The sequence below is a fragment of the Rhinoderma darwinii genome, chromosome 3 (genome assembly GCF_050947455.1).
Source record: "Rhinoderma darwinii isolate aRhiDar2 chromosome 3, aRhiDar2.hap1, whole genome shotgun sequence".
NCBI classification, from domain to species: domain Eukaryota; kingdom Metazoa; phylum Chordata; class Amphibia; order Anura; family Rhinodermatidae; genus Rhinoderma; species Rhinoderma darwinii.
The window spans coordinates 62,428,085-62,716,442 of NC_134689.1; the positions used below are offsets into that span (position 1 = coordinate 62,428,085).

Genomic DNA, 288,358 nt, shown 5'->3' on the forward strand with positions numbered 1-288,358 from the left:
CAAAACAAATCAAGTGTTTGATCATAATCAAAAAGTGATATAGGAGAATGTAAGATGTTTTTATTTTTATTGAGAATGTTAAAGACAAATTAGGGACGATCATAACATGGATGAAGACCCCTATTGGTTATAGGTTTCAGTAGAAGATAAAATATGTGAAGTAACATTTTCAGGAGAGGTTAGAAAATGCTGGAACTTGAGGAAGGGTAAATTAAACAGGAAGAGATACAGGGAGAGAACATATCTTTGTGCATTTATAAGGGGAGTCCTGTTTTTCAGCCCCTACGAATTGGATTGGGGTCTGCAGATCAGCTATTTTGAAGGGGCCGCAGCCCTCGTACAAGCGCTGCTTCCCTTTTATTTCTAGTTCCTCACTGAATCATCGACACGTAAGTAGCGGCGATCCACAGGTATTGCAGCCTGTTCTTTCATTGACTTCAATGTCAGGATGCATTACTGTGATCCGCCGCTGCTGCTATGTCGGCGATTCAGAGTGTAATCAAGTAAGGAAAATAAAGGGAAAGCAGCGCTCGAATGAGCAATGTGGCCCCTTCAAAACAGCTGATCGGCCCGGGTCCCGACAGTAGGACCACGACCCATCAGCTATTGATGGCCTATCCGGAAAATAGGCCTTCAATTTTTAGGGGCTGGAAAAACCCTTTAATTCTTTGGGGGAGAATGGCATGGTCAAATTTTAGCCATGGTGAAAATGTTTTTTTTAAATATATGTTTTGTCTCAAAACTTGGTTTAATATGAAACATTTCCTGTGCATTTTCTATGTTCTTACTTTTTTCTTTTAATCTATCTTAGAAACTGTAGACTCAAAGGGAACATTGGCTAAGGTAAATACAAATATATTTCCTATCAGGTGAAAAGGGTATTTCTCATTGAGGTTCTACTCTACATATAACATTAAGAATTCTATCATACTACAGCCGCTAGAACCTGTTTAGGACCACACTGGACGTTTATGGACTAAATTATTATTCTTTTGATTCATACTCTTTAAATTTGTCGTGGGGCTCATTTAATATTCCCATACCATTTGCTTCACCTCTAATCTTGCTATGCAAGTTAGGGTATGTGCACACGATAACTGCAATTACATCTGAAATTACAGAGCTGTTTTCAGGAGACAACTGCTCCTGAATTTCAGACGTAAATGCATGTACTCGTGTTTTGCGGGACATCTTTTACGGACGTAATTTGGAGCTGTTCTTCATTGGAGTCAATGAAAAACGGCTCCAATTACGTCCCAAGAAGTGTCCTGCACTTCTTTTGACGAGGCTGTAATTTTACGCGCCATCTTTTGACAGCGACGCGTGAAATGACAGGTCGTCGGCACAGTACATCGTAAAGCCCATTGAAAGTAATGGGCAGATGTTTACCGACGTATTGGAGCCGGTTTTTCAGACGTAATTCGAGGTGTAAAACGCCTCCATTACGTCTGAAAATAGGTCGTGTGAACCCAGCTTTAAACTCCATAGGATATAGTTTAAGTCTCCAGTGAATTTATTGATATCTTTGCAGTGAACAGTGAAGTACAGATGAGGTTCACTATAGGTTTTGGGATGCAAATGGACATATCTGAATTTCTATGGGGCTTTCAATTATTTGGTGTGTCTGTTAGAATTTATGTTCTGTAAATGTACAATTGTAATTTGTATAGTGTAGTGTATAGCTAGTTAGTGTTGGGATTAAGTTTAACACCGGTATATAAACGAGAATGCCTTCTCCTTATGTTAGAGATTGGCAGGTTTAGTGAAAAAATTAGGTCCTAAGAACCTGGCCCAAGAGATAAATTTACACAAGTAAGGCTGTGTTCACATCAGCATTAGTTTCCGTTTATAGGTTCCGTTGCTGCTTTCCGTCAGAGGAACCCATAAACGGAAACCAAAGCTTCTGTTTGCATTACCATTGATTTCAATGGTAATGCTTTCATTGCAAATGTTTTCCATTTGTCTCTGTTCCATAAGGTTTGCGACTTACGCTATTGTTTCCGCTAAGAAAACGGACACCTTGCGGAACGTAGACAAACGAAGATCATTTGCAACAGAGGCATTACCATTGAAATCAATGGTAATGCAAACGGAAGTTTTGTGTAAAGGATCTGCCAGACACAGCTTCTGTGTCGACGCCCGTGGGTAATTTGTCTGCACCTACTCCTAAGTCTGAGAGAGTGACACGATCTTCTACCAGTCAGGCTGGGAGGCTGAGGAGTGGGAGAGCCTATCACAGCCTGGCCAGACGGAGCTAGCTCCCGCCCTTTGTCTATTTATACCTGCATTTCCTGCTCCTCATTTGCCTGTGATTCTTTTCTGTTTCCTGGCTCTGCTGCTCCTGCTATGATTATTGACCTTGCTTCATTTTTGACCCTGGCTTTACTGACTACGCTCCTGCTCTGCGATTTGTACCTCGTGCACTCTTGGTTTGACTCGGCTCGTTCACTACTCTTGTTGCTCACTGTGTTGCCGTGGGCAACTGCCCCATTTCCCTTAGCTTCTGTGTACGCTTGTCTGTTTGTCTGTCGTGCACTTATTGAGCGTAGGGACCGTCGCCCAGTTGTACGCCGTCGCCTAGGACGGGCCGTTGCAAGTAGGCAGGGACTGAGTGGCGGGTAGATTAGGGCTCACCTGTCTGTCTCCTTACCCCGTCATTACACTTTGTTTTCCGTTTGGCTTTCCATTTATGGATTCCTCAGACGGAAAGCTGCATCGGAACACATGAACGGAAACCAGCGCTGATGTGAACGAGGCCAAGAGACTAAACCCGAAACATTTTCACTGTTTTTGGAGACCATTACAAAATACTGGATGTGTATTATTGTCTCTACAAAGCCCAGGAACACAGACTATATGAACATGCATGCTAACTATTGGGTTCTGCTAATTTCTCTTCTTATTTTTCTAACTCATTTGGATGTTCCTGTATCTGTTATTTTTAGTTACCTTAAAGTTTTGCCTTGTTGCTGTAACAAGACAAAAAGTTCTTCTTGGATTGTAAGTGTACGTGTGGATTTTGAGGCAGATTAAACCATGTGTCGTGACAAAAATCCAGAAGAAATCCAGGACATACTGTTAGGTCCAGAATTATTTGGACTGTGACACAAGTTTTGGCATTTTAGCTGTTTACTAAAATATATTGAATATGCAGTTATATAATCAATATGGGCTTAAAGTGCAGATTCTCAGCTTTAATTTGAGGGTATTCACATCCTAATTTGAGGAAAGGTATAGGAATTACAGCTCTTTAATATGTAGCTGCCTCTTTTTCAAGGGACCAAAAGTAATTGGACAATTATCTCCAAAGCTATTTAATGGGCTGCATGGGCTATTCCCTCGTTAATCCATCATTAATTAAACAGGTAAAAGGTCTGGAGTTTATTCCAGGTGTGGCATTTGCATTTGGAAGCTGTTGCTGTGAACCCACAACATGAGGTCAAAGGAGCTCTCAATGAAAGTGAAAACCGACCATCATTAGGTTGAGAAAAATGAAAAAAAACAAAAAAACATCAGAGACATAGCACAAATGTTAGGAGTGGCCAAATCAACAGTTTGGTAAATTTTAGACAAAAAAGAGCGCACTGGTGATCTCGTGAACTCCAAAAGGCCTGTATGTCCATGGAAAGCAACGGTGGTGGATGATCGCAGAATCCTTTCCATGGTGAAGAAAAACCCCTTCACAACATCTACACAAGTGGAAAACCCTCTCCTGGAAGTAGGTGTATCAGTATCCAAGTCTACCATAAAGGGAAGAGTTCATGAGAGCAAATACAGAGGGTTCACCACAAGGTTAACCATTAATCAGCCTCAAAAATAGAAAGGTCGGATTAGACTTTGCTAAACAACATCTAAAGAAGCCAGTCCAGTTCTGGAACAGCATTCTGTGGACAGATGAAATTGAGATCAACCTGTATCAGAATGATGGGAGGAAAAAAGTATGTAGAATGCTTGGAATGGCTCATGATCCAAAGCACACCACATCCTCTGTATAACATGGTGGATGTAGTGTGATGTCATGGGCATGCATGGCTGCCAAAGGCACTGAGTCACTAGTGTTTATTGATGATGTGACTGAAGACAGAAGCAGCCGGATGAATTCTGAAGTGTTCAGGGATATACTTTCTGCTTAGATTCTTTTTTTTTTTTTTTTTTTATAAATTCTTTTATTTGTCATTTTGTGTTTTTTTTTTAATTACAAATCGTACAGAATATACATAACACAGTGCGAAAAAAGGCAATGAAAAACAGTCAACGTTTCACAGGTCAGTTATCTGCCCCGCATAAGTACATGGGGTCACCTGAAAGTATCATGTCGCTAAATACAGTGAATTAAGGAATCTCCGATATGCACCCTGAACCCGCAGCCGTGCATGATATATCCTGAGTGCGCACAGGTGCATCAAAGGAGAAGAGAGATGCAGAGACAGAAAGAAGGAAAGACAAAATAGTGAGGAAAGAAAGAGAAGGAAATGGGGGGAGAAAACAGAGGGGAGGGGGGGGCAGCTGACCTGACATACCGTGTCTAGACGGGAATTCACGATGCCATGATGGTTTTATATTCCTCGGTCGTTTGGAAACTAATGCATTCACGCCAAGTTTTTAGGAAGGAGGCATGAGTCCCCTTCATTGATGCCGTGAGGTCCTCCATTCTCATGATCTCCTGGATCTTGCCGAACCACATGCCCACCGTCGGCGGACAGGACTGTTTCCACAGTGCAGGAACACATGCCCTAGCCGCGTTTACCAGGTGTCGAACTACCGAACGTCTATACAAGGGCAGTGGGACCTCGCACAAATGAAGCAGGAAGAGGCCCGGAGATCGCGGGAGAGGACAATCCGTGAACTATGAGGAAATACGCCACACCTCGGACCAGAACCCAGTCAGGAGTGGGCAGTCCCAGAAAATATGCAAAATTGTACCCGCATGGTCCCCACATCTCCAGCATAGTGGCAAGGCCGCCGGGATCATTGCATGTAATGTGGAAGGCACCCTGTAACAACGGGACAATATCTTAAATCCTGCCTCTTGAAATCTACTGGCCATGGAGGACTTATGCGTCATGGTGAACAGGCGGTCTCGTTGTTCAGGGGGGAATGTTTCGCCCAAGTCCCTTTCCCAACTACGCAAGTACGAAGGTGGCGGCAAATTGGGGGGCGAGATCAAGAACCCATAGACTCTGGACAAAGCATGTCGGATCGTGCCTGTGCCTGTACACAGGAGTTCAAACGCGGAGCAGTCCCGTTGCTGAACTCCAGGATGTTCTAGGGACATCAGGAAATGTCGCAACTGGGTAACCTGCCACGCCGAGAAAGAGACCGGATCCGACAGAGCTCGTATTTGATCGCTCGTCATCCACCTCCCCTCCTGCTGAAATTGTAGGGCCTGCCCCTTACCCGCCCGCAACCATACTTGAAATGGGCCACTATCCAGTCCCGGTGGAAATGCAGGGTTGCCTAAAATCGGAAACAGCGGGGAGGGGGACGGCGAGAATTCCGCCCGAGGAAACACCCGCGATGCGACTGCTAGGGTGGGACCGATTGTCGGGTGGGACCGCACAACCCTGGGAACATGTCTGCCCAACCACGGCAGGGCCTGTAGTGGGATGGATGTAAACGCCTGTTCCATGGACACCCATTCTTTCATCCCGCCGTGCCGGAACCAATCTAAGATTCGTGTCAAGTGGGAGGCGTGGTGATAGGAGACAAAGTCCGGAAGACCAATGCCCCCCTCCCCCTTTACACGAAATAGCAACGATCGGGCGATACGTGCTGGTTTCCCTGCCCATATGAATTTGTGCACTAGGGAAAGTAGGGACTGAAAGAATGGGTGTGGGATATGTATCGGTAGGGCCTGTAGGAGGTACAAAATCCGTGGTAAGATGTTCATTTTAAAAATTGCGCACCTACCGAACCAGGTGAATGTGCCCGACGTCCATGTGTCTAGGTCCGCCTTTATACGTTGAAGTAGCAAAGGGAAGTTCACTGCATAAAGGCGAGATAGATCACCGGGAAGCCGAACTCCCAGGTATTTAAGCGAGTCCCTTGCCCACTTGATTGAAAAGGACTCCGACAGATCAGCGACCAGAGTCTGTGGTAACGAGATGTTAAGGGCCTCCGACTTCTGGTAGTTTATTTTGAAATTGGATAATCTCGAGTATCTGCTCAGCTCCGCCATCAGGTTAGGCAAGGAAATTCTAGGAGCTGTGAGGAAAAACAGCAGATCATCCGCGTAGGCGGCAACCTTATGGGCTCTGCCTCCCAGGTCCAAGCCTGTAATGTCCGGGTTGGAGCGGATGTGGCACAGCAAGGGCTCCAGGCATAAAATAAAGATCAGAGGCGATAGGGGGCAGCCTTGGCGCGTGCCGTTAGTAATCGTGAAGGAGGATGAGAGGTGTCCATTGACCTTGACCTGAGCTGACGGGGAGGAGTAGAGACCCGAGATCCAGGACATCATATGAGTCCCTATTCCGATGTGTCGTAAAGTGGCCAACATAAAGTCCCAACTAACCCTGTCGAAAGCCTTTTCCGCGTCCGTTGACAAAAAACAAGTGGGGAGTGACGTGACTGCCGCTTGGTACATTAAATTAATTGCCCGTGTGGTGTTATCTCTCGCTTCCCGTAGGGGCATGAAACCCACTTGGTCAGTATGTATTACGGTTTGAAGGAGCGGAGACAACCGATATGTCAGAATCTTGGCAAAGAGTTTCAAGTCTACATCCAGTAGGGAAATAGGACGATAACTCTGGCATAGGGATGGGTCCTTCCCTTCCTTGGGTATAACCGTGATATGTGCCCTCAGTGTATCCCTGGGAATGGAGCCCCCTTCGGTTAGCGAATTAAAGGCCCGGATAAAGTGGGGTTCGAGCACTTCTGAGTAGGCCTTATAGTACGGCAGAGACAGGCCATCCGGTCCCGGGGCCTTCCCCGTAGGTGAGTCCCTCAGTGCCCACGACCACTCTTCCGGAGAGATAGGGGCCTCCAAGGCTGCTAGGTCATCAGGTGGGATGGATTTCATCCCCGAGGATCGGAGATACTCCTCGATCCTCTCCCGTTGGCTACCGCCGTCCTGTGAGGAGGGTGCCTTTGGGAGATTGTAGAGAGAGTGGTAGTAGGCACGGAAGGTCTCTGAGATGTCATGCGGGAGTTGCAGTCGTTTATTCTGAGCGCCTGTGATGTGCGGTACGTATGTACGCGAGCAGGTTTTCCGGAGGGCGTGGGCCAAGGTCCTGCTGGGTTTATTACTAAATTCATAAAAATGCCTTCTACATTTAACTAGTGTGGCCTTCGCCTTGGCAAGGCAGAGTGATCGCACTTGCTCCCTCAATTGCCCTAATTCTGCCCCTAGTAACCGATCCTGAGATATCTTGTGGGACTGTTCCAGTTTGTGTATGCGTAACAGTAGGTCTCTGAGATGAGCCGCCCGCTCTTTCTTGAGTTTGGCTCCCATCCGTATAAGGGAACCGCGCACCACACATTTATGCGCCTCCCATATACAGAACGGGTCCATCCCCGGTGTGTCGTTTTTATCAAAGTATTCCACCAGGTCTCGGCGTACTTCAGAGACCACTGTCGTATCCTGCAGGAGGGACTCATTCAGTCGCCACTGCCAGGGGGGGGGGGATGGGCCAATGGGCGGGCTAGGGTGAGGGAAATAAGGGCATGGTCAGATAACGTTATGTCATCTATGGAGAATGATGTCAGGCTGGGCAGATGTGCATGGCGTAGGAAAAAATAGTCCAACCTGGAGTAAGAGTTGTGAGGCGCCGAGTAGTATGTGTAGTCTTTGACTGAAGGATGCATAACTCGCCATGCGTCCACAAGTTTATGTTCATGCAGCAGTCGCCGTATACGACGATGTGCTGCCCTGGGTAGGGAGGAGTATCCTCGTGATGTGTCTAAGACGGGGTGACATTTAGATCCCCCCCCATGACTAAGGTACCTTCCAGAAAGCCTTCTAGAGCCCTCAAAACTCTGTCCAGGTAGGCCACCTGACCAGAGTTAGGGACATAGTATGAGGCCAGTGTGTACAGTGCATTATCCAACTTACCCTTTACGAAAAGGTACCGTCCCGCTTCATCTGCACAGGTGTCCACGTGTTCCCAGTGTAGGGAGCGGGAGACCAGGATGGAGACTCCCTTGGTCTTGGAGTCAGGGGACGTACTATGATACCCCGCGGGCTAGTTGGAGTCTGTAATCTTTGGGATATTGTCTGCCCGGAAGTGAGTTTCTTGCAGGAAGGCCACGTGTGCTTTCCTTTTCCATAGGAGACGGAGAATGGAGGACCTCTTTTCCGGAACATTCAGACCCTGCGCATTTAGGGAGACAACAGTAATGTCAGACATGGCAACTCAAATGTCCTGAGTGGACCGAGGGGAAAGGGGGGGGGGGTGGAAAGGGAGGGAAGAAAAAGAGAGAAAGAAGAAAAAGAGCTTGTGTGCAGAGCAAGCTCTCTAAAGTCGAAGTGCAATACCTCTCCACTACTCAACGCGAGCTGTGTCGCCCGTTGGAAAACCTCAAACATGACACAGCTACACGGAACCCTATGAGGGAACAAGGAAAGACCGGAGTGCAAAGACAGCGCAACAACAGTTACAATATCAACTAGAAAATTCAATTAACCAAATTGCTTTAGAGCCCCGGATTCACCCTATTAACGGTGAACATTCCCAGTATCCACCTTCCCCTATGTGATAACCCAGATTGGGCCAGTACAGCTATTAAAGCAGGTAAACTTATTTAAGCCTCCCCCAACCGGTGTGTATCCGCCCGCCCTCTTGACCCACAGTGATACCACCAGCTGTGAGGCAGTTCCAGCCATGTGTTCCTGACAGTCCTTCAGGAACCCTATGGGGAAAAGAGATAAGAAAAATGCAAAATATAGTCCAGGAAAACGTGCACATGAAGGCGGCTGTGAACATTCAGTCCCTCCGCGGCGATCGTCGTTCAGGAGGATGGAGGTCCACGGATCCCGACCCTCTGTCTCTGCGTGGAGATCGACGTTCCAAGGGTCGGAGGTCGGGTGGCTCTGCTCCCGGTCGGATTGGCTGACGGGACCCAAAGTCCGGATACGGGCCTCCTCTGGGAGCGAATGGTGGCGGTGGTTCGGTCCAGTCTGGTAATCGCACCGGCGAGGTTTCCAAGAACCGGAATGCTTCCTCCAGATTGTCGGGAGAGCGGACAGCGAATGACATTCCCTGCTTTCGAAGAATGATGTGGAACGGGTGTCCCCACCTGTATGTTGCGCCTGCTGCCTTTGTTGCTTCTAATAATGGACAGACAATTCTACGCATGGAAAGCGTCAATCTGGATACATCCGGCAGGACGGTGATGTCGGCGCCATTGTATGGGACAGCCCCTTTGTCCCAGGCTCTGCGGGCGATCTCCTCTTTTTGCTTGTAGAAATGCACCCTACAGATAACATCCCTCGGTCGATTGCCATCTCCATTCCTGGGGCCCGCTAGCCTGTGAACTCTGTCCATTTCTATGGGCACATCTCGCGGGCGTTCCAGGAGCTTGTTAAAAATGTGGGTCACAGCATCGTAAAGTCCATCGGGGGGTACAGATTCGGACAAACCCCTCAGTTTCAAATTATTACGCCTTCCCCTATTCTCGACATCATCTAAGTGTAGGGAGAGGTCTCGGAGTTGCGTTGCTTGGGTAGACAAGGACTGGGAGAGGACCGATATGTCCAGGGAGTCGACGGAGTGCTGGCGCTCTAAGGTGTCCACTCTCACAGCTAGGGCCCGTACTTCTTGTGTGACCTCCCCGATCGCCCTGTCGTGTTTCTCTTCTATTCGTGCGAGGCGGAGGTCTAAATCCGTTTTAGTGGGCAGTACCTTGACCATCTCCCAAAGTTCTGCCAGGGTCCGTTCCATAGAGAGCGGGGGGCCAGAGGACAGGCCTGCATGGTGGTCTCCTGTGTGCACTGGCGGGGTGGGGGAGAGGGTCTCCCTGAAGATAACCGGCAGCCCCTGGCTCTGCGGACTGCCTGGCGCGGGTGTGGGCCGCTGGGTGGTAGGGGTGTCTCACATGCCCCGCCTGTGGGCGCCATGTTAGGGGCCTCATGCCTGGGGACGGGCTGATGGTGGCTCTGTGGAAAGGGAACCCTCACTGTCTGGGCCGGTGGCGGTGGCCCTGTGCTTCCTGCCCCACACTGACCTCTGTCTGCCGGCTGCATCCCGTCGGTGCCGGCGCCTGGTTGTTGCTGGCCGGAGTGTGAGGGAGGCGGGGTGTGTCTCCGCGGCGAGGCGGGAGGCTGATTGCGGCCTACTGGAGGGGACGAGGAGGATCGCTGCGGCGGGCCTTCCTGTGCCGACCGGAGGAACCGGCCGATGCTCGGGGTGCCCGAAATGTCCGGGGGGTGCCGACGGTGTTTCCCCCTGGTCATGCTGATGTCCCTCGGCTGGAAGGTGAGCCCTGTCGGGCGATATTCGGCGGGGTGAGTCCGGAGCTGCTGCTGCACGCGTCCTCACTCCGCCATGCCTAAGCCACGCCCCTGATTAATCACTTTCTGCTCAGATTCATCTAAATGCAGCAAGGTTGATTGGCCGTTGCTTCACAGTACAGATGGACAATGACCAAAAACATACTGCGAAAGCAACCCAGGAGTTTTTTAAGGCAAAGAAGTGGAATATTCTGCAATGGCCATGTCCATCACAAGATCTCAACCGGATCGAGCATGCAATTCACTTGCTTAAGACAAAGCACAGGCAGAAAGACCCACAAACAAGCAACAACTGAAGACATCTGCAGTAAAGGCCTGGCAATGCATCACAAAGGAGGAAACCCAGCGTTTGGTGATGTCCATGGGTACCAGACTTCAGGCAGTCATTGCCTGCAAAGGATTCCCTACAAAGTATTAAAAAAACAAAATTTTATTTATGGTAATGTTAATTTGTCCAATTGCTTTTGAGCCCCTGAAATGAGGAGGCTTTGTAGAAAAATGGTTGCAATTCCTCAACGTTTCACAGGATATTTTTGTTCAACCCCTTGAATTAAACCTGAAAGTCTACACTTCAATTGCATCTCAGTTGTTTAATTTCAGATCCAATGTGGTGGCATGCAGAGCTCAAATCATGAAGATTGTGTCACTTTCCAAATAATTCTGGACCTAACTGTATACAGTATTCTATAGATTTGAAAATCTGCAGATTACCCTAAAGTCTGTACTGATTTTCTTTTACTGCATGTGAATGGGGTTTTGTAAAACTCTTTTGACTTGTGCTGTACTTCATTATACATTTTTTGTACGGAAGGTGTTGCTTGGTTGTGCTAACATTTTCATTGCTAAACTTTACTTTGCGACTGAGTTCCCAGTGTATTGTTTCTTCTGTGTACTCTGGTTTCTTCTCACACTCTCAAAACATATTGATAGATTAATTGACTTCCGGGAGGAATCTTGCGACTTTTGGTTTTATCAATTATTTTCTCCCGGTTTAAACAGTAGCTGCATCTTCAGGACGCAGATACAGTTGAATCCAATGGTAGAGCAGGGGGCCGTAAGGTAACTGCTCCACCATTCACTATATATCGCTGGACGCGAGGCAGTAACGTCATTGCGCCTGTCGACATTATACTGTGTGGTGGCAGTTATGAGGGGCACTTTACTCTGGGGGCATTATACTCTGTGGAGGCAAATATAGGGGCATTATACTTTGTGGATGCAGTTATTGGGGGCATTATGTTGTGGTGGCATTTATGAGGGGCATTATAATGTGTGGGGGCAGCTATGGGGGCATTATACTGTGTGGAGGCAGTTATAGGGGCATTATAATGTGTGGGGGCAGCTATGGGACATTATACTGTGTGGGGAGCACTATGGGGGCAATGTACTGTGTGGGGGCAGTTTCAGGGGGTATATTATATACAGTAGTATGCAGCAGGCTCAGGGGATAAATATTAATTCAATGGCGTAGCATGCAAATAGGGGCGTGGCACGCAAATAGAGATGTGGCCTAAATAATCGTTCAATTATCATAATCAAGGTTACATGTTCAATTAATCGTGATTTTGGTTTAGGTCATAATTGCCCAGCGCTACTTTGAGGGTGCTTGTAATGCTCAATTCGTAATTGCCATTGAGTGGAACATGACTACCTAGGTGTCTTGTGTTGTTTCATTATTTTGTTTTTTCCTATAGAAAACTTCATCCATTAGAAAACGTCCAGCTTTGAATCCAGTCAGGAAAATTGTATCTAGTGATTCGTCAAGAGAGAGTTCCTCACAACGTCGAAAAGATAAGAAATCGTCTTCTACTTTCCAAGTAAGAATTTGTAGTTGCCTTTTTAGAATAAGACGCATATTTTGTCCTTTTTTTCCCCCCAATTATTTTGTACTCGTGTATTTTTATGTATAGGATTACATTTTGAGAGGAATGTGAGGAAACTGAGAGGTTGTTATTATCCTAAAGAGATTCTGACTGTAAAGCATTGTTAACCGCTTGGCGACCTTTTTACGTATAGTTAAGTCGCTGTTTCAAAGGTCATAACGCAATCCAACGTACAGTTATGTTGGATTGTTAAGCCGTCACCGTGTCTAATGTGACCTAGTAAAGATGGCTGCTATCCTTGACAGCAGACAATTTTTTTTATATTTAAATATTTTTATTTCTGTATTTATAACAAATATTCACAAATTCCAATTATACATCCAAAAATTCAATGAACAATTTGACATACAAGACCGGTCTGAGAACTACTTCATTCCCATTTTTCCCACAAAGTACTTCTTTATTGAACCCCCATACTACTATAATATAACTTCTCATATTTTATTATGGTTACAAGATTTTGTTTCCATAATTAGATTTCTAAGGGGCAACTTGAAATCCACTTTCTAACTATTTGTAATTTTGCAGCAAACAGTAAGTTTCTTAAAGGGAATGTGTTGCCAGAAAAACATGTTTTTTTTAAAAAAATTAAACATTTAGTGTGTGGGTGGTTAAACATTGTTCAAATTTTTTTTATTTTTTTGCACGAGTCCAGGAAATATTATAAATTATTTCTAATTTATAATACTACCCATTTTTGGTCACTAGATGGAGCTGTTCCCAAAATTGCAGCATTGCAACATTGGGTTAAAAGCCCTCGCTCTAGTGAGCTCTCAGCATCCCCCCCTCCTTTATCCTGGCTAGTGCCGGGATAAACGAGGGGTTTGAACGGTGTAACCTCCTACACTGTGTGTCGCCATTTTTTGAGCTAACCCACAGTGTACTAGGGTTTACATACAGTAGTAAACACACACAAACACGAACATACATTGAAATCTCTTACCTGCTCCTGCCGCCGCGGCTCCCTCCGGCCCGTCCGCTCCGTTTGCTGCCGCTGGTGCAAGTGCAGAAATCCGGAAGCCGCGACCGGAAGTAGTAATATTACTGTCCGGCCGCGACTTCCGGTCCACATGAAAATGGCGCCGGACGGCGCCAATTTCGAATAGGACTGTGTGGAAGCGGCGCTTGCGCAGTTCCCACACAGACGCCGTACACTGCAGTCAATGGGATGGGAGCCGTTCGCAGTCCCTATGGGACTGTGGCTGCCGTGTTCCATGTCTGTATGTGTCGTTAATCGACACACACAGAAATGGAACAAAAAATGGCAGCCCCCATAGGGAAGAAAAAGTGTAAAAATAAGAAAAAGTAAAACACAAACACACAAATAAATATAAAAGTTTTTAATAAAGCACTAACATCTTTAACATATAAAAAAATAATTTCTGATGACACTGTTCCTTTAAAGGGGTTTTCCAATACTGTTTTTTTGTTTTTTTTAATCACTGCAACGCTTATCAATTTATCTATTAATGCCCTCATTTTTATTTTGTAACCCGTTCCCGCCGCAGCCACTTTTGGACCAAATGACAGAGCCTCATTTTAAAATATGACATGTGTTACTATATGTGGTAATAACTTTGGAATGCTTTTACCTATCCAAGCGATTCTGAGATTGTTTTTTTTTCGTGACATATTGTACTTTATGTTAGTGAACAAATTTGGTCAATAACTTTAATATTTTTTGTGAAAAACACCAAAATTTAGAGATAATTTAATTAGCAATTTTCTAAATTCAAATGTATTTGCTTGTAAGACAGATAGTTACTAGTTAACATTTTTCCCATGTCTACTTTATGTTTGCATCGTTTTTTGAACATCCTTTCATTTTTCTAGGACGTTACAGGGCTTAGAACTTTAGCAGCAATTTCTCTTATTTTAACCCCTTCGCGCTATTTCACGTACAGTTACGTCATGGGAGATGGCCTTTTCCCGCATCTCCACGTAACTGTACGTGAAGGAGATGGAGCTGGCTCAGGAGCTGAGCCAGCGACATCACCGCCGGGTGACAGCTGTATGTTACAGCTGGCACCCTGAGGTATCGGCTAGGACCGGAGCTAGCCTCCGATCCGACCGATTAACCCCTCACATGCTGCGTTCAATAGAGATCGCAGCATGTGAGGAGTTTATAGCCACCTTCGCCCCAGCAACGTGATCGCTGGGTTGCCGGTGGCTGCAAAGGCGATTGGAGGGCTAATACTTACCTCCCGGTCCGCCAGTAACGGAATCCTCCTATGCCCCGTCGTCGGCGGGGCCCAGGAGGCTTCCGGTACCATCGGCAAGATTGCGCCGGCTCAGAAGCTGAGCCGGCGTCATCAGCAGTGGGTGTCCGCTGTATGTTACAGCGGACACCCCGATCTATCGGCAGGAACCGGAGCTAGCTCCGATTCCTGCCATTAACCCCTTAAATGCAGCTATTCAATGCAATCGTTGCATCAAAGTGGTTTGTATTCAATCGGCAGCCTTGCAATGCGATGGCAAGGCTGGCGACTGCTACTATGGCAACAGGATGCCTAACAATGGCTTCCTATCTGCCATTACGTTAGCCGATTAGGCCCCGCCCGGAGGCGGAGAACTGATCGGCTTGCTGTCAGTGAAGATCTGACAGTTCTAATACATTGCACTACATAGGTAGTGCAATGTATTAGAACATCAAACAAACACTTGGACCTTCAAGTCCCCTAGTGGGACTAAAGAAAAGTGTAAAAAAAGTAAAAATAGAAGTTGTAAAAAATACAATAAAAGTTTCAAATAATAACAAAAAACACAATCGCCCTTTTTCCCTTATCAAGTCATTTATTATTGAAAAAAATAATAAAGCCATACATATTTGGTATCGCTGCGACCGTAACGACCTTAACTATAAAAATATTATGTTATTTATTCTGCACAGTGAACGCTGTAAAAAAAAAAAACTAAAAAATTCTGACATAATTGCTATTTTTTGGTCACTTTGTCTTCCAAAAATTTAACTAAAAAGTGATCCAAAAGTCGCATGTACCTATAAATGGTACCTATAAAAACTATAACTCGTCTTGCTAAAAACAAGCCCTCATACAGCTCCGTCGACGAAAAATGTAAAACCGTTATGGCTCTCACAACTTGGCGACAGAAAAAATCCATTCTCTTTACAAAGTTATTTTATTGTGCAAAAAGTTGTAAAACATAAAAAGTGGTATAAATTAGGTATCGCTGGAATCGTACTGACCCGCAGAATAAAGCTATCATGTAATTTATAATGCGCGGTGAACGCTGTATAAAAAAAACTAAAAAAAATATGCCAGAATTGCTGTTTTTTGGTCACCTTGCCTCCCCAAAAAATAAGGATAATAAGTGATCAAAAAGTCGCATGTACCCCAAAATGGTACCAATAAAAACTACAGCTCGCCCCACAACAAACCAGCCCTCATACCACTACGTCTATGAAAAAATAAAATTAGTCAAGGCACCAATAAGCCAGGAAATAAAAATATGCAGTTGTGCCGGCCCGAGGGGAACGTTTCTTCTGTTTCAAGTGGCGAATTATCAAGGCCCCTAAAATTAGGGAACCAGGAAGGGGAGGACCCAAACATATCTGCTGGAAGTGAGGGTGCCCGTATTATACCAGGACAACACTTTCCCAGCAAAATTCCCCAAACTTCAAAGGTGACGAGTATGGACCAAAAGGGGAATAAGTAAAGACCATTTATTAGTGTGACACCGGCCTGTGCAGAAAGGATTGTGTCACAGTATAACACACATCTATGGATTATTTTATTGGTTTTTTTTTACCCCACTATACCACCTGACTATGCCCCTTATATACTCCGCCCGCCTTAAATGTACCCCCACATTATAAACGGAATCACCAGTAAGACTGAAAACAAAACTACTACAAGCAAAATCCACGCTCCAAAAGCCAAATGGCGCTACCACCCTTCTTAACCCTACAGTGTGCCCAAACAGCAGTTTACTTACACATATATGGCATCGCCATACCCGGGAGAACCCTTTTAACAATTTTTGGGGTGTGTTTCCAGTGGCACAAGCTGGGCGCCACATATTAGCATATCTATTGAAAAACCATTTTCACTCTGCAACATCGAGTGCACACCAATTTCTGCCAATCACCTGTGGGGTTAATATGCTCACTACACCCCTAGGTGAATACCTTGAGGGGTGTCGTTTCCAAAATGGGGTCACTTCTGGGAGGTTTCCACTGTTTTGGTCCCACAGGGACTTTGCAAATGCGACATAGCGCCCAGAAACCAATCCAGCAAAATCTGTACTCCAAAAGCCAAATGGCGCTCCTTCCCTTCTGAGCCCTACTCTGTGCGCAAACAGCAGTTTATGACCACATATGTGGTATTGCCGTACACAGGAGAAGTTGCTTTACAAGTGTTGGGGTGCTTTTTTTCATTGAAGAAAAAGGATTTTTTTCATTTTCACTGCCCAATTCCAATAAAATCTATAAAACACCTGTGGGGTCAAAATGCTCACTACACCCCTAGATGAATTCCTCAAGGGGTGTAGTTTCGTGAATCGAGTCACTTTTGGGTAGTTTCCACTGTACTGGTACCTTAGGAGCTTTGCAAAAGTGACATGGTGTCAAGAAACCAATCCAGCAAAATCTGTGCTCCAAAAGCCAAATGGCACTCCTTCTCTTCTGATCCTTGCCGTATGCCCAAACAGCAGTTTATGACCACAAATGGGGTATTACCGTACTCCAGAGAAGTTGCTTTACAAATGTTGGGGTTCTTTTATTACTTTATTTGTTGAGAAAATGAAAAATTTTGAGCTAAAGCTACGTCTTATTGGAAAAAAAGGATTTTTTTTATCTGCACTGCCCAATTCTAATAAAATCTATGAAACCCCTGTGGGTTCAAAATGCTCACTACACCCCTAGATGGATTCTTCAAGGGGTGTAGTTTCCTAAATGGAGTCACTTTTTTGGTGTTTTCACTGTTTTGGTCCCTTAGGTGCTTTGCAAATGCGACGTGGTCTCCGCAAACCATTCCTGCTAAATTTGAGCTCCAAGAGCCAAATGGCGCTCTTTCCCTTCTAAGCTCCGCCGTGTGTCCAAACAGCCGTTTATGACCACATGCGGGGTATTGTTTTACTCGGGAGAAATTGCTTTACAAAAGTAGTGGTGCATTTTCTCCTTTTAGTCCTTGTGGAAATTAGAAAAAAATTAGCTAAACCTACATTTTCTTTGAAAGAACGTAGATTTTCATTTTCATGGCCTACTTCCAATAGTTTCTGCAAAAAACCTGCGGTGTCAAAATGCTCACTATACCCCTAGATAATTTCCTCAAGGGGTATAGTTTCCAAAATGGGGTCAGTTTTGGGGGATTTCCACTGTTTTGGCGCCGCAAGAGCCTTTCAGACCCGACATGGAGCCTAAAATATTTTCTAATAAAAAGGAGGCCCCAAAATCCTCTAGGTGCCTTTGCTTCTGAGGCCTGTGCTTCAATCAATAAGTGCACTAGGGCCACATGTGGGATATTTCTAAAAACTGCAGAATCTGGGCAATAGAGATTGAGTTGCGTTTCTCTGGTAAAACTTTCTGTGTTACAAAAAAAAGAAATGAAAAATTAATTTCTGCAAAAAAAAAGAAATTTGAACATTTCACATCTACTTTGCCTTAATTCATGTGAAACATCTAAAGGGTTAAGAAACTTTCTAAATGCTGTTTTGAATACTTTGAGGGGTCAAGTTTTTAAAATGGGGTGACTTATCGAGGGTTTCTAATATATAAGGCCCTAAAATCCACTTCACAACTGAACTGGCCCCTGTAAAAATGGCCTTTTGAAATTTTCTTGAAAATGTGAGAAATTGCTGCTAAAGTTCTAAGCCTTGTGATGTCATAGAAAAATAAAAGGATGTTCAAAAAACAATGCCAATCTAAAGTAGACATATGGGTGATGTTAATTATCAACAATTTTGTGTGGTATTACTATCTGTCTTACAAGCAGATACATATAAATTTAGAAAAATGATAATTTTTGCAATTTTTTGCTAAATTTTGGTGTTTTTCACAATTAAATACTTAATGTATCGAGCAAATTTTGCCAGTAACATACAGTCCAATGTGTCACGAGAAAACAATCTCAGAATCACTTGGATAGGTAAAAGCATTCCGGAGTTATTACCACATAAAGTGACACATGTCAGATTTGAAAAAATAGGCTGTGTCCTTAAAGCCAAAACAGGCTCAGTCCTTAAGGGGTTAAAGAAAATTAAAAAAGGCAATTTTTTCAGTGTTCAGTTCTGAAGTGGCTTTGAGGGCCTTATATATTAGAAAGTCCCCATAAATCACCCCATTTTGAAAACTGCACCCCTCAAAGTATTCAAATCAGCATTCATAAAGTGTTTTAACCCTTTAGGAGTTTCACAGGAATTAAAGCAAAGTAGAGGTGAAATTTACAAATTGTATTTTTTTTTTGCCATGTTAAATACAGTATTTAACATTGCATATTGTTTCTGGCTAATACGCTACTGCACTATTTTTTACTGTATTTTTTGCCGAAATTAATTTGTAATACATTTTTTTTTGTACCACAGAAGGTTTTACCCGAGAAATGCAACTCATTATTTTATTGCCCAGATTATGGTATTGCAGTTTTTAGAAATATCTCACATGTGGCCCTAGTGTGCTAATAGACTGAAACACAGGCCTCCGAAGCAAGGGAGCACCTAGTGGATTTTGGGCCTCCTTTTTTTTAGAATATATTTTAGGCACCTTGTCAGGTTTAAAGAGGTCTTGTGGTGCCAAAACAGTGGAAACACCCCAAAAGTTACACCATTTTGGAAACGACACCTCTTAAGGAATTTATCTAGGCGTATAGTTAGCATTTTGACCACACAGGTTTTTGGCTAAATATATTGGAATTAGTCTGTAAAAATTTAATATTTACAAGGAATAAAGAAAAAAATGTACCCCAACATTTGTAAAGCAATTTCTCCCGATTATGTCAATACCCCACATGCAATAATAAACTGCTGATTGGACCCACAGCAGGGCTCAGGAGGGAAAGAGCGCCATTTGGATTTTGGAGCACAGATTCCGCTGTAATGGTTTTCGGTGCCCTGTCACGTTTGCAACGCCCTGGAGGGACCTAAACAGTGGAAATACCCAAAAAGTTACCCCATTCTAGAAACTACACCCCTCAAGGAATTTTTCTAGGGGTAAAGTTAGCATTTTGCATAATTTTGCATAATTTATTAGAGTTAGGCCGCGCAAATTAATCTAACTTTTTTTTCCACTAAAATGTTGAATTTTCTTATTTTCACAAGGGATAAATGAGATAAAACACCCTAATTGTAAAGCAATTTCTCCCGAGTACGGAAATACCCCACACGTGGTCATACATTTTTGTCATTACAAATGAATTAACCCTTCCAGGACTGATCCATTTTTGCTTTCTTATTTTCGTTTTTCACTACCAGCATTCCAAGAGCCATAACTTTTTTCTCTTTCCGTCAATAGAGTGGTGTGAGGGCTTATTTCTTGCGGGAGGAGTTGTAGTTTCTATTGACACTATTTAAATTAGCATCAAATGTACTGGGAAACTGAAAAAAAAATATTTTCGGGCTGAAATTGGAAAAGAACTGTGATTCCTCCTTTTTTTTGTGGGTTTTGTTTTTACGGCTTTCGCCGTGTGGTTAAAATCGAAAACTTTACTTTATTCTGCGGATTAATACAATTACGGTGATACCAAATTCATATACCGTATTTTTCGGACTATAAGACTGAGTTTTTAGCAAGAATAAATCTTGCTAAAAAGTCCCTGCGTCTTATAGTCCACAGTCAAGGGACCCGACATCACCGGGCGCCATGACCGCTTCATTACCTAACCTCTTCCTGACCCATGACGTGCCGGCTCATCATCGAGCTGGAGGGGGGTGATGTATGGAGCGGGCTCACGCACTGACACGCTGCTATAACAGCCAGGAACACCCATTTCGCTGTTCCTGGCAGTTTAATGGGCTTTTGCCATAAAACACATGTATCCCTATCCACAGGATAGGGGATACATGTGTGATCGATAAGGAGAACGGGGACCAAAAGTTACCAAGAGCGCTGCATGATAAGCTGTGTCTTCCGCGTTCTGTGTCCGGCAGCTTCATAGAGAAAATGGGATTCTTCTGCGCATGCGCGAGCGGCTCTCCATTGATCTCTATGTAGCTGCGGAACGGATAAGCCGGATACAGAACCCGGAAGTTCAGGCTTCTCATGTAGCGCTCTGGGTTACTTTCACTCCCCTGTTCTCCTTATTGCTGGGAGTCCCAGCGGTCGGACCCCCAGCGATCTCACATGTAGCCCCTATTCTGTGGATAGGGGATACATGTGTTTTATGGCAAACCCCTTTAACTAGTTAAATGCCGTGGTCAATAGCGACCGCGGCATTTATAGGGGTTTTTCTATGAAGGACATTTATGACATATCCACAGGATACGTCATAAATGTCAGATAGATGCAGGTCTCACCTCTGGGACCCACACCTATCTCTAGAACGGGGCCCCCTAAACCCCGTTCTAGATTTCTGTGCTCTCCCGGCCACTGAGCTACTCTGTTTCCATAACTTCCATAGACCTGAACAGTAGTTACGGAAACAGCGTAGCTCTCATGCTACACTGCTTCCGTAACTGCCATTCACTACTATTGGAGTTAGGGAAACAGTGTAGTTACGCTGTTTCAGTAACTCTACATGTAACCAAGTGGCCGCTGGTTCAAGTCCCCTAGGGGAACTAAAAAAATGTGTAAAAAAAAAAATAGATGTTAGATACATTTTTAGGAATGTTAATAAAAAAACCTTTTCCCATTTTTCCCCAAGCACAATGTATAAAATAAAATAATTTCGTCCCGCAACAAAATAAGCCCATCAAACCACTCAATCGATAAAAAAATATAAAAAAAAGTTTTGGCTCTCAGAATGTGGTTTAACAGAATAAATAATTTTTTAACAAATAATTTTTTCCCTATTTTCTGCTGTCTAAAACCTGGGTGCGTCTTATGGTCAGGTGTGTCTTATAGTCCAAAAAATACGGTAGTTGTTTTTTATATTTTACTACTTTTAAAGAAAAATTTAGTTTCACCAATCAAATTGAGCGGTATGAGGGCTTATTTTTTGCGGAACGAGCTCTTGTTTTTATTGGTACCATTTTTTGGTGCATAAAAAGTGATCAAAAAGTTGTAATACATTGTTTTTTTTAGAGCTAAGGTGCCAAAAAAACAGCGATTTTGGCTGTTTAAATTATTTATAATTTTTTTTACGGTGTTTACCATGCAAGTTAAATAACTGTATATTGTAATAGTTCAGAATTTTACAGACGTAGCAATACCAATTTTGTTTTGTTTTTTTTATTTTTTTACATTACTTTATAAGAAAAATGGGAAGTTCTTTTTTTTTAAACTTTTAAAGTTTTTTTTTGTCTCACTACTAATAACTTTAATTCTTTTACACATTTTATTAGTCCCCTATTGGGACTTGATCCAGCGATCATTTGATCGCTGGTACAATCGCTGCAATACTAATGTATTGCAGTGTATTGTTAATTTTACAGGTTTCTGTAAACACAGCTGAGACCCGGCAGCTTATGGATCAAGCTCAGTACGTGAGCCGGCTCCACACATCAACCTCCGCACCGCGACGTGCTATTAAGTCGTGGTGCGCAAAGGGGTATATGCGCAGCGGATGGTTCAAAGTGAAAATTGCAACTTTCCACTGATATGCCATTTTAGTGCATAATATGTTGTGCCCAGTTTGTGCCACTGAAGACAAAATACCTCATAAAACGTTATGTGGGTTATCCCGGTTATGGCGATGCTATGTATGTGGGTGTAAACTGCTGTTTGGGCATGCTGCAGGGCTCAGAAGGGAGGGAGAGCCATTTTGCTTTTGGAGCGCAGATTTTGCTTGGTAGTAGTTGTTTGGGGTTATTTTGGTTTTTCATTTTATAATGTGGAGGCATATGTAAACTGGGCAGAGTATATCGGGGCATAATAAGAGGATATAATAATGGGGTAAAAAAATAAATAATCCGCAGATATGTGGCCAGTGTCGCAGTGATAAATGGCGCCCGATCATATCCGCTATTGCAACGCTTTGCACATTTTGCATCGCCATATTCTGAGAGCCAGAACTTCTTTATTTTTTCACCACCGGAGCTGTGTTAGGGCTTATTTGTTGCGGGACAATCTGTAGTTTTCATTGGTACCATTTTGGGGTACATGCGTTTTGTTATCACTTTTTATTCCATTTTTTTAAAAGCAAGGTGACCAAAAATTATAAATTCTGACGATGTTTTTTAGTTTATATTTTTTACAGCGTTCACCGTGCGCTATAAATGACATTTGACTTTATTCTGCGGGTCGATACGATTACGGCGATACCAAATGTATATCGGTATTTTTATGTATTGCAGAGTTTGCACAATAACATCACTTTGTTTTAAAATAATTTATTTTCTGTGTCACCATATTCTGGGAGCCATAACTTTTTATTTATTAGTCAAACAAGCTGTGTAAGGGCTTGTTTTTTGCGGGATGGGTTGTAGTTTTTATTGGTACAATTTTCGTGTACATGCGACTTTTTGATCACTTTATATTCTCTATTTTAGGATGGGTGGTGACCAAAAAATAGTGATTCTGGCATATTTTCCCGGTGTTCATCGTGCGGGAAAAATAACATTATAGTTTGGGTCATTAGGAATGCGGTGATACCAAATATGTGTACTTTTTTTTAACATTTTGATTTGTTTTTCCTATAATAAAATACTTTTTTTAACATAACTTTTATTTTTACACTTTTATTAACTTTTTTTTACTTTTTGTTCTTGTCCCACTAGGGGACTTAAGGACTTGCAGCTCTGATCGCTGCTATAATATATTACGCTACCTACGTAGTCTAATGTATTCTAACTGTCATTGTGACCTGATAGTGACGTGACAGTCCGTACATGGCAAACCGAAGCCCATTGTCTGGCCTCCGTTTCCCATGACAAGCATTGGCAGCCCCCACAGTCACTTCGTGGGGGCTGCCGATATCCTTCACACCCCTTTAATGCAGCGATCGCAATCGGTCGCAACATTTAAGGGGTTAATTGCCAAAATCAGCGGCGATGGTCCACTGACCGGCAAGACTGGAGTGTCAGCTGTCGGGGATTTCCTCCCCCACTCCAAAAACATACTGATAGGTTATTTAGTTTACTTTTAAATTTGTGTGTGTATGTGTGTGTGTGTGTGTGTGTGTGTGTGTGTGTGTGTGTGTGTGTGTGTGTGCGTGTGTGTGTGTGTGTGTGTGTGTTCTCTGTACAGTGCTGTGGAATATAGAATTCCATAGATTTACTGCATTTCTTTATAATACTTTACTCATTGCTTGTTTGTTTTTTTCTTTAGGCTTTAGAAGATGTTCGTAGTGAAGAGCACATTGCTGGTAATAACATTTAAGTCTATATTTTATTTTTGCATTAAACCTAAAGTATTTAAAACTCTTCTTTTATATCTTTTCTGGGCATAACCCAAAACAAATCAAGTGTTTGATCATAATCAAAAAGTGATATAGGAGAATGTAAGATGTTTTTATTTTTATTGAGAATGTTAAAGACAAATTAGGGACGATCATAACATGGATGAAGACCCCTATTGGTTATAGGTTTCAGTAGAAGATAAAATATGTGAAGTAACATTTTCAGGAGAGGTTAGAAAATGCTGGAACTTGAGGAAGGGTAAATTAAACAGGAAGAGATACAGGGAGAGAACATATCTTTGTGCATTTATAAGGGGAGTCCTGTTTTTCAGCCCCTACGAATTGGATTGGGGTCTGCAGATCAGCTATTTTGAAGGGGCCGCAGCCCTCGTACAAGCGCTGCTTCCCTTTTATTTCTAGTTCCTCACTGAATCATCGACACGTAAGTAGCGGCGATCCACAGGTATTGCAGCCTGTTCTTTCATTGACTTCAATGTCAGGATGCATTACTGTGATCCGCCGCTGCTGCTATGTCGGCGATTCAGAGTGTAATCAAGTAAGGAAAATAAAGGGAAAGCAGCGCTCGAATGAGCAATGTGGCCCCTTCAAAACAGCTGATCGGCCCGGGTCCCGACAGTAGGACCACGACCCATCAGCTATTGATGGCCTATCCGGAAAATAGGCCTTCAATTTTTAGGGGCTGGAAAAACCCTTTAATTCTTTGGGGGAGAATGGCATGGTCAAATTTTAGCCATGGTGAAAATGTTTTTTTTAAATATATGTTTTGTCTCAAAACTTGGTTTAATATGAAACATTTCCTGTGCATTTTCTATGTTCTTACTTTTTTCTTTTAATCTATCTTAGAAACTGTAGACTCAAAGGGAACATTGTCTAAGGTAAATACAAATATATTTCCTATCAGGTGAAAAGGGTATTTCTCATTGAGGTTCTACTCTACATATAACATTAAGAATTCTATCATACTACAGCCGCTAGAACCTGTTTAGGACCACACTGGACGTTTATGGACTAAATTATTATTCTTTTGATTCATACTCTTTAAATTTGTCGTGGGGCTCATTTAATATTCCCATACCATTTGCTTCACCTCTAATCTTGCTATGCAAGTTAGGGTATGTGCACACGATAACTGCAATTACATCTGAAATTACAGAGCTGTTTTCAGGAGACAACTGCTCCTGAATTTCAGACGTAAATGCATGTACTCGTGTTTTGCGGGACATCTTTTACGGACGTAATTTGGAGCTGTTCTTCATTGGAGTCAATGAAAAACGGCTCCAATTATGTCCCAAGAAGTGTCCTGCACTTCTTTTGACGAGGCTGTAATTTTACGCGCCATCTTTTGACAGCGACGCGTGAAATGACAGGTCGTCGGCACAGTACATCGTAAAGCCCATTGAAAGTAATGGGCAGATGTTTACCGACGTATTGGAGCCGGTTTTTCAGACGTAATTCGAGGTGTAAAACGCCTCCATTACGTCTGAAAATAGGTCGTGTGAACCCAGCTTTAAACTCCATAGGATATAGTTTAAGTCTCCAGTGAATTTATTGATATCTTTGCAGTGAACAGTGAAGTACAGATGAGGTTCACTATAGGTTTTGGGATGCAAATGGACATATCTGAATTTCTATGGGGCTTTCAATTATTTGGTGTGTCTGTTAGAATTTATGTTCTGTAAATGTACAATTGTAATTTGTATAGTGTAGTGTATAGCTAGTTAGTGTTGGGATTAAGTTTAACACCGGTATATAAACGAGAATGCCTTCTCCTTATGTTAGAGATTGGCAGGTTTAGTGAAAAAATTAGGTCCTAAGAACCTGCCCCAAGAGATAAATTTACACAAGTAAGGCTGTGTTCACATCAGCATTGGTTTCCGTTTATAGGTTCCGTTGCTGCTTTCCGTCAGAGGAACCCATAAACGGAAACCAAAGCTTCTGTTTGCATTACCATTGATTTCAATGGTAATGCTTTCATTGCAAATGTTTTCCATTTGTCTCTGTTCCATAAGGTTTGCGACTTACGCTATTGTTTCCGCTAAGAAAACGGACACCTTGCGGAACGTAGACAAACGAAGATCATTTGCAACAGAGGCATTACCATTGAAATCAATGGTAATGCAAACGGAAGTTTTGTGTAAAGGATCTGCCAGACACAGCTTCTGTGTCGACGCCCGTGGGTAATTTGTCTGCACCTACTCCTAAGTCTGAGAGAGTGACACGATCTTCTACCAGTCAGGCTGGGAGGCTGAGGAGTGGGAGAGCCTATCACAGCCTGGCCAGACGGAGCTAGCTCCCGCCCTTTGTCTATTTATACCTGCATTTCCTGCTCCTCATTTGCCTGTGATTCTTTTCTGTTTCCTGGCTCTGCTGCTCCTGCTATGATTATTGACCTTGCTTCATTTTTGACCCTGGCTTTACTGACTACGCTCCTGCTCTGCGATTTGTACCTCGTGCACTCTTGGTTTGACTCGGCTCGTTCACTACTCTTGTTGCTCACTGTGTTGCCATGGGCAACTGCCCCATTTCCCTTAGCTTCTGTGTACGCTTGTCTGTTTGTCTGTCGTGCACTTATTGAGCGTAGGGACCGTCGCCCAGTTGTACGCCGTCGCCTAGGACGGGCCGTTGCAAGTAGGCAGGGACTGAGTGGCGGGTAGATTAGGGCTCACCTGTCTGTCTCCTTACCCCGTCATTACACTTTGTTTTCCGTTTGGCTTTCCATTCATGGATTCCTCAGACGGAAAGCTGCATCGGAACACATGAACGGAAACCAGCGCTGATGTGAACGAGGCCAAGAGACTAAACCCGAAACATTTTCACTGTTTTTGGAGACCATTACAAAATACTGGATGTGTATTATTGTCTCTACAAAGCCCAGGAACACAGACTATATGAACATGCATGCTAACTATTGGGTTCTGCTAATTTCTCTTCTTATTTTTCTAACTCATTTGGATGTTCCTGTATCTGTTATTTTTAGTTACCTTAAAGTTTTGCCTTGTTGCTGTAACAAGACAAAAAGTTCTTCTTGGATTGTAAGTGTACGTGTGGATTTTGAGGCAGATTAAACCATGTGTCGTGACAAAAATCCAGAAGAAATCCAGGACATACTGTTAGGTCCAGAATTATTTGGACTGTGACACAAGTTTTGGCATTTTAGCTGTTTACTAAAATATATTGAATATGCAGTTATATAATCAATATGGGCTTAAAGTGCAGATTCTCAGCTTTAATTTGAGGAAAGGTATAGGAATTACAGCTCTTTAATATGTAGCTGCCTCTTTTTTAAGGGACCAAAAGTAATTGGACAATTATCTCCAAAGGTAGTTAATGGGCTGCATGGGCTATTCCCTCGTTAATCTATCATCAATTAAAGGTAAAAGGCCTGGAGTTGATTCCAGGTGTGGCATTTGCATTTGGAAGCTGTTGCTGTGAACCCACAACATGAGGTCAAAGGAGCTCTCAATGTAAGTGAAACAGACCATCATTAGGTTGAAAAAAATTTTAAAAAAAATCTGAGAGATAGCACATATAATTTTTGACAAAAAAATAGCGCACTCGTGAACTCTCAAAGGCCTGTACGTCCATGGAAGGCAACAGTGGTGGATGATCGCAGAATCCTTTCCATGGTGAAGAAAAACCCCTTCACAACATCTACCATTCACTATGTATCGCTGGACGCGAGGTAGTAACGTCATTGCGCCTGTCGGCATTATACTGTGTGGTTGCAGTTATAAGGGACACTTTACTCTGGGGGCATTATACTCTGTGGAGGCAAATATAGGGCCATTATACTGTGTGGATGCAGTTATTGGGGGCATTATACTGTGGTGGCAGTTATGTGGGGCATTGTACTCTGTGGGGGCAGGTATGGGGGCATTATACTGTGGAGGCAGTTATAGGGGTATTATAATGTGTGGGGGCTTCTATGGGGCATTATACTGTGTGGGGAGCACTATGGGGGCAATGTACTGTGTGGGGGCAGTTTCAGGGGGTATATTATATACAGTAGTATACAGCAGGCTCAGGGAATAAATATTAATTCAATGGCGTAGCATGCAAATAGGGGCGTGGCACGCAAAAAGGGATGTGGCTTAAATAATCATTCAATTATCATAATCGAGGTTACATGTTCAATTAATCATGATTTTGGTTTAGGTCATAATTGCCCAGCCCTACTTTGAGGGTGCTTTTAATGCTCAATTCGTAATTGCCATTGAGTGGAACATGACTACCTAGGTGTCTTGTGTTGTTTCATTATTTTGTTTTTTCCTTTAGAAAACTTCATCCATTAGAAAACGTCCAGCTTTGAATCCGGTCAGGAAAAGTGTATCTACTGATTCGTCAAGAGAGAGTTCCTCACAAAGTCAAAAAGATAAGAAATCGTCTTCTACTTTCCAAGTAAGAATTTGTAGTTGCCTTTTTAGAATAAGGCGCATATTTTGTCCTTTTTTCCCCCCAATTATTTTGTACTCGTGTGTTTTTATTTATAGAATTACATTTTGAGAGGAATGTGAGGAAAGTATAAATTGAGAGGTTGTTATTATCCTAAAGAGATTCTAACTGTAAAGCATTGTTAACCGCTTGGTGACCTTTTTACGTATAGTTATGTCGCTGTTTCAAAGGTCATAACTCAATCCAACGTACAGTTATGTTGGATCGTTAAGCCGTCACCGTGTCTAATGTGACCGAGTAAAGATGGCTGTTATCCCTGACAGCAGTCAAATTTTTTTATATTTAAATATTTTTATTTCTTTATTCATAACAAATATTCACAAATTCCAATTATATATATAAAAATTCAATGAACAATTTGATATACAAGACCGGTCTGAGAACTACTTCATTCCCATTTTTCCCACAAAGTACTACTTTAGAACCTATCCATAGGGTATATACATGCATCATTTTACATAGACATTTCCCCACGTAACACGACTGTGCTCCTTTAAATATTGTACCAAGAAAAAGTGCATGGAGTCTATAAGTCAAGAAATAAAAAATATACTTTATTTTGCAAGATCTAAAAAGTTACTACATGAACTATTTAAAAATAAAACACCACAGATGACAGACAAAAAGATCGCCAAAACATGAGGCAATTAGATCATGAGATTTCACATAACCATTATGTATCCACATATACATTGGTATACAGTGCCATGAATAAATAAAGTGCATAGTGCATCATGATTACTTTGACCATTAGTATATCTGTTTTTAATATGGAAATTTGTGTATACTGTTACCAGCCTCAATGCAAGGGCCAATAGGGACCCCCCTACCACTATTCTATTGAGTAAAGTGCTAAGTGCAACAATGAACAACTTGAAAAAAGGTGGACTACTGACCCATGATTCTGTGTCTCAAGAAAAGGCGACCTGCCCAGACGCGCGTTTCGGCTTCCGCCTTCGTCTGGGGGTGGCACTTGCTAGTTTCTACTTCCTATTTATCCTATTTCCTGACCAATTACAAGCCTTTGTGCTAATGTGCAAGTTATTATTAACTGAGAGTATCTGTGTCATTCCTCGGCGTCATGACCGCGATTGTCCATGGCAGCTCGTCACATGATGTGGGCGTCATGTGACACGTGGAGTGCGTGCGTGATTACATCCTCGCAGCGCATCACCATCACGTGTGTATTGCAGACGCTAACTCATAGTGAGTCGCCATGGACGCCTGCGCATGCGCACTTGACACAGATTTGTACTTTGAGAAAAAAGAAGAAAATAACTTCTCTACATGTCTCTAGTAAGTGTCATACTAGATAGCAATTATCATATATATGATCGGACATATATACTGTTACAAGGATATGGAGAGGAATAGTATCATCGCGAGATGTTATAAAATATGTTTGTTCTTATGAGATTAATGTCTATACATTTTTATATGATACCTACATCTAAGGTCATAACCACGATATTATCTCACTATTCCAAAATTCATATCTTTCAGGTACATAGATGAACTTATTTACATGCATGTATACAGTAAAATATACACAAGAAGGTTTATATATAATCGTGCATGAATATTACCAAATATGAAAATAAAATAAATAAATATTACGAAAAAATACAGAAAATGTATAATAATATATATGTTTATACAGCAAACAAGAATTTATTTTAATTATACACAAATATATGTGAAAAAGAAATATAATATAATATAAAAGAAATAAATAATTATATATTTTTATTTATGTGTAGATGTAGCTATACTACTTTACAATTAGTGCATTCCAGTGGAAAAATATATTTGTTATATATAATAAAGTGAATTAATAGTAAGAACAAAATAATATTTGTATAAAAAGTGAGATCTAAATATTGTGTATTAATGTGTCATTGTTACAATTGTGCCATTAGGGCTATATGTCTTCTTGTGTATATGTATGTATGTGTTCTGCACATAATCGTCTATATATATGTATATGATATAAGAGTATATGTCCTGCCAGCGGTATTCATTTGCATCTAGAGAATAAGAGAACATGGTAGACGAAAAAACGTCTTATTTTTATCGTGCGTAGATCCATCAGATGTTATAGTGTGAATTGCAGTGTAGAACAATGTCCTACATATCAAGATAGATCGCAACATCTGTAACTAAAAATAGGAAGGGAAAGAGCATAAATTAAAATCATGGCATCATATTGAAATAATACTTTAACCAGTTTCGGAATGCCACAGCACATAATAATAGTCAGAGAAAAGAGGCATAACCATGGGATTCATTTAGCCCCCTGGGCTGCATGGTCCCCAACGTCCATATCCACTTGCTCTCAAGTCTTAGTAATTTTTTCATTAAATCACCCCCTCTCATATTCATTTCTATAGGATCTATTCCTTTTACTTTCAGTAGTCTGGAGTTACAATTATGATACAGCTTGAAGTGACGGGGAATGGTTTTTAATTTTTCCACTTTGTCCATATCATGAATTTCTTTTGAGGACTCAATATCGCGTACATGCTCCCGAACGCGAACCCTAAGTTCGCGTGTGGTCAGTCCTACATAAATTTTATCGCAAGGACATGATGCATAGTAAATTACACCCCGTGTGGCACAATTAATGTGCCATATAATTCTAAATATTTTATTCCTTTTTGAGTTACTGAATTCGACAGCCCGCTCGATATTTGGACATGAGATACAATCTCCACAAGGAGAGCAGCCCCACTTTGGCCCTTTAGTTCCAAAATACTTTTTACCTGGTGCTAATGGAGCATAAAAACTCTGTACCAGGTGATCTTTGAGGTTCTTTGCCCGTCGGTATGTTACCGAGGGGAATTGTGGTAGAATTTTATTAAGTATTGGGTCAGCTTTTAGTATTGGCCAATATCTGTTCAATTGATATTTCATTTCATCCCAACGAGAATGGTATGAAGTAATGAACCTTACCTCGTTATTCTTGTTTGTTTTCACAACTGGTTTTAGAAGTATGTTTCTTTCAGCGTTTTCTGCTCGCTTTTTGGCCTTCCTAATACATCGTCTACTGTATCCGCGGTCAATGAATCTGTTTGTCAGATCTTTCGCTTGCTTTTGAAAATCTTCTTTTCTTGAGCAAGTGCGTTTCAGTCTAAGGAATTGGCCTGTGGGTATGGCTGCAATGGTCTGTTTTGGATGCGCGGATGTGGCGTGGAGAAGTGAATTTACCGATGTCTCCTTCCTAAATAGATCAGTTTGAATACATCCATTAGCGTCACATTGGATCAAAATATCCAAAAAATCTACTTTTTCTTTATTATATTTATATGTTAATTTTATATTCTGGTCATTTGAATTCAAGTCAGACATAAATTGCTGTAGCTGTTCCAATGTCCCCTGCCAGATCATGAAGATATCATCAATGAAGCGGGCCCAAAATATGACCTGCTCCATTGATGTACCACAATCTGACATAAATAGGTCTCTCTCCCACAGCCCCAGGAACAGGTTTGCATATGAGGGTGCACATGCTGCTCCCATCGCAGTTCCCTGAAGCTGCAGGAAAAATGACTCATTAAATGTAAACACATTGTGTGTTAGAGCAAACTCTAGTAGGGTGGTGAGTAAATGAGCAAATTTCTCATCTAAATTGCTCATACCTAGAAAGTATCTAGTAGCTTGTATTCCGTCACTGTGTCTGATGCTGGTATACAGCGATTCCACGTCACACGTCACCAGCCACATATCCGCATCCAGATGTATATCTTCTAATTTCTGTAATAAATCAGATGAGTCTCTAATATAGGATGGCAAGCATTCTACTAAAGATTTGAGATGATGATCTATAAATTTACACACATTCTCTGTGAAATTACCTTGCCCGGAAATGATCGGTCTACCCGGTGGATTCCTCAAGTTTTTATGTACTTTTGGTAGTAAATATAAAGTTGCAATCACGGGTGTTGGTACAATGAGTGCATCATGTTCATTTTTAGTTATGATTTCATCATCCATTGCTCGTTTTAAAATATTTGTTAATTGCTCACTGTAAGAGAGGATTGGATTGAAAGTTAGCCTCTTATAACATTTGATGTCTCTTAATTGGCGATTTGCCTCTTTCTCATACATAGCCCTAGGCCATATTACGATGTTACCCCCCTTATCAGCTGATTTATACACCACGTCTTTCAGAGCTTTCAATTTCTGAAGACTCGCTCTCTCATTTTTAGTTAGTTTAGTTTGACAGTAGTCAAATTTTTTTATATTTAAATATTTTTATTTCTGTATTCATAACAAATATTCACAAATTCCAATTATATATATAAAAATTCAATGAACTATTTGATATACAAGACCGGTCTGAGAACTACTATATTCCCATTTTTCCCACAAAGTACTACTTTATTGAACCCCCATACTACTATAATATAACTTGTCATATTTTAATATGGTCACAAGATTTTGTTTCCATAATTTGATTTCTAATGGCCAACTTGAAATCTACTTTCTAACTATTTGTAATTTTGCAGCAAACAGTAACTTTCTTAAAGGGGTTTTCCAATACTGTTTGTTTTTTTTTTTTTTTTTTTAATCACTGCAACGCTTATCAATTTATCTATTAATGCCCTCTAAATATAGTTATCTTCATTTTTATTTTGTAATCCCTTCCTGCCGCAGCCACTTTTGGACCAAATGACAGAGCCTCATTTTTAAAATATGACATGTGTTACTATATGTGGTAATAACTTTGGAATGCTTTTACCTATCCAAGCGATTCTGAGATTGTTTTCTCGTGACATATTGTACTTTATGTTAGTGATCAAATTTGGTCGATAAATTCAATATTTTTTGTGAAAAACACCAAAATTTAGAGATAATTTAATTAGCATTTTTCTAAATTCAAATGTATCTGCTTGTAAGACAGATAGTTACTAGTTAACATTTCCCATATGTCTACTTTATGTAGGCATCATTTTTGGAACATTCTTTTATTTTTCGAAGACGTTACAAGGCTTATAAGTTTAGCAGCAGTTTCTCACATTTTCAAGAATATTTCAAAAGGCTATTTTTTTAGGATACAGTTCAGATCAAAAGTGGCTTTGAGGGCCTTATATATTAGTTACCCCCATACATCAACCCATTCTAAAAACTGCACCCCTTAAAGTATTCAAAACAGCATTTAGAAAGTTTCTTAACACTTTAGACGTTTCACAGGATTCAAAGCAAAGTATAGGTGAAATGTACAAATGTAATGTTTTTTTTTTAAGAGATTCATTTTTTTTTCCATTATTGTTTTTTTGTAACACAGAAGGTTTTACAAGAAATCATGTAACTGTACATGATAAGAGTTAAGGGGAAGTATGGAGCAAGCTCGCAGGCTGAGCTCTCTCCATACACAGCGGGTGACGGCTGTTACACACAGCAGACACCTCACTGCTACAGTTTAACACCTTAAATGACATTTAAAGTGTTTTAATCAGGGGGGCGCCCCATCAAACACGCCATTGCGCCACCCCCCCCCGGCACGTTCGGCCGGTAACAACGGTTGGTATGGCAGCCTGGGGGCCTAAATTTTTTAATCCTTTATGCGTTTCACAGGAATTAAAGCAAAGTAGAAGGGATATTTGCAAATTACATTTGTTTTTTTTGCAGAAATTCAATTTTAATCAATTTTTCCTGTATTACTGAAGGTTTTTACCAAAGAAAAACAACTGAATATTATATTTTATCCCACATGTGGCCTTAGTGCGCTAATGGACTGAAACAAAAGCCCCAGAAGCAAAGGAGCACCTAGTGCATTTTACACCCCAAAAAAGACCCAATTTTGGATACTACACCCCTACACCGTCATAAACTGCTCTTTGGGCAAGTAGGCAGGACTCAGAAGGGAAGGCACACCATTTAGCTTTTGGAGTGCAGATTTTGCTGAATTGATTTCTCTGCACCATGTCGTATTTGTAAAGCCCCTAAGGTACCAGTACAATGGAAACCCCCAAAAGTGGCTGCATTTGGGAAACTACACCCCTAGAGGAATTCATCTAGTGGTGTAGTGAGCATTTTGACCCCCAGGTGTTTCATAGATTTCATTTGAATTGGGCAGTAAAAATGACAAATTACATTATTTTCCAATAAAATGTAGCTTTACCTCAAAATGTTTAACTTTTTCAACAAATAAATGAGAAAAAGCACCCCAACATTTGTAAAGCAACTTCTTCAGAGTTCGGAAATACCCAACATGTGGTCATAAATGGCTATTTGGTCATACGACAGGACTCAGAGGGGAAGGCACACCATTAAGCTTTTGGAGCGCAGATTTTGCTGGATTAATTTCTCTGCACCATGTCGCATTTGTAAAGCTCCTAAGGTACCAGTACAGTGGAAACCCTCCAAAAGTGACTCCATTTGGAGTTTTTTCCACTAAGACGTAGTTTTAGGTCAAAATGTTTCATTTTCTCATCAAATAAAGGAGAAAAAGCACACCAACATTTATAAAGCAATTGCTCCCATACCCCATATGTTGCAATTAACTACTGTATAAATACAAATCAGGACTCAGAAAGGAAGGTGCACCACTTGGCTTTTGGAGCACAGATTTTCTGGATAGGTTTCTTAACACCATGTCGCTTTTGCAAAGCCCATTAGATACCAGTACAGTGGAAACTACCAAAAATGTGACTCCATTTGCCAAACTACACCCATTGACGAATTCATCTAGGGGTGTAGTGAGCATTTTGACCCCACAGGTGTCACATAGATTTTATTAGAAATGGGCAGTGAAAATGAAAACTTACATTATTTTCCAATAAGACGTAGCAGTGGTTCACAATTTTTCACTTTCTCAAGAATTAAAGGAGAAAAAAGCACCCTAACATTTGTAAAGCAACTTCTTCAGAGTAGGGAAAAACCCCATATCTGGGCATTAACTGCTGTTTAGATACACGACAGGACTCAGAAGGGAAGGAGCACCATTTGGCATTTGGAGCACAGATTTTGCAGGATTGATTACTGGGTGCCATGTTGCATTTACAAAGCCCCTGAGGTACCATTGCAGTAAGAACCCCTGAAATGTGACTCCATTTGGTAAACTACACCCATTGAGGAATTAATCTAGGGGTGTAATGAGCATTTTGGCCACACAGGTTTTTGCTGAACTTATTAGAATTGGGATGTGAAAAAAAAAAAAAAAAAAACTTTATTTTTTTTGCGAGAAGATGTAGTTCTAGCCCAAAATTTTGCATTTTCACAAGGACTATAGGAGAAAAGCACCTGAACGTTTATAAAGCATTCATTCCCGAGTAAGACAATACCCCACATGTGGTCATAAACTGCTATTTGTACACACAGTAAGGCTCTAAAGGGAAGGAGCGCCATTTAGTATTTGGAGTGGAGATTTTACAAGATTCGGTTTTTTGACACAATGTTGCATTGAGCTATAGTACCAGTACAGTGTAACCCCCGAAAATTTACCCCATTTTGGAAACTAGATTCCTCAAGGAATTCATCTAGAAGTGTAGTGAGCATTTTGACCCCACAAGTGCTTTGCAACATTAGTACACAATAGATGTTGCAGATTGAAAATTTCCATTTTCCACAGATATGCCATTTCAGTGCCCAATGTGTTGTGCCCAGCTTGTACCACCGGAGACACACACCCCATAAATTGGTAAGCGGGTTCTCCAGAATACAGTAATATCCCATATGTGGTCATAAATTGCCGTTTGGGCACACTGCCAGGCTCAGTTGGACCACCATTTGGCTTTTGAAGCGTAGATTTTGCTTGTGTTTTACTGGTATTTCAGCTTACAATGTGCGGGCATATGTAAGCTGGGCGGAGTATATCAGGGTATATGTAAGCTGTGCGGAGTACATCAGGGTATATGTAAGCTGTGCGGAGTACATCAGGGTATATGTAAACTGGGCGGAGTACATCAGGGCATAATAGGATGATGTAATAATGGGGTGAATGAATAATAAAATGAATAATCTATGGATTGGTGTGGTACACTTTGAACCAATCCTTTATGCACAGGCCGGGTTTATTGGGTATTATACAAAATATCTGTGCTCCAGTATTGCCTAATCTATGACTTCTTCACTAGCCCTATAAGCAGCACAAGGAGTTAAAGTTTCCTCATCTCCGCTGCATCTACGGGGTTCACATGTAGGGTCTAGCAAATGATGATGTGGGGTATTTAGTGAAAAACTACTGGACCTAAAAAATTTGTCTGGTCCTTCATTTTGCATCATTGCGTTTTGAGAGTGATAACGTGTTGTTTTTCCGTTGATGGAGCTGTGTGAGGGCTTGGTTTTTGTGGAACGGGCTGTAATTTTTATTGGTTCCATTTTGGGGTACATTTTTTTGCTTTTTTTTTTATCACTACTTATTCCAATTTTTTGGGAGATAGGGAAACCAAAAAACAGCAATTCTAGCACGGTTTTGTTTTTTAATTTTTTACAGTGTTCACCATGCAGTACAAACAACATGTTATCTTTATTCTGCGGGTCGATACGATTACAGCGACACCACATTTATATAGTTTTTTGACGTTTAACTAATTTCCCACAATAAAAATACTCTTTTCTAACAAAAATCATATTTTAGTATCGACATTTTCTGACAGCCATAACTTTTTTATTTTTCCGTAGATATCGCTGCGGGAGGGCTTGTTTTATGCTTGACGAACTGTAGTTTGTAATAGTACCATTCTGGGTTACTTGCAACTTTTTGATCACTTTTTATTAAAAAAATGTTGAGACAAGATGACCAAAAAATAAAATGCTGTCATTGTTTTTGATTTAATTTTTTTTACGGTGTTCACTGTGCAGCAAAAATAATGTGATATTTTTATCGTTCAGGACGTTCCAAACGCGGCGATACCTATTATGTATAGTCAAGACTAGTGGGAGGGGCTATCACTATTTAAAGCACACTCCTTCTGCAGCATTCTTTGACCCGTCTGCGTCCTGATGGGAACGGGTTTTCACCCACACACCTACCTAGTAAGTATGGCCTTTTTTGTGTTTTTGATGATATCTATGTCCCATTTTTTCTGTTTGTGTCCATATATGTACAGTGTTGTCAGGGTCCTCCCCAGAGCCGGATTCCCGGGCAAAGCGCTAGTATGGGCACTGCTTCGGGACTCTGTGGAATCACCTGACACCACTATCCATATATATGGGCAGTGTTGTCAGGGTCTTCTTCAGAACCGGAGTCCCGGGCAATGCACTAGTATAGGCTCTGCTTCGGGACTCTGCGGAATCCTCTAACCCCAGTGCTGGAGTCCTTGTCAGAGTGCTACTAGCAACTGGCTTCTGACATCACATAATTTCTTCTGATAGTTTCCGATCCGTTGCTAGGGGTGAGAAAATTACGCGCAGACGCTGTGATAGCACAGGAGTGGGCATGCCTGCTAAACTCTGCTAGTGTAGAAACCACGCATGCTCAGAGACTAGCAGTGTTTCTCTCCCCTAGCAGCAGACCGGAAACTATCAGAAGAAAGGGAGTATCCGTTCCACCACTTCCCTCAGTGTACAATGACATCAGGAATAACGTACCCGTACATTGAGTCAGCCGGAAAACGGAACTCAGATCATGGACGGGCTATCGTGGAAAGTAAGGATTTTGCTAATGGAGATGCATCATGTGATCAGCGCTGGAATCGGGTGTTATAAGATGAAATCAAGACTTAAGTATATGACAAATTACATTATTTTTATATATGCAGTGAAATAGATATTGGTTCCGGAAAACCCCTTTGGGCCATTTTTCTTTGCTTTTGAAATATTTACTTTCGAGTCATCTCCTAAAATCACCAAACGTGGCGAGAAATAAATATTTAATTAGAGGCAATCAGAGATTTCAGAAAAAATTTAATCCCAGAACCTGACCATAACGAGACATTTCTATAACATATGGAGATAGTCCGCCACTTCTTTTCCACATATGGAGCAGGTATCCATCCTACTTCTATACATTTTTCTAAATCTTTTTGGAGTGTAAGGCTGGATTCACACAAGCATGTTCGGTCCGTAAAGGACAGAATGTATTTCGGCCGCAAGTCCCGGACCGAACACACTGCAGGGAGCCGGGCTCCTAGCATCATAGTTATGTACAACGCTAGGAGTCCCTGCCTCGCTGCGGGACAAATGTCCTGTACTGTAATCATGTTTTCAGTACGGGACAGTAGTTCCACGGAGAGGCAGGGACTCCTAGCGTCGTACATAACTATGATGCTAGGAGCCAGGCTCCCTGCAGTGTGTTCGGTCCGGGACTTGCGGCCGAAATACGTTCCGTCCTTTACGGACCGAACATGTTTGTGTGAATCCAGCCTAATAGATTCTATGTATTCGATTAAATTGAATCAATTGATGATTGAAACTAATTCAGGTTTTCTTTATATTTGTGAATACAGTGTTCCAACTAATTCCCCCTATATCATTCATTTCTGACTCCCAAGTACTAACACTTAAATTTTAACTGTTCTATCTCCCTATCCATTAATTGTCAATCGATTTGTGATAAAGGCTTTTTTCTCGATGCCTTGTACCCATAGCAGCTTATATATAATATTCATAATATCCTTATTAAAGATCTTCTTATTTTCAGTATGTGATATTGCATGTTCCAATTGAGCATAGGAAAACCTTTCTTTTTCTGGTAAATTGAACTCCTCAACTAGTTTACTCCACTTCTTAATTTTACATCCCTCAACCACATCTAATGCCATTCTTATACCCTTATTTCTCAAAAGGGGGAGATCTAATATATATAAAAATTTCAGAATTTTCAAATTATACCATAATGGGGTTAACTCCAACGACCCTTTTTGGCCCAACTCCTAAGGCCCTATGCACACGAACATAAAAACGCCTGTAATTACGGGCCCATAGACTTCTATTGGCCATGGTAAGCTTCTATTTGCTTACGGGAAGGTGCCCGGGCTGTTGAAAAATATGGAACATGTCCAATTTCAGGTCGTTTTTACGGCACGGGCAGGCCCATAGAAGTCTATGGGGCTCCCGTAATTACGGGTGGTTACGTGTGTGCAGCCGTAATTATGGGAGCGTTGCTCGGCGACGTCAGGGGATAGTCACTGTCCAGGATGCTGAAAGATTTAACTGATCGGCATTAACTTTTTCAGCACCCAGGACAGTGACTACCGCTGGAGTAAATAGTATTAAAAGTTAACTTACCCAGAACTCCCTAGTTTTTCCTCCAGTCTGGCCTCCCGGGATGACGTTTCATCCCATGTGACTGCTGCAGCAGTCACATTGGCTGCCGCATCATCCAGGGAGGTCGGACTGGATGTCAAAAGAGGGACGCGTCACCAAGACAACGGCCGGGGTACGTATGAACTTCTTTTACTTTCAATCGCTGCGGAAACTCTGACCGAAAGGGTTGCCCCTTCTCTCTATCCAGCACTGATAGAGGGAAGAGGCTGCCTATTAGTGCAGAGAAAACGGGTCCGTAAATACAGGTGGAATACTGATGACAACGAACCCGTATTTACGGGCACAGGTCCGTACATACTGGAAGAATACGAGTCTAATACGTGTGACAAACCAACCGTATTTACACCAGTATTTACGGGAGGAAAAAAATAAGTTTGTGTGCATGGGGCCTTAACCAATAATTTCCAAAATTTATAAAGATGTAAAGCTGTTGCTTTTGTCTAAAAGAGTTTAGTTGTTCTGATTAGAGTACCTCAAATATATCCACATAATGATATTTTGCTTTCTTTATTAACCACTGCAAAAATCGATCTTTTCTCCATTCTTTTAAATACTGCAGTTGGGCTGTGTCACGATCTGTGGGTATGTGGGCCCTCTGGGCCATACCGCCGTAGCGGTACAGCAGCTGGCCAAACAGGGTACAAGGTCAATGTCTATAGTACGGATAAAGGTACCTGTGGCAATTCAGACAGTAGCGATGGTTTAGGCTCTGATGGAAGGCTGGCAGCAGACAGACAACAGGTGCGGTGAAACACAGCGGGTGTAGCAGGCGACACAACACAACTCCAACTCTGTACACCACAGGGACATGGAAGCACAGGATACAGGTAGCAGGAACGGGAACACTGGGAACTGGAGAACACTCAAGGGACCATTTGCAGAGACTGACACGGGTAGGTACAAACACTGCTCAGGCAATGAAGAAAGGGGCAGGGCCCTTCTTATAGTCCAGGGTGATCTGGGAGCAATCAGCTCAATCTCACACATGTGTGTGCTCTGGCTCTTTAAGGCTGGGCTGAGCTCGAGCGTGCACCCTAGTGGTCAATGCGGGACAGGACGGCCGCATGTGCTGGCATTTCTGGAGAGAAGGGCGTCGACAGGATGAGAAGAGTTCGTGGTCAGCGACTGCGGACGTTACAGGCTGCCACATAGTGTGATATAATATTAGGGAAAGATACTCCAACATTACCCTTGGGAGGCATAAAAGCTCTTGTTTCATACGGACTCTCTTCTTTCCCCAGACTAAACTATTAACCCCTATCCGCACGAGGAAGTAACTGTACGTCGTTGCGGGAGGTTACTTCCCGCACGAGGACGTACAGTTACTGAGTTTTTCCCTGTGTACACTGTTGGCGACAGCGTGCACCGGGAACCGGGAGGTCAGCTGTCACCGACAGCTGACACTCCACTCTTGCCGACCAGCGGTCCTTTGCTGTTGATTTAGGCGACTAACCCCTTAAATTCGGCGATCGGTTGCAATCACCGAATTTTGGGGGTTTCTAACATATCGGCAGACCCCGGTCCGAAATCGCGGGGTTTGCCGATAGTTAGTATGGCAAACGGAAGCCAAACAATGGCTTCCGTGTTTGCCATGGACGGAAGCCCATCAGGACCAACTTTCGGCTGGTCCTGATAGGCTTCCTGTCAGAGTGACAGGAAGTCACTGTGTCGTTCCCGATGCACACTGTCGGATACTTGGAGATCATCTGTCCCCGACAGCTGACACTCCAGTGTTGCGGATCAGCGGCTCATCGCCGCTGATTTCGGAAATTAACCCGTTACATGCGGGGCTCGATTGTGATCTCCGCATGTAGGGTGTTTGTAGCACATCAGCAGCCCCCATGCAATCGTGGGGGCTGCTGATGCTTGTGACGGCATCCGGAGGCCAGGCAACGGCCTCCGGGTCTGCGATGTATGGAAGCCTATGAGGATCAGCCTAGGCTGATCCTCGTAGACCAACTGTCAGAGTGACTGTGACGTCACACTGACAGTTGGAATAGATTACACTACCTAGGTAGTGTAATGTATTCTAGCAGCGATCAGAGCTGCAGGTCAAAAAAATAAAGTGTAAAAAGTAAAAGAAAAGTTAATAAAAATGTTTTATAAAACCGTAAAAATAAGTTTTTGTTTTCCTATAATAAGTCATTTATTATAGGTAAAAAATGAAAACGTTAAAAAATAAAAGTACACATATTTGGTATCACCGTGTTCGTCACAACCCAAACTATGAAACTATAATGTTAATTTTTCCGCACGGTGAACGCCGCAAACAAAATAAACGGAAAACTATGTCAGCATCGCTATTTTTTGGTCACCACCCCTCCCAAGATATAGAATAAAAAGTGATCAAAAAGTCGCATTTACCCCAAAATAATACCAATAAAAACTACAACCCATCCCGCAAAAAACAAGACCTCCCACAGCTTTTTTGAAGAAAAAATAAAAAAGTTACGGCTCAGAATAGCGTGTCTCAGAAAATATATTATTTTATAGAAACGTAATTTTATTGCGCAAACGCTGCAAAACGTTAAAAAAAACTAGACACATATGGTATCGGCGTAATCGTACCGACCCGCAGAATAAAGTAAAACGTAATTTATTGCGCACAGTGAACGCTGTAAGAAATAAAGAATTTAAAGCGCCAAAATCGTTGTTTTTTGGTCACCTTCGCTCTAAAAAAGATCCTGTGGGGTCAAAATGCTCACTATACCCCTAGAAAAATTCCTTGAGGGGTGTAGTTTCCAAAATAGGGTCACTTTTGGGGGGGTTTCCACTGTTTTGGTCCCTCCGGGGCGTTGCAAACCCGACACGGCACTGAAAACCAATCCAGCAAAATCTGCGCTCCAAAATCCAAAAGGCGCTCCTTCCCTCCTGAGCCCTGCTGTGAGTCCAAACATCAATTTACGACCACATATGGGGTATTGCCGTAATCGGGAGAAATTGCTTTACAAATGTTGGGGTGCTTTTTCTCCTTTATTCCTTGTAAAAATGAAAAAATTCTATGTTTCCACAGAAATATAGGTGATTTTCATCTTCACAGACTAATTCCACTAAATTCTGCAAAAAAAACTGTGGGGTGAAAATGATAACTATACCCCTAGAAAAATGCCTTGAGGGGTGTAGTTTCCAAAATGGGGTCACTTTTGGGGGGTTTCGACTGTTTAGGTACCACAAGACCTCCTCAAACCTGACATAGTGCCTAAAATATATTCCTAAAAAAAGGAGGCCCCAAAATCCACTGGGTGCTCCTTTGCTTCTGAGACCTGTGCTTCAGTCCATTAGGACACTAGGGCCACATGTTGGATATTTCTAAAATCTGCAGAATCTGGGCAATAAATATTGAGTTGTGTTTCTCTGGAAAAACCTTCTGTGTTACAGATTTTTTTTTTTATTACAAATGAATTTCAACAAAAAAAATGAAATTTGTAAATTTCAACTGTACTTTGCTTTAATTCCTGTGAAACGTCTAAAGGGTTAAAACACTTTCTGAATGTGGTTTTGAATACCTTGAGGGGTGCAGTTTTCAAAATGGGGTGATTTATGGGTTCTTTCTAATATAGAAGGCCCTCAAAACCACTTCAGAACTGAACTAGTCCCTGAATGGACTATTGAAATTTTCTTGAAACTATGAGAAATTGCTGCTAAAGTTCTAAGCCTTGTAACGTCCTAGAAAAATGAAAGTACGTGAAAAAAATGATGCAAACATAAAGTAGACATATGGGGGATGTTAACTAGTAACTATTTTGTGTGGTATTACTATCTGCTTTACAAGCAAACACATTTAAATTTAGAAAAATTGTAATTTTTGCAAATTTTTGCTAAAATTTGAAATTTTTCACAAATAAATATTGCATTTATCGACCACATTTTTTCACTAACATAAAGTGCAATATGTCACGAGAAAACAATCTCAGAATCGCTTGGATAGGTAAAAGCGTTCCGGAGTTATTACCACATAAACTGACACATGTTACATAGTTTGTACAGTTGAAAAAAGACACATGTCCATCAAGTAAGACACATGTCCATCAAGTAAGGCACATGTCCATCAAGTGTCAGATTTGAAAAAATCATCTGTGTCCACAAGGCCAAAACAGGCTGTGTCCTAAAGGGGTTAAACATTGTTAAATTGTTTTAAATTGTTTATTTATGATCCAGATGGGGCTGCCACAAAAACACACAGCAACTTTGGCATCAAATCTAATTTTACTAGAATTATTCTATCTGCTCTAGAGATAGGTAGTTTATTCCATATTTAATTTTCTTTTCCAATTCCATTATTATTGGATTAAGATTTAATGATGTAAGTTGTTTAATTTCATTTGATATATTTTTTTATCAAATTTGTTTTTATTCGAAAAAAAGAATTGCAATATCAAATAAACATTGGCACATTTGCCCAATATGCAAATAAGTAGAGTTACAATTCCAGTACATGAAGCTTGTAATACAAATCGCATAAACTGTAGACAATCATACAACAAAAAAAAATAAATAATCATGTAAAATATAAAAAATAAAAATAAAGGGGTAGACATACAATGACAAACATACAGAGACAATAGTGGCAATAAGCATCAAATTGTGTTCTGAACCAGTTTCTACTGAAAAGCGATATAAGCAGTGAAAGACATGAGCAATAAACATGTATTCAGAGAACCAATGTAACAGAAGCCTGAGTATATGGTAATATTAAGCCAAAGTGAATGGTCTATTGATTCCTCCAAAAAACAACCCAAGGTTGCCATAAGTTCATATACTTGACATGACTTCCCGTCTCCCAGCTGGCCAATTCCTCTAATCTCGAGATCTGATTTACCTTATCAATCCACTGTTCCATAGTGGGGGGTTCTACAGATCTCCATTTAAGTGGAACTAGCAGTTTTGCCGCCGTTATTAATATTGTGGGTAAATTATGGGCTGAAACTGTTCAATGGGAAGCCACAACAAAACTAACTCGGGGGTCAAGGAATATACTCCCCCCCCCCCCACACACACTTATTTGTGTAATATACAGTTGTACTCCTGACCAAAAGGGTTGAATCAAATCACAATGATACCAGATATGTGAAAGAGTGCCTATACCTCTACCACACCACCAGCAGCAGTCGTCCTGTGACAGCCCCATCAACTTTAAGTTGTATGGCGTCTTGTACCATCTGGTCAATGTTTTGAACGAATTCTGTTGTATTTTGATACATCTAAAAAATCCATGGGAACTTGAAAGGACTTTAATAACTTCTGATGGCGTGAAATGCACACCAAGTTCCCTTTCCCAGACGGCTAAATAACCTGGTACAAGCGGAGTGGATTGTGTCAGCAATCGTTTATAGATATTAGAAAATAAACCTTTAGGGAGTTTGGAAAGAACTAGAAAATCTTCAAGCCAGTTGGTATCCCTTATTGGAGCTTCCAGTTGAGCAACAAAACCTTCACACCAGTATTGAAAAGAAATTTCATGTAAGAAAGTGGAGGATTGTGAAGATGCATCTAGTAACACATTATTCAATGTTTGTAAATGAGTTTTATCTTTAAGATGTGGGGAGATAAATACATTTTGGAGATTAGTCCAAGGAAAAGTTAATGGGATAGGTTTCTTTTGAATATAAGCCGAAACGAAACTCATGGGCAGAAGTGGAGATGGACCTCTATATATTTGTGTGAGGGAGAAATGCTTCTGACGTATTGCAATAGTGCCTAAGAGTGTCAAGCTATAAATCCGTTGGTGCAGGTGTATATCTGACCAGAGATATAAAAGCCCTCCTTCCCTGAGCATGTCTTTCTATCTGTAAATGTGGTGCTGTATCCTGAGTACGCACCAAGGTGATCCACCTAACTAAGTGATTTGCTACATAATAAGTAGATACATCTGGAAAGGTGCACAAACCCTGCAGTTTGTGTTGTTTCAGTTGTGAGAAGGATATTCTAGCTCGTTTATTGTTCCATATAAACCTTGTCAAAAGGGAATTTATTTGTTTAAAAAAGGCCACTGGTAGCTTTATAGGTACTGTTGAAAGGACATAAAGTATTTGAGGTAAAATCTATCTCTTGACTAGATTCTTTCTCCCTAGCCAAGAGACATAAGGAATCTTAAGTTGAGAAAGTTGCATGGAGATTTTGTGCAAGAGTGGCTTATAGTTGTGAAGATATAGTTGACTTGGGTCTGATGAGACGTTTACTCCTAAATATTTGATCGTCGTTGAAGACCTAAAGGGCACTGAGATTTTAAGTTTAGTAATAACTCTATCAGGGAAGTTATATGAAGAGCTTCCGACTTTTCAAAATTGATCTTAAAATTAGATATTCTCCCAAATTCCTCAAACGCGTCCAGAAGTTTCGGAAAGGCTCTAGTGGGGTTTCCTATAAAGAGTAATAGGTCATCTGTGAATGCAGCCGTGGAATAGGTAAGCTGGCCTACATCTATACCTTGAATCTCAGGCGTCTGTGTAATTTTTTGTATTAGTGTTTCGATCACAAGTATGAAAAGTGATGGAGATAGAGGACATCCCTGCCTAGTACCATTATTAATTTCGAAAGTCGGGGAAAGTGTACCGTTAATTCTGATCTTTGCGTGTGGAAATTTGTAAAGTGTAAGAACCGCATCAATGAAAAGTGCAGGAAAACCAAAGCGTTCCAACACCCTTGCCATATAATCCCAAGTTACCCTAATTAAAGGCATTCTCGGCATCTGTGCCAAGAAGCAACAATGGAACCTTATGCCTCCTAGCATATGATATTAAATTTATCAATCTGGTCGTTTTGAATTTGCCCTCCCTACCTGGAATGAACCCAGTCTGCTCAGGACCAACCAGATTAGGTAAAAGTTTACTTATATGACGAGCTAAAAGTTTCGCCCACCACTTAACGTCTGCATTTAGAGGCGATATAGGTCTATAGCTACACAGTTTAAAGCAGGGGTCTGAAGCACGCGGGCCGCATACGGCCCCTGGGGCTGTCATCTGCGGCCCGTGGGACACAGAGCCGCCAGTACAGACTCTGCTCCGGGACTCTGAAATTCCCTGACATCGCTGTCCACATAAGAACAGCGATGTCTGGGGCTTCCCCAGAGCCGGAGTCCCGTGCAGAGCGCTAGTATAGTCTCTGCTCCGTGACTCTGTGGAATTCCCTGACATCGCTGTCCATATATGGAAAGTGTCAGGGTCTTCCTCAGAGCGGAGTCCCGGGCAGAGCGCTAGTATCGGCTCTGCTCCGGGACTCTGTGGAATCTTCTGACATCGCTGTCCACATATGGACAGAGATGTCTGGGGCTTCCCCAGAGCTGGAGTCCTGGCCAGAGCGCTAGTATAGGCTCTGCTCCGGGACTCTGTGGAGTCTTCTGACATCGCTGTCTACATATGGACAGCAATGTCTGGGGCTTTCCCAGAGTTGGAGTCCGGTGCAGAGCGCTAGCATAGTCTCTGTTCTGGGACTCTGTGGAAGCCTCTGACATCACTGTCCATACATCGACAGTGATGTCAGGGACTTCCCCAGAGCAGGAGTCCCAGTGATTTCAGGAGCACAGCTGGAGTCCCAGGAAGAGCCTGCTAGCGCTCTGCCCGTGACTCCAGCACTGGGGTTGCCCCAGACATCCATGTCCATATATGGACAGTGATGTCAGGAGCAGAGCTGGAATCCCAGGCAGAGTGCTAGAAGCGACTTTGCTCCGACATAACAGCTCTGGGCAAGCCCCTGACATCATTGTCCATATATGGACACTGATGTTAATGGATTCCACAGAGTTCCTGCGCAGAGCCTATACTAGTGCTCTGTTCCGGGACTCCGGCTCCGTGGTTGCCCCTGATATCACATTCCGGTCCAGGAGGATCTCCTGACATCACTGTGTATGGACAGTGACGTCAGGGGCTCCAACAGTAGAGGAATCCCCAGCCAAAGTGTCGGCAATGCTTTGGCTGGGGATTCCACTCCTAGAGGGAGCCCCAATGGAGCTATCTACTTAGGGTGTGTGTAGCAGCATCTGCGGAGGGCACTATGGCAGCATCTGCGGATGATACTGTGGCAGTATCTACAGAGCGCACTGTGGCAGCATCTACAGAGGGCACTGTGGCAGCATCTACAGAGGGCACTGTGGCATTATCTAGGGGTGTTATGATTAGACAAAAAAGTCTCACAGGACACATAAATATCAGGGTGGGAAGCAGAAGTCTCAACCACCCACTACATTTATTAGAGATAAGAACTCCAAATCATAATATATAAACAAGAGAAAAGTAGTACATAGATATCAAAATTTTGAGAAAGTAGAAAATCTTTATTATTAATCAAAACATGAGAATCTAAAACAAGTTTTATAACTGGGTCAAAGTAATGTACACTTTGTCAGAAATATGTATAAACAGTACATAACATAAGAAATCACATCTATATTATATCCCAATCCAGGGATGTATCCAGGTGGATAGGTATATGTCAGGGAAAGTGAAAGACTCAAAAATAGGAGCTTACACCCAATAAGCATAACCAATGTAATAAATATATATGAGACCTGACAGAACCTCCATAATGTGCTTACCCATATTTCCGTAGTGTAGTGGTGTGACCCAGAGGATATGGTAGCGCCACGACGCGCGTTTCGCGTGTAGCTTTTTCAAGGGGTGCTGTTCCTATGTCAATGCCTCGTTTAAGTATTAAACCCTGGTGGTCATGTGGTCTGTTGATAGCCAATCCGTGCCGGTCGTAACGGCGCATAAGCGTGATTTTCAAAAGGATGCGAGAACTCCGCCGCCGGGCGTCATCGCCCATCAGCGCATGGGCGAATCCCAGTACGCGTCACCAGGGAGACGGCGCATAGAGCGGTAATTGACGGCCAACGGGGGAAGTCCGCATCCCTCGTCACTGCTCATGCGCAACCCCAGCAACGGTACAAGGCGTGAGTATGTGTCAGATATATGAAACCCTGTTTAGTTAAGAATAAAAAATATGCAATGGGTATAAATGAACCTGTAATGTAGTATAATTAAACAAAAGAAGTCTCACAGGACACAGCAGTATAAGGTGGGATACAATTCTCAACCACTTAGAATTTTGCGAAGATACGGACTCCAAGCAATATCATCTAAACAAGAGAAAAAAAAAGTCCAAAGTATCAAAATATTTAAAGAAGTACAAAATCTTTATTAAATAACACATGAGAATCTAAAATACAATGTATAACTAGATCATCATCAATGGAAGTATATTTTGATAAAAAATTGGGTACAGGCAATGCATGACATAAATTAAAGTTCAATACAAGTAATGTATGGTATTAATGGGATCACTCTTAAAAGCATACTCATGTGAGTACACATAGGTTAGGACAGAAAAGTAAAAAAGAAAGAAAGTGGAAGTAAGATGTAAGTAATCACAGTTCCTGTCAAAAAACACATAAGGAGTGTCCTAGTTTTGACTACAGCTTGAAACAATCATAGTCAAATGCTTACCCATAATCAGTGGTGTAGTGGTATGACCCAGTAGGTAAAGTGATGCCCCAACGCGCGTTTCGCGTATCGCTTCTTCAGGGGGTATTGTTTCCATGTCCGGACCCCATTTAAATCCTCGACTCTGGTAGTCACGTGGTGTGTCGTTTGCCAATCCCCATCGGGAATTTCGGCGCATAAGCGTGATTTTACAGAGGGACGCGAGATCTCCACCGACGGACGCCATCGCTCATCTGCGCATGCCTGAATCCCGGCACGCGTCACCAGGGAGACAGCGCAGGCGCATAGAGCGTATTTGGCGGCCAGCGGAGAAGACCCGTCCCCCCCATCGCAGCTCATGCGCACCCCGGTGAGGATCCAGAAATGTGAGTATAACCAATATATGTATAGAGAGAGAGATCCCCTCTTGTTTCGTGTGTTATTAAAAATATAATAAATATGTGTATGCTTATGTGCAAATATATAAGAAATATATATGTTGGTGCCATCTTGTGGATTGTTTGGATATAGCAGTGAAAATAAAGTGATGGAAGAAAAAGAATATAGAACAATGTGTCATGGTAAAAAAGAATATTAATATATAAAGCAGAAGTTTATTCCCATACAACTACATCTTTCAAGGATAGAATGTAAAATTATAATAAAGATGATAAAAATAAATATAAAAAAGAAATAATACCCAGTAATATTACCAATATGTATAAGAAAAGAATATTAAAAAAATATATAAAAGAATGTGATTAAGGCAGTACATAAGTCTGCAAAAATAGTATTACGGTGCCAAAAAATAAAAAGATGTCTCAAGTGAAAAATAATAAATATATATATACATACATAGAAGAAGACCATTGAGTATAATATTAATAAATGAAAAATTGAAACAGTAAATACATTCTATATATACAAAATTTATAAAGTGACTACCACATTGGTAAGACGCAGCAATTGTGTCTGTTACATTACACCCGCCAAGGTACACATATTAAAATGCACATAAATAGTGTAAAACACAGGAGCAAGTGAAAGAGAAGAAGGTGCAATAGTATTCTTTGCTTTCTCTCCTAAATCGGCCATAGTGACGTAGATATATGTTCAGAAGAACCAAATGGGGACGAGAATCGAAAGGGTTATCCAGATCTAGATATAAATATAACTGGAAAGAATGAAAAACGCTTTAATATTGAAATAAAAACATATTTAAAAATTATAAAATAGAGTAGGTAAGAGACATCAAAGGAAGGCTGTGAAGCTTAGTTGTTCATTTAGACCCAGAGAAGTCATGGTTTTCAAGGTCGTAATCCATCTGCATTCCTTTTGGGCCAGTAATGTCCTCGCATCTCCTAAAGGATGTGAGATCTCCGCCGCCGGGCGTCATCACCCATCAGTGCATGCCCGAATCCCGTGTCACCAGGGAGACGGCGCATAGAGCGGTAATTGACAGCCAACGAGGGAAGTCCGCATACCTCGTCACTGCTCATGCGCAACCCCAGCAATGGTACAAGGCGTAACTGCACATGAGCGTGATTTGCTTTTGAAAATCACGCTCATGCGCCGTTACGACCGGCACGGATTGGCTATCAACAGACCACATGACCACCAGGGTTTAATACTTAAATGAGACATTGACATAGGAACAGCACCCCTTGAAAAAGCTACACGCGGAACGCGCGGCGGGGCGCTACCTTATCCTCTGGGTCACACCACTACACTACGGAAATATGTATAAGCACATTATGGAGGTTCTGTCAGGTCTCATATATATTTATTACATTGGTTATGCTTATTGGGTCTAAGCTCCTATTTTTGAGTCTTTCACTTTCCCTGACATATACCTATCCACCTGGATACATCCCTGGATTGGGATATAATATAGATGTGATTTCTTATGTTATGTACTGTTTATACATATTTCTGACAAAGTGTACATTACTTTGACCCAGTTAAAAAACTTGTTTTAGATTCTCATGTTTTGATTAATAATAAAGATTTTCTACTTTCTCAAAATGTTGATATGTATGGACTTCTTTTCTCTTATTATCTAGGGGTGTGTGGCATTATCTACAGAGGACTCTGTGGCATTATCTACAGAGCCTGAGGAAGACGCTAGTACAGTGTTGAAACGCGTAGCCTTAATGTTTCAATAAATATCTATTCATATATCTCCTTATCTATCATCATTGATTATCCATAACAACCACGCAGCAGCGCCCCATAGGATCCTCCCTTTTCCACTATTTTCCCTATGTTCTAACTAGCGGTAACCACCCGGTTTACCGGTTTGGATCCTGGCAGCAGCACTAGTGGATTTACCTACTGCTTTTATCAAACATTAACGTGGTGAGCATAACAGACCACGTTTACTATTCTTTTTATCCTATTGACCTTTCACCATGTGGCGCCGTGCTTTTTGCTTCTCTATTTATTATCTACAGAGGGCACTGTGGCAGCATCCACAGAGGGCACTGTGGCAGCATCCACAGAGGGCACTGTGGCACTATCTAAAAATGGGCTGCCCAATCTTGACATGTGTGTCTGCGAAACGCTGCTAACTGAGCCGCCGGACTGCATTTAGCGACACTAAAACTGGAAAACTGGATTGTTGAAATAAGCACGTGGAGAATTCTCTCAAATTTTAAACCTAGCGGTATTATTATAGTAATGTAGTATTATTATTATAGTAATATAGTTTTATAGTAGTTCAAATAACTAATTGATTAACAATAATTTTGTATTGTATCAAATTTGAAAGTAATGCGGTCCGTCAACTTCCCGTTTTTTCTATATGTGGCCCACTTACCCGGCCGAGTTTGAGACCCCTGGTTTAAAGGGTCCTTCCCGTCTTTATGTAGAACAGTAATGTAGGCTTTAGCATTTGTCTCGGCAAGTGGCCGCCTTTCAGAACGGAGTTGCAAATAGAGTTGAAATACGGTAGTAAGACAGACAAGAATGTCTTATAGTAGGAGATGGGAAGGCCGTCTGGGCCTGGACTCTTACCTCCTGGAATAGATGATAAAACTAAAGACAATTCCTCAACTGTAAATGGTGCTATGAGGGACTCTTGTTCCACAGTAGTTAGATGTGGTAATGTAATTGAATCTAAGAACATCGTCATGAGAGCACTCTTACTCGACACATCCGTCTGAGCGGAAGTAGACTCAATATTATATAGAGACGTATAAAAATCCGGAAATTCTAATGCAATATCTTAAGTATCTGAGATCACACTCACTACCTACCGGTGGTCGTTTTTATATTGGAAATAAACGTCTTTTCCTTCTGCTTCTTTAGTAATGCAGACATAATTTTGGAAACTTTGTCACCATGTGCATAAAATTTATATTTACATTTTTGCAGAACTTTTGCCGCTTTCACATTCAAAAGATCTTGAGCTCATTCTGTAGTCTAAGCAGCTCAGGTCGTGCATTTTGTAGCTGGGTTTTTTTACTTACAGTTTCTAAGGATGAAATTGGATTAATGAGCCTATCAATCTTTGCTGGTCTAGCTTTTTTCAATTTGGCACCCAACTAAATCAGTTCTCCTCTAATATACGCTTTATGCGCCTCCCACACCATAAGCACCGAGGTCTCTGGGATGTCATTAAAACTAAAATATTCCTTAAGATGTTCTTGCAAATATGAAACTTGGGTATCGTCACCTAAAAGTGTTTTGTTTAATGACCAATTCCAAATTTTACTCGGCAGGGAAGAAATTGATAGTGTGGCTGAAACCAGGGCATGATAGGACACTGTGATTGGGCCAATATCAGCTGCCATTATTCCAGATATATGCCTTTCAGTTATAAAAATCTTATCCAAACGATGATAAGTACCGTGTATGTGTGAGAAGTAGGAATAATCCTTCCTGTCCTGGTAAAGTGTTCTCCAAGTATCTAAAATATGAGAATTAGCTAAAGCTTGTTTTATCTTCCTAATGGCCCTATGAGACAAGGAGGGTGATTTGAAAGTGGTATCAAACTCTGGATCTAATGTGCAATTAAAATACCCTCCCAGAACAATCACGCCTTCAGCAAATAGTTGGAGTTCATCCAATGTGGTAGATAACCAAGGTTCTAGATGCACATTTGGAGAGTCTAAATTCGCCAACGTCACTAATGTGTTACCTATGAGACCCTTCACGAATATATATCTAGTATTGGCGTCTGTCTTGTGTGATAAAGCAGTAAATGGAATCTGCTTACTAATGCCTATACTAGTTCCCCGAGATGCTGAGGAGTGGGTGCTATGAAACCAAAGAGGAAAGTAAGTGTGTGATAAGTTGGGTATATGTAAGTGTCTAAAGTGAGTTTCTTATAAGAAGAGAATCTCCGCAAAGTATGGAAAACTTGGTATCTTTTCTGCTGGGTGTTAAGCCCTCTAGAATTCAGGGAAACTATTTTGATAGTCGCCATTACTTAAACAAAAATAAGGTGTAACAAGGTGATTGAATCTGCCACGTCACATAACACAAAGGGAACAAAAAATACATAGATAGCAAAGCTGAATAATCTAATAAAATGTCCCGGTCAATAATATAGTACAATAATAATACTAACGAGACATAGAAATACTGATGCGAAAAAATGCACTCTCACAAAGCTTTAGATACATCGTAATTACACTAGAACGAATAATATTCTTCCTATAGAAAATAAAAACTTGCAGCCCATTTCAGGACAAATTATCCAATAGGAATAAAGAACAGTTCTGTAATATAAGAACACCCTCTGAAATATTGGACCTGAAATTACATGTCAACTTACGCGACCTAACACTTCTTCAACAATTCCCAAACAGAGAATGAAGTATGTTCTGCAAGTGAGCAACAAGTTTCCTCACATATCCGAACAGGAACACAAAGGTAGTCCTCATGTCATAGAAGAAGAAGCAGCGTGCTCCTCCAATCTTCGTTTAGTCGATTTCCCCTTGGTAGCGGTCAACCATTCAGCACGATGCGGTAGGCCCGCAAAAGGAGTTTGAAGGTGGATCGGTAGCCAAGAGGGTATGTTCAAGGCTGAATGTCCATCATTTGCCAGAGAGATCCCAGGTCATCCGGATGTCTGATGGTAATTTGCTTACCGTGACACATGGCAGGTAAACCGAAGGGGTACAGCCATCTATACGGGACTCTCCTTTCTCTCAATATATCTGTCAGCGGTTTTAGCATTCTCCTTTTGGTCAGCGTGCTGATTGCCAGATCCTGGAGGAAGAGAACCTTAGTTGCCTCACAGACCACATTGGACGCCTCTCTAGCCTTCTGAAGTAGTGCAGCCGCACTAACATAGCTCAAAAGACCGCATATCACATCTTGTGGCGGATCAGTTACTGCTGGCTTTGGGCGTAAAGCTCTATGAATTCCTTCTATAGAGATTTTATTTGCTCTGTCTTCTCCCAGTAATCCTAAGAACATTGTCATAGCCACCTTTTGCAAAGCGTCAGATGCTATACTTTCTGGTAGATCTCTCATCCGTATGTTCTTCCTACGGCTGCGATTCTCTTGGTCCTCTAACATGAGAAGAGCGTTGTTCAGATGTTCTTGTTGCGCTAAAATATTAGCCTGTGCAGCTTCACTGTGTGATAGGCTGGAGGATTGTGCAGTTTCAAAGGATTAGATGCTACCACCAATATGTTTTAACTCCGCTTTTATGTCCGAAAGTTCTTTAAAGACTCGAGACAGAGCTTGTGCCAAGCACTGTTTCAAAAAGGATTTAGAGAGATGGCAAGAGTCAGTATCAGTGGCCCTTTCAGAAGTACTACTCTCCTCATTAGAATCGTCAACCTGATCCAGTTGTGTAGGGTCACCTGAAGCATGCTGACGTCGACCCGCTGGTGAAGCCTCCAATTTTTTTCTCAGAAACTTATCAAGTTCTTGTTGGCTTTTGTGACGTTTAGGTTTACTGAAAGCATCTTTGACTTTATCTTTAGAAGGTTTGACCATTTTCAATGCAATATATCGTTCCAGTGATAGAGAATACAAGTGTCCCACCAGAGTAGACACACGTTAGAATATTATGGTCAATAAATGGATACCCTGTTTAGAAAAGTATATCTTGCTAGTGATGCAATAGCCAGGGTTGTTGTTTAAGAGACAATTCAATGATCAATTAGTATACTGAGCTTGAGTGCGCAGTGTAAAAAATTGGAGCTATGCTCCTTAAAGGTGAAATATAGAAGTTCTTATGAATACAAGAAATAAGGGGGGTTGATATGTGGCACTTACTCAGTAGTCTGAGGTGCTGAGGGATCTCCACCTGATGTTTATGCTCCATGATCCCTGACAATCCAAGATGGCCGATGTCCCTTTCCACAGGATCAGGCTGCCGATGGCGTTCAAAAGCAAGGCCGCGGACCCACGCCGCCTGCAAGGCCTCAAAGCGTCTGCCCAGCCTATATGAGCAAGATAGTGCCCAAGCACCAAATAATCCACCCTGCGACCGGGATCCCGTCACCTGGGTCCTGTCAATCTTCCACCTCAGCTCTTCTGGGAAGCACCCACGGAGTCAGCACTAAAATCGAGGCTGCGGCTCCACACTGACAAGGCCGCAAATTGTCCTCACGGCCCGCTCCAGTCATCGCCGTGCCAAAACCACTGAAATGTCCACCTAGAGTCCCAGAGTATAATGCTGCTGAGAAATAAGGCAGGTAATGTGCTCAACAGACCTGTTTTTGCAGGTTATGAAGGAGAATCTCGCAGTTCGTACAATACACGTCTGCTCTCCTCAGCATTCAAGCCACGCCCCCCCCATCTGATATTTTAATACCCAAATAGTAAAGTTTTAACCTTGGAATACCACTCTTATATTTATTTGTATTTTTATATCCATATTATCAAGGAAAACAGTATGGACTTCTTTCAGTTGATTTTTAGTCCTGAGAGTTGACTGAACACTTGGATCTTGAAAATTAAGTATTCTAACTTATCCTCTGGATCCTCTAGAAATAACAGAAGATCATCGGCATAGGACTATCCTTTCCTCCCTCCCCCAAGCTCCAAACCCTATGATGTTCCTCTCTTCCCTAATTAAGCAAGCTGTTGGCTCAATAGCTAATGCAAACAGCAGGGGGAGAGAGGACAACGCTGCCTTGTACCCCTAGTTACATTTAAAAAAAACTCTGTGTTTCTTCCATTTATACTAATATTTGCCCTAAGGCTAGTGTATAATAATTTCACTAATTTAATAAATGCATTGCCAAAGCCTTTTACATCTCCTTGGAAAAAAAATTATGTTCAGATATAAGCAAGGAATACCCTGCACCCCGTCCCAGGATACGGCACAGACAAATTAACAATGAAGTTTCAAGAGTAGTTGGAAATTAATCTTTATAGTAGGAACTGTGAATCCAGCTATCCCAATTGTAAGTCAATTTAGAGTATTGTAATAGCTGGGACGAGATTGAGACTATGTTCACACGCTCAGCAGAAAACGTCTGAAAATCAGGAGCTGTTTTCAAGGGAAAACTACTCCTGATTTTCAGCCGTTTTTTTATCAGCTCACATTTTTCGCGCCGTTTTTTACGGCCGTTTCTGTAGCTGTTTTTCTATAGAGTCAATGAAAAACGGCTCCAAAAACGGCTTAAGAAGTGACATGCACTTCTTCATGGGCGTTTTTTTAAGCAGCCATTTTTCAAAACGGCCGTGTAAAAAAAACACCTGCCCGTCGGAACAGATTTTTCCGGCCCGAAAATAAGCCATGTGCACATACCCTCACTTTTCATACATACAGGTAGACTTTACTTAATTTATGATTTCTCGTATATGAGGTTGCGAGATGGATTTCCAATATATTGTTATCACCAATTTCGTGGCTATGAGAACATGTGCAATGACAGTTGTTAAGGAATCCGGGAAGTCTGGGGTCAGCGGAAAGGACAGTTTAGTGACTACGTGTATGATGTGGTGAGCTGCCAGCCATAATTGTCTTATGACCGGACAGTCCCAAAGGGTGTGTGGGAGAGTACCTTTTACCTTTGTTAATGCGCATTTAAGTTCCTCTAGTGTAATTAGTTGATCTAGGCTCTCTCTCTCTCTCTCTCTGGGCATTTGTCAGGTTTACAAATGAGATTGAGTTAAGGTATTCTGTTAGTTGTTCCTCCGCATAAGTTATACAAATTTAAATAAAACTTGTAGATTTTTAGATCAATCTCTGTCTCATCCATAATCAGTCTATCCTCCCCGTTTTTAATTACTAGAATTTGATTACCCTGTATTTGATTCTTAATAATATAAATGAACATTTTATTTGGCTTACCAGATTCTCAATATTTTTCTGTCCGAAGAAAAATAGCTTCATTTGTGCCCTAGACACTATACACATTTTATAGTCTGCTTGCTCCTGCAGCCAATCATTTTGATCATCTTCAGTCGGATTATTTACATAATTTTCTTCCATTTCTACTGCTTTTTGTTTTCAATCGTTTTCCACCTTATTATATTCTTTCTTTTTTCGTTATATTCTTTTTTTTAGCCTAATAATGTTCTCAAACAGAACACCCCTCAAGTAAACTTTTATTATTCCCCATACTATTAAATTAGATGTCGTATTCCAATTTAATTCTATCATATTTTTTATCTGCGCTCTAATTTTGTCTGAGTTTTGCATTATGGTAAACCAATGGGGGTTAATTTATATATTTTTTTAAATTGGCAGTGTCCTTAAGGCCAAAACAAGCAGTGTCCTTATGGGTCAAACCTGCAATGCAGAAATATATATCTACCCTCATCATCAATGATTTTATCTAATATTTCACATTGAACACCTTTGTGAATAAGAACACTCACCCCCTTGAATAGGAGGTGTTTGTAGAATGAAATTCAGTTGCCCACTATCTCATTACCTAGTAATCATGTATTTTATCACGTGTTTCCAAGAAACATATAATTGCTGGAAAATAATTTTTAATATATCCAAGTATCGCAAACCTTTTTAATTTCTCGCCCATACTCCTACCGTTCCATACTATTATTCTCGTACTCATCTGTTCATGTTGCAACAATAATTATAGTGCCTGCACCAGCATATTACATTTCCCATTTCTTGATTACATACATTTCTGCTTACAATAAAGTTTACAAACCCCGTCTTCAATTTTTCCCCCACATCATATGAGTAACAATCATATTCCATAAGGACACATACATTTTTCTCTGTTGTCATGACGGATGAGCACAAAGGTGGCATAACTGTGTTTACTTTAATACAGCTAACCTATATTAACGTATTATGTTTTATATTTCCCCTATCAGTGTTATATATATAATTATTTCATTTTGTGTATTCAAATATATAGTATTCCCCACTCCCCCTACATAGTGGGGAAATAATTTATACAACTTCTGTATCCCCCTTATAACCCGTGCATCTCTTACTTTTTTTCTATCCTGGATAATCCCCAAAGGGAAAAAAAGTGCTTTTTAGTACAAACCTCTGATTCAAATCAATTTACTTTATCTCACGTATTCCTTACTTCCCTTTCCACTTTATATATGCTCATCTTTATGTGTTCACATCATGAACTTGACTGACTTGCACACTTTTAAAGGGAATTTGTCGCGAATTAAACCTTTTTTTTTAAGCGTCATTACTTATTGCTATTATATTTTTTACGTTTTTTGCTGTATTTTTTTTTCTTCCATATGGTGGAAAGTATTAAAAATTAAATAATAATTTGACATGTTTTCCTATGTTGGCCACATAGGAGCACTTCCCAGAATTACAGCAAGGTGAATAAGGCAAAGCAACCTGACTCACAGCTGCCGTAAATGTGAGAGGGAATCTCATCCCATCTCCTACAAGGAGAGGAAAAGGTATCTCCAAATTGCTAATCAGTGTCAGGCAGCCATTTTGGGTGTGATTCTGGAGCTGGCAGAAGTTATAGGACACACCAAAAGGCTAAGGGTATGTTCACACGCTTACTAAACAAAGGGAAAACCGCTCCTGATTTTCAGCCATTTTTTAATCAAACTCACATTTTTTACGGCAGTTTTTGGAGCTGTTTTTCTATAAAGTCAATTAAAAACGGCTCCAAAAACGTCCCAAGAAGTGATGTGCACTTCATTTTGGTGGGCGTCTTTTTACGTGCCGGTTTTGGAAAACGACCACGTAAAAAACGCCCTGTCTGAATAGAATGCTGTATTTCCCATTTAAACCAATGGGCAGATGCTTGTAGGCATTCTGCTTTCGATTTTTCAGCTGAAAACATTGTGTGTGAACATACCCTTAAAATGATGAAAGTGAAGTAAATGACTTTTCAGTTGACCGGTTCACACGCCGTGTATTTAACACGGTTTTTTTTGCACATTTTACGTGCCAAAAACCACATTAAAAAAAATGCTTGATTACACTTGATTTTGCGTGTTTGGGGGATTTGTGTGTGTGGGTGGGGGGTGCTCACCGCTGATTCTCAAACAGCTGATAAGCGGCTATGAAGTATCAACGATGCCCGTGCACACTCCGCTCTGCCACACACACACACGGGAAAAGTCTTAAAGGGGTCGTCCAGGAAAACATGGCGCCGCACCTGTCCTCAGGTCGTGTGTGGTATTACAGCTCTGTCCTATTCACTTCAATGGAGGTGAACTGCAATACCAGACACAACCTGAGGACAGGTGCGGCGCTGTGTCTCCAATCCGGCACCCCCTTCTGTCCTTAGATGACCCAACGGGGGAGGCGGGTGTCAGAGCCACCCACCACCATCACCGCAGACAGAACCATACAACTACGGCATGAGGGGCAGGGCGTCTCTTGTTATGGACAGATTTATAGTCACATGAACCCCATCTGATGAACTGGTAACCTAGGTCCAATCACATGACAGAGGGGGATCACCAAAATCCCTGTGCACCCTCAGCCCGTCCATCCAGCCCTTTCCTGGTTATATCTGCTTCTGGGAAAGCTGGGTGACCACCATTACCCCTCCTACTGGAGTGTGTTTGGGGATGTGACTAATGAACCTCTCACACTCCAGTAGGAGGGGTAATGGTGGTCACCCAGCTTTCCCAGACCCCTGAATGGTAAATCTCTCTAGTTGTACTGAGACTGTTTGGGAATGTGACTAATGAACCTCTCAGTCTCAGCACAACTAGAGAGATTTATCGTTCAGGGGTCTGGGAAAGCTGGGTGACCACCATTACCCCATTCCTACTGGAGTGTGTTTGGGGATGTGACTAATGAACCTCTCACACTCCAGTAAGAGGGGTAATGGTGGTCACCCAGCTTTCCCAGACCCCTGAACGGTAAATCTCTCTAGTTGTACTGAGACTGTTTGGGAATGTGACTAATGAACCTCTCAGTCTCGGCACAACAAGAGAGATTTATCGTTCAGGGCTTTCCCAGGACAGTTTCATCATGTGTCCTTTATACAGAGTCTCCTGCACGACTACAGGGGGGCAATAAGGGAGGGGTCCCGTCGGGGTGGACCCCCGTCGTGTGGTGGGCCGTCAGGTGGGGGGGCCCATCAGGGGTCACGAGAGCGGTGGTCTGTGAGAGAGGGACAAACAGAGACTCACACCTTACCTGCAGTGCAGCTGGTCTTCATGATGGCGCCTGCTTTCTCCCTGCAAACAGATGCTCTGCTGTGTGACTCTGACCTGCATCTGCGCAGTACAGAGACAGAGAGCAGAAGCAATAGACGGGAGCCGTTCATTGACTCCTATGCCCTGTAGCTGCCGTATTCCATCTCTGTATGTGTCGTTAATCGACACATACAGAGATGAAAAAAAAAATGGCAGCCCCCATATAGAAGTAAAAGAAAGAAAAAAATAAAAAGTACAACACAAAAACACAAATAAATAAAATGTATTTTAATAACATAATAAAAGCAATATTATATAAAAAAAAAAATTTCGTGACACCTTCCCTTTAAGGTCTTTCCCATATGGGATAGCAGATACCTTATTTTTAAACTTCATGACAATATACCTATTACCTACTTTACCCAGACCGATCTTACCCTCCCTCCCCTACCCATCCCTTTGTCGACTTGTCCTACCATAACAAGTCTCTTATCTAAGCATGTGTCCTTCTTGCCTCATACAATTACCCCAGAATTTTACAGACTGTGACGATCTGTGGGTATGTGGACCCACTGGGCCGTACCACCGTAGCGGGATAGCAGCTGGCCAAACAGTGTACTAAGTCAATGAATATATTGTTCAAGCACAAGGGTACCTTTAGTAATTCAGACAGTAGCAATGGCTAGGCTTGGCAGCAGACACCAGGCGTGGTGTAACACAGCAGGCATGACAGCTGGCACAACACGACTCCAACTTTCTAAGGCACAGGAACAAGGTAGCACGGGATACAGGTAGCAGGTACGGGAACACTGGGAGCAGGATAACACTAAGGAACCATTTGCAAAACTAACACGGGTAAACACAACAACGCTCAGGCAAGAAGTAAAGGGGCAGGCCCCTTCTTATAGTCCAGGGTGATCATGGGCTAGTTGATGATTATTTTCATGTGTGCACGCTAGGGATGTCACGATACCAGAATTTGGACTTCGATACCGATACTTCGTTTAGTATTGCGATTTCGATACCAATTTCGATACTTTGCCAACAGTAATAAATAAATAAAAATGCTTCCGTTTTCTGATGTGAGGCGCGACGTGTGATGAATTTTGAATGCGCCTCACATTAATAGTAATTAATCCCATCATGTTTCTCAGTCATAATGGGTTAATGTGCGAGGTACATGATGGGGTTAATTACTATTAATGTGAGGAACATGGAGGTTAAATTAATCGCACCTCGCGCCTCACATTAATAAGTGAATGAAAGCAGTGTTTCATTTTTTTACAGCGTACACATCATAAATGATGCAAAAAAATTGTTGTGAAGGTTATTACGGCCGCGCCATTACTGAATGTGTGAATATTTTATGTATTGAGACTTATTTTAATGTTTATTGTAAAAAAGGTGAATGTGTATTTTTTTTTAAATTTAACAATACTTTGTTTTTACTTTATTTTTAACCTTTAATGTACTGACATATATCAGATATGTGCCAGTACATTAGCCTGTGGACGGATAGCACACAGGCAGTTGTTAGGACATACTTGGGTATGTCCTAACAACATGAAATATGGTAAGACAGCCCTGGGGTCCGTCAATAGACCCTGGGCTGTCTGCCCATATATGGTATGGCCCTCGATCACTGGAATTCCCTGTGACGCGATCCAGGGGCATCCCCCATCTGATTTTCTCCTGAATGCTGCAGTCAGCTGTGATCGCAGCATTCAGGGGAATAACGGCGGAGATGAGAGGTTTCTCTGATCTCCGCCGTTATAGAGCGGGGCTGCGGCTGTGTAATACAGCCATTGCCCCGCTCCTGACAGGAAGTGCGCGCGCGGTCAGCATGAAGAGGTGCAGCCGGCGCTGCACCAGTGAGCGGCAGTTCAGGCACTGGAGACAGAACATGGGGGTGTTTTGTAGAGCGCCCGCCATGTTCTGTCTTCAGTGCCGCCGCTCATTAGTGCAGCGCTGGCCGTATTGCATCATCCCCGCGAACTTATCGTGACTCAGGAGCGGGGCTGTGGCTGAATTACAAAGCCGCAGCAGCACTCCCATACATTCATGTATTACTATACTGAGCTGTGCGGCTGCGCAGCTCAGTATCGAAATACAGGAAATAGCGGTATCGAACCGTTTAGGGATGCACAGTATCGAAACAGTATCGAAGTTTCGATGCACCGTGCATCCCTAGTGCACGCTTGGCCGGGCACGAGTGTGCGCGCACCCTACGGGACGCAGCAGAACGGAGCAGAAGTGAGCCCTGGCGTCTCCTAGGGAGGAGATGCGGGGCAGCGCTCATAGATCCATGGCTGCGGACATCTGGAGGTGAGTAATCCCGACTGTCCTCGGCCGTGGACGCTACACAAACCTTGGGAGTCTAACCATTTTACTACCTAGTCTTAAGAGAGAAAAAATTATCCATATGTATCATTCTCATTTTTGCTGGGTACATCAATGAATATTTTATTTCAGCCTCTATCAATCTTATTTTACTTGCCCATATGCCTGCCTTTTTATTTGTGTTTCATATGAATAATCTGGATAAATAGCAATTTTTGCCTCATTATAATGTAACTTTTGTAATCATCTTGATTTCTTCAAAGTATTATCCCTATCTCTGGAGCTTAGTATTTTGGCAATAATTGCTCTAGGTCTAGACTGGGATAGCAGGTACTCTGTACGCTCTCCCTATTCCAAAAGAGGGGTCAAATTTTCAACTCGGGCTTTCTCTTTTAACCAATTTTGCACAAAAGTTTCAGTATCATTTTTACCTTCTTCTTCTGGGAATCCTAATAGTCTTTTGTTACATCTTCCGGACCGATCTTTTATAGATTTTTTTATTTTTGAGAGTATCGGTACTATCTGACAACCTTTTTACTTCTTTTATTAGCTGGACCACCTCTTCTTCTAGGGTGCTTACTCTATTTTCCACTTCGGTATATCTTTCATTGATTTTACTCAAAGAGGCTCTGTCACCAGTTTAATACTTCTCTATCTCTTACCTAATCTGAAAAACGCTTTGATGCTGATAACTATTGTGTTTTTAAAAAAAAAAAAAAAAGTTTATTATTGACAAAGTTCTGATCATGTTTAGATATATGCAAATCTTTCCTAAATGCACAACTGGGCGTTTTTCTTCGTTTAACTGAGTGGGCGTTGTAACTCAAAGTGTATGATGCTGACCAATACGTGTCATACACTTCTCTTCATTCATGTCCAACTTTATTCACAGCACAGCGTGATATCGCGAGATCACGCTGTGACGTTACTTACTCCCGCAGTTCCTTTACCGGAGTGACGGGAGAATGACGAAACATCTCCTCCAGCTGTGCCAGGACTGCTGCACGGAGGATAATTGTCCTGGCACGGCTGGAGGCGATATCTGGTCATTCTCCCGTCGCTACCGTGAAGGACGTGCGGGAGGAAGTCTCGTCACAGCGTGATCTCGCGAGATCATGCTGTGCTGTAAATAAAGCTGGGCATGAATGAAGAGAAGTGTATGACACTGATTGGTCAGCGGCCTACACTTTTCTTTATAACGCCCACTTGGTTAAGAGAAAAAAAAAGCGCTCAGTTGGGCATTTAGAAAAAATCTGCATATATCTAAAAGTGATCAGAACTTTGTCAATAATAAAAAATTTTCCCAAAAAAACAACACAGTAGTTATCAGCATCAAAGCGTTTATTAGATTAGGTGGCAGATAGAAAAGTATTAAACTGGTGAGAGAGCCTCTTTAAATCATCTTTTATTATTGTAATCTCTACACTCATGCCCCCTACTTGTGATGCTACTTTATTAATGGCTTCTAATATTTCCAATAAGGAGGGCGTCGTTTGTTCAGATGGGGACTCCCCTATATTTTTGCTTGCTGTTTCTAAGGCGGTTTTTTCACTTAAACCATTCAAAGCTCCTGGACCTGATGGTTTCATAAATGTGTATTATAAAAAGTTTATTGATCTACTATGGCCCCATTTAGTAGCTGTATTTAAAGAGGCTCTGTCACCACATTATAAGTGGCCTATATTGTACATGATGTGATCGGCGCTGTAATGTAGATTACAGCAGTGTTTTTTATTTAGAAAAACGATCATTTTTGACGGAGTTATGACCTATATTAGCTTTATGCTAATGAGTTTTTTAATGAACAACAGGGCGTCTTTTACTTTTTGGCCAAGTGGGTGTTGTACAGAGGAGTGTATGACGCTGACCAATCAGCGTCATACACTTCTCTCCATTCATTTGCAAAGCACATAGCGATATAGCTATATCGCTATGTGCAGCCACATAAACACACTAAAACGTTACCGCAGTGTCCTGACAATGAATATACATTACCTCCAGCCAGGACGTCATGAGTATTCAGAATCCTGACACTTCTGTAGCGTCTGTGATATTTACAGCAAGGCAAGCGTAATCTCGTTTGAAATGACAGGTTACATCGTAATCTTGCGAGATTACGCTTGCCTTGCTGTAAATATCGTAGAGACGCTACAGAAGTGACAGGATTCTGAATAGACATCACGTCCTGGCTGGCGGTAATGTATATTCATTGTCAGGACACTGCAGTAACGTTATAGTGTGTTTATGTGGTTGCACATAGCGATATAGCTATATCGCTATCTGCTGTGTAAATGAATGGAGAGAAGTGTATGACGCTGATTGGTCACTGATTGGTCAGCGTCATACACTTCTCTGTACAACGCCCACTTGGCCAAAAAGTAAAACATGCCCAGTTGTTCATTAAGAAACTCATTAGCATAAAGCTAATATAGGTCATAACTCCGTCAAAAATGATAGTTTTTCGAAATAAAAAAACACTGGTGTAATTACATTACAGCGCCGATCACATCATGTACAATATACTTATAATGTGGTGACAGAGCCTCTTTAACAAAGCCGTGGTGGATGGATCTTTCCCAGAGGAGATGCTATCTGCCATTATTGTCACTATCCCTAAACCTGGGAAGGCTCCTGACACCCCAGCTAATTTTAGACCTATCTCTTTGTTGAACTCAAATCTGAACATTTTTGCTAAGGTGTTATCTGAAAGGTTGCTCCACATCATTCCAGACCTTATCTCTTATTATTAAGTGGGCTTTGTTGTTGGGAGACAGGCGCCTGATAGTACCAGATTTTAAATTGATTTAATTCAATGGTTTGAGCACAACAAAATACCCTCTTTATTATTAGCTTTGGGTGCAGAAAAAGCATTTGATCGAGTGAGCTGGGCACATCTTTCTAACACCTTGGAGAAATTTGGTATTTCGGGCTATATAAAATCCGCCATTCTAGCATTATACTACAAACCTTCAGCTAGAGTATTAGGGCAGATTCAGACGAACGTTGCGTTTTTGCGCGCGCAAACAACGCGGCGTTTTGCGCACGCAAAAACCACTTGACAGCTGCGTGTGTCATCCGCGTATGATGCGCGGCTGCGTGATTTTCACGCAGCCGCCATCATAGAGATGAGGCTAGTCGACGCCCGTCACTGTCCAAGGTGCTGAAAGAGCTAACTGATCGGCAGTAACTCTTTCAGTACCCTCGACAGTGAATGCCGAACACAATATACAGCAACCTGTTAATAAAAAAGAAAAAGTTCGTACTTACCGAGAACATCCCTCCCGGCCGTTGCCTTGGCCTCTCTTGACATCGGGCCCCACCTCCCTGGATGACGCGGCAGTCCATGTGACCGCTGCAGCCTGTGCTTGGCCTGTGATTGGCTGGAGCTGTCACTTGGACTGAATTGTCATCCCGGGAGGTCAGACTGGAGGAAGAAGCCGGGAGTTATTGGTAAGTCAGAACTTCGTTTTTTTTTACAGGTTCATGTATATTGGGATCGGAAGTCACTGTCCATGGTGCTGAAACAGTTTAACTCTTTCAGCACCCTGGACAGTGACTATCTCCTGACATCGCGTACCGGAAATTTTTTTGCCGGGTTCGGCCAAAACGAGTTCGGCCGAACCCGGTGAAGTTCGGTTCGGTTGTCCGGGTTCGCTCATCTCACACTCCGTTTGGATGTTTGGAAACAGAAAAGCACGTGGTGCTTTTCTGTTTACATTCATCCTTTTGACAGCTGGTGCGCTGTTTCAGTCGGTTCGCACGGAAGTGCTTCCATGCGACCTGCGTGGTTTTCACGCACCCATTGACTTCAATGGGTGCGTGATGCGCGAAATACGCGGAGATATTAAACATGTCGCGCTTTTTGCGCAGCTGACAAACGCTGCGCAAAAAGCACGGACTGTCAGTACTGCCCCATAAACTTGTATTGGTCTGTGCGTGGCGCGTGAAAACCACGCGGCCCGCACGGACCGAATACACGTTCGTGTGAATCCCCCCTTAGTGTCACGTACACGCGTGCATGCGGCTCCCTCGGTTTCCAGGACATTGAGAGTTACTCGCTCGGGCGTCACCAGGCCTGGCAGTCTGCTGCCAATAGGAGCTCAGGAGTGTCAGGCCAATCAAAGCCTGGCTGATGTTCCTGAGCTCCCGCCCTCTCCTTATTTAGTTCAGCCTGGGATAGTTGGCCTTTGTCTGTAATTAGAGTTTTCTTGCCTGGTGCTTTCCCTTGTTTCAGACTACCCTTAGCAACGTTCTTTTTGACTTCTTGTGACCTGACCTCGGCTGGACTCCTGACTTTTCTTTGCCTTCTGACTTTTGTTTTTTCCGCACTCTCGCGGTTTGACCCTGCCCGCCTGACTCCGCCTTTTGCGCCTGGACATGTCACCGGCGCAATTTCCCTGCCTCTTCCTCCGTGTACTTCCTAGGTTACCCTTTGTTATTTTGTACTGTCTCTGTCTTATCCGTTTGTCAGTTTCACTTGTACCAGTATAGGGAACGCCGCCCAGTTGTGCGCCGTCGTTTAGGTCGGGTCGTACAAGTAGGTAGGGACAGAGGTTTGGGAAGAACAGGGACCTATACTGTTTACTGTGCATTTGTTCATGACATAATTACAGACCTTTTACCTGCTCTTCCCTGTTGTCTGGTTTAGTTTGCCATGGACCCTTTGGTAGGGTTAACAGAGCAAATGCAGGGTTTCACCCAATTTGTGCAGGATCTGGCCCAGAGAGTCTACCAGCAGGAGCATGCCCTGCAGGTGGCCGCCCCTGTGTTACCCGTGGCAGCCTGCCCTCCCGCACCTGTACTGGAACCCAAAATCCAGTTACCCGATAGTTTCTCTGGCGATAAAAATTTTTTTGCATCTTTCACAAAAAATAAATGATTTTATAAAAAAGTGATTTTATCGCGCAAACGCTGCAAAACGTAAAAAAAACTATATACATATGGTATGGCCGTAATCGTATCAACCACAGCATAAAGTAAAATTGTCATTTATAGCGCTGGGTGAACGCTGTAAAAAAAAAAAAAAGAATAAAAAACTGTCAGAATTGCTGGTTTTTGGTCACCTTGCTTGCCAAAAAATGTAATAAAAAGTGATCAAAAAACCGCATGTACCCCAGAATGGTACCAATGAAAACTACAGATTATCCCGCCACAAATCTCCGATGGAGAAAAATTAAAAAAAGTTTTGGCTCTCAGAATATGGCGATGCAAAATGTGCAGTGTCCAAAAGCAGATAGGATTGGGCACTATTTATCAGTGCGACACTGGCCACATGTCTACAGATTATTATTTATTTACCCTATTATTATACCCTCTTATTATACCCTGATGTACTCCGCGCAGCTTACATATGCCCCCACATTATAAACTGAAATATCAGCAAAAACGCCAAACAGAACTACTACCAAGCTAAATCTGCGCTCCAACAGCTGAATGGCGCTTTCTCCCTTCTGAGCCCTGCAGAGTGCCCAAACAGCAGTTTACGTCCACAGATCTGGCATCGACATACCCGGGAGAACCCGATTCATATTTTGAGGTATTTGTCTTCAGTGGCACAAACTGGGCAAAACATATTGTGCACTCAAATGGCATATCAGTGGAAAATTTTAATTTTCACTCCGCACCACCGGTTGCGCATTAACCTCTTCGTGCACCACGACTTAATAGCATTTTGTGGTGTGCGGGGGGGATGTATGGAGCGGGCTCACGTGCTGAGCCCGGGCCATACGTTGCGGGTGTCAGCTGTGTATTACAGCTGACACCCGGGACTAACGGAGAGGAACAGCGATCGAGCTCTTACAGGAGCTTGTAAAAATGACAATATACTGCAATACATTGGTATTGCAGTGTATTGTACCAGTGATCTAATGATCGCTGGTTCAAATCCCCTAGGGCGACTAATAAAATGTGTAAAAAAATAAATAAAGTTATTAGTGAAAAAATTAAATAAATATTTAAATTCCAAAAGAAAACCCTTTTTCCTAATTTTTTCACTACAGCAATGTAAAAAATATACACAAAATTGGTATCACTGCGTCCATAAAAGTATTACAATATACCATTATTTAACTCACTCGGTGAACGCCGTAAATAATAAAGAATTTAAACCGCCAAAATTGCTGTTTTTTGGTCACCTCATCTCTAAAAAATGTTAATAAAAAGTGCTCAAAAGTTGTACGTAACAAAAAATGATACCAATAAAAACTACAGTAGGTCCCGCAAGAAATGAGGCCTCACACCACTTTATTGACGGAAAAATAAAAACTGTATGGCTCTTGGAAGCGGGGAGTGAAAAACGAAAATGAAAAGCAAAAAATGGATCAGTTCAGCAAGGTTTAATTAATTGCTAATAAAAAAAAACACTTATGACCACATGTGGGTTATAGCCGTATTCGGGAGAAATTGCTTTTCAAATGTTGGGGTGCTTTTTCCTCCTTTTTTCTTTGTGAAAATTAAAAAATGCAACATTTTTGTTGGAATAATGTTGATATTCATTTTCACGGCCTAATTGCAATAAATTCTGAAAAAGACTTGTGGGGTCTAAATGCTTACTATACACCTAGATAGATTCCTTAAGTGGTGTAGTTTCATAAATGGGGTCACTTTTGGGGTATTTTCACTGTTTTGGTCTCTCAGGGGCTTTGCAAATGCGACATGGCACCCGAAAACTATTCCAGCTAAATCTTAGCTCCAAAAGTCAAATAGCGCTCCTTCACTTCTACGCTCTGCTGTGGGGTATTTCCATAATCGGGAGAAATTGCTTTACAAATGCAGGTGTGTTCCTTTATTCCTTGTAAAAATTAAACATTTCTAAGTTTTTTCAGAAAAAAATAGAATTTCACCTTCACAGACTAATTCAAATACATTTAACATAAAAACTGTGGGATCAAAATGCTAACTATACCCTTAGATAAATTCATTGAGGGGTGTAGTTTTCAAAATGGTGTCACTTATGTGTGGTTTCCACGGTTTTGGTCCCTCCAGTTCATTGCAAATGTGACACGGCACTGAAAACGAATCCAGCAAAATCCGCGCTCCAAAATCCAAATGACTCTTTCTGTTCTGAGCCCTGCTGTGGGTCCAAACAGCAGTTTATTACCACATATTGGGTATTGCCGTAATCTGGAGAAATTGCTTTACAAATGCTGGAGTGTTATTTCTCCTTTATGCCTTGTCAAAATTAAAAATTTCTATATTTTTTCAGAAAAAAAAGTAGATTTTCATCTTCACAGACTAATTCAAATACATTTAGCATAAAAACTGTGGGGTCAAAATGCGAACTATACCCCTAGATAAATTCATTGAGGGGTGTTGTTTCCAAAATGGGGTAACTTTTTTTTTATTTTATTTTTTACTGTTTTGGCACCACAAGAGCTTTTCAAACTTGACATGGTGTCTAAAATATATTTAAAAAAAAAAAGGAGGCCCCAAAATCCACTAGGTGTTCCTTTGCTTCTGAGGCCGGTGCTTCAGTCCATTAACACACTAGGGCCACATGTGTTATATTTCTAAAAAAACTGCACAATCTGGGCAATATATATTGAGTTGCATTTCTCGTGTAAAACCTTCTGTGTTACAGAAAAACACTATTACAAATGAATTTTGGCAATAAGAATTGAAATTAGTAAATTTCATCTCTACTTTGCTTTTTGTTCCTGAGAAACGCCTATGGGGTTAAAATACGTTCTGAATGCTGTTTTGGATACTTTAAGGCTGGGTTCACACGACCATGTTACGTCCGTAATGTTCGGAACGTATTTCGGCCGGAAGACCCGGACCGAACAGAGTGCAGGGAGCCGGTCTCCTAGCATCATAGTGATGTACGATGCTAGGAGTCCCTGCCTCGCGGCAGGACAACTGTCCCGTACTGTAATCATGATTACAGTACGGGACAGTAGTTCCGCGCAGAGGCAGGGACTCCTAGCGTCGTACATCACTATGATGCTAGGAGCCCGGCTCCCTGCACTGTGTTCGGTCCGGGTCTTCCGGCCGAAACACGTTCCGTACATTACGGACGTAACATGGTCGTGTGAACCCAGCCTGAGGGGTGCAGTTTTCAAAATAGGGTGAGTTATGGGGTCTTTCTAATACATAAGGCCCTCAAAGCCGCTTCAGAACTGAACTGGTCACTGAAAAAATTGGCTTTTGAAATTTTCTTGAAAATATGAGAAATTGCTGCTAAAGTTTTAAGCCTTGTAACGTCCTAGAAAAATAAAATAATGTTCAAAAAACTATGAAAACATAAGGTAAACATATGGGATATATGAAATAGTAACTATTTTGTGTGGTATTACTGTCTGTCTTACAAGCAGATACATTTCATTTTAGAAAAATGAAATTTTTTGCAAATTTTCTCAAAATGTTGGTGTTTTTCACACATAAATATTAAATTTATCGAACAAATTTTTTTACTAACATAAAGTACAATATGTCACGAGAAAACAATCTCCGAATCACTTGGAGAGGTTAAAGCATTCCGGAGTTATTACTACATAAGGTAACACATGTCAGATTTGTTTGAAAATCGGCTTCGTCCTCAAGGCCAAAACAGGCTCAGTCCTGAAGGGGTTAAAGGCATTCTCCTGTATTCTGACACATCTCAAATCCAGATTAGGAGCTAGGAACATAGTATTAATTTGTGTATCAGTGAGCACTTTATCAAGATCGTTCTTCCAAGCTTTAATACATGGTAATAGATGGGCATCTACACAGGAACGTGATAATGATTTTTTTATATGTGCAAGAGATGACTTTGGTTATGGGGAGTTGAACTAAAAATAAAGATTCAAACCAGAATGGTGATCTGTTGGCATCTATTATAGAGTAAGAAGCTAAATCTGGGCACTTCTAATAGAGCACACATTTTCTTAAGCGAAGGTATAAAGCCAGATTCTAATAACGTAGTGTAAGGGCTCATTCAGACGAACGTGAATAGCGTCCGTGTGCTGCGCAGGGAAATCATGCGCAGCACACGGACATATTGATTTCAATGGGGCCGTTCACACATGCAGGAGTTTTCACGCAGCGTATGTCCCTTGCGTAAAACTCACTGCATGTCCTATATTGGTGCGTTTTTCACGCACCTATCGCCCATTGAAGTCAATGGGTGCGTGAAAATCACGCACATCACATGGACGCACATCCGTGTGCTGTGCGTGATTTACGCATCAATTCAATTGAAAATATATATATTTTTTAAAAGATGTGCTTTGCGAGTGCGGAAATAACGCATGCCCCTCGCAAAGCACACTTATGCATAACGGACCAGATTCCGTTTTTCACGCGCGTGAATCTGATACGTTTGTGTGAATCTAGCCTTAGGCTTTACATTTTGCAATATTGAGATCGGCACTGTTATTACCAATATTAGATGATAAATCTCTTATTTGAAGCATTGGTGAAGAGAAGGAAGTGAGAGGAAAAGAGGTATTGATCGATTTCCATATCAGGAAAGTAGATTTCAACAGAGTTATAGTTGGTGTGCCTGGGAGAGATAAGTTACCGCAGTTTGGTACCAGGTACCTGAGCGGTAGCGGGGAACTGGTTTCCTCTATTTGAGTCCAAAGATTATGATATGTATTACTCAGCCAATCCAGGACTCGGTAGACCTATACCTCCCTTTCTATCATGTCTTGAAAGTGTCTTGAAAGCAATTCTGGACTTTTTAGACCTCCAGATAAAAGAGGAAAAATTTATTTTGAGAGAGACGAAATAGGAGTTCGGAACATTAATGGGCAGAGTCTGGAAAATGTACATCAATTTTGGCAAGACAAAACATTTGAAGAGACTCTGTCACCAGTTTATAGATTCCCTATCTCCAAACTAATCTAATAGGCACTTTGCTCCTGATAACTACAGTGTGATTCGTTTTAAAAAAAAAAAAACGTTTCTATTATTTGCAAAGTTATGAGCATTTTTCTAAATATGTAAATTAGCCTTTATTTGACAACTGGGAGGTAACATCAGCGATTCTCCTCACAGCCTCTGACTTCTCCTATCAGCATGAAGCTGCTTAACACAGTGTGAAACTAAAGCTGGAGGGGATCACTTCAAACAGCCAAATCTCAGGCTGTGGACCACCTAGAACAGCGCTTCTGTTGGCATATAAAAGAGGAGATTCTAATATTCTAGCTGTGACACAACTGGAGATATCGCCAGGTGAAAACACAGTCGGGAATGGAAGCAGTATACTATAAGATCACACGGTGTTGCTGGGCAGGGAAGGGGGAGAAGCTGTTTGCTGATTGGACAGCGTCATACAGAAAACATTACACCTCCCGGAGTGAAAAGAAAGAGTCACCTCCTATTTGGCTATTAGAGCCACATTAGCATATTTAGAAAAATTCTCATAACTTTGCAAATAATAAACATCTTTTTAAAAGAAATCACACTGTAGTTATGTTATCAGCAGCAAAGTGCCTATTAGATTAGTCAGGAAATAGGAAATTGATAAACTGGTGACAGTAGGAACACACTTCAATCTGCGCAGCTCGATCACACGATGATTCGTTCACCTTAGAACAACACGCAGATGTTGAACGGCAAATTAAAAAGGGTTAATACCTTAGAGAAAAAAAAATTCAACTTAGGTTCATGGTTTTTAATTGTATTCTGTGTTAAACCTTAAATAAAATTGTGCTACCCATCTGAACTTCAAAGCCTAGGTGCACAATAGAGCACAACACTTCACCGCAGACATGTTACTGTCCGCAAATCTTAGTTCACAGTATAACACAATTCTTTTGCAATATATCACAATAATAAATAAAAAAGAGTAAGGCACTGGCTCTCCAATGTATAAGAGTGCAATGTGGCTTCGCTGAATATTATCAGCCACTATCACTACCTCCTTTTATTAGGATTTCTAGGGTTATGCCTAATTTCTCTCCTTTTTCCCTTATATACTAGCTTTCTATTGCCTTGCTGACTGAGTTTGTCTGCGCAGTGATTTACACGCACTGTTTTTAGACGTAATTCGGGCGTTTTACGCCTCGAATTACGCCTGAAAAAACGGCTCCAATACGCCTACAAACATTGCCCATTGCTTTCAATGGGTTTTACGATGTTCTGTTCCCACGAGGTGTAATTTTATGCGTCGCTGTCAAAATACGGCGCGTAAAAAGACGTCCGCGATAAAGAAGTGCATGTCACATCTTGCAACGTTTTTGGAGTTGTTTTTGATTGACTCCATTGAAAAACTGCTCCAATAACGTTCGTAAAATATTCAGTGAAAAATGTGAGTTGCTAGAAAAACGTCTGAAAATCAGGAGCTGTTTTTTGCCTGAAAACAGCTCTGTATTTTCAGACGTATTTTTCTAAGCCGTGTGAACATACCCTAATAGTAAATAATTCAAGTTTATTACTAACACTAATCACTTTAGATATAAAACACAGTTTCTATATAAAATATAGAAACACAGTATAGTATACTTCAAAACATATAATAACTATCAATATGTAATAAGTATATAATACTACACCTGACACAATATATTAAAGTTTATGTACAGCATTGAAAACTATTTTTCAATAAAAATTTATCACTTTGTTATTACTTGTTATTAAAAATTATTTTTTACTTTTTCAGATAAAGCTGCTTTGTGTCCTGTATACAGAGCAACTGTATCTGGCGCTGAAAATTCTATCCATCAGGTCAGCGGCACACACAGGTCCAGTGACAGCGGGTCCTGCACTACAGCCACAATCTCCTCAATGCCCGCCCCATTCACTTTTTGTTTATGCTTCAATGCCTACCCCATTTACTTCATGTTATGCCTCAATGCCCACGCACAACCCGCTACGATGGTATGCAGTAATTACGGGGGATATATATGTCCAGTGATTACGGGGGTTACATATATACAGTGATTACGGGGGTTACATAAATACAGGGAATGATGGAGGTTACCTAAATACAGGGACGATGGCGCCCGAATCCATTAGGACAAGCGCCGGTGCGGAAATATTTAATCCGCATCAGAGATAGGCAGTACACTCTGAGCCAGACCCCCACAGTCTGCATATTTTCGCATTCCGCTTCACTTCTGCCATATAAATTGGTTTGAGGTATGACTGCCCTCATCAATCAGCCCTGTATATAGCACTATCGTCTCTGTATATAACCACCGTCATCTCTGTATATAACCCCATCATCCCTGCATATAACCACCATCATCCCTGTATATACAACCCCCATCATCCCTGTATATAACCCCTTGATCTTTGTATGTAACCCCCATCATCCCTGTATATAACCCCCATTATCCCTGTATATAACCGCCATCATCTCTGTATTTATGTAACCCCCATCCCTGTATTTATGTAACCCCCATCATCCCGGTATTTACACTACCGTTCAAAAGTTTGGGGTCACCCAGACAATTTTGTGTTTTCCATGAAAACTCACACTTATATTTATCAAATGAGTTGCAAAATGCCTAGAAAATATAGTCAAGACATTGACAAGGTTAGAAATAATGATTTTTATTTTAAATAATAATTTTCTCCTTCAAACTTTGCTTTCGTCAAAGAATGCTCCATTTGCAGCAATCACAGCATTGCAGACCTTTGGCATTCTAGCTGTTAATTTGCTGAGGTAATCGGGAGAAATTTCACCCCATGCTTCCAGAAGCCCCTCCCACAAATTGGATTGGCTTGATGGGCACTTCTTGCGTACCATACGGTCAAGCTGCTCCCACAACAGCTCTATGGGGTTGAGATCTGGTGACTGTGCTGGCCACTCCATTACAGATAGAATACCAGCTGCCTGCTTCTTCCCTAAATAGTTCTTGCATAATTTGGAGGTGTGCTTTGGGTCATTGTCCTGTTGTAGGATGAAATTGGCTCCAATCAAGCGCTGTCCACAGGGTATGGCATGGCGTTGCAAAATGGAGTGATAGCCTTCCTTATTCAAAATCCCTTTTACCTTGTACAAATCTCCCACTTTACCAGCACCAAAGCAACCCCAGACCATCACATTACCTCCACCATGCTTGACAGATGGCGTCAGGCACTCTTCCAGCATCTTTTCAGTTGTTCTGCGTCTCACAAATGTTCTTCTGTGTGATCCAAACACCTCAAACTTCGATTAGTCTGTCCATAACGCTTTTTTCCAATCTTCCTCTGTCCAATGTCTGTGTGCTTTTGCCCATATTAATCTTTTCCTTTTATTAGCCAGTCTCAGATATGGCTTTTTCTTTGCCACTCTGCCCTGAAGGCCAGCATCCCGGAGTCGCCTCTTCACTGTAGACGTTGACGCTGGCATTTTGCGGGTACTATTTAATGAAGCTGCCAGTTGAGGACCTGTGAGGCGTCTATTTCTCAAACTAGAGACTCTAATGTACTTGTCTGGTTGCTCAGTTGTGCAGCGGGGCCTTCCAATTCTCTTTCTACTCTGGTTAGAGCCTGTTTGTGCTGTCCTCTGAAGGGAGTAGTACACACCGTTGTAGGGAATCTTCAGTTTCTTGGCAATTTCTCGCATGGAATAGCCTTCATTTCTAAGAACAAGAATAGACTGTCGAGTTTCACATGAAAGCTCTCTTTTTCTAGCCATTTGGAGAGTTTAATCTAACCCACAAATGTAATGCTCCGGATTCTCAACGAGCTCAAAGGAAGGTCAGTTTTATAGCTCCTCTAAACAGCAAAACTGTTTACAGCGGTGCTAACATAATTGCACAAGGGGTTTCAAGTGTTTTCTAATCATCCATTAGCCTTGTAACACAGTTAGCAAACACAATGTACCATTAGAACACTGGAGTGATGGTTGCTGGAAATGGGCCTCTATACACCTATGTAGATATTGCATTAAAAACCAGACATTTGCAGCTAGAATAGTCATTTACCACATTAACAATGTATAGAGTGTATTTCTGATTAATTTAATGTTATCTTCATTGAAAAAAACTGTGCTTTTCTTTAAAAAATAAGGAAATTTCTAAGTGACCCTAAACGTTTGAACTGTAGTGTATGTAACCCCATCATCCCTGTATTTATGTTACCCCATCATCCCTGTATTTATGCAACCCCCATCATCCCTGTATTTATGCAACCCCCATCCCTGTATTTATATAATTCCCATCATTCCTGTATCTATGTAACCCCTATCATCCCTGTATTTATGTAACCCCCTCACAGTTTTTTTCCCATCATTCTGCACTCAATACCCCATGATGAAAAAGTGAAAACAGAATGTTAGTGATCTTTGCTATTTTATTGAAAAGGAAAAACTAACATTTTGCATTAACATAAGTATTTAGACCCTTTACTCAATATTTAGTTGAAGCACGTTCGGCAGCGATAACAGCCTCCAGTCTTCTTGGGTATGATGCCACAAGGTTTGCACACCTGAATTTGGGGATTTTTTGCCATTCTTCTCTGCAGATCCTATCAAGCTCTGTCAGGTTGGATGGGGACCGTTTGGTAGACAGCCATTTTCAGAGATGATCAATTGGGCTTAAGTCAGGACTCTGGCAGGGCCGCTCAAGGACATTCACAGAGTTGTCCCTAAGCCACTCCTGTGTTGTCTTGGCTGTGTGCTTAGGGTCATTGTCTTGATGGAACGTGAACATTTGGTCCAATCTGAGGTCCAGAGCACTCTTGATCAGGTGTTCGTAAGAATAACTCTCTACTTTGCTCCATTCATCTTTCCCTCTGCCCTGACCAGTCTCCCTGCCCCAGCCGCTGAAAAACAGCCCCACAGCATGATGCTGCCACCACCATGCTTCACTGTAGAGATGTTATTGTGCAGGTGATGAGCAGTGCTTAGTTTCCTCCTGACATAACACTTAGAATTGAGTCCAAAAAGTTCAATCTTGGTTTCATCAGACCACACAATCCACACTTTTTTGCAAACGCCAGGCAGGCTTTCATGTGTTTTTTACTGAGGAGAGGCTTCTTTCTGGCCACTCTGCCATAATGCCCAGATTGGTGGAGTGCTGCAGTGAAGGTTGTCCTTTTGGAAGTTTCCCTCATCTGCACAAAAGCTCTTTGGATCTCAGCCAGAGTGACCATTGGCTTTTTCTTACCAAGGCTTTTCTCCCCCGATTACTTACTTTGGTGGGGCAGCCAGCTCTAGTGAGAGTCCTGGTTGTTCCAAACTTCTTCCATTTAAGAATTATGGCGGCCACTGTGATCTTGGGAACTTCAGTGCAGCAGAAATAATTTTGTAACCTTCTCCAGATATGTGCCTCCACATAATCTTGTCTCTGAGCTCCACAGGCAGTGCTTTCCTCCTCATGGCTTGGTTTTTGCTCTAATATGCATTGTCAGCTGTGATACCTTATACAGACACAGGGGTCTTTCTTTTCAAATCATGTCCAGTGAAATGAATTTACCATAGGTGGACTCCAATTAAGGTGTAGAAACATTTCAAAGATGATCTAGAGAAATGGGAGGCCCCCAGAGCTAAATTTAAAGTGTCATTGCACAGGGTCTGAATAATTATGTGCATGCAAAATGCGAGTTTTCCAATTTTAATACATTTGCTAACATTTCTAATATTCTGGTTACACTTTGTCACTATGGGGTATTGAGTGCAGAATAATGGGGGAAAAACATGCATTTTTTTTATTTTAGCACAAGCCTTCAACATAACAAAATGTGAAAAAAGCTAAAGGGTCTGAAAACTTTCCGAATGCACTGTATCTAACCCCCGTAGTCACTGTATATATTACCATCGGGGAGGGCGATGCGCGGCCATTGAGGCAGTAAATGGGGCGGGCATTGAGGCGTAAACAAAAAATGAATGGGGCGGGCATTGATGAGACTGGACCAATAGGATGCCTCAAACCCGGGCATATGGCAGAAGTCAGGTGGAATGTGAAAATATGCAGAGGTGGGGGGTGTACCGCCTATCTCTGATGCAGATTAAGTCATTTCCGTACTGGCGCATGTCCTATTGGATTCCGGCGCCGGCGTTCAACCTCCAGTATTTCCCCTGCTATTTTAGGCTACTGACTGAGTTTCTCTGAAGCTCAATTTGCCGGGCAGCAGACCTACTCTGTCGCTAAGGTATCTCAGTGAGATGAGGGCCTATCTGAGTCCCTAGAGCAATGTTATTGTTTACCTAGGCTGATTTTAGATTCTGTCTTACAGATGTCTGGTCGGAAGAGATCCAGGAAGTCCAGAAAAAGACTGTGTCTTTCCTGTAAACAGCCCATTCCGGATAACCATGAGACTGATGCCTGCACTGCTTGTACCACCCCTGAAGTCTCTACCATGGTTCAAAACACCAAATTGCCAATGGCAATTAAGGTAACCCCTGTTTCCCAGGTACTTATCAAGTACCTAAGGTGAACGTAAAAAGTTACTTTTATTAATTCTAAATTATGAGCAAACACACATGATTAAAATGTCAATGCGGTCTGATGGTGCAAGTAGTCATATCATTTGTTTCAACTGTCAGTGTATCAAGCCCCGCTACAGAGTCTAAGCAATGCAACTGAGAATTCACCACACTAAAGAAGTGAAAGCAGACAGCGACTGCAGTCCGCTTATAATAGGACAACAATTCTCAGCTACCACATTGTATTCAAATTATTACTTGAATAGGCCCCTGTATATAACCGCCATCATCCCTGTATTTATTTAACTTCCATCATTCCTGTATTTATGTAACCCCTGTCATCCCTGTATTAATGTAACCCCATCATTCCTGTATTTATGTAACCCCTATCATCCCTGTATTTATGTAACGGCATCATTCCAGTATTTATGTAACCCCCGTAATCACTGTATTTACGTAACCCTTGTATTCCCTATATTTATGTAAACCCCATCATCCCTGTATTTATATAAAGCCCCATCATCCCTGTATTTATGTAAACCCCATAATCCCTGTGTTTTTGTAACCTCCATCAACCCTGTATTTATGTAACCCTCATCATCCCTGTATTTATGCAACCTCATCATCCCTGTATTTATGTAGCCGCCATCGTCCCTGTAGTTATGTAACCCCGCATCATCCCTGTATTTATCTAACCCTCATCATCCCTGTATTTATTCAACCCCCATCATTCCTGTATTTATTTAAACCATATCATCCCTGTATTTATGTAACCCCCGTAATCACTTTATACTGTATATGTAACCACTGTATATACGTAACCTCTGTAATCACTGCATATACTACCATTGGAGCTGGCGCGTGTGGGTATTAAAACAGTGAATGGGGTGGGAATTGAGGCGCAAACAAAAAGTGAATTAGGCGGGCATTGAGGAGACTGCGGACCAATAGGGTGCCCCAAACTCGGGTATATGGCAGAAGTCAAGCGGAATTTGAAAATATGCGGAACGGGGGTACTACCTATCTCTGATGCGAGTGACAACATTTCCGTGCCGACGCTTGTCCTATTGGATTCGAGCACCGGAACCATCTTGGTGCTCCTTAAGCGCTGTGGCTGGTCTCCTACAAGCTCCATCTTGCTCCTCCCACTTGGCAGTCCCGTCACTCTCCACAGGCCCTGGCGTTCCACCTGCATTGTTCCCCCTGCAATATGAGGCTGCTGACTAGGTTTCTCTGTAGCTCTATTTGCCAGGCAGCAGACCTCCTCTGTAGCTAAGGTATCTCGGTGAGATTAGGACCTCTCTAATTTCCTAGCGCAATGTTAGTGTTTACCTAAGCTGAATTTAGATTCTGTCTTACAGATGTCTGGTCAGAAGAGATCTAGGAAGTCCAGACACAGACTGTGTCTTTCCTGTAACCAGCCCCTTCCGGATAACCTTGAGACTGATGTCTGCTCTGCTTGTACCACCTCTGAAGTCTCTACCATGGTTCACAACACCAAATTGCCAATTATCCAGGTACCTATAAAGTACTTAAGGTGAACGTAAAATGTTACTTTTATTCATTCTAAATTATGAGCAAACACACATGATTAAAATCTCAATGTGGTCTGGTGGTCCAAGTAGTCATATGATTTGTCAACTGTCAGTGTATCAAGTCTCGCTACAGAGTCTAAGCAATGCAACTGAGAATTCACCACACTAAGGCCACCTGCACACGGCCGTAGCCGTAATCCGATTCGTGATTATAGCCGTCCGCAGACAGTCACCCGCATTTTCGGGCCGTGCTCCCATTATAAAGTATGGGAGCTCGGTCTGTAAAATCAAAAAATAGGACATGTCCTATTTTTTGCACAGCCTTTCTACCGCCCGGGCACCTTCCTGTAAATTTATGGGAAGGTGTCCGTGGGCAATAGAAATTAATGGGTCCGTACTTTGATCCGCAATTACGGTCCATAATTGCGAATAAAGATTACGCCAATGTGTGTTACGGCAGTGTAAAACGTAATCTCCATTAGGAACTCACATGAATGCGGCTTCTTTAGGTTAAGAGGGTTTATAGTGTGTACACAGAGGTCTGAATTCCTTTTCAGAACCGACATCATTAATAATTATAGCAGTTTATATAGCCAATATGACGTATGTGTGACGTGCACAGGAGACCAAGAGAATTAGTATACAATAGTATATGTTTAAATTACACAAAGTATGCAAGATAATGTTACTTTATAATATACAATGTAGTCAAGATAATGTTAATTTATGATATACAGGGACAGCTGACCTCCCGGTTCCCGATGCACACTGTCGCCGACAGTGTCACAGACACTGTCATCGACAGTGTGAATCGCGAACGGCAGTGACGTCCTGTCACTGACAGGAAGTCTATCAGGAGGCTGATCCTCATAGGCTCCCGTACATGGCAGACACGGAGGCCATTACTTGGCCTCCGATCGCCATGCTAGCCATCTGCAAACCTCACGATTTCATCGTGAGGTCTGCCGATGAGCTAGAAACCCCTGAATGCGGTGATTGAAATCAATCACCGCAATCAAGGGGTTAATTGCCGATATCAGCGGAAATAAGCCGCTGATCGGCATACAGTTGACTGTCAGCTGTCAGGGACAGCTGGCCTCCCGGTTCCCGGTGCACACTGTCGCCGACAGTGTGCACCGGGAACTTCGCAGCTACTGTACGTCCCTGTGCCTTAAGACACTGGCTGCATGGACGTACAGTTGCGTCCTCGTGCGCCTAGGGGTTAAATAAAACAGAAAAACATATTTGAAACATTGCTCATATATACCCTGTGAAAAAAACTATACAATACATCACTACAAATATTAATACCTTTGCATGATCCTACAAAAAAACTTCTAATAGAGCCCTAAAAACCCCAGACCGAAGGATAATCAGCATACCCAATCTGACAAATGTGACGCCTAAAAAAAAATGTTTTTCTTTTTTTTTTTCTCTCTCTCTCTTTTACTTTCTTTCCTTCCTTTCTTCCCCTTTTTTTTTTTTTTTCTCCTTTTGCTTTTTTATTTTTTTCTATGGTATAGAATTGCTTATGTGGGACCTGAGACGTGTAATATGTAACCCATGAATCCCATCTGTTATCATACTGAGTGATAGAATGAGACGATTTAACCACCAATCTTTCCATGTTATGTGCGAATTGTACATGTTGACATAATTCTTTGGTAGTTAAAGGAGAATTAGACTTCCAAGTTCTCGCAATCATGGACCTGGCCTCAAGTATAATATGACCTATCACTGTTCACACCTCCACAGCAAATTCTGATATGCCAATAAAACACAATGCTAATGTAGGTTGTATGTGAACACAGAGACCAGTAACAGACTCTATAAGACCCGCCGTTGCCAGCCAAAATGAGTTGACTAGGGGACAATCCCACTAAGCGTGTTTGTATGTGCCTATCAGGCCGCAGCCTCTCCAGCAATAATGTGGATAAGTAGGGTTCAGTTTAGAAATATGCGCGGGAGTAAGGTACCAGCGCAAGATAATCTTAAGGGACATCTCCTAATAACTTGCACTCTTGGATATTCCCTTAAGAACCTTGATGGCAGTATACCATTCTTCCGAATTTATAGTAACATTTAGATCTTGTTCCCATTTAGTTATATAATAGGGCTCATTTATTAATTGTAGTTGCACTAACAATTTATAAAACAATGATATCCCTCGAAGCGCAGGCCTAAGTGATTAAAAGAACTGGTGTATAACCGTTGGGAATGTTGGTGAGTGAATTGAAGTTTTGTGTAGTGCATGATGGATTTGGAGGAACTTATAAAAACCTCTTGCAGGGAGAGAATAAGTACGAGAGATATATTTGAACATGTGTAGTGAATCTCTAGAATATAAAAGTCCAATTGTCTTTACACCTGCTACCTTCCAGTTACTGAGGTCCTGCTCAGGAATACATGTGTTTAAGAATTGTATGGGTAAATCTCCAAGAATAGTCATATCTAATGCGGAGATACATGTACAGAGCAATTTCCATGCAGAAATGGAAGCTGAAATACTGGACAATTTATTAGAAACCTTGTAAGGGGGCGATGATGACATTCAAAATAATGCATTTAATGGGATCCAAAAATGTACACTTTTAATTTCCACCCAACGTTTTTTGTGAGAATTGTTCCAATAAAATTTAGTTTAAGCCAAAATAGCCGCCAAGTAATATTTTTTCAAGTCCAGTACACCCATACCGCTTTTGGTCCAGGGTCTAGTCATAGTGCTAAATCTAATTCTAGGTTTCCGCCCTGCCCTTATGAAATCTGACAAAATTTTCTGCAATTTTGTAAAATAAGCGTTGGTTACTGGTACAATCACAGTCCGAAATACATACAAAATGGAAGGTAAGAGTAACATCTTAACAATAGCCACTCTAGTAGCCCAGGTAAATAGTGGTTTATTAAATTTATGTACTAATTGAGACACCTTAGACAACAAAGGTATATAGTTACACCCGAAAAGATCTTTACTGGAGCTTAAAGAGATACCCAAATAAGTAATACACTTATCTTGCCAGTGGAAAGGAAAACTCGCCTCCAACCAGGATTTAGTTAAAGAAGCTATACCTACATTCAGAATTTGCGACTTAGAAGGATTAATTTTATAGTATGATGCATTCCCAAAATTAGTAATGATTTCTTGGACAGCTGGAATGGAACCAATAGGGTCTGTTATAGAAAGTATTACATAATCTGCATATAAGCCTATGGTGTGTAAGGAGGTGCCTACTGATATACCGTGAACACTACAATTGGTCCTGATATGTTCTGCAAAAGGTTCCATTACTAGAACGAAGATAATGGGACAATGGGCAATCCTCTCTAGTTCCATCAGTGATATCAAATTTGTAGGACAGAAACCCTGAGGAAAATACTCTAGCAGCTGGATATGAATACAACGCAAGGATAGCTGTCATGGCCGCGGGCCGTCAGGTTCACTCACCTGCTGACGGCCGCAGCCAAGGGTCTGCGAGCGTTGGGTGCCGGGTCCCGTAGGGTGTGCGCGCACGCTCGTGCCCGTTCTTAAAGGGCCAGAGCGTGCACCTGAAGTTAATGTTTTAATTAGCCCAATAGTACCCGGGACTATAAGAAGGGGTCAGCCCGTACCTCCCTTGCTTGAGCGCTGTTTGTCATATCCAAGTTTGTCTATGCAAATGGTCTCCTAGTGTTTTCCAGTTCCCAGTGTTCCCTGTTCCTGTATCCCGTGCTATCCTGGTCAAGTGCTGTGCTGTTGTCGTGCTGTGCTGTATTCCACGCCTGTCCTGCTATTCCACACCTGACGTCTACCCGCTGCCTAGTTCCAGCCGAGCCTGCCTTGCTACTGTCCGAGCTGCCACAGGTACACTATACGAACTATAGACTGTGACCTGCGCCCTGTTTGCCAGCTACTGTACCGTCAAGGCGGTACGGTCCAGTGGGTCCACGAACCCAACATGACAGTACACTCAGGCCATGGACCCCGCTGGTCGATCCAAGACCAAGATGACGTCACGAGATGGGGACGGAGATGCTAGACCACCGGTCTCGACAGGACAAACTCCTCCAGGCCTTGAACATTATTGCACGTCGGCAGGGGGCACTAGCTGCAGTTCCTCCTACTACACCTCCTGGCAGTGTTGATCCTCAGACTACACCTTCTGGCAGTGTTGATCCTCATTTTTCTTTGCCACTTTCTGACCGCTTTGATGGAGACGCAGGCACCTGTCGTGGATTTTTGAACCAGTGCCGGATCCACTTCAGCCTGTATTCAAGGGCATTTTCGTCTGATGGCGCAAGGGTCGCTTTCACCATCACTCTCCTCACTGGCAAGGCCCTTGCATGGGCGAATCCTATCTGGGAGAGACAAGGACCCGAGACCCGTGACTTCCAGGGGCTCCTCTGGACATTTCGCACAGTGTTTGAGGAGCCTGGACGAGTTTCCTCTGCAGCGGCTTCCCTGCTGAATCTACGCCAGGGAGACACCTACGTGGGCGAGTACACCATTCACTTCTGCACCCTGGCAGGAGAACTGTTGTGGAACAATTAGGCCCTGGTGGCTACATTCTGGCATGCACTGTCTCCTAAGATTAAGGACGAGATCTACCGTCTACCCTGGATAACCTCATCCTTCTGGCCGCCCGGATTGATAGAAGGATCCGAGAACTGCTCCAAGAAGCTCGTCGGGACGGAGGCCTTCCTAGTCCAGTTCCTACCTTTCAGCAACCCCTTCTGTCCTCAGATGCCGATCCTCCTAAGGAGTCTGTGAGGATGGACCAATGTAAGTTATCTACCCAGGAGAGACAACGCAGATGCACTTCGGGACTTTGTCTATATTGCGGCCTCGGAGACCATCTTGTGCGCCTGTGTCCCCAAAAGCACCAAAGCCTATGGTTAGTAGGAGAGACAACCTTGGGCAAAGAAGGAGTCCCGTCTAAATTGTCCTTACTCGTGACTATAGTGTCTGGCGAGAAAACGCATTAGGTCTCTGTGTATCTGGACTCTGGATCTGCTGCTAATTTCATTTGTAGAGACATGGTGGATCTTCTTCAATTACCCACTACCCCTCTGGAGAGACCGTTGATGGTTTCATCGGTAAATGGACTACCTCTGCCAGACCCAGTTATAGCTGTGACCAAGCCGCTGAGGCTCCAAGTAGGGGCTCTCCACTCCGAGCTCCTATCGTTCTTTGTCTTGTCCAAGGCCGTTAACCCCGTGCTGCTGGGTCTGCCTTGGCTCCGACTACATGCCCCAGTCCTGGACTGGAATTCTGGAGAGGTTTTCCAGTGGAGACCCGAGTGTCACAGCCGTTGCCTGGTACAGATTCGCTCGGCTCAGCCTCCTCTGCCTCGGTCATTGCAGGATTGCCCGGTCATTATGCTGCATTTTCGGACGTCTTCAGCAAAAGGGAGGCGGAGACACTGCCCCCACACCAGGCGTATGAATGTCCTATCGAGCTGATTCTTGGTGCATCCTGTAAAGGATCTGCCAGGCACAGCTTCGGGGTTAACTCCCTTAATTAATCAGTCAGCACCTGAATCTACATCCCTGAGACTGACTCCAGCTTCCACCACTCAGCCTGGCAGGCTTAGGAGTGGGAGAGCCTATCGCAACCTGGCCAGACTCAGCTAGCTCCCGCCCTCGGTCTATTTAAGCCTGCCTTTCCTGTTCCTCGAGTGCTTGTGATTCTTTTTCGTGTGGTTTCCTGGCCCAGCTACAGCTCCTTCTATTTTGTTCCTGCTCCATACAGACCCTGGCTTACTGACTACTCTTCTGCTCTTCGTTTGGTACCTCGCACACTCCTGGCTTGACTCGGCTCGTTCACCACTCTGGTTGCTCACGGTGTTGCCGTGGGCAACTGCCCCTTTCCCTTGCTTGTTTTCCCTTGTATGTTTGTCGTGCACTTACTGAGTGCAGGGACCGCCGCCCAGTTGTACCCCGTCGCCTAGGGCGGGTCGTTGCAAGTAGGCAGGGACAGAGTGGCGGGTAGATTAGGGCTCACTTGTCCGTTTCCCTACCCCCCGGTCATTACATAATCACAAGCCCATACCTAGTCTACCTTGGTCCCTGACACCACTATGGACCCCCGTGTGACCCTGGCTCAGCAAATGCAGGGTCTCTCCCTACAGGTCCAGGCCCTGGCTCAGAGGGTCAACCAGCCTGATGCTACCTTGGTAGTTCCCCCCACCGCACCTCTTGAACCCCACCTCAAGTTGCCCGACCGGTTCTCAGGGGACCGGAGGGCTTTTCTCTCCTTTCGGGAGAGTTGTAGGCTTTACTTTCGTTTAAAGCCTCATTCCTCAGGTTCTGAGAGCCAGTGGGTGGGTATAATTATGTCCCAGCTCCAGGAAGGGCCCCAAGAGTGGGCCTTCTCCTTGGCTCCTGACGCCCCTGAACTTTCCTCCGTTTCTTTTCTGCTCTCGGACTTATTTATGACGAGACTGACAGGACTGCCTTTGCCGAGAGTCAGCTGGTGACCTTACGTCAGGGTAAGAGACCTGTTGAGGAGTATTGCTCTGACTTTAGGAAGTGGTGCGTAGCTTCTCGGTGGAATGACCCTGCCTTAAGGAGCCTTCTGTATGAAGTTGGGGATTGATCTGTCCTTCTCCTCTGCCTTCCATCCTGAAAATAATGGCCAAACGGAGAGGACTAATCAATCTCTAGAACAATACTTAAGGTGTTTTGTCTCTGACTGTCAATATGATTGGGTCTCATTCATTCCCCTCGCCGAATTTTCCCTTAATAACCGGGTCAGTAACTCGTCAGGGGTCTCCCCCTTTTTCTGTAATTTTGGGTTTAATCCACGGTTCTCCTCCGTTTCACCTGGTAGTTCCAACAATCCCGAGGTAGAGGTCGTTCATCGGGAACTGTGCACAGTCTGGGCCCAGGTTCAGAAGAACCTAGAGGCGTCCCAGAGCGTACAAAAAACTCAGGCTGATAGAAAACATTCTGCTAACCCCCTGTTTATGGTCGGGGATCTGGTGTGGTTGTCGTCTAGAAACTTGCGTCTCAAGGTTCCGTCCAAGAAGTTTGTTCCCCGGTTTATTGGGCCGTATAAGGTCATTGACGTCCTCAATCCTGTCTCCTTCCGGCTGGAGTTACCCCCGTCTTTTCGTATACACGACGTGTTTCATGCCTCCCTCCTTAAACGCTGCTCCCCGTCCTTGGCTCCCTCGAGGAGACCTCCTGTTCCCGTCCTCACCCCTGAGGGGGTGGAATTCGAGGTGGCCAGGATTGTGGACAGCAAGATGGTCCAAGGCTCCCTCCAGTACCTGGTCCATTGGAGAGGTTACGGGCCCGAGGAGAGGACTTGGGTACCCGCCCGGGATGTTCACGCTGGGGTATTGGTCAGGAGGTTCCACCTGCGTTTCCCCAGTAAGCCAGGTCCACTTAGAAAGGGTCCGGTGGCCCCTCATAAAAGGGGGGGTACTGTAAAGGATCTGCCAGGCACAGCTTCGGGGTTAACTCCCTTAATTAATCAGTCAGCACCTGAATCTACATCCCTGAGACTGACTCCAGCTTCCACCACTCAGGCTGGCAGGCTTAGGAGTGGGAGAGCCTATCGCAACCTGGCCAGACTCGGCTAGCTCCCGCCCTCGGTCTATTTAAGCCTGCCTTTCCTGTTCCTCCAGTGCTTGTGATTCTTTTTCGTGTGGTTTCCTGGCCCAGCTACAGCTCCTTCTATTTTGTTCCTGCTCCATACAGACCCTGGCTTACTGACTACTCTTCTGCTCTTCGTTTGGTACCTCGCACACTCCTGGCTTGACTCGGCTCGTTCACCACTCTGGTTGCTCACGGTGTTGCCGTGGGCAACTGCCCCTTTCCCTTGCTTGTTTTCCCTTGTATGTTTGTCGTGTTTGTCGTGCACTTACTGAGTGCAGGGACCGCCGCCCAGTTGTACCCCGTCGCCTAGGGCGGGTCGTTGCAAGTAGGCAGGGACAGAGCGGCGGGTAGATTAGGGCTCACTTGTCCGTTTCCCTACCCCCCGGTCATTACACATCCCTTCCCCGTGGTAAGGTATATAATCTCTCCTTGCCAGAGACTCTGTCCATGTCCGCCTATGTTAAGGAGAACTTGGAGAGGGGCTTCATACGGAATTCTTCCTCCCCGGCAGGAGCCGGGTTCTTCTTCATCAAGAAGAAGTATGGTTCCCTGCGTCCATGTATTGACTACCGGGGTCTCAACCAGATCACGGTGCAAAATAAGTATTCGTTGCCACTGATCTCAGAACTGTTTGATCGTATACGTGGTACCAAGATTTCTTCCAAACTAGTCCTGCGTGGGGCTTACAACTTAATCCGGATTCGCAGAAGTGAAGAATGGAAGACTGCATTTAACACCCGTGATGGACACTATGAATATCTAGTAATGCCCTTTGGCCTGTGTAATGCTCCCGCGGTCTTTCAGGAGTTCGTTAATGACATCTTCCGTGACCTTCTCTATGTTTGTGTTGTGGTCTATCTAGATGTCATCTTGATATTTTCTCCAGATCCTATGACTCATCAGAGACATGTCCGTAAATTTTTCTGCGGTTAAGGGAGAATCGTCTGTACGCCAAGTTGGAGAAGTGCGTGTTTGAGAAAGATGCTCTACCCTTCCTGGGCTACATCGTCTCGAATAGAGGTCTCAAAATGGATCCTGAAAAGGTAAAGTCCGTCCTGGAATGGCCACGTCCTCAAGGCTTGAGGGCCATACAGCGCTTTCTGGGATTCGCCAATTTTTACAGACAGTTCATCCCAAACTGCTCCTCACTAGCATCTCCTATCTCTAACCTCACCAAGAAGGGCATGAACGCCAAGGCAGAGTCCGCATTCAGTAGCCTGAGGAGCGCCTTCACGTCAGCCTCTATCCTCCATCATCCAGATGTTTCTCAACAGTTCTCGTTGGAGGTGGACGCCTCCTCTGTCGGTGCTGGTGCACTCCTGTTCCAGAAGGGTTCCAAGGGCAAGTCAATAGTATGTGGATATTTCTCTAACCTCTTCTCTTACGCAGAACGCAACTACTCGATTGGGGATCGGGAGTTACTGGCCATCAAATTGGCCCTGGAAGAGTGGAGACATCTACTAGAGGTTGCAGCTCATCCCATCCTGATTTTTACGGACCACAAAAATCTCACCTATCTTCAGACAGCGCACGGCTGAACTCTCGTCAGGCCAGGTGGTCGTTGTTCTTTACCAGGTTCCAGTTTGAGCTCCATTATTGTCCGGCCGACAAGAATGTGAGGACCGATGCCTTGTCCAGGTCATTCGAGACAGAGGACACCATGGAGATTCCACAGAATATTATTGATTCTTCTTGCATTGTGTCCCGGCCGACGTCCCTCCTTTGTGCGCCTGGCTGACAGAGGGAGAATCCTCCGCTGGGGACACTGCTCTAGACTAGCAGGCCACTCGGGTGCCAATAAGACCCGAGACTTGATTGCCCGTCATTTCTGGTGGCCCACGGTTCCCTAGACAGTATGGTCTTTGTTTCTTCCTGCTCTGTGTGTGCAGCTAACAATGTCGCTCACTCCAGACCTGCTGGCCTGCTCAGCCACTGCCTGGGCCCGATGCTCCCTGGCAGCATATAGCTATGGACTTTGTTACTGACCTGCCTCTCTCTGCTGGATGCAGTGTTTTCTGGGTGGTGGTGGATCGATTTTCGAAAATGGCCCACTTCGTTCCACTGACCGGCCTTCCTTCTGCTCCTCAACTGGCCAACCTCTTCATCCAACACATCTAGTGTTTTCCAGTTCCCAGTGTTCCCTGTTCCTGTATCCCGTGCTATCCTGGTCAAGTGCCGTCCTGTGCTGTATTCCACGCCTGTTCTGCTATTCCACACCTGACGTCTACCCGCTGCCTAGTACCAGCCGAGCCTTCCTTGCTACTGTCCGAGCTGCTGCAGGTACACTATACAAACTATAGACTGACCTGCGCCCTGTTTGCCAACTACCGTACCGTCAAGGCGGTACGGTCCAGTGGTTCCACGAACCCAACGTGATATTAGCGGACTTTATCATTTCGTGAAAACCAAACTTGTCCAACATAGCCGACAAATATCCTGAGAAAACCCTGTCAAATGCCTTCTCCGCATCCAAATCGAGAAGCAGAGAAGGCGTTCGAGAGGATTCCACCAGCTGAACAAGGTCCATAAACCGGCGAGTACCGTCTGAGGATTGTCTTCCTGCCACAAACCCAACTTGGTCGGGATGAATTAATTTTGGTAAGGTATGCACCAACATTAGCGATAAAATATTAGCATAAAGCTTTAGATCTGTGTTGAGCAACGATATCGGCCTAAAGTTAGCAGGAGTCGTGGGTTCTTTCCCAGGTTTGGGAATGGTGATTATAGTAGCCTCCAACATCACAGGCGGAAAGTAACTGCAGCCTTATTAAAACTGTCTAAAATGTTTAAAATACGAATTAGAGAACCCATTAGGGCCCGGGGAATTAAAGGTTGAATCCTTATTGATAGAGAAATAAGTTTCTAAGTTATCCCTTAATGTAGTAGCATGATCTGGGTGAGTTAAAATATGATCATTTAATCTCCACTGAGAGGGAGAAGAAGAAGTAAAATGTTCTTGTAAACTAATTTGTATAGGGGCGTAATATCCCCTATCGCAGAGGAACTAGTCTGAAGGAGGGCCAACTTATTAACAAGGAAAAAAATCGATTCTTGAGTATGAGTTGCGAGGGGGGGGGGTAAAAAAGTAAAATCTTTTTCACTACCATGTTGACATCTCCAGATGTTGTAAAATCTGTCCTCTACAATAGAGACCGCCAAGGAGTCAGTATATCTACTAGTGGTGGTAGAATCTAGATTCAGGTCAAGTACGGTATTAAAGTCACTGCCAATAATCACAAGGCCCCTACTAATATCAGAAATGTTTTACATAAGCGAGGACCAAAATCTACAATGCCTCGTATGAAGAAAATATACATTGACAAAAGTATAAGTGACATTATCTATGTCACCAACTAATACCAAATAACGTCCCTGTGCATCCGATAATATATAATGTAACGTAAAAGCTACAGAGTTGCGGATTGCAATTAATACTCCACTACGTTTAGCTGCACAAGACACCATGTATATATGAGGGAACATTTTATGACTACATGCTGGGGCTTTGTGTTTATGAAACTGTGTCTCCTGAGCAAACAAAACGTCACAGTTCAGAAGTTTAAGCGTAGTATGCTATGGAAGGAAGCTAAAGGGGCCCCTTAACATTAAGGGAAGTGACTTTTATTACCATAATGCATTATAGAATAAAAATAAGTAATTCTAGCACAGGCAATCAAGTAAATTGTATTGACAGTATTATGGAACATGCATGAGTCAGAGCATAAATCAGAGCGTACGAGCAAGGACATATAAACATAAAAAAAATAAATACAAAACATTTAAAAAAATAAATAACAATAACAGAACGTCCAGCGAGGCTCGATACAGTACCTGCACCAGGGTCTCCAGGAGGGAAATCGGGGGGAAAAAAAACCACAACTGGAGTCGCCGGGATCATCCAGTACACCCGGTGTTACTCTTGTGTCGGGGCGAACGTCAGGCTCAGTGAACAATTTGCTCAGCTTTTAAATGTAGCATCCACAACCCCCGATCGGCAATTATTTTCTTTAAGTCATGCATGATGTCCTCGTTTACCAGCAGTCTTCCATTCATCCTGAACTTTCCAAGGAGCAGCAGGAGTGGTAGCAGACTAATTTATATGTGCAGCAGTTCTTCACCTAAAACCCCACGTCATCATTTGCAGCCCCCACTGGTAGACCCTGTAAATGCAGCGGAAACTATGACATTTTGGGGTCTGTGCTACATATGGGGCTAGTGAAGAAGTCAAAGATTAGGCAATGCTGGAGTGCGGATGTTTTGTACAACACCACAGACACCCTTTAGAAGTGTGACTCCTGCACCCAATAATCCGGCCTGTACATAAAGGATTGGTTCAAAGCGTACGTCACTATCCATGGATAATTAATTTTATTATTCATTCTCCCCATTATTACATCATCCTATTATATGACCTGTTGCACTTCGCCCAGCTTACATATACCCTGATGTACTCCATATAGCTTACATATACCCTGATGTACTCCGCCTAGCTTACATATACCCTGATGTACTCCGCCCAGCTTACATATATCCTGATGTACTCCTCACAGCTTACATATACCCTGATGTACTCCGGACAGCTTACATATACCCTGATGAACTCCGCCCAGCTTACATATACCCTGATGTACTCCGCCCATCTTACATATGCCCCCACATTATAAACTGAAACACCAGTAAAACACTAAACAAAACTACTACCAAGCAAAATCTGCGCTCCAAAAGCCAAATAGCGGTCCTTCTGGGCCTGGCAGTGTGCCCAAACAGCAGTTTATGACCACATATGGGGTATTACCGTACTCTGGAGAACCGCTTAACAATTTATGGGGTGTATGTCTCCAGTGGTACAAGCTGGGCCCAACACATTGGGCACTGAAATAGCATATCTGTGGAAAATGGCAATTTTCAATCTGCAACATCCACTGTGCACTAATTTCTGCAAAACCTTTGGGGTCAAAATGCTCACTATACTTCTAGATGAATTCCTTGAGGAGTGTAGTTTCCTAAATGGGGTCACTTCTCTGTAGTTTTCACTGTACTGGTACCTCAGCGCAGTGCAAGATGGCGTAAAAAACTAATTTTGTAAAATTGACACTCCAAAAACAAAATTGCGCTTTTTCCGTTTAGACCCTTGCCGTATGTCCAAATAGACGTTTACAACCACGTATGGGGTATTTCCCTACACAGGAGAAATTGTGTAACACATTTTGGGGTGTCTTTTCTCCTGTATTCCTTGTGGAAATGAAAAATTATGAGCTAAATCTACAGCTTATTGGAAAGAAAAATATTTCATTTTCACGAACCAATTCTAATAAAATCTATAAAACACCTGAGGGTTCAGGGGTATAGTCTCCAAGTTGGGATCACACCTGGGGAATTTCTACTATACTGGTACTTCAGGGACTCTGCAAATGCGACATGGCCCCCAGAAACCAATTCGGCAAAATCTGAGCTGCAAAATCCAAATGGTGCTCCGTCCCTTCTGAGCCCTGCCGTGGGTCCAAACAGCAGTTTAGTACCACATATGGGGTATTACCATAATCAGGAGAAATAGCTTTACAAATGTTGAGGTGCTTTTTCTCCTTTATTCCTTAGAAAAATTAGAAAATTCAGGTTTTTTTCCAAAAAAAAGTCTCTTTTCATCTTCACAGACTAATTCCAATAAATTCAGCAAAAAAACCTATGGGGTCAAAAGTCTAACTATACCACTAGAAAAATTCCTTGAGGGGTATAGTTTCAAAAATAGGGTCACTTTTGGGGGGTTTCCACTGTTTTCATCCCTCGAGGGTGTTGCACACGTGACACGGCACCGAAAACCATTCCAGTAAAATCAGAGCTCCAAAATCCAAATTGCGCTCCTTCCCTTCTGAGCCCTGCTGTGGGTCCAAACAGCAGTTTATTAGCACATATGGGGTATTTCCGTAATCGGGAAAAATTGCTTTAAATATTGGGGTGCTTTTTCTCATTTACTTCTTGCAAAAATTAGACATTTTTAAGTTTTTCCAGAAAAAAAGTAGATTTTCATTTTCACAGACTAACTCCAATAAATATAGCAAAATACCTGTGGGGTCAAAATGCTAACTATACCCCTAGATAAATTCCGTGAGGGGTGTAGTTTAAAAAATGGGGGTCACTTTTGGGGGTTTCCACTGTTTTGGCACCACAAGACCTCTTCAAACCTGACATGGTGCCTAAAATATATTCTGAAAAAAGGAGGCCCCAAAATCCACTGGGTGCTGTTTTGCTTTTGAGGCCGGTGTTCCAGTCCATTAGCACACTAGGGCCATATGTGGGATATTTCTAAAAACTGCAGAACCTGGGAAATAAAAATTGAGATGCGTTTCTCAGGAAAAACCTTCTGTGGTACAGAATTTTTTTTATTACATATGAATTTTGTAAAAACAAAATGAAATTTGAAAATTTCAGCTCTACTTTCCTTCAATTCCTGTAAAACGCCTAAAGAGTTGAAACACTTTCTGAATGCTGTTTTGGATACTTTGAGGGGTGCAGTTATCAAAATGGGTTGTTTTATGGAGGTTTCTAATATATAGGGCCCTCAAACCCACTTCAGAACTGAACTCGTTCCTGAAAAAAATAGCTTTTTGAAATTTTCTTAAAAATATAAAAGGATGTCCAAAAAACGATGCAAACATAAAGTAGACGTATGGGAAATGTTAATTAGTAACTATTTTGTGTGGTATTACTATCTGCTTTACAAGCAAATACAGTTAAAATTGGAAAAATCATAATTTCTTAAAATTGTCTCTAAATTTTCGTGTTTTTCACAAATAAGCAATGAATTTATCGACCAAATTTTTTCACTAACATAAAGTACAATATGTCACAAGAAAACAATCTCAGAATCAATTGGATAAGTAAAAGCATTCCAGAGTTAATACCGCATAAAGTGACACATGTCAGATTTGAAAAAATGGGTCTGGTCCTCAAGGCCAAAATGAGCTTGGTCCTCAAGGGGTTAAGCAATTTTATATCATCATCTGCAGCAATATGAACATCTACAAGTTCGTTGTGAGCAATGGAATAATCGCTCATTTTATATTCTAGGTGTGAAGTGCGATTACCCAGTTCCTCTACATCTATTTGAAGCACCTGTATGATTTTCCCCATATAAGTACAGAGATTCCTTTGCAGGGAAAGTAACATGCCTTTCAGGGCCACTTCAGTTACTAATTTCTCGGAGGGAGAAAGTGTGTAAAAGTCCCATTCCTTCGCATCCCATTCTGTACCAGGCATAGAGGCATTAACAAGGGTGTTATCCCCTGATTCAGCTGAATCAGCCATGTGCGTGCATTTTTAATGAATAAGCAAGGCCCTTGGGTGAAGGAGATGCAGGGGAAGCATGTGATAACAGCAGGCCCCTGTTTACTGCTTTCCTTACCTCCTTTTACATGCATCAGGGCATCGCTGCGTTTGTGGGACGAGCGGTACGAGGAACGGGTCTCATCTCTGTCATGTTCGGCTCTGTCAAGTTCGACAGGTGCGGACGCAGACGCGGGAGAAGAGCGTTATCCAACGCCATCTAGTGAGGATGTAGCTGAAGCTGGTGGATAAAAGTCAGTGAGGCGGCATGGCCCAGACTTGTCTTTATGCCTTCGTACCATGGCTCCTCTCCTCTCCTGGAGATGTCCGGAAGTCGGGGTAAGTATCTGATAAATGTCGGGATTGTGAAACGCTATGTGCCGCTAACAAGGAGCCCAACCTCAGAGCTCAGCTACATTACAACCAGTTAGGAACGCCCACTTCCTGACTGTGTAATTTTGCCTCTTATCCTCACCGGTATGTGATTGCCTCCTGCAGTAGTGTTCCTGTGCCAGGCGCCTCTGGATATTTTGAAGCTCTCCTCAAAATCCCAGGCACTCCAGTTGTGGAAAGGCGATGTACCATGCAAAAATAATTTTTGTACCTTGCCGTTTGAGCCTTGTGCCTTGTTTGGACCCCAACTGGTTCCTATCCTAAGGGACCTTAATGAAAGGAAAGGGGTCTACTTTTCACAACCTAAGAGACCCTTCATGCCATTTTGTGTGCAAACCAGAACCGAGTTCAAGAGAAGATTCAGCAACAGCCAAAGTTTACAAGTCAAAGTTTACAAGCCAAAGTTTGACTTTAACTTCTCCAGGAGGAAGCCCTCTGGTAAAAAGCCAGGGGAGGTATGACGCCAAAAGCTCTATTCCACCAGTTGGGGGAATTTTATCCAGCCTAGTACAGTAGCTCCTCCGACGCATTGGTCTCTTCGGTAATCAGGCAAGGCTATTACCTAGAATTTACTCAAACTCCTGCTCATCATTTCATTCTGACCGCTGGCAAGAATCCAGTAATCAAAGATTCGATACAAGAGTTTGATCTCATAGAAGATATCAAACCAGTACTAGTCCACCAGCAAGGAATGGGAGTGTATGCCATTGAATTTGTGGTTTCCAAGCCAGGAGGCAAGTGGCACCACAATTATGTACCTGACCTTTTTGAACATTTTTCTCAAGAAAAGAAATTGGAAAACAACCGATCAGTGTTCTCTATCCTGGAGCAAGGAGATTTACTAGCCTCAATAGATCTGAGAGATGCTTATCTACATATTTCAATACTGCCAGATCACAGGAGATTCCCCAGAGTTTCCATACAATCAGGGACTCTGACTCATCACTATCAGTTCTAATGTCTACCCTATGGGAACTCAGTGGCTCCCCGTGTATTCACCAAAGGGGCTGTAGTCCTAACAACTACTTCTAGAGTTCGGGGTCATAATCGTTCCCTACTTGGACGACCGTCTGATCAAAGCAGAATCAGAACAGCTCCTGCATCTACAGCGTCAGACAACCCTTCACAGGCTCGCCAGTCATGGGTCTCTAGTCAGACCTAGAGAAATCTCAGCTTCAGCCTACTGCAAAGATAACCTTTCTAGGATTTATCATCAATTCTGCCTCCATGAACATTCGTGTTACGGACAACAAGGTTTCCAAGCTGACCTCTGTGGTTTCCACGGTCCCGGGTGTTGGTAGTTGCTATGGCAACCAGGAAGCCTAACTTTGACCTCCAGGCAAGGCAGGACCTAGAAGACTAGCTGTCAGTGAAAAAATGACAGTTAAAATACATTGCACTACATTAGTAGCGCAAAGTATTATACCTGCGATTAGAAGATCAGGCCTTCACGGTTTAGAATAAAAAAAACATAATGTTTTAAGTAATAAAAACAAGAATCGTTGTTTCCCTGATCCAGTTCTTTATAATTGCCGCATTTGTAATGGCTTGAAATATAAAAATATCATGTTATTTATCCCGCAGAATTAACTTTTTAGTCTCCTTTTCCAAAAAACATGCCCGCCCCCAGCTCTAGCAACGGAACAATAAAAAAGTTAGAATAAAGAATAAAGTTAGCATGTTGTTTATACTGCACGGTAAACACAGTAAAAAAAACTACTCGCCTCCCAAAAATGGAATAAATAGGGATAAAAAAATTGCATGTACCCGAAAATGGTAACAATTAAAACTACAGCTCGTTCTGCAAAATCCAAGCCCTCGCACAGCTTCAACAACGAAAAAATAAAATGTTATGACTCGGAACGCAATGATGCAAAATAATGGCCCAGACTAATTTATAGGTCCAGTAGTCTTTCACCAAAAACCCCATGTCATCATTTGCAAGACCCCACAGCTGGACCCGTAGATGCTGCTGAGATGAGGACATGTGTGGTTTGTGCTGCTTATGGGGCTAGTAAAGTGGTAAAAGATTAGGCAATACTGGATCGTGGATATTTTGTACAATATCCCAAATTTACCACATAGCTGTGTCCCATGTTACATAAAGTTGGCCATGCACATCGTAATGATGGCATTGTATAATGCTTACTTGCTATTTCAATGTGCAGGTCAGATGGGAACATTCCTTAAGTTTTAACTCCTTTACGACATCTAGCGCAGTAGTACTTTGCTGTTGCTAAGGACTTAACGCAACACAACGTACTGATACGCTGTGTTGCTGATTTGGGCTCAGTAACTGAGCCGGCACCATCGCCACCGGGTGTCAGGTGTATATTACAGCTGACACCCTGGGGCAAGGCCAAAACCGAAGCTAGTCTCCTATCTGGCCGATTAACCTCTTAGATGCAGCGCTCAAAAGCGAGCACTGCATCTATGGTGTTTCCTAGCAGATCGGAACCCTGCAATGCAAATCGTGGGGTTCTGATGGCTGTTCTGGCAGACTGGAGGCCTAATAATGGCCTCCTGTCTGCCAAGTACGGAAGCCTGCTAGGTCCCGCCCAGAGGCGGGGTCTAAAAGGCTTCCGGCCGCAAAAAAAACATGGCGCAGGCTCAGAAGGTGAGCCTGCGACATCAGCCGTCGGTGTCGGCTGTATGTTACAGCTGACACCGTGCTGTGATGGCAGCGAACGGAGCTATCTCTGATTCCTGCCATTAACCCCTTAGATGCTGCGTTCAAAAGCGATTGCGGCATCGTAGTGGTTTGTAGCGATCGGCATTGACACGATGTGATTGTAATAAAAACAAACACTGGCTTTTTTCCTATAAGGCCTTATGCACACTTCCGTAGGCCGTTGTTCCTTGCTTGAGGGCTTTAATTCCTCAAATGAGGTCACTGTGACAAAATTATTTTATTTATTCTTATTATTTTTTTTTTTTAAAGAGATTTTATTGTGCAAGCGCTGCAAAATTTAAACAAGACTATATACATATGTATCGCCGTAATCATATTGACCCGTAGAATGAAGTAAAATTTACATATATAGCCCACGGTGAACACTGTAAAACAAAAAAAAATAAAGAATAAAAATCATTTCAGAATTGCTGTTTTTGGTCATCTTGCTTGCCAAAAAATAGAATAAAAAGTGATCAAAACATTGCATGTACCCCAAAATTGTATCAATAAAACTATAGATTGTCCCGCAACAAATAAGCCCTCACACAGCTCAGGTGGAGAAAAAATAAAAAAGTTCTGGCTCTTAGAATATGGCGATTCAAAATGTGCCGAGTGTTCCAAAAGCGGATAGGATTGGGCACCATTTATCAGTGCGACACTGGCCACATATCTGCGGATTATTATTTATTTACTGCATTATTATACCCTCTTATTATGTCCTGATGTACTCCGCACAAATTACATATGCCCCCCCATTACAAAACGGAAATACCAGTAATAACCTAAATAGAACTACCACCAAGCAAAATCTGTTCTCCAAAAGCCAAATGGCTGAACCCCAAAGCGTGCCCAAACAGCAGTTTATGTCCACATATATGGCACCGCCATACTCGGGAGAACCCGCTCAATATTTTATGAGGAATTTGTCTTCGGAGACACAAACTGGCCACATCATATTGTGTACTAAAATGGCATATCAGTGGAAAATTGCAATTTTCATTTTGCACCATCTGCTGCGCATTAATTTATAATTAAAAAAACACCTGTGTCATCAAAATGCTCACTAGAGCCCTTAAAATGCCTTAAGGGGTGTAGCTTCAAAAATAGGGGTTACTATTTGGAGGTTTGTTTTACTATTTGACCTCAGAGTCCTGCAATTGTGAGCCAATGCTATGCAAATCACCAAATTAGACTTCAAATGCGCATGGTGCTCTTCACTTCTATGCCCTGTCATATGTCCAGGCAAATGTTAAATGTCTTGAGTGGTTTAGTTTCTAAAATGGGGTCACTTCTTGGTGGCTTCCACTGTGCTTTGGTACGTCAGGGTTTTGCAAATGCAACATGGCACCCAAATACCAAGCCACCAAAATCTGCATGCCAAATAGCGCATCTCTGAGCCGTGCCGTGTATCCAAACAGTTTATGACCCCATATGGGCTATTGCCGTAATCGGGAGAAATTGGTTTTCAAATGGGGTGCTTTTTCTCCTTTTTTCTGTGTAAAAATTAAAAATGTCCACGTTTTGTCAGGAAAAAAAATAATTTCAATTTCACAGTATAATTCCACTAAATTCAGCAAAAAGCCTGTAGGGTCAAAATGCTCACTATACCCCTTGGTAAATTCCTTCAGTGGTGTAGTTTCCCAAATGGGGTCACTTTTAGGGGGTTTCAAAAAGATTTGGTTCAGCAGGGGTTTTGCAAATGTGACATGGCACCCAAAAAACATTCGAGCAAAATCTGCATGCCAATTAGCACTCCTTCATTTCTGAGTCCTGACGTGTATCCAAACAGCAGTTTACGACCACATGTGGGATATTGCTGTACTCGGGAGAGATTGGCTTAGAGATGTTGGGGTGCTTTTTCTCCTTTGATCCTTGTAGCAATAAAAAAAATATCAACATTTTAGTGGAAAAAATGTTGATATTAATTTTCACTACCTAATTCCACGTAATTCCACAAAAAGACTGTGGGGTCTAAATGCTCTCTTTACCCTTCGATTAATTCCTTGAGGGCTTTAATTTCCCAAATGAGGTCACTTTTGGGGGGTTTTCCATGCTTTTGGTCCCTCAGGGGCTTTGCAAATGCGACATGATACCCAATAACCATGCCAGCAAAACTTGAGCTCCGAAAGCCAAATGGTGCTTCTTCCCTTCTGTGTCCAAACATCAGTTTATTACCACATGTGGTGTATTGCTGTAATCGGGAGAAATTGCTTTTCAAATGTTGGGGTGCCTTTTCTCCTTTTATTCTTGTAAAAGTTTAAATTTCCAAGTTTTGTCAGAAAAAAATTAAATTTTCAATTTCACAGCATAATTCTACTAAATTCATAAAAAAAACTGTGGGGTCAAAATGCTTACTATACCCCTCGATAAATTCCTTTAGGGATGTAGTTTCCTAAATGGGGTCACTTTTGGGTGGTTTCCACTGATTTGGTCCCTCAGGGGCTTTGCAAATGTGACATTGCGGCGCAAACCATTCCAGCAAAATTTGAGCTCCAAAAGCCAAATGGTGCTCCTGCCCTTCTAAGCCCTGCCGTGGGTCCAAACAGCAGTTTATCACCACATATGGGGTATTGCCGTGCTCAGAAGAGTTCAGAATTGTTGTGGTGCTTTTTTCTCCTTTATCTATTGTGAAAATGGAAAAAATCTGTGCTAAATCTACATTTTATTAGATAAACAGGGGTGTAGTTTCCCAAATGGGGTCACTTTGGCGTGTTTCCACTGTTTTGGTCTCTCTCAGGGGCTGTTCAAATGCGACATGGCACCCTAAAACCTTTACAGCAAAACTTGAGCTCCAAAAGCCAAATGGTGCTTCTTCCCTTCTGAGCCGTGCCGTGGGTCCAAACAGCAGTTTATTACCACATATGAGGTATTGCCGTAATCGGGAGAAATTTCTATCCAAACGTTGAGGTGGTTTTTCTCCGTTATACCTTGTAAATATTGAAGATTTCTACATTTTATTGGAATAAATTTTGACATCCTAATTCCACTAAATCAGCAAAAAAAACTTGTGGAGTTAAAATGCTCACTATACCCCTTGATAAATTCTTTGAGGGATGTTGTTTGCCAAATGGTGTCTTTTCGGGGGTTTCCATTGTTTTGGCACCACAAAATCTCTTCAAACCTGACATGGTGCCAAAAATATATTCTAATAAAATAGAGGCCCCAAAATCCACTAGGTGCTCCTTTGATTCTGAGGCTTGTGTTTCAGTTCATAAGCACACTAGGGCCACATGTGGGATATTTCTAAAAACTGCAGAATCTGGGCAATAAATATGAAGTTGTGTTTTTCTGTTAAAACCATACACAGAAGAAATTAGGTCTTGCAGTGATGGAACGGTACAACATAAATTATCAGGCAAAATAACTTCTTGCTGTCACCAATTTTTTGTAATAAATCTGAAAACTCTTGTGCATTTGGGTTGCCTCCTGTTAAATGCATCGGTATAACGTTGCGCCACAGACTTGAGCTCTTTAGGCAGGCTCTAATTTCATCTGCCCTCAATCCTCGTTGTATGACTGACAAAGTCTGCCTAAAATCGCCGCAGAGAAGCATTGTCATACCACCCATGGGCCGGTCATTTTGTCTGATAATTCGCAAGTTTCTATCTACTGCTTCTACCGCTTTACGGTTTGCCATAGTGCACTCGTCCCATATTACTAAGCCGCACTCGCGTAGAACCCTTGCTTTCTCGCTGTTTCTAGAAACATTACACACTGGGCTTTCCGTAAGATTCAAGTCATTCGGGATCTTGAACATTGTATGGGCGGTTTCCCCTCCGAGCAACAATGTGGCTGCTATTCCCAATGAAACGACAGCAAAAGCAATTTTGCTTTGATTGTGTATGGTGAGAAATGTTTTTCCCGTCCCACCGGGTGCATCTAAAAACAGGATTTCTCCCAAAGTACCATCTACTCCATGACACATGCGATCGAATATCATACGCTGTTCCACTGTCAGACACGAGACACCGTTTTGCAATGTTTCGGACAGTTCCGCTGGATTATAGTTTATTTCCACCACGTACTCCCTATTAATGCGTTCCCCGTCTAAAGCTGGTGCGGGCATACCATATTAAGAGACAGGATTACCCCCTATAGATGTAACTATGTCTTGGATAGCCAGCAAACATTGATTCAAATTACTTTCATGCAACCTGTTGTTCAGTTCACCGTTATTGTTTAGTTATGCATTCCTGAAAAAAGTGTTAAATAAATCCCAATGCTGATCACCATCTAGCAAGTAACGCACTTGGCATGCAGCCTGGTTACTACGATATTCAATATCGTCAACCTTTCGCAATTCGGCAAAAGAAGTAGTTCCTCGCACTGTATGTAGAAGTAAGCGTAGGTAATAGCATTCGGAGTTGTTTGGATGCACCATATAGACTCTTCCAATTACGTGTTCTTTTAAAATGCTGGGCTCGCCATTGACAACTGTTCCACGTCTTCTAAGGTTGAAAACACTACCCTTGTTGATGTATTTACATATATATTTGATGGCTTCGACGCTGTTACATATTTCGACGTTAATGTGAGCTTGAAATGTTCTTGATAACACCGATGAATAGGGTACAACCCATCGATTGTCCAAAACAATTTCTTGACCATGTAACCTGACTGTGGTTGTGAAACCGCCTTGTAGGGGTGATCTTCGACGATACAACAGTTACCCGTTTTCCCCCAACATTGTTTGCTCTAATAGCGCTCTAGGGTATCTCCTGCATTCATGGAGAGTTTCTATTTAAAGCGCCGCATGGCCCATGAACCATGTGCGTCTTTACAATCTTGTGCAATATCGGACCCTCATTCCGGTCAGGAAATTCAGCGCTTATCACCGTATCACGCATCGTGGAAAAAAAATTCTTGCAGCCACAGGAGAATGTGGGCGTGTGGCAAGCCACGCTTTTGCCACTCAACGCTGTACATGAAACAAAGAAGTGAACCGAAAACTTTTTGTTTTCTGATCAGTTCGATCATCAACTTTAGTTTTAAATGGAAAACTCTGCCTATAATATCATGCCTATCATAAGACGCCTGTCCTGCGAGAAGTTCTAGGGAAATTTCGTACCACTTTGGATTAGTTGTGAACGTTCTGAAAAGGTCAGGCCGGCCATATTTTCGGATATAGAAGAAAGCATCTTGTGTACGTTCATGCATGTAACGCGGACCACCGGTAAAACTGGATTGCAGGATAACTAATCGCCCTATGTTTTTCACGTTATTATCTTGTTGCATGGCGTCTCGCTGATTAACGTAATCTTCGCGGCGTAAACGTGTCTGGTAAGTGCGTATGTACACTAAGGGTATGTTCACACGGCCTATTTACGGACGTAAATCGGGCGTTTTTGCCCCGAATTACGCCCGAAAATAGCGCCTCAATAGCGCTGACAAACATCTGCCCATTGAAAGCAATGGGCAGACGTTTGTCTGTTCACACGAGGCGTATATTTACGCGCCGCTGTCAAATGACAGCGCGTAAATAGACGCCCGCGTAGAAGAAGTGACCTGTCACTTCTTTGGCCGTATTTGGAGCCGCTATTCATTGACTCCAATGAATAGCAGCGCTAATTACGGCCGTAATTGACGCGGCGTTCAAGCACCTGCACATGCCTGTACGGCTGAATTTACGGGGATGTTTTCAGGCTGAAACATCCCCGTAATTTCAGCCGTTACGGACCCCCGCCGTGTGAACATACCCTTAACGCTCTGTCGATTTTCGCATACATGTCCACAATAAATTGGCTGAACAATCCTCAAAATCGTTGCAAATAGATAAAACGATTACGCCTTAGGTCTGCATAAAATTTCTGGGCTGATATATTTTTTATAAAAATGTGTTACCCTAGTAGTAGGATTAACCCTGTAGAGTCCAAAATTGTACCCATCTTCGCCGTGGCAATTAAAGGATATTGCAGGGAGTCGTAAGCTCTGTGTGTTTTGAAAATGCATTGCAGGCGATCGTCGTGCGCAACACGATGTCACACCTATTGCACTGCTGAACAACTAAAACCACTGCAACTTCATCTGTGACGGGGGCATTATACCTGGCGCGGTGTTCAGCAACAGGACGTCTATCTGCGCTGATGATCATTTTGTAATCATTGCTTTGCCCCTGCGGAATAGACTGTAATGCAGCTTTGAAACTATGCACATTCGGATTCACCTAATGCAGCATGTTTTGAAGTGTTTATATAAGGTTACTATTTAGTTGCGGAAAGTTCTGATTTCTGACATTGGCCTGTTCATTGTTAAGAAATTTTGGAAGTTCTGATGAGATGGTAAACTTGACCTTGCACCTTGAAGGTTGGCATGAATGGTCCCTCTGTAATTAGTTTTGCACCAAAAGATTTCATTTGGAATGTGCTGTTATATAAACAGGTACTGCCTAAGAAGTGTTTTGATTGTGGATGGTCACCATTTAAAAGTTGTTTTATAAGCTCTGGAGGTTCTTGAAATTTTTAAATGTGAATTTGAAAAACAGATTCCATTTGGTTCTTTTCTCCATTTGAGAGCACCGCAAACTTTGCAAATTACGATCATACCACCTACTGAAGCAAATTCAGCATAGTCAATCCTAGGGGAATACATAAAACCTGCTGTTTCCTTATTGACCCAGGGAACAACATTATTTGACGCACCATACTCCTGAGACTCATCTGAATCTTCTGATGAAATAGACATTCTATTAACCCCTTCCCGCTCCTGGACGTACTATTAGGTCATGGCAGCTTTATCGTTCGCGCTCCATGACCTAATAGTACGCCACGGGAGTAACGGCTCCTACAGCGGGGACCGATCGCTGTGTCCCCGCTGATTAACCCATTAAAAGCCGCGTTCAATAGCGATCGCGGCTTATTGGGGGTTAAGCTACAATCGCCGGCCTGCTACACGATAGCGGCTAGCGATTGTAACTATGGCAACCGAACACCAAACAATGGCGTCCGGCTATGCCATCGACGGAAGCCTATGCTTGCTGTCAGTGAGCAGCTGACAGCTCTAATACACTGCACTTCGCATGTAGTGCAGTGTATTAGAATAGCGATCAGGGCCTCCTGCCCTCAAGTCCCCTAGTGGGACAAAGTAATAAACTAAAAAAAAAGTTAAAAAAAGATGTGTAAAAATAAGAAAATAAAAGTTTTAAAAGTAATAAAAGTAAAAGTCCCACTTTTTCCCTTATCAGTCTTTTATTATTAATAAAAATAGATAAATAAACAAATAAATATACATAATTGGTATCGCCGCGTCCGTAACGGCCTGAACTACAAAATTATTTTGTTATTTATCCCGCGCGGTGCACGCCGTAAAAGAAAATAATAATAAACCGTACCAAAATCACAATTGTTTGGTCACTTCACATCCCAAAAAATTGAATAAAAAGAGATCAAAAAGTCGCATGTACCTAAAAATGGTAATAATTGAAACTACAGTTCATTACACAAAAAATAAGTCCTCGTACGGCTTTATTGATGGAAAAATAAAAAAGTTCTGGCTCTTAGAAAAAGGTAACACAAAAAGTGAATGATTTTTTACAAAACGTTTTTTATTGTGCAAACGCCATAAGACATAAAAAAAACTATAAACATCTGGTATCGGCGTAATCGTATCGCCCCGCAGAATAAAGTCAATGTGTCATTTATAGCGCACGGTGAACGCTGTAAAAAAAATTGCATAAAAAACAATAGTAGAATTGCTGTTTTTTAGTCACCACGCCACCTAAAAATAGAATAAAAACTGATCAAAAAGTCGCATGCACCCCATGAAAAAAAATTAGGCAATACTTCGCTTCTCCTAATGAGCATTGCCTACTCCAAGATGACCCCAGTTTTGACCGTTTGTATAAACGGAGACCCCCTATTAGACCGTTTCAGTGCCCGGTTTTCCCAAGCATACACCACCGAGACGTGTATTTCTATTGAGGAGTCCTTGGTACATTTTAAAGGGAGGCTTCAATTCCGCGAGTACCTGCCGGTTAAGAGGGCAAGGTATGGCGTGAAGATGTATAAGCTGTGCGAGAGTGCATCAGGGTATACCTACAAATTTAGGATATATGAAGGGAAGGACACCAGTATTCAGCCCCCAGAATGCCCCCCCTTACTGGGAGTTAATGCAAAAATTGTGTCGGGTTTGGTGCACCCACTGCTGAAAAAGGGTTACCACCTCTACCTGGATAATTTTTATACCAGCGTCCCACTTTTCAACTGCCACGCTTCCAGAAGTACTGCGGCATGCGGCACCACTAGAAGAAATCTGAGAGGCCTCCCTAAGACTCTGCTTGGGCAAACACTCAGAGGGGGTGAGAGCAGGGCACAATCTAGCAGCAACATATTGTGTGTCAAGGACAAGAGATATGTCAGACCAGTACCCATGTACCAGTACGAGGTACCAGTACAGAGACCCCCAAACCAGATTGCTTCCTGGACTACAATAGGTACATGGGAGGGGTGGACTTGTCAGATCAAGCCCTGAAGCCCTACAGCGCAATGCGGTGTGGTATAAGAAGCTGGCCGTGCACATCATACCGATGGCATTGTACAATGTGTACGTGCTATGTCGATGTACAGGCCAGAGGGGAACTTTCCTGAAATTTCAAGAGGTGGTTATGAAGAAACTAATTTTTAGGGACCAAGAAGGGGGGGCACCCAGTACTTCTGGAAGCAGGGCCACATGCATCGTACCAGGGCAACACTTTCCAGGAGAAGTTCCCCAAACTGGCAAGAAAGTCAAAAGAGGTACAAAGTTTGCTATAAGAGGGGGATAAGGAAGGACACAATATATCAATGAGACACGTGTCCGGAAAAACTAAGGCTCCGTATGAAAGAGTGCTTCAAAATGTATCATACATCCCTTGATTTTTTATCTACCCCAGTTTTACTTACCCTGATGCACTCCGCACAGCTTATCCCCCCTCGTCTTTCCCCTCTGAGCCCTGCTGTGTGCCCAGGCAGCTGATAACAGCCACATATAGGGTATTGCCATACCCGTGGGAACACACATTACAGTTTATAGGGTGTATGTCTCGGATCAAAATGCTCACTACACCTCTAAATTAATGCCTTAAGGGGTGTAGTTTTTAAAACGGGGTCACTTCTTGGGGGTTTCAACTGTACTGGTACCTCAGGGTCTTCTGCATACATGACTTCGCACCAGAAAATCCCCAGTAGGCCAAATGGTGGTCCTTTCCTTCTGAGCCCTCCCATGGGCCCAAACGTCAGTTTATCACCACAAATTGGGCAACATTGGGACAAATCGGGCAACAAAATGGGGTATTTTGTTCCCTGTGAAAATAAGAAATTTTTATAAAAAATGATATCTTATTGGAAAAAAATTTTTTTTTTTAATTTCACAGCTCAATTCAAATACGTGCTTTGTAAAAACTGTGTGGTCAAAATGGTAACAACAACCATATATGAATTCCTTGAGGGGTGTAGTTTCCGAAATGGGGTCACCTCTGGTGGGTTTTCATTGCTTTGATATCTCTGGGGCTCTGCAAATGCGACATGGCACCCAATAATCAATCCAGCAAAATCTGGACTCCAACAAACACATAGTGCTCCTTTCCTTCTGAGCCCTCCAATGGGCCCAAACAGCAGTTCATCACCACAAATGGGGTATTGCCGCACTCAGGACAAATTGGGCAACAAAATGGGGTATTTTGTTCCCTGTGAAAATAAGAAATTTTGATAAAAAATGACATCTTATTGGAAAAAATTAAATGTTTTTAATTTCACAGCCCAATTCAAATACGTGCTGCGTAAAAACTGTGGGGACAAAATGGTAACAACAACCATAAATGAATTCCTTGAGGGGTGTCGTTTCTGAAATGGGGTCACTTTTGAGGGATTCCTACTGTTTTGGCACCTCAACACCGCTTCAAACCTGGCATGCTGCCTAAAATATATTCTAATAAAAAAGAGGCCTCAAAATGCACTAGGTGCTTCTGTGGCTTGTGTTTCAGTCCACGAGCGCACTAGAGACACATGTGGGACATTTATAAAAACTGCAGAATCTGGACAATACATATTTAGTAGTGCTTCTCTGGTAAAACCTTCTGTGTTACAGAAAAAAATTGAATACCATTGAAATTCAGCAAGAAAAGTTAAATTTGCAAATTTCACATCTACTTTTCTTTAATTTCTGTGAAGTGCCTGAAGGGTTAAATAAACTTTCTAAATGCTGTTTTTAATACGTTGAGGGGTCTAGTTTTCAAAATGGGGTGTTTTACGGGGGTTTCTAATACATAGGCCCCTCAAAGCCACTTCGAACTGAACAGGTACCTTAAAAAAAAGGCTTTTGAAAGTTTCTTAAAAATATGAGAAATTGCTGTTTATGTTCTAAGCCTTGTAACGTCCAAGATAAATAAAAGAATGTTCAAAAAACGATGCCAATCTAAAGTAGACATATGGGAAATGTGAGCTAGTAACTATTTTGGGTGGTATAACCGTCTGTTTTACAAGTAGATGCATTTAAATTCAGAAAAATGCTATTTTTTATACATTTTCTCAAAATTTTGAATTTTTCACCAATAAACACTGAATATAGCGTCCACATTTTACCACTAACATAAAGCCCAATGTGTCACAAGAAAACACTCTTAGAATCGCTTGGATAGGTTTAAGCATTCCGACGTTATTACCACATAAAGTGAAAAATGTCAGATTTCAAAAATGAGCTCTGAGCCTTAAGGCCAAAACAAGGCTGCGTCCTTAAGGGGTTAAGAGGGTGTCGAATTTGATTAGCCTCTAAGCGTGATTGATGTTGTTCTGCTGTTTCTGCCTGCCGTATTTCATCTACTCTTTCCCTTTCAGTCAATAAATAATTTTCATTATCTTGGCGCATGCGTTCATAGTTCTCTCTAGCTGATTCCAATCGTCGTTGATATTGGTCTTCGCTTCCGAGAGCTCTAGCATAGTTGTGACGTTTGCCATCGTCGGTTAATCGCGCTTCACGTTTTTCACTACTTTTAAGCTCTCGAGAGGCCGCTGTGCAAGACAAATGTTGGAGCTGTTGTCCATAACAACCAATCAGATAAGAGTTATTTTTTTTCTGAGGCAGCTAGTCAATGAAAGCAGAAACCTGATTGGTAGTTATATGTGCCTCCGGTGCATAAAAAAAAAAACAACAATATAGACGAAAGTTGGTGTTGTTGTCATTAGCAAGCAATCAGATCACAGCTGTAATTTGTTTGAGGCACCTTGAAAAATTTGCAGCAATCTGATTGATTACTAATTTCTGCAAAACACCTGTCGGGTATAAATGCTCACTATGCCGCTAGATGAATTCCTTGAGGGGTATAGTTTCCAAAATAGGGTAACTTTTCAAGAGTTTCCACTGTTCTGGTACCTCACTGCAGTGCAACATAGTGTCCGAAAACTGAACTTGTAAAATACGAACTCCAAAAACCAAATTGTTTATGGCAGTGTACAGATGTAGCCAAGTTTATCTTGACTCTGATGACTTGCTGCAGCGAGATATCACACAACAAAAGCCATTAAAAAGTCATTAAAAAAAAGATGCCTACATCTGTATGGGTTATTGCCTTATAGCTCTTGCACACTACCGATATCGGTCCGTGAAAAACGGTCCGTGTGTTGGCCGGAATTCCTGGCCCGACCATGGTACAGGTGAACGGGATTCCTGGCATCATAGACAATTATGATGCTAGGAGTCGCTGCCTCCCCATGGAACTGCTGTTCTGTACTGAACAATATGATACTGTTAGGAAACGTCTGTCCCTTTAACCCCTTCCCTCTTTAGCCACTTTTGACCTTCCTGACAGAGCCTCATTTTTCAAATCTGACATGTGTCACTTTATGTGGTAATAACTCCGGAATGCTTTCACCTATCCAAGCGATTCTGAGATTGTTTTCTCGTGACACATTGGACTTTATGTTACTGGCAAAATTTGCTCGATATGTTCAGTATTTAATTGTGAAAAACACCAAAAATTAGCGAAAAATTGCAAAAATTAGCATTTTTCTCAATTTAAATGTATCTGCTTGTAAGACAGGCAGTTATACCACACAAAATTGTTGCTAATTAACATCACCCATATGTCTACTTTAGATTGGCATCGTTTTTTGAACATCCTTTTATTTTTCTATGACCTCACAAGGCTTAGAACTTTAGCAGCAATTTCTCACATTTTCAAGAAAATTTCAAAAGGCTATTTTTACAGGGGGCAGTTCAGTTGTGAAGTGGTTTTGAGGGCCTTATATATTAGAAACCCCAAAAAAGTCACCCCATTTTAAAAACTTCACCCCTCAAAGTATTCAAAACAGCATTTAGAAAATGTCTTAACCCTTTACACATTTCACAGGAATTAAAGCAAAGTAGAGGTGAAATTTACAAATTTCATATTTTTCTGCAGAAATACATTTTTAATACAATTTTTTTTATAAAACAGAAGGTTTTACCAGAGAAATGCAACTCAATATTTGTTGCCCAGTTTCTGCAGTTTTAGGAAATATCCCACATGTGGCCGTAGCGTGCTACTGGACTGAAGCACCGGCCTCAGAAGCAAAGGATCACCTAGTGGATTTTGGGGCCTTATTTTTGTTAGAATATATTTTAGGCACCATGTCAGGTTTGAAGGGCTCTTGCGGTGCCAAAACAGTCAAAATCAACCAAAAGTGACCCCATCTGGGAAACTAGACACCTCAAGGAAATTATCTAGGGGTGTAGTGAGCATTTTGACCGCACAGGTTTTTTACAGAAATTATTGGAAGTAGGCCGTGAAAATTAAAATCAACATTTCTTCAAAGAAAATGTAGGTTTAGCGATTTTTTTTCTCATTTCCACAAGGAATAAAGGAGAAAAAGCACCACAAAATTTGTAAAGCAATTTCTCCCGAGTAAAACAATACCCCACATGTGGTAATAAACGGTTGTTTGGAGACACGGCGTGGCTGAGAAGGGAAAGAGCGCTATTTGGCTTTTGGAGTTCACATTTAGCAGGAATGGTTTGCGGAGGCCATGTCGCATTTACAAAGCCCCTGAGGTGACAAAACAGTGGAAACCCCAAACAAGTGACCCCATTTTGGAAACTATACCCCTTGAGGAAATTATCTAGGGGTATAGTGAGCATTTTGACCCCACAGGTTTTTTGCAGAAATTTTTGCAAGTAGGCTGTGAAAATGAAAATCTACATTTTTTCAAATAAAATGTAGGTTTAGCTAATTTTTTTTCATTTCCACAAGGACTAAAGGAGAAAAAGCACCATAAAATTTGTAAAGAAATTTCTCCCGAGTAAAACAATACCCCACATGTGGTAATAAACGGCTGTTTGGACACACGGCGAGGCTGAGAAGGGAAAGAGCGCTATTTGGCTTTTGGAGTTCACATTTAGCAGGAATGGTTTTCGGAGGCCATGTCACATTTACAAAGCCCCTGAGGGGATAAAACAGTGGAAACCCCCCACAAGTGACCCCATTTTGGAAACTACACCCATTGAGGAAATTATCTAGGGGTATAGTGAGCGATTTGACACCACAGTTTTTTTGCAGAAATTATTGGAAGTAGGCCCTGAAAATAATAATCTACATTTTTTCAAAGAAAATGTAGGTTTAGCTAATTTTTTCTCATTTCCAGAAGGACTGAAGGAGAAAAAGCACCACAAAATATGTAAAGCAATTTCTCCCGAGTAAAACAATACCCCACATGTGGTAATAAACGGCTGTTTAGACACACGGCAGGGCTTAGAAGGGAAAGAGCACTATTTGGCTTTTTGAGATCACATTTAGCAGGAATGATTTGCGGAGGCCAGGTCACATTTGCAAAGCCCCTGAGGAGACAAAACAATGAAAACGCCCAAAAAGGGACTCCATTTAGGAAACTACACCTCTTGAGGAATGCATCTAGGGGTGTAGTGAGCATTTTGACCCCACAGATGTTTCATAGAATTTATTAGAATTAGGCAGTGAAAATAAAAACAGTCCTTTTTCTTCAATAAGACGTAGCTTTAGCGCAAATTTTTTCATTTTCTCAACAAATAAAGGAAAAAAAGAACCCAACATTTGTAAAGCTATTTCTCCCGAGTACGGCAATACCCCATATGTGGTCATAAACTGCTGTTTGGGCAAACCGCAGGGCTCAGATGGGAAGGACCGCCATTTGGAGTGCAGATGTTGCTGGATTGGTTTCTGGGCACCTGTGGGCCCAAAACAGTGGAAACCCCCCAGAAGTGACCCCATTTTGGAAACTACACCCCTCAATGCATTTACCAAGGGGTGTAGTAAGCATTTTAACCCTGCAGGTGTTTTGTAGAAATTAGTGTGCGCTCAATGTTGCAGAGTGAAAATGGGATTTTTTTCCATAGATATGCCAATATGTGGTGCCCGGCTTGTGCCACCATAACAAGACAGCTCTCTAATTATTATGCGGTGTTTCCCGGTTTTAGAAACACCCTACATGGGGCACTAATCTTTTGTCTGGACATATGACAGGGCTCAGAAGTGAAGAGTACCATGCGGAGTGGAGGCCTAATTTGGCGATTTACAAAGTATTGGTTCACAACTGCAGGCGCTCAGATGTGAAATAATAAAAAGAAACCCCTGATAAGTGACCCCCACTTTGGAACTGCACCCCTCAAGGCATTTATTAAGGGGTGTAGTGAGCATTTTCACCCCACAGGTCTTTTCCATAAATGAATGCGCTGTGGATGGTGCAAATTAAAAATTTATATTTTTCCCTAGATATGCCATTCAGTGGCAAATATGTCATGCCCAGCTTATGACGCTGGAGACACACACCCCAAAAATTGTTAAAAGGGTTCTCCCGGGTATGACTGTGCCATATATGTGGAAGGAAACTGCTGTTTGGGCACGCTGTAGGGTTCAGGGCCGAGGGAGCACCATTTGGCTTTTGGAGAGCGGATTTTGCTTGGCACTATATTTGTTTGAGTATTGCTGGTGTTTTATAATGTGGGGGTACATGTAAGCGGGGCGGAATATATAAGGGGCATAGTCAGGTGGTATAAAAAAATAAAAATAATCCATAGATGTGTGTTACGCTGTGAAGCAATCCTTTCCGCACAGGCCGGTGTCGCACTGATAAATGGTGTCATTTCTTATCCCCCTTTTGGTCCACACTCCGCGCCTTTGTAGTTTGGGGAATTTTGCTGGGAAAGTATTATCCTGGTATAATACGGGCACCGTCGCTTCCAGCGGATATGTTTGGGCCCTCCCCTTCCTGGTTCCCTAATTTTAGGTCCTTGATAAATCGCCTCTTGAAACTGAAGAAATGTTCCCCTCGGGCACAACTGCATATTTTTTTATTTCCTGACTTATTGGAGCCATAACTAATTTTATTTTTCATAGACGTAGCGGTATGAGGGCTGGTTTGTTGCGGGATGAGCTGTAGTTATTATTGGTACCATTTTGGGGTACATGCGACTTTTTGATCACCTTTTATCCTATTTTTTGGGATGCCAGGTAAACAAAAAAACGCAATTCTGGCACAGCTTTTTTCGGTTTTTTTATACAGCGTTCACCACGCATTATAAACTACATGTTAACTTTATTCTGCGGGTCAGTACGATTCCGGCGATACCTAATTTATAGAACTTTTTTATGTTTTAAAACTTTTTGCACAATAAAATTACTTTTGTAAAAAGAATGTATTTTTTCTGTCGCCAAGTTGTGAGAACCATAACTTTTTAATTTTTTTGTCGACGGAGGTGTATGAGGGCTTGTTTTTTGCGGGACGAGCTATAGTTTTTATAGGTACCATTTTTGGATACGTGCGACTTTTTGATCACTTTTTATTGTAATATTTGTAGGGCAAAGTGACCAAAAAACAGAAACTCTGGTAACGTTTTTTACGGGGTTTTTTTACGCTGTTCACCGCGTGCAATAAATAATATAATATTTTGATACCTCCGGTCGTTACGGTCGTGGCGATACCAAATACATATGGTTTATTATTATTTTTCAATAATAAAGGACTTGATAAGAGTAAAAGGGGGATTGTGTTTTATTTGATTACTTGAAACTTTTATTGTTTTCAAACTTTTATTTTTTGCACTTTTTTTTACACTTTTTTATACTTTTTTTACACTTTTTCTCAAGTCCCACTAGGGGACTTGAAGGTCCAACGGTCAGATTATTTTTTTTCTAATACATTGCACTACCTATGTAGTGCATTGTATTAGATCTGTCAGTCATTCACTGACAGCAAGCCGTTTAGGCTTCGCCTCCCGGCGGGGCCTAAATCGGCTTCCGTAATGGCAGAGCAGGAGACCATTGTGTCTCCTGTTGCCATAACAGCAGTCGCCAGTCCCGATTGCCTGTCAGGGCTGGCGATCTGCTAGTAACCGCTACGATGCAGCAATCGCTTTAGATTGCTGCATCGAAGGGGTTAATGGCAGGGATCGGAGCTAGCTCCGGTTCCTGCCGTTACAGGTGGATGTCAGCTGTACAGTACAGCTGACCTCCACCGCTGATGACGCCGGATCAGCTCCTGACCCGGCGCCATCTTGCCGGCAGCTACGGAAGCCGATCAGGCTCCGCCGCCGGGCGGATCTTGACCGGCTTCGGTGCTAGGCAGACCGGGAGGCCAGTATTAGGCCTCCGGTTGCCATTGCAGCCACCGGAACCCCGGCAATTTCATTGCTGGGGCTCCGATGAGCTGCAAACACCTTAAGTGCAGCGATCGCGTTTGAGCGCTGCACTTAAGGGGTTAATGGCGGGGATCGAAGCTAATTTCGGTCCCCGCCGTTACAGTCGGATGTCAGCTGTAAGATACAGCTGGGATCCGACGATGATGGCACCGACTCAGCTTCTGAGCCGGTGCCAAACGTTTGACGTACATGTACGGCATTTTGCGGGAAGTCAATGCTTTCCATGACGTACATGTACGTCAAATGTCGGGAAGGGGTTAAGATTGCCATGACTACTAGTCTAGCTTCTGGGTGGCTCTGGTTTTAGTTTTTTGAGCCTATCCCACCTCTCCGTCATTCTTCCTACCAGATTGAAGGGTGGAGTATTTAAATCTGGGTGGTTCTGTTTTCTTTGCTTGTGATTTCCCTTGTTTGCATGTGTTTGATCAAGCTACTGATTATACCCTGTACCTTTGACTATGTGGACTTTTTGGAACTGGACCTCGGCTTGTCTATGGATTACCCTTTACTTACTGATTTGGACTTTCTGCTCCCGGCTGGTTTTGACCTCTTAAATTCCTGATATCCCCTAGCTTTGTGATTTGGACTTTCTGTTGCCCGGGTATAATAGTACCCTCCTCCTTACACTCTCTCTTCTTAGGTGCAGAGCGTAAGAGGAATGTTTGGATGAGAGCTGGGGCATTGATGTGCTCCCAGGACCTCTCCTCATGACCAAACTCTTTGCTGTTCACCAGATAGAATGTCTTTCCTGCTACCTTCTTGTAGTCCAGAATCTCTTTCACCTCAAAGATGTCAGAAGAACCGCTGGGGAAAACTGAAGAACCAGGAGACTTGGGTTATGTTCACACGGGCCGTAAATGCACGAAAAATCGGAAGCAGAATGCCTGGTTTCAATGGGAAAAACCGTGTCCTGTTCCGACGGGACGATTTTTTTACGCGGCTGTTTTTAAAAAAATGGGCATGAAAAAGAAGTGCATGTCACTTCTTCAGCCGTTTTTGGAGCCGTTTTTCATAGGCTCTATAGAAAAACAGCTCCAAAAACGGCCGTAAAAAAACGCCACGAAAATCGCGAGTGGCTTAAAAACCGTCTGAAAACCAGGAGCTGTTTTCCCTTGAAAACAGCTCCGTATTTTGAGTCGTTTTTAATTTTGTATGCATATACCCTTACTGTAGCGGTTCAGAACCACGGGTTCCAGGAGGGATACATGAAATGAGTTGGGGATTTTGAGGGTAGGAAGCAGCCGAAGTTTATAGGACACAGGGTTTATTTGTAACAAGACTTCAAACCTGGGAGCAAATTTATAAGAAGTCATTTTTAAGCGGAAGTTTTTAGAAGAGAAACAGACTTTGGTTCCAGGGGAAAACCGAGGAGGTTCTCTTCTTCTCCTATCAGCATTCCTCTTCATGCGGTCGACCGCCAGTAGGATAGAGGACCTGGTCTGCTGCCGGATGTGAAGAAATTCTCCAAATGCAGAGTTAGCTGTGGGTACTTGAGACGTAGCAGGACCTGGAAGAGGAACACTTGGATGTTGGCTGTAAACAATGAAGAATGGAGTAGAAGCACTAGATTTACTTGTGTGGTTGTTATAGGAGAACTCAGCCCAAGGAAGAAGCTGCACCGAATTGTCATTATGAACAGAAATCAAATGGCGAAAGTAATTCTCCAATATTTTGTTAATTCCCTCGACTCTGCCGTTATACTGAGGATGATAGGCAGAGGAATAGTCCAATTTTACATCAAGGAGTTTACAGAGGGCTCTCCAGAATTTTGAAGTCAATTGTACCCCGAAACCCCCCCACCCCGGCCGATCAGACACGATATGGAGAGGCAATCCATGCAGATGGAAGATACGTTGTATGATGAGATTAGCTAAATGAGGTGCTGAGTGGAGACCAGTTAGTGGGATGAAATGTGCCATCTTGGAAAAACAGTCTACCACCACCCAAACAGTAGTGCATCCAGCAGAAGCAGGGAGGTCAATAATAAAGTCCATTGCAATATGTTGCCAGGGGGCATCGGTCACTGGCAGGACTTGGAGCAGACCAGCGGGTCTGGAATGAGCAGATTTATTAGAGGCACAGACAGTACAAAAGGAGACAAAGTCTGCAACATCCTTAGGTAGCGTGGGCCACCAGTATTATTGTGCAATTAGGCCCCGAGTTTTACGGACGCTAGAGTGCCCAGCCAGTTGGGAACTGTGTCCCCAGCGGAAAATTTCTTTCCTGACTGCAAAATGAACAAAGGTGTTCCCAGGGTGAATGTCTCTAATTTGAAGAAGATTGGTGGAAATAACTCTGGAAGGATCTATAAAGTATTACGGAGTCTCTTCAGATTCCTCAGTCTCAAATGACCGAGACAGAGCATCGGCCCTCACATTCTTGTCAGCGGTACGGAAGTAAAGCACAAACTGGAATCGGGTTAAGAACAGCGACCACCTGGCTTGATGATGATTTAATCGTTGAGCAAACTGGAGACAGGTAAGATTCTTGTGGTCTGTAAAGATCACGATAGGATGTATGGTGCCCTCCAGCAAATGTCTCCATTTCTCCAAGGCCAACTTTATGTCTAGTAATTCCTGATCCCCAATGGAGTCATTGGGCTCTGCAGGAGAGAATAGTCTCGAGTGGTAGCCACACAACACTGCCTTACCCTTGGAGTTTCTATGAAATAGAAGTGCACCTGCACCAACAGAAGAAGCATCAACCTCTAAAGAGAACTGTCGAGATATGTCAGGATGATGAAGAATTAAGGCTGAAGTGAAGGCCCTCTTGAGGCTGATAAATGCTGACTCTGTCTCTGGGGTCCAAACTTTGGTGTTCACCCCCTTCTTAGAAAGGGCAGAGATTGGAGTAGCCAGCGACAAGAAGTTTGGGATAAACTGCCAGTAGATATTTGCGAATCCCAGAAATCGCTGTAGGGCCCGAAGGCCCTGATGACGTGTTCACTCTAAGACGCACTTCACCTTCTCGGGATACATCTTGAGTCCACGATCGGAGACAATGCAGCTCAGGAAAGGCATAGAATTCTTCTCAAATATGCGCTTTTCTAGTTTAGCATACAGGCGATTCACCCTTAGCCGCAACAGGACTTGGCAGACATGATTCCAATGCGTTATCAGACCAGGTGAGTAAATCAGGATGACATCCAAATACACTACCACGCAGACATAGAGGAGATCCCGGAAGATGTCGTTCATGAATTCCTGAAACACCACTGGAGCGTTACACAGGCCAAAGGGCATCACAAGATACTCTTAGTGTCCGTCCCGAGTGTTGAATGCGGTCTTCCATCCGTCACCCTGACGGATCCGGATCAAGTTGTAAGCCCCACATAAGTCCAGCTTGGTAAAAGTCTTGGCTTCACGAATGCGATCACAGAGCTCCGACAAGTGATACTTGTTCTTATTCGTGATTTGGTTAAGACCACAATAATCTATACAGGGTCAAAGCGATCCATCTTTTTTTCACGAAAAAGAACCCGGCTCTGGCCAGAGAAGAAAATTTCCAAATGAAACTCCTCTCAAGGCTCTCCTTGACATAACCCGACATAGCCGGGGTCTCTGGCAAGGAAAGAGGATATACCCATCCATGAGGAGGTGAGGCGTCTGGGAGCAGTTCTATAGGGCAATCGTAGGTACGATGAGGAGGAAGGACCTCTGCTTCCTTTTTACTGAAAACGTCCGCAAAGCCGGCATAGTGTGTGGGTAGTCCAGAGAGTGTCTGAGGCAGAGGAGACTGGAAAAACATGTGGTAAGCAGTGGTGGAGAAATTTGGGGCCCCGCTGGAGGACCTCTCCAGAGTTCCAGTCGTGAACCGGAGCATGTAAACAAAGCCAAGGCAGACCCAGCAAAATAGGGTTGCCAGCTTTAGGCAGGACAGTCTATTTCGCATGGATGCCGACTTGAAGTCTCAGCGGGTTTGACATGAACAATATAGGAGATGGCTGAGGTTGTCCAATCACAGAGGCGACTGCTAGGGGTCTCTAGAGGAACCGTGGGCAATTGGAGACCTTCTATTAGATCCTGCTGAATAAAGTTTGCAGTGGCTCCGGAATACAGATAAGCAGAGACGTTATGTGATTTTTCACTGGAAACAATGGTCACTGCAATCGACATTTTTGGAAAGGATTTGGCATTTGGTGTAATTCCACCTAGAGTTGCCTCTCCAACCAACCCTAGGCACTGGAGGTTCCCGGCTTGTGTGGACATTGCTGCACAAAATGGCCTCCGAGGCCGCAATACCAACATAGTCCATAAGTGCGTCTATGCTGTTTTTCCTGGACATACAATTTGAGTCTGTCCACTTGCATGGATTCTTCTGGCGGGACAACAGAAGAGGGCAAGCAGGGGTCGCTGGAATTTGGGTGCCAGTTTAGGGTACTTTCTGTCACAGAGAGCCTTCTGGGCCCGTTCCTGGATTCTCATGTCGATCCGGGTTGCCAACAGATTGAGGGCATCCAGGGAGGATGGGAGGTCACGATCAACAAGCTCGTCTTTAATTTGCGGAGACGGTCAGTGCCAGAAGGTAGCAACTAAGGCCTCATTGTTCCAGGCCAGTTCTTTTTTTTCCATATTATTTATTTATACATATTTTTAAACATGACATAAAAGAAAAAAACATATACAGTGCAAAAACTGACATTTTACTATTCTATTTTTTACCCTTTCCTTGCACATTTCTGTTTTAAATATAAACAGCATATTCAGGCAATAACATCCAGTTTTTCATAAAAAAATAAAAAAATGTGAAACATTTTTTTCCTTTTATAAATATTAACGTTTTCTCTCTCCCCCCACAGGGGACCTCTGGTAAGTCGCCTCTATCATGATCTCTTGAAAGTTCAACTCGATACTCAGGAAAACCCGTAAAAACGAATCCAATCTACCCATGTTTTTTGGAATTTCCGTCTCTTTGCGTTACTATATCTCACCAGATCTCCCATTCTCATAATATCATTTACTCTTAAGTGCCAGTTCACTTATGGTGGATTCCGATCTCTCTACTTCATAGGGTTACCTGCTCTTGGAGCATCTATCAGGTTTTTAAGAAGCGAATACTTATACTGTTTATATGGGATATCACTGTGATGCAGAAGGAAGAGGTCAGGACCTAATGGATCCCACATCCTCTATTACCAATCTTATTACTCTACTGATCTTTTTACAATAGACTTTAAGCTTGTCACTAGAGATGAGCGAACTTATGATAAGTTCGGTTTGGCTGGTTCGCCGAATTTTTTGAAAAAGTTCGATTCGGACCGTACTAGTTCGGACCGAACCTGTAATTCAAGAAAGCCCATAAAAATCGTGTATGGAGCTCCCGTAATGACGGGTGGCTACATGTGTGCACCCGGCATTACGGCAGCGTTGCTAGGCGACGTCAGTAAATAGTCACTGTCCAGGGTGCTGAAAGAGTTAACTGATCGGCAAAATATATCCCAAAATATATGAAATAATGATCCATTTTCTGCACCACATCTCCAGCAATTTGGAGAATACGACTTACATATTTTATGAATTTTCAGCAAGACCATGTACCAGTGGGTCATTTTATACCCTGTTTATTGTGTTTTACTACATATACTTGTTTTATGTGTTAATGCGTAAATGTTGTCTCTTTGGTCTGCTGTAAATCTTATTCCCAGATCTTTATCCCAAGAGGTCATATGTGTCGGTGATCTCTCTCTATTTGTACTAGTCAGCAGTCTATAGATAGTAGTTAAAGCTTTCTGTATTCTCGCCTCACTACTACACATTTCCTCAAACTTTGTAAATGTCCTATCTATCTCTCAATTTTGTGGTAGGCCTACTATAAAATGTGTCTTGATTTGTTCTCCAAAATCCCAATGGACACGGGCCAGTTTTGGTCTCTCCTAAAATGAACCCCTCCATAGATCCCTCTCTTCGACCACTCCTTAAAAGTGACATCTTCTATCCTGGGTACAAACTCGCTTGTACCTAATATTGGTAACATACGGGATGGATAAGGGGATATGTTTTTTTCTTTAACCCCTTCAAGACACAGCCTGTTTTGGCCTTCAGGACACAGCCAATTTTTTCAAATCTGACATGTTTCACTTTATGTGGTAATAACTCCGGAATGCTTTTACCTATCCAAGCGATTCTGAGATTGTTTTCTCGTGACACATTGGACTTTATGTTACTGGCAAAATTTGCTCGATACATTAAGTATTTAATTGTGAAAAACACCAAAATGTAGCGAAAAATTGCAAAAATGTGCATTTTTCTAAATTTATATGTATCAGCTTGTAAGACAGATGGTAATACCACACAAAATTGTTGCTAATTAACATCACCCATATGTCTACTTTAGATTGGCATAGTTTTTTGAACATCCTTTTATTTTTCTATGACATCACAAGGCTTAGAACTTTAGCAGCAATTTCTCACATTTTCAAGAAAATTTCAAAAGGCTATTTTTACAGGGGCCAGTTCAGATGTGAAGTGGATTTTAGGGCCTTATATATTAGAAACCCTCTATAAGTCACCCCATTTTAAAAACTTCACCCCTCAAAGTATTCAAAACAGCATTTAGAAAGTTTCTTAACCCTTTAGATGTTCCACAGGAATTAAGGCAAAGTAGATGTGAAATGTTCAAATTTCTTTTTTTTTTTGCAGAAATTCATTTTTCATCTATTTTTTTTGTAACACAGAAAGTTTTACCAGAGAAACACAACTCAATATCTATTGCCCAGATTCTGCAGTTTTTAGAGATACCCCACATGTGGCCCTAGTGCGGTAATGGACTGAAGCACCGGCCTCAGAAGCAAAGGAGCACCTAGAGGATTTTGGGGCCTCCTTTTTATTAGAAAATATTTTAGGCTCCATGTTAGGTCTGAAAGGCTCTTGCGGCACCAAAACAGTGGAAATCCCCCAAAAGTGACACCGTTTTGGAAACTATACCCCTTGAGGAAATTATCTAGGGGTATAGTGAGCATTTTGACCCCGCAGGTTTTTTGCAGAAATTATTGGAAGTAGGCCGTGAAAATGAAAATCTACATTCTTTCAAAGAAAATGTAGGTTTAGCTAATTTTTTCTAATTTCCACAAGGACTAAAAGGAGAAAATGCACCACTACTTTTGTAAAGCAATTTCTCCCGAGTAAAACAATACCCCGCATGTGGTCATAAACGGCTTTTTGGACACACGGCGGAGCTTAGAAGGGAAAGAGCGCCATTTGGCTTTTGGAGCTCAAATTTAGCAGGAATGGTTTGCGGAGACCACGTCGCATTTGCAAAGCCCCTAAGGGACCAAAACAGTGAAAACACCAAAAAAGTTACTCCATTTAGGAAACTACACCCCTTGAAGAATCCATCTAGGGGTGTAGTGAGCATTTTGAACCCACAGGGGTTTCATAGATTTTATTAGAATTGGGCAGTGAAGATAAAAAAAATCCTTTTTTTCCAATAAGACGTAGCTTTAGCTCAACATTTTTCATTTTCTCAACAAATAAAGGAATAAAAGAACCCCAACATTTGTAAAGCAACTTCTCTGGAGTACGGCAATACCCCATTTGTGGTTATAAACTGCTGTTTGGGCACACGGCAAGGATCAGAAGAGAAGGAGTGCCATTTGGCTTTTGGAGCACAGATTTTGTTGGATTGGTTTCTTGACACCATGTCACTTTTGCAAAGCTCCTAAGGTACCAGTACGCCCCAAAAGTGACTCGATTCACGAAACTACACCCCTTGAGGAATCCATCTAGGGGTGTAGTGAGCATTTTGACCCCACAGGTGTTTCATAGATTTTATTAGAATTGGGCAGTGAAAATAAAAAAAATCCTTTTTCTTCAATAAGACGTAGTTTTAGCTGAAAATGTTTCATATTCTCAACAAATAAATGTAAAAGAGCACCCCAACACTTGTAAAGCAACTTTTCCTGTGTATGACAATACCAGATATGTCGTCATAAACTGCTGTTTAGGCACAGAGTAGGGCACAGAAGGGAAGGAGCGCCATTTGGCTTTTGGAGTACAGATTTTGCTGGATTGGTTTCTGGCCGCTATGTCGCATTTGCAAAGTCCCTGTGGGACCAAAACAGTGGATCCCCCCAGAAGTGACCCCATTTTGGAAACTACACCCCTCAAGGTATTCACCTAGGGGTGTAGTGAGCATATTAACCCCACAGGTGATTGGCAGAAATTGGTGTGCACGTGATATTGCAGAGTGAAAATGGTTTTTCAATAGATATGCCAATATGTGGCGCCCAGCTTGTGCCACTGGAAACACACACCCCAAAAATTGTTAAAAGGGTTCTCCCGGGTATGGCGATGCCATATATGTGGAAGTAAACTGCTGTTTGGGCACACTGTAGGGTTCAGAAGGGAGGTAGAGCCATTTGGCTTTTGGAGCGTGGATTTTGCTTGTAGTAGTTTTGTTTGGAGTCTTACTGGTGTTTCCGTTTATAATGTGGGGGCACATGTAAGGCGGGCGGAGTATATAAGGGGCATAGTCAGGTGGTATAGTGGGGTAAAAAAAAACAATAAAATAATCCATAGATGTGTGTTACGCTGTGACACAATCCTTTCTGCACAGGCCGGTGTCGCACTAATAAATGGTCTTTACTTATTCCCCTTTTGGTCCGCACTCCGCACCTTTGAAGTTTGGGGAATTTTGCTGGGAAAGTGTTGTCCTGGTATAATACGGGCACCATCGCTTCCAGCAGATATGTTTGGGCCCTACCCTTCCTGGATCCCTAATTTTAGGGGCCTTGATAATTCGCCACTTGAAACAGAAGAAATGTTCCCCTCGGGCCAGCACAACTGCATATTTTTATTTCCTGGCTTATTGGTGCCTTGACTAATTTTATTTTTTCATAGACGTAGTGGTATGAGGGCTGTTTTTTTTTTGTGTGACGAGCTGTAGTTTTTATTGGTACCATTTTGGGGTACACGCGACTTTTTGATCACTTGTTATCCTTTTTTTTTGGGAGGCAAGGTGACCAAAAAACAGCAATTCTGGCATATTTTTTTAGTTCTTTTTATACAGCGTTCGCCACGTGTTATAAATTACATGTTACCTTTATTCTGCAGGTCAGTCCGATTCCGGTGAGACCTAATTTATAGCACTTTTTATGTTTTACAACTTTTTGCACAATAAAATAACTTTTGTAAAGAGAATGGATTTTTTGTCGCCAAGTTGTGAGAGCCATAACGGTTTTAAATTTTTCGTCGACGGAGCTGTATGAGGGCTTGTTTTTAGCGAGACGAGTTATAGTTTTTCTAGGTACCATTTTTAGGTACATGCGACTTTTTGATCACTTTTTATTTCAATTTTCGGAGGACAAAGTGACCAAAAAATAGCAATTATGTCAGTATTTTTTAGTTATTTTTTTTTACGGCGTTCACTGTGCGGAATAAATAACATAATATTTTTATAGTTCAGGTCGTTACGGTCGCAGCGATACCAAATATGTATGGCTTTATTATTCTTTTCAATAATAAATGACTTGATAAGGGAAAAAGGGCGATTGTGTTTTGTGTTATTATTTGAAACTTTCATTGTATTTTTTACAACTTTTATTTTTACTTTTTTGACACATTTTTTGACACTTTTCTTTAGTCCCACTAGGGGACTTGAAGGTCCAACTGTTTGTTTGATGTTCTAATACATTGCACTACCTATGTAGTGCAATGTATTAGAACTGTCAGTTGTTCACTGACAGCAAGCCGATCAGGCTCCGCCTCTGGGCGGGGCCTAATCAGCTTACGTAATGGCAGACAGGAGTCCATTGTTAGGGCTCCTGTTGCCATGGTAGCAGTCGCCAGCCTTGCCATCGCGTGGCAAGGCTGCCGATTTGCTACAAACCTCTAGGATGCAGCGATCACAATGGATCGCTGCATCGAAGGGGTTAATGCCAGGAATCGGAGCTAGCTCCGGTTCCTGGCGATAGATCGGGGTGTCCGCTGTAACATACAGCGGTCACCCACTGCTGATGACGCCGGCTCAGCTTCTGAGCCGGAAGCTGAGCCGGCGCCATCTTGCCGATGGTACCGGAAGCCTCCTGGGCCCCGCCGACGACGGGGCATAGGAGGATTCCGTTGCTGGCGGACCGGGAGGTAAGCATTAGCCCTCCGATCGCCTTTGCAGCCACCGGCAACCCAGCGATCACGTTGCTGGGGCGCCGGTTGCTATAAACTCCTCACATGCTGCGATCGCTATTCAACGCAGCATGTGAGGGGTTAATCGGTCGGATCGGAGGCTAGCTCCGGTCCTGGCCGATACCTCAGGGTGCCAGCTGTAACATACAGCTGTCACCCGGCGGTGATGTCGCTGGCTCAGCTCCTGAGCCAGCTTCATCTCCATGACGTACAGTTACGTCGAGATGCGGGAACAGTCCATCTCCCATGACGTAACTGTACGTGATTTTGCGGGAAGGGGTTAAAAGCTTTGTTTCATTCTCCTAATGTTGCTCCAATAGTTGGGTGACTACTCAGGTTACTCCTTATTTCTTTATTGACCCAAGGTAGGCAATCTAATCTAGTCTCCGAGAAAGTGTGTTTTACTTTTACCCATCATTTATCCTTATGGCAGCACCAATCTATCATCCTGTTCAGGTGTGTTGCCTGATAATACGACCTAAAATTTGAGAGACCTATCCCACCTGCTTTCTTCTGTCTCTTCAGTACTCCATTCTAAACTCTGACTGGTTTCCCAGCCCAAATGAATTTATGTTGCAGTAGGAACAGAGATTGGAAAAAACTGCCTGGTATCTTGATCGGTATTGGCTGGAACAAATACAATATCCTAGGTAGGATATTAATTTTTATAGCTGCACATCTACCAAACCATGTAATATAGTTTCTTTCCCATCTTTGAAAGTCCTCTTTTATTGTTTTTAAAATTTTGGGGAAATTGCATAGGAACAGAGTTGCAGCTTATGCGGTCAAGTTAATGCCAAGATATTCAATGACTTATTTGCCCATCTAAATTCATAATTAGATTCCAAACTTTGTTTTAAATCATCTTTCAATGAAACATTCAATGCTTCTGAATTTGCCATATTAAACTTGAATGCTGAGATATCTGAATATTTCTTATATTCTTGTAGAAAATGTGTCAGTTAAATATCTGGTGGCGTGAAAAAAAAGAACTAATCCTCTTCATATGCTGCAACCTTGCGTCTCCTCCTGTACTTGAACCCCCATAATATCCTGATTCCCCCTAATGTTCCGTAAAAAAAGTTCCAGGGTCAAACTAAAAATTATCAGGGACAATGGACAACCTTGCCTAGTCCCTCCCCTGATCTTAAAGTAGTCAGAAAAGCTCCCATTTATTTTTACCTGTGCCATAGGGCGAGAGTACAGGTACAAGACCCATAAGAGCATATTGTGACCTAATCCCAGATGGCATATGGTTGGCTCAATAAAGGACCATTTCACTCTGTCAAATGCTTTCTTAGCATCTGTTGACAATAACATCATTGGTATCTTTTTTTTTTTTCACGTATTGGGTGATATTTATATCTCTCACTGTACCTACCTGGTCTTTATGTATGGTATCCTGTATGTATGGATCAAAACGTGCCGACAATATCCTAGAAAACAATTTAGTATCTATATTTAATAGAGATATTGGACAGTAGCTTGCACATTGTTCAAGATCTTTACCTTCCTTGCCTATAACTGTTATATGAGCCCTAAGAAAGTCAATTGGGATCTGCTGTCCTTCTTTGATTAATTGCAGCCCCAAAATAAGGTATCAATAAATTCTCAAAGGCACTAAAGTATTGCAGGGAAAATACATCTGGGCCTGGCACGTTATTCTTACTTGTTTCTTTTATTGCTTTTAAAATCTCATCATTTGAGATTTTCTTTTCCAGTTCTTTTTTTACCTCCTCTGTCTAGGTTGGCATCCCTGTAGCTGCAATACATGCTCTTGCCCTTTCCATCACTTCAGTGTATCCCAGCACATTCTCCTCTGTATTTTCTCCATAAAAATTCTGGAATATGTTTTCTCCCTCCTCCCTTCCATATTTTGAATCCCTGAAATTAATCCCTTCCCTCTTTAGCCACTTTTGACCTTCCTGACAGAGCCTCATTTTTCAAATCTGACATGTGTCACTTTATTTGGTAATAACGTCGGAATGCTTTCACCTATCCAAGCGATTCTGAGATTGTTTTCTCGTGACACATTGCACTTTAAGTTACTGGCAAAATTTGCTCGATATGTTCAGTATTTAATTGTGAAAAACACCAAAAATTAGCGAAAAATTTCAAAAACTAGCATTTTTCTCAATTTAAATGTATCCGCTTGTAAGACAGGCAGTTATACCACACAAAATTGTTGCTAATTAACATCCCCCATATGTCTACTTTAGATTGGCATCGTTTTTTGAACATCCTTTTATTTTTCTATGACTTCACAAGGCTTAGAACTTTAGCAGCAATTTCTCACATTTTCAAGAAAATTTCAAAAGGCTATTTTTACAGGGGCCAGTTCAGTTGTGAAGTGGATTTTAGGGCCTTATATATTAGATACCCCAAAAAAGTCACCCCATTTTAAAAACTTCACCCCTCAAAGTATTCAAAACAGCATTTAGAAAATGTCTTAACCCTTTACACATTTCACAGGAATTTTAAGCAAAGTAGAGGTGAAATGTACAAATTTCAAATTTTGTTTGCAGAAATACATTTTTAATACAATTTTTTTTTTATAACACAGAAGGTTTTACCAGAGAAATGCAACTCAATATTTGTTGCCCAGTTTCTGCAGTTTTAGGAAATATCCCACATGTGGCCGTAGCATGCTACTGGACTTACGCATCGGCCTCAGAAGCAAACGAGCACCTAGAGGATTTTGAGGCCTTATTTTTGTTAGAATATATTTTAGGCACCATGTCAGGTTTGAAGGGCTCTTGCGGTGACCCCATCTAGGAAACTACACACCTCAAGGAAATTATCTAGGGGTTTAGTCAGCATTTTGACCGCACAGGTTTTTTACAGAAATTATTGGAAGTAGGCCGTGAACATTTAAATCGACATTTTTTCAAAGAAAATGTAGGTTTAGCGATTTTTTTTCTAATTTCCACAAGGACAAAGGTAAAAAAACACCGTAAAATTTGTAAAGCAATTTCTCCCGAGTAAAACAATACCCCACATGTGGTAATAAACGGCTGTTTGGACACACGGCAGGGCTTAGAAGGGAAAGAGCGCCATTTGGCTTTTGGAGCTCAAATTTAGCAGGAATGGTTTGCGGAGGCCATGTCACATTTACAAAGCCCCTGAGGGGACAAAACAGTGAAAAGCCCCCACAAGTGACCCCATTTTGGAAACTACACCCATTGAGGAAATTATCTAGGGGTATAGTGAGCGTTTTGACCACAGTTTTTTTGCAGAAATTATTGGAAGTAGGCCCTGAAAATAAAAATCTACATTTTTTCAAAGAAAATGTAGTTTTAGCTCATTTTTTCTCATTTCCACAACGACTGAAGGAGAAAAAGCACCATAAAATTTGTAAGGCAATTTCTCCCGAGTAAAAGAATACCCCACATGTGGTAATAACCGGCTGTTTGGACACACGGCAGGGCTTAGAAGGGAAAGAGTGCTATTTGGCTTTTGGAGATCACATTTAGCAGGAATGGTTTGCGGAGGCCAGGTCACATTTGCAAAGCCCCTGAGGGGACAAAACAATGAAAACGCCCAAAAAGTGACTCCGCCTCTTGTGGAATTCATCTAGGGGTGTAGTAAGCATTTTGACCCCACAGATGTTTCATAGAATTTATTCGAATTGGGCAGTGAAAATAAAAATTATCCTTTTTCTTCAATAAGACGTAGCTTTAGCGCAAATTTTTTCATTTTCTCAACAAATAAAGGAATAAAAGAACCCAACATTTGTAAAGCAATTTCTCCCGAGTACGGCAATACCCCATATGTGGTCATAAACTGCTGTTTGGGCAAACGGCAGGGTTCAGAAGGGAAGGACCGCCATTTGGAGTGCAGATGTTGCTGGACTGGTTTCTGGGTGCCTGTGGGCCCAAAACAGTGGAAACCCCCCAGAAGTGACCCAATTTTGGAAACTACACCCCTCAATGCATTTATCTAGGGGTGTAGTAAGCATTTTAACCCTAGAAATTAGTGTGCACTCAATGTTGCAGAGTGAAAATGGGATTTTTTCCATAGATATGCCAATATGTGGTGCCCAGCTTGTGCCACCATAACAAGACAGCGCTCTAATTATTACACTGGGTTTCCTGGTTTTACAATCACCCTACATGGGGCACTAATCTTTTGCCTGGACATTCGACCAGGCTCAGGAGTGAAAGTGTACCATGTCAAATTGAGGCCTAATTTGGCGATTTACAAAGTGTTGGTTCACAACTGCAGAGGCTCAGATGTGAAATAATAAAAAGAAACCCCTGAGAAGTGACCCCATTATGGAAACTGCACCCCTCAAGGCATTTATTAAGTGGTGTAGTGAGCATTTTCACCCCACAGGTCTTTTCTATAAATGATTGCACTGTGGATGGTGCAAATAAAAAATTTATATTTTTCCCTAGCTATACCATTCAGTGGCAAATATGTCATGCCCAGCTTATGCCGCTGGAGACACACACCCCAAAAATTGTTAAAAGGGTTCTCCCGGGTATGACGATGCCATATATGTGGAAGGAAACTGCTGTTTGGGCACATTGTAGGGTTCAGAGCGGAGGGAGCGCCATTTGGCTTTTGGAGAGCGGATTTGCTTGGTAGTAGTTTTGTTTGAGTATTACTGGTGTTTCCGTTTATAATGTGTGCGTACATGTAAGCTGGGCAGAGTATATAAGTGGCATAGTCAGGTGGTATAATAATGGGGTAAAAAAATAATAAAATGATCCATAGATGTGTGTTACGCTGTGACACAATCCTTTCTGCACAGGCCGATGTTGCACTGATATATGGCGTCCTTTCTTATGCCCCTTTTGGTCCACACTCCGCACCTTTGCAGTTTGGGGAATTTTGCTGGGAACTGTTGTCCTGGTATAATATGGGCACCCTCGCTTCCAGCAGATATGTTTGGGCCCTACCCTTCCTGGTTCCCTATTTTTAGGTCCTTGATAAATCGCCTCTTGAAACAGAAGAATTGTTTGCCTCGGACCTGCACAACAGCATATGTTTTTATTACCTGACTTATTGGAGCCTTAACTCATTTTATTTTTCATAGACGTAGTGGTATGAGGGCTGGTTTGTTGTGGGACGAGCTGTAGTTATTGGTACCATTTTGGGGTACATGCAACTTTTTGATCACCTTTTATCCTATTTTTGGGCTGCCAGGTAAACAACAAAACGCAATTCTGGCATAGCTTTTTTAGTTGTTTTTTTATACAGTGTTCACCATACATGTTAACTTTATTCTGCGGGTCAGTACAATTCCGGCGATATCTATTTTATAGGACTTTTTTATGTTTTACAACTTTTTGCACAATAAAATTACTTTTGTAAAAAGAATGTATTTTTTCTGTCACCAAGTTGTGAGAACTATAACTTTTTAATTTTTTTGTCGACGGAGCTGTATGAGGGCTTGTTTTTTGTGGGACGAGCTATAGTTTTTATAGGTACCATTTTTGGATACGTGTGACTATTTGATCACTTTTTATTCCAATATTTGTAGGGCAAAGTGACCAAAAAACAGAAACTCTGGTAAACTTTTTTTTTACGCTCTTCACCGCGTGCAATAAATAATATAATATTTTGATACCTCAGGTTGTTACGGTCGCGGCGATACCAAATATGTATGGTTTATTATTATTTTTCAATAATAAAGGACTTGATAAGAGTAAAAGGGGGATTGTGTTTTATTTTATTACTTCAAACTTTTATTGTTTTCAAACTTTTATTTATTTCACTTTTTTTTTAAACTTTTTTATGCTTTTTTTACACTTTTTCTCAAGTCCCACTAGGGGACTTGAAGGTCCAACTGTCATATTATAGTGCAATGTATTAGCTCTGTCAGTCATTCACTGACAGCAAGCCGATTAGGCTTCGCCTCCCGATGGGGCCTAAATCGGCTTCCGTAATGGCAGAGCAGGAGACCATTGTGTCTCCTGTTGCCATAGCAGCAGTCGCCAGTCCTGATTGCCTGTCGTTTTCGATTGCTGCATCGAAGGGGTTAATGGCAGGGATTGGAGCTAGCTCCGGTTCCTGCCATTACAGGTGGATGTCAGCTGTAACATACAGCTGACTTCCACCGCTGATGACTCCGGATCAGCTCCTGACCCGGCGCCATATTGCCGGCGGCTACGGAACGTGATCAGGCTCCGCAGCCGGGCGGATCTTGACTGGCTTCCGAGCTAGGCAGACTGGTAGGCCAGTATTAGGCCTCCGGTTGCCATTGCAGCCACCGGAACCCCGGCAATTTCATTGCTGGGGTTCCGATGAGATGCAAACACCTTAAGTGCAGCACTCGCGTTTGAGCGCTGCACTTAAGGGGTTAATGGCGGGGATCAAAGCTAATTTCGGCCCCCGCCATTATAGCTGGATGTCAGCTGTCAGATACAGTTGAGATCCGGAGATTATGGCACCGGCTCAGAAGCATAAGTATACGACATTTTGCGGGAAGCACTGGCTTTCCATGACGTATACTTACGACAAATGTCGGGAAGGGGTTAAAGTGCTCTCTCTTTGTTGTCTTAAGTTTTTTGCCAATACTCTTCCTGGTTTATCACCCAATTCGTAGCACATCTTTCTACACTTTAACAGCATTACTTTAGCTTTTTCTAACAACAGTGTTTTTAATTGTTCTCTCGCCTGTACCAAAGTAGCCCCTACTTCTCTTGCACTTGTCATCTTATGTACCTGCTCTATTTCCTGTATTTGTTCTGTTAGTTCAAGTATTTATTTTTTTCCTTTTTTTTTCTCGATTCATGTTTGATCGGAATACCACTCACTACACATTTGTGAGCCTCCCATAACATCAAAGGACTCCCACCTGTTGTATAGTTAATATTTTCAAAAAAGACCTGTATCTCTCTTTTTACTTCCAGGCAAACAGCAGTCTAATGAAAGAGTTTCATTCATTTTCCAGTATAAACTTCTCCTTGTATCAACAGCCATAGCCAGTACCATAGTTATCAGTGCATGATCTGATATTTCAATATTTTCTATAGAAGCCCTGACCAATCTATTCATATCTGGGTGCTGAAGAAAGATATAGTTAATCCTGGAATTTGACTCGTTTGGTGTTGAGTAGAAGGAGTAATCTCTCACTAGGATTTAAAGTTCGCCACAAATCCATCATTTGATATTGTTGCAGTGTCTTTTTAATTATTTTCAAAGCTCTATACGAGAGATGGAATGACCCTCTGGAAACATGCCAAATTGAAATCTCCTCCTACCTCTACTATTCCTTCTTTAAACTTATCTAATCTTTCCAATTGTATATCCAGAGTCAGGGGCGTAACTAGGAAAGACTGGGCCCCATATCAAACATTTGACTGGGGCCCCCCCTCCCCTGGGTGTCACACAACCCCCCCCCCCTTGCAGATAGTGCCTTTTTTACAGCCCCCCCTGTAGATAACGCCATACAGTCCCCCCTGTAGATAACGCCATACAGCGCCCCCCCTGTAGATAACGCCATACAGCCCCCCCTGTAGACTGTATGGCGTTATCTACAGGGGGGACTGTATGGCGTTATCTACAGAGGGGGACTGTATGGCGTTATCTACAGGGGGGACTGTATGGCGTTATCTACAGAGGGGGACTGTATGGCGTTATCTACAGGGGGGACTGTGTGGCGTTATCTACAGGGGGGACTGTATGGCGTTATCTACAGGGGGGACTGTGTGGCGTTATCTACAGGGGGGACTGTGTGGCGTTATCTACAGGGGGGACTGTGTGGCGTTATCTACAGGGGGGACTGTGTGGCGTTAACTACAGGGGGGACTGTGTGGCGTTATGTACAGGGAGGACTGTGTGGCGTTATCTACAGGGAGGACTGTGTGGCGTTATCTACAGGGGGGACTGTGTGGCGTTATCTACAGGGGGGACTGTGTGGCGTTATCTACAGGGGGGACTGTGTGGCGTTATCTACAGGGGGACTGTGTGGCGTTATCTACAGGGGGGACTGTATGGCGTTATCTACAGGGGGGACTGTGTGGCGAACGCCATACAGCCCCCCCTGTAGCTAACGCCATACAGTCCCCCCTGTAGATAAAGCCATACAGCCCCCCCCTGCAGGGAACGCCATACAGCCCCCCCCTGCAGGGAACGCCATAGAGCGACCCCCCCCCCCTGCAGGGAACGCCATACAGAGCCCCCCCTGCAGGGAACGCCATACAGCGCCCCCCCCTGCAGGGAACGACATACAGCGCCCCCCCCCCTGCAGGGAACGCCATACAGCGCCCCCCCCCCTGCAGGGAACGCCACACAGCGCCCCCCCCTGCAGGGAATGCCATACAGCGCCCCCCCCCTGCAGGGAACGCCATATAGCGCCCCCCTGCAGGGAACGCCATGCAGCGCCCCCCCTGCAGGGAACGCCATACAGCGCCCCCCCCCCCTCTGCAGGGAACGCCATACAGCGCCCCCCCCCTGCAGGGAACGCCACACAGCGCCCCCCCCTGCAGGGAATGCCATACAGCGCCCCCCCCCTGCAGGGAACGCCATATAGCGCCCCCCTGCAGGGAACGCCATGCAGCGCCCCCCCTGCAGGGAATGCCATACAGCGCCCCCCCCCCCCCCCCTCTGCAGGGAACGCCATACAGCGCCCGCCCCCCCTGTAGGGAACGCCATACAGCCCCCCCCCCCCCCCCCAAAAAAATGCGACCTATAGGGTGTCCTACAAATAACATGCATCCCTTATCCACAGGATAGGGGATACATGTGTGATCGCTGGCATTGATAGGGAGAACGGGGGACTGAAAGTCCCCTGAAATTCTCCATGACTAACCTCTGACTTCCGGCGTCTGTGTCGGCAGCTCAATAAAAATGAAAGGAGCGCTTGTCACGCATGCGCACAAGCGCAACCGGCGCTCCATTCATTTCTACGGAGCAGCCGACCCTGGAAGTCCGAGGTTTGTGATGGAGAACTTCAGGGGACTTTCAGTCCCCCGTCCTCCCTATCGCTGCCAGCGATCACACATGTATCCCCTATCCTGTGGATAGGGGATACATGTCTTTTGTTTAATGGCAGAGCGGGGAGATACCTCCCCGCTCTGCCGTAGTGATCAGTGGCGTCCCGCTAGCGGAGCCGGCGGCCATGGTGTGGGCACGTGCCGGTGGGCGACACGGGCCCCCTCATGCCGCGGGCTCCGTAGCAGTCGCTACGGCTGCTACGGCGGTAGTTACGCCACTGTCCAGAGTCTGTAATTGTTTTACGTTTGGGAAATACAATGTATATATCTGCTCCCCAATCTTCCATTTTACAAATATTGCTCTTCCTTCTGCATCACAGCTCTGATCCACATAGTTCCATGGGACATGTCCTGAGATCAAAATGCTTGTCCCCTTTGATGGAGAATCTAATGAGAAACTGTGATAGCTATCTGGGTAGTGCCTGTTCCACAATCTATGTTGTGGTGACCTGACAAAATGTTTTTCCTGAATAAAAACTATCTGTATTTTTTAATTAATAAGTAATTCAAGAGCATCGTTCTTTTCTCTGGGCTATTTAACCCTTTAATGTTTAATGAGCCGACCGTCAGTTCCCCTACTGGGGAGAGAGAAGCCCTCCTATCAACCGTAATCCTTAAAACAAACAAACAAAAACACAACACTAAAACAACCAATCCGGTTAAAGGCAGATTGTAAGTACTACCTATTAAATACCACCTATATTTAAATTAGCAAGAAAATAGAATGTATTCCTAACCCTCCTCCACTTTACCTTCCTCCTAGCGAACTATATTTCTTCTTTCTCTCATCAGATCCATCCCTCTCCACATTTTCCCATTTACTACACACCCACTACAGGAATCAATGTCTTCCTTCTTATAACAGCCCAATATATATGTGTGATGTGTGTATGTATATAAATATATATGTGTATATATATATATATATATATATATATATATATATATATATTTCTATGTGTCACGTTGGGTACATGGACCCACTGAGCCGTATCGCCTTAACGGTATGGCAGCTGGCCAACAGAACACAGGTCAAAGTCTATAGTTCGTATAGGTGTACCTGTGGTAGGTTCAGACAGTAGCGAGGCAGGCTCGGAAGGGACTTTAGCAGTAGGCGGACACCAGGCATGGTGTAACAGTATAGGCATGGTACACAGCACAGCACGACTCCAACTCAATACGGCACTTGACCAGGATAGCACAGGATACAGGTTATAAATAGCAGGAACGGGAAACACTGGGAACTGGAAGACACTAGGAGACCATTTGCAGAGACAAACTAGGGTAATGACAACAAAGCTCAGGCAAGGCAGGAAGGGGCTGGGCCCCTCTTATAGTCCAGGGTGCTCATAGGCTAATTTGGTACTAGTAGTTTTCTTGACAAAGAAGAACCCGGCTGCTGCCGGGGAGGAAGACTTCCGTATGAAGCCTCTCTCCAAGTTCTCCTTAACATAGGCAGATATGGACAGAGTCTCTGGCAAGGAGAGAGGATATAACCTACCTCGGGGAAGGGATGCACCAGGAGCCAGCTCGATAGGACAGTCATACTCACGGTGTGGGGGCAGCGTCTCCGCCTCTTTCTTGCTGAAGACATCCGACAATGCAGAATAATGGCAAGGCAATCCTGCCAAGTACTGAGGCATATGAGGCTGAGCCGAACGAACCTGTATCATGCAGTGGTTGAGACACTCGAAACCCCACTGGAAAACCTATCCAGAATTCCAGTCCAGGACTGGGGCATGTAGTCGGAGCCAGGGCAGGCCCAGCAGCACAGGGTTGACGGCTGTAGCCAGAACAAAGAACGAGACGAGCTCTGAATGGAGGGCTCCCACTTGGAGCCTCAGCGGCTTGGTCACATCTACAACCAGGTCTGGCAGAGGTAGTCCATTCACACATGCAACAATCAAAGGCCTCTCCAGAGGGATTGTTGGCAATTGGAGAAGATCCACCAGGTCTTTTCGAATAATATTAGCAGCGGATCCAAAGTCCAGATAAGCAGAGACCCGGTGCGTTTTTTCGCCGGACACTGTGGTCACGGGAATGGACAATTTAGACGAAAGTTCCTCTTTACCCAGGGTTGTCTCTCCCACCAACCCTAGGCTCTGGGGCTTTTGCAGGCACAGACGCACAAGATGGCCTCCGAGGCCGCAATATAGACAGAGTCCCGAGGTGCGTCTGCGTTGTCTCTCCTGGGTAGACAGCTTAAACTGGTCCGTCCTCACAGACGCCTTTGGAGGATCAGCATCTGAGGACAGCAGGGGTTTCTGCAAAGTAGGAACCCGGGCTAGGGAGTCCTCCCTCACGACGAGCTTCTTGGAACCGTTCTTGGATCCTTATATCATTCCAGGCGGCCAGAAGGATGAGGTCATCCAGGGTAGACGATAGATCTCGGGCGGCAAGCTCGTCCTTGATTTCAGGAGACAGTCCCTGCCAGAATGTAGCCACCAGGGCCTCTTTGTTCCACAACACTCCTCCCACCAGGTTGCGGAAGTGGATGGCGTACTCGCCCATAGAAGTGTCTCCCTGGCGTAGGTTCAGCAAGGAGGCGGCTGCAGACGAGACTCGTCCAGGCTCCTCAAATACCGTGCAAAATGTCCATATGAACCCCTGGAAGTCATGGGTTTCTGGTCCTTGTCTTTCCCAGATAGGGCCCTTCCAGTGAGGAGAGAGACGATGAAATCGACCCTTGCACCATCAGTCTAAAATGCCCTTGCATACAGGCTAAAGTGGATCTGGCACGGGTTAAAAAATCCACGGCAGGTCTTCGCGTCTCCATCATAGCGGGGTTCAGCACTGCCAGGAGGTGTAGTCGGAGGATCTATACTGCCAGTAGGCGTAGGAGGAACGGCAGCTTGCACATCCAGCTGATGTGCAATAATGTTCAATGCCTGGAGGAGTTGGTCCTGTCGAGACCGGAGGTCTAGCATATCCGCCCGCATCTCTTGTGACGACATCATGGTCTTGGATTGACCAGCGGGGTCCATGGCCTGAGCTTACTGTCACGTTGGGTATGTGGACCCACTTGTCTGTACCTCCTTAACGATATGGCAGCTGTACAACAAGACACAGGTAAAAGTGTATAGTTCCTATAGGTGTGCCTGTGGTAACTTCAGACAGTAGCGAGGCAGGCTCGGAAGGGACTTTGGCAGCAGGCGGACACCAGGCGTGGTCTAATAGGACAGGCGTGGTACACAGCACAGCACGACTCCAACTCAATATGGCACTTGACCAGGATAGCACGGGATACAGGTTACAGGTAGCAGGAACGGAAAACACTGGGAACTGGAAGACACTAGGAGACCCTATGCAGAGACTAACTAGGGTAACGACAAACAAAGCTCAGGCAAGGCAGGAAGGGGCTGGGCCCCTATTATAGTCCAGGGAGCTTATGGGCTAATTTGGTACTTCCACTCAGGTGTGCGCGCTGGCCCTTTAAGAGCAGGCATGAGCGTTCATGCGTACCCTACGGGACCTGGCCGAGAGAAGACGAAGTGAGTGGTGGCGTCCCCTGAGGTGGAGATGGGGGCCAGCGCTCACAGTTCCATGGCTGCGGCCGTCAGGAGGTGAGTGAGCATGGGCATGACAATATATATATATATATATATATATATATATACACCTAGGCTCTCCCTCCACACCCCTCCATTTATCTTTTAGGTTATACCCCTCCTAAACGTGCACACATACACTTCTATTCACAACGCCCAGTTGGTAAAAACACAATACACGCCCAGTTGTTAAAAAATACAATACACGCCCAGTTGGTAAAACCAGAAAACACGCCCAGTTGTCCATTGAAAAGCTAATTTGCATAAATCTAAAATTGCTCATAACTTGGGCAAAAATGATCGTTTTTCAAAAAAAAAAAAACTTTTCTGTTATCTACATTGCAGCGCCGATCACATTCAATAGGAGATAGGGATTTTATAATCTGGTGACAGAGCCTCTTTAAGCTTTGAATTCCTATCAGCGAACTCATTGTGACCCTTATTTATATTACCTCTTTTAATACCCTTATATTAATGGGGAAACTCTCCATCATTCCCCATTTATTTCTATACCCTCCCCTCTTCGCTAGTGCCTCACAGTATCCACTACACAATATAGCCTGTATAAATTACCACCCCCTACTTAACCTAAATGTAAATGTTCATCAGTTCAAAAATATATTCCTAAGGGCCTTATCTATATTTATTTCTGTTTCTCATATAGATATGTAATTCCAAAAAGGCCACAAGACTAGATATCCCCTGCAATGAAAATATAACCATAATTTATTATGCTACTCCAGTAGCAGTTTTGGACTAGTCCCTTCCATCTTGCGTATCAAGTAATACTGGTTTTACAGGCTCCTCCGTTGTCTCTTGTGCCTGTTGATTATACATCTCTATTCTAGTCCAGTCCAGAATTGATATTTCAGGAGTCTCCAAAAGTCTGCTTAGCCTGATCCCTTCTGTAGATGACCTCAGTATGAAAGTTGCACCATGTCTCCTTATGATTAAATGAAATGGATGGCCCCATCGATATATTGCTCCTGCTAAATTGATCTGTTCCATCACTGGCTTTAATAGCCGTCTTTTTTGTAGAGTCCGATAAACATTTTAATTTCTACGCCTTAATATAGCAAACTGCCTCTATCCCAGGCTTTCCTTAATATCTCCTCTTTTTCGGCAAAGTAATGTAAACGGCATAGCAAATTTCTAGGTTGGTCTATATTTCTCCTCTGTTCTTTTCTTCTTCCCGTACGATGCACCCGATCTATTATAATAGCAGTGTCTACCAGCCTTTCCAAAATCATATTAAAGATAGCCTTGACCTTTGGTTTTAAGTCTGTGGTTTTCTTCCCTTCCAGGATACCTTTTAGTCTGATGTTTTTACGCCGGCCTCGGTTTTCAAGGTCCTCTAATCCTATGGAAAGTTGGTATGCCTGTGATTGCATACAAGTTTTTTTCTACCTCCAGTAAACATATATTTTCTTTAACCCCTTAGTGACCAGCCCATTTTAGGCCCTAATGACCAAGCTATTTTATTTGTTTTTCTATAGTCGCATTCAAAGAGCTATAACTTTTTTATTTTTTCGTCTACATAGCTGTATGATGACTTGTTTTTTGCGGGATTAGTTGTACTTTTTAATAGCACGATTTTAGGGTACATATAATTTTTTTATTAACTTTTTTAGGGGGATTATAAAAAAAACCTGAAATTCCGCCATTGTTTTATGCGTTTTTAAATTGACGCCGTTCACTGTGCGACGTAAATAACATGTTAACTTTATTCTATGGGTCGGTACGATTACGGCGATACCACATATGTAGAGGTTTTTTATGTTTTACGACTTTTGCACAATAAAAACACTTTTGAACTAAAATTATTTGTTTTTGCATCGTTGGTTTCCAAGAGCCGTAACTTTTTTATTTTTCATCAATGTAGTGATTTTTTGGGCTTGTTTTTTGCGGGACGAGACTTAGTTTTGATTGGTACTGTTTTGGGGTGCATGGGACTTATTGATTCATTTTTATTATGACTTTTTTGGGGGGCAATGGAAAAAGATTGCAATTTCGCCATTGTTTTTTGCGTTTTTTTTTTACGGTGTTCACCTTGCGGTTTAAATTACATATTAACTTTATTAATGGAGTCATTACGGTCGCTGTGATACCATATATGTGTACTTTTATTTATTTATTTTTACACTTTTACTAAATAAAACCACTTTATGGAAAAAAATTGTTTTATTTATTTTTTTACTGTAATTTTTATTAATAATCTTTATTTCACATTTATTATTTATTTCACTAGTCCCACTAGGGGACTTTACTGTGTAATCTTCAGATCGCTGCTATAATGCTTTGGTATACTTCGTATCAGTGTAAATCTGACAGGCAATCTGTTAGGACGTGCCTCCGGCGCGTCCTAACAGGCATATGTCCAGGGCAGACCTGGGGGCTTTTATCAAGCCCCCGGCTGCCATGACAACCCATCGGAGACCCGCGATTGCATTTGCGGGCCGCCGATGGGTGACAGAGGGAGCTCACTACCTCTGTAAACAAGTTAAATGCAATGGTCGCTATTGACGGCGGCATTTAACGGGTTAAATGGCCGCGGTCAAAGTAAACTTCGATCGCGGGCGTTGGAGCAGGAGCTCAGCTGTCATCAGACAGCTGAGCTCTGGCTCCAGCCGCACGGGAGACACGTGCAGGACTTAGATTAGGCTCACGTGAAAAGGTGTCAGCCTAGCCTAAGGCCCCTTAGTGACGAACGTGAAAAGGCGTATTGTTGGTCACTAAGGGGTTAAGATCTCTAGGGAGGATTCATTAGATGTCACACGTTCCTCAATATTAACTATGTCCTCCCTGATCTCTCCTATTTCTTGTTGGTGAGAGAGCTCCAGTCTTTGCACTAATACATCAAGGTCTGCTCTGGTAGGGAGAGCCAATAGTAAGTCTCTTAGCTCTTGCATTTCAGTGCTTCCTCCTGAAGTTTTTTGTTTTAAATGTATTTATTTCTCATCTTGTACATGTTCGCCCATTACAGTATGGTCAATACTATCCTTTTTTATATTATATATCCTTTCAGACTGTTGACTCTCCGTTAACACTAGTGGGGCAGGGCGTTAAGTATGTGGTCATTGAGAGGCTGCTCATACTGTTCGTGCGGTCTCTTTCATTACTGGCTTCTCTTTGGCCTTCTTTCCCTCCTCTCTTAGTGGCCATCTTCCAGCTCTGACACCTTGCTTTTACTGTTTGTTTTTAATATTTTTATTTTATTTCTTTTCAGAACTTTCAAAGCCAGTTATTCCAATTTTCTTGTTACCATTCGTATTAGTTGTGGTAGTTTTCTCAATTTGCTTTACTGCCAGTATTATGGCGGGTATACTATTTAACATGCATTTATTAAGATATAATAAGTGTATCCAGCCGGTACTTTGCCCACAGGCATTTCGCTTTATTATCACAGGTTATTCTTAGCCTAGATGAAGGATAATGAAGTAGTATACCTCAATACCACTCTCAGTATGTTGTTTTTTTGTTTGTTTTTTCCAACAAAGGAGGTACAATACCAGCAATACAGCTTTTGCTGACCACAAGCAGCTTATTCCACACACATAGACCACAGACCTCTTCAATCCTCTGTACCAACCGCTTCACAGATCTCTTCATCTGCTTCTTCGTAGGCTGCTAATGTATATAATTTCACTTCACCGAACTTTTCACCGACTGTAAATCACAGACTACTTCTCATCAACAGCCTAATCAGGGGGAGTGGATGTGGGGCTACGTCACACACTAACATCCGCTCCATGCAGTGTCCGTTCCAGGCCAGTTCTGCTGCCATGGTACGGAACTGGATTTCATATTCTCTAACCATGGTTTCGCCTTGACGGAGTGTCAGGAGAGATGCAGCTGCAGAAGATGACCGACCAGGTTTCTCAAACTGTACGGTGGGTCTGTAGGAACAACTGCACATTGGAAATCTCTGGATCCTCACGTTCCCAGATAGGATTAGCCCTTGCCAGGTCCTTGCCAGTAGGGAGGGAGATGATTAAAGCAATCTTGGTCTCAGAGAAGAACAGCCTTTCGTGCAGCCTGAAGTGGATCTGGCATTGGTTAATAAAACCTCTGCAGGTCTTTGCATCCCTGTTGTAGCGAGGTGGTAGCGGCAGAGATGTTCTGGAGTCAGCACTGAAGGAGGAGCAGCAGGAGGAGGAACCATGGTGATTGAATTATAAGGATCCAAACAATGCACAATGTAGTTCACTGGCTGTAGGAGCTGATCCAGCCGTGCCCGGAGGTCATGCATGTCTGCCTGCATCGTTTGAAAAGCTGTCGTAGTCTTAGGCTGACCAGCGGTATCCATGGCCAGAGCGTACTGTCATGGCTGTGGGGTATGTGGACCCACTAGGCCGCTCTGCCATAGCGGAGAGCTGGCCCAACAACAGTCAATAACTGTCTCTCGGATATGAGTACCTGGGTAGAAGATCAGGCAGGTACTCGGAGTAGCAGACACGTGGTAAAGCAGGCACAGATGATGGTTGGCGTAGCATATGACACTGGACGTGGTAGATGACACCAGACCGTGGCAGATGAGGCACACACGACTCCCACAATAGGCTTAGGCTCAGGAACAAACACAGCAACAGGATACGGGAACACTGGAAGCAGGATACAACTAAGGGACAATTTGCATAGACGAACATAGGAATATAAATGACGCTCAGGCAAGGAGAGGAAGGGCAGAGCCCTTTTCAAAGTCCAGGGTGTTACTGGGTTGATTGGGAAACTTTAAGGCCGGGAGTGAGCGCGCAAACACTCTACAGTTCACGGGAGAGCACTGCAGCCCTGTGTGTCGACGTCTCTGAGGAGGGAGATGCCGACATGAAGATGCAGTCCTGCCGATAAGTGGAAGGTGCCGGCGGTCAGCAACTTCGGGCTTAACACATATTTAAAAAAAAAAAATAGATTTACTCTTTCACGTCCCTAATCTAATAAAATCTATACAACACCTGTGGGGTCAAAATGCTGGCTACATTTCTAATTAAATTTCTTGAGGGGTATAGTCTCCAAAATGGGGTCATATCTGGGGAATTTCTGCTGTACTCGAACTTCAGGGGCTTTGCAAATGCCACATGTCACCAAAAATAATTTGGCAAAATCTGTGCTCAAAAAGCCAAATGGTGCTCATTTCCCTCTGAGACATTGCCTAACAATTGTTGGTGTACTTTTTCTCATGAATTCCTTGTGGAAATGAAAAATGTTGCGCTAAAACGACATATTATTGGAAAAAAAATACTTTTCATTTTCACGGCCCAATTCTAATAGATTGTATAAAACACCTGTGGGGTTATAATGCTCAATACACCCTTAGGCCTTATTTACACAAGCGTGTTAAACGTCCGTGGGACGGCCGTTGAAACAGCAGCCGTCCCACGGACCTATGTAATTCAATGTGGCTGTTCACACAGCCGTTGTTTCAACGGACCGTGTGAAGGGTCCGTGCGAAAATAGGACATGTCCGTTCTTTTCACGCATCACGCATCCCTCCATAGACTCTCAACAGGGCTGAGCACGGATGCGCCTCGGACGTGAAAAACTGAAGTTCTCAGTGCTCGTGTGAATCAGGCCTTCGATACAGTCCTTCAGGGGTGCAGTTTTCAAAATGGGTTATTTTTGGGGGTGTATCTTATATTTTAGCAACTGATGGCCTCTTCAAACATGAAATAGTGTCTGGAAAACATGCTAATAGAAAGGAGGCCCCAAAATCCACAAGGTGCTCCATCATTTCTGAGGCCTGTATTTCAGTCATGTTGCACACATAGCCACATATGCGAGATTTCTAAAAACTGAAGATATTGAGTTGTGTTTGTCTGTTAACACTTGCTGTGTTACTGAAATAAATTGATTAAAATGGAATATCTGCAACAAAAAAAGAATGAAATTTGTAAATTTCACCTCCACTTTGCTTTCATTCCTGTGAAATACCTAAAGGGTTAACAAACTTCCTAAATTTTGTTTTGAATTCGTTGAGGGTGCAGTTTTTAACCCCTTGGGGATATATCACGTACATGTACGTGACAGCCGCCAAGGGGAAGTATGGAGCCCACTCACAGGTTGAGCGCTCTCCATACTGAGCGATGCCAGCTGTATGATAATACAGTTGACACCCCAGTGCAAAGGGCGTAATCGAAGATCATTTAAATAACTACTTAAATGCATCAATAGCGACCGCAGCATTTAAAGAGGCTCTGCCACCAGATTTTGCAACCCCTATCTGCTATTGCAGCAGATAGGCGCTGCAATGTAGATTACAGTAACGTTTTTATTTTTAAAAAACGAGCATTTTTGGCCAAGTTATGACCATTTTTGTAGTTATGCAAATGAGGCTTGCAAAAGTCCAAGTGGGTGTGTTTAAAAGTAAAAGTCCAAGTGGGCGTGTATTATGTGCGTACATCGGGGCGTTTTTAATACTTTTACTAGCTGGGCGCTCTGAAGAGAAGTAACATCCTCTTCTCTTCAGAACGCCCAGCTTCTGACAGTGCAGATCTGTGACGTCACTCACAGGTCCTGCATCGTGACGGCCACATCGGCACCAGAGGCTACAGTTGATTCTGCAGCAGCATCAGCGTTTGCAGGTAAGATCGACTTAGAGCGCCCAGCTAGTAAAAGTATTAAAAACGCCCCGATGTACGCACATAATACACGCCCACTTGGACTTTTACTTTTAAACACACCCACTTGGACTTTTGCAAGCCTCATTTGCATAACTACAAAAATGGTCATAACTTGGCCAAAAATGCTCGTTTTTTAAAAATAAAAACGTTACTGTAATCTACATTGCAGCGCCTATCTGCTGCAATAGCAGATAGGGGTTGCAAAATCTGGTGACAGAGCCTCTTTAAGCCCTTTAAATAAGGGATAAGTAAAAAGAAGGAAAAGGCTGGCACTGTTTTACTAGCTGGGCGTTGTGAATAGAAGTGTTTGTCAGCATTATATGTCAGCATCATACACTTCTATTCACAACGCCCAGTTAGTAAAACAAGTAAACGCGCCCAGATGTTACAAACACAATACACGCCCAGTTGGAAATAAGAGAAAACATGCCCAGTTGTCCATTAGAAAGGCTCATTTGCATAAATATAAAATTGCTCATAACTTGGCCAAAAATGATAGTTTAAAAAAAAAACAAAACATGTTACTGTTATCTACATTGCAGCGCCGATCACATGCAATAGGAGATAGGGATTTGATAATCTGGTGACAGAGCCTCTTTAAGGTGTTTGCAGCTCATCGGCACCCCAGCAAGGAAGTGGCTGCAATGGCAACCAGAGGCCTTCCGTAGCCGTTGGCATGATGGTGCCGACTTAGGAGCTGAGCCGGTGTAATCAGCAGTGGATGTCTGCTCTATGTACCTGTAACGGCAGGAATCAGAGTTAGCCCTTAGATGCAGCGATCCTAAGCAATAGCTGCATCTTAGTGGTTGGCAGCAGACTGACAGCCCTGCCTTGCAATCGCCTAACAATGGCCTCTTGCTTTCCCATTACGGAAGCCGATTAGGCCCTGCCCAGAGGTGAGGCCTAATCGGCTTGCTGTCAGTGAATGACTGACAGATCTAATACATTGCACTACATACGTAGAGCAATGTAATAGGAAAAAAAAATCTGACAGTTGGACCTTCAAGTACCCTAGTCAAAAAAGTTGTAAAAAATATAAGAAAAGTTTCAAGTAATAAAATCAAACACTATTGCCGTCTTCCTTTATCAAGTCCTTTTATTATTGAAAAAATTAAAAACCATACATATTTGGTATCGCCGCAACTGTAATGGCCTGAACTGTAAACATATTATGTTATTTATTCCACGCGGTGAACGACGTGAAAAAAAAAACTTAAAAAACAATGCCAGAATTTCTGTTTTTTGGTCACTTCCCTACAAAAATTTAAATAAGAAGTGATCAAAATGTTGCATGTATCCAAAAATGGTACCTAAAAAAAACAAGCCCTCATACAGCTCCGTCGACGAAAAAATAAAAAAGTTATGGTTCTCACAACATGGCGACAGAAAAAATACATTATTTTTATAAAAGTAATTTTATTGTGCAAAAAGTTGTAAAACATAAAAAGTGCTAGAAATTAGGTATTGCCGGAATCGTACTGACCCGCAGAATAAAGATAGCATGTCATACATGGTGAACGCTGTATAAAAAAACAATGCCAGAATTGCTGTTTTTTGGTCACCGTTCCTCCCAAAAATTAGGATAAAAAGTGATTAAAAAGTCGCATGTACCCCAAAATTGTACCAATAAAAACTACAGCTCGTCCCGCAAAAAAACAGCCATCATACCACTATGTCCATGAAAAAATAAAATTAGTTAAGGCTCCAATAAGTCAGGAAAGAAAATATGCAGTTGTGCAGGCCCGAGGGGAACATTTCTCCTGTTTCAAGCAGCAATTTATCAAGGTCCTAAACTTAGGGAACCAGGAAGGGGAAGATTCAAACATATCTGCTGGAAGTTAGGGTGCCTGTATTACACCAGGACAACACTTCCCAGCAAAATTCCCCAAACTGCAAAGGTGCAGGGTGTGTACTTAAAGAGGCTCTGTCACCACACTATAAGTGGCCTATAATGTACATGATGTGATCGGCGCTGTAATGTAGATTACAGCAGTGTTTTTTATTTAGAAAAACGATAATTTTTGACGGAGTTATGACCTATATTAGCTTTATGCTAATGAGTGTCTTAATGGACAACTGGGCGTGTTTTACTATATGACCAAGTAGGCGTTGTACAGAGGAGTGTATGACGCTGACCAATCAGCGTCATACACTTCTCTCCATTCATTTACACTGCAGATAGCGAAATATCTATATAGCTATTTGTAGTCACATAAACACACTATAACGCTACTCATGTGTCATGACAATGAATATACATTACCTTCAGCCGGGACGTGACGTGTATTCATTCTCCTGACCACTTCTGTAGTGTCTGTGTGATTTACAGCACAGCACAGCGAGATCTCGCTGTGAATGACAGTTTACAGCGTAATCTCGCGAGACTACACCTGCTGTTCTGTAAATCACAGAGACGCTACAGAAGTGGTCAGGAGAATGAATACACGTCACGTCCTGGCTGGAGGTAATATATATTCATTGTCATGACACATGAGTAGCGTTATAGTGTGTTTATGTGACTGCAAATAGCGATATACATTACAGCGCCGATCACATCATGTACAAGATAGGCCACTTATAATGTGGTGACAGAGCTTCTTTAAAGGGGGATAAGTACCATTTATGTGCAGAAAGGATTGCTTCACAGCGTAACAAATATGTAATGGATTTGCCAGACACAGGTTCTGTGTCGACGCCCGGGGTTAATCAGCCTTCATCAGCTCCAAGGTCTGCTAGAGTGACGCGATCTGTTACCACTCAGGCTCGCAGGCTGAGGAGAGGGAGAACCTATCACAGCCTGGCCTGACGGTTCTGCTCCCGCCCTTGCTCTATTTATACCCTCACTTGCAGTTGTTCCTTGCCCGTGATTGTCTTGTTTCCTGGCTCTGTGATTCCTGCTATTTACATTATTGACCGCTGTTACTTTTTGACCTTGGCTTGACTGACTTCTCCTTCTCTGATTTTATTACTAAGTACTCTCCTGTTTTGACTCGGCTCGTTCACCACTCCTGTTGCTCACGGTGTGCTGTGGGCCACTCCCCTACTTCCCCCTTTGCTTCTGTGTGCCCTTGTGTTGTCTGTGTTTCACTTATTGAGCGTAGGGACCGTCGCTCAGTTGTACGCCGTCACTTAGGACGGGCCGTGCAAGTAGGCAGGGACTGAGTTGCGGGTAGATTAGGGCTTACCTGTCCGTCTCCCTACCCTGATTCGTTACATAATCACAGGCCCATATACCTTTTCTTACCCTGGTCCCAGACTCTACTATGGACCCCCTTGAGGCCCTGGCTCAGCAAATGCTCCCTACAGGTCCAAGACCTGGCTCAGAGGTTCAACCAGCGTGATGCTACCCAAGTAGTGCCCTTCACCTCACCTCTTGAACCCCACCTCAAGTTGCCTGACCGGTACTCAGGGGACCAGAAGACTTTTTTCTCTTTTCGGGAGAGTTGTAGACTCTTTCCTCTTAAGACCTCTGGTTCTGAGAGCCAGCGAGTGGGTATAATTAGGTCCCGGCTCCAGGACGACCCCCTGGAATGGGCCTTCTCCTTGGCTCCTGACGCCCCTGAACTTTCTTCTGTTAACCTTTTTTTGCTGCTCTCGGGCTTATCTATGACGAGACTGACAAAACTGCCTTTGCTGAGAGTCAGCTGGTAACCTTACGTCAGGGTAAGAGACCCGTTGAGGAGTACTGTTCTGATTTTAGGAAGTGGTGTGTAGCTTCTCGGTGGAATTACCCTGCCTTGAGGTGCCAGTTTAGGTGGGGTCTGTCAAACGCCCTGAAAGACCTATTAGTTAGCTATCCCACTTCAGACTCTAGATCAGGCTATGGCTTTAGCGGTACGTCTTGACCGATGTCTCAGGGAGCGACGACTTGAAAGTTCTGGTGCCTTCACCTCTGGCTCCCCTATGATGGCTCCAGAGGTTCCTTTGCTTCGTTCTTCCACGGAGAACTCGGATGAACAGATGCAACTCGGGGCCTCCGTGTCTCCCCAACAACGTAGAGATTTCCGCAGGAAGAATGGTCTCTGCTTCTACTGTGGGGATGACAAGCATCTACTGAACTCCCGTCCCAAGCACAAGAATAAGCAGCCGGAAAGACTTCCGTGCCTAAGTGACCATCAGGGAGGTCGCTTGGGCGCACAGGTATTTCCCGTAAACATAAAGCCTAATAAAATCTTGCTCCCCTTTCAGGTCTCTTTTGATGGTAGGTCTGCCACCTGCAGTGCCTTCGTGGATTCAGGATCTGCTGCTAATATTATGTCTGTGGAATTTGCTATGTCTCTATCTATGCCATTAATTGATTTGCCTAAACCTGTCCCGGTAGTGGGTATAGACTCCACTCCGCTTGCTAATGGTTATTTTATGCAGCATACCCCTGTTTTTGAACTCATTGTTGGCTCCATTCATTTGGAGCAGTGTTCTGTGTTAGTGATGCAGGGGTTATCGTCCGATTTGATTTTAGGCCTTCCTTGGTTGTAGACACATAATCCCACTTTTAACTGGAATACTGGTGATCTTACTAAATGGGGTAATGAATGCATGACGTCATGTTTTTCTATTAATTTGGTTTCTCTCGTTGAGGAGGTGAACACTCTACCTGAGTTTATTCAGGACTTCGCTGATGTCTTTTCTAAAAGGGCCTTCGAAGAGTTACCTCCTCATAGAGAGTACGATTGCGCAATCGATTTGGTACCAGGAGCTAAGCTCCCTAAAGGTAGGATATTTAATCTCTCTTGTCCTGAACGTGAAGCCATGAGAGAATATATCCAGGAAAGTCTGGCCAAGGGTTACATTCGCCCCTCTACTTCTCCGGTAGGTGCTGGCTTCTTCTTCGTGGGGAAGAAGGATGGTGGTCTTAGGCTGTGCATCGACTACCGAAATTTAAATAAGATTACTGTTCGGAACCAATATCCCCTTCCTTTGATTCCTGATCTCTTCAATCAGGTTCAGGGTGCCCAATGGTTCTCGAAGTTTGATCTTCGGGGGGCTTATAACCTTCTCCGGATCAGAGAGGGGGATGAGTGGAAGACTGCGTTTAATACACCCGAAGGTCATTTAGAATATCTCGTCATGCCCTTTGGGTTGTGTAATGCTCCCGCGGTCTTCCAAAATTTCATAAATGAGATTTTAAGAGACTATCTGGGGGTAATTCTTGTAGTGTGCCTTGATGATATACTTGTGTTTTCCAAGGACTGGTCCTCCCACATTGAGCATGTCAGGAAGGTGCTCCAGGCCCTTCGGAAAAACAAACTCTTTGCAAAAACCGAAAAATGTGTGTTTGGGGTGCAGGAGATGCCATTTTTGGGTCAAATCCTCACTCCTAATGAATTCCGCATGGACCCTGCCAAGGTTCAGGCTGTGGCAGAATGGGTCCACCCTGCCTCCCTGAAGGCCTTACAGTGTTTCCTGGGGTTCTCTAATTATTACAGGAGATTTATTGCTAATTTCTCGGTCACCGCTAAGCCTCTTACGGACCTCACTTGTAAAGGTGCTGATTTCCTCCACTGTTTTGGAGAGCTTTCTGTAAGAAACTGGAGATTGATCTGTCCTTTTCCTCGGCCTTCCATCCTGAAACTAATGGCCAAACTGAGAGGACTAATCAGTCTCTAGAACAATACTTAAGGTGTTTTATCTCAGACTGTCAAAATGATTGGGTCTCCTTCATTCCCCTCGCCGAATTTTCCCTTAATAACCGAGTCAGTAACTCGTCGGGGGTCTCTCCCCTCTTCTGTAATTTTGGGTTTAATCCACGGTCATCCTCCGTTTCACCTGGTGGTTCCAACAATCCCGAGGTAGATGTCGTTCATCGGGAACTGTGCACAGTCTGGGCCCAGGTTCAGAAGAACCTTGAGGCGTCCCAGAGCATCCAAAAGACTCAGGCAGATAAAAGATGTTCAACTAACCCCCGTTTGTGGTCGGGGATCTGGTGTGGCTGTCTTCTAAAAATTTGCGCCTTAAAGTTCCGTCCAAGAAATTTGCACCCCGGTATATAGGGCCGTACAAGATCATTGAGGTCCTCAACCCTGTCTCCTTCCGGCTAGAGTTACCCCCGTCTTTTCAGATACACAACGTGTTCCATGCCTCCCTCTTGAAAAGCTGCTCCCTGTCCTTGGCTACATCGAGTAAACCTCCGGTCCCTGTTCTCACTCCTGATGGGGTAGAATTCGAGGTAGCCAAGATTGTGGACAGCAGGATCGTCCAAGGCTCCCTCCAGTACCTGGTCCATTGGATAGGATACGGGCCTGAGGTGAGAACTTGGGTACCCGCCCGGGATGTTCACGCCGGTATATTGCTGAGGAAGTTCCATCTTCGGTTCCCCAACAAGCCAGGCCCACCTAGGAAGGGCCCAGGGACTGAGTTGCGGGTAGATTAGGGCTCACCTGTCCGTCTCCCTACCCCGATTCGTTACAAAATATCTATGGATTATTTTATTGTTTTTTTTACCACCTGACTATGCCCCTGATATACTCTGCCCGGCTTACATGTACCCCCACATTATAAACTAAAATACCAGTAATATCCCACACAAAACTACTACCAAGCAAAATCCATGCTCCAAAAGCCAAATGGTGCTCCCTACTTCCACATACATGGCATCGCCATACCTGGGAGAACCCTTTTAACAATTGTTGGGGTGTATGTCTTCAGTGGCACAAGCTGGGCGCAACATATTTGCCACTCAAATGGCATATCTAGGAAAAAACTGCAATTTTTACTTTGCACCATCAACAGCGCATTCATTTTTGGAAAAGACCTGTGGGGTGAAAATGCTCACCCCTTAATAAATGCCTTGAGGCATGTAGTTTCCGAAATGCTGTCACTTCTCAGAGGTTTCTTTTGTTATTTCACATCAGAGCCTGTTCTGGAAAACACCTGTGGGGTTAACATGTTCACTACAACCCTAGGCGAATACCTTGAGGGGTGGAGTTTCCAAAATGAGGTCACTTCTGGGGGGTTTCCACTGTTTTGGTCCCACGGGGGCTTTGCAAATGCGACATAGTGCCCAGAACCAACTCTGCAATATCTGCATCCCAAACAGCAGTTCATGACCACATATGGGATATTGCCGTACTCGGGCGAAATTGCTTTGCAAATGTTGTGGTGCTTTACCTCCTTTATTTGTTGAGAAAATAAAGAAATTGGAGCTAAAACTACGTCTTATTGAAGAAAAATTATTATTTTAATTTTCACGTCCAAATCTAATAAAATATATGAAACACCTGTGAGGTCAAAATGCTCACTAAACCCCTAGATGAATTCCTTGTGGGGTGTCGTTTTTAAAATGGGGTATTTTTTGGGGTGTTTCCTTTGTTTTCGCAACACAAGGTCTTTTCAAATCTTACATGGTGCATAAAATATATTCTACTAAAAAGTAGGCCCCAAAATCCACTAGGTTCTCCTTTGTTTCTGAGACCTGTGCTTCAATAAATTAGCACACGAGGGCCACATGTGGGATATAAAAACTGCAGAATCTGGGCAATAAATAGTAAGTTGTGTTTTTCTGGTAAATCCTTCTGTGTTACAGACAAAAATTTATTAAAAATGAATTTCTGCAAAATAAATGAAATTTGTAAATTTCACCTCCACTTTTCTTTAATTCTTGTGAAACGCCTAAAGGGTTAAATGGGTTGTCCACCTTCTGACAACCAATGACCTATCCACCGGATAGGTCATCTGTAAAGGATCTGCCAGACACAGCTTCTGTGTCGACGCCCGTGGTTAATCAGTCTGCACCTGCTCCTAGGTCTGATAGAGTGACTCGATCTGCTACCACTCAGGCTGGTAGGCTGAGGAGTGGGAGAACCTATCACAGCCTGGCCAGACGGTTCTAGCTCCCGCCCTCGGTCTATTTATACCTTCATTTCCTGCTTGTCTTTGCCTGTGATTCTATCTTGTTTCCTGGCTCTGCTGTTCCTGCTATTACTATTGACCTCTGCGTCATATTGACCCTGGCTTTACTGACTACACTCCTGCTCTGCGTTTGGTACCTCGTACACTCCTGGTTAGACTCGGCTCGTTCACTACTCTTGTTGCTCACGGTGTTGCCGTGGGCAACTGCCCCATTTCCCTTAGCTTCTGTGTACCCTTGTCTGTTGTGCACATATTGAGCGTAGGGACCGTCGCCCAGTTGTACGCCGTCGCCTAGGATGGGCCGTGCAAGTAGGCAGGGACTGAGTGGCGAGTAGATTAGGGCTCACCTGGCTGTCTCCCTACCCCGTCATTACATCATCAGTATATCATCGGTGTGGGTCCGACACCCAGACCTCGCACCGATAAGCCGCTCTGGTGGCCTGCAGGCATCGGATGTTATGGCACATAATGCTTCGCACGGAGCCAGGAAGCAGTTATCTCTGTATATATCATAGCGGCCGTGCTGCATAACTGCAGGTCCTCTCCTATTCACTTGAATAAGTGCTTCCGGCATGTACATCCGGTGCACGGAGGCACCGGACCAGCTGATCTGTGCGGGGTCTGGGTGTTCGACCCCCACAGATCATGTACTGATTACCTATCCGATGTTGCTTCTGCAGGAGCGGAATCCCCTGCCAGAGTGGGACGGAGATTCCGCTCCAGGAGTAAGCCCTTGATGTTATTGTAAATATATGGATAGTGACGTCAGGTGCTTCTCTAGGAGCGGAATCCCATGCCAGAGTTGAGTCTGGCCGCCGGGGATTCCGCTCCTACAGGGAGCTACAGTGGCGCTATCTCCTGGGCAGGGGGGTTGCTATCTTCAGGCAGGGGGGTACCATCTACATGGAGGGGGGCTATCTACAAGATTAGAATCCCCGGCCAGAGATCTCGCAATGCTCTGGCCAGGGACTCCGTAGTTGAAAGCCTAACATCACTGTCCATATATGGATGTCAAGGGCTTCTTCGCACTAAGCATTTAAAGTAGCGCTGTGTGCGGGGAATCCTCGGCCAGGATCAGTTTTCACCGTCCGTTACAAGGATTGATTCCTGAAAAACGGCCGGTAAAGACTGATCCAATTGACTTCTATGGGAGCCGTGGGGTTGTGAAAACGGCCCAAAATAGGACATGTCCTATTTTTTCACGGCCGTATGAATACACCCCTAGAATTCTATTGTTATTAAAACGGCCGTGTGACGGCTGTTATAAAAACGGCAGTTTTTCACTGCCGTGTGAATGTAGTCTAATAAAAAAAGTAAAATACAGTAAGGGCCTGTTCATACGTGGAGGATTTCTGCAGACACTGTCCACATCAATGCCGCACATAATCTGCGTTGCAGATTCCGTTGCGCCTTTGCCTAAAATGTCAAGTAAATTGCTGCGGATTAGTCTTTGAGGATTCAGGTGAAGAGTACATCCTGCTCTCTTTTAAAACATTCCATCTCAGTCTGGCTATAGACCTCGAAACACATAGGTCCAGCCAGAATGATGAAATACCCTGTTCGTGAAAGCAATCCGCAACGCAACACACATAACATCTGCGGATTTCATTGCGTAATTTTGCAACTCTATTGAAGTCAATGGAGAAATTCCGCCACAAGTACGCAACAAGTCCGCAACAGCCAGTGTATGCTGCGGACCACCAAATTCCGCACCGCAGCCTATGGTCCACAGCTGAGTTTTCCACAACGTCTGCACGAACATAACTAAAAAGGTGTGGAAACCAATGGACAAACTGTCTGCTGCGAATTTCCACTGCGGACTGTCCGCAGCGGAATTCCACAGCAATTCCGCCACATCTGGACGTGCCCTTAAAGGTTTTTTTAATGTTCCCTAAAGCAATGTTAAAAAAAAAGAAGTTTACATAACTGGTATCGCCGCGTCCGTAAAAACCCAAACTATTACAATATAATGTTACTTAACCTGCTCGATGAACGCCGTAGAAAAAAAAAATACCCAAATTGCTGTTTTTTGGTCTCCTTAGCAACTGAAAAAATTTTAATAAAAAGTGTTCAAAAAGTCGCATTTACCCCAAAATGGTACCAGTACAAACTACAGCTTGTCCTGTAAAAAAATAAGCCAACACATCGCTAAATTGACTGAAAACGGAAAAAGTAATGGCTCTCGGAAAGTTGCAGCACAAAACTATTTTGTTTTTTAAACAAAACGTGAAAGAAACTATATAAATTTGATATCTCTGTAATCGTATCAACCTGTAGAATAAAGTTAACATGTCCCTTTGACCGCAAGATGTACGTCGTAAATACGAAACCCAAAAAACAAAGGTGGATTCACAGTTTTTTTCCCATTCCACCCCACAAACAATTTTCTTTCAGTAAATTATATGGCACACTAAATAATGCAGTGGAAAAACTACTACTCGCCCTGCAAAATAACAAGCCCTCATACAGCTATGTCAATGGAAAAATATAAAAGTTATGGCTTTTGGAAGGCGGAAAAGAAAAAAATTAAAATCCAAAAAATATCTGCGACTCCAAGGTGTAAATGATGTATGGTTTATGAGGGGTTTCTAATATATAGGCCCTCAAAGACACTTCAAAGCTGAAGTGGTGCCTAAAAATTATGTTTTGTAAGTTTTGTTGAATATTTGAAAAACTGTTAGTTAACTTAACCCCTTAAGGACGCAGCCTAGTTTGGGCCTTAAGGCTCAGAGCCCATTTTTCAAATCTGACATATTTCACTTTATGTGGTAATAACGTCGGAATGCTTAAACCTACCCAAGCGATTCTGAGATTGTTTTCTCGTGACACTTTGGGCTTCATGTTCGTGGTAAAATTTGGTCGATATATTCAGTCTTTATTTGTGAAAAATTGCAATATTTAGAGAAAATTTACAAAAAATAGCATTTTTTAGAATTTAAATGCATCTGCTTGAAAAACAGACGGTTATACCACCCAAAATAGTTACTAGTTCACATTTCCCATATGTCTACTTTAGATTGGCATGGTTTTTTGAACATTATTTTATTTTTCTTGGACTTTACAAGGTTTAGAACATAAACAGCAATTTCTCATATTCTTAAGAAAATTTCAAAAGCCTTTTTTTGAAGGTGCCAGTTCAGTTCTGAAGTGGATTTGAGGGGCCTATGTATTAGAAACCCCCATAAAACACCCCATTTTAAAAACTAGACCCCTCAAAGTATTCAAAACAGCATATAGAAAGTTTTTTAACCCTTCAGGCATTTCACAGGAATTAAAGCAAAGTGGAAATGAAATTTGCAAATTTCATTTTTTCTGCTGAATTTCAATTTTATTCAATTTTTTTTTAGTAACAGAGAAGGTTTTACCAGAGAAACACTACTAAATATGTATTGTCCAGATTCTGCAGTTTTTAGAAATGTCCCACATGTGGCCCTACTGCGCTCGTGGACTAAAACACAAGCCCTAGAAGCAAAGAAGCACCTAGTGCATTTTGAGGCCTCTTTTTTATTAGAATATATTTTAGGCAGCATGCCAGGTTTGAAGAGGCGTTGAGGTATCAAAACAATGGAAACCCACCAGAAGTGACCCCATTTTGGAAATTACACCCCTCAAGGAATTAATTTATGGTTTTTGTTATCATTTTGACCGCACAGTTTTTTCACAGCACCTATTTGAATTGGGCTGTGAAATGAAAAAAATGATATTTTTTCCAATAAAATGTCATTTTTGATCAAATTTTCTTATTTTCACAGGGAACAACATACCCCATTTTGTTGCCCAATTTGTCCTTAGTGCGGCAATACCCCATTTGTGGTGATAAACTGCCGTTTGGGCCCATGGGAGGGCTCAGAAGGAAAGGAGCGCTATGTGTTTGTTGGAGTCCAGATTTTGCTGGATTGGTTTTCGGGTGCCATGTCGCATTTGCAGAGCCCCAGAGGTATCAAAGCAATGGAAACCCACCCGAAGTGACCCCATTTTGGAAACTACACCCCTCAAGGAATTCATTTATGGTTTTTGTTATCATTTTGACCGCACAGGTTTTTCACAGCACCTATTTGAATTGGGCTGTGAAATGAAAAAAATTATTTTTTTTCCAATAAGATGTCATTTTTGATCAAAATTTCTTATTTTCACAGGAAACAACATACCCCATTTTGTTGCCCAATTTGTCCTTAGTGCGGCAAGACCCCATTTGTGGTGATAAACTGCCGTTTGGGCCCATGGGAGGGCTCAGACGGAAAGGAGCGCTATGTGTTTGTTGGAGTCCAGATTTTGCTGGATTGGTTTTCGGGTGCCATGTTGCATTTGCAGAGCCCCAGAGGTATCAAAGCAATGGAAACCCACCAGAAGTGACCCCATTTTGGAAACTACACCCCTCAAGGAATTCATTTATGGTTTTTGTTATCATTTTGACCGCACAGTTTTTTCACAGCACCTATTTGAATTGGGCTGTGAAATGAAAAAAATGATATTTTTTCCAATAAGATGTCATTTTTGATCAAAATTTCTTATTTTCACAAGGAACAACATACCCCATTTTGTTGCCCAATTTGTCCTTAGTGCGGCAATACCCCATTTGTGGTGATAAACTGCCCTTTGGGCCCATGGGAGGGCTCAGAAGGAAAGGACCACCATTTGGCCTACTGGAGCTTTTCTGGTGCTAAGTCATGTGTGCAGAAGCCCCTGAGGTACCAGTACAGTTGAAACCCCCGAGAAGTGACCCCATTTTAAAAACTACACCCCTTAAGACATTCATCTAGAGGTGTAGTGAGCATTTTGACCCCACAGGTACTGTGTAAAAGATAATGCGCAGCAGATGGTGCAGTGTGAGATTTGCAATTTTATATATGTATATGCCATTTCAGTGTCCAATATAGTGTGCCCAGCATGCGCCACCGGAGATATACACCCCTTAAATTGTAATGTGGGTTCTCCTGGGTACGACAATACCCTACATGTGGCTGTTATCAGCTGCCTGGGCATACGGCAGGGCTCAGAAGGGAAAGATGAGGGGGGTAAGCTGTGCGGAGTGCATCAGGGTAAATTAAAAATCAAGGGATGTATGATACATTTTAAAACAATCTTTTATACAGAGCCCTGGTTTTTCGGGACACGTGTCACATTGGTATATTGTGTTCTTCCTTATCCCCCTCTTATAGCAGACTCTGCACCTCTTTTGACTCTTTCCCTTTCCACCGGTTTGGGGACCTTCTCCTGGAAAGTGTTGCCCTGGTACGATGCGTGTGGCCTCGCTTCCAGAAGTACTGGGTGCCCCCCCTTCCTGGTCCCTAAAGATTAGATCTTGAAATTCCAGGAAAGTTCCCCTCTGGCCTGCACATCGACGTAGCACATACGCATTGTACAAAGCCATCTGTATGATGTGCCCGGCCAGCTTCTTATACCACACCGCATGGCGCTGTAGGGCTTCAGGACTTGATTTGACAAGTCCATCCCTCCCATGTACCTATTGTAGTCCAGGATGCAGTCTGGTTTGGGGGTGGCCTTTCCTTCATATATCCTAAACCTGTAGGTATACCCTGATGCACTCTCACAGCTTATACATCTTCACGCCATACCTTGCCCTCTTACCCGGCAGGTACTGGCGGAATTGAACCCTCCCTTTAAAATGTACCAGGGACTCATCAATAGAAAAACACTTCTCGGGGGTGTATGCTTGGGAAAACCGGGCACTGGAACGGTCTAATAGGGGTCTCCGTTTATACAAACGGTCAAAACTGGGGTCATCTCGGGGTGGGCACGGCTCATTATCAGTATAATGTAAGAAGCGAAGTATTGCCTCATTTATTTATTTTTTTAGGTTCCAGTTCATTTCTGAAGTTGCTTTGAGGGGCCCATATATTAGAAACCCCTATCAAACACCCCATTTTAGAAACTAGACCCCTCAAAGTATTCACAACAGCATTTAGAAAGTTTATGAACCCTTTAGGTGTTTCACAGAAATTTAGAGCAAAGTAGAGGTGAAATTTACTCTTTTTATACCATTTTTTTTATAACACAAAAGGATTTATCAGAGAAACGCAACTCAATACTTATTGCCCAGATTCTGCAGTTTAGAGAAATATCCCCCATGTGGCTCTCGGGCGGTAATGGACTGAAGCACCGACCTCCGAAGCAAAGGAGCACCTAGCGGATTTTGAGCCCTCTTTTTTATTAGGCACCATGTCCGGTTTGAAGAGGTCTTGTGGTGCCAAAACATTGGAAACCCCCCAAAAGTGACCCCAATTTGGAAACTAGACCCCTTGAGGAATCCATTGTAGTTTTCTTGGGGTGCATGCGGCTTTTTGATCAGTTTTTATTCCATTTTTAGGTGGCGTGGTGACTAATAAACAGCAATTCTACTATTGTTTTTGTATACTTTTTTTTTTTACAGCGTTCACCGTGCGCTATAAATGACATATTCACTTTATTCTGCGGGGCGATACGATCACGGCGATACCAGATGTTTATAGTTTTTTTTTATGTCTTATGGCGTTTGCACAATAAAATACGTTTTGTAAACAATCATTCACTTTTTGTGTTGCCTTATTCTAAGAGCCATAACGTTTTTATTTTTCAATCAATAAAGCCGTGCGAGGACTTATTTTTTGCGTAACGAACTGTAGTTTCCATCAGTACCATTTTTAGGTACAAATGCGACTTTTTGATCTCTTTTTATTCCATTTTTTGGGAGGTGAAGTGACCAAACAATTGTGATTGTGGTACGGTTTATTAATATTTTTTTTTACGGCGTTCACCGTGCGGGATAAATAACAAAATAATTTTGTCGCTCAGGCCGTTACGGACGCGGCGATACCAATTATGTATAGTTTATTTGTTTGTTTATATATTTTTATTAATAATAAAGGACTGATAAGGGAAAAAGTGGGACTTTTACTTTTATTACTTTTAAAACTTTTATTTTCTTATTTTTACACATCTTTTTTTAACTTTTTTTTTACTTTATTACTTTGTCCCACTAGGGGACATGAGGGCAGGAGGCTCTGATCGCTATTCTAATACACTGCACTACATGCGTAGTGCAGTGTATTAGAACTGTCAGCTACTCACTGACAGCAAGCATAGTGGGTCCTGACGTTGTCAGGACCCACTAGGCTTCCGTCTATGGCATAGCCGGACGCCATTGTTTGGTGTCCGGTTGCCATAGTCACCATCGCCGGCCGCTATCGCGTAGCAGGCCGGCGATGGCAGCTTAACCCCTAAAAAGCCGCGATCTCTATAGAACGCGGCTTTTAAGGGGTTAATCAGCGGGGACACAGCGATCGGTCCCCGCTGTAGGAGCTGTGACAGCTGCTGAACAAGACAGCAGTGTCACAGCTCCTGTATGTGTCGGGAGGACGGCCGAAACGGCCGTTACTCCCGAGACGTACTATTACGGCATGGAGCGCGAACGATACAGCTGCCATGACGTAATAGTACGTCAAGGAGCGGGAAGGGGTTAAAAGCCCTGGGCCCCTTGCACACGACCGTAGGATTCGTCTGTAATTAAGGACTGTAATTACGCACCCATTCACTTCTATTGCCCACGAACACCTTCCCGTATATTTACGGGAAGGTGTCTGTGCCATAGAAAGGCTCCGCAAAAGATAGGACATGTCCTATTTTTTGCTTTTTACAGACCATGCTCCCTATTTTATATGGAAGCACGGCCCGCAAAACGGCCTGGGATTATGGGCACGATCTTGTGCAGGCGGCCTTAGGCCCTGAGTTTTTGGCAGGCAGAAAAATCTGTCCCAAAATTCCATTAGGAAATACTAACCATGTATTCTGCAAATACTAGCCATGATTTTTGCAGTGGCTTTCGCTGTGTTTTTCAAAAAACGCCTTCTCTGCCTCCCATTGACTTCAATGGGGGTCAGAGGCGGAACCGCGGCAGGAAAGAGCATGCAGCTTATTTTACCGCGAGCGGCTAAAAATCGCCGCAAAGAAAAAATACCTCCGCCTCCCATTAAAATTAATAGCAGGTGGTTTCGGACGTTTTATGCCACTGATTCTAATGCGGTTTAAGTGATTAGCATAAAAAGACTCAGTATTAACTGGGTCTTATATGGTCAGTTCCCACTGAGTTTTTTGGTGCTGATTTTGATGTGGAAACCACATCAGAATCCGCTCCAAAAAGCGGCTTGATTTCAATGGGAGGCAGAGGCAGTTTTTTTTTCCCGTGCGGCTTTTGGCTATTCGTGGAAAAAAAAAAGCAGTATGCTCTTTCTTCAAGCGGTTTCTGCCTCCCGTTTATATCAGTGGAATTCAGAAAAAACATGTGGCACTCGTTTTGAGCGTTTTTTTCATTAGATTTAGCAATGGGCAAGAACCGCTACAAAAGCGTCCAAAAAATGATGAGAATTAAAAATCTTCAACATTCCTGGGAAAAAAACTGTGTGTGAACTATGCCTTATAACGTCCTAAAAAAATGACATAAAGAAATGATGCCTACATAACGAAGACATACAGTATGGTAAGCCTTATTTATATACTACTTTGTGTGGTACCCTTATCCATTTTAGAAGCAGAGAACTTGAAATGTAGGAAAATACAAATGTTTACATTTTATTTTATTTTTTTTATAAATAAAAAGAAACATATCAACCTAAATTTACCACTAACATAAACTACAAAGTGTTTACGGAAAAAAAATCTCAGTAACACTTGAATAAATAAAAACATATTACCACATAAAGTGACACGTGTCTAATTTAAAAAATGAGGCTGCAGCATGAAGGCCAAAATAGGCTTGATCCTGAAGGGGTTAATTGGTTTTCTGTTAAATTGACTGTACAGCGCTGTGGAATATGCTGGTGCTATATTAGCAATTTGAAATAAATAAGAAGTTGTCTTGTGTAAGATTTATTAGATCTTGATCTTGTAGCTGTTCTAGGATTCCTTAGAATTACTGCATTTCTTTATAATACTTTATTCATTGTTTGTTTATAGAACCCTTTGCTTTATGTTTTTTTTTCTATAGGGATCAGAAGATATTGTTAGCGAAGAGCACATTGCTGGTAATGAATTACAATTCTATATTTTATTTTTGCGATAAACATAAAGTGTATAAAGTTCTTCTTTTCTTATCTTGTTTGGGCATAACCCAAAACGAATCAAGTGTTTGATCATAACCAAAAAGTGCCCAATATATATAGGAGACTGTAAGGTTTATTTTATGTCTATTGAGAATGTTAAAGACGCATCATAGGAATGATCATAACATGGACGAAGATCCCTATTGGTTATAGGTTTCAGTAGAAGATAATAAATGTGAAGTAACATTTTCAGGAGAGGTTAGAAAATGCTGGAACTTGAGGGAGGGTAAATTAAAGAGGAAGAGATACAGGGAGAGAACATATCTTTGTGCATTTATAAGGGGAGTCCTTAATTCTTTGAGGGGGAATGGCATGGTCAAAGTTTTAGCCACGGTGAGCATGTTTTTTTATATATATTTTACGTCACAAAACGTGATTTAAAATTTCCCGTGCATTTTGCATGTTCTTACTTTTTTTTTCTCTTGATCTATAGAAGAAACTGTAGACTCAGAGGAAACATTGTCTAAGGTAAATACAAATATATTTTCTATCTGGTAAAAAAGGTATTTCTCATTGAGGCTCTACTCTGCATAAAACGTTAGGCCAGGTTCCCAAGGGACGGATACGCTGCGTAAAAAGCCATTCATACTTAACCCCTCCGTCCTCTGACGTCCAGTCCAGAGTCCCTGGATGACGTTGCTGGCCATGTGACACTGCGGCCGGAGATTGGCCGCAGCGGTCACATGTAAGGGCATGGCCCCACGTGGCGGATTTCCTCCGCAGCTGACCGCATCAATGCCGCACAGAATCTGCGTTGCAGATTCTGCGGCGGATCTGCCCAAAATGTGCAGTAAATTGATGCGGACTAGCTGCTGCGGACTGCGGTAAAAGTGCTTCCCTTCTCTCTATCAGTGCAGGATAGAGGGAAGGGACAGCACTTTCCCTAGTGAAAGTAAACTAATTTCATACTTACCGGCCGTTGTCTTGGTGACGCGTCCCTCTTTCGGCATCCAGCCCAACCTCCCTGGATGACGCGGCAGTCCATGTGACCGCTGCAGCCTGTGATTGGCTGCAGCCGTCACTTAGACTGAAACGTCATCCTGGGAAGCCGGACTGGAGACAGAAGCAGGGAGTTCTCGGTAAGTATGAACTTCTATTTTTTTACAGGTTGCTGTATATTGGGATCGGTAGTCACTGTTCAGGGGGCAGAAACAGTTACTGCCGATCGCGTATCTCTTTCAGCACCCTGGACAGTGACTATTTACTGACGTCTCCTAGCAACGCTCCCGTAATTCCGGGAGCCACATTGACTTCCTCAGTCTGGCTGTAGACCTAGAAATACATAGGTCCAGCCAGAATGAAGAAATGTCATGTCCAAAAAGCGAGACGCATCCGCACCACACATAACATGTGCATGACAGCTGCGGACTTCATTGCGGAATTTAGAATCTCCATTGAAGTCAATGGAGAAATTCCGCCATGAGTCCGCAACCAGTCCGCCACTGGTCCGCAACAGACAGAGCATGCTGCGGACACCAAATTCCGCTCCGCAGCCTATGCTCCGCAGCGCAATTTTACGCATCGTCTAAACGAACACTTCTAAATAGAAGTGGAAGTCAATGGAGAAACGGCTCTGCTGCGGATTAACGCTGCGGAGTGTCCGCAGCAGAATTCAAGTGAAATTCCGCCACATGTGAACCCAGCCTAATGCAACATCAGGCCGGACTGCAGGAAGAAGGAGGGCGTTCTGGGTAAGTATGAGTTTTTTTCTTCCGGCGTTGCGTTTTTTCCAGTGCAAATGCTGCGATTACGCTGCAAAAAAGTCGCAAAGCTTGGTTTTCTGTTGCGGGTTTTGATCCCCTTTGAATTCAATGGGCAAAACCTGCAACGGAAAATCAACAAAAACGCATTAAATTCCACATCGCAGGTCAAGTATTTAACGTTTAGGGTATGTTCACACGCAGTGTTTTCAGACGTAATTCGGTCGTTTTACGCCTCGAATTACTTCTAAAAAAATGGCTCGATTACGCCTACAAACATCTGCCCACTGCTTGCAATGGGATTTACGGTGTTCTGTTCCCACGAGGCTTAATTTTACGCGTCACTGTCAAAATACGGCGCATTAAAAAGACGCCCACGAAAATGTAGTGCATGTCACTTCTTGGGACGTTTTTGGAGACGTTTTTCATTGACTCGATTGAAAAACAGCTCCAATATCGTCCGTAAAATACGATACGAAAAACGCGAGTTGTTAAAAAAACGTTTGAAAATCAGGGGCTGTTTTCGCGTGAAAACCGCTCCGTATTTTCAGACGTATTGTGCTAAGCCGTGTGAACATACCCTTACGATGCGGGTTTTTTCCGCATCGTGGCCTTGAGATTTACTAAATCCCACCCACTTTGCTGCTACTGTAAACTCTGCGGAATTTCCGCACACAATAAAATTTTTAAGCTAAAACCAAGAATGGAACCTAAACAGAAGAAATATATAAAGAAAGGCCTTTTAGGTCTACTCTCCTGGATCTAATTCTGGTTTTGGCTAAAAAAAATGCCTGCAAAATCTGCTCTGTGTGAACAAGGCCTATGATTGAGTAGTGATTTGTGCTATTGACTGTTGAGTACAGCCCTTATGCTATAGTATTTATTAAAAAAAAATGTACTTTCACTGCTTGGAATTTTTGGACATTTTGCACCTCTGGTAGCTGGAACCATTATCACACTTTTGACATATACAAATAAAACCTAAATTATAAAATAAAAAAAAATCATACTAAACACATTGTCAAAATCCCACTCAGCACTTTATACACACAGGCACCATCATTCAATTATGTGTCAAAGTGACATTTTTCATAAATAATGTGACCCAAGCAGAAAATTTCAATATGTGCAGAGTTCATACAGATGTAGCCAAGTTTATCTTGGCTCTGGTAACTTGCCATTAGAAAAGCCATTGAAAAGTCATTGAAAAAGTAAAGTTAAAGTTTCTTGCCACTGTGTATTTAATGAGTCAAGATAAACATGGTTACATCTGTACATACAATTTATGTTAAAGTATGTCTGGTTTTCAGTTCAAATTTTTAATAAAGTAACAACCTATAAAATACACAGACTACACATCTTAAAAACTAAGTGCACCACCAATCTATATATTTCCTGAACGCAGACAACCTGACGATTGCAGTTGACTTGACGTTCTGTTGGCAGCCATGTCTACCTGCACATGACTTTGAGACAAATACGAATTATTTAAAAAAAAGCATTATAACATGCATTTGCGACTAGAACTATCAGAGTACATTCAAAAACAGTTTAAAAGTAGATCAAAGTGTGCAAAATTCATATATACCATATACTTCTACATCAACAAAAGCTTGTGCTCTCAAAAATGCTGAAACAGTGGCTATGCAATATTTGTCTATCACGCCCTATTGTGTTAAAAATATATACTGCAAATTGAAAACAGCTACATACTATTATAGCAAAATCAACATTTTTTAGAGCAGTCAGCATACCGTATATAAAAATACAACTTAATAATGTTTACACACCTCTACTTATACGCAACTTTGCATGAAACAGTGATTAAAAGCAAAAATTGCATGAAAATTCAAAATTGTTACTAAAATGCCATTCAAGCAGACCCCATATGCAAACAAAATGTAATCTGCAAAGAACTTTAAGGGTATGTGCACACGGCTTATTTTCGGCCGTAAATGGCAAAAAAAACGGAAACAGAGCGCCTCCAAACATCTGCCCATTGATTTCCAATAGGAAAAACGGCGTTCTGTTCCGACTCGCCGTTTTTTTACGCTGCCTTTTTGAAAAAAACGGTGCGTAAAAAGAAGTTCATGTCACTTCTTGAGACGTTTTTGGAACCGTTTTTTCATTGACATTGAAAAACAGCCGTAAAAAACGCAGCAAAAAACTGTTGAAAATCAGGAGCTGTTTTGCTTTGAAAAACAGCTCCGTGTTTTCAGACGTTTATTGCTAAGGGTATGTTCACACGCAGTGACCAAAAACGTCTGAAAATACGGAGCTGTTTTCTCTTGAAAACAGCTCCTGATTATCAGACTTTTTTGTGCCACACACTATTTTCGTGGCGTTTTTTACGGCCAAAAATGTCCCAAGAAGTGTCCTGCACTTTTTTCTCGCGGCCGTTTTTCTATGCGCGAAAAACGCTCCGATTTTTCGGCCGTTTACGGCCCGAAAAACGGCCGAAAATAGGTTGTGTAAACATACCCTAGGGCCACGGCCAGATGTGGCGGAGTTTTTCCGCTGCAAATGTTGGTGCAGATTTAGGCTGGGTTCACACGACCTATTTTCAGACGTAAACGAGGCGTATTATGCCTCGTTTTACGTCTGAAAATAGGGCTGCAATACGTCGGCAAACATCTGCCCATTCATTTGAATGGGTTTGCCGACGTACTGTGCAGACAACCTGTCATTTACGCGCCGTCGTTTGACAGCTGTCAAACGACGACGCGTAAATGGACTGCCTCGTCAAAGAAGTGCAGGGCACTTCTTTGCCACGTAATTTGAGCTTTTCTTCATTGAACTCAATGAAGCACAGCTCAAGATTTACGAGCGTCTCAGAGTGTCTCAGACGCCTCGTAAATTACGAGGAGGAGCATTTACGTGTGAAACGAGCCAGCTGTTAACAGTCTGTCTTTTCACACGTAAATGCCTCTCATCGTGTGAACATACCCTTAGGGCAATTACGCAACGAATCTGCCCCAACATTTGCATATTTGACGGGTAATTCAGACGTTTCAGAAAAGACAGCGGACTTGCCACAGATTTCAGTTTTTGCATTGCAAAGGCTGAAATCCGCAGTGAAATTCCGCTTCTTCTCCGCAAGAGACAGTGCATGCTGCGGAGGAAAAATTCTGCACCGCAGCCTATGGTCCGCAGCGGAGTTTTCCGCAACGTCTGAACTAACTTGCCTAAAAATGTATTGAAACAAATGTAAAAAACAGCCGTTGGAGAATTAAACTGCGGACTGTCCGCAGCGGTAGTCCACAGGTATTCCTAAGGCCTTATTCACACAAACGTGTTATACGTCCGTGCGGACCTATGTTAGTGAATGGGGCCGTTCAGACTGTCAGTGAATTTCACGCAGCGTATGTGCGCTGCGTAAAACTCACGACATGTCCTGTATTTGGCCGTGTTTCGCGCAGCACGCACCCATTGAAGTCAATGGGTGTGTGAAAATCGCGCACGGCACACAGAAGCACTTCCGGGTGATGCGCGCTACAGTAGTAAAATAAATTAATGAAATCAGAAAAGCACCACGTGTCATAATGATGCCGGCTGCGCGAAAATCACACAGCCGCACACCATATGCTGAAGCCACACGGACCTTTGGCGCGCGCAAAACACAGCGTTTTTTGCACGCGCAATACGGACAGGTCCGTGTGAATAAGGCCTAAGCGTGTGGACATACCCTTAGATGTGAGGAGTTGATACATATCACACATGTCCTTGTTCACAGGTAGTGTAAAGCACCAATACCACAGAAATGCAACAACCAATTTTTGCAATCGAAATGAAATTGAGCATTATATCGTTATATATCATTTTCCATTCCCTTAAACAAACTCTAAGCCTATGTTCACACGTCACGGTCAAATTAGTTGTGTTTTTTTCCTGCAATTTAAACTTTTTAATTTTTTTGAGGTTTTTTTTTTTAAATTATAGCGAAAACCACTGTCTTTTCTTGTCTAGCCTACATAGCGCTTAATGAATAGAGACAGCGGCAATGCTGCTGACTGTATTGGACCCATCGATCACGGATCGCCAGGTTCCCTTCGGCATTGCAGGAACCGTAGATGCCCTTTGGCATTGCTGGCTTTTAGCAGACTCCTTTTTATTTTTATATAAAAAAAAAAAATCTCTAAACAACATTTGAATAGCAGTTGGGTAGGGCAAATGGGCATGTCTAATGGTTCTTCTGTGTAAATGCAGTCTTAGGTGTTTCCAACCATGGATTGCATAGCCGCGAGCTGAAAAGTGTAGTCTGTCCAGCCCCCTATGCATTTGGCAGCTTAGTACTTCTGCCAACAACAGCAGGGCTGTTAGGGTATGTTCAAACGCAGTGTTTTCAGCCGTCTTTCGGGCGATAAACGGAAGCTGAATGCCTCCAAACATGTGCCCATTGACTTTAATGGGAAAAACTGCTTTTCTTTCCAAAGGGGCGTTTTTTTCAGACGGCCTTTTGAAAAAAATGTTGCGTAAAAAACGCCCCCTAAAAGGAACTGCATGTCACTTCTTGAGCTGTTTTTGGATCCGTTTTCAATTGTATCAATAGAAAAACAGTTCCAAAAACGGCTGCAAAAAAAACGCATCAAAAAACACTTGATGCTTAAAAAAACAGCTGAAAATCAGAGGCTGTTTCCCTTGAAAACCGATCCGTATTTCACAGCCGTTTTTAGTTATCCGTGTGAACATACCCTTAGGGTATGGCCCCACGTGGCGTATTTCTTCCGCTTTCCGTATTTCTTCTGTTGCGGATCTGCCCAAAATGTGCAGTAAATTGATGCGGACTGGCCGTTTCGTATTGAGGTGAAAGTACTTCCCTTCTCTCTAACAGTGCAGGATAGAGAGAAGGGACAGCACTTTCCCTAGTGAAAGTAAAAGAATTTCATACTTAACGGCCGTTGTCTTGGTGACGCGTCCCTCTTTCGGCATCCAGCCCGACCTCCCTGGATGACGCGGCAGTCCATGTGACCGCTGCAGCCTGTGATTGGCTGCAGCCGTCACTTAGACTGAAACGTCATCCTGGGAAGCCGGACTGGAGAAAGAAGCAGGGAGTTCTCGGTAAGTATGAACTTCTATTTTTTTTACAGGTTGATGTATAATGTGATCGGTAGTCACTGTCCAGGGTGCTGAAACAGTTATTGCCGATCGCTTAACTCTTTCAGCACCCTGGACAGTGACTATTTACTGATGTCGCCTAGCAACGCTCCCATAATTACGGGTGCACACACGTAGTCAACCGTAATTACGGGTGCACACACGTAGTCACCCGTAATTACGGGAGCCCCATTGACTTCCTCAGTCTGGCTGTAGACCTAGAAATACATAGGTCCAGCCAGAATGAAGAAATGTCATGTTAAAAAACCAATACGCTCCGCAGCACACATAACATATGCATGACATCTGCGGACTTCATTGCGGAATTTAGAATCTCCATTGAAGTCAATGGAGAACTTCCGCAATGAGTCCGCAACCAGTCCGCCACACGTCCGCAACATCCATTGTATGCTGCGGACACCAAATTCCGCACCGCAGCCTATGCTCCGCAGCGGAATTTTCCGCATCGTCTAAACGAACCCTACTAAAAAGCAGTGGAAGGCAATGGAGAAACGGGTCTGCTGCGGATTAGCGCTGCGGAGTGTCCGCAGCGGAATTCCAGAGCAATTCCGCCACGTGGGGCTTTGCCCTTACTGACAACATCTGGCTCTGTAGTTCTCAGCAGACACAGACCACAGTTATTCAGGACAGGCTAAAGTTGTCATGGTCTTTTTCCTGCCATTCTCATTCAGTATTTCCGGCGAAAACAGCTCCTGATTTTCAGACGTATTTTTAACAACTCGCGTTTCTCGCTGCGTTTATTACGGCCGTTTTTGGAGCTGTTTTTCAATGGAGTCAATGAAAAACGCCTACAAAAACATCCCGAGAAGTGTCCTGCACTTCTTTTGACGAGCCGCCATTTTCCGCGCCGTATTTTGACAGCGACGCGTAAAAATTACACCTCGTGGGAACAGAACACCGTAAAACCCATTGCAAGCAATTGGCAGATGTGTGTAAGCGTATTAGGTAAAACGCCCGAATTACGTCTGAAAACAATGCGTGTGAACATACCCTTAAAGTACTAGGATTCTCATAGGTTTTTAAAATGGTTCAACTGAAACGGAAGTACAGAGAGAAAGGGTAACGCACAAATGTAATTCTTCAGTTTTGTCCAGATTATTTAACAGTTAAGAATTTACAAGATAGAGTATATTTCACCCCAGCTAGATTTAAAACTATGCATATTGTTGACTCTGAACTCTTTTAGATGCCAATCGAATCAGGGAACTTTTATACATGCAGTTTGGTTCCATTCTGGTCTTCAGAGCTCCTCTTCTTGAAAACGCATGTTGTATTTCCCAGGGTACCCTCCCCTCAAGTGTTATAGATACCTTGTTATAGATACCTTGGTACAATGCTCATATTGGAAAATATTTTTCATGTTGTTACTGTTTTATACCCGCAAGGTAGTGATTATACACACTGACTGTCCCTCTATGGCACACTGGTTGAAATTAGTTAAATGTTACATTCCCTTTTACAAGATAATTTATATAAAAAGGAATTGTCCAGTGAAATTTTAAAGATTTGGTCCGCTTGGATTACTCTTGAACCCACATTTTATTTTATTGCTGTTATGTTACTTTAATTCTGTATTGAGCAATTTTCTCTGATCCGTATTTTACCCAGAAAATGGGTGGATCTGATTTGTGTAAAATTCTTTTACATATTTCTTCCGAAATTGGTAAAAAAAAAACCTTTAAAAAAAAATTATAAACCTACTGGATGTGTAATATATTAATGTGGATTTCTGTTTAGGTGGAGCACATTTCTGGCCAAAACGACACTGCCTTGATGCAATATGAAGAAGAACATCCCTATGTTAATGGTATCAGTCTATGTTAAAAAATGTTTATGTGTTTAAAACTGCGTGCCTGTGTGTACTGGACAAGAGTTTACAATGTGAGAAAGAGGTTTAACCTAAGCACCATCTGATATCTTTCATTAAACAAAACGATTCCTAGTACATAGGTTTATGTAATCAGTCAGATTTATTCAGTTAACCCCTTAGCGCACCTTGACGTAACTGTACGTCGAGGTGAGCAGTAAGTTTGCGCACCTTGACGTGCAGTTACGTCTGTGCTCTGACAGTTAACCGCCGCGCGGCGCTACACCGCAGCGGCGGTTAACTGTGCAGGGCGTCTGCCCTGCATTCCCCGTTGCCGATCAGCGGCCCATCGCCGCTGATTTCGGCAGTTAACCCCTTAATTGCGGCGTTCGATTTTGAAAGTCAGAATTAAGGTGTTTAGCGCCGATCGGCAGCCCCCACGTGAAATCACGGGGGCTGGCGATGGTACCCATGGCAACCGGACGCCAGACAATGGCTTCCAGGCTGCCATGCACAGAAGCCTATGAGGACCAGCCGGAGGGTGGTCGTCATAGGCTTCCTGTCAGTGTGACTGTGACGTCACACTGACAGTTGGAATGCATTACTCTACGTGTGTAGTGTAATATATTCCAGCAGCGATCAGAGCTGCAAGTCTAAGTGTCCCCTAGTGGGACAAGTGAAAAAAGTAAAAAATGTTATAAAAAAAAGTGTAAAAATAAAAGTTATAAGTGACAAACATGAACTGCTTTTTTTTTTTTTCCTAAAATAAGTCTTTTATTATAGGAAAAAAATGAACATTTCAAAAAAAGTACACATATTTGGTATCACCGTGTTCGTAACGACCCCAACTATAAAACTATAATATTATTTTTCCCGCACGGTGAATGCCACAAAAAAAATAAACTAAAAACAATGCCAGAATCACTTTTTTGGTCACCACCCCTCCCAAAATATGCAATAAAAAGTGATCAAGAAGTTGCATGTACGCCAAAATAGTACCGATACAAACTACAACCCGTCCCGCAAAAAACAAGCCCTTACACAGCTTTTTTGACTGAAAAATAAAAAAGTTATGGCTCTCAGAATATGGTGACACAAAAAATAATTTATTTTCTAAATAAGTTATTTTATTGCGCAAACGCTGCAAAACATAAAAAAAAAACTATATACATATGTATCGCCGTAATCGTACCGACCCGCAGAATAAAGTATAATGGTCATTTATAGCCCAGGGCAAACGGCGTCAAAAATAAATAAAAATCATTGTCAGAATTGAGGGTTTTTGGTCACCTGGCTTGCCGAAAAATGGCATAAAAAGTGATCAACAAAATCGCATGTACCCCAAAATGGTACCAATGAAAATTACAGATTGTCCCGCAACAAATAAGCCCTCACGCAGCTCCGGTGGTGAAAAAATAAAAAAAGTTACGGCTCACAGATTATGGCAATGCAAAATGTGCAGAGCGTTCCAAAAGCGGATAGGATCGGGTGCCATTTATAAGTGCGACACTGGCCACATATCTGTGGATTATTATTTATTTACCCCATTATTATACCCTCTTATTATGCCCTGATGTACTCTGCCCAGCCTACATATGCCCCCACATTATAAACTGAAATACCAGCAAAACGCCAGAGCTACTACCAAGCAAAATATGCGCTCCAAAAGCCAAATGGCGTTCCTCCCTTCTGAGCCCTACAGCGTGCCCAAACAGCCGTTTACGTCCACCGATATGGCATCGCCATACCCGGGAGAACCCGGTTAATATTTTATGCGGTATTTGTGGCACAAACTGGGCACAACATATAGTGCACTAAAATGGCACATCAGTGGAAATTTTTAATTTTCACTCTGCACCATCCGCTGCGCATTAAACCCTTCGCGCACCACAACTTAATAGCATGTCGTGGTGTGGGGGGTGATATATGGAGCGTCTCACGCGCTGAGCCCGCGCCATACGCTGCGGGTGTCAGCTGTTTATTACAGCTGATACCCGGGACTAACGGACAGAAACAGCGATCACGCTGTTACAGGAGCCTGTAAAAATCACAATATACTGCAATACATTAGTATTGCAGTGTATTCTACCAGTGATCTAACGATTGCTGGTTCAAGTCTCCTATGGGGACTAATAAAATGTGTAAAAACAAAAGTAAATAGTTATTATTAGTGTAAAAAATTTAATACATATTTAAAGTCCAAAAAGAAACCCTTTTCACATTTTTTCTCTAAACTAATGTAAAAAATACACAAAATTGGTATCGCTGCGTCCGTAAAAGTCCAAGCTATTACAATATACCATTATTTAACTCACACGGTGAACGCCGTGAAAAATAAAGAATTTTAAACTGCAAAATCTCAGTTTTTTGGTCACCTTGGCTCTACCAAAAAATTTAATAAAAAGTGCTCAAAAAGTCTTATGTACCAAAAAATGGTACCAATAAAAACTACAGCTCGTCCCGCAAAAAATAAGCCCTCACTTCACTCTATTGACGGAAAAATAAAAAAGTTGTGGCTCTCGGAAAGCGGGGAGGAAAAACGAAACAGAAAAAAGCAAAACATGGATCAGTTCGGAAAGGGTTAATTACTTTCTAATGAAGAAACATTTATGACCACATGTGGGGTATAACTGTACTCGGGAGAAATTGCTTTACAAATGTTGGGGTGCATTTTCTCCTTTATCCTTTGTGAAATTGAAAAAATTCACCATTTTAGTGGAAATAATGTTGATAGTAATTTTCACATCCTAATTCTAATAAATTCTGCAAAAGACGTGTGGGGCCTAAATGCTCACTATACCCCTAGATAGATTCCTTAAGTGGTGTAGTTTCCCAAATGGGTTTACTTTTTGGCGGCTTCCACTGTTTCGGTCCCTCGGGGGCTTTGCAAATTCGACATGACACCCAAAAACTATTCCATCTAAATTTGAGCTCCAAAAGCCAAATAGCGCTCCTTCCCTTCTAAGCCCCGGTGTGGGTCCAAACAGCTGTTTATTACCACATATGGGGTGCTTTTTCTCCTTTATTTCTTGTAAAAATTAAAAATGTCTAAGTTCTTACAGAAAAAAAGTCGATTTTTACCTTTACAAACGAATTCCAATGAATTCAGCAAAACAACTGTGGGGTCAAAATGCTAACTTTACCCCTAGAAAAATTCCTTGAGGGGTGTAGTTTCCAAAATGGGGTCACTATTGGGGGGTTTCCACGGTTTTCATCCCTCCAGTGCATTGCAAATGTGACACGGCACTGAAAACTATTCCAGCAAAATCCAAATGGTGCTCCTTCTCTTCTGAGGCCTGCTGTGGGTCCAAACAGCAATTTATTACCACATATGGGGTATTGCTATAATCGGAAGAAATTGCTTTACATATGTTGGGGTGTTTTTTCTACTTTATTCCTTGTAAAAAAAAAAAAATTTCTCAGTTTTTTCACAAAAAAAGTAGATTTTCATCTTCATATACTAATTCAAATAAATTTAGCAAAAAAACTGTGGGTTCAAAATGCTAACTATAGCCATAGATAAATTCCTTGAGGGGTATAGTTTCCAAAATGGGGACACTTTGGGGGGTCTTTACTGTTTTGGTACCACAAGACCTATTCAAACCTGACATGGTGCCTAAAATATATTCTAAAAAAAAGGAGGCCCCAAAATCCACTAGGTGCTTGTTTGCTTCTGAGGCCTGTGTTTCAGTCCATTACCGCACTAGGACCACATGTGGGATATTTCTAAAAACTGCAGAATCTGTGCAATAAATATTGAGTTGCATTTCTTGGGTAAAACCTTCAGTGGTACAGAAAAAATGTATTACAAATGAATTTTCGAATAAAAAAAATGAAATTTGTAAATTTCACCTCTACTTTGCTTTAATTCCTATGAAACGCCTAAAGGGCTAAAACACTTTCTGAATGCTGTTTTGAATACTTTGATGGGTGCAGTTTTCAAAATGGGGTGACTTCTGGGGACTTTCTAATATATAGGGCCCTCAAAGCAACTTCAGAACTGAACTGGTCCCTGGAAAAACAGGCTTTTGAAATTTTCTTGAAAATATGAGAAATTGCTTCTAAAGTTCTAAACCTTGTAACGTCCTAGAAAAATAAAAAAATGTTAAAAAAATTACGCAAACATAAAGTAGACATATGGGAAATATAAACTAGTAAGTATTTTGTGTGGTATTACTATCTGTTTTACAAGTAAATACATTTAAATTTAGTAAATGCAAATTTTTGCTAATTTTCTCCAAATCTTGGTGTTTCTTACAAATAAATATTGAATTTATCGACCAAATTTTTTCCCTAACATAAAGTGCAATATGTCACGAGAAAACAGTCTCAGAATCACTTGGATAGGTAAAAGCATTGCGGAGTTATTACCACATAAAGTGACACATGTCAGATTTAAAAAATCGGCTCTGTCCTGAAGGCCAAAACAGGCTCAGTCATGAAGGGGTTAATACACAAATTATTTCGTATTTTTATTTATAAATGCAGAAGATGTGTATAAACTGCATTCATATTTTGGTGTTATGCAACATGCATTGTGTTTCAAATCCTCACCATTTTAACTCCTTCCCGCACCTCCAAGTAACTTCACGTCCAGACGAACAGTTACTTTGTGCGCATTGACGTGCAGTTACTTCTGCACTTTAACAGTTAACAGCCGCGCGGCGCTTCACTGCAGCGGCGCTATACCGCAGCGGCGGTTAACTGTGCATAGTGTCTGCCCTGGTCTCTCCTGTTGACAGTCAGCGGTCCTTTGCCGCTGATTTAATCAATTAACCACTGAAATGCAGTGATCTAATTCGATTGCCGGATTTAAGGGGTTTGTATCACATCAGCAGCCCCCCACAATGCGATCGTGGGGGGTGGGGTGCCAATGGTTGGCATGGCAACTGGAGGCCAAACAAAGGCCTCCGGGTCTGCCATGTACGAAAACCTGCAAGGATTAGCCCCGGCTGGTCCTGATACACTTCCTATTAGTGTGACTGCCACATTGACAATTATAATACATTACACTACGTAGGTAGTGTAATGTATTATATCATCGATCAGTGCTGCTAGTGTTTAGTGTCCCGTAGTGGGACAAAAAAAAAAAAAAAGTGACAAAAAAATGTAAACCGTGAAAAAATAAAAGTTATAAGTTACAAAATCAAAAACTGCTTTTTTTTCCTATAATGCCGTATTTTTCGGGCTATAAGACGCACCCAGGTTTTAACAGAAAATAGGAAAAAATGATTTCATATTTTACTATTTTTACAAAGAAAAAACTATCTGTTAAAAAAAATAATTTCTTCTGTTTCACCACATTCTTAGAGCCATAAATTATATTTTTTCATCGATTGAGTGGTGTGAGGGCTTATTTTTTGCGGGACGAGCTGTAGTTTTTATCGGCACTAATTTTTTGGTACATACGATTTTTTGATCGCTTTTTTGATTGTTTTTTTTTTATGCCGTTCACCGTGCGAGCTCAATTATGGTATATTGTAAATGTCTGACTTTTACGGACGCAGGGATACCAATTTTATTTATTTTTTACATTGTGCTTGGGGAAAGATGGGAAAAGTAATTTTTTTAACTTTATATTTTTTCTTTTTTTTACACTCCTGAAAATGTATGTAACTTTTTTATACACTTAACCGGCGATCGTTAGATTGCTGGTACAATACACTGGAATACAAATGTATTGCAGTATATTGTCATTTCTACAGACTTCTGCTAAGCCCCGCGTAGCAGTGGCAGACTTCATTAGGCCCCCTGGCTGCATGACAACCATCGGCATCTCCCGATCACATTGCGGGGGGGTGGTAGGCTGTCGGAGGGGGCAGTCCCCCTCCTAATGGTTTATATGCCGTGGTTGCTATTGACCTCGGGATTTAAAGGGTTTTTCCCATGAGGGACACTTATGACATATCCACAGGATATGTCATAAATGTCAGATAGATGCGGGTCCCACCTCTGGACCCGAACCTATCTCTAGAACGGGGCAACCTGAACCCCGTTCTAGCTTTGTGCTCACGCTGCCTCCTGGCCACTTACGGATTACATGGTCGGGAGTTATGGAAACAGCGCAACTCGCTGAGCTACGCTGTTTCCGTAAGGCTGGATTCACACGAACATGTTCGGTCCGTAAAGGACGGAACGTATTTCGGCCGCAAGTCCCGGACCGAACACACTGCAGGGAGCCGGGCTCCTAGCATCATAGTTATGTACGACGCTAGGAGTCCCTGCCTATCCATGGAAGTACTGTCCCGTACTGAAAACATGATTACAGTACGGGACAGTAGTGCCACGGAGAGGCAGGGACTACTAGCGTCGTACATAACTATGATGCTAGAAGCCCGGCTCCCTGCAGTGTGTTCGGTCCGGGACTTGCGGCCCAAATACGTTCCGTCCTTTATGGACCAAACATGCTCGTGTGAATCCAGCCTAACTCCAATAGTCGTGAATGGCAGTTACGGAAGCAGCATAGCATGCGAGGTACGCTGTTTCCTTAACTACTATTCAGTTCTATCGGAGTTACGGAAACAACGTAGCTCAGCGATTTAGGGGGCTCTCGCGATCACAGTTTCTGGTCATTAGAGCAGCCTGTCAGCTGTAAAACACAGCTCGTCTACTCGTGAGCCCGCTCCAAACATCACCCCTCCACTTCATGACGTGGCGGCACGTCATGGATCGGAAAGTGGTTCAGAGAGCGGTCAGGGGGTCTGGCGCAGCCGGGCACCGTTGTCTGCCAACTATAAAACAGAGGGACTTTTTTTTTTTTAGCAAGATTTATTTTTGCTAAAATTGCCGTCATATAATTAGAAAAATACGGTATGGCTTTTATTATAGCAGAAAAATGAAACCGTTAAAAAAATTCCACATATTTGATATCATCGCGTTCGTAACGACCCAAACTATAAAATTATCATTTTCATTTTCCCACATGGTGAACACCCCAAAAAAAAAATGCCAGAATCGCTATGTTTTTTGGTCACCACGCCTCCCAAAATATAGAATAAAAAGTCGCTCGTACCCCAAAATAGTACCAATGAAAACTACAACCCATCCCGCAAAAAATAAGCCCTTACACAGCTTTTTTTGAATGAAAAATAAAAAAGTTATGGCTCTCAGAATCTGCAAAAAATTCATTATTTTATAAAAAAAATTATTGTGCAAACGCTGCAAAATATAAAAAAAATTATATACATATGGTATCGCCGTAATCGTATTGACCCGCAGAATATAGTAAAATTGTTATTCATAGCCCACTGTGAACGGCGTATTAAAAAAAACAATAAAATACATTGTGATAATTGCTGGTTTTTGGTCACCTTGCTTGCAAAAAAATGTAATAAAAATCGCATGTACCCCAAAATAGTACCAATGAAAACTACTGATTGTCCCGCAACAAATAAGCCCTCACACTGCTACGGTGGAGAAAAAATAAAAAACTTCACCATATGTATAGGCCGCTGTCACTAGGAGGCTGACACTAGGTGTAATCTTCTAGCACTCCCAGGTCACGGCCACAGCTTTGGTTCTCTGGTAGTCTGCAACTGGCCACGCCCCCTCATACTTCCTCCCACTCTCCCCATCGCCCTGCCGGTTTCCCGCTCCGTTTTCACACTCCGATTGGCCGTGGTGCTGGACCCGAATCTCATGCCTCCCCTGTCAAACCATCACGGGGCAGGCTCAGCCGGAGGGGAGGGGTTTTCGTCAGGCGCGATCTTCACTCTCTCACCGGTAGTGAACGCCACAGTACACAGAGCTGGTGTGCAAAATTCATAAAGCGCTAGGAATGTTTCTGCTTCGCAGGGGACACAGCACCTAGGGGGTCTTGTAGGATAGCATCTCACTATATTTTTTTTTATTAAGGTCTCATAATATGTCTTCAAAGAGCAAAGACCCAAACCACCCCCTCCGTTGTAACACACTTTGCGTGTACACAGTGCAGTACACAGTTTCCATGCGGGCAGGCTGATCCATTCTGTATTCAGCGCCCCCCGCCTAAACCACCGCAGGATCCCCCAGCTCTTACGGCTGGTGAGCATGTTACCCCCCGACTTCAGCAAATGTCGACTTCAGCAAAATTGCGGTGACCCCCATAGAACAAATATGAGACACTGTGCCCAACAGGTTCATCAAATTAAAACAGTGTGAGAATTTCTGGATTTATAAGCTGTCCTGCCTGAAGCCAGGGGGCCTTAACCCCTTAAGGACGCAGCCTAGTTTGGGCCTTAAGGCTCAGAGCCCATTTTTCAAATCTGACATATTTCACTTTATGTGGTAATAACGTCGGAATGCTTAAACCTATCCAAGCGATTCTGAGATTGTTTTCTCGTGACACTTTGGGCTTCATGTTCGTGGTAAAATTTGGTCGATATATTCAGTCTTTATTTGTGAAAAATTGCAAAATTTAGAGAAAATTTACAAAAAATAGCATTTTTCAGAATTTAAATGCATCTGCTTGAAAAACAGACGGTTATACCACCCAAAATAGTTACTAGTTCACATTTCCCATATGTCTACTTTAGATTGGCATCGTTTTTTGAACATTATTTTATTTTTCTTGGACGTTACAAGGTTTAGAACATAAACAGCAATTTCTCATATTCTTAAGAAAATTTCAAAAGCCTTTTTTTGAAGGTGCCAGTTCAGTTCTGAAGTGGATTTGAGGGGCCTATGTATTAGAAACCCCCATAAAAAAACCCCATTTTAAAAACTAGACCCCTCAAAGTATTCAAAACAGCATATAGAAAGTTTTTTAACCCTTCAGGCATTTCACAGGAATTAAAGCAAATTGGAAATGAAATTTGCAAATTTCATTTTTTCTGCTGAATTTCAATTTTATTCAATTTTTTTTTAGTAACAGAGAAGGTTTTACCAGAGAAACACTACTAAATATGTATTGTCCAGATTCTGCAGTTTTTAGAAATGTCCCACATGTGGCCCTACTGCGCTCGTGGACTAAAACACAAGCCCTAGAAGCAAAGAAGCACCTAGTGCATTTTGAGGCCTCTTTTTTATTAGAATATATTTTAGGCAGCATGCCAGGTTTGAAGAGGCGTTGAGGTATCAAAACAATGGAAACCCACCAGAAGTGACCCCATTTTGGAAATTACACCCCTCAAGGAATTCATTTATGGTTTTTGTTATCATTTTGACCGCACAGTTTTTTCACAGCACCTATTTGAATTGGGCTGTGAAATGAAAAAAATGATATTTTTTCCAATAAAATGTCATTTTTGATCAAATTTTCTTATTTTCACAGGGAACAACATACCCCATTTTGTTGCCCAATTTGTCCTTAGTGCGGCAATACCCCATTTGTGGTGATAAACTGCCGTTTGGGCCCATGGGAGGGCTCAGAAGGAAAGGAGCGCTATGTGTTTGTTGGAGTCCAGATTTTGCTGGATTGGTTTTCGGGTGCCATGTCGCATTTGCAGAGCCCCAGAGGTATCAAAGCAATGGAAACCCACCAGAAGTGACCCCATTTTGGAAACTACACCCCTCAAGGAATTCATTTATGGTTTTTGTTATCATTTTGACCGCACAGGTTTTTCACAGCACCTATTTGAATTGGGCTGTGAAATGAAAAAAATGATATTTTTTCCAATAAGATGTCATTTTTGATCAAAATTTCTTATTTTCACAAGGAACAACATACCCCATTTTGTTGCCAAATTTGTCCTTAGTGCGGCAATACCCCATTTGTGGTGATAAACTGCCCTTTGGGCCCATGGGAGGGCTCAGAAGGAAAGGAGCGCTATGTGTTTGTTGGAGTCCAGATTTTGCTGGATTGGTTTTCGGGTGCCATGTCGCATTTGCAGAGCCCCAGAGGTATCAAAGCAATGGAAACCCACCAGAAGTGACCCCATTTTGGAAACTACACCCCTCAAGGAATTCATTTATGGTTTTTGTTATCATTTTGACCGCACAGGTTTTTCACAGCACCTATTTGAATTGGGCTGTGAAATGAAAAAAATGATATTTTTTCCAATAAGATGTCATTTTTGATCAAAATTTCTTATTTTCACAAGGAACAACATACCCCATTTTGTTGCCAAATTTGTCCTTAGTGCGGCAATACCCCATTTGTGGTGATAAACTGCCCTTTGGGCCCATGGGAGGGCTCAGAAGGAAAGGACCACCATTTGGCCTACTGGAGCTTTTCTGGTGCTAAGTCATGTGTGCAGAAGCCCCTGAGGTACCAGTACAGTTGAAACCCCCGAGAAGTGACCCCATTTTAAAAACTACACCCCTTAAGACATTCATCTAGAGGTGTAGTGAGCATTTTGACCCCACAGGTACTGTGTAAAAGATAATGCGCAGCAGATGGTGCAGTGTGAGATTTGCAATTTTATATATGTATATGCCATTTCAGTGTCCAATATAGTGTGCCCAGCATGCGCCACGGGAGATATACACCCCTTAAATTGTAATGTGGGTTCTCCTGGGTACGACAATACCCTACATGTGGCTGTTATCAGCTGCCTGGGCATACGGCAGGGCTCAGAAGGGAAAGATGAGGGGGGTAAGCTGTGCGGAGTGCATCAGGGTAAATTAAAAATCAAGGGATGTATGATACATTTTAAAACAATCTTTTATACAGAGCCCTGGTTTTTCGGGACACGTGTCACATTGGTATATTGTGTTCTTCCTTATCCCCCTCTTATAGCAGACTCTGCACCTCTTTTGACTCTTTCCCTTTCCACCGGTTTGGGGACCTTCTCCTGGAAAGTGTTGCCCTGGTACGATGCGTGTGGCCTCGCTTCCAGAAGTACTGGGTGCCCCCCCTTCCTGGTCCCTAAAGATTAGATCTTGAAATTCCAGGAAAGTTCCCCTCTGGCCTGCACATCGACGTAGCACATACGCATTGTACAAAGCCATCTGTATGATGTGCCCGGCCAGCTTCTTATACTACACCGCATGGCGCTGTAGGGCTTCAGGACTTGATTTGACAAGTCCATCCCTCCCATGTACCTATTGTAGTCCAGGATGCAGTCTGGTTTGGGGGTGGCCTTTCCTTCATATATCCTAAATATGTAGGTATAGCCTGATGCACTCTCGCACAGCTTATACATCTTCACGCCATACCTTGCCCTCTTACCTGGCAGGTACTGGCGGAATTGAACCCTCCCTTTAAAATGTACCAGGGACTCATCAATAGAAAAACACTTCTCGGGGGTGTATGCTTGGGAAAACCGGGCACTGGAACGGTCTAATAGGGGTCTCCGTTTATACAAACGGTCAAAACTGGGGTCATCTCGGAGTGGGCACTGCTCATTATCAGTATAATGTAAGAAGCGAAGTATTGCCTCATTTTTTTTTTTTTTTAGGTTCCAGTTCATTTCTGAAGTTGCTTTGAGGGGCCCATATATTAGAAACCCCTATCAAACACCCCATTTTAGAAACTAGACCCCTCAAAGTATTCACAACAGCATTTAGAAAGTTTATGAACCCTTTAGGTGTTTCACAGAAATTTAGAGCAAAGTAGAGGTGAAATTTACTCTTTTTATACCATTTTTTTTATAACACAAAAGGATTTATCAGAGAAACACAAATTAATACTTATTGTCCAGATTCTGCAGTTTAGAGAAATATCCCACATGTGGCCCTCGGGCGGTAATGGACTGAAGCACCGGCCTCCGAAGCAAAGCAGCACCTAGCGGATTTTGAGCCCTCTTTTTTATTAGGCACCATGTCCGGTTTGAAGAGGTCTTGTGGTGCCAAAACATTGGAAACCCCCCAAAAGTGACCCCAATTTGGAAACTAGACCCCTTGAGGAATCCATTGTAGTTTTCATGGGGTGCATGCGGCTTTTTGATCAGTTTTTATTCCATTTTTAGGTGGCGTGGTGACTAAAAAACAGCAATTCTACTATTGTTTTTGTATACTTTTTTTTTTACAGCGTTCACCGTGCGCTATAAATGACATATTCACTTTATTCTGCGTGGCGATACGATTACGGCGATACCAGATGTTTATAGGTTTTTATTATGTCTTATGGCGTTTGCACAATAAAATACGTTTTGTAAACAATCATTCACTTTTTGTGTTCCCTTATTCTAAGAGCCATAACGTTTTTATTTTTCAATCAATAAAGCCGTGCGAGGACTTATTTTTTGCGTAACGAACTGTATTTTCCATCAGTACCATTTTTAGGTACATGCGACTTTTTGATCTCTTTTTATTCCATTTTTTGGGAGGTGAAGTGACCAAACAATTGTGATTGTGGTACGGTTTATTAATATTTTTTTTTACGGCGTTCACCGTGCGGGATAAATAACAAAATAATTTTGTAGTTCAGGCCGTTACGGACGCGGCGATACCAATTATGTATAGTTTATTTGTTTGTTTATATATTTTTATTAATAATAAAGGACTGATAAGGGAAAAAGTGGGACTTTTACTTTTATTACTTTTAAAACTTTTATTTTCTTATTTTTACACATCTTTTTTTAACTTTTTTTTAACTTTATTACTTTGTCCCACTAGGGGACTTGAGGGCAGGAGGCCCTGATCGCTATTCTAATACACTGCACTACATGCGTAGTGCAGTGTATTAGAACTGTCAGCTACTCACTGACAGCAAGCATAGTGGGTCCTGACGTTGTCAGGACCCACTAGGCTTCCGTCTATGGCATAGCCGGACGCCATTGTTTGGTGTCCGGTTGCCATAGTCACCATCGCCGGCCGCTATCGCGTAGCAGGCCGGCGATGGCAGCTTAACCCCTAAAAAGCCGCGATCTCTATAGAACGCGGCTTTTAAGGGGTTAATCAGCGGGGACACAGCGATCGGTCCCCGCTGTAGGAGCTGTGACAGCTGCTGAACAAGACAGCAGCGTCACAGCTCCTGTATGTGTCGGGAGGACGGCCGAAACGGCCGTTACTCCCGAGACGTACTATTACGGCATGGAGCGCGAACGATACAGCTGCCATGACGTAATAGTACGTCAAGGAGCGGGAAGGGGTTAATGATGTTGTAGAAACCTCCTTAGATTAATCCCACCAGCCACATTCATATTGTTGTCCCTATATCATTACATTTCTCTATTAACAGTTAGGGTATGTTCACACGGCAGCGTCCGTAACGGCTGAAATTACGGGGCTGTTTCCAGGAGAAAACAGCCCCGTCATTTCAGCCGTAACGGCATGTGCAGGCGCTTGAACGCCGCGTCCATTACGGACTTAACTGGAGCTGGTTTTCCATGGAGTCCATGGAAAACGGCTTCATTTACGTCTGAAGAAGTGACATGACACTTCTTTGGCGCGGGCGTCTATTTTCGCGCCGTTTTTTGACAGCGACGCGTAAATATACGCCTCGTGTGAACAGACAAACGTCAGCCCATTGCTTTCAATGGGCAGATGTTTGTCAACGCTTTCAAGCCGTAATTTCGGACGTAATTCGGGGGTTAAAACGCCCGAATTACGTCCGTAAATAGGCCGTGTGAACATACCCTAACACTATTAAATTGATGTCTTTCAATTTTAATCGTTAGAAATTGCAGTATTGCCATCAGCATTTCTTTCATTATTCCTCATTATATTTTTATGATTTTCATCTTTTTTTTTCTATTTATAAAGTTTACCTCCCTCTTAGCATTCCATCCATACAGCGTCATATTTTTTCTTATTTTCATCTGTGTCTGTCTGCACACGTATCTTCTAAATTCCACTCAGTCTGTTTGAACCCTCTAGGCTTCCGTAGCTGTCAGGACTCTGACAGGTTCCTATGGTTACCGGGATGCTTTTACCACACTCCAGCTTCTACACGCCCTCATAACAACCGGCCGTTGAAACGCTAAGCCAATAAAAATCATCCTTACTCTTAATCCTTTGGCATGGTCTTTGTCTGATAACATCAGCGCTGTTATTGGATTTCCCGTATTTTATCTATTATTGATGTTACTTTTTGCGATGACACAATTGTCCATCGGCAAGGGAATAGCTGCAGTTGTCATCTCCATCCACTTATCTGGTGAGCATACCTGCTATTTTCTAGCCAATTTTTTTCAACCTGGGTGACCTGCACCATGAGGTTCTGTGCATTTTTTCTCTTTTAAATTAGATTATTTAATGGGATAAAAGGTGTCGCTTACAATGAAAGGCTGGAAAAATTGGTCTTGTTCAGCATGGAAAAAAGACGCCTTGGAGGTGATCTCATTAACATGTGCAAGTATATGTGTGGTCAATACAAAGAACTATCACATTATCTGTAATTTCCAAGGACTCTACAAAGGACCAGGGGACATTCATTGCGTGTGGAAGAAAGACATTTCAGACATCAATATAGGAAAGGGTTCCTTACAGTTAGAGTAGTCAAACTATGGAATGCCCTACCCCAAGAGGTAGTAATGGCAGATACTATGTCAGCATTTAAAAAAAAGGCTAGATGATTATTTACTGACAAATGGTATTGGGGGTTATAACTAATCTAGCAATGAATGACGTATAATTTATTGAGAAAGGTTGAACTTGATGGACCTGTGTTTTTTTTCAACCTATATAACTATGTAGTTCAGTGTCCTCCCATTCGATCCCAGAAAGCCGCAGGAATGATCAGACAATTAGGGTACCCATAGTGATAGGATCTGTGTGCTCAACAAACAGAGGGGAAAGAAGGCATAACCCAGCAATAACAAAAATAACAAAAACAGTGCTCATAGGATCGTTAGCAAATCATCAGGTATAAGTACCTTTAGAGTATGAGATTTATACATCCATAGTGTTTTATAGGTTGTCTTCCTAAAGTAGTAAAACAGGAAAGAATTATCCCTCTTCTCCGTTATTATCAAGTCGGAGCCTCCAACGCGCCATAGCAGGGTCTTTGAAGTTAAGCATGCGATTTTCATCATGACTTTTAATTTGGCTGGGTAGAGGAGTTGAAACCTAATGTTCCTCTCAAAAAGGATACTGCACCGTGGAGCGAAGGCTTTGCGTTTCAGTGCCACAGCTTTTAGAGTTCTGAACATATACCGTATTTTTCGGACTATAAAGACGCAGCTTTTAGCAAGAATAAATCTTGCTAAAAAGTTCCTGGGCCCCCTGACCGCTCCTTACTTAACCCCTTCCCGACCTGTGATTTGCCGGCACATCATGGAACGGGGAGGTGATGATGTATGGAGCAGACTCACGCGTTGAGCCTGCTCTATACACTGCAGGTGTCAGTTTCTGATACGCTGCACTAACGGGTAGGAACAGTGATGTCGCTGTTCCTGGCCGTATAACTTGTTAAATGCCGCGGTCAATAGCGACCGCGGCATTTATAGTGGTTTTCCCATGAAGGACATTTAGGACATATCCAAAGGCTTGATAAAGACCCTACACTCACTATGGGTCGAAACGTTGCCTGTTTGCCGTAGATGTTTTGATGTTTCTGGAGATGTGTGCTGTGTCCTACTACTTTTCTTGGAATATCCACAGGATATGTCATAAATGTCAGATAGATGCGGGTCCCACCTCTGGGACCCACATATATCTCTAGAACAGGGCCCCCTAAGCCCCGTTCAATCTTACCCGGCTCCGCTGTCTTCCGGCCACTTCCTGCTTAAATGGTCGAGTTACGGAAACAGCGTAACTCGCTGAGGTACGCAGTTTCCGTAACTCTCATAGAACTGAATAGTAGTTACGGAAACAGCGTAGCATGCTACGCTGCTTCTGTAACTGTCATTCACTACTATGGGAGTTACGGAAATAGCATAGCTCAGCGAGTTACGCTGTTTCCGTAACTCATCCATGTATTGTACCAGCGAGGAGTGTAAAAAAAAAAATTTAAGTTAAAAAAAAAATACCTTTTCCCATTTTTCCCCAAGCACAATGTAAAAATAATAAAAATATTGGTATCGCTGCATCCGTAAAAGTCCGAAGCTATTACAATATAGCATTATTTGACAGTGAACGGTGTAAAAAAAAAAATTAAAACCCCAGAATCGTTGTCTCTTGGTCACCATAGCGCTAAAAAATTAAATAAAAAGTGATAAAAAAAATCGTATATACCCAATAAATGGTGCTAATAAAAACTACAGCTCGTTCCGCAAAATCTAAGCCTTCACACCGCTCAAATGATGGTAAAATATAAGTTATAGCTCTCAGAATGTGGTGAAACTGAACAAATTATTTTTTTTAACCAATAATTTTTTCTTTGCAAAATATTACATTTTTTCCTATTTTCTATTGTCTAAAACCTGGGTGCGTCTTATAGTCAGGTGCGTCTTATAGTCCGAAAAATACGGTAGTTCCCTTTGCTGCCTAGAGGCCCTGAATACTTTTTCCTTTATCGTCCAGTGTAGTTGTTTCACAAATCACTTGGCCTTCTGTCAAGGCTTGGCGGCCCCTATTTGTGTGCACGCTTAATCATAAAGGGGTCATTTCCAACATCAATGTCAAAAACCAGGGGTAGAATTTTGGCAAGTTATTCCAATAGGCATCTGCCAGTTATTGTTTCAGGTATTCCCACAAATTGTAGGTTACTACGCCTTTCCCCGTTTTCCATTTTGGATACTTCCTAAAGCTACCGAAGTGACTTGCAGAGATTCTCGTTCAGTCTAGGCCGCAATTAGATGTACGTCACCTTGGACCCCGGAGCTGTGAACAATCGAGCTCTTCCAAAGCGTCATGTGTAGTAAGGTGCCGAACCATCATTTACTCCACCAAGATACCTTGGATGGATAACTTTTAGCATGGCGCTCGCTAATGGTGTAGCTCAGATAAAAAGCAGCTATCCATGATGCCTCGCCTCTGGAAGTCCATTCCGAATTATATTTAGCTAAAAATGTGTCGTCTTTACTATCTTAGTAAATACTTCTAGTATTTACTGTGAACTAACAATGCTGGGGCACCTTTTCTTAGAACTTTATGCTGTGCCATTCGTCTATTATTCCTCCTAGAGATTTATGAATAAGTTAACAACTGGGTGTTACTCTGCTCCTTATCAAAGGTGTGTTCCTACTCAGTCTCATGCTGTCAACACAGATTGTTACAGCCCCAATTGGTAACACCCAGTTGTCAACTTATTCATAAATGTCTAGGAGGAATAACAGATCAACGACATAACGTAGAGTTCTAAGAAAAGATGTCCAAGCAGTGTAATGTATTTACTAAAAAGTAAAGGAGAGACGACTTGTCCCCTTTAAGCCTCTGAATGTAATCAAGAATGTTTCCTTTCACTGATAGCAATCAGCAATCTTAAAAATGGTGGGAATTTGAAAATAAATCATGTATAAGTTGCATAACTTTTCATTCAATAGGAAACTACACTTGTTTTGCACTGATCTTTTCAGTTGCAGCAGTTTTATAGCCTTTTCTCATGCTTTGCTGCATTCACAATTTTACAGGCTTCTGACCCCAAATCACCCAATATTTCCTGTTTGTTCAGTGTCTGCACAGAGCTTGCCCTTGTGATTTGCATTCTGGAAAGTGAAGTCTTTCCACCAGACATTCTAAAATCTGATGAAGATAAAAATATATTGCCCATAATTCTCTGCAAAAGAGAGAATTGTATTATATGAGCTCAGCAACGCTACTAGAGATGTATCAGTCAGCAATCTGTAAAATGATCTCAGTAGCAGCAATCAAGAACTGTGAATGCAGCTGTATACTATGGTAAATTACAGGCTGTAACCCAGGACTAGTACAGGTAATGCAGTGTATTGGCAAAATCACTCCTTTATGTAAAATTACACCTATATAGAAAGTGTAAATGATTTATATAAGTCCTGAAGATCAGCCAGTTGAAGTGTTCAGTTACTGTTCTATACTCGCAGAAAATTTGTACGCGCCACTTCCCAGGTCATTCACTGCATGAAGCAGTCACCCTGCAGTCACTCGCCACGTTACTGAATTTATTTATGATGAACGTACAGTATATATGCAATGTCTTGTTGTCTGGTACTATCATAATGTATGCTTTTTCTTCAAATGTTAATTTAACATCAGACCATGAATTATTACTTGAATTGATATGTGGCTATTTTCCTTTTTTCAGACCGCAAAGAATTTGCTTCAACTCAAAAAAATTACTTACGTTCTACTAGCAAATGCATTGCTATTGCATTAGCTGTCAAAGGCACAGTTCAAAAACAAGTGAAGAGAAAGTATACTGAAACGGTCTGTCCAGTAGATGATAGTGGACCTTCAACCAATGAGGACGCAAGTTGCTCTGAACCAAGGAATAAAACACAAAGGTTTGAAGACATTGTGACTTATGATTCCACAAAAATGCAGAAAGTATCTGGTTCAGGAGAGCCTATTAAAATTGATGGTCCTTCTGTCGCATTTACACAACGTTGCTGTAACCCCCAGAACAACACTAATGGGACTGTATACATTGACAGTACCTTTCCAATCCTGGAACACAAGAAAATGAAAGGTGTTAGGTCTCTTGGTTACAGCTTAACACCATCTTCTAGCTCGTGTAAAATGTCCAATACTAAGGTTATAACCAACAAAAGCCAAATGAATATTGACATTGCGCAATTTCCATACGGCAAAGAGTCTCAGCACCGTCAACAAAACATTCGAACCCTAAGCAATACGACTGAAAGAACAAAGAGCCGAAGTCATGCCATGACCACTAGAAGCCAGACTTGTGATTACACAGTAGTGCAGAAAGCGTCTGATTCAGGAGAGTCTATTAAAATGTATGGTTCTCCTCCAGGTATATTTTCAGAGACACATAAATTAGATGGCCCTTCTGTCCCATTAACACGACGTTGCTTTGACCCTCAGAACAACGCTAATGAGCCCCCTGAATGTATCAATGATAATGGGACCAAATACATTGACAGTACCTTTCCAATCCCAAATCAAAATAAAATAAAACATGTTATGTCTGTTGGTTACAGCTTACCACCATCTTCTAGCTTATTTAATATGTCCAGTAATTCGACTAATGATATAACCAACAAAAGCCAAATGGATATTGACATAGCGGAATTTACATACGACAATGGGTCAGAGCACCTTAAACAAAGTATACAAACCCTAGTCAACATGAGGGAAAGAACAGAGAGCATAAGTCAGGTCATGACCACTAAAAGCCAGATGGAAGTTAATGAGAGAAACTATGCAAGCCACGAATACAGTAAGCAGCTGCAGAATAGAACATGCAGTCCAACCAGGAGAAATTACCTTTCTGCGTTTCCTGTAGCTGACAGTGAAAATAGGGATTTTGAAAGTCTGTATAAATCTCTAACCCAGGGTAGACCCCAGACAGGCTGTTCATTGGGTAAAGACTGTGTCCAATTATCAGGAAGTGTTAATTCACCAGGATCACAAAGAGTTGAAAGTTTTCTAAGCAATGATTTTTCAATGCCAAAGAAATCCAGCGGCGTAATTGAAGCCTTATCAGTCAGTACCTCAAAACCATCATCTTGTTCTCTGGACCGTAGTAAACTGTTATGGTCCGAATCAAATTCTGATCATACCCTACAACATCTAGTAAGCTCTTTTTTTATTTGACAATTGTAAAATATTTGATCTGCTCAGACAATGTCTGAATAAATATAAATTAATCTTTTATTTTAGTAATAAGTCTTATGCTCTGGATCAGATTGCCGTGGTTTATACTCGTCACTAACACTGTCACCTAAGTACAGCAACAGTTGACAACACATAACCCCAATCATATACACAGGTGTGAAGGAAGCTGAAATATATTAGGCTGATTTCACATTGTGCTTTTTTGTTTGGTTTTCAAACGCAGCCTAAAGAAACGCATCTAAAACAATTCATGCATTTTTGTAAACACAAATGTGTTTTTTTTTAACCCCTTTCCGTCAGGCGTCGTATATATACGGTGCAGTCGGGAAATGGTACCCGCAAACCACAGTACAGTTCAGTCGTGGTGATGGTGCGGGATCAGAAGTTAAGCCCGCACCATCACCGCCAGGTGTCAGCTGTATATTACAGCTGACACCCTGCTGTAACGGCTAGGACCGGAGCTAACCTCCGATTTGGCCGATTAACCACTCATATGCCGCGCTTAATAGCGACCGCAGCATCTGAGAGGTATTAAGCCGATCGGCAACACCGCGACGCAATCGTGGGTGTGCCGTTGGTTAGTATGGCAACCGGAGGCCTAACAATGGCTTCCGGGTCTGCCAAGTATGGAAGCATCCAGCAGGTCTTAATAGGCTTGCTGATAGTGTCACACAGACATCTTTAATACAATGGTATGTAGTGCAATGTTATATATTAGTATAGCGATCAGTGTTGCAGAGCTTCAAGTCTCCTAGTAGGACAAAATAAAAAAGTTAATAAAAATGTAAAAAAATAAGTTAAGTTAAAAAATTCAAAATGTCCTTTTTTTCCCATAATAGGTGTTTTATTATTGGGAAAAAAAACCTATACATAATTGGTACCGCTGCTTCCGTAACAATCCAAACTATAAAAACGATTACGTATTATGTAACTATTATGTAAATATGAAAAACAACGACGGAATCGCTGTTTTTAGGTCACATCTCCTCCCAAAATATTGAATAAAAAGTCACATTTACCCCAAAATAGTATGAATAAAAACGACAGAAAAAAGTCCTGACACAGCATTGTCGACGTAAAAATAAAAAAGTTATGGGTCTTGGAATATGGCGACACAGAAAACAAATGATTTCTTTTTAAAAAAAAGTGATTTAATTGTGCAAGTGCTGCAATGCATGCATGAAAAAATATATAAATTTGGTATCACCGTAATAGTATTGACCCGCCGAATAAAGTTAACATGTAATTGATGGCGCACGGTGAATCCCCCCCCCCCCCCCCCCCCCCGAAAAATCTATAAAAAACTATTCCAGAATTATTGTTTTTGGCAATTTCCTCTTCCAAAAAATGTAATAAAAAGTGATCAAAAAGTCACGTGTATCCCAAAATGGTACCAATGAAATCTACAGCTATTCTCGCAAAAAAACAAGCTGTCACACAACTCCATCAAGCAAAAAATAAAAAAGTTATGGCACTAGTATGGCGGTGATGAAAAAACATCCCGTTGTGCAGACCAGAGGGGAACATTTCTTCAGTTTCAAGAAGTAGTTATAGCACATCTGCTGGAAGTGAGGGCATCCGTATTATACCAGGGCAACATTTTCCCGGCAAAATTTCCCAAACTACAAAAGAGAAAGGTGGATAAGAAAGGACACCTCTTATCAGTGCGACACTGGCCTGTGCATAATGGATTGCTTCACAGCGTACCACACATCTATGGATAATTTTATTATTTACCCCATTATTATACCCTCTTATTATGTCATGATGTACTCCACGCAGCTTACCTATGCCCCCACATAATAAACTGAAATACCTGTAAAACTCTAAACAAAACTACTACCAAGCAAAATCCACGCTCTAAATGGAGCTCCTTCCCTTCTTAGCCCTACAGTGTGCCAAAACAACGGTTCACGTCCACATGTATGGCTCTGTTAAGCTGGTTCTCCCAGGTATGGCAATTTATGGGGTAAGATTCTCAAGGGGCACAAGCTGGACATAACACATTGTGCTGTAAAATGGCATAACAGTGGAAAAATTGCAATTTTCACTTTGCATCATCCACTGCATATTAATTTCTGAAAAACACCTGTGGGGTCTAAATGCTCCCTATACCCTTGATAAATGCCTTCAGGGGTGTAGTTTCTAAAATGGATTAATTTTTATTTTTTTTTGGTATATCAGGGGTCTTGCAAATGCGACATGGTGTCTGCAAACCAGTCCAGCAAAATCTACATTTTAAAATCCAAATGGCACTCCTTCCCTTCTGAGCCCTGCCGTGTGTCCATAAAGCAGTTTATGACCACATATGAGAAATTGCTTTAAAAATATTGGGGTGCCTTTTCTCCTTTATTTTTTGTGAAATTGAAAAATTTTGAGCCAAATCTACATCCCTTTGGAAAAAAAAATAATTAATTTTTGCTGGCCAATGCTAATTAATTCAGAAAAATTCTTGTGGGGTCAAAATGCTCACTAAACCCCTAGATGAATTCCTCAAGGGCGTAGTTTTCCAAATGGAGTCACTTTTTAGGGGATTCTACAGTACTGGTACCTCAGGGGCTTTGCAAATGTGACATGACACCCAGAAACCAATCCAGCAAAATCTGTGCTCTAAAATCCAAATGGCGCTCCTATTATTCTGAACCCTACCATGTGTGCAAATAGCCGTTTATGACCACATATGGGGTATTTCCATACTCTGAAGTTGCATTACAAATATTGGGGTGCTTTTTCTCCTTTATTTCTTGTGTAAATTAAAAACATTTGCGCTAAATCTATATCTTATTAAAAAAAAAATGTCATGGCCCAATTTTAATAAAATCTATAAAACACTGTAGGATCAAAATGCTCACTGCACTCTTATATAAATTCCTTGGGTGGTGTAGTTTCCCACATTGTGATTTTTTTTTGGGGGGGGGGTTCTATGTTTTGGCACCACAAGACCTCTTCAAACCTGATATGGTGCCTAAAATATATTCTAATAAAAAGAAGGCCCAAAAATCCACGAGGTGCTCCTTCATTTCTGAGGCCTGTGTTGCAGTCAAGTAGCACAATAGGGCCACACATGGGATATTTCTAAAAACTTCAGAAGTCTTCATAATAAAAATGTAGAAAGCCACACATTTTGTGCCAGGCCAACTACCACCACTCTTTGCGCTTCAGTTATGGGCTCCTGTTATGAACTCAGTACATCTGCTTGGAAGGAGCTATAGACACATTGTCAGGACTCATGAGTGAAACGTTGGCCTGACAGTATAGATGATGCTGTGCCAATTGGCTTCCCTACAAAACGAACGCAGATACACCACTGCTTATTCATTTCAATACACCCCCAAATTATCGATTTTTTAGAAATTAAAAAAAGGAGATCGTTTGATGAATATGAATTTACTGTATATTGTTTACCAATAAATTAAGCCTTGGTGTTCTTAAATGTATCTCTCATCAAAGTATCCACCCTTAGCAAAGATCACAGCAGTACAAAGGCGGGCATTCTGTCGGTCAGCATGTCTAAAGTTTCATCTCTGATTGAAGCCGACTTGTACTTGTAGCAACTCCCAAAGGGGATTTTGGCTTGTAATTTAAACATCTCGAACACACCTGTCTCTATGATCACAAAGGAGTTCAATTAGATTGCAGTTAGGACCCTGGGTGTAAAGGATCTGCCAGGCACAGCTTCTGCGTCAACGCCCATAGGTAATCAGTCTGCACCTGCTTCTATCCATCTTCCACCACTCAGGATGGCAGGCTTAGGAGTGGGAGAGCCTATCACAGCCTGGCCAGACGGAGCTAGCTCCCGCCCTCTGTCTATTTATACCTGCCTTTCCTGTTCCTCCTTGCTTGTGATTCTTCTCGTTTGGTTTCCTGGCCCTGCTGCAGCTTCTTGAACTATTTGACCCTGCTTCATATTGACCCTCGCTTACTGACTACTCTCCTGCTCTGCGTTTGGTACCTCGTACACTCCTGGTTTGACTCGGCTTGTACACTACTCCTGCTCTGCGTTTGGTACCTCGTACACTCCTGGTTTGACTTAGCTCGTTCACCACTCTTGTTGTTCATTTGCTTCTGTGTACCCTTGACTGTTTGTCGTGCACTTATTGAGCGTAGGGACCGTCGCCCAGTTGTACCCCGTCGCCTAGGGCGGGTCGTTGCAAGTAGGCAGGGACTGAGTGGCGGGTAGATTAGGGCTCACTTGTCTGGTTCCCTACCCCCATCATTACACTGGGGTGATCAAAGCATGTTCTTCAGCAGCTGTTATCTTTTTTTTTGATTGAACATACTTTTTACAAAGACAGGAGGTACAGTGGAGGAAATAAGTATTTGATCCCTTGCTGATTTTGTAAGTTTGCCCACTGTCAAAGTCATGAACAGTCTAGAATTTTTAGGCTAGGTTAATTTTACCAGTGGGAGATAGATTATATAAAAAAAAAAAAAAGAAAATCACATTGTCAAAATTATATATATATATTTGCATTGTGCACAGAGAAATAAGTATTTGATCCCCTACCAACCATTAAGAGTTCAGCCTCCTCCAGACCAGTTACACACTCCAAATCAACTTGGTGCCTGCATTAAAGACAGCTGTCTTAAATGGTCACCTGTATAAAAGACTCCTGTCCACAGACTCGATTAATCAGTCTGACTCTAACCTCTACAACATGGGCAAGACCAAAGAGCTTTCTAAGGATGTCAGGGACAAGATCATAGACCTGCACAAGGCTGGAATGGGCTACAAAACCATAAGTAAGACGCTGGATGAGAAGGAGACAATTGTTGGTGCAATAGTAAGAAAATGGAAGACATACAAAATGACTGTCAATCGACATCGATCTGGGGCTCCATGCAAAATCTCACCTCGTGGGGTATCCTTGAGCCTGAGGAAGGTGAGAGCTCAGCCGAAAACTACACGGGGGAACTTGTTAATGATCTCAAGGCAGCTGGGACCACAGTCACCAAGAAAACCATTGGTAACACATTACGCCGTAATGGATTAAAATCCTGCAGTGCCCGCAAGGTCCCCATGCTTATTTCCTTCACTGTATGTTTTGGGTCGTTATCTTGCTATAGTGTGAAACCACATTCAATAAGACGGATGCTGAAAGGGATGGCATGGCGCTCCAAGATTTTATAGTAGCACATGGAGTCTATGATTCCTTTCATTTTTAGCAAGTCACCAACTACACCACCTCCAAAACATCCCCAGATGAATGCAATTAGGTTTGTATGGAGCTGGCTCACGATCTGAGCCCGTTCCATATGCTGCGGGTGTCGGCTTTATAATACAGCTATTACCCTGCTGTAACTGCTGGGATCGCAAATTACTGTGATCCTTGCTGTTTAACCTCTTAGATGCCGCAGTCAATAGCAACCATGGCATCCTCTAAGACAGCCCATCGGCCACCCCACAATCGCATAGCAGTATTGCAGTATATTGTGCAAGCAATCAAGACTCCTAGGGACAGTTAAATTAAACAAAATTAAAATACACAAAAAAATATATAAGTTAAAAATAAAACCCTTTTGTTATTTTCCCCCCAAAAAATAACATAACTGGTATTGCCACATCCCTAAAATCCAAACTATTAGAATAAAACATTATTTAACCTGCACGATGAACGGCGTAATTTTTTTTATAAATGCCAGAATTGCTGTTTTTTTGGTCACCTTGGAACAAAAAGTGTTTAAAAAGTTGTATGTACCCCAGAATGGTATCATTAAAACTACATCTCTTCATGCAATAAATAAGCCATCAAACCCCTCAATCAGCAGAAAAAATAAAAAAGTTACGGATATCACAATACAATAATTATTTTTTAATAAAATGTTTCTATTTTATAAAAGTAGAAAAACATAAAAATAACTATAATATCTATAAATAACATAATATAAATTTGGTACCGCTGTAAACGTATTGACCCACAAGGTAAAGTTAACATGCAATTCTTACCGCAGGGTGAAGGCCGTAAAAACGAAACTTAAGAAACCATGGTGAAATTGCTGTTTTTATTCCATTTCATGTTATAAAATATTTTTCGAAGTTTCCCAGTACATTATATGGTACATTAACCCCTTGATACCAAACTTAAATAGTTTTTTTTTATGTTTTACTACTTTTACAAGGAAGAAACTAATTGTTAAAAATAAAATTAGTGTTTTTTCGCCACATTCTGAGAGACATTACATTTTATTTTTCCGTCGATTTAGCGGTATGAGAGCTTATTTTTTTGCGGGGCGGGCTGTAGTTTCTATTGGTATGATTTTGGGCTACATGAGACTTTTTGATCACTTTTTATTTATTTATTTTTGAAACATGAAGTGACCAAAAAACAACGATTCTGGTTTTTTATATTTTTTTAATTTTTATGGCATTTATCGTTCGCATTAAATAATGCCATAGTGTAATAGGTCAGACATTTACGGACGCAGTGATACCAATTTTGTATTTTATGTTTTTTCAGTTTTGACATTACTTCAGAGGAAAAATGTGAAAAGGGGATTTTTGAACTTAATTTGTTTTTTCACTACTAAAAGCTTTATTTAACTTTTCTTTACACATTTCATTAGTTCCCCTGGGGGACTTCAACCAGCGATCATTAGGTCGTTAGACCGCTGGTACAATACTAATATATTGCAGTATATTGTCATTTTTACAGGCTCCTGTTAAGCCACAGCTTAACAGGAGATGAAGAAAGGCATTTAGTTGTCATTAGGCACGTTTGTAACGTCTTAGATGCTGTGATCGTGCTTGATTCCAGCATCTAAGGGGCTAAATAGCCAGGAACAGCGCTATCGCTGTTCCTGGCTGTTAGTCTTGGGTGTCAGCTGTAAAACACAGTTTACACCCGCTGTGTTTGGAGCGGGCTCAGCGGGTGAGCCCGCTCTGAACATTACCTCCCCCGCCACGACACAATAGTACGTCATAGCGCGGGAAGAGGTTAAATGCTTCCATTAAAAACTACAACTCGTCCCACGAAAGCCCCTCCTATGATTATGTCAATAGAAAATAAAAACATGGCTCTTGGAAGGTGAAAAACAAAAATGAAAGGGTTTGTCTGGTTTCAGCAGATTAATGTTATTTTTGTAGAATTAAAAGTTATACAATTTTGCAATATACTTTCTGTATTCATTCACAATTTTCAAGATCACTGCTTTTTGTTTTCAAGATGTCAGCTTGATTCAGTAGGGACATTCATTGTTTACTTCCAATGGATACAATTCAGTCAATGGTCCTGTGATGGTCACTCAGGAGCACGGCTCATTACATGTGTATCAGAGCTGTTTTTTAATAATCCTAGCCCTTTGGATAGAATTTTATCCACTGGAAGTAAACAATGAAGGTTTCTACTGAATAAAAACAAGCAGAGATCTTGAAAACCGTGAAGAATTAATGCAGAAAGTATATTGTAAATTATATAACTTTTATTCATACCAAAAAATATCATATTTTAACCACATATAGTTTTTTTACAGAGCTTATAATTCTATAAACTAGCAAAAGTAGTTATACTTACCTTACCAGTCCCGTTCTGATGCTCCCGGGTCCCATGCTAGTTTCTATTTTACTTGCTCCAGAGAAGTCAGGTGACCACTGCAGCCAATCACTTGCTGTTGCGGTGATGTGTTAACACCACTGAGGTCATCGCCATGGCCAGTGATTGACTGTATATTTATAGTCAAAAATAGGATCAGATCATATAAATGTATGGCTTGAATACTCTTTCTCAAGGCTGTTTTTGGAAAAAGTTTTCCTGATTACGCAAGACAGCATCTGATGCCTTTCTTAGGGCAAGTTCACACGTGGCGGATTTCTGCAGACACTGTCCGCATCAATGCCGCACAATCTGCGTTGCAGATTCCGTTGCGCCTTTGCCTAAAATGTGAAGTAAATTGTTGCGGATTAGTCGTTGCGGATTCAGGTGAAGAGTACATCCTGCTCTCTTTTAAAACAGAGCTGAGTACAACGGAAAAAAGGACCAACGGCGCTGCTAGTACAGATGTCACAGTAAGATAGAATTGAAATAAATGTATTTATTTGCAAATAACAGGGCTACGCGTTTCAACGCCGGACCGGCGTCTTCATCAGGCCAATACATACAGTGCGATACACGCACGTTTAAATACATAAGGGAAATGAAAACCAATTAGCTTGCAACACAGAAAGAACCGCCAACATGGGCGGGTCAAAGGTCAGACAGAAAACATTATGTAAGCGTTTCTTTAGTACCAAGCCAAAACATGCTTAATACAATATAAAAGAATATATATGTTAATATTTCAATAAAACAATAAATGTTAGATACAAGTTTAAGACAAAACTATTTTTGTTTACAAATATACAGCAACAAAAATTATTTAACCCCTTAGTAACCAGCCCATTTTAGGCCTTAATGACCAAGCTATTTTATTCGTTTTTCTATAGTCGCATTCAAAGAGCTATAACGTTTTTATTTTTTCGTCTACATAGCTGTATGAGGACTTGTTTTTTGCGGGATTAGTTGTGCTTTTTAATAGCACCATTTTTGGGTACATATAATTTTTATATTAACTTTTATTAACCTTTTTGGGGGGGATTATAAAAAAAAACCTGAAATTCCGCCATTGTTCTATGCGTTTTTAAATTGACGCCGTTCACTATGCGACGTAAATAACATGTTACCTTTATTCTATGGATCGGTACGATTACGGCGATACCACATATGTGGAGGTTTTTTTATGTTTTATGACTTTTGCACAATAAAAACACTTTTGAACTAAAATTATTTGTTTTTGCATCGTCGCTTTCCAAGAGCCGTAATATTTTTATTTGTCCATCAATGTAGTGATTTTTTGGGCTTGTTTTCTGCGGGACAAAACGTAGTTTTGAATGGTACTGTTTTGGGGTGCGTGGGACTTATTGATTCATTTTTATTATGACTTTTTTGGGGGGCAATGGAAAAAAATTGCAATTTCGCCATAGTTTTTTGCGTTTTTTTTTTACGGTGTTCACTTTGCGGTTTAAATTACATATTAACTTTATTAATGGAGTCATTACGGTCGCGGCGATACCACATATGTGTACTTTTTTTTATGGAAAAAAATGGTTTTATTTATTTTTTTACTGTACTTTTTATTAATAATCTTTATTTCACTTTGATGACTTATTTTATTAGTCCCACTAGGGGACTTTACTGTGCGATATTCCGATCGCTGCTATAATGCTCTGGTATACTTCGTATACCAGAGCATTATTGCCTGTCAGTGTAAATCTAACAGGCAATCTGTTAGGACGTGCCTCCGGCGCGTCCTAACAGGCATATGTCCAGGGCAGACCTGGGGGCTTTTATCAGTCCCCCGGCTGCAATGACACCCCATCGGAGACCCGCGATTGCATTCGCGGGCCGCCGATGGGTGACAGAGGGAGCGCACTCCCTCTGTAAACAAAGTTAAATGCCGCGGTCGCTATTGACGGTGGCATTTAACGGGTTAAACGGCCACGATCGAAGTAAACTTCGATCGCGGGCGTTGGAGCAAGAGCTCAGCTGTCATCAGACAGCAGAGCCCCGGCTCCTGCCTGCACGGGAGACCCGTGCAGGACTTAGACTAGGCTGACGTGAAAAGGCGTCAGCCTAGCCTAAAGCCCATTAGTGAATCACGTAAAAAGGCGTATTAGTGGTCACTAAGGGGCTAAGTAAAAGGATTTGCATTAAGACATATAAAACATAATAGGAGAATAGATACTCACATATTGCACATTGTAGACAAGAGATGAACAGTTACCACAGGAAGAAGATATATTGCACAAATTTGATGTAAAGTCAATGGAATACAGCAGTAACGAAAGAGCATCCCTAGGTAACGCAAAATGTACGGTGGCCAATTTGGGACAAATAGGATACTGAGCCGCATAATGGAACGCAAGCTGACCCAACAACATCACCTGGAACATGAGCCGCACGGTGGAACGCAAAGCTTACAAGATTACAGGAGCAACATCGTACGAGGTGACAATACGAAAACAGAAGTACAACAAAAATTGGTAAATAATCGCATACTAAATCCAGAATTATAACCAAGTATAAGGAAGTATAAAGAAATATAAAAATAGTCACCTTTATACAAACAATTATGATATTCAAAATAGGGATTTTTATATATATATATATATGTATATATATATATATATAAAAGATCAGAATCATTTGTTGTAAGCAATATTGTCAAAAATATGGAAACGTTATTTTATTTATATATATATAAATAGATAAACAAGCAAATAATGGATCTAAAAATTGTGCATAACTCATATTATTCTAATGACGTTTCCGTAAGGTCATTCAGGCCGTTGGGATGTAAAGTCTCAATTTTAAAAATCCAAAAATTCTCTCTTTGTTTAAGCTTAATGAACCTATTAGGTATATCCACTGGGATCTGTTCAATCGGGGTCACAACTATATTTTCAAACTTACACTCATGTTTTAGTACACAATGACGTGACACACTATGTTTCAGGAAATCTTGCCTGACATTAAATCTATGTTTGTTAACACGGTTTCTTAATGTTTGGGTGGTACGGCCCACATACTGTAGGTTACATGTACAATGTAATAAATACACCACATAGGTACTACCACAATCTAGATGACTTTTAATAGGAAATTTTTCACTAGTTTTTAATGAGGAAAATTCCATAACCTTATTAGAAATATTGTCACAGCACAGGCATCTATTATGACCACAGATAAATGAACCATTTTTAGCTTTCAGTAGATCCGAAACCTTCTTTTTATTAGTATGTAATTTACTGGGAGCTATTAAGTTCCTCAGTGTTTTAGCTCTTCGGAAAGTGATTGGCGGTTTCACAGGGAGTATCAATTTTAAAAACGGATCACTTGTTAAAATGTGCCAATGTCTCTTGAGGATAGACGTAATATGTTTACTACCTTTATTAAAAGAGGTAATAAAATTTACATTATGGTCACTATATTTGTTTTTTTTACTGTCAATATTAGCAGGTGCTATTGTTTGGATGCATTCAGCTTGAGTCATACCCCTGGCTCTTAACTCACCACCCTTAATCAAACTCCTAGGGAAACCTTTTTCTACAAACCTTTTGTTGAGGATCGCACACTCTCTTTTAAAACTAAGATCATCGGAACAATTCTTCCTTATTCTACGGTATTGGCCAAAAGGGAAATTTTTCAACCAAGGTGAATAATGCGCACTCTTAAAATCGAAATAACTATTTACATCCACACTTTTAAAATGAATACTAGTGGAGAACTGACTCCCATTTTGCCTTATTGTTACATCTAAAAAAAACGATAGTAGTAACTGAAAATGTATACGTAAGCGTGAGGCCAAAAGTATTATTATTTAAAAAGTCTATAAAAGCATTGGCAACAGATAAATCTCCCCTCCAGATAAAAAACAAATCGTCAATATAACGTTTGTAAAAGACAATATTGTTAGTAAACTCATGTTCGTTCAGAATATAGGATTCCTCAAAGGACCCCATATAAAGGTTTGCATATGAGGGTGCAAACCGCGAACCCATTGCACAACCCTTTATCTGTCTGTAAAATTTGTCCTCAAAAGTAAAAGCATTATGTGTTAAAATAAAGTCAATGCAATCAATAATAAAATTGAGCTGCTTATTTGAGAATCGAGAGTCTACTGAAAGAAACGAAGAAATGGCCTCCAAACCCTGTATATGCGGAATATTCGTATATAAGGAGGACACATCCGCAGTAAGAAAACTAAAATCAGATATATTACACATGGATTGTAGCTCAAATAATTTCCTAAAACTGTGTAGAGTCCTTCAGGAAGGAGGGTAATTTCAAAACAAATGGCTGAAGATGAATATCGATGAAGTGAGACAAATTGTTAGTCAGGGACCCTATTCCTGAGATGATGGGTCGACCCGGGGGACTAGACAGAGATTTATGTATCTTTGGCAGATGGTACATAAAGGGAGTTGCAGGGAAAGGGACAGTAAGAAAACTCTTTTCCTTTTTACATAGCAAATCATCATTAAAAGCAGACTCGATAAGGGATTTGTACTCAATCTCATATTTAGGGATGGGATTAAAAGTAAATTTTTCATAAAATAATGTGTCAGAAAGTAACCTAAGGGCTTCGTTAACATAATCTACTCTATCTTGTACCACAATGCCCCCCCCCCTTTATCTGCAGAGCGTATCACTATATCAGGATTCTTTTGTAGGTTTTTCAATGCCATACGTTGGGACAGGTTATCTGAAACTAGGGTAGATTGCTCTATAGTCTTAAACTCATTACTTATCAAATTTGAAAAAGTTTCTATTGTCGGACCACGATGGTGGAGAGGGTAAAAACAGGACTTTGGATGTACATTAGTCCTCACAGGCATAGAAGTATCCAGTAAAATCGGGACCGGAGGGGCCATAGAGGGGGAGATTGCAAAATGGCGCAGTAAAGTCAATTTGCACAAGAATTTATTAAGATCCATGAATAATTCAAACTCGTCAGGAGATGAGGTGGGACAGAAGGATAACCCTTTAGAAAGTAAGCATAATTCATTGGCATTAAGAATATATTTAGACAGATTGAAATTTTTTATTGTGTCAACCTTTATTTTTTCTTTGGTGATAGGGGTAGGGTCCTTGTGATGGCTTCTACCCCCTCTGCAACCTCTAAATCTTCTAATTTTCTTTTTGATGGCAATTTCTGTATTTTTTGGAAATAAGTACTCATGATCTGGCATTTCGGGCTTTTTAGAGTTGGTAAAATGACGTCCCGAGAATGGGTGGTTGGAGTGCTGGGGGGCATTGTGAGTTGGGCAGAAAGACATAAAAAAGGACTAGTAGGAATAGTTTGGTTGGGGATAAAAACCAAATCTTCAAGATTGGAAGCAGTATGGGAAAGGGCATATGCAGTAGAATCAGGGAGATGCGGAGTTAGTTCAAATGAACTGGAAGGATTTATGGAACAAACAGTAATATCTATACTTCGTTATAATTCTGGATTTAGTATGCGATTATTTACCAATTTTTGTTTACTTACGTTTTGTTGTACTTCTGTTTTCGTATTGTCACCTCGTACGATGTTGCTCCTGTAATCTTGTAAGCTTTGCGTTCCACCGTGCGGCTCATGTTCCAGGTGATGTTGTTGGGTCAGCTTGCGTTCCATTATGCGGCTCAGTATCCTATTTGTCCCAAATCGGCCGCGGTACATTTTGCGTTACTTAGGGACGCTCTTTCGTTACTGCTGTATTCCATTGACTTTACATCAAATTTGTGCAATATATCTTCTTCCTGTGGTAACTGTTCATCTCTTGTCTACAATGCGCAATATGTGAGTATCTATAGTTCTATTATGTTTTATATGTCTTTATGCAAATCCTTTTACTTAACCCCTTGCGTACCTTCGACGTAATAGTACGTCGCTGGCCGCTTATTCCAGCGTACCTTCGACGTACTATTACGGCGCAGGAATAAACTGTCACTATGTGAAATCACATAGTGACAGAACAGCGGCGGCAGCTGTCATTGACAGCTAACCGTCTCTGCCTAGGGCCCAATTAGCAGTCCCCAATGCCGGCGATTGCTGTGATTGGTCAGTCTCTGAAGACTGACCAATGACAGCCGTCTGTGACGTCGTCTGCAGGAGAAAGCTCCTGTCACTTTCTCTGATCTCCTCACTTCTGTGAGATACGTGAGGAGATCAGAGAAAGCGGTGTAAAAAAAAACAAACACTATTTTTATTAACCCCTTCCCGAAAATGGGCGTATAGTAACGCCCTGAGGATGAAGCGGGCACAGGAGCTGTGCTCGCTCCATCTTCATCGGATGTCGGCTGTAATATACAGCCGACATCCCACTGCAACTACAGCGATCACTGTCCTCTCCGATCGCTGTAGTTTAACCCCTTAAATGCCGCTGTCAATAGCGACAGCGGCATTTAAGTGATTGATACAGAGGGAGGGGGCTCCCTCTGCACCCCATTGCCCCCCCCCCCCCGCGAAAAATCGCGGGGTTCTGATGGTTGCAATGGCAACCAAGAAGCCTAGCAACGGCTTCCTGGTTGCCAGGTACGGGAGCCTATTAGGTCCTGCCCAAGGCAGGATGTAATAGGCTCAACTGTCAGTTGTAAAGTGACAGTTACAATACACTGCACTACATCAGTACATACAGAAGTAGTGCAGTGTATTGTACAGAAGATCAGATCTTCCAGTCCCCTAGTATGTGTAAAATGAAAAGTGAAAAAAAAGTTACAAAAAAGTTTTAGATAAATAAATAAATACAAGTTTTACGTAATAAAAACAATAATCGCCTTGTTTCCCTGACCAAGCCCTTTATAATTAGAAAAAAAAGACAAAAACTAGACATAATAGGTATCGCCGCGTTCGTATCGGCGTGACCTAAAAAAATATCATATTATTTATCCCGCACGGTGAACACCGTAAAAAAAAAAAACATAAAAAACAATTGCAGAATTTCCTTTTTTGGTCACGTTGTTTCCAAAAAAATGGAATAAAATGTGATCAAAAAGTCGCGCGTAGCCAAACATGGTACCAATAAAAACGACAGTGTGTCACGCAAAAAATGTATGTACTCCGCACAGATTACATATGCCCCCACATTATAAACTGAAACACCAGTAAAACACTAAACAAAACTACTACCAAGCAAAATCTGCGCTCCAAAAGCCAAATGGCGCTCCTTCTGGGCCTGGCAGTGTGCCCAAACAGCGGTTTATGACCACATATGGGGTATTACCGTACTCTGGAGAACCGCTTAACAATTTATGGGGCGTATGTCTCCAGTGGTACAAGCTGGGCCCAACGCATTGGGCACTGAAATAGCATATATGTGGAAAATGTCAATTTTCAATCTGCGACATCCACTGTGCACTAATTTCTGCAAAACCTTTGGGGGTCAAAATGCTCACTACACTTCTAGATTAATTCCTTGAGGGGTGTAGTTTCCTAAATGGGGTCACTTCTCGGGAGTTTTCACTGTACTCGTACCTCAGCGCAATGCAACATGGCGTCAAAAACAAATTTTGTAAAATCTCCACTCCAAAAACGAAATTGCACTTTTTCCGTTTAGACCCTTGCCGTATGTCCAAATAGCCGTTTGCAACCACATATGGGGTATTTCCGTAATCAGGAGAAATTGTGTAACACATTTTGGGGTGTCTTTTCTCCTGTATTCCTTGTGGAAATGAAAAATTCTGAGCTAAAGCTACAGGTTATTGGAAAAAAAAAATGTTTTCATTTTCACGGACCAATTCTAATAAAATCTATAAAACACCTGAGGGCTCAAAATGCTCACTACACTTCTAATTTAATTCTTTCAGGGGTATAGTCTCCAAATTGGGATCACATCTGGGGAATTTCTACTGTACTGGTACTTGCGACAAATGCGACATGGCCCCCAGAAACCAATTCAGCAAAATCTGAGCTGCAAAATCCAAATGGTGCTCCGTCCCTTCTGAGCCCTGCCGTGGGTCCAAACAGCAGTTTATTACCACATAATGGGGTATTTCCGTAATCAGGAGAAATTGCTTTACAAATTTTGAGGTGCTTTTTCTCCTTTATTCCTTATAAAAATTAGAAAATTCTGTGTTTTTTCCAAAAAAAAGTCTCTTTTCATCTTCACAGACTAATTCCAATAAATTCAGCAAAAAACCTGTGGGGTCAAAATTATAACTATACCACTAGAAAAATTCCTTGAGGGGTATAGTTTACAAAATGGGGTCACTTTTGGGGGGATTCCACTGTTTAGGTCCCTCAAGGGCGTTGCAAACGTGACACGGCACTGAAAACCATTCCAGTAAAATCAGAGCTCCAAAATCCAAATGGGGGTCCTTTCCTTCTGAGCCCTGCTGTGGGTCCAAACACCAGTTTATTACCACATATGGGGTATTTCCGTAATCGCGAGAAATTGCTTTACAAATGGGGTGCTTTCTCTCCTTTATTTCTTGCAAAAATTAGAAATTTTTACGTTTTTCCAGAAAAAAAGTAGATTTTCATTTTCAGACTAACTCCAGAAAATATAGCAAAATACCTGTGGGGTCAAAATGCTAACTATACCCCTAGATAAATTCCCTGAGGGGTGTAGTTTAAAAAATGGGAGTCACTTTTGGGGGTTTCCACTGTTTTGGCACCACAAGACCTCTTCAAACCTGACATGGTGCCTAAAATATATTCTGAAAAAAGGAGGCCCCAAAATCCAAGAGGTGCTCCTTTGCTTCTGAGGCCTGTGTTTCAGTCCATTAGCGCACTAGGGCCACGTGTGGGATATTTCTAAAAACTGCAGAATCTGGGCAATAAATATTGAGTTACGTTTCTCAGGTAAAACCTTCTGTGGTACAGAAGAAAATGTATTACATATGAATTTTGTAAAAAAAAAAGAAATTTGAAAATTTCAGCTCTACTTTCCTTCAATTCCTGTAAAACGTCTAAAGGGTTGAAACACTTTCTGAATGCTGTTTTGGATACTTTTAGGGGTGCAGTTTTCAAAATGGGGTGTTTTATGGGGGTTTCTAATATATAGGGCACTCAAAACCACTTCAGAACTGAACTCGTCCCTGAAAAAATCGCTTTTTGAAATTTTATTAAAAATATGAGAAATTGCTGCTAAAGTTCTAAGCCTTGTGAGGTCATAGAAAAATAAAAAGGAAGTTCAAAAAACGATGCAAACATAAAGTAGACATATGGGAGATGTTAATTGGTAACTATTTTGTGTGGTATTACCATCTGTTTTACAAGCAGATGCATTTAAAATTGGAAAAATCATAATTTTTTCATATTTTCGCTAAATGTTGGTGTTTTTCACAAATAAGCAATGAATTTATCGACCAAATTTTTGCACTAAACTAAAGTACAATATGTCACGAGAAAACAATCTCAGAATCAATTGGATAGGTAAAAGCATTCCGGAGTTATTACCACATAAAGTGATACATGTCAGATTTGAAAAAATGGGTCTGGTCCTCAAGGCCAAAATGAGCTGGGTACTCAAGGGGTTAAATCATTTTTGTTGTATATTTGTAAACAAAAATTGTTTTGTCTTAAACTTGTATCTAACATTTATTGTTTTATTGAAATATTAACATATATATTCTTTTATATTGTATTAAGCATGTTTTGGCTTGGTACTAAAGAAACGCTTATATAATGTGTTCTGTCTGACCTTTGACCCGCCCATGTTGGCGGTTCTTTCTGTGTTGCAAGCTAATTGGTTTTCATTTCCCTTATGTATTTAAACGTGCGTGTATCGCACTGTATGTATTGGCCTGATGAAGACGCCGGTCCGGCGTTGAAACGCGTAGCCCTGTTATTTGCAAATAAATACATTTATTTCAATTCTATCTTACTGTGACATCTATACTAGCAGCGCCGTTGGTCCTTTTTTCCGTTGTACTCAGCTCTTCCTCTGACAGCAAACTTGTTTTGCTTGTGCATGGACCTGGCAGCAGCTGCTCTGCTTTTGTGACACTTAATGGTGTCCACTATTTAAGGTGAGCAATTTTCCTGATGTTGGTTTGCTCCCGTTCTTATTGCTTTTACCTGAACTAGGTGGCGCCGTGTCTCTTTTTCTTTATTTTAGCTCTTTTAAAACATTCCATCTCATTCTGGCTATAGACCTCGAAACACATAGGTCCAGCCAGAATGATGAAATACCCTGCAATCCGCAACACAACACACATAACATCTGCGGATTTCATTGTGTAATTTTGCAACTCCATTGAAGTCAGGGGAGAAATTCCGCCACAAGTACGCATCATCCACAACAGACAGTGTATGCTGCGGACACCAAATTCCGCACCGCAGCTTATGCTCCGCAGCGGAGTTGTCCGCAACGTCTGCACGAAGATAACTTAAAAGGTGTGGAAACCAATGGACAAACTGTCTGCTGCGGATTTCCAGTGCGGTCTGTCCGCAGCGGAATTCCACAGCAATTCCACCACGTGTGAACGTGCCCTTAGCCCTGTATTTACATCTCTGGCTTGAAGCATGTATAAGCATTGTCTTACAAAAAAAATCAACTTGCTTCCTTGTCACAACCAATCAGCTTTCATCTGCTTTTTATACTGAGGTCCGTTTGTCTGAATTTCTGAAATTCAATATAAACAGGTGCATTTTGCTTTTTATGTTTTTTTAACCTTATATTATAACAAAATAGACAGAAAGTAAAAGAAAATCCTAAAATGATGAATATATCATTACCATCTCTTTCTGTTTTTATTTTCTTCATCTAATATAAACCTATTTTTTTTAATTTTTTTTTTATAGAGTAAACAAGAAAGTAAATTACCAAGAAAAGAATGGCATCATTGCTGAAAAGTAAAAAGTCTCCTCATAGGCTTGTTTTTTACAAGTCCAACTGGAAGAGGAAAAAAATAATGTTTATTTACTGGTTATATATGTTTTTGTAGAATATTCCTTCAAGATATCATTATCATGCAATGTTACAGTTAAGCTTTGCGTTTTATGTTATGTCAAAACTGCGGAAACCGCGTCGCAAAACTCGGCAAAAACGGCCCGAGAACGCCTCCCATTGATTTCAATGGGAGGCGTCGGCGTCTTTTTCCCGCGAGCAGTAAAACTGCCTCGCGGGAAAAAGAGGCAACATGCCCTATCTTCGGGCGCTTCCGCCTCTGACCTCCCATTGACTTCAATGGGAGGCAGAGAAAGCGTATTTCGCGCTGTTTTATGCCCGCGGCGCTCAATGGCCGCGGGCGAAAAACGGCGCGAAAATCGGCGTGCAGGGAGAGGAAAATCTGCCTCAAAGTTCCAAGCGGAATTTTGAGGCAGATATTCCTCCCCCAAAATACTCCGTGTGAACATAGTCTTAAAGGCTATGTAAACCTTTGAAAGTGGGTTTTTTTTTGTTTGTTTTTTTTAAATAAAAATGTCAGTCAATGTGTTTAGTGCAACTTTATAATTATTTTTTATTAAAAATTATTTTTAATATTTGAGATACAGCTGCTCTGTATTCTGTATACAGAGCAGCTGTATCGTTCGCGGGACTGACATCAAAGTTCTGAACTTGTGATGGATAACAGGTGGATCCTGCGTGTCAGCGACGCATAGGACCTGCTGACATTGAACCCGTCCCACGGACCTGACGGATACAGGTTTCAGCAAACGATACACCTGCTCTGTATACAGAGCAGCTATATTTTAAAAAGTAAAAATTTGAAAGTTGCACCAAACACACTTACTGACATCTTTATTTAAAAAAAAAACACTTTCAAAGGTTTACATAGCCTTTAATTCTTTGTCATTAATATAACAATGAATAATAGAAGTGGAGCCGCGCTTACCCAAATCTGATGTTTTCAATATACTTTATTGCTCATCTTTGTTATTAGTATTTGTACATTTTCCTTTTTTTTTTTATTGCAGAGGATTTCCACCCAAAACGTTAAAATGGCCATATACTATAAAATCAGAAGTTAGGGCGATCTCCAATATTGGACAATTGTTTGTTTTGCTTCTAGAGCTATTGCCACTTTTCTGTTTTGTTAAATCTGACATTTTTGATAAAAGTGACAACAGGAAGTGTAGCCATATTGATAGGCAATTATAAATTGTTTGGCAACTGATGACAAGCTGTCATTTTGTCAGCTTATTCCCTCAATAACCGTTTTACCATCAGTTGCTAAGAAGCTATTTCAATAGTGATAACCAATATAGCTGTTGTGACTTTTGCAAAAATAACCACCACAACTGAATAGAAAAGTAAAAAGAAAAGATAATGACTAAACTCTGGCTAATGCTCCAAATTATTATACTAATATTTCAGTAATATGTTACTTGTTTAAGTTTGGGTGGAAATGCTCCTTAGTATAACATATTAAGAGACATGAATACGTTTTTAAATTGAAGTTAAAGTTGTTACCTGTTGCTCAAAATTTAACTTTACGGGGTTGTCTGGTTTCAGCAGATTAATGTTATTTTTTTGTAGAATTAAAAGTTACACAATTTTGCAATATACTTTCTGTAATAATTCTCACAGTTTTCAAGATTTGTGATTATTGTTTTCAAGATATCTGCTTGATTCAGTACGAAGATTCATTGTTTACTACCAATAAATAAAATTCTGGTCATGTGATGGGCACTCAGGAACATGGCTCTTTACAGTCTGTGTATCAGATCTGTGTCTTCTAATGATCCCAGCACCTGTGTCCATCACATTACCATGGACAGAATTTTATGCACTGGAAATAAACAGTGAATGCTCCTACTGAAAAACAGCAAGCAGAGATCTTGAAAACTGTGAAAAATTAATGCAGAAAATATAATGAAAAATTTTATCACTTTTAATTATACAAAAAATAGCATTATTTGTTGAAACCTGACAAACCCCTTTAAAGGAGTTGTGTAGTCACGTACATTTTTTCCACAGATCTTATAATGCTATAAAATAGCAAAAGTAGTAGTCCTCACCTTACCAATCCTGCACCAACTCATCCTGAGTCCCATGCTGGTCTAAATTTTACTTTCTCCAGCAATGACATGATTATAGCTACCCGTTATTAGTAATTAGCTGCCATACTAACAGCTGTTTTTCAGCATGGGGTGCAATAAATAGACCCCACATTCGTTCTAATGGTGTGATGTTATAATGTATATTTAAAATTTATCAGTGAAAAAAAGTGAGTATTATTACTTTTGTTATTTTTTAGCACTGTAAAGATTTTACATAATTTTAACCTTAAATAGATAATAATAAAAAAAAAAGTATATATTTATCTTACAAATTCCTCTCCATTTCCCTGCTGCTGGATTCCTGACGCCCTTTTTGTTAGCACTTTTTGACAACACATCATTACACACCATCACAACAACCAGCAGCAGGGAAACACAGAAGAATTGGTAAGGCATTTTTTTTTTTATAGATTCGAAGAGATTTTATGTTAATTCTTGGAATCCGTGTTATTCCTTTAAGATCTGTGGAACTTTTAAGACATAATAGTTACTTCAGATAACAAATACAGAAACCTGTTCAGTAACACTACTGTTGTATTCTCCTTTGGAGCCAATAGTAGAACTTACACAGCTGAATGTTTAAGTCTTGAATGGAATTAGGTTTTAAAAGGGTTGTCCCGTTCCAAACAATTGATGGCCTATCTTCAGAATAGGCCATCAATATGTGATCGGTCGGGGTCCGACTCCTGCCACTCTTGCTGCTTTGAAGGGACGGCAGCGTTCGTACGAGCGCTGGTTTCCCTTCATTTCCTTAACTTCTCACATCGCCTACACACTTATAGCGGCGGTTCACAGTGTAACAGACTTCTCCCATTCATTTCAATGGGAAAAGGCTGTAATACTGCGAACCGCCGCTGCGGACCCCTTCGTGCGAGCACTGCAGCCTCTTCAAAACAGCATATTGGCGGGGGTGATAGGCCATCAATAGTTTGGGACTGGACAACAAAAGTAACTTTATACTCAAGATAGTCTTTTTGCCTTGATACTTTTAATAATGTACTATATGCCACTGTTGAAAACAAATGTTTCTTTAATTTTCTTGTTTTGTCTTTTACTTTTCACAATTGACAAAAATGTTTACATAAATATTTAATGTTTGTTTTAATAAATAAATATTTAGAAATGTTTACATGTGTCTCTTGTAAACTGCTTAAAATCTTCTCCACCTGATCTCTCGGCCCCGTTTACTGAACCTTCGTTACTTATAGCCATAATTTCTCTCACAAGGGCGTACAGTCAGGAGCTGTGCGTGCTTCATCTTCAGCGGCTGTCAGCTGTAATACTCAGCTGACATGCAGCTGCGGCGATGGCAGTTACCACCGATCGCAGCCATTTAACCCCTTCAATGCGGCTGTCAATTAAGTAGTGCAGTGTAGTGTACTGGGGATCAAAAGACCAGATCTTCAAGTTCTCAGGTAAGTGTAAAAAAAAAATTTGAAATAGGTAAAAAAAAAAATGTTAAAGAAAAATAAATAAAAGTTGTAACTAATAAAAACAACAATCGCCCTGTTTCCCTGATCAACTCATTTATAATTAGAAAAAAAATTAAACCATGAAAAAAAACTATACATAATAGGTATCGCCGCGTTCGGAACGGCCTGATCTATAAAAATATCACATTATTTTTACCGCACGGTGAACATCGTATTTTTTTTTATAGCAAACAATGTCAGTATTTTATTTTTTGGTCATCTTGTCTCAAAAAAAATGAAATAAAAAGTGATCAAAAATTTGCAAGTAATGCAAAATGGTACCAATGGAAACTACAGTTCGTCACGCATAAAACAAGTCCTCCCGCAGCGATATCAACTAAAAAATAAAAAAGTTATGGCTGTCAGAACATGGCGACACTAAAACATGATTTTTTTAGAAAAGAGTATTTTTATTGTGGGAACGTAGTGAAACATAAAAAAAACTATATAAATTTGGTATCGATGTACTCGTATCGACCCGCAGAATAAAATTAACATGTTGTTTATACTGCACGGTGAACACTGTAAAAAAAAAAAAAAGTGCTAGCATTGCTGTTTTTTGGTTTCCTCATTCCCCAAAAATTGAATATATAGTGATTAAAAAAAAAAAAATCGCATGTACCCCAAAATGGAACCAATAAAAATTACAGCTCGTTACACAAAAAACAAGCCCTCACGGAAAATGAACACGTTATGACTCTCAAAACACAATGATGCTAAATGACGGCCCAGACAAATTTTTTAGGTCCAGTAGAATTTCACTAATTACCCCACATCGTCATTTGCTGGACCCCACAGGTGGACCCTGTAGATGCAGCGGAGATGAGGAAACTTTAGGGCCTTGTGCTGCGTATAGGGCTAGTGAAGAAGTCAAAGATTAGGCAATACTGGAGCGCAGATATTTTGTATAATACCCAAGAAACCTGGCCTGTGCATAAAGGTTCAAAGCGTACCACACCAATCCATGGATTATTCATTCACACCATTATTACATCATCCTATTATGTCCTGATGCACTCCGCCCAGCTTACATATACCCTGATGTACTCTGCACAGATTACATATGAACTGATGTACTCTGCACAGCTTACATATGCCCCAACATTATAAGCTGAAATACCAGTAAAACACCAAGCAAAATCTGCACTTCAAAAGCAAAATGGTGGTCCAACTGAGCATGGCAGTGTGCCCAAACGGCAGTTTATGACCACATATGGGGTATTACTGTATTCTGGAGAACCCGCTTAACAATTTATGGGATGTGTGTCTACAGTGGTACAAGCTGGGCACAACACATTGGGCACTGAAATGGCATATCTGTGGAAAAAGGCAATTTTCAATCTGCAACATCTATTGTGTACTAATTTTGCAAAACACTTGTGGGGTCAAAATGCTCACTACACCCCTAGATAAATTCTTTGAGGGATCTAGTTTCCAAAATGGGGTAATTTTTCGGGGGTACCACTGTACTGGTAATATAGCTCAATGCAACATGGTGTCAAAAAACGAATCTTGTAAAATCTCCACTCCAAATACTAAATGGTTCTCCTTCCCTTTAGAGCCTTGCTGTGTGTCCAAATAGCAGTTTATGACCACATGTGGGGTATTGCCTTACCCTGGAGAGCATGCTTTACGAACGTTGAGGTGCTTTTCTCCTATAGTCCTTGTGAAAATGCAAAATTTTTGGGCTAGAACTACATTTTCGCAAAAAAAAAAATGTACATTTTTTTTATTTTCACATCCCAATTCTAATAAATTCAGCAAAAACCTGTGTGGTCAAAAATGCTCACTACACCCCTAGATTAATTCCTCAAGGGTAGTTGGAGTCACATTTCAGGGGTTCTTACTGTACTGGTACCTCAGGGGCTTTGTAAATGCAACATGTCGCCCAGGAATCAGTCCAATGAAATTTTTTTAACTAATGCTACGTCTTATTGGAAATTAATGTAATTTTTTATTTTCACTTCCCATTTCTAATAAAATCTATGAGACACCTGTGGGGTCAAAATGCTCACTACACCCCTAGATGAATTCCTAAACGGGTGTAGTTTGCCAAATTTGGGGAGTTTCCACAGTACTGGTACCTAAGGGGCTTTGCAAAAGTGACATGGTGCAGAAAAAACAATCCAGCAAAATCTGCTCTCCAAAAGCCAAATGGCGGTCCTTCCCTTCTGAACCCTGATGTGTATTCATACAGAAGTTTATTACCACATATGGGGTATTTCCGTACTTTGGAGAAGTTACTTTACAAATGTTGGGGTGCTTTTTCTCCTTTATTTGATGAGAAAATGACACTTTTATGACCTAAAGCTACGTCTTAGTGGAAAAAATAAAATTTTTCATTTTTACTGCCCAATTCTAATGAAATCTATGAAACACCTGGGGGGTCAAAATGCTCACTACACCCCTAGATGAATTCCTCTATGGGTGTAGTTTCCCAAATGGAGTCACTTTTGGGGTGCTTTCCATTGTACTGGTACCTTAGGAGCTTTACAAATTCAACATGGGGCAGATGTTCGGAATTTCCGTACGCAAAAGAAATTGCTTTACAAATGTTGGGGTGCTTTTCCTCATTTATTTGTTGAAAAAATAAAAAATTCTGAGGTAAAGCTACATCTTATTGGAAAATAATGTAATTTTTCATTTTCACTGCCCAATTCTAATGAATTCTATGAAATACCTGTGTGGTCAAAATGCTCACTACACCCCTAGAATTCCTCTAGGGGTGTAGTTTTCCAAATGGAATCACTTTTGTGGGGTTTCCTCTGTTTTTGCACCACAAGACCTCTTCTAACCTGACATGGTGCCTGAAATATAATTTAAGAAAAGGAAGGCCCAAAAATCCACTAGGTGATCCTTTGCTTCTCGGGCTTTTGTTTCAGTCCAGTAGTGCACTAGGGTCACATGTGGGATATTTCTAAAAACTGCAAAATTAGGGCAATACATATTCAGCTGTGTTTCTCTGGTAAAAAAAACAAACCTTCAGCATTATAGGAAAAATGTATTCAAATGGAATTTCTGCAAAAAAAAATTACATTTGCAAATTTCCCTTCCACTTTGCTTTAATTCCTGTGAAACGCATAAAGGGTTAAGAAACTTTCTAAATGCTGTTTTGAATATTTTAAGGGGTGCAGTTTTTAAAATGGGGTTATTTGTGGGGATTCCTAATATATAAGGCCCTCAAAGACACTTCAGATCTGAACTGTTCCCTAAAGAAATAGGCTTTTGAAATTTTCTTGAAAATGTGAGAAATTGCTGCTAACGTCCTAGAAAAATAAAAGGATGTTCGAAAAATGATGCCTACATAAAGTAGACATATGGGAAATGTTAACTAGTAACTATCTGTCTTACAAGCAGATACATTTGAATTTAGAAAAATGCTAATTAAATTATCCCTAATTCTGCTTTCTCTCTTCTGTATGGCTCATTCTGCTTTTACAGCTAATTTAAAACCGTGCCAGATAGGTGTCCGCCTAAACAGAAATCTGCAAATATATATGGTAGAGCGTCTTCAAAGTTCTGTCTTCGGAGTTTGGGGGGGGGGGCGGACTTGAAAAAGTGGCCTGGGCCCATGGTACCCTTAATCCGCCCTTCTTATTACATACATGTGATAATGCGTCAAGGGGTTAATACTATGACAATATCCTGCTAGCCTTAGAAGCAACTTATTAACATTGCATGCTGTAAAGGGAAGTGTCCCTCTAGGCAGATATATATATATATATATATATAAATATACAAGATCGTAAGGCATTGCACTCCTTTTTGACACCATTATTTCCCATAACCCCAATGTTATACAGCTTGCCGAAAATTCACGAAAGTGTTACAGACCCCCCAGGGAGACCTATAGTCTCAGGAAGAGATTTGTTACTGAGTCCTTTGGCCATTTTCTTAGATAAGATCTTGAGGGAACATGCTACATCCGCAAAATCATACATTAGAGACACATCAGATTTTTTGGCTAAGATTAAAAATCCTAATGTTCCTATGGGAGCAACGCTGGTCTCTTTTGATGTGACCAGCTTGTATACCTCCATAAATCATGGAAGAAGTATGAGAAGTATATAGAAAACACTGGGGGCACTGTATTTTCAAATGAGTGTAGGGAGTTCCTTATGGACCTTCTGGATATTGTATTGACCTGTAATCACTTTCTATTTAATCAGGAGTATTATATACAACTCAGAGGCACGGCCATGGGGTCGAATGTGGCCCCCACGTATGCCAACATTGTTATGGCTGACATGGAGGAGACGTCGATCTATATATCCCACCACTTCAGTTTTGGGGTGGTGGCGATACATAGATGACGTCTTCCTCATTTGGACTGGAGATTTACCAGATCTGGATTTGTTTTTTGAATCATATTGATTCTGATATAAAATTCACGATGGTGGCCTCCAGCACTCACATTCAATTTCTCGACACCCTCGTCAGTATTAAAAATCACAAACAAGTGACGGATTTGCATATTAAACAGACAGATTGTAATAACCTGCTGAGTTTTAATAGCCATCACCCCAAGGGAATGATTAAATCTCTACCATATAGTCAACTATTAAGGGTGAAACGAATTGTGGATGATCCTAGTAACAAAATGATAGGGAAATTTAGAGAAAGAGGATATCCAAAGAAGCTCTTGGATAAACATCTTGAAACAGTGAGGTTGATGGATAGGAGTCAGCTCAGCCAAGGGGTGAAAAGGAACCGACACAAGAATGCTAGACTTCCTATGGTTTCAACCTATAGTGTGTGTAGCCCCAATGTAGTAGGGATCATTAAAAGACATTGGAGAATCCTGGGGAATTATTATGATGGGGTAAGAGAATTTCAGTCCCCTCCATTATTCTCATATAGAAGACCCTGTAATCTTAGGGACAGACTTGTTATGACGATGTCAGTAAAAAAAGTAGTCTCAAAAGGGGTGCACATTCAGACGTGACATGTAGGGGTTGTTTCCCCTGTTTGTCATGCGATAACTGTGCTATCGTTCTCAAAGGTAATGTCTTCATACATCCCACTACGGGAAAAACATATAACATTAAATCATACTACACCTGTAGAAGTGATTTTGTTATATATGTACTACAGTGCCCGTGTAATTTATGTAGGCGAAACTACAACGGAGTGCAGATTAAGGTTAAATAACCATAAATCTAGCATACGCACAAAAATAGTTGAATTCCCTGTACCACGACATTTCGTGGAGATGGGACACACTGTACAACAACTCAGGTTCACCATACTTGACAGGGTCCCTCCTCTGAAGCGCGGAGGTAACAGGGAATTGATCCTAAAAAAAAAAGAGAAGTTTATTGGATCAATGAAGTGAATTCATTACACCCGTGTGGGCTCAACATTGATTATCCTCTAAATGTATTTAAATAATGACCCTGGATGCTATATTTGGGTTTTCATCTGACATACAATTTTGGTCTATTCTTGTTTTAGACTGTTTTGTCCTTTGAGGAATTGTTCCCTTGCCTTGTGATACCTGTTCATGATTCATTCAACATTCTTAATAGCTCGTGGTGTTTGGATTGGAGAACAATTATTATACTGTAACAGATGTATATTTATTAACTTAAAGGGGTTGTCCGAGATACCAACATTTTTTCAAAAACTCTGTCATACATTACCCCTTATACAGACAACATAAATAAAGCATTATTTTTTAAAAAAAATTCTACTTAACACATTTCTTCTTTGAATTTAGCACAGTTTGTTTACATGCAGTTCAGGTCTGGTTTGTTGATCTTTCCTTGTGATGAAACTTTTTTCCCGTGCACGCTCCTTGCAGGCTGCAATGAGCGTGCACGTACCTTCCAAGAGTTCATGTGAGCTGTCCTTGCTCCTCCCCGCTGACCTCCTTCACTGCACTTGTCTCCTTGCTGACATTCTTGAAGGATGATGAGCAAATGTTACCCCCCCCCCATTATGTTTTTCACATTTATGTTTTCTTTCTCTTTTCAGGTCTATAAACCTCTTTGTGTCTACCCTAATCCTCGCCCACCCTCTTCTCTCATGTCTCTCTCCACTAAGGCTATGTTCACACTGAGTTTTTTTGCAAGAGGAATATCTGCCTCAAAATTCCGTCTTGAAGTTTGCGGCAGATTTACCTCTCCCTGCACGTTGATTTTTGCGTAGTTTTTCCCGGAGTTTATTGTGCGCTGTTTGCGTATTTTTTTGCCGCTTTGTTCGGGGCGTTTTTCGCTTCGTTTATCTTGGCGTTTTTTGCTTGTTTTTTTTGCGTCTTTTTTTGCGATGTTTTTTGCTGTGTTTTCCATTGCGTTTATCGTAGCCTTTTTCACGTCGTTTATCGTTTCTTTTTTTGCGTCGTTGTTTGCGCCTATTTTTGCTGCGTTTTTCATTGCGTCTTTCGTGGCGTTTTCCCAGTTGATTTTCGCTGCGTTCTTGGCCTCTGTTTGCGGCGTTTCTCGCGTCTTTTTCCGCTATGTTTTTCGCAGCTTTTTCCGTGGCGTTTATCGTAGCCTTTTTTGCGTCGTTTTTCGCGTTTTTTTTGCGGTTTTTTTTCTGCGTTTTTCATCGCGTCTTTCGTGTCGTTTTCCCTGTCGTTTTTCGTGGCGTTCTTTGCCTCTTTGTTCGCGGCTTTATTTGTGATGTTTTTCGCGGCATTTATCGTAGCCTTTTCGGCGTTTTTTTTTTGCGTCTGTTTTTTGCGGCATTGTTTGTGGCTTTTTTTGCTGCGGTTTTTGCGTCGTTTTCCGTGGCGTTTTTCGCCCGCGGCAATTGAGCGCCGCAGGCATAAAACAAAGCGAAATACGCTTTCTCTGCCTCCCATTGAAGTCAATGGGAGGTCAGAGGCGTAAACGCCCGAAGATGGAGCATGTCGCTTCTTTTTCCCGCAAGGCAGTTTTAATGCTCGATTTTAATGCTTGTTACAACAAATTGCAGCATAAATCACGCACCAAACACGCTTGTTTGGTGCATGGTTTTCACGCATGCATCTACTTGAGTGTAGGTGCATGATAACGCACCAAGAGGACATGCAGTATGTTTCACGCAGCGGACTCTCGCTGCGTGAAAACGGCCCCATTGAAATAAATGGGTCGCGTGTGCTGTGCGTGGTTTCGACGTGGTGTGAATGGGGCCTTATGCGCGATTTACACTAGCGTGAATCAAGTCTGTGTGCTGTGCTTTGAAAAAACGCACAACACACGCAACCCATTTATTTCAATGGGGCCGTTGACACATGTGTGACTTTTCACGCAGCGAGAGTCCGCTGCGTGAAACATACTGCATGTCCTCTATTGGTGCGTTATCATGCACCTACACTCACATTGAAGTCAATGCATGCGTGAAAACCACAAACAGCACACACGTGTTTGGTGCGTGATTTACACAGCAATTTGTTGTAAAAAAGAAGGTAAAAATGGGCTGGCTTTGTGAGTGCGTGAAAAACACATGACAATCGAAAAGCACACTGATGCATAAGGGCGGATTTAAACGAGCGTGTGCGTTTTGCGCACACAAATACGGTGGCGTTTTGCGTGCGCAAAATGCACTTGACAGCTCCGAGTCATGTTCATACGGATGCGCGGCTGCGGTTTTCGCGCAGCCGCCATCATTATGACACTCTGGATGTTTGTAGCACGTGGTGCTTTTCTGTTTACATTCATTATTTTACTGCTGTTGCGCGAATCACGCTCGTCCCACGGAAGTGCTTCCATGGGATGCGCCTGATTTTCACGCACCTATTGACTTCAATGGGTGCGTGATGCTCGAAAAACGCAGAAATATAGAACATGTCGCGAGTTTACGCAGCGGACTCACGCTGCGTAAAACTCACGGACTGTCTGCACTGCCCCATAGACTTGCATAGGTCTGTGCGACCCGCGTGAATACTACGCGGGTTGCACGGACGTATAGCACGTTCGTGTTAATCCGCCCTAACGCAAACACACGGATGGGATTGACGCAAGTTTTTCACGCGCGGAAAATACACACGCTAGTGTGCATGAAGCCTTACTAATGGACGCTGTTAGACAGTGGCCATTAATAATGAACTAATAATAAATTTTTAAATAAATGAGAAGGACCGCAACGGCATGTGCAGGCGCTTGAATGCCGCGTCCATTACGGACGTAACTCTAGCTGGTTTTCCATGTAGTCCATGGAAAACGGCTCCATTTACGTCTGAAGAAGTGACATGACACTTCTTTGGCGCGGGCGTCTATTTACGCGCCGTCTTTTGACAGCGACGCGTAAATATACGCCTCGTGTGAACAGACAAACGTCAGCCCATTGCTTTCAATGGGCAGATGTTTGCCAACGATTTCAAGCCGTAATTTCGGACGTAATTCGGGGGTTAATACGCCCGAATTACGTCCGTAAATAGGCCGGGTGAACATACCCTTATACAGGAATAAAAAGAATGTCATCTGGGGTCCTGTATCTAAGCCTACATTGTGTTAGGCTTAGATACAGGCTCCATGTGTGACACTGTTTGTTAGACCCTGTATCTAAGCCTAACAATGTAGGCTTAGATACAGGACCCCAGAAGATCTTATCTAGTTCAGGACGGGGCACCGTTTAGCCCTTTTTAGCACGTGTTAGTTAAATGGCTATAACTTTTATTTGTTGCGCTAACGACGTTATTTTTGCGGCGTTTTTTCCATAGACAATGCAGGTTTATTTTTTTATCGTTTTTATACGCACCTTTTTTGCCATTTTAGAATTTTCATTCATAAAGTTTGAAAATAATAGTAAAAAAAATAAGCTTTTTTACGTTTCAACTATTTTTTTTGGTAATAACATAGTTTTACCCTAAAATAGACCTTTTATTTGTGATCGTCATTGTCTACCGTAAATTTCAATATATTACATGTCTATATTAGGGTAATTGGGTCAGCGCTAGCGTTACAACAATGATTGGCGGGGGGAACGGTATTTTTTTGGGGGTGGGTATTTTATGTGTATTTATTATTTAATTTTTTTTTGTACTTTGCTATTTTTTTATTATTATTGTCTGTCCCTGAAAGGTCAAAAAAGACCTTTGGGGAACTTTATATATTTTTTTTACACCATCTTTTCCACTGTAACTGGAGCTGCACAGCAGCCCCAGTTACAGGGGAAATCAGCCCTCTCATAGTGACGATTGTCACTAATAGGGCTGTGCTGGGTCTGATTAGACCCAGCAACAGTCTGCCACTAACGGTACCCGGTGATCATGTGACCAGTCACATGATCACCGGGAGGAATAGAGACAGCGCCGCTGCTGCTGTCTCTATTCCTATACACAGCGTTCATTGAACGCTGTGTAAAAAGACATCGGAGAAGACAGAAGCAGCGAAAGCTGCTTCTATCTTCTCCTCCGGGTCCCCGGCAGTCACTGACAGCCGGAGACCCGACATTCCCGCAGGTGCCGTCCCTCTTCACTTTTTTCACTGTGAACACGCATAGGCGCGCTCACAGTGAAAAAAAACTGCATAGGCTGGGCGGGCACCCGCAGAAACGACACGTCTCCAGTGACGTGTCGTGTCCCATCCGAGGTCTCGCTGGGGCGAGACCATGTGATCGGGACACGACACGACAGTGGAGGAGGAAGAAAACGTGACGTCAGAAGACAGGTGATCGGAAGAAAAGAGCTGCCAGAACGGAGAACAGAAGCAAGATTGCACAGGTAAGTATATTAGGGAATATTTAATGTGTGGATTGTGTGTTTAACTTTTAAATAAAAATTTATCTCGGACAACCCCTTTAACCCTTCTTTCTTTTTTAATAGAACGAAGTTTGATTTGTGATATATATGGACACTCACCATTTGAACCCAGAAAGACTGAAAGCTCGTGGAAAATAATTCTGTCTTTATGATTGCTATTAAATAAATATATTTTTTCTTAGTTTTGGTTTTTCATGTACTCTAGAGGGTTGCTCTGATTTGGCACAACTTCAATACGTTTCTAATGTCTAAAATGTTTATAGACATGTGAACAAGTTTAAATGGTAGTTGGGATAATTTTGGATCCCCAGGCCCTTTGAATTAGGGATGTGTGCTCTGTATGTATGATTCCTTGTTTTCTATGACACTGGTTTTGCTCTTACAATTTGGGGTCCCGGAATGATCTTCACCTTAGACCAGTTTGTTGATTATAGATCAGAACATCTGTTGAGTGGGGATTGAGACATGAGCTTCCCCGCATTTCTATATGTGGGGTATCTTTTTGTCTCTAGGGACACAATGTTTTAATTATAGCTGTGACCTTTGGAGTCTAACATGGATTTTAATCCTCATATATGCTCTGATGACAGAGCGGAATACACTATCCCTGATTCGTATATAACCCTTATATGAGTAAATTCACATAGTTGATATATAGTGGCAGTTTGCCATGAATTAAAATGGTGACACACAGCTCATTTACCTGTAAGCGATTGCGTGACTGGAACGGCCTCTTTAGCTGCTGTGTATATATGTGACACCATGATGTTGTGCTTTGCCATAGCAACCATAGAACACAAGGATGGCCTTACCCAATAGGCAGCTAGGAAGTGGGCATGCGCAAATGGGCGTATGAAACGCAGAGATTCAAGAATCAGTACATGAGTCATTCAGTCCAGGAGGTTTCGATTAACTTAGGGTGGTGAGTGTCAGCTGTTTTTATGTTTTCTTATTTATCACTATTTACACCCAATTTACGGAATACACGTGTTTACATGTACAGGGTGGAGATAAAAATGTTTACATTTTTAACACTGAATGTCCTATTTGGACTCCTAAATCACATGTTTTTATATACGTTGTTACATTGTGCGATTTTTATAGGTTTTGTATAAATTGCTACTAATTACAACCTTTGTTCACTGAGCTATGTTCTCTGTATTTATACCTGTGTGTTACTACCACTGTTTGCTTGAAAATGCTTCCATTGAGGAAGTGAAACGTCGCAGTTGTTGGGTGAATAAACTTCACGTTTTTTCTTTGAGTGCTGCTTCCGTGCTCTTATTCTCTTGTTATATATAAATAAATATATATATATATTATATAAATACAAAAAAAAGTCAACCGCACAGTCAAAAAATAGTGGTAGGGTGCAAGCCCGCCAGGGTCACGACCAAAGTCACCCAAAAATCAGGCAGCGCTCCAGAGATATGTAGCATAAACGTGAAGGTGCTTTATTTAATCATCTGACTGATGGATTAAATAATGCACTACAAAGAAATAGGCAGCACTCTGTACTTGAAGTGAAAAAATAAAGGGGTAATTTACCCTCGATGCAACGTTTCAGCTCCTTCCTCTGGAGCCTTTCTCAAGCAACAAACAGCGTACCAACAGAGTATATATTAGGGTATGTTCACACGGCTTATTTTCGGCCATTTCTCGAGCCGTAAACGGCCGAAAAATCTGAAGCAGAACGCCTCCAAACATCTGCCCATTGTTTTCTAAGGGAAAACGGCGTTCTGTTCCAACTGGCCGTTTTTTTACGCTGAGGTTTGGAAAAACGGACGCGAAAAAGAGGTGCCTGTCACTTCTTTAGCCGTTTTTGGAGCTGTTTTTCATAGACTATTGAAAACGGCTCCAAAAAACGGCCGTGAAAAACGCGAGTGGCTTAAAAAACGTCTGAAAATCAGGAGCTGTTTTCAGATGTTTTTGACTCAGCGTGTGAACATACTCTTACAGTGCATATCAGGAAAGGCAGGTCACGTAATTAAATCTAATAGACAAAGGGTGGTTTACATATTTCTTAAACAAGCACATGCAGTGTGTGACAAACAAAGTAATGTTGTATAAAAAACGGCAACGTGAAACATAGTGTAACAATGAAAATAAAGAGATAAATAAGTGGCAATCAGTGGGCAACTGTGTGCCATAGTGGAGTGGCAGGTTTTAAGGTTTTTATATTGAACATTTAAATATTTAGAAATCACCTCTCAGGGGATCCAGTGTGAATGCTGGGTGCGGCATTCGTGCCGTTAAACTGTGCATGTGCGAGGCACGTGCGTACGTGGAATAGGTACTAAAGAGTGTCGGTGCATGTCCGTGCAAGCGCTGTCAAACTAATTTAGATTACATAGGCCAGCGAGGGGATAACATTAGTGCACATGCGCAAGAGGGTGCAACCCGGCCGTGCTGGCAAAATATTTCTATCGTTAAAATATATATTAGTGAATAGATGGGACATATTTAATAGTGGGTTTAAATGGCAAAAATCTCACATATACAGGGATAATCTGATGCCACATTGCAGTGGCTAGTCAAGAGGTATCAAAGTTTTCCAGGCAGACCATATAAGAGGGAGGCAGGTGACAACTGGCTGTCAAAAAGAGAGCCAGTGTCACAATCTCAAATCCATGGACAAGCACCGTCAACCTGGATCACAGATTGGTGTGCGATGTTGTCTACATGTAGCTCCAGACACGAGGGGCCCAAAGCGAGACGTATTGACCATTTGTCAGAAACATATTTTTATTAATGAAGAGATATGCCAAATATGGACCCCGGCCAGCTGGTCTTAGTATAGGGGTTTGTACAAGTAGCAGTCTATACATCTAAAAGTACCTTCACAACAGTGTACATTACAATGATAGAATCTGCGATATACATACATACACATTTTACAGCATTGCAGAACTTTGGCATTCTATATGTTAATTTGCTGAGGTAATCGGGAGAAATTTCACCCCATGCTTCCAGAAGCCCCTCCCACAAGTTGGATTGGCTTGATGGGCACTTCTTGCGTACCATACGGTCAAGCTGCTCTTTGGGTAATGCTCTGGGGTTGAGATCTGTTGACTGCGCTGGCCACTCCATTACAGGTAGAATACCAGCTGCCTGCTTCTTCCCTAAATAGTTCTTGCATAATTTTGAGGTGTGCTTTGGGTCATTGTCCTGTTGTAGGATGAAATTGGCTCCAATCAAGCACTGTCCACAGGGTATGGCATGGCGTTGCAAAATGGAGTGATAGCCTTCCTTATTCAAAATCCCTTTTACCTTGTACAAATCTCCCACTTTACCAGCACCAAAGCAACCCCAGACCATCGCAGTACCTCCACCATGCTTGACAGATGGCGTCAGGCACTCTTCCAGCATCTTTTCAGTTGTTCTGCGTCTCACAAATGTTCTGTGTGATCCAAACACCTCAAACTTCGATTCGTCTGTCCATAACGCTTTTTTTCAATCTTCCTCTGTCCAATGTCTGTTTGTTTTTGCCCATATTAATCTTTGCCTTTTATTAGCCAGTCTCAGATATGGCTTTTTCTTTGCCACTCTGCCCTGAAGGCCAGCATCCCGGAGTCGCCTCTTCACTGTAGACGTTGACACTGGCGTTTTGCGGGTACTATTTAATGAAGCTGCCAGTTGAGGACCTGTGAGGCGTCTATTTCTCAAACTAGAGACTCTAATGTACTTGTCTTGTTGCTAAGTTGTGCAGCGGGGCCTCCCACTTCTCTTTCTACTCTGGTTAGAGCCTGTTTGTGCTGTCCTCTGAAGGGAGTAGTACACACCGTTGTAGGGAATCTTCAGTTTCTTGGCAATTTCTCACATGGAATAGCCTTCATTTCTAAGAACAAGAACAGACTATCGATTTTGACATGAAAGCTCTCTTTTTCTAGCCATTTTAAGAGTTTAATCGAACCCACAAATGTAATGCTCCAGATTCTCAACTAGCTCAAAGGAAGGTCAGTTTTATGGCTCCTCTAAACAGCAAAACTGTTTACAGCGGTGCTAACATAATTGCACAAGGGTTTTCAAGTGTTTTCTAATCATCCATTAGCCTTCTAACACAGTTAGCAAACACAATGTACCATTAGAACACTGGAGTGATGGTTGCTGGAAATGGGCCTCTATACACCTATGTAGATATTGCATTAAAAACCTGGCATTTGCAGCTAGAATAGTCATTTAGCACATTAACAATGTATAGAGTGTATTTCTGATTCATTTAATGTTATCTTCATTGAAAAAAACTGTGCTTTTCTTTCAAAAATAAGGACATTTCTAAGTGACCCTAAACTTTTGAACGGTAGTATATATATATATATATATATTAGTAATGGTCTTGTCCGGAATGTCCAAGGGAGATGGGAATCTGCCTTTTACTCTTCCTACTCAGCGATAAGACTAGATGCCGTTCAGCATCATGAGGTTGAATGCGTGGCGCCTATAATGTTGCAACGCTACACAGTGTCAGGATCCAGTGCCTGAAGAGGGCTCGGGAAGGAGGAGGGTAAATACACTACCGTTCAAAAGTTTGGGGTCACCCAGACAATTTTGTGTTTTCCATGAAAACTCACACTTACATTTATCAAATGAGTTGCAAAATGACTAGAAAATATAGTCAAGACATTGACAAGGTTAGAAATAATGATTTTTATTTGAAGTAATAATTTTCTCCTTCAAACTTTGCTTTCGTCAAAGAATGCTCCATTTGCAGCAATTACAGCATTGCAGACCTTTGGCATTCTAGCTGTTAATTTGCTGAGGTAATCGGGAGAAATTTCACCCCATGCTTCCAGAAGCCCCTCCCAAAAGTTGGATTGGCTTGATGGGCAATTCTTGCGTACTATACGGTCAAGCTGCTCCCACAATAGCTCTATGTGGTTGAGATCTGGTGACTGCGCTGGCCACTCCATTACAGATAGAATACCAGCTGCCTGCTTCTTCCCTAAATAGTTCTTGCATAATTTGGAGGTGTGCTTTGGGTCATTGTCCTGTTGTAGGATGAAATTGGCTCCAATCAAGCGCTGTCCACGGGGTATGGCATGGCGTTGCAAAATGGAGTGATATCCTTCCTTATTCAAAATCCCTTTGTCTTGTACAAATCTCCCACTTTATCAGCACCAAAGCAACCCCAGACCATCACATTACCTCCACCATGCTTGACAGATGGCGTCAGGCACTCTTCCAGCATCTTTTCAGTTGTTCTGCGTCTCACAAATGTTCTTCTGTGTGATCCAAACACCTCTAACTTCGATTCGTCTGTCCATAACACTTTTTTCCAATCTTCCTCTGTCCAATGTCTGTGTGCTTTTGCCCATATTAATATTTTCCTTTTATTAGCCAGTCTCAGATATGGCTTTTTCTTTGCCACTCTGCCCTGAAGGCCAGCATCCCGGAGTCGCCTCTTCACTGTAGACGTTGACACTGGCGTTTTACGGGTACTATTTAATGAAGCTGCCAGTTGAGGACCTGTGAGGCATCTATTTCTCAAGCTAGAGACTCTAATGTACTTGTCTTGTTGCTCAGTTGTGCAGCGGGGCCTCCCACTTCTCTTTATACTCTGGTTAGAGCCTGTGTGTGCTGTCCTCTGAAGGGAGTAGTACACACCGTTGTAGGAAATCTTCAGTTTCTTGGCAATTTCTCTCATGGAATAGCCTTCATTTCTAAGAACAAGAATAGACTGTCGCGTTTCACATGAAAGCTCTCTTTTTCTAGCCATTTTGAGAGTTTAATCGAACCCACAAATGTAATGCTCCAGATTCTCAACTAGCTCAAAGGAAGGTCAGTTTTATAGCTCCTCTAAACAGCAAAACTGTTTACAGCGGTGCTAACATAATAGCACAAGGGTTTTCAAGGTTTTTCTAATCATCCATTAGCCTTCTAACACAGTTAGCAAACCCAATGTACCATTAGCACATTGGAGTGATGGTTGCTGGAAATGGGCCTCTATACACCTATGTAGATATTGCATTAAAAACCAGACGCTTGCAGCTAAAATAGTCATTTAGCACATTAACAATGTATAAAGTGTATTTCTGATTAATTTAATGTTATCTTTATTGAAAAAAACTGTGCTTTTCTTGCAAAAAAAAGGAAATTGCTAAGTGACCCTAAACTTTTGAACGGTAGTGTATATGGATACTGACTGCTTGGGCCCTGTATCTAAACATATCATGTGTGATACTCCCTGCTGTGCCCTGTATCTAATCTTATCCTGTGTGATATTGTATGTTGAGGTGTGTATCTAATCCTTTCATGTGTAATACTGTATGCTAGGGCCCTGTATCTAAGTCTATCATGTGATACTTTATGCTGGGGCCCTGTATTTAAGCCTATTGTCACGTTGGGTTCGTCGACCCACTGGGCCGTACCGCCTTGGCGGTATGGCAGCTGGCCAACAGGGTGCAGGTAACAGTCTATAGTTCGTATAGGGTACCTGTGGCAGCTCGGACAGTAGCAAGACAGGCTCGGCTGGGACTAGGCAGCAGGCAGACGTCAGGCGTGGTGTAGCAGAACAGGCGTGGTATGCAGCACAGCATGACTACAGCTCAGCATGGCACTTGACCAGGATAGCACGGGATACAGGTACGGGCTCTTTCACCACATTATAAGTGCCCTATCTCCTATATAAGGAGATCGGCGCTATAATTTAGGTGACAGTAATGCTTTTTATTTAGAAAAAAAATCTATTTGAAACCACTTTATGAGCGATTTTTAGCTTCATGCTAATGAGTTTCTTTATGCCCAAGTGGGCGTGTTTTTACGTTAGACCAGATGGGTGTTGTACAGAGGAGTGTATGACGCTGACCAATGAGCGTATTGCACTTCTCTCCATTCATTTACACTGCACTAGCGATATAGTTATATCGCTATGTGCAGATTCCAGCAAGGCAAGCGTAATCTCGCGAGATTACGATGTAACCTGTCATTTCAAACGAGATTACGCTTGCCTTGCTGGAATCTCACAGAAAAGATTCAGAAGTGTCAGGATTCTGAACATCACGTCCAGACTGGTAGTGATGTATATTCATTATCAGGACACTGTAGTAATGTTAAATATGTGTGTATGAAGCTGCACATAGCGATATAACTATATCGCTAGTGCAGTGTAAATGAATGGAGAGAAGTGCATGATTGGTCAGTTTCATGCACTCCTCTGTACAACGCCCACTTGGTCTAACGTAAACACGCCCACTTGGGCATTAAGAAACTCATTAGCATAAAGCTAAAAATCGCTCTTAAAGTGGTTTAAAATAGATAGTTTTTCAAAATAAAAAGCATTACTGTCACCTACATTACAGCGCCGATCTCCTTATATAGGAGATAGGGCACTTATAATGTGGTGATAGAGCCTCTTTAAGTCTGGACTGAGCTTGCGAGCGCACCCTGGTGGTCACTGTGGAACAGTACGGCCGTATGTGCAGACATCTCTGGAGAGAAGGGCGTCGACTGGATGGAAGGAGTTCGTGGTCAGCAACCACGGACGTTACACCTAGAAAGTGTCATACCGTCTGCTGGGGCCCTGTATATAAGCCTTTTTTATGTGTGATACTCCATACCTCCCAACTTTTGAATTCGGAAAAGAGGGACATTTTTAAGCCACGCCCCCTAACCACGCCCAATATTCCGCGTAAACAGATCAAATCACAGCCAGATCCTTCTGCAAATAACGCGCACACAGATATTATGGATCAGGTTATATCGTCTTTATAGTCCATTTTTCATTTACATTCACATATTACACCGCAGGTTTACACTTCAACGTCCTTTGAATGTAACATTTAACGAATTAGGGATACATATATTTGAGTTATACTCACGCCTTGTACTGTGACTGGGGCTGCGCTCGTGCAGTGATGAGGGTTGCGGACCTCCCCCGTCGGCCGTCAGTTATCGCTCTATGCGCATGCGCCGTCTCCCTGGTGACGCGTCCTGTGATTCGCGCATGTGCTGTCTGGCGATGACGCCCGAGGATGGGGATCTCGCGCTCTCCTCAATAATCACGCACGAGCGCCATGATGACCGGCACGGATTGGCCAATAACAGACCACATGATCACCAGGGTTTACCATTTAAACTAGACATGGACACAAGAATGGCACCCCTTGAAAAAGCTACACGCGAAACGCGCGTCGAGGCGCTACCTTATCCTCTGGGTCATACCACTACACTACGGCAATATGGGTAAGCACATTATGGAGACTATGTCAGGTTATTTAGATACCATTCACGCTGTTTATGCTTATTAGGTGTAGACTTCAATTTTATTGTTGGTTTTACCTGACATATACCCTCTATTTCTGAATACCTTGCATACCTTGCTGTTTTGGGATACTATGTTTATGTGTTCCTTGATATACATTACATTGTTTACCTATCTGTGATATATGGTATTATATTGTGATCCAGTTATAAAGACTTGTTTTAGATTCTCATGTTTTTTGATTTGTAATAAAGATTTTCTACTTTCAACTTCTTTTGATACTTATGGACTTCTTGTTTCTCTTGTTTATATATTAATGATTTGGAGTCTTTATCTATGTCCTGCGAGACTGTCTTGTCTAATGTATCGTCTTTATGTTACTTTTCCTATCTTGGGTATAACATTTGCTCATCACGGCGGCAGCAGCTGCAGGACATACCAAAAGGCTGAGAACAATGAAAATCAAGAGGGAGACCCTGTGATGGATGACTTTTCAATTGACAGGTAGCAGAGTTACATGATGGGGATTTTTTTTTTCCAGTTGTGTAACTCTGATACCGGTCAATGGCAAAATCATCCACCAGAGCCCCCCTGTAGATTGCTCCACACACAGCCCCCCTGTAGATAGTGCCAGAAACAGCCCCCCTGTAGATAGCTCCACACACATCCCCCTGTAGATAGCATCAGATACAGCCCCCTGTGGATAGCGTCAGACACAGCCCCCTGTAGATAGCGCCACACAGCCCCCCTGTACATAGCGCCAGATACAGCCCCCCTGTACACAGCATCAGATACAGCCCCCTGTAGATAGTGCCACACAGCCCCCTGTAGATAGCTCCACACATAGCCCCCGGTACATAGCGCCACACACAGCACCCCTCTAGATAGCGCCACACACAGCACCCCTGTATATAGCGTCACACAGCACCCCTGTAGATAGCGCAACACACAGAACCCCTGTAGATAGCTCCACACACAGCACCCCTGTAGGTGCCACATTGCCGCCAGAGCGGAGAGCGGTAGAGGTAGGCTTTATTCACACGACAGGGTCTGAGTCCCGGACGATAAAAACGTCCGTTTTGGGCTGTTTTTCCCGGCCGTTTTGCATCTGTTCCGGGCCATGTTGCCGTTTTTAACGGCCGATTTTGACCCGTTTTGCATCTGTTTTTTTCCCTGTCCGTTTTCAAATCGGATGAATTTCATTTAAATTTGTTGCCACACACAGCCCTCTGTAGATAATGCCACAGCCCCCCTGGTAGGTAATGCCACCCAGCCCCCTGCAGGTAATGCCACCCAGCCCCCTGCAGGTAATGCCACCCAGCCCCATGCAGGTAATGCCATACAGCCCCCTGCAGGTCGCACCCATCCTTCATATTTGGACAGTGTAGTCACTGACTTCTCCTGGAGAGGAATCCCCGGCCACAGGGTCGGGGATTCCGCTTCAGAAGTGAGTGACGTGACTGTGTCCATATATGGACAATGTCGTCACTCACTTCTGTAGCGGAATCCCCAGCCACAGGGTCAGGGATTCTGCTTCACAAGTGAGTGACCGTCAGAAGAAAGCAGGAGTCTTGCAGCGGCGTTCTCACTGGTGTCAATGCCGGCCCGGGACTGAACCAGTCCAGTCACCTGATCGGTGAGGTGAGGTGACAGGTCAGGTGACTGGACTGGTCCACTCACGGACCGGCATCGATCCCAGTGAGAACATCGCCGCAAGACTCCTGCCTTCTTCTGATCGCTGCTGCAGTGATCAGCTGTTCTGATGCAGCGCCCAGCGGGACATTTACAGACCGCCCGGGACAGTGGTGAGAAACCGGGACTGTCCCGCCGGATCCGGGACGGTTGGAGGTATGATACTCTGCTGGGGCTATTGTAATGACGGGGTAGGGAGACAGACAGGTGACCTCTAATCTACCCGCCACTCAGTCCCTGCCTACTTGCAACGGCCCGTCCTAGGCGACGGCGTACAACTGGGTGACAGTCCCTACGCTCAATAAGTGCACAACAGACAAACAGACAAGGGTACACAGAAGTTAGGGAAATGGGGCAGTTGCTCACGGCAGCACCGTGAGCAGCTAGAATAGTGAACGAGCCGAGTCAAACCAGGAGTGTATGAGGTACCAAACGCAGAGCAGGAGAGTAGTGAATGAGCCGAGTCAAACCAGGAGTGTACGAGGTACCAAACGCAGAGCAGGAGAATTGTCAGTAAAGCCAGGGTCAAAATGAAGCAGAGGACAAAATGTTCAAGCAGCAGCAGCAGAGCCAGGACACAGACAGAATCACAGGCAAAGGAGAAGCAGGAAATGCAGGTATAAATAGACAGAGGGCGGGAGCTAGCTCCGTCTGGCCAGGCTGTGATAGGCTCTCCCTCTCCTCAGCCTCCCAGCCTGTCTGGTAGAAGATCGTGTCACTCTCTCAGACTTAGGAGCAGGTGCAGACTGATTACCCACGGGCGTCGACACAGAAGCTGTGTCTGGCAGATCCTTTAAAGCTATATATTAAAAGGCTTTTTATGTGTGATAAGGCCTCTTGGGGCCATGTATCTAAGAATTTCATGTGTGATACGGTCTGCTGAACCATTATATCCAAGTCTAATATGTTTGATACTGCCTGCTAGAGCCATGTATCTAAGCCTATTACGTTTGATACTGTCTGATTGGGCCCTGTATCTAAGCCTATCATGTGTGATACAGTCTTCTGGGGCCATGTATCTAAACCTATCAGGTGCAATACTGTCTGCTAGGACCCTGTTGTGGACCCACTGGGCTACACCACCGGTTTGGATTACGGCATTATCTAAGTAGCCTCCCCGGTCTTCACCTTTTAACCCCTATACAGGGATCTGGTCTTCGCTGCAGGGAGTCTACCAAATCGCTACCTCTTGAGATGGTCCCGGCGGAGTAGCTGCTGTCCATACAGACAAGAAACAGCCACTGGCAGATGGTACCTTGAAGGAGGGACGCTAATAGCAGATAGCTGGACACAGGCAGGTGGTGGGTAGCTGGACACAGGTAGGTGGCGGGTAGAGGGACACAGGCAGGGTACCGGCAGATAGCAATAGTACACTGGATACTGACTGCTAATGGATAACTGGATACAAACTGACGACAGATAGCAATAGCGGACTGGATACTGGCTGATAATCAGGGTCACCAACAGAAATTGCGGGGCCCCATACAGTGAGATTGTTCAGGGCCCCTGGTAGTTTACCGTTTGAACCTTTAGAGGGAGGGAAGTGAGCAGAATGGTCAGCAGGAAGCATAGTAAGCAGCGACCACTGGGCAAGGTTGTTAGAGGGGTTTTCTGAGATATTAACCCCTTAGTGACCAGCCCTTTTTTAGGCTCTAATGACAAAACTCTTTTTTTCGTTTTTTATTAGTCGCATTCAAAGAGCTATAGCTTTTTTTATTTTTCTGTCTACATAGGTGTATGAGGACTTGTTTTTCGCGGGATTAGTTGTACTTTTTAATGGCACCATTTTGGGGTTCACTGCGCGGCGTAAATAACAAGTTACCTTTATTCTATGGGTCGGTACGATTACGACGATACCACATATGTATCGGGTTTTTTCATGTTTTACGACTTTACTTTTGTACTAAAATGATTTGTTTTTGCATCGTCTCTTTTCAAGAGCCGTAATTTTTTCTGTGAATGTAGTGATTTTTTGCGCTTGTTTTTTTGCGGGATGAGACGTAGTTTTGATTGGTACGGTTAATTTTTTGGGGGGCAATGGAAAAAAAATAGAAATTTCACCATTGTTTTTTTTTAGGTGTTCACCTTGCGGTTTATATTACGTATTAACTTTATTGTTTGAGTCATTACGGTCACGGCGATATCATATGTGTAGTTTTGTTTATTTCTTACACTTTTACTAAATGAAACCACTTTTTAAGGAAAAAAAATGCATTTATTTTTTTACTGTAATTTTTATTAATAATCTTTATTTCACTTTACTTACTTATTTTTTTTAGTCCCACTAGAGGACTTTACTACGCGATCTTCAGATCACTGCTATAATGCTTTGGTATACTTCGTATACCAGAGCATTATTGCCTGTCAGTGTAAGGGCTTATTTAGACGAACGTGTAATAGGTTCGTGCAACGCACGTGATTTTCACGTGCCTCGCACGGACCTATGTTAGTTTATGGGGCCGTGCAGACAGTCTGTGATTTTCACGCAGCGTATGTCCGCTGCGTGAAACGCACGACATGTCCTATATTTGTGCGTTGTTCGAGCACCACGCACCCATTGAAGTCAATGGGTGTGTGAAAATCGCACGCAGCACACGGAAGCACTTCCCTGTGACGCGCGAGATTCGCGCAACAGCAGTAAAAAGTATGATTGAAAACAGAAAAGCACCACAAACAGAGTGTCATAATGATGATGGCAGCTGCGCATCATATGGTGATGACACACGGAGCTTATAAGTGCCTTTTGTGCGCGCAAAACGCCGTGTTTTTTTGCGCGCGCAAAACGCACACGCTCGTGTAAATCCGGCCTAAATCTGACAGGCAATCTATTAGGACGCGCCTCTGGTACGTCCTAATAGGCATATGCCCAGGGAAGACCTGGGGGCTTTTATCTACCTACGGGGGGTGTCTATCTACAGGGCTGGGCTATATACAGGGGGACTATATCTGCTGGGCTATATACAGGGGGACTATATCTACAGGGGAGCTATATACTGGAGTGGGCTGTCTATAGAGCACCATATACAGGGGTGGACTATATACAGGGGGACTATATCTTCAGGGGGGGCTATATACTGGAGTGGGCTGTCTATAGAGCACCATATACAGGGGTGGGCTATATAGTATATAGCCCCCTGTATATAGCCCAGCAGATATAGTCGCCCTGTATATAGCCCAGCCCTGTAGATATATTCCCCCTGTAGATATATTCCCCCTGTAGATATATTCCCCCTGTAGATATATTCCCCCTGTATATAGCCCACCCCTGTATATAGCCCCCCTATGTATAGCCCACCACTGTAGATATAGCCCCCCTGTGTATAGCCCACCCCTGTATATAGCCCCCCTCTGTAGGTATAGCCCACCCCTGTATATAGCCCCCCTGTGTATATCCCAGCCCTGTGTATAGCCCACCCCTGTATGTAGTATCCCACAAATAGCTCCCCCTATAGTGCTCCACAGAAAGCCCACCCCTGTATATAGCCCCCTTGTACATATAGTCCACCCCTGTATATAGTGCTCCACAGATAGCCCACCCTTGTGTATAGTATATACAGGGGTGGGCTATCTGTGGAGCACTATATACAGGGGTGGACTATCTAGTGGAGCATTATATACAGGGGTGGACTATATGTACAAGGGGGGGCTATATACAGGGGTGGGCTATCTGTGAAACACTATATACAGGGGTGGAGTATATGTGGAGCACTATATACAGAGGTGGGCTATATCTACAGGGGGGCTACATACATGGTTGGGCTATCTTTAGAGCTCTATATACAGGGGTGGGCTATATCTACAGGGGGCTATATACAGGGGTGGGCTATCTGTAGAGCACTATAGGGGGAGTTATTTGTGGGACACTATATACAGGGGTGGTCTATATGGGGGCACTATCTACAGGGGGCTCTATGGCAGACACTATCTACAGGGGGCTCTATGGCAGGCACTATATACAGGGGGCACAGTGTGTGTGTGTGTGGGACACGGTGTATGGTGCTATTATAATTAGAGGTGCAGTGTATGGCGCTATTATATTTAGGGGTGTAGTGTGTGGTATAATGATAACTTTATATTTATTTATAGGTGCAGAAATGTTGGAAAAGTGAGAAGCTGAAGACATGTGAGCGGCAAACTGCAGAAATGGGCTGTGACCGGGAGAATTCATCATAGAGGTCTGGACCAAATGGAGAAAAAGAACTAGAATCTGAGACGTCACCGGTGAGTCACTTAATGTAAATGTTCATTCTGCCTCTAATCAGTAATGTAGTCACTGTGTGATCTGCAGCGAGATGATTATGATAGGATTTGTTTTTTGTGAAACAGCGACTCCCAGCATATCCTTATCATTGTTCGGGCCATGCTGGGAGCTGTAGTTTTACGCCGTACATACCTATACGGCAGGGGTTGCACAGCTGTATTTGTTCTGGGGCTGTATATATGTATCGAGCTTGGTTCTGGTGTTGTGTATAGAACCATATTGCTTGTGAAATGTACAAATAATTTTATGTTCGCGTTACATAAAAAGAAATGACACGTCGATTGTTAGAGAAAACAAACACGGCGAGGGGGAAGGAGATGTGGGGGGGGGGGCGCCAAACTGAATCTTTGCCCCGGGTGCTGGAGAACCTAGCTACGCCTCTGCTGGAAGTGTGGGAACGGCACAGTATTTACAGTAAACACAAATATGATTACCTTTATTTTGAAAGTTCTAGCTCTATTGAACCTATTTTAAATGGAATTGGTCGCCGGGTTTATGCTATCCTATCCTAGGACAGCATAAAGTAGTGCCGGAAACGATTTCATTGAGGTATCACTTGTCAATATGGTGTCGTTGTCATAAAATCCATTAATCAGGTGCAGCACGAGCCTAGCCAAAAATCCTCCTAATGACGTGCACGCACTAAGGCCCCATGCACAGGACCGTAAAAATTGTCCGTAATTACGGACCGAAATACGGTTGACAGTTACAGACCCATTCAGTTCTATTGGCCGCGGACACCTTTCCGTATCGCTACGGTTGGGTGTCCATGCTGGAGAAATGTTCTGAAAATTGTGTGTTCTTTTGCATTTTACGGGCCGCGCTCCCATACTTTGTGTGGGAGCATGGCCCGAAAATGCGAGCGGCCGTCCATGTCCGCAATCTGGCCGTGATTAGGGGCACGGCCGTGTGCATGGGGCCTAACTCTGGAGTCCTCCATATTAATTATATGCAGGCTAATACCACCCACTGCCGATTGACAGCTTTCTTCTCTATGCCTTGTAAAAGGGAGAAAGACATCAATCAGCAGCAGGGGGAGCACGCTGCGCTCAGCTTGCACCGCAACCGGTAAACAGTAATTTTATGAAAAATACACCATATTGACAAGTGACAAACCCCTGAAATCAGGTTGTCCGTAAATGCTTTATAGCATAAATCTAGTGACAGATTTCCTTGAATCATAAAGACAAACATCAGTTCTCACCTAAAAATATATATATATACATACACACACACACACACACACACACACACACACACACACACGTCTTTCTCAACGAATTAGAAAATTAGAAAAAAGTTAATTTATTTCAGTAATTCAATTAAAAAAGTGAAACTCGTATTATATAGATTCATTACACACAGTGTGATCTATTTCCAGCATTTTTTTTTCTTTTAATGTTGATGATGATGATGGCTAACAATGAATGAAAACCCAAAATTTAGTTTCTCAGAAAATTAGACTATTGGATAAAAGTTGAAGATTGTAGATTCATGGTGTCACACTCTAATCAATACAAAACACCTGAAAAGGTTTCGTAAGCCTTTAAATGGTCCAACAGTCTGGTTCAGTAGGCTACACTAACATGGGGAAGACTGCTGACTTGACAGTTGTCCAGAAGACAGTCATTGACACCCCCCCCCCCCCCCCCACAAGGAGGGGAAGCCACAAGAGTCCTGTATCCAAGCATATTAACGGAAAGTTGAGAGGAATGAAAAAGTGTGGTAGAAAAAGGTGAACAAGCAACAGGGATTACCGCAGCCTTGAAAGGATTGTCAAGAAAAGGCAATTCAATTCAAGAATCTGGGGAAGATTCACAAGGAGTGGACTGCGGCTAGAGTCAGTGCTTCAAGAGCCACCACACACAGACGTATCCAGGACTTGGGCTACAACCAGTGCCGCACCTGCCATGAGGCCAGGTGAGACGACGGCCTCAGGCGGCACCACCTACCCAAACGGGGGGGGGGCGGCATTTTCAGCCCGGGACGGACTGGACCGGGGGGAGGGGCCATGCAGACGCACATAGATAGCAGACGTGCCGAACGTCTGAAACACTCCTCCTCCTCTCTGACGCTGTATGCAGCCAGAGAGGAGCAAGTCTGCAGGAGGAGCGACGAGCAGCACGAGGTAAGTTCCTGCCTTGCTGGGACCGGGACACGTGACGTGAGTATACTGAAAGGGGGAGTCTGGGCATTTAACCGACAGCAGAGGGCTCTATGGGGCTGGAATAATCCACCCCATAGAGCCCTCACATCACTATAATGGAAGGATTAGTGTGGGTGGGGGAGGGTCTGAGCGTCTGACTGTCTGACTTACTTCAGAGAGCTCAATAGGGGGGGATTCTGCCCCCCCTTTAGAGCAGTCGGTCAGATGCTCCGACCCCCCTAACCTTTCAGTATAGTAACTAGTCAGGGCTCTATGGTGGGGGGGATAATTCCCCCCTATAGAGCCCTCTGCTGTCAGTAAAACGCCCAGACCCCCCCCCCTTGCAGTATACTCCTGGCTTTGTAGCTTTAGGCTTTGTAGCTTTCCTGTGCTTAATTAGCGTGGGAAAGCTACAAGCGTGGCTGTGACAGGTGAGTCTCACAGTCACTCCCAGTGCACACTGCATGCGGCAGCTGCGGCATTCAGTCTGACTGTGAGACTCACCAGTCACCACCCACACGCAGCAGACAGACAGGAGAGACTAATAGTGCCTGTCGTTGAATAAACCCTCAACTACTACAGTTTCACAGGCATTGACTATGAAGCTTTCTATAGTGTAGTGGTTAGCTTGTCTGCCTTACATATGGATGTTGCTGGTTCAAAGCCCAGCTGGGTTTTTTTTTTTTTTGCCTTTTTTTATATCTTACTTGTATTGGGCTTTGTTCACACTAGCATTAATATACATTTACCTCTCTTCCGTCAGAGGAAGAGAGGATCAATACGTTAAACGGAAAGCAACGGCTCCATTAGAATTACCATTGCTTTCAATGGTAATTCTTTTGTATCAGTTGCTTTCCATTTGTCTCCGTTCGCTAGGTTTCCGTTCTTTTGAACGGAAATAAAAGTTCTGCAGACTTCACTTTTGTTACCTTTAAAAAAAACGGAAACTTAGCGAATGGAGACAAACGGAAAGCAACTGATACAAAAGAATTACCATTAAAAGCAATGGTAATTCTAATGGAGCCGTTGCTTTCCGTTTAACGTATTGATCCTCTCTTCCTCTGACGGAAGAGAGGTAAACGTATATTAATGCTAGTGTGAAAGAAGCCTTAGGGCCTGTTCACATCAGCATTGGCTTTCCGTTCTGGGGTTCCGTCAGAGGTAACCCCGCAACGGAAAGTCAAACTGAAACCACAGCTTCCGTTTCCGTCACCATTAGCGCAGTCGGCTGCACTATTGATTCCGTCACAAAAACTGAAATCTGCTGGAATGGTGACGAACTGAAACCATTAGCAATGTTTCCGTCACCATTGATTTCAATGGTGACTGAAACGGAAGCTGTGGTTTCAGTTTGACTTTCCGTTGCGGGGTTCACCCCACGGAAACCTCCCACGGAACCCCGGACCGGAAAGCCAATGCTGATGTGAACAGGCCCTAATCCTTCCCCATAAACTTTCCCCCGCTAATTAAAATAAATATATTATATAATGTATATAGCGCTGTATCCTGTATCCGTCAGGTCAGTGGGACTGACTGATTCAGTGTCAGCGAGTCCTGCAGGATCGAGCTGTTACCGATCACATCTAAGTTCATAACTTAGATGTGATCGGTAATAGGCGACCTAATGGATTCAGGTCTCAGCGCTATATACAGCTGCTCTGTATACAGGATACAAAGCAGCTGTATCTCAAAAAGTGCAAATCATTTTTAATAAAAAGTAATTAAAACTTGCACCAATTGCATTAGTAGATATCTTTATATATCATAGTGACATGTCCGAAGTTTTCATCGGTGGGGGACCGAGCACTGAGGCCCCCACCGATCGCTAAAACGAAGCAGCAGAAGTGCTCGGGAGGGGTCTCAGTGTTCGGACCCCACTGATCAAAACATCTGACATGTCAAACGTTTTTTAAAAAGTTGTTACACTTTAAAGAGAATCTTTCACCTGCCCACAGATTTGCATTTGAGTGCAGCGTGTAATGGGGAGGGCTACACAAACTCTGGGGCACTTTATATTTTTTTTCCTACCCTCTGTCCTTACTTAGATATCTGTGCTGTAATATTTGGTGCCCGATATTTAAATAACCCCATGAACTGCCAATGGGGAGGTAATTGGCAAGGGGACGTGTAACATCGCTGTGACACAATCCGCTACAGACAATGTCAACAGCATGAGCTGGAGAGAGGAGATCATGTGCGCACGCACGCTCTCACTCTTCAGCTCTCGGCAGGCAAGTACAAGACTGTGATCTCAGGTGAGAGATCAGTCTTGTCGTCCTTGTCTGCCGAGAGCTAAAGCGTGAGAGCGTGCGTGCGCGCACAGCTCCGATGCCATGGAACAGAAGAAGAAGAATTCACACTCTTCTTCTCCTCTTGTGTTCCTTAGTGGTGGCGGAGCTGAGCGCACGCGCTCTCTCTCCAGCTCTTGCTGTAACGCTGACCGTAGCTGATTGGACAGTGTCACAGCAATATTACACGCCCCCTTGCCAATTACCTCCCCATTGACAGTTCATGGGGTTATTTAAATATCGGGCGCCAAATATTACAGCACTGATATCTAAATAACGGAGGAGGCTAAGAAAAAAATCTAAAGTGCCCCAAAGTTTGTGCAGCCTTCCCAATTACATGCTGAACTCAGCTGCACATGTATGGGGAGATGAAAGGTTCTCTTTAAAAGAAAGGTGTTCTAATTTTATTATTTGATATGTTTTATTTTATGGGCCTAATTTTTCTAATTATTTTAATATGTTTCCGAAGGTAACTATTTATTCATATGTTTGTACTTCTGTGGGGGCAGTCAACGTTATTTTTATTTTTCATACTGCTAATTTTTGTTTTGTAGGTTCCGCTGGACCATTTGGACTACGTCGTAGATTCGTTGGACTACTTGGCTGATTTAAGCTTTATTTCTTTTTTTTTTTTTTTTATAAAATGGTTAAAGTGGATTGTGTGGAAGAGTTGTCATTTCAATAAAATATATTTCTTTATGTCTCTGTTTTTTAATACTTCATTACCGCCTTAGTAATGGCAGCTGTCTGATTGAGAGCGTCCATTACTAAGAAGGGGCTTAGTGTTAGCCAGTAATAAGGCTAGCACTAACCCCTATTATTACCCCGGTACCCACCGCCACCAGGAGTACCGGGAAGAGCTGGGTACGATCCAGCACCCGACTGTATGAAGAGAAGAGCGGGTACTGGCATGGCTGCAGGCTGGTACTACCAGGCTCGGAATGGCCAAAAACCATGGCCCTTCCCACCCTGGTAATGCTAGGCTGCTGCTGCTTTATTGTATCTGGCTGGTTATGAAAAATGGAAGGGATCTCACGTAATTTTTTTTCAATTTTTTTTTTTTTTTAAAAGACGTGGGGTTCCCGCTATTTTTCACAATCAGCCAGATACAATAAAGCAGCTGCAGCCTAGCATCCCCAGGGTGGGAAGGGCCACGTTTTTTTTATCCCTTCCCAGCCTGGTAAAACCAGCCTGTGACCGCCCTGCTGCCTTACCTTCGCTTCAGATGGTAGGGTACTGGATCGTACTCCCCTCGCGGCAGTGAGAACCGGGGTAATAATAGGGGTTAGTGATAGCCTTTTTACTGGCTAACACTAAGCCCCTTCTTAGTAATGGACGCTCTCAATCAGACAGCAGCCATTACTAAGGCCATAATAAAGTATTAAAAAAAACAGACAAGAAAAACTTTTATTGAAATCTAAACTCCCCCATGCAACCCTCTTTCACCATTTTATTTTTTTTTAAAAAGTAGATTATCGGAGTAGTCCAATGAATCAGTATAAAAACTTAAATTTGCCACAATAGTCACTCGATATAACTATACTGTAATCACTTATATGGTTTGCAGATATCTTGTGTATAACTGGCAACCACCTCTATAAGGTCACTATATGGTGGTAATATTGGTCTATATATAGTGTGATTTATTCACTAACAGTATGGTGGGTTTTTTCTAACACAATGTTGTAGTAATATGTGATCATGGTTTGGTAGTTTTATTCAGTAACAGTGTGGGGGTATTATTCAGTAACAGTATGGGGGTATTATTCAGTAACTGTATGGGGGTATTATTCAGTAACTGTATGGGGATATTATTCAGTAACAGTATGGGGTATTATTCAGTAACAGTATGGGGGTATTATTCAGTAACAGTTTGGAGGTATTATTCAGTAACAGTATGGGGGTATTATTCAGTAACAGTTTGGAGGTATTATTCAGTAACAGTATGGGGGTATTATTCAGTAACAGTATGGGGGTATTATTCAGTAACAGTATGGGGTATTATTCAGTAACAGTATGGAGTATTATTCAGTAACAGTATGGGGTATTATTCAGTAACAGTATGGGGGCATTATTCAGTAACTGTATGGGGGTATTAATCAGTAACTGTATGGGGGTATTATTCAGTAACTGTATGGGGATATTATTCAGTAACAGTATGGGGTATTATTCAGTAACAGTATGGGGGTATTATTCAGTAACAGTTTGGAGGTATTATTCAGTAACAGTATGGGGGTATTATTCAGTAACAGTATGGGGTATTATTCAGTAACAGTATGGGGGTATTATTCAGTAACAGTATGGGGGTATTATTCATTATCAGTATGGGGGTATTATTCAGTAACAGTATGGGGGTATTATTCAGTAACAGTATGGGGTACTAGTCAGTAAAAGTATGGGGGTATTATTCAGTAACAGTATGGGGGTATTATTCAGTAACAGTATGGGGGTATTATTCAGTAACTGTATGGGGGTATTATTCAGTAACAGTATGGGGTATTATTCAGTAACAGTATGGGGGTATTATTCTGTAACAGTATGGAGGTATTATTCAGTAACAGTATGGGGTATTATTCAGTAACCGTATGGAGGTATTATTCTGTAACAGTATGGGGTATTATTCAGCAACAGTATGGGGGTATTATTCAGTAACAGTATGGGGATATTATTCATTAACAGTATGGGGTATTATTCAGTAACAGTATGGGGGTATTATTCAGTAACAGTATGGGGGTATTATTGGTAATGTTGGTCTTACAATCTATGTAAATTACTGTGGTGGAGGCTGTGGGGAAGTGTGAGTGTGGCAGCAGATGATCAGGCTAATAGACAGTCTGCAGAGTGGCATGTGATGTACTTTGACATGTAGGTGATACTTACGTGTAGAGTGTGGGCCCAGGGCCTAAGATCATATTAATCCACCACTGGCATCGAGCCAGCACAGGCAGACCACTACAATACAGCAGGTAGAGCAAAGAAACCGGCCCAGGACGTGCCGCTTCAGAACAGCGCTAAGCGCGATCCGTCCTGGACTGGCCTGAATGTAATTGCAGAGAGTGACGCCGCAAATGAGACCGGCTGCCGAGGAAAGATATGGGGCAGTGCAGTGCAGACTGTACTATTTGCACTGCGCTGATTGGCAGTAAGAATAATTCTTTAAATATTTTCCATACTTCAAACAGCACTTTAAGGCTATGTTCACACTGAGTTTTTTGCAGGGGGAAAATTTGGTCCTTCCTGCACGTCGTTTGTCGCGATTTTCACCGCGTTTTTCGCTCACGGCCATTGAGTGCTACGGGCAAAAAACTCCGCAAAATACCCTTTCTCTGCCTCCCATTGATGTCAATAGGAGGTCAGAGGCATAAACGTGCGAAGATAGGGCATGTCCCTTCTTTCTCGGGAGGCATTTTCGGCCGGTTTTTGACTAGTTTTGCGGAGCGGTTTCCGCGCCCAAAAACTCGTCAAAATACTCTGTGTGAACAGGGCCTAACAAATAAACATCAAATGTTTTCCTATTTAAAAAATGTATATATTGCGTGTTTGATGTGTAAAGCTAGGAATGAGAAAACTCCGATAGATTTGGGGGGGGGGGGGGCACCTTTTTATAGTTCGCCTCAGGCGGCAGACGGGCTAGGTTCACCCCTGGCTACAACCCTCGCATTCCTTGTGTCAAGCCACTCATGACCCAGAGACATGATCAGAAGCGTCTTACCTAAGGACTGGTCTGTTGCTCAGTGGCCCAAAGTCCTGTTTTCAGATGAAAGTACATTCTGCATTTCATTTGGAAATCAAGGTCCCAGGGTCTGGAGGAACAGTGGAGAGGCATCAATCCAAGTTGCTTGCAGTCCAGGGTGAGGTTTCCACAGTAAGTGATGGTTTGGAGAGCCATGAAATCTGCTGGTGTTGGTCCACTGTGTTATATCAAGTCCAGAGTCAATGCAGCCATCTACCAGGAAAGTTTAGAGCACTTCATGCTTCCCTCTGCTGACAGGCTTTATGGAGATGCGGATTTCATTTTCCAGCAGGACTTGGCACCTGCCCACATTGCCAAAAGTACCAATACCTGGTTTAATAACCACAGTATCACTGTGCTTGATTGGCCAGCAAACTCGCCTGACCTAAACCCCATAGAAAATCTATGGGGTATTGTCAAGAGGAAGATGAGAGACACCAGACCCAACAATGCAAACGATCTGAAGGCCGCTATCAAAGCAACCTGGGCTTCCAGAACACTTCAGCAGTGCCACAAGCTGATCGCCTCCATGCCACGCCACATTGATGCAGTAATTCATGCAAAAGGAGCCTAACCAAGTATTGAGTGCATATACTGTACATACAGTATACAGTATACAGCAGAAAAAACATTTCGGTATTAAAAATAATTTTTTAATTGGGCTTATTTAATATTCAAATTTTCCGAGAGACAAAATTTTGGGTTTTCATTAACTGTTACCATAATCATCAACATTAAAATAAAAAAATGCTGGAAATACATCACTGTGTGTAATGTATCTATATAATATAAGTTTCACTTTTTGAATTGAAATAAATTAGCTTTTTGATGATATTCTAATTCATTGAGAAGGACTAGCATATATACACACACACACACAACCCCTCCTGTAGATAGTGCCTCCCTATAGATTCCACCACACCGCGCCCCCTATAGATAGCACCATACACAGCCCCCTGTAGATAACGTCTTACAGCCCTAATCCCCCTGTAGATAACGCCATACAGCCCCCTGTAGATAATGCCATACAGCCCCCCTGTAGATAACGCCATACAGACCCCCTGTAGATAACGCCATACAGAACCCCCTGTAGATAACGTCATACAGAGTCCCCCCTGTAGATAAATCCATACAGAGTCCCCCGTGTAGATAACGCCATACAGAGTCCTCCCTGTAGATAACGCCATACAGACCCCCCTGTAGATAACACCATACAGACCCCCTGTATATAGCGCCATACAGACCCCCTGTAGATAACGCCATATAAACCCCCTTGTAGATAACGCCATACAGACTCCCCTGTAGATAACAGCATACAGACCCCCCTGTAAATAACGCCATACAGACCCCCCTATAGATAACGCCATACAGACCCCCCTGTAGATAACGCCATACAGACCCCCCTGTAGATAACGTCATACAGACCCCCCTGTAGATAACACCATACAGAACCCCCCCTGTAGATAATGCCGTACAGACCCCCCCTGTTGATAACACCATACAGACCCCCACTGTAGATAACACCATACAGAACCCCCCCGTAGATAACGCCATACAGACCCCCCCTGTAGATAACACCATACAGATCCCCCCGTAGATAACGCCATATAGCGCCCCCCCCCCAAAAAAAAAACGGCCTACAGTCGGTCCTACAAAAGAGATGTATCCCCTATACACAGGATAGGGGATACATGTGTGATCGCTGGCAGCGATAAGGAGAACGGGGGACCGAAAGTCCACCCCAAGTTCTCCATGACTAACCTGAGACTTCCGGAGTCTGTGCAGTTCAATAAAAATGAAAGGTGCGCTGGTCACGCATGCGCATAAGCGCGACCAGTGCACAATTCATTTCTATGGAGCTGCAGCAAGCCCCCAGAAGTCCGAGGTTTGTCATGGAGCTCTCCTTATCGCTGGGCGTCCCAGCAATCACGCATGCATCCCCTATCCTGTGGATAGTGGATGCATGTCTTTTGTAGGAACAACCCCTTCAGTGGCGTCGCGCTGTAGCAGCCATAGCGGCTGTTAGCGGAGCCTCCGGTCATGGGGGGCCCGTGCCGGCGGGTGGCACGGACCCCCCCATGCTGCGGGCCACATAGCAGCCGCTACGGCTGCTATAGCGGTAGTTACGCCACTGCACACACATATATACATACATATATATATATATACATATATATATATATACACACACACACACACACACACACACACACACACACACACACACATATATATATATATATTAGTGCTAGTTATCACTTACCACTCGACCAGTCCACAATATCTTGCTATTGAAAGCAGAATGGATTGGCTCCCCTTGCCGACTTTCTCTTCTTCCATGCAAGCACAGCACACAGCAAACATATATTAAAAGTGTGGCGGGCCCTGAAGACTCCCACCTATCTTTTTAATAAACTTGTATTATGTAGTGACGCATAGCCAATGGCTCATGGGCCTGGATGCAAAAGTTCTTCTTTGGCGCCCCCAACTTTTTCTCATGGTCGACGGCCAGCAGCTTTCAGCGGCATTACTGGATCTCCTAAGTGACCCAATAATGCAGCACTAGCAGCTTGGGGCGTCGCTTTAGTCTTAAAATGTTAGGGAAGACAGCATATGTATAGCACTACGACCCTGTAGCTATGGATAGGATTAGATACATTGGCTCAGCAGACTTTATCACATATAACAGGCTTAGATATATGGCCCAGCTCGCTGACATTGCGGCTCCAGCGCTGGACCCAGGAAAGGGAAGATAATAATCACTTTGCTTTATTGTGTTTTCCCCCAAAAAATAATTTGTGGGTTTGTGTTTTTTTACAGGGTTGGTTGTGTGACTACTATTTCAATGAAAAAAAATTCTATGTCCTTGTATTTTTTAAAACTTTATTACTGCTGCCTTAGTAATGGCCGCTAGCTGATTGACAGCTTCCATTACTAAGGCGATGATTAATGTTAGCCGGTGACTATGCTAGCACTAATCCCCATTGTTACCCTGGTACCCACTGCCACCAGGGTACTGGGAAAAGCTGGGTGCGATCAGGTACCCGACCATCTGTAGTGATGGTCGGGTACTGGGGCTGCGTCAGGCTGGTGTTATTACGCCCTGTTCACACAGGGTTTTGTGCAGGCGGAAAAATCTGCCTCAAACTTCCTTCAGAAATTTTGAGGCAGATTTTGACCTGCCTGCATTCTCTCCTCGTTTTTTGCTGTGTTTTTTTGGCCGCGGGCAAAAAAACACAGCAAAAACAGCTTTCTCTGCCTCCCATTGATGTCAATAGGTGGTCAGAAACGGAAACTGCTGAAGAGCATGTTGCTGCTTTTCCCCCCGCGAGTGTGGTGTACCGATTACGGGGAAAAAACGCCTCCACCTCCCAATTAAATCAATGGGAGGAGATTTTGGGCGTTTTTTTGCGCAGTTTCCAATGCAGTTTCCGCGTCAAAGACAGCGCCGAAATACTCAGTGTAAACTAGCCCTTAGACTCGGAAAGGCCAGAAACTTTGGCCCTTCCACCCCTGTAATGCTAGGCTTCTGCTGCTATGTTGTATCTGGCTGGTTATGAAAAATGGGGGGGACCCCCACATAGTTTTTTCCAAGTTACATAGTTACATAATTAGTACGGTTGAAAAAAAGACACATGTCCATCAAGTTCAATCAAGGGATGGGAAAAGGGAAGGTAAAAATGTCTACACACAGGATAAAAAACAAATTTGTTCTAGGAAGTTATCTAAGCCTTTTTTAACCCCTTCAGGACGCAGCCAATTTTTTCAAATCTGACATGTTTCACTTTATGCGGTAATAACTTCGGAATGCTTTTACCTATCCAAGCGATTCTGAGATTGTTTTCTCATGACACATTGGACTTTATGTTACTGGCAAAATTTGCTCGATACATTCAGTATTTAACTGTGAAAAACACAAAAATTTAGCTAAAAATTTGCATTTTTTTAAATTTATATGTATCTGCTTGTAAGACAGATAGTAATACCACACAAAATTGTTACTAATTAACATCACCCATATGTCTACTTTAGATTGCCATTGTTTTTTGAACATCCTTTTATTTTCCTATGACATCACAAGGCTTAGAACTTTAGCAGCAATTTCTCACATTTTCAAGAAAAATTCAAAAGGCTATTTTTACAGGGACCAGTTCAGTTGTGAAGCGGATTTTAGGGTCTTATATATTAGAAACCCTTGATAAGTCACCCCATTTTAAAAATTTTTACACAGAAAGTTTTACCAGAGAAACGCAACTCAATATCTATTGCCCAGATTCTGCAGTTTTTAGAAATACCCCACATGTCGCCCTAGTGAGCTTATTGACTGAAGCACAGGCCTCTGAAACAAAACGAACACCTAGAGGATTTTGGGGCCTCCTTTGTAATGTCGGGGTAGGGTGACAGACAGGTGAGCCCTAATCTACCCGCCACTCAGTCCCTGCCTACTTGCAAAGCCCGTCCTAGGCGATGGCGTACAACTGGGCGACGGTCCCTACGCTCAATATGTGCACGACAGCGAAAACAAGACAAGGGTACACAGAAGCAAAGGGAAGTGGGGCAGTTGCCCACGGCAACACCGTGAGCAACAGAGTAGTGGACGAGCCGAGTCAAACCAGGAGTGTACGTGGTAGCAAAAGCAGAGCAGGAGAATAGTCAGTCAAGCCAGGGTAATTATGAAGCAGAGGTCAATGGTAATAGCAGGAACAGCAGAGCCAGGAAACAGGAGAGAATCACAGGCAAAGGACAAGCAGCAAATGAAGGTATAAGTAGACCAAGGGCGGGAGCTAGAACCGTCTGGCCAGGCTGTGATAGGTTCTCCCACTCCTCAGCCTACCAGCCTGAGTGGTAGCAGAACGAGTCACTCTATCAGACCTAGGAACAGATGCAGGCTGATTAACCACGGGCGTCGACACAGAGGCTGTGTCAGGCAAATCCTTTACATCCTTTTTATTAGAAAATATTTTAGGCACCATGTCAGGTTTGAAAGGCGCTTGCGGTGCCAAAACAGTGGAAATACCCCAAAAGTGACCCCATTTTGGAAACTACACCCCTTGGGGAAATTATCTAGGGGTATAGTGAGCATTTTGACACCGCAGGTTTTTTGCAGAAATTATTGGAAGTAGGCCGTGAAAATGAAAATCTACATTCCTTCAAAGAAAATGTAGGTTTAGCAAATTTTTTCTAATTTCCACAAGGACTAAAAGGAGAAAATGCACCACTACATTTGTAAAGCAATTTCTCCCGAGTAAAATAATACCCCACATGTGGTAATAAACGGCTGTTTGGACACACGGCAGGGCTTAGACGGGAAAGAGCGCCATTTGGCTTTTGGAGCTCAAATTTAGCAGGAATGTTTTGCGGAGGCCATGTCACATTTGCAAAGCCCCTAAGGGACCAAACCAGTGAAGAACTCCCACAAGTGACCCCATTTAGGAAACTACACCCCTTGATGAATCCATCTAGGGGTGTAGTGAGCATTTTGAACCCACAGGGGTTTCATAGATTTTATTAGAATTGGGCAGTGAAGATAAAAAAAATCCTTTTTTTCCAATAAGACTTAGCTGTAGCTCAAAATTTTTCGTTTTCTCAACAAATAAAGGAATAAAAGAGCCCCAACATTTGTAAAACAACTTCTGTGGAGTACGGCAATACCCCATTTGTGGTCATAAACTGCTGTTTGGGCACACGGAAAGGATCAGAAGAGAAGGAGCGCCATTTGGCTTTTGGAGCACAGATTTTGCTGGATTGGTTTCTTGACACCATGTCACTTTTGCAAAGCTCCTAAGGTACAAGTACAGTGGAAACTCCCCAAAAGTGACTTGATTCACGAAACTACACCCCTTGAGGAATTCATCTAGGGGTGTAGTAAGCATTTTTACCCCACAGGTGTTTCATAGATTTTATTAGAATTGGGCAGTGGAAATAAAAAAAATCCTTTTTCTTCAATAAGACGTAGTTTTAGCTGAAAATTTTTCATTTTCTCAACAAATAAATGAAAAAAAAAACTCCAACACTTGTAAAGCAACTTCTCCTGTGTACGGCAATACCACATATGTGGTCATAAACGGCTGTTTGGGCACAGAGTAGGGCTCAGAAGGGAAGGAGCGCCATTTGGCTTTTGGAGTACAGATTTTGCTGGATTGGTTCCTGGGCGCTATGTCGCATTTGCAAAGTCCCTGTGGGACCAAAACAGTGGATCCCCACAGAAGTGACCCCATTTTGGAAACTACACCCCTCAAGGTATTCACTTAGGGGTGTAGTGAGCATATTAACCCCACAAGTGATTGGCAGAAATTGGTGTACTCGATGTTGCAGAGTGAAAATGGGATTTTCTCCATAGATATGCCAATATGTGGTGCCCAGCTTGTGCCACCATAACAAGACAGCTCTCTAATTATTATACTGTGTTTCCCGGTTTTAGAAACACCCTACGTGTGGCCTTAATCTGTTGCCTCGAGTTGCCTCGACATTCGACCAGGCTCAGGAGTGAAAGTGTACCATGTAAAATTAAGGCAATTTACAAAGTATTGGATCACAATTGCAGAGGCTCTGATGTGAAATAATAAAAGAAACTGCTGAGAAGTGACCCAATATTGGAAACTGCACCCCTCAAGGCATTTATTAAGGGGTGTAGTGAGCATTTTCACCCCACAGGCCTTTTCCATGAATGATTGCGCTGCGGAAGGTGCAAAGTAAACATTTAAATTTTTCCCTAGATATGCCATTCTAGTGGGAAATATGTCATGCCCAGCTTATGCCACTGGAGACACACACCCCAAAAATTGTTAAAAGGGTTCTCCCGGGTATGGCAATGCCATTCATGTGGAAGTAAACTGCTGTTTGGGAACACTGTAGGGTTCAGGGGGGAGGGAGCGCCATTTGGCTTTTGGAGCGTGGATTTTGCTTGGAAGTAGTTTTGTTTGGAGTCTTACTAGTGTTTCCGTTTATAATGTGGGGGTACATGTAAGCCGGGCAGAGTATATAAGGGGCATAGTCAGGTAGTATAATAATGGGGTAAAAAAAAAACAATAAAATAATCTATAAATGTTTGTTACGCTGTGAAGCAATCCTTTCTGCACAGTCCGGTGTCGCACTACTAAATGGCCCTTACTTATCCCCCTTTTGGTACACCATCGGCATCTTTGCAGTTTGAGGAATTTTGCTGGGAAGTGTTGTCCTGGTATAATACGGACACCCTCGCTTCCAGCAGATATGTTTGGGCCCTCCCCTTCCTGGTTCCCTAATTTTAGGGTCCTTGATAATTTTCCACTTGAAACAGAAGAAATGTTCCCCTCGGCCCGGCACTATGCTTTAGTCCCACTAGAGGACTTGAAGGTCCAACTGTTTGTTTGATGTTCTAATGCATTGCACTACCTATGTAGGGCAATGTATTAGAACTGTCAGTTGTTCACTGACAGCAAGCCGATCAGGACGGGGCCTAATCGGCTTACGTAATGGCAGATAGGAAACCATTGTTAGGCCTCCTGTTGCCATGGTAGCAGTCGCCAGCCTTGCCATCGCATGGCAGGCTGCTGATTTCATACAAACCACTTTGATGCAGCGATTGCATTGAATCGCTGCATTGAAGGGGTTAATGGCAGGAATCGGAGCTGGCTCCGGTTCCTGCCTTTACAGTGGGATGTCCGCTGTAACATACAGCGGACACCCACTGCTGATGACGCCGGCTCAGCTTCTGAGCCGGAAGCTGAGCCGGCGCCATCTTGCCGATGGTACCGGAAGCCTCCTGGGCTCGGCCGACGACGGGGCATAGGAGGATTCCGTTACTGGCAGACCGGGAGGTAAGTATTAGACCTTCGATCGCCTTTGCAGCCACCGGCAACCCAGCGATCACGTTGCTGGGGTGCCGGTGGCTATAAACTCCTCACATGCTGTGATCTCTATTGAACGCAGCATGTGAGGGGTTAATCGGTCGGATCAGAGGCTAGCTCCAGTCTTGGCCGATGCCTCAGGGTGCCAGCTGTAACATACAGCTGTCACCTGGCGGTGATGTCGCTGGCCCAGCTCCTGAGCCAGCTCAATCTCTTTCACGTACAGTTACGTGGAATTGTGGGAAAACACCCGCTCCCATCACGTAACTGTACGTGAAATTGCGGGAAGGGGTTAAAGCCATCTACTGTCCCTGCTGTGACCTGCTCCTGCGGTAGACTATTCCATAGATTCACAGTTCTCACAGTAAAAAAGGCTTGTCGCCTCGGCAGATTGAACCCTTTTTTTCTCCAGACGGAGGGAGTGCCCCCTTGTTTTTTGAGGGGGTTTTACATGGAACAGGATTTCCCCATATTTTTTGTATGTGCCATTAATATATTTATATAAGTTAATCATGTCCTCCCTTAGTCATCTTTTTTCAAGGCTAAATAGGTTTAATTCTTTTAATCTTTCCTCATGGATTCTCCATGCCCCTTATTAGCTTCGTTGCTCTTCTTAGTATATTTTCCAACTCCAGGGCATCCTTTCTATGAACTGGAGCCCAGAACTGAACTGCATATTCCAGATGAGGCCTCACTAATGCTTTGTAAAGTGGTAATATTATATCCCTGTTCCACGAGTCCATGCAGGGCCGCACCTGCCATTAGGCGAGGTCAGGCAGCGGCCTCAGGCGGCGCCACCGAGCTAAAAACGGGGGGCGGCATATTGTGGCAGGGCCAGGGGGGATGCGTGGGGAAGGCAGGGGAGAATACTTTACCTAGCAGACGTGCAGCACGATAGGCGCACGTTTGCTAGTACACTCCCCCTCTGTGACGCTGCACGCGCCGCGAGAGAGGAGCATAGGGAACCTGGAGGACTGCGGGAGGAGCGGCCGAACGCTCTCTCCTGAAGAAAAGAAGAGCAGCTGGTAAGTAATGAGTTGAGGACAGGAGGCTGAGTCGTTGATAAAGACTAGAGCGACAGAGTGCCAATTACTGCGCTCAGCCTCCTGCCCTCACTAATTTAAAAGTGATGGGCTGCCTGCTACCATACTGACAAGAGGGGGGCATCTGACTGACTGCATTGGGCAGCCTTAGAAGTGTGTGACATGGTGCTGCATCCTCCCACCATGTAGGGGGCGCAACTGTGCAGGCCGTGCTTTGGACTCTATATTCTCTGCTCCTCCTTACACACACTGAGGAAGCAAGTGCAGAGCCGAGGAGGAAGCTCCGCCCACAGTCCGACCTGCAAGAAACCTGTGCAGCTGGAGAGATGGTAAGTGTGTGTGTGTGTGTGTGTGTGTGTGTGTGTGTGTATATATATGTATACATGCCTTGTGTCTGACTGTCTGTCTATGTGTGTGTATATATGTGTCTCTATATGTATACATGCTTTGTGTGTGTGTGTATATATATATATGTGTCTGTATATGCATACATGCCTTGTGTCTGTCTGTCTGTATGTGTGTGTGTGTGTGTGTGTGTGTGTGTGTGTGTGTGTGTATATGTGTCTATATGTATACATGCCTTGGGTCCGTATATGTGTATATATGTGTTGGTATGTGTATACATGCCTTGTGTCTGTCTGTGTGTGTGTGTGTGTGTGTGTGTATATGTATACATGCATTCTGTCTGTCTGTATATGTGTGTGTGTATATGTATACATGCATTCTGTCTGTCTGTGTATATGTGTGTGTCTGTATATGTATACATGCATTCTGTCTGTCTGTATATATGTGTGTGTGTGTGTGTGTGTCTGTATATGTATACATGCATTGTGTGTGTGTGTGTGTGTGTGTGTGTGTGTGTGTGTATATATGTGTCTGTATATGTTAACATGCTTTCTCTCTGTGTGTGTGTGTGTGTGTGTGTGTGTGTGTGTGTGTGTATATATGTGTCTGTATATGTTAACATGCTTTATGTCTGTCTGTCTGTCTGTGTGTGTGTGTGTGTGTGTATATATGTGTCTGTATATGTTAACATGCTTTCTGTGTGTGTGCGTGTGTGTGTGTGTGTGTGTGTGTGTGTGTGTGTATATATATATATATGTGTATATTTGCCTGTATTTGTAGAGGGCAGCAATAGAGTCCCCCGCACAGTGCGCCATCCAACCTAAGGCCGGCCGGTAATATAATTTAACAAAAAACAAAGACATAAGAAAACATATTTTATTGAAATAAAAACTCCCCCGCACAACCCTCTTTCACCATTTTATTTTTTAAAAAAAACGTACATTATCGAAGTAGTCCAACTAATCTATGATTAAGGCTGGGTTCACACGACCTATTTTCAGGCGTAAACGAGGCGTATTATGCCTCCTTTTACGTCTGAAAATAAGGCTACAATACGTCGGCAAGCATCTGCCCATTCATTTGAATGGGTTTGCCGAAGTACTGTGCCAACGACCTGTAATTTACGCGTCGTCGTTTGATAGCTGTCAAACGACGACGCGTAAAATGACAGCCTCGGCAAAGAAGTGCAGGACACTTCTTGGGACGTTTTTGGAGCCGTTTTCTCATAGACTCCAATGAAAACAGCTCCAAAAACGGACGTAAAAAACGCAGCGAAAAACGCGAGTTGCTCAAAAAACGTCTGAAAATCAGGGTCTCTTTTCCCTTGAAAACAGCTCCGTATTTTCAGACGTTTTTGGTCACTACGTGTGCACATACCCTTAGTCTAAATGGTCCAGCCGAACATAGCAAAAAAATAAAAGTTAGCAGTATTACAAATATAAAACCTATACTTTTTTTCTCCCCTGCGCCACAATAGAAACTAGAGGTCAAGGAAAAATAATTTCCCTTCATGTAACTCTGCTTCCTGTCAACTGAAAAGTTAGCCGCCAGAGGGAAAAAATGTTTCCCCTTTGTGGAGTACAAGAAAGTCTAATTCCCAGGTGGGGCTTTCTTGTACTCATCGGGGAAACATTTTTACTTCTGACAGATGATTTTTCCGTTAACAGGTGACAGAGTTCAATAGGGGTGGTGTTAGGGGGAGGAGGGGGGAAAATATGGTCTGTTCACAGTTTGTGTTTTTTCCACCCCTGCCCTAGATTTCAATCCTATATCCGCCCCTGTGTTCAGAATATCACAAGTTCACAACAGAGCTTGCAGCGGAGAAGCGCGCGCCCCTGTGGACCACGATACAGAGAGCGCGTCTAACGAGTGAGTATGGCAACTCTGCACCTCTCCTCAGCCTCCACATGTTATTGGATGAGAGGAGGAGGAGAAGGGCGGACTGTGGCTGATAAAATTCACTGCTGGTATATATTTATATGTGCGGTATATTCACTGCTGCTATATATGGATCTGTGCGGTATATACACTGCTGGTACATATTTATTTATAGGTTGTGCGCAGTTTATTTTTTGCTTTGCTACTTTGCCTTTTTTTCTAAATATACATTTTTGCCCCTTGCAGTTAAAGGGGTTGTTCCAAGATTAAATGTTACCCCCGGTCTACAGGACAGGACATAACATGCTGATCGGTGGGGGTCCAACTACTGGGACCCCCACTGATAACTGGAACGGTGGTCCCTTGTACCCCTGAGTAACTGGAGCGGCAGGGTGTATGCTTGATCTGCAGCGTCATTAACTCAGGGGTACGAGGGACCCCCACTGATCAGCATGTTATTTCCTATCCTGTAGGGAGGGGATAACATTTAATCTTGGGACAACCCCTTTAAGACCTGAACATGCAGTGAATAGTTTCCAGATTATATTGCTGGCTCGATGATCACATTCATTCCTAGTCTGGTCTGTGCAGTTTCGGTTTACAAATATTACGGATTGGTAGTGCAGATCCAACAGACGTGGACAGAAAGCAAGTGCAGCATGCGTTACTATACTGACTGTAAAGTGCAGCATGCGTTACTATACTGACTGTAAAGTGCAGCGTGCGTTACTATACTGACTGTAAAGTGCAGCGTGCGTTACTATACTGACTGTAAAGTGCAGCATGCGTTACTATACTGACTGTAAAGTGCAGCGTGCGTTACTATACTGACTGTAAAGTGCAGCATGTGTTACTATACTGACTGTAAAGTGCAGCGTGCATTACTATACTGACTGTAAAGTGCAGCGTGCGTTACTATACTGACTGTAAAGAGCAGCGTGCGTTACTATACTGACTGTAAAGTGCAGCATGCGTTACTATACTGACTGTAAAGTGCAGTGTGCGTTACTATACTGACTGTAAAGTGCAGCATGTGTTACTATACTGACTGTAAAGTGCCGCATGTGTTACTATACTGACTGTAAAGTGCAGCATGCGTTACTATACTGACTGTAAAGTGCAGCGTGCGTTACTATACTGACTGTAAAGTGCAGCATGTGTTACTATACTGACTGTAAAGTGCAGCGTGCGTTACTATACTGACTGTAAAGTGCAGCGTGCGTTACTATACTGACTGTAAAGTGCAGCGTGCGTTACTATACTGACTGTAAAGTGCAGCGTGCGTTACTATACTGACTGTAAAGTGCAGCGTGCGTTACTATACTGACTGTAAAGTGCAGCGAGCGTTACTATACTGTCTGTAAAGTGCAGCGTGCGTTACTATACTGACTGTAAAGTGCAGCGTGCGTTACTATACTGACTGTAAAGTGCAGCATGTGTTACTATACTGACTGTAAAGTGCAGTTTGTGTTACTATACTGACTGTAAAGTGCAGCGTGCGTTACTATACTGACTGTAAAGTGCCACGTGCGTTACTATACTGACTGTAAAGTGCAGCGTGAGTTACTATACTGACTGTAAAGTGCCGCATGCGTTACTATACTGACTGTAAAGTGCAGCGTGCGTTACTATACTGACTGTAAAGTGCCGCATGTGTTACTATACTGACTGTAAAGTGCAGCATGCGTTACTATACTGACTGTAAAGTGCAGCGTGCGTTACTATACTGACTGTAAAGTGCAGCGTGCGTTACTATACTGACTGTAAAGTGCCGCATGTGTTACTTTACTGACTGTAAAGTGCAGCATGCGTTACTATACTGACTGTAAAGTGCAGCGTGCGTTACTATACTGACTGTACAGTGCCGCATGTGTTACTATACTGACTGTAAAGTGCAGCGTGCGTTACTATACTGACTGTAAAGTGCAGCGTGCGTTACTATACTGACTGTAAAGTGCCGCATGTGTTACTTTACTGACTGTAAAGTGCAGCATGCGTTACTATACTGACTGTACAGTGCCGCATGTGTTACTATACTGACTGTAAAGAGCAGCGTGCGTTACTATACTGACTGTAAAGTGCAGCGTGCGTTACTATACTGACTGTAAAGTGCAGCGTGTTACTATACTGACTGTAAAGTGCAGCATGCGTTACTATACTGACTGTAAAGTGCAGCGTGCGTTAATATACTGACTGTAAAGTGCAGCATGCGTTACTATACTGACTGTAAAGTGCAGCGTGCGTTACTATACTGACTGTAAAGTGCAGCGTGCGTTACTATACTGACTGTAAAGTGCAGCGTGCGTTACTATACTGACTGTAAAGTGCAGCGTGCGTTACTATACTGACTGTAAAGTGCAGCGTGCGTTACTATACTGACTGTAAAGTGCAGCGTGCGTTACTATACTGTCTGTAAAGTGCAGCGTGCGTTACTATACTGACTGTAAAGTGCAGCGTGCGTTACTATACTGACTGTAAAGTGCAGCATGTGTTACTATACTGACTGTAAAGTGCAGTTTGTGTTACTATACTGACTGTAAAGTGCAGCGTGCGTTACTATACTGACTGTAAAGTGCCACGTGCGTTACTATACTGACTGTAAAGTGCAGCGTGAGTTACTATACTGACTGTAAAGTGCCGCATGCGTTACTATACTGACTGTAAAGTGCAGCGTGCGTTACTATACTGACTGTAAAGAGCAGCGTGCGTTACTATACTGACTGTAAAGTGCAGCGTGCGTTACTATACTGACTGTAAAGTGCCGCATTCGTTACTATACTGACTGTAAAGTGCCGCATGTGTTACTATACTGACTGTAAAGAGCAGCGTGCGTTACTATACTGACTGTAAAGTGCAGCGTGTGTTACTATACTGACTGTAAAGTGCAGCGTGTGTTACTATACTGACTGTAAAGTGCAGCATGCGTTACTATACTGACTGTAAAGTGCAGCGTGCGTTACTATACTGACTGTAAAGTGCAGCGTGTGTTACTATACTGACTGTAAAGTGCAGCGTGCGTTACTATACTGACTGTAAAGTGCCGCGTGCGTTACTATACTGACTGTAAAGTGCAGCATGTGTTACTATATTGACTGTAAAGTGCAGCGTGTGTTACTATACTGACTGTAAAGTGCAGCGTGCGTTACTATACTGACTGTAAAGTGCCGCATGTGTTACTATACTGACTGTAAAGTGCAGAGTGCATTACTATACTGACTGTAAAGTGCCGCATGCGTTACTATACTGACTGTAAAGTGCCGCATGTGTTACTATACTGACTGTAAAGTGCTGCATGTGTTACTATACTGACTGTAAAGTGCAGAGTGCATTACTATACTGACTGTAAAGTGCAGCATGCGTTACTATACTGACTGTAAAGTGCCGCATGTGTTACTATACTGACTGTAAAGTGCTGCATGTGTTACTATACTGACTGTAAAGTGCAGCGAGCTTTACTATACTGACTGTAAAGTGCGGCGAGCTTTACTATACTGACTGTAAAGTGCAGCGTGTGTTACTATACTGACTGTAAAGTGCAGCGAGCTTTACTATACTGACTGTAAAGTGCAGCGTGCGTTACTATACTGACTGTAAAGTGCCGCATGTGTTACTATACTGACTGTAAAGTGCAGCGTGTGTTACTATACTGACTGTAAAGTGCAGCGTGCGTTACTATACTGACTGTAAAGTGACGCATGTGTTACTATACTGACTGTAAAGTGCAGCGTGTGTTACTATACTGACTGTAAAGTGCAGCGAGCTTTACTATACTGACTGTAAAGTGCAGCGTGCGTTACTATACTGACTGTAAAGTGCAGCGTGTGTTACTATACTGACTGTAAAGTGCAGCGTGCGTTACTATACTGACTGTAAAGTGGCGCGTGCGTTACTATACTGACTGTAAAGTGCAGCATGTGTTACTATATTGACTGTAAAGTGCAGCGTGTGTTACTATACTGACTGTAAAGTGCAGCATGTGTTACTATACTGACTGTAAAGTGCAGCATGTGTTACTATACTGACTGTAAAGTGCAGCGTGCGTTACTATACTGACTGTAAAGTGCAGCGTGCGTTACTATACTGTCTGTAAAGTGCAGCGTGCGTTACTATACTGACTGTAAAGTGCAGCGTGTGTTACTATACTGACTGTAAAGTGCCGCATGCGTTACTATACTGACTGTAAAGTGCAGCATGTGTTACTATACTGACTGTAAAGTGCAGCGTGTGTTACTATACTGACTGTAAAGTGCAGCATGTGTTACTATACTGACTGTAAAGTGCAGCGTGTGTTACTATACTGACTGTAAAGTGCTGCATGTGTTACCATACTGACTGTAAAGTGCAGCGTGTGTTACTATACTGACTGTAAAGTGCAGCGTGTGTTACTATACTGACTGTAAAGTGCAGCGTGTGTTACTATACTGACTGTAAAGAGCAGCATGTGTTACTATACTGACTGTAAAGTGCCGCATGTGTTACTATACTGTCTGTAAAGTGCAGCATGTGTTACTATACTGTCTGTAAAGTGCAGCGTGCGTTACTATACTGACTGTAAAGTGCAGCATGCGTTACTATACTGACTGTAAAGTGCAGAGTGCGCTACCATACTGACTGTAAAGTGCCGCATGTGTTACTATACTGACTGTAAAGAGCAGCATGTGTTACTATACTGTCTGTAAAGTGCAGCATGTGTTACTATACTGTCTGTAAAGTGCAGCGTGCGTTACTATACTGACTGTAAAGTGCAACATGCGTTACTATACTGACTGTAAAGTGCAGCGTGCGTTACTATACTGTCTGTAAAGTGCAGCGTGCGTTACTATACTGACTGTAAAGTGCAGCGTGCGTTACTATACTGACTGTAAAGTGCAGCGTGCGTTACTATACTGACTGTAAAGTGCCGCATGTGTTACTATACTGACTGTAAAGTGCAGCGTGCGTTACTATACTGACTGTAAAGTGCAGCGTGCGTTACTATACTGACTGTAAAGTGCCGCATGTGTTACTATACTGACTGTAAAGTGCCGCATGTTTTACTATACTGACTGTAAAGTGCCGCATGTGTTACTATACTGACTGTAAAGTGCAGCGTGTGTTACTAAACTGACTGTAAAGTGCAGCGTGTGTTACTATACTGACTGTAAAGTGCAGCATGTGTTACTATACTGACTGTAAAGTGCAGCGTGCGTTACTATACTGACTGTAAAGACCCATTAAAGGAGCCCTGACACAAGTTTGAACACTGAAATTGTTCTTTCATTTTTGTGTTTGAATTTTGGATACACGTTGCCCTGGTCATTTTACTACGGTAGTATTTATAGCTGGGGCAATATAGGGATATTTACTACACAATTGCCTGTAGCATTATGAGACCTTGCAGTTTATAACAATGATGTTCAATAAGGGCCTGTTCACATCACCGTTCGATTCCGTTCCGTAGTCGACTCCGCTATTGATTCCGTCGGAAAACCGGAATGGTGACGAACGGAAGCCATTAGCGATGTTTCCATCAACATTGAGATCAATGGTGACTGAAACGGAAGCTGTGCTGTCACTTTCACTTTCCGTTGCGGGGTTCACCCGACAGAACCTCGGAACGGAAGCGAACGGTGATGTGAAAAGGCCCTAATGTATTTTTTTGTTCACACAGCTTTAATTTTTTTGTTTCGTTTTACAAGTTGTTTCTTACTTACAATTTATTTTTATTTTTATTTTTTGTGTGGAGGGGGGGGGGGGGCGCCATTTCCATTTTCGCCTCAGGCAGCAGAAAAGCTAAAATCGGCCCTGAGTCCATGCCTCTTTTAATACATGACAATATCTTGCTGGCCCTTGAAGCAGCTGATTGACATTGCATGCTGTTATTTACTTTATGATCTGCAATTAAACCCAGATCCTTCTCAACAAGTGACTCCCTCAGTGTAGCTCCCCCTAGGACATATGATGCATGCAGCTTGTTGGTACCCAGATGCATAACTTTACATTTATCTACATTAACCCCTTAGTGACCAGCCCATTTTAAGCCCTAATGACCAAGCTATTTTATTCGTTTTTCTATAGTCGCATTCAAAGAGCTATAAAGTTTTTATTTTTTCGTCTACATAGCTGTGTGAGGACTTGTTTTTTGCGGGATTAGTTGTGCTTTTTAATAGCACCATTTTTGGGTACATATAATTTTTATATTAATTTTTATTAACCTTTTGGGGGGGGATTATAAAAAAAAACTGAAATTCCGCCATTGTTCTATGCGTTTTTAAATTGACGCCGTTCACTATGCGACGTAAATAACATGTTACCTTTATTCTATGGGTCGGTACGATTACGGCGATACCACATATGTAGAGGTATTTTTATGTTTTACGACTTTTGCACAATAAAAACACTTTTGAACTAAAATTATTTGCTTTTGCATCATCGCTTTCCAAGAGCCGTAATTTTTTTATTTTTCCATCAATGTAGTGATTTTTTGGGCTTGTTTTCTGCGGGACAAGACGTAGTTTTGAATGGTACTGTTTTGGGGTACATGGGACTTATTGATTCATTTTTATTATGACTTTTTTGGGGGGCAATGGAAAAAAATTTAAATTTCGCCATGTTTTTTTGCGTTTTTTTTTTACGGTGTTCACTTTGCGGTTTAAATAACATATTAACTTTATTAATGGAGTCATTACGGTCGCGGCGATACCACATATGTGTACTTTTTTTTTTTTTTTTTACACTTTTACTAAATAAAACCAATGGAAAAAAAATGGTTTTATTTATTTTTTTGCTGTACTTTCTATTAATAATCTTTATTTCACTTTGATGACTTATTTTATTAGTCCCACTAGGGGACTTTACTGTGCGATATTCCGATCGCTGCTATAATGCTCTGGTATACTTCGTATACCAGAGCATTATTGCCTGTCAGTGTAAATCTGACGCGTCCTAACAGGAATATGTCCAGGGCAGACCTGGGGGCTTTTATCAAGCCCCCGGCTGCCATGACACCCCATCGGAGACCCGCGATTTCACTCCCTCTGTAAACAAAGTTAAATGCCGCGGTCGCTATTGACGGCGGCATTTAACGGGTTAAACGGCCGCGATCGAAGTAAACTTCGATCGCGGGCGTTGGAGCAGGAGCTCAGCTGTCATCAGACAGCAGAGCCCCGGCTCCTGCCTGCACGTGAAAAGGCGTCAGCCTAGCCTAAAGCCCATTAGTGACCGACGTAAAAAGGCGTATTAGTGGTCACTAAGGGGTTAAACTTCATTTGCCAAGTGGATGCCCAAACACTTAGGGCGGATTTACATGAGCGTGTGCGTTTTGCGCACGCAAAACCCACTGCGTTTTGCGTGCGCAAAAGGCACTTGACAGCTCCGTGTGTCATGTTCATATGGATGCGCGGCTGCGTGCTTTTCACGCAGCCGCCATCATTATGACACTCCGTTTGGATGTTTGTAAACAGAAAAGCATGTGGTGCTTTTTCAGTTTACATTCATTCTTTTACTGCTGTTGCGCGAATAACGGGCGTCGACACAGAGGCTGTGTCAGGCAAATCCTTTACATCCTTTTTATTAGAAAATATTTTAGGCACCATGTCAGGTTTGAAAGGCGCTTGCGGTGCCAAAACAGTGGAAATACCCCAAAAGTGACCCCATTTTGGAAACTACACCCCTTGGGGAAATTATCTAGGGGTATAGTGAGCATTTTGACACCGCAGGTTTTTTGCAGAAATTATTGGAAGTAGGCCGTGAAAATGAAAATCTACATTCCTTCAAAGAAAATGTAGGTTTAGCAAATTTTTTCTAATTTCCACAAGGACTAAAAGGAGAAAATGCACCACTACATTTGTAAAGCAATTTCTCCCGAGTAAAATAATACCCCACATGTGGTAATAAACGGCTGTTTGGACACACGGCAGGGCTTAGACGGGAAAGAGCGCCATTTGGCTTTTGGAGCTCAAATTTAGCAGGAATGTTTTGCGGAGGCCATGTCACATTTGCAAAGCCCCTAAGGGACCAAACCAGTGAAGAACTCCCACAAGTGACCCCATTTAGGAAACTACACCCCTTGATGAATCCATCTAGGGGTGTAGTGAGCATTTTGAACCCACAGGGGTTTCATAGATTTTATTAGAATTGGGCAGTGAAGATAAAAAAAATCCTTTTTTTCCAATAAGACTTAGCTGTAGCTCAAAATTTTTCGTTTTCTCAACAAATAAAGGAATAAAAGAGCCCCAACATTTGTAAAACAACTTCTGTGGAGTACGGCAATACCCCATTTGTGGTCATAAACTGCTGTTTGGGCACACGGAAAGGATCAGAAGAGAAGGAGCGCCATTTGGCTTTTGGAGCACAGATTTTGCTGGATTGGTTTCTTGACACCATGTCACTTTTGCAAAGCTCCTAAGGTACAAGTACAGTGGAAACTCCCCAAAAGTGACTTGATTCACGAAACTACACCCCTTGAGGAATTCATCTAGGGGTGTAGTAAGCATTTTTACCCCACAGGTGTTTCATAGATTTTATTAGAATTGGGCAGTGGAAATAAAAAAAATCCTTTTTCTTCAATAAGACGTAGTTTTAGCTGAAAATTTTTCATTTTCTCAACAAATAAATGAAAAAAAAAACTCCAACACTTGTAAAGCAACTTCTCCTGTGTACGGCAATACCACATATGTGGTCATAAACGGCTGTTTGGGCACAGAGTAGGGCTCAGAAGGGAAGGAGCGCCATTTGGCTTTTGGAGTACAGATTTTGCTGGATTGGTTCCTGGGCGCTATGTCGCATTTGCAAAGTCCCTGTGGGACCAAAACAGTGGATCCCCACAGAAGTGACCCCATTTTGGAAACTACACCCCTCAAGGTATTCACTTAGGGGTGTAGTGAGCATATTAACCCCACAGGTGATTGGCAGAAATTGGTGTACTCGATGTTGCAGAGTGAAAATGGGATTTTCTCCATAGATATGCCAATATGTGGTGCCCAGCTTGTGCCACCATAACAAGACAGCTCTCTAATTATTATACTGTGTTTCCCGGTTTTAGAAACACCCTACGTGTGGCCTTAATCTGTTGCCTCGAGTTGCCTCGACATTCGACCAGGCTCAGGAGTGAAAGTGTACCATGTAAAATTAAGGCAATTTACAAAGTATTGGATCACAATTGCAGAGGCTCTGATGTGAAATAATAAAAGAAACTGCTGAGAAGTGACCCAATATTGGAAACTGCACCCCTCAAGGCATTTATTAAGGGGTGTAGTGAGCATTTTCACCCCACAGGCCTTTTCCATGAATGATTGCGCTGCGGAAGGTGCAAAGTAAACATTTAAATTTTTCCCTAGATATGCCATTCTAGTGGGAAATATGTCATGCCCAGCTTATGCCACTGGAGACACACACCCCAAAAATTGTTAAAAGGGTTCTCCCGGGTATGGCAATGCCATTCATGTGGAAGTAAACTGCTGTTTGGGAACACTGTAGGGTTCAGGGGGGAGGGAGCGCCATTTGGCTTTTGGAGCGTGGATTTTGCTTGGAAGTAGTTTTGTTTGGAGTCTTACTAGTGTTTCCGTTTATAATGTGGGGGTACATGTAAGCCGGGCAGAGTATATAAGGGGCATAGTCAGGTAGTATAATAATGGGGTGAAAAAAAAACAATAAAATAATCTATAAATGTTTGTTACGCTGTGAAGCAATCCTTTCTGCACAGTCCGGTGTCGCACTACTAAATGGCCCTTACTTATCCCCCTTTTGGTACACCATCGGCATCTTTGCAGTTTGAGGAATTTTGCTGGGAAGTGTTGTCCTGGTATAATACGGACACCCTCGCTTCCAGCAGATATGTTTGGGCCCTCCCCTTCCTGGTTCCCTAATTTTAGGGTCCTTGATAATTTTCCACTTGAAACAGAAGAAATGTTCCCCTCGGCCCGGCACTATGCTTTAGTCCCACTAGAGGACTTGAAGGTCCAACTGTTTGTTTGATGTTCTAATGCATTGCACTACCTATGTAGGGCAATGTATTAGAACTGTCAGTTGTTCACTGACAGCAAGCCGATCAGGACGGGGCCTAATCGGCTTACGTAATGGCAGATAGGAAACCATTGTTAGGCCTCCTGTTGCCATGGTAGCAGTCGCCAGCCTTGCCATCGCATGGCAGGCTGCTGATTTCATACAAACCACTTTGATGCAGCGATTGCATTGAATCGCTGCATTGAAGGGGTTAATGGCAGGAATCGGAGCTGGCTCCGGTTCCTGCCTTTACAGTGGGATGTCCGCTGTAACATACAGCGGACACCCACTGCTGATGACGCCGGCTCAGCTTCTGAGCCGGAAGCTGAGCCGGCGCCATCTTGCCGATGGTACCGGAAGCCTCCTGGGCTCGGCCGACGACGGGGCATAGGAGGATTCCGTTACTGGCAGACCGGGAGGTAAGTATTAGACCTTCGATCGCCTTTGCAGCCACCGGCAACCCAGCGATCACGTTGCTGGGGTGCCGGTGGCTATAAACTCCTCACATGCTGTGATCTCTATTGAACGCAGCATGTGAGGGGTTAATCGGTCGGATCAGAGGCTAGCTCCAGTCTTGGCCGATGCCTCAGGGTGCCAGCTGTAACATACAGCTGTCACCTGGCGGTGATGTCGCTGGCCCAGCTCCTGAGCCAGCTCAATCTCTTTCACGTACAGTTACGTGGAATTGTGGGAAAACACCCGCTCCCATCACGTAACTGTACGTGAAATTGCGGGAAGGGGTTAAAGCCATCTACTGTCCCTGCTGTGACCTGCTCCTGCGGTAGACTATTCCATAGATTCACAGTTCTCACAGTAAAAAAGGCTTGTCGCCTCGGCAGATTGAACCCTTTTTTTCTCCAGACGGAGGGAGTGCCCCCTTGTTTTTTGAGGGGGTTTTACATGGAACAGGATTTCCCCATATTTTTTGTATGTGCCATTAATATATTTATATAAGTTAATCATGTCCTCCCTTAGTCATCTTTTTTCAAGGCTAAATAGGTTTAATTCTTTTAATCTTTCCTCATGGATTCTCCATGCCCCTTATTAGCTTCGTTGCTCTTCTTAGTATATTTTCCAACTCCAGGGCATCCTTTCTATGAACTGGAGCCCAGAACTGAACTGCATATTCCAGATGAGGCCTCACTAATGCTTTGTAAAGTGGTAATATTATATCCCTGTTCCACGAGTCCATGCAGGGCCGCACCTGCCATTAGGCGAGGTCAGGCAGCGGCCTCAGGCGGCGCCACCGAGCTAAAAACGGGGGGCGGCATATTGTGGCAGGGCCAGGGGGGATGCGTGGGGAAGGCAGGGGAGAATACTTTACCTAGCAGACGTGCAGCACGATAGGCGCACGTTTGCTAGTACACTCCCCCTCTGTGACGCTGCACGCGCCGCGAGAGAGGAGCATAGGGAACCTGGAGGACTGCGGGAGGAGCGGCCGAACGCTCTCTCCTGAAGAAAAGAAGAGCAGCTGGTAAGTAATGAGTTGAGGACAGGAGGCTGAGTCGTTGATAAAGACTAGAGCGACAGAGTGCCAATTACTGCGCTCAGCCTCCTGCCCTCACTAATTTAAAAGTGATGGGCTGCCTGCTACCATACTGACAAGAGGGGGGCATCTGACTGACTGCATTGGGCAGCCTTAGAAGTGTGTGACATGGTGCTGCATCCTCCCACCATGTAGGGGGCGCAACTGTGCAGGCCGTGCTTTGGACTCTATATTCTCTGCTCCTCCTTACACACACTGAGGAAGCAAGTGCAGAGCCGAGGAGGAAGCTCCGCCCACAGTCCGACCTGCAAGAAACCTGTGCAGCTGGAGAGATGGTAAGTGTGTGTGTGTGTGTGTGTGTGTGTGTGTATATATATGTATACATGCCTTGTGTCTGACTGTCTGTCTATGTGTGTGTATATATGTGTCTCTATATGTATACATGCTTTGTGTGTGTGTGTATATATATATATGTGTCTGTATATGCATACATGCCTTGTGTCTGTCTGTCTGTATGTGTGTGTGTGTGTGTGTGTGTGTGTGTGTATATGTGTCTATATGTATACATGCCTTGGGTCCGTATATGTGTATATATGTGTTGGTATGTGTATACATGCCTTGTGTCTGTCTGTGTGTGTGTGTGTGTGTGTGTGTGTGTGTGTGTGTGTGTGTATATGTATACATGCATTCTGTCTGTCTGTATATGTGTGTGTGTATATGTATACATGCATTCTGTCTGTCTGTGTATATGTGTGTGTCTGTATATGTATACATGCATTCTGTCTGTCTGTATATATGTGTGTGTGTGTGTGTGTGTCTGTATATGTATACATGCATTGTGTGTGTGTGTGTGTGTGTGTGTGTGTGTATATATGTGTCTGTATATGTTAACATGCTTTCTCTCTGTGTGTGTGTGTGTGTGTGTGTGTATATATGTGTCTGTATATGTTAACATGCTTTATGTCTGTCTGTCTGTCTGTGTGTGTGTGTGTGTGTGTATATATGTGTCTGTATATGTTAACATGCTTTCTGTGTGTGTGCGTGTGTGTGTGTGTGTGTGTGTGTGTGTGTGTGTATATATATATATATGTGTATATTTGCCTGTATTTGTAGAGGGCAGCAATAGAGTCCCCCGCACAGTGCGCCATCCAACCTAAGGCCGGCCGGTAATATAATTTAAAAAAAAACAAAGACATAAGAAAACATATTTTATTGAAATAAAAACTCCCCCGCACAACCCTCTTTCACCATTTTATTTTTTAAAAAAAACGTACATTATCGAAGTAGTCCAACTAATCTATGATTAAGGCTGGGTTCACACGACCTATTTTCAGGCGTAAACGAGGCGTATTATGCCTCCTTTTACGTCTGAAAATAGGGCTACAATACGTCGGCAAACATCTGCCCATTCATTTGAATGGGTTTGCCGAAGTACTGTGCCAACGACCTGTAATTTACGCGTCGTCGTTTGATAGCTGTCAAACGACGACGCGTAAAATGACAGCCTCGGCAAAGAAGTGCAGGACACTTCTTGGGACGTTTTTGGAGCCGTTTTCTCATAGACTCCAATGAAAACAGCTCCAAAAACGGACGTAAAAAACGCAGCGAAAAACGCGAGTTGCTCAAAAAACGTCTGAAAATCAGGGTCTCTTTTCCCTTGAAAACAGCTCCGTATTTTCAGACGTTTTTGGTCACTACGTGTGCACATACCCTTAGTCTAAATGGTCCAGCCGAACATAGCAAAAAAATAAAAGTTAGCAGTATTACAAATATAAAACCTATACTTTTTTTCTCCCCTGCGCCACAATAGAAACTAGAGGTCAAGGAAAAATAATTTCCCTTCATGTAACTCTGCTTCCTGTCAACTGAAAAGTTAGCCGCCAGAGGGAAAAAATGTTTCCCCTTTGTGGAGTACAAGAAAGTCTAATTCCCAGGTGGGGCTTTCTTGTACTCATCGGGGAAACATTTTTACTTCTGACAGATGATTTTTCCGTTAACAGGTGACAGAGTTCAATAGGGGTGGTGTTAGGGGGAGGAGGGGGGAAAATATGGTCTGTTCACAGTTTGTGTTTTTTCCACCCCTGCCCTAGATTTCAATCCTATATCCGCCCCTGTGTTCAGAATATCACAAGTTCACAACAGAGCTTGCAGCGGAGAAGCGCGCGCCCCTGTGGACCACGATACAGAGAGCGCGTCTAACGAGTGAGTATGGCAACTCTGCACCTCTCCTCAGCCTCCACATGTTATTGGATGAGAGGAGGAGGAGAAGGGCGGACTGTGGCTGATAAAATTCACTGCTGGTATATATTTATATGTGCGGTATATTCACTGCTGCTATATATGGATCTGTGCGGTATATACACTGCTGGTACATATTTATTTATAGGTTGTGCGCAGTTTATTTTTTGCTTTGCTACTTTGCCTTTTTTTCTAAATATACATTTTTGCCCCTTGCAGTTAAAGGGGTTGTTCCAAGATTAAATGTTACCCCCGGTCTACAGGACAGGACATAACATGCTGATCGGTGGGGGTCCAACTACTGGGACCCCCACTGATAACTGGAACGGTGGTCCCTTGTACCCCTGAGTAACTGGAGCGGCAGGGTGTATGCTTGATCTGCAGCGTCATTAACTCAGGGGTACGAGGGACCCCCACTGATCAGCATGTTATTTCCTATCCTGTAGGGAGGGGATAACATTTAATCTTGGGACAACCCCTTTAAGACCTGAACATGCAGTGAATAGTTTCCAGATTATATTGCTGGCTCGATGATCACATTCATTCCTAGTCTGGTCTGTGCAGTTTCGGTTTACAAATATTACGGATTGGTAGTGCAGATCCAACAGACGTGGACAGAAAGCAAGTGCAGCATGCGTTACTATACTGACTGTAAAGTGCAGCATGCGTTACTATACTGACTGTAAAGTGCAGCGTGCGTTACTATACTGACTGTAAAGTGCAGCGTGCGTTACTATACTGACTGTAAAGTGCAGCATGCGTTACTATACTGACTGTAAAGTGCAGCGTGCGTTACTATACTGACTGTAAAGTGCAGCATGTGTTACTATACTGACTGTAAAGTGCAGCGTGCATTACTATACTGACTGTAAAGTGCAGCGTGCGTTACTATACTGACTGTAAAGAGCAGCGTGCGTTACTATACTGACTGTAAAGTGCAGCATGCGTTACTATACTGACTGTAAAGTGCAGCGTGCGTTACTATACTGACTGTAAAGTGCAGCATGTGTTACTATACTGACTGTAAAGTGCCGCATGTGTTACTATACTGACTGTAAAGTGCAGCATGCGTTACTATACTGACTGTAAAGTGCAGCGTGCGTTACTATACTGACTGTAAAGTGCAGCATGTGTTACTATACTGACTGTAAAGTGCAGCGTGCGTTACTATACTGACTGTAAAGTGCAGCGTGCGTTACTATACTGACTGTAAAGTGCAGCGTGCGTTACTATACTGACTGTAAAGTGCAGCGTGCGTTACTATACTGACTGTAAAGTGCAGCGTGCGTTACTATACTGACTGTAAAGTGCAGCGAGCGTTACTATACTGTCTGTAAAGTGCAGCGTGCGTTACTATACTGACTGTAAAGTGCAGCGTGCGTTACTATACTGACTGTAAAGTGCAGCATGTGTTACTATACTGACTGTAAAGTGCAGTTTGTGTTACTATACTGACTGTAAAGTGCAGCGTGCGTTACTATACTGACTGTAAAGTGCCACGTGCGTTACTATACTGACTGTAAAGTGCAGCGTGAGTTACTATACTGACTGTAAAGTGCCGCATGCGTTACTATACTGACTGTAAAGTGCAGCGTGCGTTACTATACTGACTGTAAAGTGCCGCATGTGTTACTATACTGACTGTAAAGTGCAGCATGCGTTACTATACTGACTGTAAAGTGCAGCGTGCGTTACTATACTGACTGTAAAGTGCAGCGTGCGTTACTATACTGACTGTAAAGTGCCGCATGTGTTACTTTACTGACTGTAAAGTGCAGCATGCGTTACTATACTGACTGTAAAGTGCAGCGTGCGTTACTATACTGACTGTACAGTGCCGCATGTGTTACTATACTGACTGTAAAGTGCAGCGTGCGTTACTATACTGACTGTAAAGTGCAGCGTGCGTTACTATACTGACTGTAAAGTGCCGCATGTGTTACTTTACTGACTGTAAAGTGCAGCATGCGTTACTATACTGACTGTACAGTGCCGCATGTGTTACTATACTGACTGTAAAGAGCAGCGTGCGTTACTATACTGACTGTAAAGTGCAGCGTGCGTTACTATACTGACTGTAAAGTGCAGCGTGTTACTATACTGACTGTAAAGTGCAGCATGCGTTACTATACTGACTGTAAAGTGCAGCGTGCGTTACTATACTGACTGTAAAGTGCAGTTTGTGTTACTATACTGACTGTAAAGTGCAGCGTGCGTTACTATACTGACTGTAAAGTGCAGCGTGCGTTACTATACTGACTGTAAAGTGCAGCGTGCGTTACTATACTGACTGTAAAGTGCAGCGTGCGTTACTATACTGACTGTAAAGTGCAGCGTGCGTTACTATACTGACTGTAAAGTGCAGCGTGCGTTACTATACTGTCTGTAAAGTGCAGCGTGCGTTACTATACTGACTGTAAAGTGCAGCGTGCGTTACTATACTGACTGTAAAGTGCAGCATGTGTTACTATACTGACTGTAAAGTGCAGTTTGTGTTACTATACTGACTGTAAAGTGCAGCGTGCGTTACTATACTGACTGTAAAGTGCCACGTGCGTTACTATACTGACTGTAAAGTGCAGCGTGAGTTACTATACTGACTGTAAAGTGCCGCATGCGTTACTATACTGACTGTAAAGTGCAGCGTGCGTTACTATACTGACTGTAAAGAGCAGCGTGCGTTACTATACTGACTGTAAAGTGCAGCGTGCGTTACTATACTGACTGTAAAGTGCCGCATTCGTTACTATACTGACTGTAAAGTGCCGCATGTGTTACTATACTGACTGTAAAGAGCAGCGTGCGTTACTATACTGACTGTAAAGTGCAGCGTGTGTTACTATACTGACTGTAAAGTGCAGCGTGTGTTACTATACTGACTGTAAAGTGCAGCATGCGTTACTATACTGACTGTAAAGTGCAGCGTGCGTTACTATACTGACTGTAAAGTGCAGCGTGTGTTACTATACTGACTGTAAAGTGCAGCGTGCGTTACTATACTGACTGTAAAGTGCCGCGTGCGTTACTATACTGACTGTAAAGTGCAGCATGTGTTACTATATTGACTGTAAAGTGCAGCGTGTGTTACTATACTGACTGTAAAGTGCAGCGTGCGTTACTATACTGACTGTAAAGTGCCGCATGTGTTACTATACTGACTGTAAAGTGCAGAGTGCATTACTATACTGACTGTAAAGTGCCGCATGCGTTACTATACTGACTGTAAAGTGCCGCATGTGTTACTATACTGACTGTAAAGTGCTGCATGTGTTACTATACTGACTGTAAAGTGCAGAGTGCATTACTATACTGACTGTAAAGTGCAGCATGCGTTACTATACTGACTGTAAAGTGCCGCATGTGTTACTATACTGACTGTAAAGTGCTGCATGTGTTACTATACTGACTGTAAAGTGCAGCGAGCTTTACTATACTGACTGTAAAGTGCGGCGAGCTTTACTATACTGACTGTAAAGTGCAGCGTGTGTTACTATACTGACTGTAAAGTGCAGCGAGCTTTACTATACTGACTGTAAAGTGCAGCGTGCGTTACTATACTGACTGTAAAGTGCCGCATGTGTTACTATACTGACTGTAAAGTGCAGCGTGTGTTACTATACTGACTGTAAAGTGCAGCGTGCGTTACTATACTGACTGTAAAGTGACGCATGTGTTACTATACTGACTGTAAAGTGCAGCGTGTGTTACTATACTGACTGTAAAGTGCAGCGAGCTTTACTATACTGACTGTAAAGTGCAGCGTGCGTTACTATACTGACTGTAAAGTGCAGCGTGTGTTACTATACTGACTGTAAAGTGCAGCGTGCGTTACTATACTGACTGTAAAGTGGCGCGTGCGTTACTATACTGACTGTAAAGTGCAGCATGTGTTACTATATTGACTGTAAAGTGCAGCGTGTGTTACTATACTGACTGTAAAGTGCAGCATGTGTTACTATACTGACTGTAAAGTGCAGCATGTGTTACTATACTGACTGTAAAGTGCAGCGTGCGTTACTATACTGACTGTAAAGTGCAGCGTGCGTTACTATACTGTCTGTAAAGTGCAGCGTGCGTTACTATACTGACTGTAAAGTGCAGCGTGTGTTACTATACTGACTGTAAAGTGCCGCATGCGTTACTATACTGACTGTAAAGTGCAGCATGTGTTACTATACTGACTGTAAAGTGCAGCGTGTGTTACTATACTGACTGTAAAGTGCAGCATGTGTTACTATACTGACTGTAAAGTGCAGCGTGTGTTACTATACTGACTGTAAAGTGCTGCATGTGTTACCATACTGACTGTAAAGTGCAGCGTGTGTTACTATACTGACTGTAAAGTGCAGCGTGTGTTACTATACTGACTGTAAAGTGCAGCGTGTGTTACTATACTGACTGTAAAGAGCAGCATGTGTTACTATACTGACTGTAAAGTGCCGCATGTGTTACTATACTGTCTGTAAAGTGCAGCATGTGTTACTATACTGTCTGTAAAGTGCAGCGTGCGTTACTATACTGACTGTAAAGTGCAGCATGCGTTACTATACTGACTGTAAAGTGCAGAGTGCGCTACCATACTGACTGTAAAGTGCCGCATGTGTTACTATACTGACTGTAAAGAGCAGCATGTGTTACTATACTGTCTGTAAAGTGCAGCATGTGTTACTATACTGTCTGTAAAGTGCAGCGTGCGTTACTATACTGACTGTAAAGTGCAACATGCGTTACTATACTGACTGTAAAGTGCAGCGTGCGTTACTATACTGTCTGTAAAGTGCAGCGTGCGTTACTATACTGACTGTAAAGTGCAGCGTGCGTTACTATACTGACTGTAAAGTGCAGCGTGCGTTACTATACTGACTGTAAAGTGCCGCATGTGTTACTATACTGACTGTAAAGTGCAGCGTGCGTTACTATACTGACTGTAAAGTGCAGCGTGCGTTACTATACTGACTGTAAAGTGCCGCATGTGTTACTATACTGACTGTAAAGTGCCGCATGTTTTACTATACTGACTGTAAAGTGCCGCATGTGTTACTATACTGACTGTAAAGTGCAGCGTGTGTTACTAAACTGACTGTAAAGTGCAGCGTGTGTTACTATACTGACTGTAAAGTGCAGCATGTGTTACTATACTGACTGTAAAGTGCAGCGTGCGTTACTATACTGACTGTAAAGACCCATTAAAGGAGCCCTGACACAAGTTTGAACACTGAAATTGTTCTTTCATTTTTGTGTTTGAATTTTGGATACACGTTGCCCTGGTCATTTTACTACGGTAGTATTTATAGCTGGGGCAATATAGGGATATTTACTACACAATTGCCTGTAGCATTATGAGACCTTGCAGTTTATAACAATGATGTTCAATAAGGGCCTGTTCACATCACCGTTCGATTCCGTTCCGTAGTCGACTCCGCTATTGATTCCGTCGGAAAACCGGAATGGTGACGAACGGAAGCCATTAGCGATGTTTCCATCAACATTGAGATCAATGGTGACTGAAACGGAAGCTGTGCTGTCACTTTCACTTTCCGTTGCGGGGTTCACCCGACAGAACCTCGGAACGGAAGCGAACGGTGATGTGAAAAGGCCCTAATGTATTTTTTTGTTCACACAGCTTTAATTTTTTTGTTTCGTTTTACAAGTTGTTTCTTACTTACAATTTATTTTTATTTTTATTTTTTGTGTGGAGGGGGGGGGGGGGGGCGCCATTTCCATTTTCGCCTCAGGCAGCAGAAAAGCTAAAATCGGCCCTGAGTCCATGCCTCTTTTAATACATGACAATATCTTGCTGGCCCTTGAAGCAGCTGATTGACATTGCATGCTGTTATTTACTTTATGATCTGCAATTAAACCCAGATCCTTCTCAACAAGTGACTCCCTCAGTGTAGCTCCCCCTAGGACATATGATGCATGCAGCTTGTTGGTACCCAGATGCATAACTTTACATTTATCTACATTAACCCCTTAGTGACCAGCCCATTTTAAGCCCTAATGACCAAGCTATTTTATTCGTTTTTCTATAGTCGCATTCAAAGAGCTATAAAGTTTTTATTTTTTCGTCTACATAGCTGTGTGAGGACTTGTTTTTTGCGGGATTAGTTGTGCTTTTTAATAGCACCATTTTTGGGTACATATAATTTTTATATTAATTTTTATTAACCTTTTGGGGGGGGATTATAAAAAAAAACTGAAATTCCGCCATTGTTCTATGCGTTTTTAAATTGACGCCGTTCACTATGCGACGTAAATAACATGTTACCTTTATTCTATGGGTCGGTACGATTACGGCGATACCACATATGTAGAGGTATTTTTATGTTTTACGACTTTTGCACAATAAAAACACTTTTGAACTAAAATTATTTGCTTTTGCATCATCGCTTTCCAAGAGCCGTAATTTTTTTATTTTTCCATCAATGTAGTGATTTTTTGGGCTTGTTTTCTGCGGGACAAGACGTAGTTTTGAATGGTACTGTTTTGGGGTACATGGGACTTATTGATTCATTTTTATTATGACTTTTTTGGGGGGCAATGGAAAAAAATTTAAATTTCGCCATGTTTTTTTGCGTTTTTTTTTTACGGTGTTCACTTTGCGGTTTAAATAACATATTAACTTTATTAATGGAGTCATTACGGTCGCGGCGATACCACATATGTGTACTTTTTTTTTTTTTTTTTACACTTTTACTAAATAAAACCAATGGAAAAAAAATGGTTTTATTTATTTTTTTGCTGTACTTTCTATTAATAATCTTTATTTCACTTTGATGACTTATTTTATTAGTCCCACTAGGGGACTTTACTGTGCGATATTCCGATCGCTGCTATAATGCTCTGGTATACTTCGTATACCAGAGCATTATTGCCTGTCAGTGTAAATCTGACGCGTCCTAACAGGAATATGTCCAGGGCAGACCTGGGGGCTTTTATCAAGCCCCCGGCTGCCATGACACCCCATCGGAGACCCGCGATTTCACTCCCTCTGTAAACAAAGTTAAATGCCGCGGTCGCTATTGACGGCGGCATTTAACGGGTTAAACGGCCGCGATCGAAGTAAACTTCGATCGCGGGCGTTGGAGCAGGAGCTCAGCTGTCATCAGACAGCAGAGCCCCGGCTCCTGCCTGCACGTGAAAAGGCGTCAGCCTAGCCTAAAGCCCATTAGTGACCGACGTAAAAAGGCGTATTAGTGGTCACTAAGGGGTTAAACTTCATTTGCCAAGTGGATGCCCAAACACTTAGGGCGGATTTACATGAGCGTGTGCGTTTTGCGCACGCAAAACCCACTGCGTTTTGCGTGCGCAAAAGGCACTTGACAGCTCCGTGTGTCATGTTCATATGGATGCGCGGCTGCGTGCTTTTCACGCAGCCGCCATCATTATGACACTCCGTTTGGATGTTTGTAAACAGAAAAGCATGTGGTGCTTTTTCAGTTTACATTCATTCTTTTACTGCTGTTGCGCGAATAACGCGCGTCCCACGGAAGTGCTTCCGTGTGGTGCGCGAAAAACGCCGAAATATAGAGCATGTCGTGAGTTTTACGCAGCGGACTGATGCTGCGCAAAACTCACGGACTGTCTGCACTGCCCCATAGACTTGCATATGTCCGTGCGACCCACGTGAAAACCATGCGAGTTGCACGGACGTATATCACGTTCGTGTAAATCCACCCTTAGTTTGTTTAAATCCACTTGCAATTTCCAAACATCTTCCATAGACTGAACAATACTACATAGCTTGGTGTCATCTGCAAAAATAGAAATAGAAATAAGTTGAATAATAGTGGTCCCAGCACGGAACCCTGGGGTACACCATTTATAACCGGGGACCATTCAAAGTAGGAATGATTGACCACAACTCTGGATACGGTTCTTGAGACAATTCTCAATCCAATTACAAACGATACTTTCTAAACCTACAGTCCTTAATTTACCCATTAGACGTCTATGAGGGACAGTGTCAAATGCCTTTGTAAAGTCCAAAAACACTATATCCACAGCGGCCCCTCTGTCTAGGCTTCTGCTCACCTCTTCATAAAAACAAATCAGTTTAGTTTGACAACTTCTGTATTTAGTAAAACCGTGCTGGCTGCCACTTGTAATACTATTTTTTGTCACATAATCCTGTATATAGTCCCTCAATAGCCCCTCAAACATTTTCCCCACGATGGATGTTAAGCTTACTGTTCTATAATTACCCGGGGAAGACCTAGAACCCTTTTTGAAAATACCACATTTGCCCTGCGCCAGTCCCTTGGCACTATACCAGTCACTAGAGAATCTCTAAATATTATGAAGAGGGGGACAGAAATAACTGAACTAAGCTCTTTAACCCCTTCCGACATTTGACGTATCCATATACCAAAGTCGGGTAGGGGAAGTATGGAACGGGCTCACAGAGTGAACCCGCTCCATACGATGCTGGTGTCGGCTGTATGTTACAGCCGAAACTTCAGGGTAATGAGTAGGATCGCGCTCGAGTGCGATCCCGGTAGTTTAACTCGTTAAATGCTGTGGTAAATAGCGACCACAGCATTTAAATCACTAGAAAGAGGGGGGCGATCCCCTCTAACAGCTCATCGAGCCGTCCGCAACGCAATTGCGGAGGGTTTATGGTTGCTGTGGCTGCCTGGGGGCCTAATGAAGGCCCCCAGGTCCGCCAACTTTGTGCTCCTATTAAGCGCTGCCTCCGGCAGGGCTTAATAGAAGCCTTTCAAAATCACGATATACTGCAATACATTAGTATTGCCTTATATCGTGCAAGCAATCTAACAATCGCTGGTTGAAGTCCCATAGGTGGACTATTAAAAAAAGTTACAATTAGTAAAATAAAAGGTTTTTTTTGTATGTAAAAAGAAAATATAAGTTCAAATACCCCCTTTATCCCTTTTCTCCCCTAGAGCATAGTAAAAAAAATAAAAAGAAACATAATTGGTATTGCCGCGTCCGTAAAAGTCTGAACTTTTACAATATATTATTATTTAACCCGCACGATGAATGCCGTAAAAAAAAAAGCAACAACTGTAAACCCCAGAATCGCTATTTTTTGGTCACCTCATCTCCCACAATTTTTTTTATAAAAAGTGATCAAAACGTTGCATGTACCCCAAAATGGTATCATTAAAAACTACAGCATATCCCGCCAAAAATAAGCCCTCATACCACTTAATCGACCAAAAAATAAAAAAAAGTTATGGCTCTCGGAATTTGGCGACACAAAATAAAGTTCATTTTTTACGCTTAGGTTTTTACTTATAAAAGTATTAAAATAAAGAAAAAACTACAGGAGAGGAGAGGGAGAATATCCCCGGCCAGAGAATTGCTGACGTTGTGGTCAGGGATTCCCTCCAGGAGAAGCCCCTAATGCCACAGTCCATATAAGGACAGTGACATCAGCAGTTACCTCTAGTAGCGGAATCTTCGGCCAGAGTGTTGCCGACGCTCTGCTGGCTGGGGATTCTGTTCCAGGAGAAGCCACAAACGTCACTATCCATATATGTACAGTGACATCAGGGGCAACTCCTGAATCTAAATCCCTGGCCACAACATTGCTAACGCTGTGGCCGGGGATTCCGCTGCAGGAGAAGCCTCTGACATCACTATACATATATGGACTGTATGCTCAGTCCCCATAGGTTTGATCAAATATTTTTTTTAGGGGAAAACCGCCCATCCCAAACCCCATATGTTATCTGAACTTCTAGTTTGATACACAGCAGGGCTCAAAAGGGGAGGAGCACCATTTAGTGTTTGGAGCGCGGATTTTGCTGGAATGGTTTTATGTTTTCATGTCACATTTGCAAAGCCCATGAGGTACCAGTACAGTTAAACGCTAAAATGTGACTCCCTCCAGTAATTAATCTGGGGGTATAGAGATTATTTAGACCCCACAGGTTTTTCAGCGAATTTACTAGAATTAGACTGTGAAAATGGAACATTATATTTTTTTGCCAATAATAGTTTTAGCTAAAAAAAATAAATTCATTTTCACAAGGAATTCAGGAGAAAAAAACACCCCAACAATTGTTAGGAAACTTTTCTTAAGTATGGTAATAACCTATATGGGCTCATAAACTGCTTTTACACGGCCCAACAATCAGGCAAACAAGCGTTCATATGCAAGCGCTCATTCATCGTATAGTTCATCCTGCCAGAAATATTATCATTGTGTAAACAGGGAGATGTGCTGCCAGCACGATGAAAATGCATGCGGACTAGCAAGGATAGTAAAAGGAGCAAACGAGTGCCGATCAGAGATGTGTCTCGTTGATCAGCGCTCATTTTACGACCAATATTCGGCCCTATTCAGATGACAGGGAAACTTGGTCATGTGACAGCCTGGGGAAAAATAGGACATGTCCTATTTTTTCCCGTTTTCTCGGATCCCTCAAAAGACTCAAGTCTATGAGGAATCAGTGAAAACTGGTCCCGCACGGTTGCAAATCGAGGGTGAGAAATGTCAGTTTTCCACGGCCGATTTGACATCCGGTCGTCTGTGAAAATCTCATGCCCACACTCCAGGAAAGAAAGCGCAGAATAGTTGCCTGGAAAGAGTTCAGCAAGTGCGACTTTCAATTCCGCAGCATGTCAATTTATTCTGCGTATTCTGTGCGGAGATGCTGCGTGTTTGGCCCATAGAATTGAATGGGGAAAATAAAATAAGGAAGTTGAGTTTTATAGCATTTTGTAGCGTTTATGCAGCAGAGACACAGTAAAAACCGCTGGAAATCCGCAGGTGCACGTATACTTTGCTATAATCAATGTTTAAATCTAATCTCCAGGTAAAACTGTTGCAGAAAAACCGCAGCGTTTCTGCAACAATGTGAGCTGGAAAAACACACTATTTGGTGCAGCTTTTTGTGACAGATTTACCAGCGTTTTTCTTAAGGTTCTGCCGCAGATTTTCTGTTACAGAAAATCTTCAGCATATCTTGTGTGTGAGTACATACTCTTAGGCCGGGTTCTCACGTGTCGGATACGCTGCGTAAAAACCACATGGCGTATCCGACCTGGAACCCGCAGCACATTCCGTCTGAAAACCGCACCACATTGCTGCGGAAAGCAGCGCTGAAAAAAAAAAAAAGGTTATAATTACCCCCTCCCTCTCATCTGTGCGTAGTCCGGCTCCATAAAATGACATTGCATGCCGCAGCGGACACATGAGATGAAACGTCATCCCAGGAGGCCGGACTGGAGAAGAAGCAGGGAATTCTGAGTAAGTATAATTCCGATGCAACACTTGACTTTCTGTTGTAGGTTTGGTATCCCTATTGAATTCAAAGGGAAAAACCCGCAACAGAAAAGCAACAAAAACGCAGCATAAATTGACATGCTGCAGAATTAATTTCCGCAACACAGGTCAATATATTAACGTTTACGCTGCGTTAATCGCAGCGTGCGCATGAGATTTTCTAAATCTCATCCACTTTTCTGCTACTGTAAGTGCTGCAGAGTTTCCGCACAGAATTACGTTGCGGAAATTCTGAAGTGTTTACGCTAAGTGGGAACCCAGCCTTTGCAAGTTTTCCACATTTAATTCAATGGGAATGAAAAACACGCCACAGAAAGCCAAGTGTTCCGCCACAAAAGTCACAACTCCAGTAAAAAAAAAAAAAATCATACTTACCCAAAACTCCCTATTCTTCCTGCAGTCCGGCCTCCTGGGATGACGTTTCATCCCATGTGGCTGCTGCAGCCATGACCTGCAACATCATCTTAGAAAGCCGGACTACACGCAGAAGTACAAACTGTTTTTTTTCTACCGCTGCTTTCCGCAGTGGAAATTCCGCCTGTGATGTGGTTTTTCGGACAGAATGTGCTGCGGCTTCTAGGTCGGACATGCTGCGTAATTTTTACGCAGCGTATCTGACCCGTGGGAGCCCAGCCTGAGGCTTCCTGGTTGCTATAGCAACTATCAGCACTCCACGATTGCTCACTGGGGGCCAATGGGGTACAAAAGGAGCCCCCACCATCTCTGTCAGCCACCTAGATGTCACGATCGCTATTGACCGTGGCATCGAAGAGGTTAAACGGCGGTAAATGGAGATAACTCAGTTCTCTGCTGTTGCAGCGGGATGTCGGCTGTACATTAGGTTTACCCTTTCAGGACCGAGCTCATTTTGGCCTTCAGGACCAGCCCCATTTTTTCAAATCTGACGTGTCAATTTATGTGGTAATAACTCTGGAAAGCTTTTGCCTATACAAGCGATTCTGAGATTGTTTTCTTGTGACATATTGTACTTTATGTTAGTGGAAAAATTTGGTCAATAAATTCATTGCTTATTTGTGGAAAAACACCAAAATTTAGAGAAAATGTGCAAAAATTATGATTCTAAAATTATTTTCTAATTTTAAATGTATCTGCTTGTAAAACAGATAGTAATACCATACAAAATAGTTACTATTTCACATATTCCATATGTCTACTTTATAGTTGCATCGTTTTTTGAACATTATTTTATTTTTCTAGGACGTTACAAGGCTTAGAACTTCAGCAGCAATTTCTCACATTTTCAAGAAAATTTCAAAAGGCTATTTTTACAGGGACCAGTTCAGTTCTGAAGTGGCTTTGAGGGCCTTATGTACTAGATAGACCCCATAAATGACCCCATGTTAAAAACTGCACCCCTCAAAGTATTCAAAACAGCATTCAGAACGTTTCTTAACCCTTTAGGCGCGTCACAGGAATTAAAGCAAAGTAGAGGGGAAATTGACACATTTTTTTTTTTTCTGCTGACATTCATTTGTAATACATTTTTTTTCTGTAACACAGAAGATTTTACCGGAGAAATGCAACTCAATATTTATTGCCAAGATTCTGCAGTTTTTAGAAATATTCCACATGTGGCCCTAGTGTGGTAATGGACTGAAACACCAGCCTCAGAAACAAAGGAGCTCCTAGTGGATTTTGGGGCCTCCTTTTTTTTAGAATATATTTTAGGCACCATGTCAGGTTTAAAGAGGTCTTGTAGTGCCAAAACAGTGTAAATCTACCAAAAGTGACACGGTTTTGGAAACTACACACCTCAAGGAATTTATCTAGGGGTACAGTTAGCATCTTGACTCCACAGGTCTTTTGCTATATTTATTGGAGTTTGTCTGTGAAAGTGAAAATCTACTTTTTTTCTGAAAAAATATAAAAAAAAATAATATTTGCAAGGAATAAAGAATAAAAAGCACCCCGATACTTGTAAAGCTACTTCTCCCAATTACGGCAATACCCCATATGTGGTACCAAACTGCTGTTTGGACCCACGGCAGAGCTCAGAAGGGAAGGAGCGCCATTTGGATTTTGAAGCGCAGATTTTGCTGGATTGGTTTTCAGTGCCATGTCGCGTTTGCAACGCCCTGGAGGGAGCAAAACAGTGGAAACTCCCCAAAAGTGACCCCATTTTGGAGACTACACCCCTCAAGGAATTTTTCTAGGGGTATAGTTAGCATTTTGACCACACAGTTTTTGCTGAATTTAGTGGAATTACGCCATGAAAGTGAAAATCTACTTTTTTCTGAAAAAGCATAGAAATGTTTAATTTTTACAATGAATAAAGAAGAAAAATCACCCCAAAATTTGTAAAGCAATTTGTCTTGATTACAGCAATACGCCATATGTGGTAATAAACTGCTGTTTGGACCCACGGCAAGACTCAGAAGGGAAGGAACAATATTTGGCTTTTGGAGCTCAAATTTAGCTGGAATGGTTTTCGGGTGTCATGTCGCATTTGCAAAGCCCCTGAGGTACCAAAACAGTGGAAACCTACCAAAAGTCCCTTTAGGGGGCTGGAACGAGCAATCATTAGGTTGCTGGTACAATACACTGCAATACTAATGTATTGCAGTATAATATCATTTTTACAGGCTTCTGTAACAGCGCGATCGCTGTTCCTGTCCGTTAGTCCCGGGTTTCAGCTGTAATACACAGCTGACACCTGCAGAATATGGAGCGGGCGCAGCGCATGAGCCCGCTCCATATATAACCCCCCCGCACCACGACATGCTATTAAGTCGTGATGCGCGAAGGCGTTAATGCGCAGCAGATGGTGCAAAGTGAAAACTAAAATTTTCCACTGATATGCCATTTTAATGCACAATATGTTGTGCCACTGAAGACAAATACCTCATACAATGTTGAGGGGGTTCTCCCGAATATAAAATATCATATATGTGGACGTAAGCTGGTGTTTGGGCACGCTGTGGGACTCAGAATGGAGGGAGCAGCAATTGGAGCGCAGATTTTGCTTGGTAACTGTTCTGTTTGGGGCATTGCTGGAATTTCAGTTTGTAATGTGGGGGTATGTTTAAACTGGGCAGAGTACATCAGGACATAATAAGAGGTTATAATAATGGGGTAAATACATAATAATCCACAGATATGTGGCTGATGTCGCACTGATAAATGGCGCCAGATCTTATCCGTTTTTGGACACTGCACAATTTCTGTCGCTATATTCTGAGAGCCTGAACTCTTTTATTTTTTCTTCACCGGTGCTGTTTGAGGGCTTATTTGTTGCGGAACAATCTGTAGTTTTCATTGGTACCATTTTGGGGTACATGCGTTTATTTTATCACTTCTTATTACATTTTTTTGGCAAGCAAAGTGACAAAAAAACAAATTCTGACAATGTTTTTTGTCTTTTTTTTTTACAGTGTTCACCGTGCGCTATAAATGACGTTTTACTTTATTCTGCGGGTCGATACGATTACGGCGATACCATATGTATATAGTTTTTTTATGTTTTGTGGCGTTTGCGCAATAAAATCACTTTTTGATAAAATTATTTATTTTTTGTCACCGTATTCTGAGAGCCATAACTTTTTTATTTTTCAGTCAAAAAAGCTGTGTAAGGGCTTGTTTTTTGCAGGACTGGTTATAGTTTTTACTGGTACTATTTTGGGGTACATGCGACTATTTGTTCACCTTTTATTCTATATTTTGGGAGGGTTGATGACCAAAAAATAGTGATTCTGACATTGCGCCATTCAATGTGCGGAAAAAATAATATTATAGTTTTATAGTTTGGGTCGTTATGAACGCGGTGATATCAAATGTGTGTACTTTTTTTTTAACATTTTCAGAACCTATGACAGCACCCCTGGAGAGACATCCCATCCGCTGGACAGGAAACTTGAGGATATAAAAAGGACACACCTCTCCACACACACCAGTCTTTATCAAGAACTCGGGATGAGCAATAGTTTAGTTTATATTGTTGTGTTTTTTTGTTGTTTTTTTTTGCACCACCCTAGTGAAATTCCCTCACACCTTTATATATACAATATTTACAAAGAATTCCTTTGAATTTAGGTTAGCGATCTACCTAATGATGGCTCATTTGCCACTAACCATAGGGAGGGTAACAGTGGGGTGCTGTCATAGGTTCTTGAAAAACCGATTACCGGTAAGTAATCAATCTTTTACCCTTTCACCTATGACAGAACCCCTGGAGATGTAAAATAGAAATCAGTATTTAGGGTGGGACCACAGCGTGTAGCACCTTTCTACCAAAGGCCAAGTCAGAGGCTGTATGCAGTTGTAATCGGTAGTGCTTGAAAAAGGTGTGAGGAGAACAAATTTTCTGAGGATCTTAGATCCTGGGTAATCTTTAGGTGCTGGACTAGGCATCTTCTTACGTCTAGGCAGTTAAACTGTTGTTCCCTCTGATTTTTTTGGGGAATCACAAAAGGAGGGAAGAACAATATCTTGGTCTAAATGAAAGGGAGAGACCACTTTAGGAAGAAATCCTGGTAAGGTTTTTAAGATGACTCTATCGTCTAACAGTAGGGTATGTGGAGGGAAGGCAGAGAGGGCCTGAATCTAACTCACTCTACGGGCTGATGTAATGGCTAACAAGAATGTCATTTTGAGTGTCAGCATTTTCAATGAGATAGAGTCTATTGGTTCAAATGATGGATTTATCATAGCCTTGAGAACGAGATTTAAGTCACAGGGAGGAAATGGGGATCTTATCTGGGGTTTGATTCTGCAGGCAGCGGTTAGGAATCTCTTGATCCAGGGGTGTTCTGCTAATTTAGAATTAAAGAAGGAACTTAAAGCAGAAATCTAAACCTTTAACATAGTAGGCCTAAGGTTTTTATTTAACCCTGCCTGCAGGAAATCCAATATTAAAGGGATATCTGGTTTGGTTAAAGGATTAATATCCTTGCCTGCAAAATTCAAGAATGCTTTCCAGGACCTCAGATATATTTTTGAGGTAACCGGTTTCCTACTGGCTAGTAGGGTGGATTCTGAGAATCCTATTTGCCTAAGGATTATCCTTTCAATTTCCAGTCTGTCAGATTGAGTTTCTGAATGTCCGGGTGTATTACTGGGCCCTGATATAGGAGATCTGACATGTTCGGGAGAACCCATGGTTGGTCTGAAGACATTTTCCTCAAACACGTCAACCATGGTCTCTTTGGCCAGAAGGGGGCTATTAATATCACACTGGCCTTGTCTTCCCTGACCTTTTTTATTACTCGGCGTAACCCCTCTCTTGACTCCAACACTGGGAGAATTAGTCTATTGCTCTTGGGTGGTCTAAAGGGTTTAGCGAGAAGAATCTTTGTGTCTTTCTGTTTTCCTTGGATGCGAATAGATCTATTGATGGGGTCCCACATTTGAGGATAATTTTCTGAAATACTGTTGTATTCAGGCACCATTCTGATTGGCGAAGCCTTTCTCGGCTTAGGAAGTCTGCCACCTGGTTGTCTTTTCCCTTCAGATTGACAGCTGATAGGGTCAATAGATGGCGTTCTGCCAGGAAAAAGATCTGTGAGGATAAGTCCATCAGCGAGGCCGATGTTGTACCCCCCTGTCGATTTATAGAAGACACTGTGGTCGTGTTGTCGGAATAGATCTTTAAGTGTCAACCTGAAATTGCTGGTATGGATCTCTTCAAGGCCTGAAGAACTGCCACCAGTTCCCTGAAGTTGGAGGATCCCTGAACGATCTGTTGATCCCACTGACCCTGAAGAAGAGGAGTCGTAATGAGCTCCCCATTCCCAAGGACTTGCATCTGTGGTAATGTTGCGAGTAGGGGTTAACTTCCATGGAATACCCCGCATGAGGTTCTCTCTGTTCAAGCACCATCTGAGAGACAGCCTTGCTGAGGATGAGATGTGTAGGGGTTGATCTAGGGAGAGACTGCTCCTGTCCCACTGATTTAAAATGTCCCACTGAAGGGCCCTGGATCTGAAGTGAGCCCATAGTACAGCTGGGATGCATGATGTCATGAGGCCCAGGACAGATATAGCTTTCCTGAAAGATGTCATATGGCCTAGGTAGATCTCTGATATCCTGTCTATCAGGGGACTGATTTTGTCTTCTGGAAGGAAGGACATCTGCTTGGAGGAGTCCAGCAGAGTTCCTAGGAATACACATCTTTTTGATGGGTTTAGCTTTGATTTTTTTAAATTTATGTTCCATCCTAATTTTGCTAGTATAGCGCAAACGATTTGTATTTGTAGGGTCAAGGTTTGAGATGTTTCTGCAACCAACAAAAAGTCGTCCAGGTATGGGATCAGGAGGATGTAGTTCGTCCTGATGTAAGAGGTAATTTCCGCTATTAGTTTTGAAAATACCCTTGGGGCTTGCGAGATGTCAAAGGGGAGGGCTCTGTATTGTAGGTGAATTAAGGACCCGTTGATTGTCACTGCTACCCTCAGATATCTTTGATGATGAAGACATATGGGTACATGGTAGTAAGCTTCCTCCAGGTCTATTGAGGCCATCACGCAATACCTGGAGAGGAGATTTACAGTTGACGCAATGCTCTCTATGCAGAATTTTTTGTAGGTCAGATAAAGATTTAATCTTTTTAGGTTTATAATGACCCTGTGTTTTACTACTGGTTTGCTCACGAGAAAGAGAGGGGAATAAAAGCCTTGACTTGTCTCTATGCTTGGAACCTAAATTAGGACTCCTTTTTTTATGAGTGATAGGACTTCTAATTCTAGGATTTTTTTTGCTGCTCTGGGTCCCTTAAAAGCCTTATGGGAAAAAATCTGTCTGGGGGAAGAGATCTGAACTCTAGCACGTACCCCGCTTTTATGATTCCTAGAATCCAAGGATTCGCTGATATCTTTTGCCAATCCTTGAAAAACAGGGAAAGACGACCCCCCCCCCCACACCATCGATTCTATGGCGTCATTGTTGGTCCCTATTTTTAGGGTCCTTTTGGGGCCTAAAGAGAAAGGAATTATTTTTCCTAGTAAATCTTGAGGATCTAAAGTCCTGTCCCCTAGGGTTAGGTCTTTTGTTATTAGGCCCTTTGGGACGAAAGGAATCTCTTGTTGACCTTGCTTGTGCAGGGAACCCCTTCTTGCTATCTGACGCTTTTTCCAGAAGGTCGTCAAGCGGGGGGCCCAAAGAGATAATCTCCCGAGCAGGGAATAGCGCCCAGCTTCCCTTTGGGTTAGAACTGGAGGGTGAAGACATGGGTGAGCAGGATCAGGTAAGTAGCTGGTTTAATGTAGTTAGGGGCAGTAGAAAGGGGTCAACGAAAAGGAAGGCCGATCCGGTTTCTGACATTCCAAGCAAAATTGCCAAGTTGGGTGATGATGCGAGGGTGTTGGTCTCAGAAATGGCAGCCCTAGTGGATACTGATCTCCCTAACAGCCGGGAGAACAGCCCAGCTAGTAGTCGGCGGGATGGCAATGCAGGTAAGCCAAGGCAATTGATAGTCGTAGGGGATTCTATAATCAGGAAGACGGATAGAATAATTTGTCGCCAAGACCACCTCAACCGAATGGTTTGCTGTCTCCCTGGTGCCAGGGTTTGGCATTGTGGTGGAACTGGTGGACAAATTGGAAATGGGTGGATAAATTACTGGGAGGGTCTGGTGATGATCCAGCTGTCGTAGTCCATGTCGGTACCAACGACAGAATAAATGGTAGGTGGAGGAGCCTTAAGAATAATTTTAAAGAACTAGGCTACAAGCTGAAGGGAAGGACCTCCAAGGTTGTATTCTCAGGAATACTGCCTGGGCCATGCGCATCACAGGAAAGACAGCGGGAGCTCAGGGAGTTAAATGCATGGCTTAAGTCTTGGTGTAGAGAAGAAGGATTTGGGTTCCTAGAGCACTGGGCTGACTTTTCATTGGGATACAAACTGTATTCTGCAGATGATTTGCACCTAAATGGAAGGGGGTCCGCTGTGCTGGGAGGGAGAATTCTAGCTGGGGTGGTGGAGTATTTAAACTAGGGCTGAGGAGGGAGGTCAATGTAGAAAAAAAAAGGGGTAGCCAGGTTAAAGAGGGGTCAGACTATATTGGTGGGGGGAGAAACAGAATGTGGGGAGAGGACTAGACAACAGGATAAGGAGATCCTTTTGTTACAAAACAGCAGTGTAAATAAAAATGCCCAAGTAATGTCAAATCACATTTCTGATAAAAGTGAAAAACTGAAAGGCAAGTTAAAGTGTATGTTCACAAATGGCAGAAGTCTAGCAAGCAAAATGGGGGAGCTGGAGGCCTTGGTACTGGAAGAAAATATAGATATAGTTAGTGTTGCTGAAACATGGCTGGACTCTTCACATGACTGGGCTGTAAATCTACAGGGTTTTACACTGTTTCGGAAAGACAGGACAAATAGGAAAGGCGGTGGTGTATGTCTGTATGTGAGAAATGATATGAAGGAGAGTGTGAAAGAGACAATAGTGGGTGAATACTGTGAGGAGGTTGAAACCTTGTGGGTGGAACTAGAAAGGGAGGTAAACACTGAAAAAATTACTTTTGGTGTAATCTATAGACCCCCCAATATAACTGAGGAGATGGAAGGTCAGCTATATAAACAGATGGAGCGGGCTGCACATGCGGGTACTGTAGTGATAATGGGAGATTTTAATTTCCGGGATATTAATTGGTGTCATGGTTCGGCTTCAACTGCAAAGGGGAGACATTTCCTCAACCTGTTGCAGCAAAATTTTCTGGGCCAGTTTGTGGAAGACCCGACTAGAGGTGAAGCTCTGTTGGATCTGGTCATTTCTAATAATGCAGAGCTTGTTGGGAACGTCAATGTTCGTGAAAACCTCGGTAAGGCTGGGTTCACACGACCTATTTTCAGGCGTAAACGAGGCGTATTATGCCTCGTTTTACGCCTGAAAATAGGGCTACAATACGTCGGCAAACATCTGCCCATTCATTTGAATGGGTTTGCCGACGTATTGTGCAGACGACCTGTAATTTACGCGTCGTCGTTTGACAGCTGTCAAACGACGACGC

At 42.5% G+C, this 288,358-nt stretch overlaps 1 protein-coding gene across 1 annotated transcript; it reads left to right on the top strand.

The window, feature by feature from the left end:
* Positions 1-10,352: 10,352 nt before the first annotated feature.
* Positions 10,353-210,986, top strand: LOC142750371 (uncharacterized). Its single transcript, XM_075859371.1, has 12 exons — positions 10,353-10,412; positions 12,142-12,264; positions 23,708-23,744; positions 24,642-24,673; positions 28,074-28,196; positions 78,839-78,997; positions 80,390-80,545; positions 161,199-161,235; positions 161,747-161,781; positions 169,866-169,935; positions 187,901-189,354; positions 207,658-210,986. The coding sequence occupies exons 1-12, from the start codon at positions 10,353-10,355 to the stop codon at positions 207,703-207,705; spliced, it is 2,334 nt and encodes a 777-aa protein (XP_075715486.1). The 3' UTR covers positions 207,706-210,986.
* Positions 210,987-288,358: the final 77,372 nt, after the last annotated feature.

What these genes read in the sequence shown, in the direction of transcription:
- LOC142750371 (XM_075859371.1), top strand. Translation starts at nt 10,353, where the DNA reads ATGTCCGGGGGGTGCCGACGGTGTTTCCCCCTGGTCATGCTGATGTCC. An exon ending in AGAACATCCCTATGTTAATG is followed by an intron (nt 169,936 to 187,900) that starts GTATCAGTCTAT and finishes TCCTTTTTTCAG; the next exon opens with ACCGCAAAGAATTTGCTTCA. An exon ending in ATCATACCCTACAACATCTA is followed by an intron (nt 189,355 to 207,657) that starts GTAAGCTCTTTT and finishes TTTTTTTTATAG; the next exon opens with AGTAAACAAGAAAGTAAATT.